Source organism: Anolis sagrei, chromosome 3 (assembly GCF_037176765.1).
Source record: "Anolis sagrei isolate rAnoSag1 chromosome 3, rAnoSag1.mat, whole genome shotgun sequence".
Taxonomy (NCBI): domain Eukaryota; kingdom Metazoa; phylum Chordata; class Lepidosauria; order Squamata; family Dactyloidae; genus Anolis; species Anolis sagrei.
The window spans coordinates 44947663-45236020 of NC_090023.1; positions in this window are offsets into that span (position 1 = coordinate 44947663).

A 288358-nucleotide genomic window follows, 5' to 3' on the forward strand; every position below is an offset into this window, starting at 1 on the left:
AAGAAAGTCATCTTCAACCTCAGCAGGACGGAGTGGATGAGGGATTTGAGGACATCCAACCCCAAATTGGGAAACAAGTCATACAGGAATACCTGGCCGCTCTAAATGAGTTCAAGTCCCCAGGGCCAGATTAACTACACCCAAGAGTATTGAAGGAACTAGCGGAAGTCATTTCGGAACCATTGGCAACCATCTTTGAGAGTTCTTGGAGAACGGGAGAAGTTCCAGCAGATTGGAGGAGGGTCAATGTGGTCCCAATCTTCAAGAAGGGAAAAAAGAGATGGGCCAAAAAAGAGATGGGCCAAAACATAATGAAGTTCAACAGTGACAAATGCAAGATACTCCACTTTGGCAGGAAAAACGAAATGCAAAGATACAGAATGGGGGACGCCTGGCTTGAGAGCAGTACGTGTGAAAAAGATCTTGGAGTCCTCGTGGACAACAAGTTAAACATGAGCCAACAATGTGATGTGGCAGCAAAAAAAGCCAATGGGATTTTGGCCTGCATCAATAGGAACATAGTGTCTAGGTCCAGAGAAGTAATGCTACCCCTCTATTCTGCTTTGGTTAGACCACACCTGGAATATTGTGTCCAATTCTGGGCACTACAATTCAAGAGAGATATTGACAAGCTGGAATGTGTCCAGAGAAGGTCGACTAAAATGATAAAGGGTCTGGAGAACAAGCCCTATGAGGAGTGGCTTAAGGAGCTGGGCATGTTTAGCCTGAAGAAGAGAAGGCTGAGAGGGGATATGATATGTATAAATATGTGAGAGGAAGCCACAGGGAGGAGGGAGCAAGCTTGTTTTCTGCTTCCCTGGAGACTAGGACGCGGAACAATGGCTTCAAACTACAAGAGAGGAGATTCCATCTGAACATTAGGAAGAACTTCCTGACTGTGAGAGCAGTTCAGCAGTGGAACTCTCTGCCCCAGAGTGTGGTGAAGGCTCCTTCTTTGGAAGCTTTTAAACAGAGGCTGGATGGCCATCTGTCAGGGGTGATTTGAATGCAATATTCCTCCTTCTTGGCAGGGGGTTGGACTGGATGGCCCATGAGGTCTCTTCCAACTCTTCGATTCTATGATTAGCTTATGGTAGCCACGTTAATTTCATAAGGTTTTCATAAACAGTGACTTTTTGGAGGGGTGTTACTACTATTACTACAAAAGTGGGAAAGACTGGCATTTAGAAGGCAGAGCATATACTCATGTATATATCTAGAAATATTTTTTTAAAAAACAACAACCTAGAAACCCGGATCAACTTCTCTTAGGTCAGTATGTGTACTGTTCATTAACTTCGACCAAAAAAGGTACCATTACTTTCTTTGTGGAAATGGTGAAAGGCAAGTGCTAACCTGTCCCAAGAAAACCTAAAAGAAGAGCTGACCTTCTTTTCTTTATCCACCATGGCATTTTTTCTGGCCTTTTTGAATGCCGAGTAGGGAAAATGACAGTTGCACTTCACCTCGAAGGAGATTAGAAGGATTTGGTGCTTTTTATAGGTCATCCTGGAATGGATTAGATTCTCACTCTTTGACACCCTATTTAGGTCTTTTTGGGGGTGGTAAGAGTTAATACTGCACGGGTGATATCCTCCTCTTTATGGAATAACCCTTGACTTATATCAACATCCATGTTTATGGCCTTGAAACGTGTCCTCAGCATACATGAGATTGATTTATACATTAGTATACATGGTAGACAGATAGTAGCCATCATTTCATGGATGCTGCACACTAAACAAAAAAAATGTGTAATTGTAATAATGCCTATAATTTTGCATACTTTAAAGAGCCAGTGTCCACTATTACAGCCTCTTTCAGCAGCAAAACAGGGAAGGGGAGGCATGCAAAACAATAAAAAAAATATTGTACAACACGCTTATTTTAACAAATTTAATGACTAAATTTCAGTGCTCATTTTATTCAGTCACATATTATTATAGAAGTGCCAAAACAACTTGTAAACAAAAGCTTTGTGTAATAAAGCAAATCTAAGGTCATTTTTTGAATTTGGAGTGCCAAATTCCTCAAAAACCAACATATATTTTTAAAAGGTTTATTATGACTCTCATTTTTTAGGCTTATGTTTAAAGGAACTTTTAATAATTACAGAAATACAGGGCCACAAAATGGTAGAGAAGGAATATCATATAATTAACATAGCAAATAATAGTACTGTACTTTATGCTGATGAAGGAAAAGCATTCAAGTGTTTTGTGTGATGGAAATGTATTACTATGTTTAAGGCAATGTGTTGCTTTGTATAAATTATGACTATGTCAGAAATTACTTTAAAGGCTATGAAATCCAACTATAGATATCTTCCCAAGCCCTCTCCTTTCATGAACCTTCTCTCACAGCTGATTTTCCATATAGATTGACCGTTTGATTGATTCTGTATTATCAATATAATAATACAGAATAGTAGCTGTATTATTAATATGTCCAAATTTGGATTCCTCCATCTCACCAATTTTCTTCCCATCTAATTTCTAGAAAGTTTTTTCTGTACCAAACTAGCATTTGGGAGTTGTTTCTATGCCAAACCAGTGTCTAACTATATGAGCCAAAATTAATTCAAACGTAATCCAGATAAGGTAGGGGTGCTCTTAATTGGTTGAAGGATAAATCTGGGATTGTGGATTCAGCATGTGTTAGATGAGGTTACACTCGCCCTGAAAATGCAAGTTTGCACTTTGGGGATACTAATGGATTTAGGCCAGAGCTTGAAAGCCCCTGATGTTACAGATACAGGATGTGGATCTAGTTGGGTAAGAGTGTTATTCACCTGCTTCTCATTCAATAGAAAAACAGACTCTCATCAGTCACAGCAGCTGCTATCTGGTAAATAAAAATGGTGAATACATTAATAGTCTGGAAGTTACAATTCTAAATTCATATATGGCATTCATAATGGCCATACAGTATCCCGGCCATCTTTTAAAATGTTTTTAATTTTATACATTGTTTAATTGTCTTTAATTAACTTTTATGCTTATTCCTTTATTTTGTATAATTTTGATCACTATTGTTTTTAAATATGTTGTTAGCTGGTTTGAGTCTAATTATCAATAGAAAGGTAGGATATACATTAATAATGAAATATTGCCCAGAAAGTTATAATTCAGTTTAATAGGCATCACTGCAAAATACAAAGGGGTTGAAATTCATTTGGCTTAGATTTTAATGAATGCCATCCAAATCCCTGTATCTTATTTATTTATTTATTTCCCATATTTTTATACCGCCCCTCTCAGCCCAGAGACGACTTGGAGCAGTTCAATTGGCAACAATTTGATGCCTCAACAATTATAACAAGTAAAAAGAACATTAGCATACAATATAAGAATATAAAAACCATACAAAGCCTTAAAAACATTATCGTGAGTGTCTCCATGTCAAGTCATTATTCATTATTCAATTGCATTATCAAGTGGTTCCATGATTTCATAGAACTATGCTGTATTTGGGAAGGCCTGCTCAAAAAAGCCATGTTTTCACCTTTCTTTGAAAAGTCAGGAGGGAGGGGGCTGATCCCTAGGCAGGGCATTCCACAGTCGAGGGGCCACCACTGAGAAGGCCCTGTCTCTTGTCCCTGCCAAACGCATCTGCAAGAAAGGTGGGACTGAGAGCAGGGCCTCCCCAGAAGATCTTAATGTCCTAGATGGTTCATAAGGGGAGATACATTCGGATAGGTAAGTTGGACCAAAACTGTTTAGGGCTTTATAGGCTAAAGCCAGCACTTTGAAATGTGCCCAGAAGCAAACTGGCAGCCAGTGGAGCTGCTGCAGCAGAGGAATTGTGTACTCCCTGTGCGCCACTACTGTTAACAACCTGGCTACCGCCCGTTGGACCATTTGCAGTTTCCGAACAGTCTTCGAACAGTCATGTACGGGATGTAACCAGAGCATGGACTACCATGACCAAGTCAGACTTCCCAAGGTACAGGAATTAATGCAAGTTTGTGACATGGTGTTTCAATTACCTGCTGGTTTTTTGTTTTTACGCATTAGAGAAATTCATCCCTGCCGCTCTCTCTTAAGTGCCATTTAACTGTATTCTCCTCTACAGAGACAACTAAGTAGAGCAAGTATATTTCTAAAGCTGTAATAACATTATCTTTAGGTCTTTGTCTCCTACATTTTAGTACATAATTCGTAATAGATAAATATTTTATATTGCTGTCACAAAATGCCATGCTCTTTTAGAATTGACATTAATTTAGTGAAAACATATTGATTCAGCTCTATGAATTGATGGGAAAAAACTGGTTCTTAAGGGACACTGTCTCCACTAACTTATAAATTTGTGCCCAAATCCACATATTTGCCCATTTTAATTTCACATTCTCCTACTGAGGTCAATTAATAGCAAATATCTTTTTGAATTGAATCTCAACTATGTGGACAACATTTCATACCAATGTCAACTTTTCTAATCTGAATGATTAGCTAGTTGATTGGATGGATATGATTTTTACTTTATGCAGGAAGAAATGAGCCTGTTTTATAATTTATGGTCTAGAGAAGTAGTTTCCAAACTTCTGATCTTCAGGGAAAACATTCCACATCATCTTCACTGCTAGGGGACTTGTGAGCATCATCTATGGATCACTACCATATGTTAAGGTATTTTTCTTGGCAATGTTTTTTTTTTCAAATAATTATGGTATTGTCTTCCTTTAAGGCTGAAAGAATGCGAGGATTCCATGTGTAAACCTGGTCTCATAGAGAGGTATACCAAGATGTTAAAAAACTACATCACACTGCCTTCATATGCTTTGATTTGTATATAATTCAAAAGAAACAAAGGAAGAACCACGAGGAACTGATGCTTGTGGTTTCTTCCTGATGACAGGAAAATGAACAATGCACACCCAGTTTCATTAATACTTTTGCAGGCCATGAATTTGATAAACTCCTTAAAATTCATGATTACAGCACATTTTTTCCCATTCCTACAGGCAGCCTATCTTGCAGATAATCTTTTCTGCCATTACAGACTTTTGCATTAAAGATCCCCAAATAAGCTTCCAAGAACAGCGAGAGTTCTTCCAGATCAATTTGGGTCTTGAGGCTAGTACTTGATAAAGCAAGGCTTTCTCTTTTCTGTTCTCCCTTTTCAAACCATTGTTTTCCTGTCTCCTATTTATGAGCCATTTTGGAGCACTAGGACTAATTGTAGAAGATAGTTCATTTATGGCAGCAAAAAAAGTAACAATCGATACAAAATAATTGTCACAGGGTGTGCTGGAGTTTCCATATGGAATGCAAGCAGAACAAAAGTGCCAGCTGTTCTCTCTCACAGAAGACAATTTAAAAACAAAAATTACCCAGATTTATGAATTCCAAGGATTGGAGCCAGCTGTGACTGACATTTTCTACAGAGAAGGGAGGCCAGCAAGAAGCCTACATTTTGCCATTTAATTTGGTAGTATGGAATATTCAGCTACTTAGAACAGTTGCAGTTCATTACGAGAGTATATCCTTTGCATGCAGAAGTTCTTAGGGTCCATCCCAGGTATGTGTAGAAATATTTATCATTGAAAGCCTGAATAATCATTGCCAGTCAGAACTGAAAATAGTGGATAGTGATCAGAATTAAGGTAAGGCAGAATTGTGTGTTTCTTTGCTCACTAGTTGATTTTTGTGTGTGACAGCAGCCAACAGTGTCTAGCCAAGCTGAATATTCAGAACTTCAAGCTCTGAAACTGAAACTCAAGAGCAGCACCGAACTATGAGGTTAGTATGGATAGCTGGACTGACTTTAATTCAAACTGGTCTGGAGGACTGTCAACACAAACCAGTGATACCATCCTCTTTCCTGTGCCATCTAAAGTGCAGGGGAAAGGGGCTGGATCACAATTACATCATCCGTGTTACCTTGGCAGCTCGCCACAGAGTTCCAAAGAACATTTGGCCATCGCCAAGTGCCTTTGCTGATTTTAGAAAAGGTACCTTTGTGACCAAGGAGAAGGAAGGAGTGGCTCATGTGCCTTTGTGGATGTTAGGAGAAACACCTGGCAATGATTATGCTCCTACTACTATGCTGCTTGACGAGGATCAGCTGAACACATGATCTGGGGCAGGTGTTAAGTTGAAATGCTTTAGATCAACCCCAGATTTCAATGGTCATGTAGATGAGTCCTAAGTCCAGGGTCCTTTAACTTTAGCTGCCCTTCCCCATGAGCCCCCTTAGAACTGTCACCAGGGGTGGCTCAACCCATTACGCAAAGTAAACATTTGCAGTATAGTTGATTTTGCCCAGAGGTGCTCTTGAGGCGCTCTTGGGGGAAAATAGACCTTGACATATGTGAGTTGTAGTTACTGGGATGTATAGTTCACCTACAATCAAAGAGCATTCTGAACTCCACCAATGATAGAATTGAACCAAATATGGCACACAGAACTCCCACGACGAACAGAAAATATATATCAGTGATTGGCTTGGGGGGGGGGGGGGGGCGCCAAAATACTGTTTGCTTACTATTGAAAATTACCTAGGGCCACCTCTGACTGTCACGAGTAGGGTTTTTAGCACATGTCTTTTTCCATGTTCAAACAGTTTGTCTTGAGCACAGACATTTGGTTGAGTTTCTACTGCAATCTTTTTCAGTCTTTTTAATAAAAGAAGTTTTTGTTTCAAAATCAGCTTGCCTTACCTGATGTTTTTCTGGTGTGGGTGGAGGGCTGCACTGGCTAATTGTCTATTTTTTAAAAGTTTAGTCTGTAAGGCCCTCCAAATAGGTAGGCCCTGGGAGAGCATTCACCCATCCCCCAAAACCAGTAAACCTTATGAACTGCTCTCATAACAATCTTCTAGAGATGATTTTTGGGAGCATACTGTGATCATTGGGAGATCAAAAATATGAGGTGATGTTATGCTTGATCAAGTTCAAAAAAGGAAAAATACAAAACTGAAGAAGAGGGGGAAAATTAAATCAATTTGGTTTGTCATTTGCCATTATGTGCACTCCAAGGTTCTCTTGTTGACAGAAAAAGGTAATTAAACAAGGAAGTATTCATCACCTTCTATCACAGTGCCCAAAATCTATTTAGGCAGGCATAATCTCTATTTTAATTAGCCACCTCTGAGGTTTTTTTTCCATGTCAGGAGCGACTTGAAAAACTGCAAGTCACTTTCTGGTGTGAGAGAATTGGCCATCTGCAAGGATGTTGCTCAGGGGACGCACATATGTTAGATGTTTTACCATCCTTGAGGCAGGCTTCTCTCATGTCCGTGCATCAGGAGCTGGAGCTGACAGAGGGAGCTCATCCATGCTTTCCCCGGATTTGAACCTGTGCCTGTCGATCTTCAGTTCTGCTAGCACAAGGGTTTAACCCACTGTGCCACCAGGAGCTCCTCTGGCTATGCCAGTGTATGACAGTAAACATGACTGAGCATTCCAATCAAGGTTTATGAACTGATATTTATATTTTACTGAAGTATACTATTGTGCACAAATCTGCAGTATAAATGGCTACCATGTTGTTATTGGGAAAGTTAGTGGGAAAGCTTCTGCATAAACACTGTCTGAAGCACAGACCTATGACTTCTGATACCATTGTACCAAATCATAAAACAGGAATACACAAATCCAGAAAAAGTTCATATGTCCAGTGCTTAATTTTGAATGTTATCTGAAATATTGGGCTTTACTGGTGTTCAGCAATGAAATATTACTCCTCGGAAATTTCCTTAATTTGTTCTTCAGTGAATAATTGCTCCATGAATTACAGACTTGCCACTGAAATTCATAAAAAAACCCACCTTAATTTCAGCAAATTCACATATGAGTCACACTTACGTGAATGAGATGATGAATCCTCACATCATCAGTCTTGTCATTTTTAAAACCTTTTTTGCACTTTAAGATATCAATTCATCTTTAGACAATTTAACTTATTTGCATCTAACAATAATTATCTTCATGTTTTTTTTTTCTACGTGCTTATCCTAGAACAGGATGACTTTAAACTATGTACAAGAATTCCCAAAATCATTATGCATTGGGATAAAAATGTATATATGTTAAAGTTTTCAGAGCTTTTAATTCACCGGAAGAGGGTAAATTATTGAAAATATTGTTCCAAAAGGTAAGAATTGCAAAAGTTGACAGGACCCTCCCAGACAGGCTCTATATCCCAGGTTCGGATCCCAGGTGTTCTGCTTTAAAATGGATTTTATGAATCTGCACTGCCAGATAATCTGGGATAAACAGAAAACCTGGGATCAGATCCTGGGATAAAGGGCCTGTCTGGAAGGGCTCTTAGAAAGCACAATTTCTGGAAAATTTTACTGTTAGCGTTAAGTAAATGGAACTGAAAAAGTAAATAGTTTACATTTTTTTCACACTTCACCATTTAAATACATTAATAAGAGTATATTGTACAATTAATACAGTTTGACACCACTTTAACTGTCATGGCACAATGTTATGGGGGTTGAAGTTTGGTGAGGCACCAACAGGGAAGGCAAAAGACCTTGTAAAATGACAATTCCCAGTTTCCATATAATTGAGTCTTGACAGTTAAAAGTGAAGTAAATCTGCATTATAAATATGGTATATATTTATCCTCAGAAAAAAGGTTTATATTATAATGTGGTGACTTTAGTTGTTCTTAACATTTTACTGTTAGGTTTTTAATGAAATCTCTTTGGAAGTCCGCTTGGACCCCACTATGAGAGACAGGCAGCATACAAAAGAAATGGAATAAATAAATAAAGCACAAAGTAGTTTAACCAATTCTAATATTTTCTCAACTAAAGATAACACATTGTTTCTTTAGAGTTTATTCGATTCTTTTAAAAACATCTACGAAATGTGTATGAAACAAAGACGTAGTTTTTGTTTTTGTTATAAGGGGTGGCTTAGAAGAAAAATGCTAACATTAAAACATTGCCATTTTGCTTCCACTTTAGATGTGAAACTTAATTGGCATGATTTCAGCACAGAGTGGAAAATAATTTGAGTCTAAAGTGCTTGTTTAATACCAAGAAGGAAATACTGAAGTAAAAAAATGGCATATCCTTTTTTACTTTTTATACAAGTCTGTACTTGAGACCAGTCAAGAACAATTCCCATATGCACCCCAATGAAACTACTGCATGCTAGAGAAAATATTTTAAAAATCTATTCTCTGCTGTGTTAGTTTAGACTAGAAATGGACCAAATGCCACACTCCAGAAATCTTCACATTGTGACAACTAGTGTTTCTCTCCATTGACTATGTTCATTGTGGCTGCGGGGAGTCACTCTTCAACAATATCTGAAGGGAGATACTTTTCCATTTTGGCTTGAGCCAAGATAAACAGAAAGTGATGGGTAAAGATGTATATCGAAAATGTAATAAAGTTGTCTCAGTCCTTATTCCCACACTCATTGCAGAATGGATGGAAACAGCTCCAGAAACCTCCAAGATGAGAAGCTGTCATGGATACAGTACACAAAATGTACACACAGAAAATGCATGCATTTAAGTAGTTTCTGAACATTACTAGAACATCATGCATATCATTGGAAACATCCATGTAACACATTCTGGGGTTTTTTTAAGGTACAGATTTTGCCTCCTACAGAAGGGTGTATGAAACCTATAAAATGAAATTTTGGCAGGGTATCCAGTCATTTATTTATTTATTTATTTATTTGCTTTATTTCTATACCGCGTTTTTCAGCCTAATTAGGCGACTCAATGCGGTTTACACAGTGCAGGTTATCACAACATTAAACAGTTAAAACACATCATACACAATAGCAAAATCAACAATTATTATCAATTCATGACGCCTCGATAACAGAGCAAAATCCATTCTCATAATCCTTGTGCCATTCCTATGTTCAGTTTTACCGTCTTCCTATGTTCAGTTGTACTATTCAGCCAAACGCTTGCTCGTAGAGCCAGGTCTTAACCTTCTTCCGAAACGCCAGCAACGAAGGGGCCTGTCTGATGTCTATGGGTAGGGCATTCCATAGCCGAGGGGCCACCACCGAGAAGGCCCTATCTCTCGTCCCCACCAACCGTGCCTGTGACGCAGGCAGGACCAAGAGCAGGGCCTCCCCGGACGATCTTAATGTCCGTGTCAGTTCATAGGTGGAGATGCGTTCAGAGAGGTAAATGGGGCCGGAACCGTTTAGGGCTTTGTAGGCTAACGCCAGCACCTTGAATTGTGCCCGGTAGCAGATTGGCAGCCAGTGGAGCTGGCTCAACAGAGGAGTGGTGTGCTCCCTGAGTGCCGCTCCTGTTAGCAACCTGGCTGCCGAACGCTGGACCATCTGAAGCTTCTGGGCAGTCTTCAAGGGCAGCCCCACGTAGAGCGCGTTGCAGTAATCTATACGGGATGTAACCAGAGCGTGGACTACCGTGGCCAAGTCAGACTTCCCGAGGTATGGGCGCAGCTGGCGCACGAGCCTAAGCTGTGCAAATGCTCCCCTGGTCACCGCCGAGACCTGGGGCTCCAGGCTCAGCGATGAATCCAGGATCACACAGTCATACAGATTATTTCATTATGCACATGTACAGCTGCAGAATACAGTGAAGGTGACCCAAGAAAAGAGGCAGGTGGTAACAGAAGAGGAGAAAGAAGAAGGGGAAAAATTATTTCCTTCGCAGCAGCATCTGTTCCAGCTAGAAGCACAGTAGCTCTGTCCTATCCCAAATAGTCCAGTATTATTTACTCTAACAGAGGTTCTTTGGGATTGTAAGAAAACACTGTTTTCCAGTTGAGCCAACTGTGAGGGAATCCAAACAAGTAAGGTTAAAATATTTGTTGAGATTAATTTCACAATTCAGCAGCCGATCAGTTGCACAACTTCAGCGCTTTCCAGTAGCTTCTTCCTGCACAGTATTTTCAGTCAACTGCTCCCACAAACTGCAGTCACTCTGGAACTCTTTTACAGACACTTGAGCACATGCCCGGCCATTGTCAGTTTTACTATTGTTTTCCCCTCCAATCTAGATGACACTACAAACTTACCACAGCACACTGTTATATGTTGTCTTAGCAGACAGGTTCTTTTAATCAATTACATAGAGCCTTCGATGAACAGCATCACAGCACAAGGAGGAAATATACACTGTACATGACTTCCTTATATACAATTCTATATAATTACACATAGCAATCTCTGATTGGTTCCCAACTCAGTAACTTAACTCAGACCCAGGATTACATCATTCACAATCACCTGGACTAGGCCAGAACACATTCCCCAAATGATTCCCTATATACAGTTAATGCATGACTCAGCATTTCCAATAGAAGCCTATTAGCAATGCATGACTCAGCTATATTACATTACAATACATTGTAAAACCTGACAATATTCCAATGCATATTTTGATGTTACCGCCACTTCATTATACATAATAATATTTCATCATGCTATTTTCTTCCAAATGTTCTCTTTGCTTTCACTATGTATCTGTCAGAAATTCACACTCTCAATCAATAATTGGTTTTTAATTGCTGTCACAAAACAGAGTCACTACTCATCCCTGCCATTTTGCCACAGAGGCAGGCGAAATGGCATAGGGTGGAGTCCTCCATATGATGAAGTCTAAAGTGTGTATCTAGACAAGCAGGAAAGTGTGAGGCTGCTCCAAAGCATTATGTTTTGTACCATTTCTGGATTTTACTATGATATTTTCATGGATCTATACTGAAACATGTAAATAGCGGGAGAAAACTGACTGGACAGTCCCGCCTAACTTTGTCACTGTTTGTCTCCATAGTGGCAACCACAGAACTGCAGAAAGCACCTAGCCATCACCTTTGTGGATATTAGCAAAGATACTGTACAGATGATTCTAGACATAAATTAAACCCACTCCAAAGTGAGTTTAACTCCCTATACCATTGGGGGGGGGGGGGGGAGAGAGACTTTGCCTGTTGATTATCCTCGTGCTGTCCTCATGCCATCCCAAAAACTTTTGAAATGGCATCAGGCCACTCAAAAACAACCCCCCCCCCAAAAAAAGCTCTTAAAAATAAAGCAAAACTTACTGGGTCACCATGAGGCTTCTCTGCAGGCCTCCTGGAACATATCAAGGATGCACTAGGAGGTGGGGGGGGGGGAGAACAATCCCCCCTCCCTCCTGCACATCATTGGTACATTCTAAGAGGCCTGCAGAGAGGCCCAATGATAGCCTAGAGTGTTGCAGCTGTGGCCACAACAACAAAAATCAGTGCCATCGCCTGTCCCCATGCGGCTGAGAACAGGGAGAGTTATGTGAACAGCAGTACTGGTTCTGAATCAAAAGTGGTCAACTTTTCACCTATATCCTGAAATTCAGGACTGCTCTGGAGCTTTGGGAAACTTTCAGATCATTCTGTGACTTTGCCTAATGCAGGACACAACCGTATTAAACAACTGTATCCCATTTTGGGGACAAGATGACTCCACGAATTATGTGTATGCAGGTAGTCAATTCTCATTCACCCCAAAGTATTTGGCCTGTTTAGATGTTCCCTAAAGCATTTTTAAAACCAATATTGTGAGGTAAGGCGACAGTGAGAGATCATTTGGACAAGCTTTGCCACCTGAAATGGAATCGAGAATGATAGTAGGAGTGAAAAGTGATGCCTTGATTTTGTTTTCCATTGATAAGACTGTGCTGCAAGGTCTTGTTAGTTGTCATTAGAATAGGCATGCATAAAAAGACATGATGAGGACAAATACCCCAATGACACCAAATGATGATAGCATTCCATAATACCATCATGCCACACACGGATGACAGAAAAGACGAAAAAAATCACTACAGTTTCTTAACTGGATGAAAGCTGGGAAAGGGGGTTTTTTGGTGGGGGGGGGCAGAAAATGGAGTTAAGGAAGAAGGGCACACATATCTCCTGTTGCAGCAACATAAATAAATGACAGTGAATTAATGTGGAATTTTAAAATGCAACAAGAAAGAAATTGTGGCAACCTGAGATAGTTTAAATTTTCAGAATTGCTCCAAAATTAAAATACTGCAAATGGAGGCTGGGTTACTTTTATAGGATCAGCAGCTTGGATAGTTCTTCTTACATTCAGAATGGCATGCAGACATGGGTGCTACCAGCTAGATTGTAATAAAGCCTAAACTGTAAACCTGAGGTTGTCTGCCATTGAATACCTAGAGATTTAATATCTGAGGAAACATGTGAGATTTCATATTAATGTTCTGCTGAACTCTTTGGAGAAAGTATGTTGTTCCTATTTTATGTGCTATTTGATATATGAGAATTACATACAATATATTCATTATATTTTATACATAACCATTGCATGTAAATAACATGGTTTATTCTACAAGAATGACAGATTTTTTTTGTTAGAGCACTGTCTTGCATTAAACCTAAAGGAGATGTTATCTGTTTACCCTGGAAGGGTTTTTGCTTTCTCATTTGTGCACTAAAGTATTTTGAGACATAATAGACACAACTATGCAGGCATTTCCCTAATTGCCACTGTGTGGTATGAAAAGAATTCAATGAATAAGATTAGAAATGCATGTAGATGAGTGCAATCTTCTGGATATTATCTAAAGTAGATTTTTCAAAAAACTGAGTATATGTGGTTGGAGCTGCACTTAGAGGGTTTTAACGTCTGTACCTTATTCTACTAACTGTATTATGGCTGATTCTATTTATTTTGATTAGGTTCCATGCAACATTCAAAATTTGAAAAGTAACTCTAACAAGTAATTAGTTGCTCTTATAGTCCCAACTCTCAACATAGTATCAATGTAGTTACTTTTTAAAAATTCTAACTCTACTTTCCTATGTTTTCTAAATAATTAAAATATGAGTTACAAATAATGTATTACACTGTTGCCTTGTGGTTCACTACATAATCCCGTCTCAACTGCAGATCAAAAATCGGGCTCCACAGTCACCTACGGACCCACCAGAATACTGATCCTGGAAGACTATCCTACTCGGCCAACGAGGGATCACCTAATGTAAATGTAAAAAAATGTCTCCTCTCAACTACTTGATAAATGTTTCACCACAGAATATGATTTAATAGTGCAAACAAGAGGCAAACAGCATCACTTGAACTACATGATTTTCCTGCTCTACCATTTAGCAATGCCACATGTGAATAAACAAAAAAAAACCTTAATTGTTATACTAAAGCATTAACAGACTGAAATGATCCTTCCACTTCAACTTTAATGTAGTACCTTGGTTTTAGGATATATTTAGGATATAAATGAATAGAGATAGAAAAGATATTTCAATAATATTTTGGGGGAAAGTGCTAAGAATCCTGATCAGGAAAAACTTGGCCAGCACTGTGCTCCTGGATTTGGAAGATGTAACATAGCCATCCCCAGTAATTCATCATTTCCCCATATGCCCATCCAAATCCAGTCACTATAGCAGTATTAGAGGGCTGAACATGGGTAGGGAAAGTCAAGGGTCATCCAAATGGATGATTATGATATTATATTCCAGGACCTCCTGTATTTGTCATAGCTCCAGCTATCAAAACATAGCCAGGTGATGTTTAGCTGCTTAACATCACTATCTTCTCAACATGACCATACAAAGCCAGAACAGGGGGCAGCAAAAGATTGGTTTGATAACAGCCTAACAGCCTTGGAATTGAGGATGTTGAAGTCCAAAACACTTGGAGGGCCGAAGTGTGCCCATGCCTGTTCTAGCCCAATGCATGGCAATGTGAGCATCCTCAGATGATAATGTTGCCATGTATACAATATCAACACATAGATAGACAATCCTTGGCTCCTCTTCACCCTCCTCCAGCCAATATATGACCATAACATGAAAAGGCCACAAGCAAGCATTCAGTTTTTGCATACGGGAGATGTTCTTGCAATAAGGATAAAAATTTAAAAATTATTTTTCTCCCATGTGAGAACAAATTTAATAAAGAATAACAGGTTTAATCCAAGTGACTAGCTATTTGTAACTAACTACTTCCAAACTCTATGAAAAACTTAGCAGCTTTTAGCTGGAGCAAAAAATAACCACATCCTAGTAAAATGTGAAAGAAGGATTTCAGTGAATATTAGGTTTCCCAAAAGTTTCAGAGTGAAGAAGATCACTAGCAAAATCATGGGGTAATAGTCAGCAGAGCCAGAGGATTTTACTACAGCCTGATTAAGTAAATCAGCTAACATACAATTGCAATAGCCTTTTAAAGTATGGAACTACTGGCAGTGCTCCTTAAATGGCAATTAAAGGAAATGTATCAAAACTGATTGACCATAAACTCAACTTTTCCTTTTCTTTCAGATCAGGGTTGGCAAATGAATTAGTTTGCGTATACATGTGCACTCCTGTGGAAACACAAAGTATCTGATTACAGCAATATTTATGCTCCAGTTGATAGTTCCTACTGTAACTGACTCCTAATTATGTGCACTTTATTCGCAGTTGACTTTTCAGAGGACAGTTGATGATATTACAGGGCAGAGATTGGCATTAGTCAAAGAGGTCCATTAGTTCATGAGCATTATGTAGACTGTGGCACTCTGATTGGGAGGTATTACATTTTTTAGAGAAACAACAGACATCTGGGTTTTTTTTCCTCCCCTGAATGATGGAAATCCTTGCTGATGTATATATATGGAGATGACTGAGAGGTAGATCAATACCAAATTTGCTGCCTAATATAATTATTAGCCAAGAGTAACTATGACTTGACTCTAGGCTTCCTTGAATGTATGGTTAGTTCATTTTTATAACTGGATCAACCAAATCTACATTTCCTAGTCTGGAAGGGTTTGGTGGGCAGTGCCCTTTTGTTTTGGAGTTGTAGTTCACCTACATTCAGAGATCATTGTGGACTCAAACAATGATGGATCGGGATCAAACTTGGCACAAATACTCAATATGCCCAAATTTGAACACTGGTGGAGTTTGGGGAAAATAGAATCTTGACATTTGGGAGTTGTAGTTGCTGGGATTTATATTTCACCTACAATCAAAGAGCATTCTGAACCCCATCAATGATGGAATTGAACCAAACTTGGCACACAGTTCTCCCATGACCAACAGAAAATACTGGAAGGGTTTGGTAGGCAGTGTCCTTTGGTTTTGGAGTTGTAGTTCACCTGCCTCCATAAATCACTGTAGACTCAATGATAGATCTGGACCAAACTGATACTCAATATGTCCAAATGTGAACACTGATGGTGTTTGGAGGTTGTATTTGCTGGGATTTATAGTTCAATCAAAGAGCATTCTGAACTCCACCAATGATGGAATTGAACCAGTCTTGGTACACAGAACTCCCATGAACAACAGAAAATACTGGGTTTAGTGGGCATTGACCTTGAGTTTTGGAGTTGTAGTTCACTTGCCTTAACCACACTGGCGTTCCCTGGCCACGCCCACCCTGCACCGCTCCATCAATTGCGGACACCCTCTGCTCCAGCCGCTCTGCTCTGCAGAGGACCCACCTGGGAGGCTTCTCCCTCCCACACAGGCAGAGCGGCCAGAGCAGACGGTGTCTGCAATTGGTGGAGCGGCGCCGGGGGGTGTGGCCAGGTCAAGCCACTCGGGCTGGAGAAATGCCCGGAGGGCGTAGTTTGGGGACCCCTGTTCTAGTGGTTAATATGAGAGACATTCAACGAGATATCTGATGTGGCTTTAAAAAATGTTTTTGTTAAATTAAAAAAACCCTAAAATCAGTAAATGTATGAATATTTATGAAGGTTGGGGGGATGATGCTTTGCTATCTAGTGTCATTGTATAAAAAAATGCAAGAAGATAACTCTTGTAGTTTTTTAAAAATGTTGTTTAGAAAAACTGTGGAAATTCCCCAAAAATCTATGGTTATGTGAAATGTTCTGACACTTGATGGGCTAATAGTGATAAATATGTTCTACCATTGTAGCAAGTTTCACCCAATATCTGTAAAAATGAGGGAGAAAGAAGCCCCTGAAGTTTCCCCATTTGCACAATTACTGTAATGAAAAAGTAACTAAAATGTGTTACACTTGTTACAGTCACTAAATTTTCACTAACTACTCATTAGAAACACTTTAGAAATAAAATGTCAGTGCCTCCTAATTTTATAATGAGTTTTGAAACTTTTTATTGATCACACAGCCTACACACACAATCACATAACAAGCTCTGTTTACTATGCTGAAAGGTAGTTTCCATGTGTGAACGTTATGCATAATAAATCTGAATTGCAAATTTATTTCCCAAACTTCCATATGTACTCCAAGATAATAAACCTTTTTTTGCATGGCAAATTGCCATTGTGGCTGTGGACATGTGTGCATGTAAATAAAATCATTTGTCAAGACAATATTCTAAAATATCTTTCCAAGGTATGTGAAGAATTAAAAGTAAAGATACACATTTCTTTATGATTTAGAAGAAGGTTACTACTGTCATTATTTTTATTTCTGCTTGGCTCTAAATTTAGATGATAAAGCATTTGTTCTGAGGCTTGTTTTATTAGTTGCTTGTTCTTTTACCTTTTTTTCCTTATCCAACGCTATGAATTGGAATTTACATTGATGGTGCTAATCAAAAATACCAATAAACCCTGTGTGCTATTGCTCGTTATAGAATTTTTCTCACTATGCAAGGAGGTGTTGGATGATTAATACAAATGAACATTGGTATAGAATAAAAGTACCCAATGGTTTGTCACAATGTGGCAAAACGCCATCATATTTAGTGCATACTGGAGTAGAGTCATCAGTTCTTCTAGATTTTCCACAAAGAATTTTCCCATTTTCCTCCTACCTATCTATGGAATGATTCACATCTTTTGAGGAAAGCAAACATAATTTGAGCAAAATTTCTATGTTGCCTATGGCTGAGGTAAGCTTGCAGTAGATCACTACTTCTATTACAGAAGAATGAATGTTTTTTTATGTAGATACATTTTGTTAATAAGGAGGTAATAGCAGCCCTGAGCCATTCTAGAAACTATGCACTGAAAAAAATAATAATAGTCAGGCCCGTAGCCAGGATTTTGTTTCGGGGGGGGGGGGGGATATGGGTATACTGAGCATGGTGATCAGATCACGATATGAATAAACATAACAGTATAAATAATGTACCAATAAGGCCTTCTTGCGGACCACCATGAGAATTTCGGGGGGGGGGGGCTGAACCCCCCCAAGCCCCCCCCCCCCCCTGGCTACATGCCTGGTAATAGTAGAACACTGCGGCCCGGAATTCCTTTCCATGGATAGGAGAGACTGCTTTTATAATAGGAAGTGACTTATGTGAAAAGGCCTCTTTCAGACCTAACTTTACCCCATTTATTTATTTAATTATTTATTTATTTATTTACAGTTTTTATATTCCGCCCTTCTCACCCCGCAGGGGACTCAGGGCAGATTACAGTATACACATATATGGCAAACATTCAATGCCAGTTGACAGACAACGAATACAGACAATACACAGAGGCTATTTAACTTTTTTTCTGGCCGCCAGGGGAGCTGCTGCTTTCATCGTCCATCAGCGACACCGATGAAGTTCTTCCACATTCCACATTCCCCGGAGTTTTCTTTATGGCCTCATAAATTAGTTAATTTAGCCTCCCACACAAGGTGGTACCTTATTTTCCTACTTGACAGATGCAACTGTCTTTCGGGTTGCAAAGGTCGACAACAGGCTACACAATGGCTGGACACCCACTCCAGCCCGGGCTGGCTTCGAACTCATGACCTTTTGGTCAGAGTGATCTTAATGCAGCTGACACTCAGCCAGCTGCGCCACATACATACATCTCATTCATATAGTCACAGACCTTGGTTCTGACTAAAATAAGGTTCATGCAAGTCATGCCATTTCCATCTTCTGTTTTAAAAAGTGCAGCATTGAAATGAAGATACTTCTCAGTCCAGGTTTTAGCCAGATAAAGATGTCTATAATGCTATGCAACATCTCATACCCCAAAAATTGATTCATTTGATACAACTCCAGAATCACTATTTGTCAGTGTAAAAAACACATTTCACAAATTTGCTCTCTGTTTTGGCTTCTTTGGCATCATATAAAAATATCACACTTCAGGATTGTCCTGGAATTATTCCTTCCAAACAGGAATATTCCACCAAAAAGAATAAATGAGAACAGTACATCACACTTTTCTCTAAGGGAAGTCTGCAATGTTATTGGGGCAGAGAGCACCGATAGCTGGAAGCAGTGCAAAAGAAATTATTTAATGGGGCAAATGGGTGCTGAAAGATGGGAGACCATAACAGGTTTGCTGGTATTTTTAAGGTACCAAATAAGCTGCTTCGTGGCTCTTATTTTGCAGAAATTCTCTCCTGCTGTGCTAATGAGGTGAAAAGTGACCTACCTGCTTTAGTTCCGGCTCCATACTTAGTAATGGTGTGACATGCTGAATAGCTAGCTAACTTCGTGTTCTGTATTTTAGATTAGATCCATCACTGAAATATAAAACAGATGTTCCTACATTCTCCAAAACAGCCTCTACAAAATTTCAGACCTTTCTATTCTTTCTTAATAATCCATTTCATTATAACAGACCTCACAATGAAGGACTGCTGCATGTTCGTCCCATTAATCACTCTTAGCTGTTTAAGGCTGTGTATATGACCTTAGTTGTATATGCTACTCAAAACATCACAAATTTCACTAAAAGCAATACATGTCACATATGGTCAAGACATGAATGCCTCTTTTTGTCTTCTTCATCACTCTGTGCTCTTCCTCAAACATGTCATTTTTTTCCCTTTATAGTTATGGAAACATAGGAAAACCAAGTTAAAGACTACATAGAAGGGATACAAGAAATTATGTTCTAGCAGCATTTTCTCCTAACCTTTCATCTTGATCTGTGGCTGGCATCTTCATAGTTTTCTTTTTTTTGCCTATCTCTAGGCTATCTCTAGGCAAATGTAATTTGGATATGCGTATTAATGAACCATACAAATCTCCAAATTATGAAATGAAAGTGCAAAGAATTGCACCCTTCTAGTATTTTCTTTCTGTCATGCACTGTGAAACACAACCATCAAAGAAAAGAGAAATAAAAAAGTAACCCATAGTTCAAGATTAGGATCTGGCCAAAGAGGTAACAAAACTCTTGCATTTTAAAGATTTTTTTAAAAAAAAAACTATGGTTTTTAGGAGGTGTTAACTTGGATCATATTGTATGCTGTATACTGGTACAGTAGTATATAGCAATAAGGAAGACTTCTCTGCTGCAGTACACTGAACACAGAAAAACCAGTCCATTGGAGACAGAAAATATTAAAATGGTAGCTTTTCCAGTCTGATTCATTATCAGAAGGAAGAACAAAGGGGACTGGAAAAATCCAACAGATGTGGCAAAGAAAAGAGACAAAGTCTCTAGATGAGAGTGATGTTTTTATTCTTGGAAATACCCCAATATGGTTTAATCTGAAAATGTTTTTAATCGCCTTTTTTAGGGGTCATTAAAGTAAAAGTAGACAATGTACAGCTAACAGTAATTATACTTTTCTTTCCCTGTGCATGGAGCTACAACTGGCAGCAACATTGACATTGCTTTAATGTTGCTCAAACCCAGGTTGTCACATTAATATGTGCATTTGCTGGTATTGTCAGCACTGCTGTTTTTGGTACAGTCTTCTCTGTTATTAATTGTGATCGTAATATTTTAGTGCTTTCACTGTATCATGTTTACTGTTCCATCTGCCTTCCCAGAAAAGGGTTTTGCAGTCCCTTGTCTCAGGAGGTTAAGAGGGAAAGATCTAAAGTACAGAAGGGAAGAACATGCATTGTAGCATGCTTCAAAGTGATCATATTCCACACAATTATTTTAACGCCCAATGTTTATCACACCAGGTCTTTAAAACGGGCAGCCCCACATTTTGGACTTCTTCTGCCACCTGCAGAATTCCGGGAAATGTAGTTTAGGGTGGGGCCTTTTGAATTCTCAGCCACAGATGTCCTTGCCTTCTCAAACTACATTTCCCAGAATTCTGCAGGTGGAAGAAGAAGACCAAAATGTGCGGCTGCCCACTTTAAAGCCCTAGTGTGATAATATGGTGTGATAGTGTGAATTATGATGACCTTCCTTCCTCTTTCCTTCCTTCCTGGTTCTGCATATTTATCTATCAGTGGAAAACTTGAAAACAGATAATGAATCTTTTGAGATTTAAATTTTCACCTAAACAAATAAAATCATTGAAAAATAATTTGTATCATATCATTGCAAGGTACCAATGGAAGACATTTCAAATTAAAAACACAATGGAAAAATATCTGAAGCTGTTAATGTTTTAATGATTCTTTAATGCTAGTCGTGTTCAGTTTCTCATTTCTCAGGAGAGCACTATTGGATACATTACTAAATATCCATTTGAATTAAAAGCACATGTACAACCACTCTCAAGAACTGAATATAGCATCAAAATGAAATATAAAGTATTCATCAACACTGATAGTTAGGAAGATGAAATGAACCTTTCAAACAAATGTATTTTTCTCTCTTTTGTGTATAAACTGTAGCAATATGCAAAGAAAAAGAATGAGACCTCCAGAACTACGAATTCATGTTGTCATTTATGTTGTTATTTGTCATTGGTAGTGCTTGCCAATGTTTTATACTGGGTAATGCAAATATTTTTAATCGAAATACACAAGCTTGGGGAACAAAATAGAAATCTTAGATCCTTAAAGCACATCAAAACTGATAGAAGTTAAGTGTATTGTTAAAAACTGAAATCTCAGAGGTTTTATTAAAATAACACTAAAGAGTTAATAGGAAATTTGCATGTTTGAAATGTATTGCCTGAAATAGTTAAGTTATCCAAAACCTCGTTATACCTTATATTTAGTCCTGTTTTACCCTTGTCTCATATGTGGTGATCCCCATTTCATTTTTCAAGGTAAACTCAAATAGCTGCAGAAGAATCTCTGCCTTCATCAGATCACTGTTTTAAAGAGTTTTTCTCCAAATGTGTCTTATAACAACAAGATAAGGCTCCTTTATGGAGACACACCCAATTGTAAAAATCGCAAATTGTGTGTCATCCTTATTTTTGGAGGGGAGCAAGTCAAAATGTCTTTGTCCACACATATTCAACTAATTTATTAAGCAATTCACTTGAGCTATTTATGTCATGTACCTCCTGACTTTTTTTTATCTGTAGCTGATGCTGTTCTATTGTGCTTTTTCCATTATGTTTTTGACAGTCTTTTAGTCATCAGCTCTAAAAATGGTCTTTCAGCCACCAACTAATAACAGGACTATTTGTACAAGCTCTCAGGGAGTAAACTCATCCTTAGGAAGTTGTTTACTGTTGCTTGCTTGTATTGTGTTCATTCTATTTAATCAGGCAGTGTAGTATCTCATAGCATTGCATGATCAATGAAAAAAAATGTTTCAAAACTCATTACAAAATTATGGGATGCCAGTGTTTTGTTTCTAAAGTGTTTCTAGAGAGTTGTTAGTGAAGAATTTGTTACCATAATGAGAGTAATGAAATTTCATTTCTTCTTCATTACAGTAGTTGTGCAAGTGGGGAAACTTCAGGGGCTCCTTTCTCCCTCATTTTTACAGGTACTGGGTTGAATGCTAGATGCAGGTGAAACATCAGGAGGAAATGCTTCTGGAACATGGCCATATAGTTCAGAAAACTCACAAAAACCCAGTGATTCTGGCCATGAAAGCCTTCAACAATATATGGGGGTGAAACTTACTACAACAGTAGAACATATTTACCACTGTTGACCCATCAAGTTTCAGAATGTTTCACTTAGCCATGGATTTTTGGAGAATTTTTAAAGTTTTTATAAACAACATTTTTAAAAAGAAAGACCTTCCTCTGCCAACAGGCTTTTGGGTAAGGGTAAGGGGAGGCTCTGGGGAGGGTGGGTGCGTTTGGGGGTGAGTTTTAAAGGCCATTTTAATGAATTCTGTTTTTACCACATTGTTATTATTTTTAACTTTTATATTGTTCTTTTTAAACAGTTTAATATGGATAGATGTTAGCCACTTTGAGTCTCCATGGGGAGAAAAGCAAGATATAAATAAAGATATCATAATATAATAATAATAATAATAATAATAATAATAATAATAACCTTACAAGAGCTATCCTCCTTGAATTTTCTATACAATGAAATGAGATAACGACAGATCATTCCCCCCAACTGTCTGAAATATTCATACTTCCACTGATTTTAGGGAATTTTTAAAAGTTTTGACAACAACAGAAGCCACAAGAGCTAGCTCATTGAATGTCTCTCATATTAACCAATAGAACTTCAGTTTAAGGATTTCTTCCAATCTAGAACAGAGATTTACTTACTAGAAGTATCAGTCAGTCCTCCTCCTTGCAGATTCAACAATTTCTTGGAATTCTGGCTAGCTGCTGCTACGGAGGGACAAATATATCTCTTACCCTGATTTGGGCTTTCTGATGCTGAGCAGAATTCTGGGAAATGTAGTTTAGGGTTGGGCCTTATGAATTCTCTGGCATAGGGACCCTTGCCTTCCCAAACTACATTTTCCAGAATTCTGTGCTTTCTCAGTTTCTTTCCCCGTGAACACTGCTTTCTCCCTGCTGCTTCCCTCTCCTAATGGTGAGAGGACATTGATTTGAAGAGGAATTCCAGCCTTTTTGGCTTTGCTTTGCTTGCTTGCACTAAACATGAAACTGACTTTGGGAGGCTTCTGAGATTTACAAAATTAAAATGAAAAGTGTTGGGTAAGTTTTGATTCTTTTTTTTATGTGGGCCATGTCCGTGCTGGCCCGTAGCCAGGATTTTGATTCGGGGGGGGGGGGCTGAGTTTGATACCCGGGGGGGGGGCTGAGTCTGAGTGAAAGAGGGTCTATGTTGCATCCCAGATCAAGAAACAAGATCATAAGATTAAATCCACCACAATGGACTGTAGGAAAAAACAATTCTTTTTTATTGATGAAAAATAGGTTACAAAAGAAAGTTAAATGCAAAGTCAAAAAAGCCACAATAGAAACAGAGCAGTCAGGAAAATCTCTGAACTTGAGCAAAATTCCAAAAACCACAATACAAGAACCAGGAACCTGTTAGCCTCTCGCTAACCATGTACTTGAAAACTAGAAGCCTCTGGGATTACCGGCCATGGAACACAGGAATTCTGCCAAGGCACAGCCACAGTCCCAAACGTTGCTTGATCTAAGGAGACACCCGGCAGGTGGCCTCTTAACCCAAAGAAACTATTCCTTGAAATGCCCCTTGACTTTGAAGCCTGAGCCTGTCTCTCCTGTAATCTATTTGACCTTCGTAGAAACTGTGAATCACTCCTGTCTCTTGTTATCTGCTCCCTTCAGTCCTCATTAAAAAACCCAGGTGGAGAGCTATCATGGCTGGATTCCAAAACATTTTCATCCAGCTGTTCAGTTTCGCTTTCCCCGCCGCTGACCTCAGCATCAACACCAGATTCCACATTGTCAGGGAAAACTACACGTTCAGTGGCTTGCTCAGTTGGAAATACTATCAGAGAATCAGGTTCACACAGATCAGGCTGAACCCCAACTGTCTACCCTAGCAAACCTTTTGTATCATTACCACAATACCCCCATGCATATGGGATATATTGAGCATGGTGATCAGATCATGATATGAATAAACATAACAGTTTAAATAATGTACCAGTAAGGCCTTTTTGCAGACCACCATGAGAATTTGGGGGGGGGGGCTGAAGCCCCCCAAGCCCCCCCCCCCCCGGCTACATGCCTGTGTCCAATGTTAGATATTTGTAATTTGTTATTTTAGCTCTGTTTTATAAATATTATTAGTTGTACTGTTATGAGAAAGTGAAAGAACAATGATACTATATAAAGCAATAAATATTATATACATCATTAAAAAAACTAATAAACCATAGATAAAGCCTAGCATCTAAAAGTAAGCAAATAAAAAGTGTAATAAATAGGCTGTGCTACAGCATTACTTTCTTTTCTGGGCTTTGATTTTGTCATCTCTTTCTATTGTACTCTACAGATGACAGCATCTTTCTTTGTTCTGCAGAATTCCTTAGTAGTAGCTGGAAATAATTCATGCTTCTCTAATATAAATAACTCTAGACTATGCCTCCTAAATATTATTTATAATAAAAAGATGCTTTCCCATTGTTATTATTGTTATCAAGCAAAGGTGAATTTTGATAGCCAGCAGAGGTGTATTTGTAACTATATACTGATTAAGCTTAAAACCTGCTACTGCTTATAAACAGAAAATTTGACAATTTCACAGAATCTTCTCTGAAAGCCCTGTTGGAATGATCAGCTGACATGAAACTGGAAGCTTCGTTTTTGCTCACTATTTTATGCTTTCAGGCTACATGCTAAGGATTATCTTTTTCTTTCATCTAATTATAGCGTGCTTCAGTAGTACCATTTCATCTATAACATGTCCTGTGATAGCTGATGTTATATACTTGAAACTGCAGAACTGCCTTTATTAGCTCACAGTCTAGTGATGGAAGTATTACAAACTAAAAGAAAGAAGCACACAGGAAGGCTGATAATTGAATCGGAAGAATAACTGCCATCTGAAGGAATTTGGCATTGGACAACTTTTTGGTAAGTTATGTCAAGGACAGCATTAGGAATATAACCACTCCAAAGTACATTGAAATGGTTCTGCATGTTCTGAAACTTTTGGTCTCTCTCCCCACTCCCACCTAAGTGACATGAACAAAATATAGGGTCTATCCTCTCAAGTAAACCTGAATTAATCTGGAGTAAACTGGGATTTCCCAGTTAATTCCAGATTAATAAAACACCTGGGAAAAATTCAGACTTTAATATAAGGTCTGGATCTTTCCAGGCGTGAGCCCTGTGGGGATTAACCTCTAGGACTGCTTTCATGATCCTAGGGGTCAATCACCACTGAGATCTTGGTTCTTTAGTCTCAGCCTGAAGGAGCAGGGTGGCATTGCCACCCTCCCCTCCCAGCCTCCTACTGGATGAGCTCCCTCTGTCAGCTCTGGCTCCCCATTCGGGGATATAAGAGAAGCCTCCCACAAGGGTAGTAAAACATCGAAATATCCAGTCGTCCCCTGGGCAACGTCTTTGCAGACAGCCAACTCTTTCACACCAGAAGCGACTTGCAGTTTCTCAATTCGCTCCCGGCATGAAAAAAAATATCAATGTAATTCTTCTCATAAAGTCAGTCCTGAAAATGAGACGCAAAGGAGCAAAGACAACATATACATTCAGGATTGTAATGTTAATATCAAATAAAATGTTTTAGCATCAAATCATCATCCAGAGTTACAGTGGCAAACATATATATATATATATATATATACACATACATACATACATACATACATACATATGTTTGTTGCTGTGACTTTGTAATATATATAAATAAGTACTTATACATTAATTAGTCAGTGCTTTAGATTTAGAATTTGATTTTACTATAGTGTTATAAAAGTCAGTTGGTTTGCACAATTATTTATAAGGATCAACATTTCATTCTCAGACATAATATGAATCAAATTCCCAGGTAGATATGGTGGTTATTTCTCTCACCAATTTCACTTCTTTTTTATTATTAGAGAATTGGCCTCTAAAATGCTCTGAGCAACCTAGTGGCTGGCTGGCAGTTTATCTAACAGGATTATGAACTGTGAATGTGTTCTTCCATAGAGGTTAGAACTTGATTTAGGAATGCAATATGAATTATTGTCAGTATTTCTTCCCCCAAAACAATAGCTGAGCAACGTAATGTGTTTTTTTTTTTTGTTTTAGCACAGTATGCTTCCCTTTTTCTTCATGCATTGATATAATATAGGAGAAGACATGAAGAGGAAAGAGAGGAGTATTTCTTAGATGAGGTGGTATTCAGAATATTCATGGCTAATTTGTGTCCTTCCAGATGTTGTGTTTCTGATGCTCTTTTTAATTCTAGCTATCATAGTCAATGGTAAAAGAAATATGGAAGCTTCTGGAACAGCACAAGTTGCCCATCCCTGCATTAGAGCCCTTTTTTCATGTCTGAAGTGACTTGAGAAACTACAAGTCACTTCTGGTGTGAGAGAATTGGTTGTCTGCAAATATGTTGCCCAGGGGACACCTTGATGTTTCACCATTCTGTGGGATGCTTCTCTCATGTCTCTGCATGGAAAGCTGGAGCTGACAGATGGGAGCTCACTCCATCTTGTGGATTTGAACCGATGACCTTCAGGCCAGCAGTTCAGCCGGCAAAAGGGTTTAACCCATTGTGCTACCGCGACTCTGTATTAGAGCACTCAAAGTAACTCATGAGCAGAGAAGCCAACTGGAGAAGCCCATGCAGTTTAAGAGTCATCCCAACAGATTTATTCCTCCAACAAAGGAAATACTGTGGCTTTGCTAGATTTTATTAGCTGGACTCCTCAGCAATTGAACCTTGTCTAGTTAAAAGCCTGTAGACAGAGCAGTGTACTTATTTAACAAATAGAAATCGTGTTATGCATTATTTCACTACTTTTTTAAAAGGTTAATATTGTTTTCTTATCATTACAAATCAATTGCTTTCTGCAATGCTTAGATATCTTAATGGTTCTGTGAGAAAACCAGAACATGTCCATGTTGTTTTATCAGCAGACATTTTTCTTCTAATGCTTTGGCTTTTTTCTTCCCAGAAAAATAATTTTCTGTGTAACTGTGGCCCTCTGTGTACACTACAACTCCCAACTGCCCCAGACAGTTTGGCCACTGATGATGAATGATGAGTATAATTGTTCTTTAATATGTGACAGGTCACAGATTCCAAGCTCTGATTTAACAAAACAACAAGAAAGTGTATAATATAAACATGGTTTTCCTTTATTAAGAGTAGAAGTGAGTCATCACGCAAATATGTCTGAAAATATAATTTTTCCAAACTGTCAAATGCATTGTTTCCATTATCAAATAATTCCTATAATGGCCTTATAACCTCCATGCCATCTGGCAAAAATTACTGGGATTACAGTGCCAAATAGAGACATAATTAAAATCACCAGTAGAGGGAGAATAGAAAGACAGAGAGCTTTCCATCATCTACCTGACAGCATTGTAGAAAGAAAGACAGCTCACATCTTCAGCAACTGACAAGTATTAGGCCTAAGCACATTGGTATGCATTCTGCATTGGCAAAGGGAGACTGAGAAGAAATTGGAAGTCTCCTCAGGCCAGGAGGGCGGCACGTCTCTTCATCTACCTTAACTCCCATGTCTTTGTTGAAATGCATATCATCCTTTCCTACTTCCCAGGCCTCCCATTGTAACTGTCAAACACTCCAGAAGATTTGAAGGAGGAATAACGCTGCACTCATCTAAGTTACATGACAGTAACAAAACTCACCCTACTTGCCTGGAGAACAAGAAAATCCAGACTGCATGCTGAGCAAATGACAGGAGAGCAGAGCTGTGTCTGTGTATTCTAAAGTCATACAATACTGGGTTTAAAAAAAATGCTATCTAAAAGTTTAAAGCTAAATTAAGTTCAGCAATGCTCACTTCAAAACAACAAGCCACATTGTCATATGAGCAAATCAAACTTCCATGTTTTTCTGGAGAACTGAATGTGAACTTTGCAAGAGATGTTTTTGCTACAGGGGAAGAAAAAAAATGCCAGCCCAAAACAAACAGAAGATCAGGCATTGGAATGATGGTTTCAATAACAACCGCCCCTCTGTGCAAATGTATGCATTCCTTTCTTTAAAGGGCATGTAGGGATAGGCTTAATCATCAAGTGAAGATCAAAATAACATTGTTTAACACCTGCAGAAAGGTTGAAAAATTAGGACATTAGAATATCAGTGAGACAATAAAGTACGGAGATTACATCTTAATTATGATTACAATATATCCATTGAAAATATATCCAGAAAATGTTCCCCCAAATCTTATGTATATTTTGGGCAACATTTTCTGAATGTATTTTCCTACATCTTGTTTAAAACTAGTTTTCTTAAGGGTGATACAACCTAAAATTGGATTGGTCTCCAAACTCCTAACAGCCCCATCCAGCATATAGGAATTGGAGTCCAACAATACTAAGAGAGTTATGGGTTTCCTTGTTTTACTTAGAAGCTAAAGCTATTCTCACTCTCTATGACAAGCCATATTTGCTCAATATGGCTGACTTTAGTGATATATGCATTCACTTGAGTATGCCTTTCTTTCCTCATTTTGTACAACAATCTTCACTAGCAACCCATTTGGCTGATCACATATCCTTGTATAAACCTGCCCCTGCCCTGAGATCCTCAGGAGAAGCCATTCTCTTGGTTCCACCTCTATTGCATGCTTGGTTGGTGGGGATGGACCTTATCAATGGCTGCCCCTCAATTCTGAAACTCCTTGCCCAGGGAAGCCATAATGGCCCCCTCCCTGCTGTCCTTTGGGCAGCAGGCTAAAACCTTTTTACTCAGGTAAGCTTTTAAAGAAGGGTATTTTTAAGATCAAGTCAGGGGGTGCTTTGGTTTTAGTTCTGTATACATTTTTTCAGTTTTAAGGATGTTAACTGTTTGTTTTTAATTATATATATATATATATATATATATATATATATACACATGCACATACATACATACTATATGTCTTTTAATGTTTGTATATTTGTAAGTTTTAAATTGTATTGCACTCGTTTTATAGTAAGTTGCTTTGATGGTAATGGTAATACCCTGTAAAATTCTGGAGTTTGTACTTTGGCAAAGCACTAAGGGCTCTTCTACACATTCATTACAACCCAGGTTAAATTGGGTTAAAAGGGGGTGGTTAAACGCCAGTTAGCCAAAATGTGGGGGGAATCAGTAGGAATTGATTAAGGGCTGGAAAACACATGTTTAAAAGGTGCCCTTTAAACCTGATTCCTCCTGGAAAAAGTGCGCCTATCTATGCCTGTGTATCTCTGAAGGCATGAAAAACATGTGCTTTCTTTCCCTCTCCCTGTCCGGACTCCTCCTAAGCATGTGCATGTCTGTCAAGCACAAAACAGCTGATTAGATTATCAGCTGATCAGCTGTTAAACACAAGCAAATATGGCTCAGGGAAGTAGAAGCGAAATGGAAATACAAATTCTGTCTTTTACACTTTGTAATCTTAAAGGGTGAAAATTGCTGGAAGAAACATTAACAACCTCAGATATGCAGATGACACCACTCTGATGGCCGAAAGTGAGGAGGAGCTGAGGAGCCTTCTAATCAAGGTGAAAGAAGAAAGTGCAAAAGCTGGGTTGCAGCTAAACATAAAAAAAAAAAAACAAGATTATGGCAACAAGAATGATTGACAATTGGAAAATAGAGGGAGAAAATGTGGAGGCCCTGACAGACTTTGTATTTCTAGGTGCAAAGATTACTGCAGATGCAGACTGTGGCCAGGAAATCAGAAGATGCTTACTTCTTGGGAGGAGAGCAATGTCCAGGCTCGATAAAATAGTAAAGAGTAGAGACATCAGACTGGCAACAAAGATCCGCCTAGTCAAAGCCATGCTATTCCCTGTAGTAACCTACGGGTGTGAGAGCTGGACCTTAGGGAAGGCTGAGCGAAGGAAGATAGATGCTTTTGAGCTGTGGTGTTGGAGGAAAGTTCTGAGAGTGCCTTGGACTGCGAGAAGATCCAACCAGTCCATCCTCCAGGAAATAAAGCCCGACTGCTCATTGGAGGGAAGGATACTAGAGACAAAGTTGAAGTACTTTGGCCACATCATGAGGAGACGGGAAAGCCTAGAGAAGACAATTATGCTGGGGAAAGTGGAAGGCAAAAGGAAGAGGGGCCGACCAAGGGCAAGATGGATGGATGGCATCCTTGAAGTGACTGGACTGACCTTGAAGGAGCTGGGGGTGATGACGGCCGACAGGGAGCTCTGGCGTGGACTGGTCCATGAGGTCACGAAGAGTCGGAGACGACTGAACGAATGAACAACAACAACAATCTTAAAGAGAGCTTGACTTAAGAATTGAGGGAAGATAGTGATGTGAGGGAAGTTTTAAAAATTGCTCAATTATGTGCTGGATTGCATTTCCGGAGTGATTTTTTATTTTTTAAAAAACCTTCCACCGGATGTCCCCTATCCTTCTTCTATCTTAATACTGGATCAAAAGACAATGGTGAGGATGGTGTGGGATCATGTAATGTAATTCAGCTCTCCCTGTCTTCATTGCCTCTCAAGTACCGAGTTTTTAAAACTCTGTTCCCTGTCCTGCATTTTAAGGCTGTCTGGAAGCGCTATAAAACTCTCTGATGAAGGATTCTAAATGTTCCTCTCTAAATGGAAAATTCTAGGATTCTATTAAATATTACCATGGAAATTACAGTGAAATCCTAACATATTATTATGTGGCATGAAATAACTGTGCATGAACTTAAACTTTCAACAGCTTATAAAAGAAGTTGGTTTCCTCATGTGTCTGCCCATATCACATATGACAGGTATTCAGTATTATTTTTTAAAAAATCTGTGAATGCGTTTGCTATGAAAAACAAATGTAAGGGTTCTGGTTCCCTGGTTTTTAAACCTTGGGTTGGGCTCAGCTGGGATTTGCATTCTTAAAGAAAATGGTTTTGTTAACGTCATGGAAGACTGCAATCAGATCACTCAAGGAGCTCAGCTGTGGAGAAGAAAAAGGAAAGTCAGCACCAACAACATATTCAATTCAATCAAGACAAATATTTACACAAAACAAAATTAACATATCAAAAACACAACTGAAGCATGCAATTAACAAAAAAGCTAGGGAATTTGCAGAACTATGATAAATTCTTCATTAATAAAATATATGTTTTTAAACTTTGAGATGAATATATTTTATTCATAAATTTTGTAGAATTTAGTCTACTAATTACAAGACATCAGCTTGCAGGCTATTTACATGGCAATTAAGCATACAATGCCAGTGATCTGGTCAAATTAACATAGGCCTCAACTTGAAAGAAGTCTGTACAAATAAATAATTCACATCCTTCTAAGTAGGCATTGCTTAAGCAAACAGCTCTTCACAGAAACTTGTTGAAATTTCTCTGTGGCTTTGAAGTGGATTTTTAAAAAGATAACAAAAATGTGAAGTAAAATACACCCTGATCCTTTTTATTGTAAAATCAAATTCTGAGATAAAAGTTATGTCAACAACGATGGGCAGAACATATAAACATCAGCTGAGCTGTTGTAACATCCAAATGTAGGCTTTACTTCCACAAAGAAAATAAAAACACAGTCCTATCTTATCTAACAACAGATCTACTTCTGCAAGGCTCTACATGCATAGCTTCAATGGCTGAAGCTACTTAGTGTGCTTTTTTATTCCCTAACTCTACAAAAAAATAAATCTGATCCAGTTGTTCCAGGTTTCAACAAGAGAGAAGATCTAAACCAGACAAATAGGAACAAAGAGCATATGGAAGAGGGCTGGCATTTATTCTTCACAAAGAGTAGCCTCCCAAAATAGCTTTCTTAACTGTTTTTCAAACTGTCCCTAGTATAAAATTATCCTTATGAACTAATATGGAGAATCTCTTGTCCATAAGCAAAAAGATTTGTTGCAGGCTTCAGTGCATGAAGCTGCAGAGCAGATCAGTACCAGAAGGAATAAAATGGTCTCAGAAAATAAGAACACTATGATGAGACCTCTGGGTTCCTCCTGTGAACTATAAGAATGGTTGGGTGGATAAAGATAGAATTTATGCACACAGTAGAGAGAAGAATATCAAACATCAGCTGTTCTATCACATTATTCCTGATGCAGCAAATGAGATGGTGCAGCCTGGTAGGAATAAATATTAGGTAACAAAATATTGCAATCTTGGCGGATATAGTAGATATTGCAAATTGTGCCTGCATTATAAGTCTTTTATTGTTCATCTGAAAAAAAGATATTAAATATCTGATGAAAAAGTCAGTTGAGAAGGCATTTAATGGGAATTAATCACACAAAGACATTTCAAGAATATGATTTGAAGCAGTATTCAGAGGAACTTCATCAAAGTAATGTGTTAATGGTAACTGGTGGACCATTCATGGGATATCTGCTAGTTAATGAGATTTGATGATGTGGATAAGATGCTTGAAGCACTTCAGTCCACACATGTAAACTCCACATTTACTCAATTTGGCATGTTAAATCTTGCAGGGATGGATTGACTAGATGTTTCCAGGGGGGTAGTAAATGACTAACTTGAAGGTGCATCTTCTTGTAAAGAGGACTTCCTTGGGCACAGATGTACATAAGAACTACACCACAATTGCAATAATTCTCTTTTCAGGTGAAATGCTTGAGAATGTGGTGACAGGGCAACTTCAATTTTTCTTGGAACAAACAGATTATTGTGAACAATTTCAATCAGGTTTCAGGCCAGTGTATGGCTTTGACTGATAAGGGTGTGCATTTTTTTTTGTTAGTCTTTATTAATTTTGTACTTACAAGATGATATCTGATGCAAAAAAATTGAGTTGAAACTTACACAATACTTTTTCCTTTGCATTTTGTAAACCTCAGAAGCCTCCCAAAGTCAGGTTATTTTTAGTGCAAGGAAGAAAAGCAAAGCCCAAAAGGCTGCTATTCCTCTTTAAATTAATGGCATCTCACCATTAAGAGAGGGAGCAGAGTTCACTGGGAAAGAAAGCATAGAACTCTGGGAAATATCATTTGGGAAGGTGATGTGTCCTATGGCAGAGAATTCAAACAGCCCTACCTGTTGTGGTTCAGTCTGAGCTTTTTGAACCTGAGTTTCCTCAGGACAAGGAGGATGATGGGTTACAGATTTCTGAACATGTTCCCATTAGTGAGGCGGTTGAAGCAGACAGTGTTGATTCTGAAGAAGAGATGGCATTTCTGTTCCCTAGAGAAAAGAATGTGGCTTTAGATAAGGATAGTGAAACTTCGGAGCTCCAGGTGGAGGCTCCTTCTGGGAGCTCCAAGGCTCTTGTTTCCCAGGGCCGTCAGAGCAAAGATAATGAGCTAACTGGCCTTGAAGATAGTGGAGATTTGATTAGAGAAGACCGTTTGCAATTAAGAGTTAGGAGAAGTGCATGCCTTGCCAACAAGCGTGAAGCTAGAGGTCAGCATAATGCTTTCATGTTGGGGAAACTTATTTAATGATCTGGTCGAAGGGCATTCTCTGTCAGTCCAGTGTTGCTTTTTCCCTGTTAACTTCTGTGGAATTACCTTGGCTTTTGCGGAAAGCTTCTGGCTCTTTGGGACTTTGATTTTGATCCTAATTTTTGGAGACTTTGTCATGCTGCCATGGACTCTTGCTTAACCAATGCTAAAAGACTATGCTTCATGTTATTTGCCTTTGGAACCTGGGAACTTTGCCTTTGCATTTAAGACTCTGTATTGCTCATTGAATTACTTCTTTATTTCTCTGTTTTGTTTTTGCTTTTTTCTCAGTAATACAAAACCTACAGCCTTGGTGTGTGGTGGTGTCATGGGCAAGGTGAATCTATCCTGAGTTGCAACACTACCCTAAACTACATTTCTCAGAATTCTGCTTGCATCAGAAAGCCCCAGTCAGGATAGGAGAGAGATTTGTCCCTCTGTAGCAGCAGCCAATCAGAGTTCCAATAAATTGTTCAATCTGCAAAGAGGAGAATGCCCTGATACTTCTAATTAGCAAATCTCTGTGCTGGGCTGGGACGAAATCCCTAAATGGATGACTCTTGGAAGTCTATTCAAACCTAATAGGGGAAACATATTAATTAGTTTAGAGGCTGGATGGTCATCTGTCAGGAGAGTGTTGATGGTGCCTCCTGCCTGGAAGAAGGTGTTTGGACTATATAGCCCTTGAAGGACACCTCCAACTCCAGTATTCTGTGAAAATGTAGAATTGGTTAATATTGGTTTCTATTAGTTAATATGAGAGACATTCAATGGGTTGTGGCTTTTTTTAAAAAAACACACATTTTTGTCAAAAGTTTAAAAAATCGCTAAAATCAGTAGATGTATGAATATTTGTGAAAGTTGGGGGAAAGATCACCTGTTATCTTCTGTCATTGTATAGAAAATTCAAGGAGATAGCTCTTGTAGTTTATTTTTAAAAGTTTATAAAAATTTAAAAGTTCCCCAAAAATCTGTGGATATGTGAAACATTCTGAAATGTGATGGCATAACAGTGGTAATTGTGTCTACCATTGTATCAAGTTTCATCCTAATAGCTGTAAAAATGAGGAAGAAAGGAGCCCCTGAACCTTTCCCAATTATAGTAATCAAGCACAATTACTATAATGAGTAATTACTATAACTAGTTTTCACTAACTATTCTTTAGAAAAACTTTAGAAATGAAACACCAATGCCTCCTAATTTTGTAATGACTTTTGAAACTTTTTTTAGATCACTCATGCCTATTGACTGATAACTTAGGCTGGATCTACTACGCTTGTGCAAAAATTTGTAAAGGTTCAGAAGTTGGAAGAAATTCAGAAGTTTCATAAGTTGGAAACCATATCCAAAGTGCTTGCATGACCCACTCCAAAGAATTTAGAATAAAAATTTACCTAATACATTTTTGTTTGTATTTTGTAAATCTTGGGAGCTCAAACTCATCTTGATCTGCATTTTCATGGCAAGCAAGCAAAAAAAAAAAAAAGAAGCTCCAATTCCTCTGACTTCATAGCCTCTAAGGATGCCTGCCATACATATAGATGAAATGTCTGGAGAAAATGCATCTAGAACATGGTCATACAGCCCAAAAAACTCACAGCAACCCTTTGCCATGTTTGTTGTTAGCTGTCTTGGGTGAAAGACAGGTTAAAAATAAAGTAAATAAATAAACCAAGCTAACCGGTTCTACCCCACATTATTGGCCAGAAGTCCTTGAATGACATGTGAATATCCAGGAGTAAAGTGTGGCCTGATTTGAGGTTTCTAGCTACTGATTTGCCTGGTCTAACTGGACATGTGGTTATTCTCTTCCTCTCCCCCAGCCTTCTTTCATCAACATTCTATGTATGTACATTCTTGTCCTCAATTGAACATACACATGCTCAATGGAAGAGGACAACTATTCCAATTTGAAAGAATCTATAATTTTCTGATTTTCATAAATGTTAGCCATATTTACACAGCTTCTCTAGCCTACTTTGAGTGGTTGTCCAAATATTTTGGACCTCCTCTTATAGGAGGCCCAAAAAGTTTGGAGAGGCAAAGATCCTCATCCCTATTTTATACTTTGAAAGGAAGGTTGGAGGTCTGGGATAGCTCTGTCTCCTCTATAATACAGAACAGCTACATAGATTAACTGAAACTGTAATATTCTTTTTATCATCCACCTGTACTGTTTTTCGCACATAAAAATTTTCTGTGCAGGGAAGGATTCAGGAAGAATCAGGGTTCCAGTTCTTTTGGGGAAATTCTATCCCATCCTCTCATACATAATATGCAGATTCCTTTCCCATTTTGTCATATATGAATGAAGGGAAATTTTCACTAAGGACAAGAGCAGATTGGCAGCTTGCAGCATTGCACATTCCACAGCAGAGCAAATGACCAGCAGCACCTTGAATTATATTTGAGTGCATTGTGGGATTCATAGAAAATTCTCAGTGCATAATTCTGACTTGTGGTAGAAGCAAGGGTATAACTTTGAAATATTTTGAAGTAAAAGTTCTAAAGGGCATTGTCATGGTCATTGTGATGTCAGCTTACAAAAGCAAGTCATGTTGTATTTATTAAAGGTAACTGATAAATCATTTTTCATCAAAATAGGTTTCAGGAAAGTTTACAAAACTGAAAAAATACACCATAAAATATCCCATTTATGAAACTATTGGTCTGAATCCGGCTAGAGTAAACCTACAAAATTGAGGTCATGTTCCTATGTGTTGACTCATCATTCAATGACTAAGTCAATCGGCATATTCTTCTGGATTACACAACCACTGTACATTTTTTTCAGTCCTAGTAGTTCTCCAATGTATTTTTAGTTCTGCTGCTGGTCTTGATACTGAACATCTTTTGAATTTTGTAGGAGACAATCATGTTAGCAAAATGATCAACATTTTGATGGTCCACATCAAAAAGTCAAAACACTTATGATTTGGCATACTTGCTTGGTCCTCCAACTACCAAGCGCAAAATTTAAATTCCAAAGTTTAGTACTGTCTCCATAGCCCAAGTTATCAATTTGTATAAACTTACTGAAATCCACGCCTGTCATTTAAAATACTACAAAGGCTGTCTCTGCAATATCCTGTATTTGACAAGGCAATCGGGAAAGCTCAGTAGGCCAAAAAAGTCTTCAGAATATAAGCTGCTGTGGGCATATTTTGAAGAAAAGATTCAAATTAGGCATATAGAGTTTTGTTGTTTTTACTGAGCCCAAAGCATTTTAGAGCCCATTTGATGGAATGCCATTTATTTGTGGTGTTTCATAATAACTATAAATTTCTCATTAATAAAGTTAAAAGCAACTCTGAACAAAAACTATACAAACTAGCATATAAAAACATTCTGGAGAAAAACAGCAATGATAACAGCCAGGAGTATTTACTGAAGATAACTTATATATAAGGAAGAATAGCTGCACCCAAAGTGTGTGTGGTTTTGGACAATTGTACATTATACATTGCAGTTTGGCCAAATAATGAATAAAAACAAGTGTTATATAATCATTGTTCAGCTTAATTTAGGATATTTCAAAACTCCATGTAATCCATGTTCCAGAGTTTTTAAAGGATTAACGAAATTAGTTAAAATAAGAAAACTGCTCCAGAAACCTAGCAGCATAGCAAAGAGGCTTTAGAAAATCAAAACCCTTTGCATATGCATAAGACATCACCTTATACTAAATCAGATTATTAATCCACCTATGTTCAGTACTTTTTACATTTACAGGTCTCCTTTATATAGTATTTCCCAGCCCTAGAATGAAATACAAAGGATTGAACCTGGCACTAACTTATGTAAAATCAACTGTGCTACACCACCCTTTCTGCATTTCAACCCTTACAGTTTAACCTATATCATTTCACTGAATTTTCATGTTGCAGTTTATCTTTGAAACTCCTGGGCACTCAAAATATTTGGCTACAATCTGTTATGCAGAAGATTTTGAAAACAGAAATAACATTTAGACTTGAGTTATTTTTCCTAAGTATGTTAGAGCTTGGAAAACAAGATCAAAAGAGAGCACAGAATTTCAATATGCTGCATGACAACAGCTGTGAGACTGGTGGACATGAAATACTGGAAAAACAATAAGATTCCAAATATTGTAGAATAGATGGAGAAATTAATGGATTTGGCTGAATCAGGCAAATTGACAAGTCTATTAAAACAAAATGCTGAAAAACTTACCTAAATTCTGGCAAACTTTTTCAAACTGTATAAAAGAAAAAAGCTATTCTATCTATTGGCTTTGATATACAAAAATAAAAAAAACCTTTTTCTAAGAAAAGATAGTAAACATAATAGATGTAGTTTATACAGGAGGGATATAATATAACCATACTGCAGTCAGAGAGAAGCAGGACATTAGTTTTAATTGGCAGTGGAGCCTTGAACTGTTTATTGTTTTTGTTTTTCTTTTGATTGTGTGTGTGAGAGAGTGTGGTTTTTTTGAAAATACATATACATTGTCTATTGTTTCTTATAATTTAAATTGTTCAATAATTTTTTAAAGAAACTCTCAATTACTCAAGCATACAAAATACTGTCGTAGGCTCCAAAATGACAACTCTGCAATTTGTTTGATTTTATTGCTAAGTTTATTGTTTTATACAGCATATTTTATTGTTTTATATTTTTTTTAGCTTTTAGGTTTAACTCTTTACTGCTTCTTTATAACTTTTAATTATGTAGAAGGATGGCTGGTATTCCTTACCTTTCTGAGTTTCAAATACTTCTACATGTATGTACATGATGAAATATTTGGAGATGTGGTTTATGTTTAAACATAAAAATCCATTCATGTAACATATACATATATCCTGGAGACAATTTTGTACAATATTTTTTAATAATTTTGAGTAAGTTTATGCATTTTGAACTATCAAAAAGCATAGGTGTTGTTGAAGGCTTTCAGATCCTCTGAAGGTGCCAGCCATAGATGCAGGTGGAATGTTAGGGGGAAAAATGCTGCTAGAACATTGCCATACAGCCCGGAAACCACATAGCATCCCATTAGAAAATGCATAAGGATGTGCATGAACTACAGTTCCCAAAACTGTGGGTCAATCCTCCCCAAACCCTGCCAGTATTTACAGTTGGCCATGTTGGTCTGTTGGTCCAGATCTGACGTTGGCTGGGTTCAGTGCTCTCTGGATACAGGCAAACTACAACTCCCTAAATCAAGGGTTCGGAGTGCTCTGGGTACATGATGAACTACATGGCCAACTGTAAATACTGGCAGGGTTTGGGGGAGGATTGACCCACAGTTTTGGGAACTGTAGTTCACGCACATCCTTATGCATTTTCTAATGGGAGCTTTCATTAAAAATCAAATAAAAAACTGGCTTTTTTCTACTAGTCTTACTGATTAACTAAATGATATGACCTAACAACCCAAAACAAACAATGCCTTTTTCAAATAACCCAGACATCACTGGGTATCCAAGCTAGTCTATCTATCTATCTATCTATCTATCTATCTATACATACATACATACATACATACATACATACATATAATAAAAGTCAAAGTTTGTATGCGGCAGAAATGTGGCGGTGTATGTGTCGGCTTTCTGATTGGCTGCCGCTGTGGTGCTATTTGCATATGGTCTCTGATTGGCCGGGTTCAACAGGAGCCCCTGGTGGAGAAAAGGGTTCATGACAGAAACGGAGACATGAGAGAAGGAAATTTGCATATGGTCTCTGATTGGCCAGCCTCAATTCCAAGATTCCGAGGTGACAAAGAGAGGAAAGGAAAAGGCCAGGGGCTGAGTCAGACAATTACCAATACAGACCAGACTAGGCACACAAAGCCCCCATGACCCCCTCGACATCCTACTACAGTTTCAAGGAAGATGAAACCATGGATGATGGGACTTGCAGTACCATCACTCACATTCTGAGACTGCTGTTAACCTCATCCAATGACTGATCAGGACCAAACTTGGCACATACACCTCTCATGACCCACTTTACGTCTTGGTGTGATTTGGCCAGGGATGGAACATGGATTATGGGACTTGCAGTACCTTTGCTCAATTCTTGAGACCACTGCAACCCTCATCCAATTACCGATAAAGACCAAACTTGGCACACTGAGTCTCCATGATGCACTCTACATCCTAGTGCAGTTTGGAGGAGGATGCACCATGGACGATGGGACTTGCAATACCTGCACTCCCTTCCTAAGATCATTACAACTGCCAACAATGATGGATCAGGACCACAATTTACACAGAGAGCCCACATGACCCACTCTACATCCTGGTGCGGTTTGGAAGAATTTGACAATGGATTATGGGACTTGCAGTCACTTCACTCACTTCCTGAGACCACTGAGACCCTCGTCAATGACTGATCAAGACCAAACTTGGCACACAGAGTCCCCATGACCCACTCTACATCCTGGTGCACTTTCGAGGAGGACAGACCATGGATGATGGGACTTCAAGTACCTACACTCCCTTCCCAAGACTGCTGCAACCCTCATCTAATGTCCGATCAAGACCAAACTTGGCACACAGAGCCCCCGTGACCCACTCTACATCCCGATGCTGTTTGGAGGAGGACAGACAATGGATGATGGGACTTCAAGGACCTTCACTCACTTCCTGAAACAACAGCGACACTTATCCAAATACCAAGAAAGACCAAACTTGGCACAGAGAGCCCCCTTGGCCAACTCAACATTCTGGTGAGGTTTGGGGGAGAATAGACTATGGATGATGGGACCTGAAGTACCTAAACTCTCTTTCTGAGACCACTGTGACCCTCATCCAATGATTGATCAAGAACAAAACTTGGCACACAGAGCCCCCACGACCCACTCTCCATCCTGGTGCAGTTTGGAGGAGGATGGATCACAGATGATTTGACTCATGGTACCGTCACTAACATCCCGAGACCACTGTGAGTCATATAAATAACTGATTAAGATAAACCTTGAGACACAATTCCTTTCTCAAATAACCCGGGCAGTGCCGGGTTCCCAAGCTAGTATAAAATAAAATAAGTAATACCTATGCTGGGGTGCTATGTGGTTTCCGGGCTGTATGGCAATGTTTTAGCAGCATTTTTTTCCTAACATCCCCTCACAGCTGCCTCCAGTATGTTCTGTTGGTCACCAGGGTTCTGTGTGCCATGTTTGGTACAGAAACATCATTGGTGGGGTTCAGAGTGGTCTGGGTGTAGTATGAACTACAACATTCATGCAGGTGGGTCGGTTCTGTCACAACCACCTGCTTCTGTGGCTGGCATCTTCAGAGGATCTGAATGCCTTCAACTACACCTAAGTTTTTTGATCATTCAAAGTACACAAACTTACTGTGGGGGCAGGGTGAACTACAACTGGCCACCTGCAGCTACAAAATTAAACCTGCATCTGTGGCTGACATCTTCAGAGGATCTAAAAGACAACACCTATGCTTTTTGATAGTTCAAAGTACACAAACTTACTCTGGGTGTAGGGTGAACTTCAACTCTCACATGTGTAGGTCAATCCCCTCACAAGCACCTCCAGTATGTTCTGTTGGTCACCAGGGTTATGTGTGCCATATTTAGTCAGAACCATAATTGGTAGGGTTCAGAGTGCTCTGGCTACAGGGTGAACTACAATTCCCATGCAGGTGAGTCAGTTCTCCAAACCCCTCCAGTATGTTTTGTTGGTGATGGTGAACTACAACTCCTATAAATCATGGTCAATTTCCCCAAACTTGGTCATGGAGGTTCTGTGTGTCAAATGTGTGTCAGGTCCATTATCAAAGGGGGTCACAGTGCTCTGCCTTGATGCAAGGTGAACTAAAACTTCTATCCTGTTGTGTCAGTCCTCCAAACTTCTCCAGTCTGTTCAGTTACTGATCAATTACTCTGTGCTTACTGTGCATCATAGGAAAGGGTACAAAAGGGTTAAGGGAGAGGCAATGGGTGGGGTAATGCAAATTCCACACAAGGAAAATTGGGATGCCTGCCTGTGGTGGAGAAAACATCAAATCTAGGATGAAATTGTCACTGAATGAAAGCATTCCTTGGGTGGTGGGCCCTAGTGTTTGGGGAGGACATAGGCAGCACTTGGGCTACATGTCCATGGTGCTCACTCTAACCTGCAATGTCAGTTGAGGGAGTGCCTTTGGAGACTTCCTAGCACTTGGAACTACAGCCTGCTTGTGGAGCCAGGAGGCTGTCTGTGTAAATGGACACCTCTGCCACATACACACAAACACCTTTTTCACTTGATAGAATTTATTTAGGTTCAGAAAATTACAAATTATGGCGTATGAGTTTCGGCATAGTTTGATATGCATCAAAATGCAAAGGCAACACATTTTTCACTCTGGTGATGCAGCTGTAGGAAAGAAGAAAAGAAAGAAATGAAGCAAAGGAGAAAGGGGGGATAATTAAGTTCTGGTTCTACTGTGGATTCTGTAGAATGGGACTGTTACATTCCCAGTGCTTCTCACTGAGAAGATCCAGCAAGTGAAATAGGATGGAATCTTCAGCTTTGCTGGAATTCTTCAAAAGCAAGCTTCTCTGACTCCAATAAAGGATATTCCTATAAGGAGAAGTCCTTGGGGGAGATTTAGATAGCTTTGTGTCCTTTTTATGCTTCTGAATTTTACGCACATTTGGGACTTCCACTTGCAGTGTGACCTTTGGCAAATCAGGCTCCTTTTCAATCAGAACAAAAAAAAATCGCAAACATTTTTGATCAACCACTTTTTAAGTTAGCTGTAAGGAGAGAATGAGAGAAACGCAGTCTTTTGCTATTATATGTCATCGTTAAAGTGAAACTGCTTTACTTTTAGGGCATTTTGACATTTTTGTATCTACACAGTTTATTGTGCTAATCTTCTGTGTACCTTTTTCCAATGAGAACATAGTAGACACTAGATCCAAAAAGTGCTTTTGTAAAACAACGCATTCCCCCGCACCTTCTTTTCTGGCATACTATTCAGCACACATTTATTGGGCTCTCACACATAGTTCTGTTAATAGTTTCACAGTTTCTAAACACAGCTGTCATATTTCTGAGCCGATTATCATTAATGACATCTTTTATTGCTAAGCAGTTACAGCAGAGTCCATGAGACTGGACAGAAACTTACACTTTCCCCTTTGCATACCAAGTGTCTACAGATGGCCTAATTCAGGGCACATTCTTTAAAATCTCATACAATGAGAAACTAGAACTTTTTGAGCTTGTGCTAATAATTGCTATATTAGGGATATGAATGTATGTCTGCAAATCCTGTCAGAGTTGTTATCATATCCCAGTTCTGCATCAGATTGCAAGATTCTTACTTTTATTACATAGAAAAAATGTAAGCCTATTTGGCAAAGTGTCTCCACCCCACAGTACATAATTTTTCTATGAATCTTTCCTGATATGTGGCATGTTCATATATATTTTAGCTATTTGCATGTTCAAAAGGCATGCACCCATTTTATTTCAATGAACATTTGTCCCACAACAGATCTTCATACCAAGTAAAATTCCCTGCATCATTATTACAGGCACTAAAAACACATGACACTGAGAGTTCATTCACATATTGGAGTTGGAGAAAACCTCCTTGAGAAGAAAACTCAAAAAGATATAACTGGTGATAATGGCCTGAATTTTACAGAAAATCCAAATTATAGTAGAACCGATCAATCAGCCAATTAGTTGTCAGTAGAAACAATTGAATCAATTTCACAGATTCAGTGGGTATTCTCTAATTGGGACCAATAATAGAATCATAGAATCATAGAGTTGGAAGAGACCTCATGAGCCATCCAGTCCAACTCCCTGCCAAGAAGCAGGAATATTGCATTCAAATCACCCCTGACAAATGGCCATCCAGCCTCTGTTTAAAACCTCCAAAGAAGGAGCCTCCACCACACTCCGGGGCAGAGAGTTCCACTGCTGAACGGCTCTCACAGTCAGGAAGTTCTTCCTCATGTTCAGATGGAATCTCCTTTCTTGTAGTTTGAAGCCATTGTTCCATTGCGTCCTAGTCCCCAGGGAAGCAGAATACAAGCTTGCTCCCTCCTCCCTGTGACTTCCTCTCACATATTTATACATGGCTATCATATCTCCTCTCAGCCTTCTCTTCTTCAGGCTAAACATGCCCAGCTCCCCAAGCCGCTCCTCATAGGGCTTGTTCTCCAGACCCTTGATCATTTTAGTCGCCCTCCTCTGGACACATTCCAGCTTGTCAACATCTCTCTTCAGTTGTGGTGCCCAGAATTGGACACAATATTCCAGGTGTGGTCTAACCAAGGCGGAATAGAGAGGTAGCATTATTTCCCTAGATCTAGACACTATGCTCCTATTGATGCAGGCCAAAATCCCATTGGCTTTTTTGCTGCCATATCACATTGTTGGCTTATGTTTAACTTGTTGTTCACGAGGACTCCAACATCTTTTTCACACATACTGCTCTCGAGCCAGGCATTGTCCCCCATTCTGTATCTTTGCATTTTGTTTTTTCTGCCTAAATTGAGTATCTTGTATTTGTTCCTGTTGAAATTCATTTTGTTAGTTTTGGACATCTCTCTAATCTGTCAAGATCATTTTGAATTCTGCTCCTGTCCTCTGGAGTATTGGCTATCCCTCCCAATTTGGTGTCGTCTGCTAACTTGATGATCATGCTTTCTAGCCTTTCATCTAAGTCATTAATAAAGATGTTGAACAGGACCGGGCCCAGGACGGAACCCTTACTGAAATCCAGGTACGCTACATCCACGGCATTCCCTACATCTACCCAGCTTGTAACTCTATCAAAAAAAGAGATCAGATTAGTCTGGCATGACTTGTTTTTGATAAATCCATGTTGACTATTAGCAATGACTGCATTTGTTTCTAAGTGTTTGCAGATCACTTCCTTAACATTTTTTTCCAGAATCTTTCCTGGTATCGATGTGAGGCTGACTGGACAGTAATTGTTTGGGTCATCCTTTTTTCCCTTTTTGAAGATTGGGACCACATTGGCCCTCCTCCAATCTGCTGGAACTTCTCCTGTTCTCCAAGAACTCTCAAAGATGATTGCCAATGGTTCCGAAATGACTTCCGCTAGTTCCTTCAATACTCTTGAGTGTAGTTGATCTGGCCCTGGGGACTTGAACTCATTTAGAGCGGCCAGGTATTCCTGGACGATTTGTTTCCCAATTTGGTTGGATGTCCTCTAATCCCTCATCCACTCCATCTTGCTGAGGTTGAAGATGACTTTCTTTTTGTGAGAAGACTGAGGCAAAGAAGACATTAAGTAGTTCTGCCTTTTCCCTATCCCGTATCAGCATTGCCCCATCTTCTCCTCAAAGAGGCCCTATCACCTTCTTCTTCCTTTTTCTACTGACATAAGAAAAGAAGCCCTTTTTATTTATTTTTATGTCCCGGGCAAGCCTGAGCTCATTTTGTGCTTTAGCCTTGTGGACCTTTTCCCTACAGGAGTTGGTTATTTGTTTGAATTCTTCTTTGGTGATTTCTCTTTTTTTTTCTACTTCTTGTGCATGTCTCTTTTGTGTCTTAGCACAGTTAGAAGTTCTTTGGACATCCATTCTGGCTTCTTTGCACTTGTCCTATTTTTTCTCTTTGTTGGCACAGCTTGCAATTGCGCCTTGAGTATTTCACTCTTGAAAAACTCCCATCCATCCGTAACTCCCCTGTCTTTTAGTATCTGTGTCCACGGAATGCTGCTCAGTGTGTCCTTCATTTTTCGGAAATCAGCTCTCCTAAAGTCCAAAATGCGAGTTTGACTTGTCTTAGTTTTGGCCTTCCTTTGTACCTCAAATTGCAGGAGCACATGGTCACTTGCCCCTAAGGATCCGATAACTTCAGACACATCGATCAGGTCCTCTGTTCGCAAGGCTGTTGTCCCCCTCCCCCGGTGGACCTAGTTTAAAGTGCACCTAATGAGGTTTGCGAGTCTGTGAGCAAAAAGGTGTTTTCCTACTTGTGTGAGATGCACTTCATTCCTTGGCAGTAGGCAATCCTCCTGGAAAAGCAGGCCATGGTCGAGGAAGCCAAAGCGTTCCTCCTGACACCATTTTCTAAGCCAGTTATTGACCTGTACTATGTTTCTGGCTCTTGTAGGACCTTGTCTTACAACTGGGAAGAGGGATGAAAAGACCACCTGTGCATTACATTGTTTAAGTTTTGTTCTGAGAGCTTGAAAATCATTCATGATTTTTTGAAAAGTATGCCTAGCAGTATCATTGGTTCCTACATGAATCAACATGAGGGGAGGATGGTGATGGGGCTTGAGGGCTTAACCATAATAGGTCAGTTTACCATTCACCTCTTTATTAATGCCCTCTAAAAATCTACTTGAATGATGTTGGTGATTTATAATGCCAAGAGGAAGAATCATACTAAACTTTGTACATGTATTGCTCAGACAGGTATTCACATAGTGTTTTTAATTAGGCTATTCAAATGCGGCTGGACAGTACAAAATTATAATGCTATATCTAATGGCCATGGTAACATCCCATGGAATCCTGATACTAGTAGTTCTAGTTGCTCAGTACCCTCCACAAAATGTGTCTTAGCAAAGCTTTATGCTCTCATTTTTATGGGTTACATGTAAGTGATTTTTTAAACATTTTTAAACATTGTCACAATTGCATATACACAACAATATATTATTTTTTACATCATATAACACATTCTGTTGATTACATTTTATCTTTCCATACATCTATTACTCATACCTATCTATTTTCCCCCTCCCTCTTCCTCCCACCCCCTCCCTCTGGGAACAGATGTAACTGTACTCATTGGTTTATATTATTTGTTTGATCGTGAAGATTTTTTTTGTTCAGTTCCTTCTATTTCTATTTCCCTTTCCCTTTGACTATTATCTCTTTCCACTTCAACGTCCAGTTCGCCTTTGGATGACCATCCATATATTTTGTTCTCCTTTCAGATATGTAGTCTTGCAGCATATATTCTGATAAATACTCAAACATTTTTTTTTTAATTTCCCATTTCCCTTCATCTTTCCATCCTAAAGCAATGGTTGTTGTTGTTGTTGTTGTTGTTGTTGTTGTGATAATAATATTTTTGTACCCCACTTTATCTCCCCCAAAGGGGATTCACAGCAGCTTAATGTAAAAGCATCAGCATAAGAATTTAGAAATATACAAATGTACGAACATTAAAACAGGATTAAATATAATCAATATTTTTAAAATCCCAGTTAAAAACCATTAAAACACATTCAAAGTAAAAAACCAAATCACTTTTTTCATTGATCTTAAACGTCTTCATCTTTAAAAGCCTGTCTGACTAAAAAGGTTTTAGCTTGCCACTAGAAGGACAGCAGGGAGGGAGCCATCCTGGCTTCCCTGGGCAGGGAGTTCCAGAGTAAAAGGGCAGCCACTGAGAAGGCCCTCTCTCTCATTCCCACCAACTAAGCCTAAGGTGGAGTGGTACTAAGAGTAGGGCCTCTCCTGAATATTTCAAAGCCTGGGTAGGTTAGTACAAGGGGACGTGGTGAGCCAAATAGCCTAGGCCCGAACAGTCTCGGGCTTTAAAGGTCATAAGCCAGGGCTGAAAGCAGATGGAAATAGATCTAGATAATCTTTTTCATCCAGAAATCCCGAGTTGGGAGGCCACCACACGCTCCAGAACCTTGCTCAAAAATGAAAGATGAAAGTGTTTAAGATCAATTAAAAGGGTTCTATTGTTTTGGTGGCTGCTATTTTGTAATTTCAATCTGGTCTTGTTTTTTATGTTTGATTCAATTTTTCTCTCTAATAATTCTTCCATCTCATCCATAATCTTTTTGTAGAAATTTTGTAGCTTTTCACAATCCCACCACTTATGAATAAACTCACCCATTCCCCCTCATTTATGCCCACAAAGTTTTGATGTTTTTTTTTGTAATGTGAGCCAGTTGGTGAGGGGTTTGATATCAATTTGTCAATATTATAAGTTGTGTTTAATTAATCCTTAATTGATTAATTTCCTTAATTGCTCTTATTCAATTCTCAATCTCATTCTCTTTACAATTTAATTCTTCTTTCCATATCTCGATCAAAGTTTGTTTCATGTTGTAATATATATATATATCCAAATTCCTTTCTCCTTTTCAAATTCATATTTTAAATTTTAGTCTAAGTCTGCTTCTGGGTTTTCCTTTCTTTCCATTATGTTATCTTCTGCTCATTCCATGAAATAATAGCCAGTTTCTTTCTCCGCACTTACTCTTTAACTCCTCCCATTTTTATTGATCCATCAGAGTTTAATAACTTGCCATTATTTGTTATTTATTCTGTTTCACATTATTTATCAGTTTCCCAAATATCTGAACTTTTAAATTATCTATTAGTCCTATTGGAAGCAGATCTATTTTATTTATCGGAAATATACTTTGCATTTTTTCCAGTGTTGCATTGTTGAAATCAGTGGTCCACCTTTTATTTTTATTATTTTCTTATTATCTAACCTTTCCTTAATACATGAGTAATGTGCCCATCCATTGATTGATTTCTTTAATCTTATCCATCTTTTTGACTCATCCAAATTCAATTCTAATAATCTCACTAATTGGTATGCCTCAAAATAGATCTGTAGGTTTGGGGCTCCCCAACCTTTGGTCTCTTCTGGAGAGTTTAGTATTGAATTAGAGATTCTACTCTTGGTTAGCTACTCCTATCCAACATTTAATTGAGTTGTCTCATTTCTTTATTATCTTGGATGGAATATTAAACAGTAGTGACAGAAAAAGGAACAATATATTAGGTAAAATCTTCATTTTGCAAACCTTTTACCTGGTTGTGATATCCCAATTCCATTTTTTCAAGTTAAGTATTTACTGTTGATATTTTGGGGAGGACTGGAGGCATCCATAAATCTTTCTCCCAGTTTTTCCCTTTGCTCCACGATTCTGTAAACCTCAATTTAGGAGCACATGGAAATTAATCAGCCCAGTCTCTGTTTATCAGTTCAGCATTGGAATGGCTTTTTCTCCTTTATTTACATTTTGTACAATAACTCACAAGCAATTCCAGTACGTGACAGACAGAAGCAGCAGCAGACTTAACATGGCGGTGCACAAACATGTTGTTCACTTGTAGCATATCAGTTAGGACAACCCACAGGAAAATTACATCAAAATACTAACTGGAAATGGGCCTACTCTGTCCATCATCACACTCTGAGCATCAATTAAACATTTTAATTTATTCTTCAAAAATCAGAATTGGCAAGCTGCTCTCTTCTTCATGCAAAAAATAAATAAAAAGGTCTCCAGTCTTTAAAAAAAGTTTTCAATGTCCCTTCTTTTAGCAGACATGTTAATTATTCCATTTTGGCCAAGTCCATCATTTTCACTATCCAAGCCTTCCATCTTGCTGCCATGATGACATACACTGGCTCTGCTCTGACCCACGGAGCCCTAGTGGAAGTGCACATGCATCATGAGATGAAAGCCAGCGGGCTCTGTGGGTCAACTAGGGCTGAACCGGCATATGCTGCCAAAAATAGCCCCATCTGAAGAGGTCACAAAAGTTCTAAATAGGATCATGGTTGCAGAATCAGATTTCTCTCCTGGAAGAAAAGGATAATAAAACATATACGGTGTGAAGATTTGACTGGGAAAAGCAGGCAGGTATTACTTGAAATGCAGATTTCAGTACATACTGTATAGATTTAGGCAAGGTTACAACTTTGTGAAGTTTTCGAGGTAACATTTCTACAACTTGAAAAACTACCAGAACTTCTTTGAAGGCCATATTTGAGGACATGCCTTTTATTTGTTTGTTTGTTTATAACTTTTGTATCCCAATCTTCTCTACCTCCGTAGAGGGACTCAGACTGGCTAACAGCAATGCTAACAATACAATCTAAAACATCGTACATCAACAATAAATTAAAATACATATAGAATAAAATACACAAAAGCCAGTTCATCAAGATAAAATCATGTCCAACTCAGTCCACATATGTGGTTGATAACTTTGGTCAGTTACCGGTCTCCGCCATTATTCCTGGAATGCCTTGCTCCATAGTCAGGATTTCACTAGTTTCCTGAAGGTCAGGAGGGAGGGGGCAGATCTGATCTTATTTGGGAGAGAGTTCCATAGCCGGGGGGCCACCACAGAAATATGCAATTGAGGAAGATATTATAATACTGAATTAATAGGTAACAATGAAATCCTTTTCTCTTTTTTAACTGGGTAAAACAAAAGTAAAGGAGCTGGGAGGGGAGGATGATTTACTAGCACTGTAGTTTTAAATATATGTGGTTTTTAAATGTTTTATTGTAATGTGTATTTTGATATTTTACCGATTGTATGTGTTTTTATGGTTGGAAACCGGGCTGAGTCCCTCTTATGAGGTGAGAAGCTCGGTATATAAAACTTTGAAATAAAATAAATAAATAAATAAATAAAAAGCTAAATAGATAAAATAATAAAGTTGCCCATAGTTATCCCATATGGTTGTATGGTCTCATTATTCTAATGGTGGGAGAGCAAATAAAAATATATAATTGTTACCTGTTTTCTGTCTGATCACTTTTTATTGGTACTAATCTATTTCATGAAATACTAAACTAGTAATAACCATTTCTTCATAAAAGATAATAAAAAGCTTAATTATCAATCAAGGACTGGTTCTATTGAGATTAAGTAGTCATGGCTTCCTTTATAAATGACCATTGAGCTTTAATATTCTCTCTCCTAATCAATTTGTTAGAAGACAGTTAAGTCATTCCCACTATGGCTACTGAATACAGACCAGCTGGGTAGAAAGGAGGTCTGTGTCATCATTCTGTCATTTGTTTATTTCCTCTCCATCTCAAGAGGCAACACCATTGGCAGGCAAATGCTTCCCACCATCTGGAGCAGGCTAGGTGACACATATACAAGTTATTTCTGTGCAGAATAAAGATTTAGGTTTGAAGGAAGGATGTACTAAACTAAAGGTTTGGGCTATAAACACTGTGTGTGTCTGTGTGGTTTTTTTCTGTCTCTCCCTTTTCTCTTTCACAGCTCTAATACCCAGAGTTAGCCCAGGATTCAAACTATAATCATTCAATGGTGAAGAATGTTTTGCAGTTCCTATAATGATTATTACTAAAATTATTAAAAACTCTTTGGATGAAGATTTCAGTTAGGTATACTTATCAGAAAAACAAAACATTCTGGAAAAATCTAACATTAGAACACTTGTAATATATGTTTTACCAAAAATGCATAAAGGGCGAATACTTCCATACCTCCGAATACTGTCGAGCTACTGTCCAATTCTAGAACCACTTTTATTTTTAAAACCTTTTGTACCCAAAACTCCATCCTATTTGGGCATATTCAGTTTTTATTAATAACATAACACCTAAGTTAGAGCTGGGAGATATGGATGTGATTCTTTTACACCAGCATACCACAAGAGGAAACTTTGACCTCTATATTCCAAAGGTTGGACAGCAGAGAGGCAATACATCTTTCTTCTCAGTCCCTCACCACTCTGTCTGAAATGGTCTTGGAAAAAAGGTTTTTTTTAAAGTTTGAGAATAGTTTCTGTTGGCAGATAAAAGGAGTGCCCATGGATTCATTGAAGTGGCCAATTTATAGAGAGAGAAGCTTGAAAGAGTGATTTTCAGAATAAATAAACATTTTGGGTCAGATTCTTTGGCTTTTTTGAAAACATTTGGAGAGGAAGTGTGATCTCAAGTATTTTCATAGATTGATAAATTCTAGGGTCAGCAATTTACTATTTGAGCAGTATACAATTTGATGTAGTACCTCTTCACACGGGGCATTTTTGTCCCATTTTGCCACTTTTATGTGCAGTAAGGATGGGCCCTGTCATGCACCATCAAACAGTAAGGATGGGCCCTGTCATGCACCACATTCCTCCCAAAGTGGAAGGGAAGTGCCAAAGTAGCTTTCTCCTCCACTATGAGGAGAAAAGTGTAATTTGTGTAGCTCCAAAGGAGCTACCTGCATTTTCATTCCCTTTTTGCCATGTGATGGCAGAAAAGATGGTGGGGCAACACATGTTGCCGTGTGTTGCCACCCTTTATGCCATCTGATGGGAGAAGGAAAGGGTGCCAAAGCACCCCCCCACCCCCACCGCAACATGTGATGAGAGGAGAAGTTGGGTGCATGGGGTACCATGACCCAGCACACAGCACAGCCTGAAAGGGCATGTGAAGAGGTTCACAGTCACAATTAGACTCTTTTAATCAGTGGTTGAACAGTGAATTAATACACTGGTAACTTATATCAGTTTCATGGGTTTATTCTAGTTGAAAATATTTATAGGATGCAGGTCAGTGTTTGATGACTTTCCAGTTCTTAATGGAAAATCTTCAGCCTATAATACAGCATATTGAATTATCCACATGCACTGAAATCTGCATTCATGTTCATGAATGTGAAATTCATTGTAAATCTATGATCATTTTTAAAAATCACTTTTCGAAAATGATATTATTTCCCCTTTCATCACACTTGCACTGATCATGGGAAATAAACAATGAACTTCTCAGTAATTCTCCAATTTTGTGAATGTGAGTTCCAACTTTTTATTCAGTTGTATATTTAATAGCCATCAAAGAGTAAAATATTACCATGGATTTCCCCTCCCCCTTCACTGCTGAGGCACACTGGTAAAACAGTATCTGTTTTTATCCATTAAAACATGGCAGCATCCCCACCCCAGTTATCTCACAGATGAAAAGGGCACACTTCTAACTCTGTTTCTTCATTAATTAGGACTATTCTGGCCCCATTATGCATTGCTCAATAGTTCTTCTCAGCCTGCTGCATAAACCATTAAATTACTATGCAACTGCCTTTCCAAAGTATGCATTATTTATTTGTCTATTTAATGTATTTTTAAGATTTTTCAGTAGAATTCCCAGAGCAGTTTCTGAAAAGAAAAAATTGATCACAATCAAAACCTAGATAAACAAAATTAAAGGAATCATAAAGACTAAGTTTGCAGTAAGATCTTCAGCACTAGGTATCAAGAACCAGAATGGTTAACATTAGGTTTCTCCAGATGGGAAAAATGTTTTTAAAACTTTAAAACTACTTCAGCAAACCAGGATATAGATAGGTAGGTACGTAGGTAGATAGATAGATAGATAGATAGATAGATAGATAGATAGATAGATAGATAGATGATATAAGACTTGGAGGAACTCTAGTGGAAATCTTTATAAATATGACACCAATTTATAACATATATGACAAATCTAAATTCTAGAAATGGTACACTGTTGAACTATTGTTATTCTGGAAGCTATTCCGAGCACTTTTTAGACCATGGTTTTGATAGTGTTATCTGATTATACTTGGAATCATAGAATTCTGTTTCTGGTGGGAAATTGTGGGTAAGAGGTAACTACAATTATACCATTTAAACTCATAATAAAAATATTATTTTGATAAAAAAGAACTTCTTCCAGATAGCCCTCCACAAAGAATGAAATGACCATATGTGGTAATGACAATAATGAGTGATTAGGAGTCTTTTCTGAGGATAATATAATTGGAGGACCATCACTACACTGTACTTGGCAATCACTTGCACTCAATTGTACTCCATTTCATCTGCATTGTAGCCCACAATGTAGTCCATCCACTTCAAGCAGCTAGCAATTCAGCAAGAGCAATACTATCCAGGCAGTGCAAGAACAGTATAATGATGATACATAACAACAATGAGCTGTTGGTGGATGGTGCATTTCTCAAATTCAAAATAATTTATCAAGGTGTGACATTTTCCCTTTTTCTTCTCTGGTCTCCCCACATAGCCCCCAACAGAGACAAGCAATAACCAGAATACACGAGAAGCTTTCAGCATAGAGTAGAGTAGAGAAGAGACGAGAAGAGATGAGAAGAAAGGAATGGGCATGGAGTGAAGGCTGAAAGAAGGGCCAGAGAAGAAGGAGATGAACTCATGACTCAGGGACCAGCCTTGTGAAAATTTGGTTGCATAAGCATAACTATACAATTCAATCAAGGCCTTCCACTACAACACTCAGCAGATAGCTGAAGGATTCTGAGAATTGTCTTCTAAAAATAAACATTTTCTATTTCTGAAATAGAGCTACTTGGAACATATTTGGCTGATCCAATTTGAACACCAAAAGAGTGTTATGGTGTGATGAATCCATTTTAGGGCTTATGCCAGGCTTTAAAGAAGATATCCAAAGTGCTCAATCTATGGGAGGAGGGGATTCAGAACACTGCCATATAAAATCTAGATTATATGTTGTATTTATTTATTTATTTAGCAGTTTTGTATACCGGTCTTCTCACCTCCATTCGAGGGACTCAGGCCGGTTTTCAACATCCATATTACAGACATCCATATTACAGAACTTTATTATATGGCAGTGTAGACTCATATAATCCAGTTCAAAGCAGATAATGTGGATTATCTGCTTTGATAATCTGGATTACATGACAGTTTATAAGGGGGCTAGGAAGCTCCTTAAAAGTCTGAAATAAAGCCAAGAGCAGATTAAATTTACTCCTGTAATGTGCTACCAGCAGGCATCTATCTCTGATATAACATCAGATTGCATTTGAGGATGTGGGTTTTTATGTACAAAATGCAACATGATGGGAAATGTGGTAATTTCCAAGGGATACCGTAAAGCTGTTTGTTGTTGTTTCTGCTGCTTTGTAATAGACAAGTTTGACAACTGCAATAGAATTTATTCCTAGCATTCTTTTGAAAATTTATTTAGAACTTTAAATAGAGTTCTGTAAACTCTAAGTTACACATATTAAGCTCTAAAAGTTTTTCATTATTATTAGACAGAACCTGTAGTTCTGTAGTTTCTCGTGGTCCTGGTGTTCACAAAATAGAACATTACATTTGTGGGCAGGCTGTACCATATCATTAGAGGCAGCCACTTTATTTTGCCTAGTAAGAGTAGACTGTCTCTGAATATTGCATCAAAATAGTTATAAAATGCCTTCTCCCCCATATAATTTATAGCATTTTTTCATGCATTTTACTCACATCAAGAAAATGTAAAAACAAACTCTGAGTGAGTGATAATTTTGACTAATAGTTATCAATAGGTTTTCAAGGAGAAATTGTACATTGCTGTTACTGTGCAAATGTGACCATGACATCCAATTTGTTTATTTAGATGGATGCCCCACTGTGCCTAATACCAAGTAAATATTCATAGGACTGAAGATTAACTAGGGCTATGCACTATAGAGCAGAGTTTTTCAAACTGTGCTCCTCCAGATGTTTTGAACTTCAGCTACCACAATTCCTAACAGCTGGTAAGCTGGCTAAGATTTCTGGGAGCTGAAGTCCAAAACACCTGGAGGAGCACAGTTTGAGAAACACTGCTATAGAGGTATGGTTCCACCTTGACTGGTATCATCCCATTTAGAATCCTGGAACTTCCAGTTTAGAATTCTCAGCCAGAGAGCTTTAGTGCCTCACCAAACCCTAGAATTTCATAATGTTGCCATGGTGGTTAACATAAAATCATAGTGCCATAATCGTGCCACTTCTAAGTCTTAGGAGCAATAGCCAGCATAGCCAATAACGAGATATGTCTGGAAGTGGACCCTGAGAATATCCTCTTAAACAACAGGCAGGCTGTAGCTAAATTCTGTGCTGGTCACATAGACCTCTGATAAGAATCCATACATATGCATTAGATATTGCTCATGCACACTTTGTCTTTGTTTGTGTTACTCTAAAGTTCTATAAAACATTGATGCTTGGAATAAAATGTTTGGAATAAAATACTGATGTTTGGCCAATACTGTGAGTAGACTGGGGCTTGGAAGATCCTTTGGCCAAAGCTATTGTTTGTTGTGTTTTCCTTCCTGTTCAGTTTCAGGGCTCATCCTAACTTTGTATCCCACCTAGGTTGATATATTAATCCTACTCAACTATAGGAAGAAACATGGAAGTTTCCCAATCTCTACTCCCTGGGGAACAGTTTAAATCAACAAAGGTCTACTTCCAGTCAGTTGGGAAGCACCTGGGTGCCATTCCCACCCCCTCTCACATGAGTGATTTCTGGCCTGAGAGGAAATTGTAATGGGGGTCCTATTTCTATATGTCTTATGGGAGATCACTCATGGAAGAGTGTGGAAACAGCAGTCCTCTGCTTCCTGAAGAACAGAGAAATAGACCCTTATTGATCATAACAGTGGCTACCTGATAGGTAAGGATTTGGGGACTGGGCTAAGATAAGCAGTGGCTCTTATCCTTTTAGGTATATTTACCCTTTTAAATATATTTTGATGCCATGGACCCTCAAGACTTAAATCAAAATTTAGAACCATAAAGTGCATCAAATATTCATTTAAAAGTTTATTCATTTAAAAGTTGGAGAAATAAATAAATGAGCACATTTTGTTGCAATATTTTATGTGAATGAATCCATTTAAATTTAAAATAATGCTGCTGTTATTATTAATATCATCAACAACAACATCTGAACACTGAACCATAATTTGTTAAAATGAAATTGACAGATCTGTCCTTCCTCATTACTGTGAAATACTGTAGGTAACTCTGGCAACATAGGCAGTGGGAGCAGGATGGACCCCCCCCCCCCCATTCACACTACACAATTATAGCACTATGATTCCAGTTTAATTGTCATGGTTCTTTCTCATAGGATCTTAAGATTTAAAAAGGAGAATTCTCAGCCAAGGCACTCTAATGCCTCACCTGACCACCTGTCCCAGAAGAGGATGGAACCATGGCACTTAAAGTAGAATAACAGCACTATAACTATGTAGTGCAGAGGTTCTCAACCTGGGGTCCCCAGATGTTTTTGGCCTACAACTCTCAGAAATCCCAGCCAGTTTACCAGCTGTTAGGATTTCTGGGAGTTGAAGGCCAAAACATCTGGGGACCCCAGGTTGAGAACCACTGATGTAGTATGAATGGGCCACAGGATTCTAGCTAAAAGAGCTATAAAGTTAGCTACTGAATGTACACACAGAGAAAGGGTGGGATGAAAAATGAAGGTATATTAGTCAGTGATGTTACTGATAGTACTATCTACAAAATTTTACATCTTAAAATGTTTTCAAAGCACTTCTCATAATCTTAAAGAGATGGTGGGTACCTGGAGAATTGGACTCCTTCAGACCTACAGATATAGTACTTCGAAGTTTTTTGAAGGAAAGCTAAGATATTACATGCATAGTTTTTGTAAAGCTTTTTGTTCTGTGGTATCTGTCAATATCAGTAATATGTTGCTATTATTTTCTAGCAAGGGGATCACTCCTAATTCACTCACCTTGAAGGAAATGAGATAGCATTGTGAATAATGCATGTGAAACCTAAGATATACCACCCCAGGTATTATTCAAAAGCAATTTCATTTCATCAAAGATTTCTTTCATATTTTAGTTTTACAAGATTTAAATTTCTGCTCAATGCATGTCCACACTTGTAGGTGCAAATTCTAGTGTTCTGAGCATTCTTACATGTATACACAATACTACAGACATAGTAGGATTACAATTATGATAAGTAGTGATCAGAGTTCTCTGGTTTATTAATATGTATGAGAATTTACTGAACATTGCTGAATGGATATTTCTATACAGAAAAAAACTTATTCATTTTCCCAATTTAGTCTCTTTGGAAAAAATCTGGCTCATACAGACAGGGAGGTTCTCAGCTCTCAATTATTGACCTGTATGAATAAGTACAGCTTTTTAATAATATGGGCCTAAATATCAAGTGAAGTGAGACAAAACGTTTGTGAGTAATGCTTGATCTATTACAGCTGTTTCACATATGAAAATCACAAATATATGTTAGGGATAAAAGAGTTATTTAAAAATATTTGAAAAACTGTGAAAAAAATGTTTTGCCATATCAGAAAATCCTAATGAGAAGAATCATGTATTGATGAGAATGTTTGTAATTTGGGATTTGTTCTGTGTTTAAATCCACATTTGGGTTCCATAAAAATGTTTTAAAAATAGAACTTGTACAGAAAATAATAAATTGAGCACAAAATCAATGAAGAATCATATCCCTGGTGTCCAACGATACTTCAGACTGTTCAGTTCTCATTCTGGATGAAATGATGATGATGATGATGATGATGATAAACCTTTATTTATACCCCGATAACATCTCCCGAAGGACTTGGTGCGGCTTACAAGAGTTCGAGGCCCAACACATCAATAAAACAACAGCATAACAAATACAACAATAAATAAACTCATAAAACAAGCAATAAACATTAAAACAATAGCAATAAACATTAGACAATAACACCATGACACATTTAAAACTAAGGCTGGGCCAAATGTAATGATTAAAATTTTAAAATGCTGAACATGACAGGTGAGATGGATAGGTTTTTGGAGATAAGTGTGGTGTGCAGACAATCTTAATCTCTAGTAAAGTGCAATTGGGATATGATGCTAGGAGTTTCCTATTCTGGGAAGGCACACTGGAACAACCACGTCTTCAAGCTCTTCCTAAAGACTGCCAATGTTGGGGCTTGTCTGATATCCTTGGGGAGAGAGTTCCAGAGTCGGGGGGCCACCACAGAGAAGGCCCTGTCCCTCGTCCCTGTCCCTCGTCCCCACCAATCGCGCTTGTGACATAGGTGGGATCATGAGCAGGGCCTCTCCAGATGATCGGAGAGATCATGTAGGTTCATATACGGAGGTGCGGTCATGCAGGTAGGCGCGTCCCAAACCGTTTAGGGCTTTGTAGGTAAGCACCTGCACCTTGAATTGGATCCGGAAAATGAACGGCAGCCAATGGAGATCCTTAAACAGGAGGGTTGACGTCTCTCTGTAAGGAGCACCAGTTAACAACCTGGCCACCGCCCGTTGGACCAGTTGGAATTTCTGGGCCATTTTCAAGGGCAGCCCCACGTAGAGCGCATTACAGCAGTCCAATCTGGAGGTGACTAAGGCATGGACCAACCTGGCCTGATCCGCCTTCATGAGGTGCGCAGTTGGCGCACGAGTCTCAATTGTGCAAAAGCCTTCCCGGCCACCGCCGACACCTGAGCTTCAAGCGTAAGTGATGAGTCCAAGAGGACACCCAAACTGCGGACCGGTGACTTCAGGGGGAGTGTAACCCCGTCCAGCACAGGTTGCCACCCTATACCTTGATCTGGTTTACGATCAACCAGAAGGACCTCTGTCTTGTCAGGATTAATCTTCAGTTTGTTCATCCTCATCCAGACAGCCACAGCGGCCAGGCACTCGTCCAGCACCCGAGGGGCTTCCTTGGAATTAGGTGGAAAGGAGTAGTAGAGTTGTGTGTCATCTGCATAGAGATGGCACCCAACTCCAAAACTCCGGATGACCTCTCCCAGCAGTTTCATGTAGATGTTAAAAAGCATGGGAGACAGAATAGAGCCTTGCAGGACCCCACAGCTCAAAGGCCAGGGGTCCGAGCAGGTGTCTCCCAGCTTCACCATCTGGGATCGACCCTCCAGAAAGGACCGGAGCCACGACAGAACCGTGCCCCCAAGACCCATCCCAGAGAGTCATCCCAGAAGGATACCATGATCGATGGTATCGAAAGCCGCTGAGATGTCCAAGAGCACCAACAGGGTCACACTCCCCCGTCCAGTTCCCTGCGGAGGTTATCCACCAAGGCGACCAAAGCCGTCTCGTTGCCGTGGCCAGACCTGAAGCCAGACTGTGACTGGTCCAGGTAATTGATGTCATCTAAAAGCCCTGGAGCTGGGAGGCAACCACCCACTCCAGCACCTTACCCAAGAAAGGGAGGTTCGAGATTGTTCTGTAGTTGTTCAGCACCGTGGAGTCAAGGGAAGCCTTTTTAAGGAGTGGTCGGACCACAGCCTGTTTTAGTCGAGATGGAAAAACACCCTGCACCAGTGATGCATTAATGATGAACAAAAACCAATCAGTCAACCCATCCCTGGCCGATTTAATTAGCCAAGACGGGCAAGTGTCTAAAGCCGACGTGGTCGCCCTCACAACACCAAGGACCTCCTCCTCCACAGTCTCAGGAAGAACAAGCCTAAAAGAATCCCACAAAATCGAACAAGCAGATGCCTCAGTCACCTCCCCTGGCACTGTGATGAAATTGGAGTCCAACTCAAGGCGTATCTGAGCAACTTTGCCTGCAAAATGGTGTGCGAACTCGCAACACCGAGTTCTTGGGTCATCGAAGGTCTCCTCCACCACAAGTGGGTGAAGGAGCTCCCCGACAACCCAAAACAGCTCCAATGATCTATTGGATGCAGACGCTATACGGGAAGTCGTGAAAGACTCCCTGGCTACTCGTATAGCCACGGTATAAGCCCTAAGAGAGGCTTTAGCCCATGCTTGGTCAGATACATCTCGAGATTTCCTCCATATGCACTCTAGCCCCCTTCTCATGCATTTCATCACAGCCAGCTCCTCGGTGAACCAATGCATATCTTCTATCACAACCAGTTTGATCAGATTTGTCTATAGCTATGTTTGTGCAGATCTGATTCAACCTTTTACATTCTCTTCCTCTGCTAGCCTTTGAGTAGGTACGTCATTACCAGCATCACATGAAGGACTATGATGCATTGGTGGCATTTGTTTTTAGAAGCTGCCCTGAGACCCTCCAAGGAGAGAGGGTGAGCTAAAAGTAAAGTTTATTGTTGTTGTTGTTGTTGTTGTTGTTGTTCCTTGAAGCTTTCCACAGGCTGACATTGTTCCTTGGAGCTTTCCATGGACTTTACATGCACACAAATGAGGAGCCATGAACAGGAGAACTTTAGAAGTAATTTTGGGGGGAAGGTGGAATAGAAAATAATAAGGATGGCGAGAATGATGATTTCCTGACCTTGGATGTTATTTTCTGAACATTGAAATTACAAGGAAAAAGAAACACAGAAGAAAGATATATGTTAATGTACCATTTTAGAACTTATCATGGGGGTGTCAATGAGCTTCTTTTAAATATTCTTGCCTTTGTGTATGAAAAATTATTATTTCAATTTAGCAAGTTATCACAGACTATCAGTGAGCCAAAGAGTTGTGTAGTAAGTAGGGATGGAGATAAAAAAAAACATATTAACATATTTTTAAAATATTGGTTTTAATCCTGTTGAGGTATTATGAATGTGTAACCCAGAGCCTATTTGGTATTCATAATTCCCACATATTGTATAATTTAAGGGATGGATATCCCAGGACTGTAAAAGTTCCCCAGTTGTGACTTACCAAGCACCAGCCACTGTGATCAACAGGGAATCTGTTGCTGCAAGTAATCTGGAACTCGCTCATGGAACGGAATGAGAACATTTGTTGGATGGGTGGTGATGAACATCCACTGTGCATTTGTACCTGCTCTATAGGATTTCATACAAATTTGTCCAATTCATCATCTGCCAGTGCAAATGATGTTAAAATGCAAAACTATCATTTGGTGTCCCATTGTTGTGAAGAAAAACAAAAAAAATGTGTATCTTAATATTTTTCTTTCCCAAACTATACCCAGAAAAATCTAGATAGTTTATAAAATAATTGAAAAATCAAAAGAGCAAAAACTGCAAGAAAGGGTTAAAGCTAATATTCCAGTGACTTAGAAACTCAAGAAAGGATTATGATTTTACATTTATTTCTCTTATCAATAGAAACAAAATTAATTTTGATCTATGTGGATCAAACTTTGGAATTGCATCTTAACTTGAAAGCCAGAAAAACAAATATGTGTGTGTGTGTCCATTCATTACATGTTTTGCTAAATAATATCATTAAACTAAATTTTACTTTTAGTAACAATTACAAAATATGTATATATGTTCTGGTGGTTAAACTGTCTTCCCTTCCCTGATACAGGCCTTCCCACTGACTGAAAACAGGCTCCAGAGGATTTTCCAGAAATTCACAGCAAGTTGTGGGGTGCATAATGGCGCAGTAAGGAAGAATGAAGTGACTTCCCATAATTTCATTGTCATACTGCTTTTGGATCCTGCCCAAAGACTCATAACCTGATTTAAAACATGGACAGGAAAAAAATTCTGAAAAATGCACCAAAATTATGACAAGAACTCGAAGAACTGATTTCAATATTAACTCACTCATTCTGTTTATTATGCTTCCTCAGCTGCATCTCCACAATTCACACAACCTGGAGCCTTTTCCTCCAGTTGAATTAATCATTGATGCAGAACCATTTTTTGTTTCTTTTTTTAACATGTCTTTTTTTTAACATAAGTACAACAATATTTTTGAAGGACTCAATGTGCAACACAGCTAAAGAAGCGAAATCAAAGAAGTCAGTGTGGAATGATGCATCACATTGAAGAAGAAGCATAGAGTAAAGGTGGAATTTTTGACTGACAGCCCAGCATCTGCTTACTTTTAAATGAAGCACAAATGCTGAGATGTTAACTAAAACTCAATATTTACTTTGAAAGTATCAACTCAGAAGCAGTCATAGCATTCAACACAATATATTTGTCTTCTCTTTATTCTTGTCTTCTAGGATTGGCACCCTCAGACTAAATAATGTTTAGAGTAGGGATCCTCATACTAAGGCCCAGGGGCCAGATACGGCCCTCCAAGGTCATTTACCCAGCCCTCGCTCAGGGTCAACCTAAGTCTGAAATGACTTGAAAGCAAACAACAACAACAATTCTATCTCATCAGCCAAAAGCAGGCCCACACTTCCCATTGAAATACGAATAAGTTTATATTTGTTAAAATTGTTCTTCGTTTTAATTATTGTGTTGTTTTTAAGTGTTTTTTGCACTACAAATAAGATATATGCAGTGTGCATAGGAATTAATTCAAGTTTTTTCCAAATTATAATCCAGCCCTCCAACAGTTTGAGGCACTGTGACCTGGCCCTCTGTTTAAAAAGTTTTAGTACCCCTGGTTTAGAGTTTATGCATACTAAATATGTCTGTCCAAAGTTTGAGATCACTCAGCCTTCCTCTGTGCCCCATCAGTAAGAGTAATGTGATTTTAGAAGACCTAAGAAAGTGCTTGATTTGCTGACATCTCATTTGGCACCAAGAGAAAACATAGTTGTTACAGACACTTTGGGGTGGGGGGACTGGTTTTACACTAATATCTCCTTGTGCACAGCTTTACATTCATTTAAACAATTTCAGGGGCTTTTGATGTCTTCTTTTGACTTCTTAAATTGTTTAATATGTTTGTTTGTTTGTTTTTGCTTTCTGAAACCTTAGTTATTGTTTACATTATTTTAAACTGATTGAGTGATTTTATTATAAATCACCCAGAGGTTTTCAGACAGAGGGTAGGACATGATGACGACGACAATGATGATGTCTACTCTAATTTAAGTCTCATTGACTGAGGCACACAACTATGATCATGTTACAATTGACAATGCTACCCACCCCAGGCAAAGTGTTTTCAAGGGACTATTGATTTTGGACACTGGAAAATGATGTTTGTAACACTCTCTTGGTCATGAAGGAGAGCTTATATTAATATGCTTCTGTTTCTGTCTATATTCCAACCAATTAGGAGCACCTCCTCTTGTCTGAATTAAGCCTGAATTTATTTTTCCTCATCTCGTTCATTACCAACAACAGGTGCTAATTTAGCACCGAAGCAATTGCTTAGGAGTTGGATGGAAAGGAGAAATAGAGTTGAATGTCATCAGGGTGGTGTTCAAAGACATAGCAGTGCTAATCTGAAATATCAGTATGCAAAGGGATCTTGTAGCATTTTAGAGACTGGCTAAGAAAAAAGAGGTTGGTGACATGTACCTTAAGTCTTTTTCTTCAAGTGCAACAAGGGCACTGTTGATACTGAACTTCAAAATTCCAAATGACCTCTTGCAGCAGTTTCATATAGATGTTAAGCACATAAGGGTCAAAATCAAACTCGGAGGCACTCCTCGCAGCTGGGAATGGAAAAGGAATCCCTGAATACCACCTTCTGAGAGTGCTTCCACACAGCCTTAAAACCCATACCAAAGTGGGTTAAAATAACTCGCTTCAGTGTGAGTTCCTGCCTCCATCCACCTACTCAAATCCCGGTATTTCCCCGGGAGGGGTGTGTGTGTGCTAAATGCCATCCTAATTGAAATTAAAATGGCATGAAGCCGCTCCGAAGCTGCCCATTCCCTTGTAAAAGTTACTTTAAAAAGGTTCTTTACCACCATAAAGTCTCTTTTGTATTCTCTGCCATAGGGGTTTCACATTCCCATACTACATTTCAAATAATGCTGCTTACTGCCTTGTGCCTCCTCTCCCTCCCTGTATATTTGTGGTGGTGGTGGTGGTGGTGGTGGTGGAGGGGGGGGGGGCACAAATGTTCATTCTCTAAAGGGATTTTGAGATAAAAAGGGATTGTTGGGAGTTGAACCAGTCCTGTGAGGTAGGCAAAGTTGCGAGGCAGTAACTCCAACATTTAGCTAGTAGGTTTCCTACACTTTACCCATTAGACTTACCTTCTATATTGTTGTACACCAGTCCACTCTCCTACAATGATACTTGAATTATACTATTGGTTGTTGATACTGATGCTTGTTTTATTGTTGTTATAATGTTGCTTATGTTGATTTAATATTGATGATTGTATTTTGTACATGATATGTTTTTAAAATTGTTGATTGGGCTTGGCCCCATGTAAGACACCCTGAGTTCCTTTGGGGAGATGGAGGTTATTATTATTATTCCTATTATTATTGTTATTATTTCAAAGGCTGGGCAGGCATCCGTTGGGAATGCTTTGATTGTGCTTTGATTGGACTGGATGACCCCTGGGGTCTTCCAATGAAATAGCCTCTTAAGGTTATGTTGGTTAAAATTTCCTAAAAACCAGTGGATGTGCAAATCTTTCTGAAACTCGGAGAGGGTGGGAAAGATGCCCTGGTTATTTTGTATCATTGAAAATAGAAATTAAAGGAGATAGCTCTTGTAGTTTTTTAATTAAACTATTCATAAAACTTTTTTAAAATTCCCCAAAATCAGTGGATGTGTGAAACATTCTATATATTGCAACGCTCTCTACGTGGGGTTGCCTTTGAAGACGGCTCGGAAGCTCCAACTAGTCCAACGCTCGGCAGCCATGATACTAACAGGAGCGGAGCGCAGGGAGCATACCACTCCTCTGCTGCACCAGCTCCACTGGCTGCCGATCTGCTACCGGGCTCAATTCAAAGTGCTGGCGTTGGCCTTTAAAGCCCTAAACGGTTCTGGCCCAAGTTACCTATCCAAACGTATCTCTGCCTATCAGCCCGCCAGGACCCTAAGATCTTCTGGGGAGGCCCTGCTCTCTATCCCGCCTGCTTCACAGGTGCGGCTGGCGGGGTCGAGGGACAGGGCCTTTTCTGTGGTGGCCCCTCGGCTGTGGAACGCCCTTCCCATGGAGGTAAGATCAGCCACCTCGCTAATGGTGTTTCGAAAAAGATTAAAAACTTGGATGTTTGAACAGGCATTTGGTTAATCAGTGCAATGAATGTGACGATTACAGGAATGGAAATATGGACGACGAATTGTGGATCACGACTCTAGTTATGAGATGCATTGTGTTGTTATTGCTGTGTTAATATTGTATATTGTGCTTCTATGGTTTTAAATTGTATATCGTTGATTGATTTTATCTTGTTGTAAACCGCGTTGAGTCGCCAGTTAGGCTGAGAAACTGCGGTATACAAGTAAAGTAAATAAAATAAATAAATAAATATAACTTTGGGTGGGTGGGTGGGGGGTGACAGTGGTAAGTGTGTTCTACAATTGTAACAAATTTCACCCCAATATATCTAAAAACAGGGAAGAAAGGATCCCTTGAATCTTCCCCACTTGCACAATTACATAACAAAAAGTAACGAAAATTTTGCTGCATCGTAATACTTATGATACATGTTCCTTATGATATATTAGTAACAGTTTAGAAATGGTTCTCTACTGCCCCTAATTTAGTAATGAGTATTGAAACTTTTTTTGATTGATTGTACACCCTTATTCATTACCATAAGTGCATCTCCAGCAGTTGTGGAATCATAAATCCAGTTTACAAACTTGTAACTAACTACTGAATGGGATGCTAGCTATTGATTTCAGTCAACCTACTATAAACATAACTAATGTATGGATACAACATATTGAGACGAACCCATAATTAACCCCTAGAAATGTGTACAGTGTGTACTTATGCCTTGGTTTCATTTTCCCCTTCATGTCTTAAGCCCACAGGATTTTAACACTGACACTCATATGACAATACCATTTTTGCTGTTGACACGTAACTGTTCTGCACAGAAATAAGTGAGTGGTTTCTTCAGAATTGCACTTGTACGCATACACGTACATCTATATTTAACATTGTTGTCGTGTATATAAATATATTTGAGACAGCTTGCAAAATACACCCAAGCATTGCGTTGCAGACAAAGCATCATCAGAATGAAGAGAAATCCATTTTATTTAATTAGAGGGAAAGTTATGCATGAAATAAATGGATTTAGATGCAATAAGATTAAAGGTTCCAAAATGACGTTATTTTTAAATCAAAACTACTTTTAAAATATTCTCCTCTTATTATTTGGTACATGAACTAGATCAGAGTTTCTTATACTTTTTCCACTCACAACCCCTTTCCACCTGATAATTTTTTATATGACTCTGGGAATATAGTTAATTAAAATAGGTATAAAAATAAAACATTTACTGATATATCAGCATTTACAAGGCTTGCTAAATGAGCTGATTTTCTTTTTTTGTGGAGTACAGCTGAATCATTTTCTGCAGAGTTGCCTGTAAATTCTGCATGTTGTTACTAACAGATTTGTGTAAATGGATGGCATTTGGAAACCTTACACTGTTGCCAATGGTTTTGCTACCCCAATATTGAACTAAGAGGAACCCATTTGGGGTAGGGACCCACAGTTTAAGAAGCAGTAGACTAAATTGTTCCTCCCATTTTTCGCTCATTGAGTTGCTCTTCCTAGTGAAATAATACAAACACTCATTTAAAGAATTTAAAACATTTTCTTAGAGTGTCAGAGTACACAACATGCAATAATGTTTTTCACCACTCTCTCCCATTGCAATCCCCTTGCACACCCCAACTATCTCTGAGAAATAGTGATGGCCCCTTAAAATATGGGATGGGAGTGGATGGGATGTGGGAGGTGCTGCAGGAATAATCTCAAATAAAACTTGAATTCTAAAACAGGTTAAATTAAGCACATTCACAGAGCTTTGCTATCTCCATCACTTTGTCCCTACAGCTTTTCACCCAGTGCCACTTGATCCTTGACCAAGGTTTTCTAATTGTAGGGTAAATGACTCTCAGTTCATTTATCTTAGGATTCAACCTAGAAAAAATAGTCTTTTGCATAATTTACTTTCATTGAATTTGGAAGGCTGAAAGCAGGTTTCAAGATAGTTCTTTCTTGCTCTCAAATTGCAGTTCTGTAATTTGCTAACTTACCTTCCCATTTTCTCCAGCAAATAACTATAGGAATGTGATATGTTCAGCATCCATAAGAGGGCATTATTACCAGCTTTCACAAACATGAAGCAAACACAAAACTCATAAGGTTTATTTTCTCTTTTTGTGCCCCCCCCCCTCCAATTTTCCATATCTATCTTTATAAATAGATAGATATAGATATACATCCATTTTATTTTCTCAAAAACTTTAAATACATTATGAATTTTTAAAATGTTTGTTTTTATTTTTTGTTAAAATGTCTGTGCCATACAGTGAGCTTTTTGGAGAGAAAAAAAATCTGGATAGCATTATAAAGTGGCAATTTCCTGTTTTAACAAAATTAGAAAAGGTCCTGCTTTTCAGAGCTTTTGCATTGCTATGAATGGATTTTGCCTCAGTGACAAGATAACCATTTTCTTTCCTTTGCTACTGCAATTATTTGAAGCTCATCATCTTGCAAAGCCTTATCCTACTGTTCAGCATAAATGAAATGCTGTAGTCTGGGCTCTAGCAAAACAGAAAGATCCTGATGAGTGTTCAAAAGTTGTCAAGTAAGAAGAGAATTTGAATAAATATAATCCTTTCCATATTATGGACCCAATCAGCCTTTTCATATCAGGCAATTGATTGATCTGAAGGCAGCAGATGAGAATGAATCAGTGTTCCATACAAAACATATGCGCATTATCAGTTTATCTGTCGTTTAAACTCTAGGATCACCAAGAGAAAGGGAAATATGCCAAGGAAATATGCAGATAACATCAGGATTGATTAGAGACAGAAATGAAGGGCGATTAGAGTGCCTTACAAGAAATAGCAATTTTATACCTTCCAAATGGTAAAATGAAGTATGCCAAATTCACAAAAAGAAAATGTGCAGAAATCCACATGTAGAGTGGGAAAATGTGCTAGATTTAAAATGTGTATATTTGAAGAATATGCATAACTATATTCTAATAAATGGGGAGGATGTGTAAAAACATTCAAATTAAAACATATACAAAGTATGCAAAATTTGCCATATGGGAAAATGCACTATAAACTATAGAGAATTCAGATGGGACAAATATGGCAGTGAGAGTCACAGCAAAACTGTAAAAACAAGACTAACATATTTACACCAGCTTCTACACTAGTGTCAGCTGCAGTTACCTAGATCATTCAAGTAGAAGTCATATTTAGGGCTTTATCACTTGAGGCTGATAAAGTGCAATTATGGCAGGATAAAGGGGGCTCTGTATGAAGTTTACTACACAATGTTGTGTCTCTCCCACACTTGCATTGTGCTTGAATCATGATTGAATTGTCTCTTCATTGATGGGAAAACTGCCACTGTATATAATATCGTTGTTCTTCTGTCACTCTTCCTTGTGCAATTATGTCCTTCTGCTGCAGTCCTGGTAGTGCAAAGTGGAAGGTCTTGTAAGAATGCTATAAGTGCACAACTGTGTATTTGTGGCAAAATAGTGTAGAAGAGAAGAAAAGGGGGGGGGGACACAATTCACATGCATTAGATAGGGCAAATATTGGTAGGAGGTAAGATTTTCTGGAAGGCTGATTGATGGATTTTGAATCAATTGTGTCGAGGTGTGTGCATGATCATTCCAATAACGATGTGTTTCCATTTGCTCAAAAAACACGGCTGTAATAAAACAACAGACTGAGGAGATAATTCCGTAGTCTCCATTCCAGGGATACCTTAAAGATGCTATTATCCTTCAATCTAATGGCAAAATATTCTAGTCCATTTCAGTAAATGCAATACATATCTCCTCCCTTGTTAGCAGACAGTACAGATCACAATAGCAGGTGTTCTTGTGTAGGCTAAATGGATGTAAACCCAATGTACAAATTATTCACACACTCACCACCTGTCACACCCACACAGAGTAGGGCTGGATCAGTACAACTGTTCTATAAAGACAGAAAGGGATAAAGTTGGCTTAAAGAGCTGGGCATGTTTAGCCTGAAGAAGAGAAGGCTGAGAGGAGACATGATAGCCATGCATAAATACGTGAGAGGAAGTTATAGGGAGGAGGGAGCAAGCTTGTTTTCTGCTTCCCTGGAGACTAGGATGTGGAACAATGGCTTCAAACTACAAGAAAGGAGATTCCATCTGAACATTAGGAAGAACTTCCTGACTGTGAGAGCCATTCAGCAGTGGAACTCTCTGCCCCGGAGTGTGGTGGAGGCTCCTTCTTTGGAAGCTTTTAAATAGCGGCTGGATAGCCATCTGTCGGGGGTGCTTTGAATGCAATTTTCCTGCTTCTTGGCAAGGGGTGGGACTGGATGGCCCATGAGGTCTCTCCCAACTCTATGATTCTATGATTCTATCATCATGGAGGCATTACACAGAAGAGAAAAAGGAGAAGGAGGGGTCATCCCAAGCAACAGAAATCTGAAGTAACAAAGCACACTAAAAAAAGTTACATACATGTATATTCACTATCATACAGAACTTAAAGGCACTAAACAAAATCTCTCTCTTGTAATAAATAAATAATTGGGAGTCTGCAAAAGACTGTTTTAAGAGGCCCCTTGTCTCTTACCTGCAAATAATATCATGTACTCTAAGGATGAATCTACATAGACAGATAATCTAGTGCCAATGCAGCATGCTGGATGACAGATTGGCTCTCAGTATGGTTCCTACAGAAATCCCCACACTACCATGGATGAAAGAGGGAGTCTCCATTTCCCAGTGGCACTCAGCACAGTTCAGCACTACTGAATGGTCTGTAACTGTCCCCCACTCCACCCTCTGTGTCATGACAGTCTTCAGCCTTGACATGGGTCCTACCTGTTCTTTGTAACATGCTGTAATGTCAGCCAGAACACCAAAGAAGCAAAGGAAAGGGAACTAGCAGATGCTGGAATGGTTAGGACTGGTGTCATGGCCAAAGACTGTTATAATGTGGGGGAAAATGAGGGCTGCCATCCAAGCCTGGGAAATGTTAGATGGTTCTGATTGTGTTGCACAGAAAATGCACTTTGTTTTATAGAAATCAGCATTTTCTGTTCATAAAATTATTATTCTGTATAATTTTATGCAGAAAATATTATTTTCTGCATATAATCACCATATGAGTATTGCAGTTGAATTGCCAAATTACCAAAAAAAACCAAAACTTGCCAGTACATTATTCTTGTCATCAAACATGTTTTTCAACCATTTTTGAATTATTCTGTCCATATCTAGCTTGGAGAAAGTAAACTTAGAAACAAGAATTGCTAACAAGAGGCATGCTCTCAACCATTGCCTTCTGATAGGTGTAATACTGAACTGAGGCAAGAGAATAATGCTGCAATTATTGCTTTGAGAAGATATACAGTGTGCATTTATTAAAATTTGGCACATGGCATCGCACTTCCTGTTGCTTCCAGAGTTGAGTAGAAGATTAAGATAAAGAAGAAAAAGAGGAGGGGGGGAATTATTTTCCAAATTGAGAAGAAAAATTCGGAGACTCACCATATTTAAAAAACATTTTTTATATACAGTTGGCATTTCCTCTTACAGTATTACACAGAACATTGCAGCAACCTTTCCCTATGCTTTCTATGAGAATTTCAAGAGATCTCAACACCATTTCTGTCATTTTCCATTATTCTATTCTCTTCATTTCAACCATTATTTACATGGTCAACTGGAAATTCTTTTCAAATACTTAGCATCTTATTAGTTGGATAGTGTTTATATCTTTTAAATGCTTTTGTTCTATCTATAGCATTAGAGAACAGTTGTGTAATTAGTAATGTCTAAACCAGTCTAAATAAAGTAAAAAAAAAGTGTACTACCTCATTCTGGATTCATAACAATCCTGGGAGGTAAAATCTAACATAGCTGTACTTTCTCTACAACAAAGCTTTTATTGCAATCTGAAAAAAGTAACGTGATTTCCCTCCAGATCAGATTTCATAAAATTGCTAATAATCTAGAAAGCAGAAGCAGCTTCCTTTTCCCCCCACAGGTGAAAGAAAATATATTCTTTCCTATGCAGCACCACTGATTACTTCATTTAGGATCTTGGCAAGATCCGTTCTTTGACTCATGATAAATTAGTATTTTTCCTTGCTGGCTCTGTTGTCTTCATTTCGGCTAATGAACAGTTTCTAAGAAAAGTAGTGCATGCAGCAGTGACAGTGAAGTTAGATTTCACAGCAGACATAAAACAGAACATGAGACCTTAACTGTTATTCTGTTTGATGTAGCTTGCAGGGGGTTTCTTTTACTTCATGATTTACATTTGCATACATTTACTTAATTAATCTGCTAAAAATGTCTTCAAGAAATAAGTCCCGTGCATTTGAAAAATGTTGGGGGAAGGGTGTGGGGTTGAAACTGTAGGCATAGAGAAGGAATGGGATTTTGGTGACCTTCCAAACTCCGTTTGTTCATCCACCATTCATTTTGGCTATGTTCAACAACCAATGAGTACTACTACTAGTCATACTATTACTACTACTATTTGTTGTTGCTGTTACTATTTCTTACCCAAGGCTTGAGTTGAGACTACAACTTATATTAAATACAATATATAACTAAAACACTAATTTATAACTAAAAACACAGATTGTACAAGGCAGATTGTATAGAGATTGAAGGTAGGATCTGTTGAGGCAACCTAACCTCTCTTCCTACCAGACCCAGGACTTTTATAATCTAGGCATGAACCTGAAATAAAACCTTTTTTCTTCAACCATCTCAGAGGATCCATTTTCTACAGCTACTCTCTTTGGATTATTGTTTTCTTGTACCAAGGTCTAGGTTACAATGTAGGTAGGAAATATATTTTATCACAAAATATATATATACTCACATGAGATAAGTGATCCTATTCACTCACTCTCCCTTCACAGTTTGCTAGGGACAAAGAGGTATTGCTTAATCATGTCAACACAACCATAAGCCCCCTACCAAAAATATAAATATTAAAACTTATTCCATATACTGGCTCTTTAAAATTATAGTAGCAGTGACATGATAACAATAACAAATGTCTGATTTGTATCATCCCAAACTATCTCCATTTCCATTTTTACCCTTCACTGCTGCCTTTACTAATTTACTAAGGTTCTTGTAGGTTTTTTCGGGCTATAGGGCCATGTTCTAGAGGCATTTCTCCTGACGTTTCGCCTGCATCTATGGCAAGCATCCTCAGAGGTAGTGAGGTCTGTTGGAAATAGGAAAATGGGTTTATATATCTGTGGAATGACTGGGGTGGGGCAAAGAGCTCTCTGCTGAAGCTAGGTGTGAATGTTTCAGCTGACCACCTTCATTAGCATTTGAAGGCTTGGCTGGCTTTACTAAGGGTTTGGAAAATGTCTACAAGATTAGCAGAGCAAAAAAGGGGCAGTGGAACCTGATGGCAAACTGACTGAAATTGCTTTTTTTAAATAAGTGGTTCAAAATGCTGATTAACATCACGAGGAATAGGGGTTGAAGATGAACTATACCAACACTTACAAATCTGGGGCCATGCCGTAGCTTTCCATTGGGGGAAACTCGAATACATTCAGCAACATTTATTTCTGTTTTAGAATCATATGGGGAAAGGGGATTTGAGTTCCACATAGTTCCACAATGATTCGGTACCTGCCTAATAATCTGTTATGTTTTTAATATGTTTCATTGCTTTAATGTGTGTTAATTGTTTATATGTTTTAACTGTTTTATAATCTGATATGGCTTGTTTTATGTTTGTTTTATGATGCAACATTGAATTTTTGCTAGAGTTTGTAAGCTGCCTTGAGTCCCCTCCGGGGTGAAAAAGGTGGGGTATATAAGAAGTAAATAATAAATAAATAAATAAATAAATAAATAAATAAATACATACATACATAAATGCTATGTGCTGGTAATAGAAATAATCCTAAGAGGTCCTTGCAGTGGCAGAAGTTTTTAGTATTATTATTATTATTATGCTCAGAACAATTGTTTCTATTGGGGTTTGCCAGAATCATTCCCACTGTTACCACAAGTAGCCAGGTATTTATAGAACTTACTTGAAAAGTGAATGATGATGAATCAAAAAACAAGACTGAATGAACTCAGAATTCACATGTAACTGACATCCATTTTTTTTGTCATGTCAGGAGCGACTTGAGAAACTGCAAGTCACTTCTGGTGTGAGAGAATTGGCCGTCTGCAAGGACGTTGGCCAGGGGACGCCCGGATGATTTGATGTTTTTATCATCCTTGTGGAAGGCTTCTCTCATGTCTCCGTATGAGGAGGTGGAGCTAATAGAGGGAGCTCATCCGCCTCTCCCCGGATTCGAACCTGTGACCTGTCGGTCTTCAGTCCTGCCGGCACAGGGGTTTAACCCACTGTGCCACCGGGGGCTCCACTGACATCCATGACGTCACTCCAAAGCAACAAACCTAGTTCAAGTCTTAATTTTCATGGCACTGGAGAAGAAAGTCAAACAGGAGAGGCATTATTTTAGGAGAAATGATAAATAAATGCCTTGCCACTCTTCAGTATGAAGACTAATCACTCTCTCCTCCTACAACTGAAGCAGGAACAAGATTATGAATGCTTCATTTTAAGAGTGACAATTACATTACAATTCACCAACAAGCTTTGGCTGTTAATGCTCACTGAGGACCACATACATGCTTGTTATTATGGATCCCAGAAGGCTGTAGCTAAAGCTTGTTATGTAACTTTTTAAAAATCAAATATGAGTTATGGATATATATATATATATATATATATATATATATATTCCAATTCTCTTGTTTTCTACACTCCTGGGAACATTTTTTTCCTCCCTTAACATCCTATTTATTTTTAATAGTCCTATGTTTAGTTCTACTTTGGTGTTTATAAGTTCTAAGTTTTAAACGGTACTTTATATTGTTTTAATATTATTAGTGTCATTGAGTGTATTTTAGGAGAGAAAGAGAAGGATATAATTATAAATAATAATGTGGAGAGAAGGGTGGGATAAAAGTGTATGAAATAAATAAATAAATAAATAAATAAATAAATAATAGAATGCATTAACAATAAACTCGTTCCCTGAAGGTGAATAATAATACTGTCAAAATGGCATTACATGTTCAAAAGGATTAGGTGTCAACATGCTTCGGGAAATTCTTAACACTTTTAAAAGAAAACTATTTTGTGGGCATGAACCCTCTAAAATAGCTCATTGAGGATTGAGCAGGCTCAGATTGCATGGAATACTAACTAGCTATCTGGAAGTTGAAATTGAATATTCTGGAAAAAAAATACACGGCTGATTGAATGACACAGAAGTACAACCTATTGCAATTTTTTGTTGCAGATCTGTATTGGGATGTGTGCATGTGTGGGTTAAATCAATTTTTAAACACCCTCAAATTCATTTAAACCAAAACTTGTTTTTGAAAGCAAAATAATTCTTTTTTTAAAAAAATCACAGATGCATCATCCATCCATATTCAGTTTGGGAGAGCAACTTCAAAGCTAGCACATATCCTTCCCAGAAAAAGTACAAGAAAATGTTGGAAGAGACCGATGGGCTGGCAGAAAGAAGAGAAAGTGAGATAGTAATAAAGCAATAAACCTTGAAGGAGATAAAATGTTTCCTCTGATTTTCCAGCATACCTTTGAAAGGTGGATGTACTGTACTGTGAACATGCACAATTAAGCTAGGAGAACATATATAAAAAAACCTACGGTTACATATAAAAATTGATCAGAAGTCTCCAGACTCCCCAAGAGCCAATTACAATAAAAAAAACCCATTGTGTTGCATGTAAAAGGTTTTATTGATTGCAAAGTTTTCTTTCTTTCTTTCTTTCTTTCTTTCTTTCTTTCTTTCTTTCTTTCTTCCTTGCCAGATATTCTGGGGTTGGATTTTGTTTTTAATCATTTAATGTTGCTTTAAAACATGAACAATACATGTGCAGAAGTGTAATAATACAACAAAGCCACTTCAAACATTTTTTTTTTATTTTGCACAAGTTTGTTTAAAAAGAAACTGTTAATAAACTTAACACGACAGGCTGGCCTGCGTGACACTTTAAAATGGATAGCTACGGCCCAAACAGTGGAGGCTGTTGCTTCATTATAGTAATTGGGGATACTGCCCAGTTCAGACTCATTCTAGTCTCAGTAAAAATGTTCTTTTTGAATGGCTACCTGCTTCTGAATGTATGTATTCTAGTACAATACTATACAAGTGCATATACTTCTACTCCACTCTGCCCAGCATTAGCTAGCTGTACCTACAACTTCATGGACCTGAATGAACACTACTATATGTTACAGTGAAACTGTCTCTGCTGCAAATCCAATCTCTTTCCCCAAGTAATCTATCATGGAGAATTATTGGCAAGTAGCCAGCCTTCCTTTTCTAAGCAAGGTCTTGGAACATGTGGTGACCTCCTAATTCCAAGGATTTCTGGATGAAACAGATTATCTCGATCCATTTCAATCTGGTTTCAGGACTCGCTATGGAACAGAGTCAGCTTTGGTTGCCTTGGTAGATGACCTACAAAGAAAACTTGGGGGGGGGGGGGTTGGTTTCCATGGATCTCTCAGCAGCTTTTGATACCATTGACCATGGTATCCTACTGGGTTGTCTCACTGAGATGGTTGCCATCACATGATGCAAGTTAAATTCTAGTGGTTGCCTGATGATCCCCAGCATTTTCATTACAAAAAAAAAAATACATTATTTGCAGTCAGCAATCTACCAGCTCTAGCCATCTGTATACACCTAGATACAGGAAAAATCATAGATTTTCCAATGTCATGGCAACTGGTCAATTTCTCCATGGCAAACTGTTTTATGACATCAGTTGACAGGCAAAAAAGTGGGCGGTTCCAACCATTATTTCTAAATCTCCTCTCACCACCATTACTCCCACAGGTCTATCAGTACTATCAGCCCCAGCAATCTTAAAATAAATATTTTACATTATGATATCTGGAACCCTCATCTCATCTTGATTAACCAATGCATGCATTTTGTGCAGTGAATCTTTTAAGGAAAAAAGGGGGACAGGATGGGCTGGTACTTCACCACTGTGTGTGATGGCAAGTGAAGCAGGTGAATCTGGATTTTATTTATTTATCATGTCAGGAGCAACCAGACAGCTGTATTACATTTTTATCAAAACAAACAAACAAACAGACAGACAGACAAAACACAAAGTTTGCAAAGTTGATTAAATGTCCTTTGACCAGTATCTGGCCACTTGGAGTGCCTCTGGTGTTGCCGCAAGGAGGTCCTCCATTGTGCATGTAGCAGGGCACAGGTTGCATTGCAGCAGGTGGTCAGTGGTTTGCTCTTCTCCACACTCGCATGTCGTGGATTTCACTTTGTAGCCCCATTTCTTAAGATTGGCTCTGCATCTCTCGTCTGTTCAGAGCCTTCCAAATCGCCCAGTTTTCTGTATGCCCAGGGAAGAGTCTCTCTTTTGGTATCAGCCATTAATTGGGGTTCTGGATTTGAGCCTGCCACTTTTGGACTCTCACTTGCTGGGGTGTTCCAGTGAGTGTTTCTGTAGGTCTTAGAAAACTATTTCTTGATTTAAGTTGTTGACTGGCTGGCTGATACCCAAACAAGGGATGAGCTGGAGATGTCACTGCCTTGGTCCTTTCACTATTGGTTGCTACTTCCCAGCAATGTCAGGTGGTGCAATACCAGCTAGACAATGTAATTTCTCCAGTGGTGTAGGCCGCAGACACCCCGTGATAATGCAGCATGTCTCATTGAGAGCCACATCCACTGTTTTAGTGTGGTGAGATGTGTTGGCGAATCTGGATAAGAAGAATACATGTGATGGAGGAGACTTAATTCTCAGTTTTATTTAAACATGGGCTAACACTGAACACTATGGCAAGGTCCTGATCAACCTGCATTAATGGTTTAATGTGATGAGGTCCTAAATCATTTATTTTATTATGTAAATCAGAGACCAAGAATGGTGGATTAGTTTGAATGTTCGATTCCTCAAAGCTAGGATTCAAAACACCATTCAGCTAAGGAGACTCATTGTATGAGCAAGCAAATCAAATTATTTAAGCCCCAGATAAAGAAAGGAAGGCAGGAGGGCAGAATCTCTCTGAAATCCACAAGGACCCTCACTGTTTCCCCTATTTGAGTCCTTTTTTATTTAGAAGGGATTATTTGTTTATGTATAGTTTTATGGTAGGGCAAAATAGATAGCCCTCTTTCCTTTAATCCACCCCTTCCCTGCTCCTTTAAGAGCCTCCCAAGGGCAGAGCCTTGTATTAGACCCTTCTTGTTTCTTTTGGGGATTAGCCATTTTGCTAGTGAAATGTGAGAAGAGAGGAAGGCTAGGAAGATCCACAAAAAATTTGTCTGACCATTCTCCGATCTGTTCCCTATGCAGCCAGGCACCTTCCATTTAGACAGAATGGAAGGGGGCAGAACAGTATTCACAAATGAAAAGTAACTTAAAGATACACAACAACAGTTTTTGTAATTAAAATGACTTCAATTTACAATTTACAACTTTCTGGCTGCACTATGGGTCTCCTGACAGGGACTCCAACACCATCACTTTTGTGTTTCCCCCTGAATGATTTTTTTTAAACAAGAAAGCCACTGGAGCTTTGGAATCTTGCATAAAGTGTTTCATGAATTTTGGTTATCAAATAAAAATATTGTTGTTGTGGATTTTGTTTTATTGTGCCTCATTCATTCTAGGCTTCTAGGTACATAGGAAAACTCCCACAAGTATATGTGGTTTCCTCATCAGATATTTGCCCAATGTCTGTAGGTTAGTTGAGAAAAACAGGATCAGCAGATATGCAACACTGCTTCCTCTCTACTCATTGGTCCCATCACATTGACAATGAATACCAAATGGTGGACTCACACCTTACTTCATTATTTGCTTCTCGTTGTGTAATGATATCCCATCACATGCTTTCTTCCAAAAGACTTTACTTTGGAAGTCACAGGTATATGTCTCCAGTAACATGCTGCACCAAGAGTGAAATAAGAGCCAGCTCTTCATCATCCTTTCAAATAAGTAGCAATCTAAACTGAAGCCCATAAAACTCAGGAAACTACAATTCAGGAAAGTATGTTTGAAATGTCACTGCTTTTGTTTGTTACATTGTGAATCTTGTTTGTCTTCCTTTCAGGAAATGAATTTCTCATACAGCTGGAAGAAAAGCTCTGGGTGATTTTATTTTTCATTAAGATAACCCAATAATTTAAACAACCGTTCTAAACTTTCTTGTCACGGATCCCATCTCCAGCCCTTCATCCTTTTGTTTGTTGTTTTGCTTAATTTTCTGAAATTCCTAATTCATTTTTGCTACGAAGGCAGTCTTTTTCCTTGTGGCTGTTGTCGAGTGCAAAGTACCATTCTGGTAATTATCCACCAAATTGAAAAGAACAGCTGAATGTTCCCTTTGTAATAATTGCTGAGTAACATTGGTTGTGCTGCATGACCCCTTATGACCAGATGGCCTTCGGAATTTTGAAAGTGTTGGAGTCACTGGATGTGAATACAAAGTTACATTCTGTTTTTCATGAATATCTCAGCTCAGACATGTTTTACAAAAAGTGTGTGGGTGTTTTGGGTCTCAGGATATACTAAACTACAATACCCGTGCTCCCTTTCTATAGGTCATGTTGGATAGGTCTTCTGGGATTTGAAGGCTAAAATGACTGGAAGGCCAAAGGTTTCCATCCTTGTTTTATCTCATAATCCTTAACAACAATGGAAAGAAATAATCAAACTGGTTAATTAGTTCTTAGACCTTTCCAAAGGATTTTATACTGCCTAAATGCCAAATAATATAATAAGGATAAAGTTCCAGGCTTCTAAATGAGCCACTGGAAAACAAAACAGTTCATAATCAGCTGTAACATTATGCATTGTTCTTTGTGAGTGCTGGAAGTATGTACATCAAACAGTCTACAGGTAGCGTTATCCTTTATATGCCTAGCCTGCACATTATTATTCTGCTGAGTCCCACTACACTCAATGTGATGTACTCCCAAATAATTTTCTAATATGAAACTATTTGTTTATCTCTATGGTAATCCCTCCACTTTTTATAATACATCTTAAGATCCATTTTGGAAGAATATACCCATTGTGGAACAGATGGGTTGGTCTCTTGTGAAAAAAGGTAGAAACAGATTAGTAACCCACTCTCCTTCTTGAAAGGAAAAAATAAATCAATTTCCTGGCCTTAACTCATGCTAAAGATTCTGTTGCCAATCAATTACCTGTTTTGCCATGAGCTTGTTGTTCTTTTTCAAACCCCTTGAGCCGCATGAGATGGACTAAGAATGCCACTGCTGAGGCAGCATGGACACAGAGAACTGGTAAATCTATGACACTCTCATTCATTACAATGTAGTAGCCTTTCTTTGGTATTTATGAAGTCCTGACACCTGCTTTCAAATTGAATTATGCTTCATCAATTCATACATTAATTAAAAGCCAAGTGATTAATCAAATTGCAAAACAATCTTTAATTAGTTGACAACAGTCTCTTGAAGAAGTTTCTAGCATTTCATAATACCGTATATCGCTCCAAACTTGAATCACTTTCACATTGTCATAGTCATTCCTGACTGAAAGGTTACATAAAGCATCCTTTTTTTACAGTTTAAGAACATAGAAAGCTCCTTAACTGAGCTAAACCACTGGTCTATCTGGCCAAGTATACTAATCTCTGACAGACAGTTGTTATTGAAGATTTCTGCATTTTTTCCTTAACAATCCTGGTGATTTCTCATCCAAATCATAACCAGGCCTGATCTGCTTAGTTTCTAAAATTTGATTGGTTGTGTTGAGAATGATTGATTTCATTGGTTGTGATGAGGATGGTATGCCGGTCCACTCTACATGCCTAGTGATGATTAAGTCATATTCACTTTCTGTCTACTGCATACAAAGAGGGATAAATTGAAGGGTTTTTTCTGTATCAAAGGATAACAAAACTCTGAGTTGAAAATTTCAACAAAAATGATGTGTAATAAGAGAACCATTACTTTGCTGAAAGAAATATTACATTTAAAAATTGTGGTCTCCCCAAACTCTAAGATTCTATGATTCATATCAAACTCACAATCCCACAAATGGTTTCACATAAGAGGATTCTTATGCTGGTTGGTATTTTATGTATGTTTCAGGTCATGGCTATCATTCTCTCATTTGTTGATTTCATTTCTGCAAACCAACTACTACATTAGCTGCATGAAGGAGACTCTTAGGCTAAAATTACTCCTGGGCCTCACTACCTTAATCTAATCTTGACAGCAGGGCACACCAAGGAACATACACCTTGTTCTAAACCCAGTACAGATTCCAGGAGGCTCTCTACTACCCAAAGGCAAATCAGCCATATGGTGAAGAATGTGACGGCAGGAGCCTGTGGCAGAGTAACACCTGCTGGCTTGTGGCAGCAAGGGTGAATGTGTTTTTCTCTGACTTGTTTTTCTTACATTTTTGGCCTGCTTCATCTTGTACTGACTTCACTGAGGTAGAATTAACCATGCCAGCTCCCTTTAGAGGTTGCTTGAAGAATTTATTATTACTATTATATGTTCCCTTTTGATCTCTTCAGATTGTAAGAATTGGCCAGTTTTAGGAGTTCTGGAGAGGGGTATTTTATGCCTTGGAACTCTTCATGGATCATATGGGCCAACAAGAGGGAAAAAAAGCATGGCTAGAAGTTCTCAAAAATGGGCATTTTCATGTGAAATAGTAGGAATGTCTTATTTCCTGTTTGAAAGGTGAATGGCTTCCAGGAACAACATTTGTCTCTTGTGTGTGCCACAAAAAAAGCCAGCCTAGGTCTTGTGGATATATTGAAAAACATAAAGACCATTGGGGGCACACTTTGTTCACCGAAGGTGCAGAAGAGCTGTTAAATTTGACCTCTCTTTTATGTAAGTCCCCCAGTCGATCTTTAACTAATCTTTATTTTTTCACGGCATCTGATTTTCAGTACAGTAGATGAATATAGCCTCTCAGTATTGATGGTGAAACACCAGCTCTGCTGCATTCAGCAGCAAAACCAGTCACAAGCCATATGAACTTCAGTACACAAACTGTTTCCGTTAAGTGAAGCCACTCCAGCTGAAATAAGTACAACAGAGGAAGTAACATATAAGCAAATTAAGGCATCCTCAAGAAGCAGGAATGGGGAAAAATGACTAAAAGGGGGAGCATTGGTGTAGAGTGCAAAAGAAAACCTATGTTTAAATATCCTTTCATATAAGCATGGAGGAATAAAAAGGAATACTCCCTCAAAGGCTTAAATTTTATTTTGCTCCATCAACTCGCTTTGAACCATTAAAAGAAACCCTGCAGCTGTAACTGCACCAATTATAGTAATAAATTATAATAAAGGGATTCACAGTTCTGTTCATTTCTGCTAAACTGGATCATTTGTGTCATTTGGTATGTCACACAAATATTCCATTTTCTTTCACAGATGTCTGTCTATTAAAACGCAGGAGGAAAAATGAGATAAGGATAAATATACTATCTTTGAAATTACTACATCAAGGAATGAAAATGTATGCAGTTTTTCCCCCTTAGCACCGTTTCTCTTGCTTCCTCCTAGAGCTGTTCTTTTGGTTCAGCTCAGATTTTAGCTACGGATCATTTGATATCCTTAAGTACAGTATTCTCTTTACATTTAATTATGCTAATAATAATATCAAAAATGAAGTGAAGGAAACTGAGTTACCACGATCCTGGGCCAATTTCTTGACCCAGGATAAGAAGACCTTCTCTAAGTGTCCAAGTTTAGCTGGCATTTGGAAAAAAAGATCTCAATATTCTATGTGAATGATAAAACACACTACATAGTCCTAAACCTTCATAACATAATATTGACTAGAGTTAGGATGAAGATAGATTTTAGAAATAACTGCTTGGTTGTAGTTGATTTATTTTCCCAACAACAAAGGTATATACCTTCACTCGTTTTCTTCTCTTTTTTTTCTTTCTTTCTTTCTTTCTTTCTCTCTCTCTCTCTCTTTCCTTCCTTCCTTCCTTCCTTCCTTCCTTCCTTCTTTCCTTCCTTCTTTCCTTCCTTCCACTTCCCTTTTCTGTTGCCTTCCTTTCTTCCTCTTTCATCATATCTTTATCTCTTTCTTTCTTTTCTTTTCTTTCTTCCCTTCCCTCATAAAGTTTACCCTTTCTTTCTCTTCCTTCCTTCCCTCCTTTTTCTTCTTTCCCCCATTCCTCCCTTTCTTTTCTTTCTTCCCTCACTTCCTCCCCTCCATTCTTTCCCTTGTAAAATGTTATGTAACAACAACCAATCCATTTCACTCTCTTTCTTTCCTAGTCCCATGACAGAGGTCCACTTCACATAGCAACAGCCAAACTGCTTTATTCCTATTATTTTCCTCAGCACTGGGTCTGAAAGTGGTAGTGTGGGGGCTTCTTTTTAGTTCAAATCCCACAATTATTTTAGTCATATAATGAAGGGTGCCAAATTTCATCCAGAGCCATCAAGCCACGTAGAAGCATTTGTGGAATGCCTAAAGGAGCTGGAAATCAGAGTCACTGTGTTGCAACGGTCCCAATTGTACAATTCAGAGAGGTTCCAGATTGTGTTGCTAGGGATACCTACTCCTCTAAAAAGGAGCTGTTATATCACATCCCACAGGGTGTGATTCTATCCCTAAGGCTTTTAAACATTTATATGAAATCACTGGGAGAGACCATCTTGAAACATGGGGCGGGTGTTATCAGTATGCTGGTGACACCCAAATATATTTCTCAATTTCTTAAAAAACAGCCTCAGCTATGGATATAGTGTCTCCTCTGAATGAATGTCTGGCAGAAGTAATGGGCTGGATGAGAAAAAAAAATATCAAAACTGAATCCAGACAAGACAGAGGTGCTTGCCATCAAGGGTTCCAAACCTAGGTATTGAGATGTGCCAATCAGTTCTGGATGGAGTTTCACTCCTCCTGAAAGACCATGTTCGCAGCTTGGGAGTGCTCCTAGATATAATACAATAAAATAACTGCTCTATCTCCCCGAGGGGGACTCAGGGCGGCTTCTAAGTTCATCACCGAAATATACAAAGTAAACAGCATAACATAAAATTAACAAAACAACATAAGCATAAAATTATCACAATAACACATGTATATTTAAAAATAATCCTGCCTATTCAGAGCAATTAAAAGCTGGGCCAAGGCTAGTGAAAACTCAAAATATGAGGAGGCCGGGAATTAAGAACAGTGCTATAACAGGCTAACGACAATGGCAGGTACGGGTCTGTGGCTGCTCATTTCCAGGGCCTATTCAAGGGATGATTGGGGTAATAGGTAGGAAGTGTAAGGCCATATTCAACAATGTTTTGGCTGGACTAGAACTGGTCATTCTCAAAGGCTTGTTGAAACCACCAGGTCTTCAAGCTCTTATGAAAGGAGGGGAGGGATGGGGCCTATCTTATTTCCCTTGGAAGGGCATTCCAGAGGCGGGGGCCACCATCGAGAAGGCCCTCTCTCTCATCCCCACCAACCATACTTGTGATGGTGGTGGGGGCGAAAGGAGGGCCTCCCAGGAAGACCGTTTAAGGCTTTATAGGCCATGACCTGCACATTGAATTTAGATCCATCTCTCTGTGTCAGGCCAGGTAGATGCAACGGTTAGGAGTGCTTACCACCAGCTTTGACTGATATGCCAGTGGCGCTCCTTCCTAGAATTTGAGGACATAAAGATAGTGCACATGCTCAAGGTTGGATGTCTGCAATGCACTTTATACTGGGCTACCTTTGTAGCAGATTTGGAAAGCTTCAGTTACTCCCAAACATGGCAGCCAAATTGGTTATAGAAACATCCGGAGTGCACATATTACTCCCACTTTACCCCACTGATTGCCAATTGGTTTCTGGGTAAAGTACAAAGTGTTGTTTTTAACCTTTAAATCCCTACATGGTTTGGATCCAGGTTACCTACAGGATCACCTTCTCCCACAGAATCTACTCCTTATGACACTCAGATCCCCTGAGAGACATTTACTCCAACCAGCCAGAACCCAACTGGTAACTGTCACCCAAAGGACCTTTTCATCAGCCTCCCCATGACTGTGGAATGACTTGTCAGAAGAGGTCCAACAGCTAAATGAGTTGTCAGAATTTAAGACCCAATTGAAGATCGATCTCTTCTAGCAGGCCTACCCAGTCAAGTTTGAATAATTAGTTTTGAATTTGCATTCTTTTGTTGCTATATGTTGATTGTTGGTGTATGCTTTTCATAAATGTGTGTTTGTATCTATGTATTTTATTGTATTATTGATTTTCAGATATTCTTATTTTGTTGTACCCCTCCTCAATATGTTAGGAGAGTTGGATAATAAATAAAAAAAATATTATTATTATTTGAAACACAACAAGATGAGTCCACAGCAGACAACATCACTCTACTGGCTGTTGTATTGGATCACATGTCAGACACTTCCCAAGTGTCTAGGACTGTGTGATGTATCGGCAAATAATGCGTACAGATTCCAGTAAGGTGGCCTTCTGCAGCTGGCAGATGGTAATTTTGTCAGTGCTGATTGTGTTTAAGTGCAGGCCAGGGTCTTTAGACACTGCACCCAGTGTGCCAATCACCACTGGGACCACCTTGACTGGCTTGTGTCAGAGTCTCTGCAGTTCGATCTTTAAATCCTCATATCATGTCAGCTTTTACATGAAATCTGGATACATGGTAGCCTTCTCAGAAAATCTTGATCTTGAATAATGTAAGATACATGGGACATTTTTTAAAACAAATGCAATAGACTTTTAAATTCACTTTAAGTACCACCATAACTTGTGGCTTTATTTTACAGATATTTGTAAATGTACTATACAACCTACCTCCTTCATTCTAACAGAATTGCCAAATGAGGTCAAAATATCCAGTGCTTTCTATACTCTTCCACCTTTAAAGTATGCTTTAATGTAAAATATGTTCACATAAATTCTTTCATGTGTTCAAAAAATGCTCAGACCAAAGATGTGATCAGAGAAAGCTAACCAAGCCTACTCCCTCTGTGTGGAGAACAATAGATTGAAAAGAAGTGTCTCTGCTACATGTGGAAAAGCTATAAGGAGGCAGGTCTACACTGATTCCTCTGCTCACATGCTTATTTTTATACTTTTCAAATGTCTTATTGGAGCTTTTGTTTCCTTTATATTCTGCCTTCTTAAAAGATTAAAATCACGACTGAAAATAAAAACTAGTAGCAAAATGAAAGGGATAATATAATTTCCCTCCTCTTCTTCTAAATTCATTTTATTTATTTTATTTATATCCACTATTTTTTTCTTGTATGGGATCCAAGACAGTATGCTACTTACAGAGAGTGCCTTTGTGCAATAGATAACTACTTTAAATAAGGAGCACTGACACAAGTGACTAAAAGGAAATAAACTAAATGTTTATTATAGGAACTACATTAGAGGTAGGAAAGTTCTTTAAAGATGTTGGACTAAGGTAAGATAGAACATGGAGAGGATAATTAGATATTTTTTTTCTTTTGAGGCAGTGAAAAAGCAAAAAAAAGGAGACAGGGAACCCATAAGAATATCAGTCTAAAAGAGATTAGGATAGATGAATAAGACATGAGATTTTAGGTCACTGAAGCACTCATAGCCCCATGTACAAATGATCTTCTAGAGACAGATGTCTAACAGCATTGTCCAGCATATGAACTGGATTGGATTAAGAACTAGATTGATTGACTCATGGCATAGCTTCATAACTGCCTCAGAATGTATTTTTAAGTCAGTAGAAGTCCTATGACTGCTGTACAGCAGTGTTTCTTAAAGTATTCCAAATTGTTTTACATAACTCAGTTGGTATTTGTTGTTAGGTAACTTCAACATTTGGAAAATTCTAGGTATTTTCTAGAGATAGTGAATAACAAAAATGCAGGAGAATACTGAAAATGTCTTGCTCATAGTATTTCTTTCTCTAATTTTAAGATAGACAGATGTCATACTAAACAAAATGCACACCAACATTTAAGAGTTATTGAGCCAATGGGCCAGAAAACAGATTCTTCGATTGCTCATAAAAAAAAAAAGCTTCTATAGAATTCTAGTTTAGTCTTACAACTGAACAAATACAATGTTTAGATATAAACTGTGGTTCAAGTCTGTGCTATTCAAATAGCTACTTTTGGGGTTTGTTGCCTGCTTTGAAATCTAAGCTGCCAATCACATATCAAAGGTCAATTTCAAGAATCATATCCCACATCAGCAAGCTGTGAATGTTTGCCGTGCCATCTATATCTGATCTTCAGGTGTGAGTGTCTTGATGTGTAGCCAATCAGTACTGCATACGAGTTGCCAGAGCTTGGGAGAAACATGTTACTTCTAACAAGTTACTTTGGTAACAAATTATCATTTGCAGTAACAATATGGAATTGTCATTGGTATAATTAATCACTTCTCAATGTGTGATAATGTTTATCTGTATGCAAGTTGTTATTGAGTATTTCGACTCAGTCTAAATAATGGAAGAGAAGGGTTGTTGCCCATGTGACCCTTCTGTATAGGGTATGGTGCAGCCAGTGAGGGGCCAGCAACATGGAAAGAAAAATGGAAGGACAGGGAGAGATGGGAAGACACACTGAAATCATAAAGCACAGCAGAGAATCAGGGTGTTTGGAAATTTTATTTAAACAATACAAGTTGTCCTGCACTTTCTGCATTCCTCAATTCTTCTCAAAGCAAAGAAATTGCTCTGGAAAGAATGTGAAACGATGTGAGTGGACTGACAATAGGAGGGTCATGACTTTACCAGGGTAGCTGCTCCAAACAGCAGTACGGGATGTACACATGACCAGTTGGCTTAATGTGAGATAGAAATTAAAGAAACAGAGGTGTCTCTCCACATGACTCAGAGATGAGGTGAATCAAAGGACACTTCCTTGTAACTTTCAATGGCACAGTTGTAATAATAATTATCATGTGTTAGGCATGAATAATCCAGCAAGCCAACATTTGTTTTCATGTATAAATTGACCTCATGCATAAATCAAGGCAGGTTTTGGGGCCAAAATTGTGGATTTTTCTTTGACTTGTGGATAAACCTAGGGCAAAAGTTAAAGACATGTAGCAAACATTTCCCTCTTCTTTTAAAATACATTGAAGGAACACAGTTAGAAGAAGGTGAAGAGAAGGAAGATGTCTGTTTTTTCTTCTTCTGAGGGTCTACAATTCAGGCCAAGGAAGAATTATATTGCTGATAATAACATGTGTACAGCATTACAAATACAGGAAAAAGGTACCGTTCCATTATCCAGGTGGATTCCAAAAGGGGGCCTAGACAGAGAAGGATACTTCATTTTATGCAGGGGCGGGGAGTTGAAGGAGGAAAACCATTTTCCCCATTTTTGCTGATTATTCTGCCCGCTACCCTTTTCCATATCAAAAATGATGGTTATGATGGCAACATGTATGGGAGAAATAACAGGATAACAGGGGAAAATGGTTTAACTTCTTCAACCCCCTTCCCTCTGTTAAATGGGCTATCCTTCTCTCTCTGTGATCCCCTTTGTGGCCTCTGCCTGAATAATGGAACAGTATCAGGAAAGAATATAAATGAGGAGGGTGAGAATTCAGCCTGAAAAAAGCTGTGAAGAAGAGCAAGGAAAGAAATCTACCTCTGTTGGGAATCCAGTAGAAAGGTAATGACAGGAAGTGGAGATGAGAAGTGCTCTCACCCATTTACCCCTCCCTTACTTCAGCTGGTGAAAGAATAATAGTCCCCCTTCTTCCCCTCTTTGCTCACATTCTTTTTCAACCTGGGTGTTCATCAGCAATGTGGCAGAGCCATTTTGGGTGCCTGGGGCTTCTTGCATAAGCTTTTCTGCAGAGAGACTGCAGTCATCATTTTAAATTTGGTGCACAGGCTTTTACACCAAGACCTGATCTAGCAAATATACATTTAATATAGCAAATGGATGAAGTCCACACATGAGTAGAATCTGTTACTGCAATGTTACGGCACTTCTCTCAATGTAAGAACTTTGAATATGTGTACCATGTATTTCTAGGACTAAGGGGAAGCACTGTTTTGTTGTTTTGAACAGCACCTTCATGTTGAGAGTCACATCTGCCCTCGGTTTTTCTCTTTAAATTCTCAGTCATAAATTATAGGGTTGTTATCAGGGAGGTATTCATCCTGAACAAAAATGTTTATAATAAAAGTAATCTTCGTAACAATCACATTAGCAGCTGCATTGTCAAGAGCTACACACCTCAGGTCCTACAATTTCATAACCAGAGCTTTTGAAACATGTGTGCTTTCCACCTGACAACCAGTGTTTGTTTTGCATGGTTGAAATTTGCCAAGCAAACTTTAAAAAGTCTTAAAACAGAGCCCACCTTTGAATTATGAACTTACAACTGAGAATAAAACAAGGCAAAGTGTACTTTCCCTAGAAAAGAAATTAGGGTGTGAATCATGAGAGCACAAAGAAGAAACAAACTTGTTATCTGCTGGTGTGCTGGTAAGGAATTTGGTGTTATGATTCATTTCTTGTTTTGTTAAGGTAATATTTTGGAGAAGCAGCCTGATCACTGACAACTATGCCACTCCAATATAGCTCTAAATGCAAAGAAACAACAATTTAGGAAAGTACTATTCATAAAATGTGAACCATGCTGTTGCACGTGACATTGAGATATCATCTTTTGTGGAATATTTCTCTTGTGAATATAAACTAAGCTTTAAAGACAGAAAAAGCTATGTTAAACCTGACTATGTGTTCTAGGTAATATTTGCTTCAGATACAAATAATGGATGTGAGCAGGAAAAACAATTCAAATGATTTAAGAATATATGGACAGAAGATCAGCCATACCTAAACAGGTAACATTGTTACACATGGCTTTGGATGCAAATATTTTGGTCTGTTTGTAAAAGGAACTTCCATTCTTTGATTCATTGAAGAGATATGTGAGCAAAAAGGCTTTCTTCTTTAATGTAATTTTTCTTCAGCACATAGAAGGACCTTAGGACCATAAAGCAACCCCCCCCCCCCCCCACACACACACACATACACTTCTGGATTCCAGCCATGATTTTATTTCAAATATCTGAGCAGCATGATCATTACATAGCCATGAGAATGCAGCTTGACACCTCAGTACTATAAGTCTCATTGAGCTCCTCAAAGGAAATCGATTCTACTTGATCTTTTTAGTAAGTAACATTGATCTGAGAACATTTTTTGTCTAACACTATTGACCAAGTCCTGGTGAGGCATTTGAGAGATCTATGGTCATCTACATGATTGTTCTTGAGACATTTTTTGGCAGATAGATGTTCATTAGGACTACCCACTGTCTCAGTCTCTGGAAAGATCAAATGGGATTCTGACAGCCAGAATGGATACTACAGCATCCATTTCTACAGAATGGATACTACAGCACCCACTTTCCCTTGCCATTGAACAAGTTGACTGGAGTCGCTGAAAGCTTTAGTCCAAAAACATCTCATATGTTATATAATCTTTACCTTTCTGTTATGTTGCTCTGTAGCAATGGCAAATCAGGATATTCGTAACTTTGAACCTGCTGAAGTTTCTGAACATATCTCAAAGGCAGCACCATAAACTGTGTTACAGTAATCTAGATAAGATGTAAACAAGATATCTGTCACTGTAGCTAAATCTGACTTTACAATGAACAAACACAGGTAGCACATTAATTTTAGCTTCTCCCCTGACCACTGCTGAAATCTGAGAATTGAGGCTCATGGAAAACACCCAAACTTCAAGCCTGAAATTTCAGGGAGAGTGTAACTTTCTGTACTACATCAGGATCACTATGCCCTGATCTAGCTTTTGACTGACAAGGAGCACTTCTTGTCTGGAAAAGGTTTCAATTTGCTTGTCCACATCCAGTCCATTGCTGTCATCAGACATACATTCAGTACTGAAAATGAGATATAAAGAACAGATAGAGTTGGGTGGCATTAGCATATTGGTGACCTCAGTCTTCAAAACCCCACATAAACTCTCCCAGTCATTTCCTTTATGTGTTAAACATTATAGGGAACAAAACTGGAGCTTCCTAACACCACCTCCTGAGGATGCTTCCAGACAGCATCAAAATGCAGGTTTAAAAACTGGGGCAAAAAGTCCCAGGACCCGATAGCAAGTCCACACATAGGCCTATTAGTCCCAGGAAATGGTCCCCCACCATCATCACACCTTCCTTTGAAGTGGATCAAGATAGAGGGAGGACAGAGGACATATGGTAGAAACTTTTTTAAAAAATAAATTCTTTTCAAAGTGCTCTGGAACTCATATGTGCACATGCAGACATTCCAGTGTACACACAAGCAGATTTTTTTATCTCTCTCATCACCCAACTGTTAATTCAAGATCTGTTTAATATTGTAAGATGGGAATTTGCAGAGAGTTCTAATTCCTTTCCAATTGTGCTTCCCTTTAGCCCCCAAATCCCACCCCAGAGAAGTGTCCCAGAAGGTTACCATGGTTGATGGTATTGAAAATCAACAGAATCAACAAGGACACTCTTTTTATATCCAGTTTCTTGCATAAATCAGTCATCAAGATAACCAAAGCTGCATCTGTCCCACAACCAGGACTGAAGCCAGATTGAAATGGATGTAGATAATTCATTTCATTCAGAACTCCCCAGAGCTGGGAGGCCATCACATATTCTAGGATCTTCTTCAGGAAAGGAATATTTTTGGCAGGACTGTAATTTTCAAGTATGGTGAGATTCAGTAATATTTTTTTAAAAGTGTCAGCTTCACCAAAGCCTCTTTTAAACAAGATTCAAACTCCCCTTTCTGCAGCAAGGCTTTCACTATGCCTCTTACTAACCCAATCAGCTCCCTCTGGCTGCTTTCAGTTGAAGTTCCTATATCTTTTCCCCACCTGGAAAGATGGTGCAATTAAGAGAATACCTTTCTAGAAGTATTTTAATGCAAATTATACTCCTTTTAGAAGATCCTGTCCTTCAAATAATCTGACCTTATCATGAGAGCCCTTTGCTTTTTCTACCATTAGTTGCCTTGCTCTCCAGTCTACTAGCCCCAATGAACATATGCTGCCACATCACTGAATACACACAAGAATGTCAAATACATAGAAGGTAGGGAAGGAGAGAGAGAACACTAGTAATTGGTAGTCAATCTTTTTCTATGAAGTGATTTGCAGTGTGTTTAATTCTATTGGAATAGGAGAAAGGAGATTTTTCTTCTTTTTCCAAGACAAAGAAAATTTGATTTGAGGTGCGGTTGCACAAATGACTTCATTTCTATTCTAAACATGCCCATTCAGAAGTAAAACAGCGGTGAAAAAAGCCTTTTAGCTTTGTAATTTGAAGGATACTCTACTGAATGATAGAAAGAAGCTGAAGGACAGTTTTAGCAAATAGACACACATGCAGGTATATATCCCTGTGTGATCCCATTGTTTTGTAAGGGATCATTGCACGCATTAGTGGATCCACACTTTACAGATAGATACTTTCTTTTTTTTCTCCTCCTAACCATGAAAACTTTCTTTGCAGGTTTGATCTGTTTGCTGCTCTAATGAGTTGTCTAAAATTAGCAGCATTTTTGCTTTGAAGTTGGAAAAAGGTTGAGCAGTTGCTAGTGCAGCTCTTCTGATTAAGCTTTGGAAGAATGGTGATTAATATAGAGGATATATTGTTCAGATAAAGACTAACCATGCAGCTAGTACTGGGGGAAAATTTCTAACATGAAGACTCAAGTTTAGTTTGCAGATAGGAAATGCCATGTTTGTATGTTCCTGTGGGTATGTATAAGGAACGAGTGTGTTATGGTGAGTAAAACAAAAACAAATGAGCAAGTCAGAAGGGAAAAGCTCTAGCCCTCTTTTTATTGTAGATAGCGAGTTGTAAACCAGGCATCACATAGGTATTCAAATATATTCTTGACTCCAATCTAAGATGGCACCCAAAAGCAGCGTCAAATTAATGCTCACACTGAGGCTAAAATTCCTCAGTTCTGTTCCTATCAGGTCTCCTTCCTCAAGTAATTACATTGCTTTGGGAAGAGGATTGCAAGAAGCAGAGAGTTCCCATTGGTACACACCAGAAGCATCTAATATACAGCAGGTCTCCTCTACCCAGAGATTATGAGGTTTTCATCCCTGATTTTTAAAAAGAGCTCCATGCATCCATTGCTGATGCTCTGTGCCAAAGGGAACCATCCAGGGCCCACTACACTTCTTTCATATACACACATTTTCCCAAGGTAAATTCTTTTCCAGATGAGATGGAAGGAGGAAAAAATGGGTGCAGTGAATACATTCAGCTTTTCTGTTCTTCCAACCAAATGCTCAAAACATTCTTTGAGGACATTCAGGTGTTCAACTGAAACACTTAAAAAAGAGGTCAATTTAAGGGCAAGCCAATCCTGTATCTCAAGTAAGAAAACATTATAAAATGTAATCCTCTGTTTACAGTGTAAAATAGTTCAATCCATTAATCATCTATCCCCATCAAACATACCTATAAACGCAGATAGATGGGACAAAGCACTGCATCTTGAAGAAGTAACCCTATATTTTCTGGAGGAAAATAGATAGATTAAACATGCCAGGACTAAAGAAAATAACTGTTTGAGGGAGTCTAAGAATGATTACAGAAATGGAGGTTGTATCAGGCAGAGGGTGGTAAAAATTACCAAATAGACAACCAAATTGGGTTGTGCAAGGGTTTGTTTCAACGCTAATTCACTGATTTGGATCCCATTTCAGTCTGGAGCAATATCTGGAAATTCAAAATGTTGTTCCTTCTATATCTTTCCACTGAAGAAAACAAAATTATTCTGGCTTAATTTTAAAAATATGGCAGCACCTTCAAGTATGCTAATTTTCTCAAAATGCAAATTAGTAGCACTTTTCTTTTCTTTTAAAACAATAAATTACACCTTTCACAAGCATGAAGGTCAGTTGAGTGTTGGATTCAGCCAGATCATGCTGATTTTCTTATGGCACAATCCCTGTGATTTTAAAAGAACTATGCTAGACCCTATATAGGCCCATTTAAATGGCCCATATAACTTAGAGTAGTCATTACTCATCATCTGTGCAAACACTTGCAAAAGCACCAGCACTACTTGGAGAAGAAAGAGGGAAAAAGGAAAGGGTGACAAGACAATGAAGGTGAGGTTGGCTGAATGATGTGAACTTCCTCAAGCTGCCTCACAGACATGAAAGCAGGCAGTGAGAACACCCTCCCACTGCTGCAGTGGCATGGAGGTAGGCTGTGTGGTATCTCCTAGGGCTAATCTGGAGTACTTGACTCAGGATTAGTGCCAGAGTATGTTTCTTGTGTGGATGCCATTACTATCAGCTTTGACTGATAAACCAGCTGCACCCCATTCCTAGATTTGGAGGACCTGAAGAAAGTAGAAGTCAAGGTTGGACTTCTGCAATGTGCTTTGCATTGGGCTACATTTGTATCAAGTTCAGAAACTTCAACTAGTTCAAAATATGACAGCCAGATTGGTTACAGGAACATCTAGGACTAAACATATTATTCTAAAGTCACTTTGCTAGCTGCCAATTAGTTTCCAGGCAAAGTACAAGATGTTGCCTTTGACCTTTAAAGTCTGGCATGGTTTGCTAAAGATTAGCTAAAGACTCACCTTCTCCCATACAATCCACTCTGCACAATTAGTTCCTCTGGGGGTAGTTACTCCAACTAACTAGAATGTGACTGGTGACTGTCACCCAGAGATCTTTTTCATCAGCTGCCCCAAGACTTTGGAACAACCTGCTGAAAGAGCTCTGACAGCTAAATTATTATTATTATTATTATTATTATTATTATTATTATTATAACTTTATTTGTACCCCGCTAGCATCTCCCGAAGGATTCGATGCGGCTTACACAGGCCGAAGCCCCAAAACACAATACAATACCTAAAGCAAATTAAAAACAGTTAAGCAGAGAACAATAACAGTAACAATACAACAAGACACTATTAAAACTGGGCCGGCCAGAGTAGTGGGTACAGGATTAAAAGTGCTGATGTGGCGGGAGGAATGTAGGATTGTAAAATAAGTGCAGTGTGCAGTGTGCAGTGATCTTGGTTCTACTAAAGTGCTTCTAAGACTTGGTATTGGGGGTTCCTAATCTGAAAAGGCACATCGGAACAGCCAGGTCTTCAAGTTCTTTCTGAAGACTGCCAGTGAAGGGGCCTGTCTAAGATCTTTTGGGAGGGTGTTCCAGAGTCGGGGGGCTACCACAGAAAAGACCCTGTCTCAAGTCCCCACCAAGCGCGCTTGTGACGCGGGTGGGATCACGAGCAGGGCCTCTCCAGATGACCGGAGTGAACGTGTGGGTTCATAAATGGAGATGCGGTCACGCAGGTAGGGTGGTCCCAAACCGTTCAGGGCTTTGTAGGTAAGCACCTGCATCTTAAATTGGGCTCGGAAAATAAACGGCAGCCAGTGGAGCTCCTTAAACAGGAGGGTTGACCTCTCTCTGTAATGAGCCCCGGTTAACATCCTGGCTGCTGCCCGTTGGACCAGTTGGAATTTCCGAGCCGTTTTCAAGGGCAGCCCTATGTAGAGCGCATTGCAGTAGTCCAATCTAGAGGTGACCAAGGCATGGACCACCTCGGCCAGATCAGCCTTCGCGAGGTACGGTCGCAGCTGGCGCACAAGTCTCAATTGTGCAAAAGCCCTGCCAGACACCGCCGACGCCTGGGCCTCAAGCGTGAGCGATGAGTCCAAGAGGACTCCCAAACTGCGGACCTGTGGCTTCAGGGGGAGTGTAACCCCGTCCAGCACAGGTTGCCACCCTATACCCCGATCCGGTTTACGATCGACCAGGAGGACCTCTGTCTTGTCCGGATTGATCTTCAGCTTGTTCCTCCTCATCCAGATAGACACAGCGGCCAGGCACTCGTCCAGCACCCGAGAGGCCTCCTTGGAGTTAGGTGGGAAAGAGTAGTAGAGTTGTGTGTCATCTGTGTAGAGATGGCACCCAACTCCAAAACTCCGGATGACCTCTCCCAGCGGTTTCATGTAGATGTTAAAAAGCATGGGAGACAGAATAGAGCCTTGCGGGACCCCACAGGTCAAAGGCCAGGGATCTGAGCAGGCGTCTCCCAGCTTCACCATCTGGGTTCGTCCCTCCAGGAAGGATCAGAGCCACGACAGAACCGTACCCCCGAGACCCATCCCAGAGAGACGACCCATGAGCTGTCAGGATTTAAAAACCATCTTCTAGCAAGTCTATGCAACCAGTTTTTAACATTATCTAGCTGCCATCCCTTTTTATCCTGGTTTCTCTCAGATTTGGGGGACTGTGTAGAATTTCCCTAAATCACCAGCATTTGTCCCAAGCATTATAACTAGTAAGTGCTAGGGGGTTCCTTGCCATGCATTGGATAGAGACCAACACATTGCTACAGTGGTTGTAGTCACCATCATGGTTAATCGAGGGCCAATCTGGAGCACTGGTCCTAGATTAAACAGCTGGTATAGACAAAGAGCAAACCAAGAAGAAGTGGTGAATGATGCTTTTTAGAAACAAGCTCAGAAATCTCAAAGATGTGAGAGTTAGTAGTTATGGGACTTTAATTATCATAATATCTCCTGGGAGATTATATCTCTTAAACATAGGCTGTCAAACAAATCCCTGTAGCAGCCAGAAAGACAATCTTCTGATTATGATACATATGAGAATGTAGTTTTGCACAACATTGTTGCTATTACTTCCAGATTAGAGAAAAAGAGTTATAGTGAAATAATCCCAGAAAGAGTAAGGAGCACATTATGCATCACAACATGATTATTGGTCAAATTAATTATCACCTTTATCCTGCTTAAAAGAAGCTAGATTGGTAGCAATAAAACGTTAGGAAGATTCTGATGTTCCTTTGAAATGAGAGAGCATTGATGATTATTCCAGCTTTCCAGGCAATAGACCCCTGGGCTATAGCCTCCATTGCCTGATACACCAATTCCTGCAATGTACATTTTAGTTAATGATGCAGCCCACTGGTCCAGACAGTAGGGTCAATAGACTGGATAGCTAAATTAAGCAAGCCCAATTCCCCCATGTCCTTTTTAGCAAATGAACAAAGGGATTAATTCAGGACAGAGCACAAGAAAACAAAAGAGTCCAATTTACTTCCTTTCCTCTTAGTTTCAAGCCAGATAGATGACAATCTTATTGAATGTGGGTTTCACTTTGGTCAAATGTGACACCTACTTTATTCAAAAGTCATTTAAAGCTCCTCTGGAAAGAATGCTATCTGTATTCACAGCTAATGTCAAAAAGGCAATGAAAAGACTAAACAATGCAAACTAACCGCAAGAAGCAAGGAAACACACAGTGGAGGTTACTGTTTCTGTTTTTATCTCAGCTGCATGACTGGAAGTTACAGAGAGTGGCCATCTGAAAGGAATGGGGGTATTACTATATTTTCTAGGCCTGGGTAACAACGGAAACATTTGTTTCTAAAATCGATTTGTATTTGGGGTTTTTTTTGTTTCGATATTTAAAATAATTACAAAATTTTCCTTTTAAAAAGTTCGATATTTACGAAATTTCGTAAATGGTAAAAAATTAACGAATCGATTTCCGAAACAATAACGAATCGATTCGTTAATGGCGGACGCGACCGCGAAATACGCTAAAAACCCTCCAAAACCTTCTGAAGCTTCCCTCTCCCTCTGTTGTTGACTGTTGGTGTGATATTATAATTTTTTTCACTAATTAAACCATAAAAGTGGCCCAGACATGCGGAAATAATAACGAAACGACCTCAAAACAATAACGAAACGAATACAATATCGAAATACGAAGCATTTACAAAACGTTTTTGAAAATTCATTTTTTTAAATAATTGCTCCAGAATGGTTCGTTATCGTTTTGTAATTGAAAAAATTAACGAATTATTAACGAATTACGAATTAACGAAACGAAACCGCCCAGCCCTAATATTTTCACAAAATCAGCCTCATGCTGCAGAAACATGAAAATTGCAATCCCATAATATGCATATTCAGTCAAATGCTGATGGGGATGTGTTTTCAGCCTCAGCAGGAGTGCCAGCAGGCTTCAATTTTGTTTCAAACTGCAGTGTATCATTTAATTGGGTAGCAGGAACCTTTGCCCAGGAAGTGGGAGAAACTATAGCCCAATTAAGTGATGTTCTGTAGTGGCAAACAGAGCTGCTCCCAATTCCTCCAGCTCTTGTGAAAAGGGAAGGGTCAATTTCCTTTGGGACTGTGAGACAAGATCCTAAAGAGCTTGCAGAAGCAGACAGGAGAGGAATATTAACTGTTCCATCCTTCATTATTCCAAAACAGATGGAGAGTTCAAGTACAAGTACATCACTATACAAACATAAGACTCAGATTTGTATAAGAATCAAGTTCACCCCAGTTGAATCTTGAAATGATATAATAAATTATTAGGTGTTCACCTTTTTTTAAAAAAAATGCAAGCTCACCTGTTCAGAGTATATGATAGGTTACTTTTACCATGCAAAAAAGACAGTATACAGATGAATTTTGGGATGCAGTGCATATGAAAATGATCTTCATTTTAATTGCTACTTTGTAGAGATGTGTGATCCATTAAAAATGGCTCAAAAGTCATTACAAAACTGAGGGTGCTGGCATTTTTTCTAAAGTGTTTCTAAAGTATAGTCAACCATTTGTTACTATAACAAGAGTAACACATTTTATTACTATTTCATTTTAGTAATTGTGCATAAAATTCAGGGGCTCATTTCCCCCTCATTTATAAAGCTATTAGGGTGAAATTCACTTCAGTAGTAGCACACATTTACCACTCTTAGCCAATCAAGGTTAAGACAGTTTCACTTATTTTACAGAGGAAAGACAAGGTACTAAGGCAGCCTTTTTGACTTTACTTTCAGCTCTGCTTCCTTGCACTGAATATGAGACTGACTTTGGGAGCCTTCTGAGATTTACAAAACTAAAATGAAAAAAGTATGGGGTAAGTTTAGATTCTTAAATGTTTGGCATGGACTGTGCCCACGTATCGGATATCACCTCATAAGTATGAATTTAACAAATTTGATATGACTTATGAGGATTAATGAAAAAAATCACACATATACTACTAAGCCCAATTGATACTCAGCCCGATGGTTATGGTTTGCATGGCATTCATAGTAGTTTTGAACGTATTCTTCTAGATAATACAAAGGTAATAGGGCTGGGCGGTTTCGTTTCGTTAATTCGTAATTCGTTAATAATTCGTTAATTTTTTCAATTACAAAACTATAACGAACCATTCTGGAGCAATTATTAAAAAAACGAATTTTCAAAAATGTTTTGTAAATGCTTCGTATTTCGATATTGTATTCGTTTCGTTATTGTTTTGAGGTCGTTTCGTTATTATTTCCGCATGTCTGGGCCAGTTTTATGGTTTAATTAGTGAAAAAAAATTATAATATCACACCAACAGTCAACAACAGAGGGAGAGGGAAGCTTCAGAAGGTTTTGGAGGGTTTTTAGCGTATTTCGCGGTCGCGTCCGCCATTAACGAATCGATTCGTTATTGTTTTGGAAATTGATTCGTTAATTTTTTACCATTTACGAAATTTCGTAAATATCGAACTTTTTAAAAGGAAAATTTTGTAATTATTTTAAATATCGAAACAAAAAAAAACCCCAAATACAAATCGATTTTAGAAACAAATTTTTCCGTTGTTACCCAGGCCTAAAAGGTACATCAGATCCAACATTTTGTTTTGCAGTGCCCAATGAATGTCTTTAGAATACCTGGAATCAAATGTGGGGATAGAAAGTATATGTTTTTTGAATATCAGAAAATCTTGATGTAAAAAAATCTTGACCAATGAGATTCTTCCCAGTTGGGGACCACTTCTGCACAAAATTAACTTATGGGTTTACCCAAAATAAGTCCCAAAATGTGAATATTGAAAACTGAGCAGTTTTCTCAGCAATTGGTATTCCTATTCCAGTGTTTCTTTCCAACAACTGCTATTCATATGAGGTTCCATATAGCTTTAATGAACTTATTTCCCCATGAATTTGCCAGCTTTTAAATCTATCTAAACCAGTGCCACATCCTCTGGCAGTCTATTCAATTTGCATTAATCATGTGTTGTATGCAGAGGACTTCCTTTTGTCTGTTCTGAATCTACTGCCAATATTCTCTTCACGTTGCTTTAACCTCTTCAACTTTGAGCTCAGGACAATATAATGGGCTAATGATGACATCTGATCAAATAATCTCATTGAGGTGATGAGAGGATAATTAGAAAAAAAAGAAAATGAACATGACATCACAAAACCCCTATACTGAGTGTGATGAATTGCTGTGATTCCAATCACATTGAAAGAATAAAACACCAAGCCAGCATTTGAAGACATCAGTGTTAGACAATGGCACTCACTTTCTCAGTATGTTTGAAAGTGTTCTTTCTAGATTCATTTTCAAGAGATATTCTTTGCTGAGATACATAACTGTCACATCCAAGAGTGATTTAAATATATTGCATACTGTTTTTTTTACTTCCTTTGAGTCCAATAATTACTTTGATAATCTTAAGGATTATGGTGTTTCAGCAGAAACTTGACATAAAAAGGATACTGTTTCATTTTATGGGCAGAGGCCACTAGGGTGTGCTGGAAAGAGAAGGATACTCAATGGGGGGGGGGGGGAGTTGAAGGAAGAAAGCCATTTCCCCCATTTTCACTGGTTATTCCCACCCTCCCCACTTCCCTTATAACAAACAAGCATTGTTTTCATGACAGGGACATGGGTGGGGGTATATCAGGAAAACAGGGAGAAATGGTTTTCCTCCTCCACCACCATAAAATGGACTATCCCTCCCTCTCTCTACCACCCCCTAGTGGCCTCTGACCAGATAATGGAACAGTACCGAAAAAGATACTGGAAGTTTTATTCTCCTTTAAATTTTGGTTAAAAAAAATAAGTGTGCCCTAGAAAAAGTATATTTCATATTATTATTTATTTTATTTATTTACCATATTTATATACCACCCTTCTCAACCCAGAGGCAACTCGAGGCATTTTACAGTCAGCAGTCAATGCCCCCAAACAACATAAATAGTTAAAAACATTACATGTAATATAACCCATATAAGCCAAATAAAAGCAATAAAACAATAAAAACCATAAAACACAGGTCCTCAGCATCTGATCACTGCCTACATCAAATTAATACAATTTGTTCCAAGCTGGTTTCATTTCAGTGCCATTTGAGTGCTTTTGAGTGTTAGGGTAAAGGTAGATCTGAAGGCTAAATTTACACACATATAATACCCAAAACTTTTAGTGTGACCTTTTCTCCTCTTTCTCATTCTGGGCATTGGTATTTTTCTAAAATAATCTATTGCTCTATATCCAGATTTATAGTTTGAGTATTGCACTGGGACTGGGACTCTGAGAAATGAAGATTCAAATCACTGCTAAGCCTTGGAATCCCACTAGGTGACTTTTGGCAAATATCAAGCTTTAAAGACAAACTTAAAGAATCACTTTTGGATAAATCTTGCCAAGAAAATCCTATGAATAGGGTTGCCTGAAGACAGACAATCGCACAGTTACCACTATCATTGCCTGCCAAAATCTTTCAGCAGTTTCCCGCAAAAATCTAGCAAAGTGATATTTCATGATTATGGATAACTGGATATACTTACCGACCATGAGCAGCCAACTTCAGAATCATAAAGTATACATTGGATTGGCTGTTGCTAGGTAAAGTGGCCCTCTGTGATGTCTCCAGGAAATAAAAGGGGGGGGGAGAAGGAAAGGAAGGAAGGGAGGAAGGAAGGAAGGAAGGAAGGAAGGAAGGAAGGAAGGTAAGAAGGAAAGGCAAAGAGAAGGGTGGGGTGAGAAATGAAGAAAAAGGAGGGAAGGAAGAAGGGAAGGAAGGAATAGAAAGGAAGGGGAGGAAAGTATGAGGAGATGGAAAGAAAGAGAAAGAAGTGATGAAAGCAGGGAGGCAGTGACCCCCTCTTGACATCCAGGCAACACCAGGTATATATGCCAGTATATAACTGGTGTATATACTGGCACACACAGACACACACACACACACATTAAATGTGCCATATGCATATTCACCATGCAAGAAGATATCTAACTCCTAAAGTTTAAATTAAAATCATTACAAAAATTAAATTAAATTAAATTAAATTAAATTAAGCAAATTAAAGCCATAAGTGTCTTCATCTTCAGATGGGTTACATTTAAATGCATTTTTTTTGCAAATGCTCTTAAAGTGCTTCTGTTTTTATTCTTTATCTCTTATTCCGTGCCTAATGCAAAACAGACAGTTTGGAGCCCCACTCAGTTCATGGTGGTATATCTTCACGGATGTACAGGTCAAATCTGCTGGGAAATATGTTCTTGGTTAGGCTGCAGTTACATGAAACTGCAGACATGACTCAACCCCATTGAATTACTTTACTTCCCAACTCACCATACCATAGAGCTGTGTTGGAGGAACAAGAGATTCCTACAGTATACAATTTTATGGTAATTTCCAGAACTATACCATAGACTTGATTGGAAGATTAATATGGGTTCTGTGGTTATGCAGTGGGTGGAGCAGGTCTTACTATAGACTCAGGTCCTGATTTTTATTTCATTTTAGGCATTTTCATTGGCATCTTTCCTATTATATCACATACCTATGATGATGGTGTGATGCACTAATCCTATCAGTCAATATCATTTTTAGTTTCAAATTGACCACTTCAATAGACAATGTTGAATGCAATTGTTATGTTGCCTTTAAAAAAAAGATTTTTAATATTAAAACTTTTTATATTATAATTCCATAAATAATCCAAAGCTTTTTACAAAATAACAATCAAACCACTCCAATTAACACCCATGGGTGCACCCAAACAAGATTGTTACATGATGTATAAATCTACCATAATTCATCAGACAACTGGCTTTAAGTAATACATCTGTAGCAAAAATGACTCCACAATAAAACTGCCTCTCTAGGGTTGTGTATGTTTTATCTTTCCAGAAAACAGTGGCTAGAATTCTTTTTTCCAATTCACTGTGTACAAAGTCCATGTAGGTTATCTTGTCCCCAAAGAATTATAGTTATGTTATGTAGTTACTCTGTGGGTAAAATTTAGGATTTTTTAAAAAAAAAAAATCCAGGGCAATCTCTGTCAGAGTTCTAGCTGCTTCCTTTTATAATTGCAGTTTTTTGAAGTTGTCACAAGACGTGTGTAATTAATTGGAATAGCTGTAAAGCGCTCTCCATGGGGAATAAAGATTCTATTATTATGGCTGTAAAATGTGTTAGGAGATATTGAAGTCAAAGCAAAACCTCTGCCTTGTGATTAATTTAAATTCTCACTGAACTTTGGGATATTAGGTTATGTTCTACAGTTATTTCTTTTCCCCTTTTTGCCCACAATTGTACACATAAGTCCAAGTTGTTTCTAGTTTGGATGGTGATTTTAAATTATGATAATAAGTATTGTTACAGGCTTGCCTCTCAATCTTTATTTGACAAATCTTGATTTACCATTAATATTTGCCTTTGTGCCTTAATCTCTTCTGATTAATTTCAAGATACCAGTGACAATGTTAAATAGTTTAGTATTTTAGATATGTTTTAAAAAATGACAAAGTGTGCTTAAAAAAATTAAAACACTTTTCTTAAATAACTGACACTTTCATTTCACAATGCTTTGAATGCAATTTTCCTGCTTCTTGGCAGGGGGTTGGACTGGATGCCCCACAAGGTCTCTTCCAGCTCTATGATTCGAATGTATTTTATGATCTTGGTACCAACTGTAAACCGTCCTGAGTTGCCTGCAGGCTGAGAGGGATGATATATAAATGCAGTAAATAAATACATGATTTGAAATGGCTTGAAATAATCTAAAGAATTTTCATTGGAAGATTCCAAAGAAAGTTGGCATGGAGAAAAGTGTAAACCAAACTCCTAAGGAAAGAAAAGGGTACATTTCTTAGATTTCTGTTATTGTTCAATTTACATACAATTAAAAATATAATTGAAACAGCACACACAAAGAATTAACCCATTTGATTATTTTTTCCCTGTGAATTTACCAACATGATTCCTTATTTGGTTATGTAGTTCCCCCTCATCTTTCTGAAAAATGTAAAGAGTAAGAATGATTCTTCATGGATCCACAAAGCAGTCTCAATCCAGATTCCTGGGTGCCAGATCAAGCCCATTTGGTGGTCCAATTAGGGACTCCCTGAACTGCCTCAGTGGGGCAGGGAGTCCCCACTGCCCAGCTACACTTAACATAGGTCTGACACAATTAGGCAGCCACCTGAAATGCTATCCCACATGGGATGACTGGCAAGACAGTTGTAGTTGGTTCCATCTATGAACTGACCAAACTGTCTTGACAGACTTAACTTGAGAGGCAACCTGAATCCTGGTTCAAGATTTGGGTTTTTCCCCTGAATGAGCTTAATTCGGAGAAAAGCCCCATTAAGGCAGCCTTCCCCTAGATTAAGCCAGATCAGTTCTGTGCATGGCATTTATCTACTGCAGGGCTGATTGTACATCAAAGCAACATAAGTAGTCAGTGCAGATGTGCCCTAAAAATTGTAAAGAACTTTGAAAGAAAATAACTCTCTGATTTCAGAACTCTATGTCTGATATATGTTGGATGATAAATGTGTCTTGGACAGCAATGGCTCCCAAAGTGACCCATTTAAGGTGGAACCAGGTGTCAAACAGGGATGTGTTATTGCCCCAACTTTATTCTCCATCTTCATCGCTATGATACTGCACCTTGTTGATGGGAAGCTTCCCACTGGAGTGGAAATCATCGATTGAACAGATGTCAAGCTATTTAACCTCAGCAGACTGAAAGCCAAAACCAAGGTTACAACAACAGGACTCCAGTATGCTGATGACAATGTCGCCTGTGTGCATCCAGAAGAAGACCTACAAGCCACTCTAAACAACTTCGCAGAAGCATACGAAAAGCTCGGCCTGCCATTGAACATCGAGAAAACCAAAGTGCTCTTCCAGCAGTCACCAGTCAATCCCTTTCCAATGCCAGAAATACAACTTAATGGTGTAACATGACAGCCACCTCTCCACAAAAGTCAACATTGACACTGAAATTCAATACCACCTGAGCTCTGCGAGTGCAGCCTTTTTCTGGATGAAGCAGAGGGTGTTTGAGGACCGGGACATCTGTAGGGCTACCAAGGTGCTTGTTTTTAAAGCTACTGTCCTCCCAACCCTGCTATACAACTGCGAGACGTGAGCAGTCTACAGATGTCACATGCAACTCCTGGAACAATTCCATCAGCGCAGCCTCTGAAAAATCCTGCAAATCTCTTGGGAAGACAAGCAGACAAATGTCAGCATGCTGGAAGAAGCAAAGACCACCAGCATTGAAGCGATGGTCCTCTGCCATCAACTTCACTGGACCGGCCGCGTTGTCCGGATGCCCGACCACTGTTTCCCAAAGCAGTTGCTCTATTGTGAACACAAGAACAGAAAGCGGAATGTTGGAGGACAGGAAAAGAGATTTAAAGATGGGCTCAAAGCCAATCTTAAAAACTCTGCCATAGACACTGAGAACTGGGAAGCCCTGGCCCTTAAGCGCTCCAGTTGGAGGTCAGCTATGACCAGCAGTGCTGTAGAATTTGAAGAGGCACAAATGGAGGGCGAAAGAGAGAAATGTGCCAAAAAGAAGGCGCGTCAAGCCAACCCCAACCGGGACTGCCTTCCACCTGGAAACTGATGCCCTCACTGTGGGAGAAGATGCAAATCAAGAATAGGACTCCACAGTCACTTACAGACCCACCGCCAGGACACTACACTTGGAGGACCATCATCCTCAGACTACGAGGGATCGCCTAAATAAATAAGATAAATATGTCAAAATGCATAATTTTTGTCCTCCCAAAACTGTCTTTGGCTTATGCATGAGATTAACTTATATATGGTTATATACAATAAATGAATATATAGGGAAAGTGAATGTTCGTGTTTTGGTTCATTTTTGCACCAAAAACATATCTCACAGGGTGTTGCTCTGAAGTGTGCCAACTCTGATACAGGCAATCTCCTCTCTTTCTTGCTGGTCATGCAAACACCTCTGATGATATCAGAATTAGGTGTCCGCAATGGCCAGAAACTTGGATGGGAAGGGTAATGACACTGGTGTCCCAAATGGGTGGTGGATCAGCCTGAATTGGATGTGTTGCCACTGTCCATAGTGCCCAAAGCCATGAGATACTCTGGAGTTTTCTAGAAACTCCCAACATTGCCCGAAACAGGGCAAAGCAGGTTCAAATATACTTTAAAAAATGATATTCAATGGAAGATACTCAGTGGAAGTGTGCCGGGACTGTGGTGCAGCTGTCTGAGTGTCAGCTGCATTAAGATCACTTCTGAGCAAAAGGGTCAGAGTGAGCTTCCGGGTCGGAGTAAGCTTCCGACCAATTGTGTAGCTTGTTGTCGACCTTTGCAACCCGAAAAGCAGTTGCATCTGTCAAGCAGGAAAAATTAGGTACTATATGTGTGGGGAGGCTAATTTAACTAATTTACGAGGCCATAAAAAAGATTCCAGCAAAACACTCCAGCAAAGCATGCAGGGAATGCGGAAGTACTTCATCAATGTTGCAGATGAAAACGACAGTTTCCCTGGCGGCCAGAAAAAGTTAAATAGCCTCTGACTGTCTGTCTATATCTGTTGTGTGTCTATGGCATTCAATGTTTGCCATATATGTGTACATTGTAATCCACCCTGAGTCCCCTGTGGGGTGAGAAGGGCATAATATAAATACTGTAAACAAACAAACAAACAAACAAACAAACAAACATCATAGGTCTTCTGGTTGTGGATTTGAGGTGAGTCCTGGTTTACTGCCCAAACTGAGGAATAAAAAGATCTGACACAAAAGATGGGATAAAATATGGGTAACTTTATTAACGGTTACCTCTTTAATTGTTTATTTGGTGATGAGCAAATTTAATTGGGGGAGCATTGGTTTGGGAGAAGCTGGGACTGTTGATCACCCCAGAACCCCCACCTCAGCCTCCGCTGGATGACAACACTATAGCCCCATAATCAGGGTTGCTCCTAGGTCAGCTAATTAATTGGAAGACTAGGTAGAAGGTTTAAGCCACCAGACTGCCAAGCCCCCATAAGGGCAAAGACCCAGAGACCAGCCCCTAGGACAGGAGACCCCCCCCCCTTGTATCCTATGATACTAAGAGGTAGTTCAGAAAACAATTTACTTGCTAAAGAAAAAATGGATCATATTGGATCACATACTATACATATTGTAACATGCTCGACCTCTTTAGGATAAAAAAAATAGTTGGACTGTAACATGTCGCAGGAGGACAGAATAAAAAGCAATGAAAAAGACATCAAGGTACATCAGTGTTAATCAGGTGAAGCTTTAGGGAGGGAAAAATCTTTCTCCCATATCACGTTCAAACCTTAATAATATAGACTGTTCTGGGAATATATATGGGCAGAGGCAGTGAAAGAGAATGGCTTGACTTTGCTGTAAGTTAACTTTTATTGGATAATAAGCCCCCAGGAACCCAAAAGATGGAAGAGTTTGAGCTAGGTGTTATGACGGCCAGTTACAGCACCTTTAGAAGAAGTGGGAGGAATGGTATTGTCAGCAACGCAAGTTAATGAGCTCAGTGGCTGGCACTCTAAGAGACCTTGTCACTTTAAGACTAGCGCAGTAACTGCTAGCATGGAATGAACTCAAGGGACTGGGAGCAGAGAAGTTGTATGCTGGCTGTTAAATGAAGCCATTGTATTTGAGCAGCTTCTGAGCATAATTCATTTTATAACAGTATCTGGGGACAGGACAATATCTGAAGTTCTGCAAGAAGAAGAAATGAAGTTTTCTTTGAAGCAGAAGCCTTGTTTCTAGAGCAAAGCAGAAAATGATGTAATGCTTTTTATGACTCTGCACCACAATAATATAGCCTCTCAGTTTGTTTTGCTGATGAAACTAATAATGTAATGTTTTAGAAGATTTTGTTTATTATGTGCATGGCTAATTAATTTGTTAATTACTTATTGAATCTTTCTATCAAAGAATTGAAGATGGTTCATGTAGTTCTCCACACAATGATGTTGGGTTTCTTAGGCTGAGGCCCCATCTAAAGGTAAAGGTTTCCCCTGACATTAAATCTAGTCAATTCAATGAAGTTAAACTGCGTTATATGTCCCATCTAGACTGCCATATAATGTAGTTTCAAACTGCATAATATGGTCAATGTAGATTCATATAATGCAGTTTAACTGCAGTTAAATGCATTATATGAGGTACTGCCATATAATGGTATGATATGGTCAATGTATGATTGACCATAATGGTATGATATGGCCCAGCTTACCTGTCCAAACGTATCTCCCTCTACATCCCACCTCGAAGTTTAAGATCTTCTGGGAAGGCCCTGCTCTTGGCCCCGTCTTTGACGCAAACACGTCTGGTGGGGACAAGGGACAGGGCTTTCTCGGTGGTGGCCCCCCGCCTGTGGAACACTCTCCCCGGGGAAATCAGGTCAACAACATCCCTCCTCGCCTTCAGGAGGAAATTGAAAATGTGGTTATGGGACCAGGCCTTTGGGTAACTGGCAGATAATTAACAATGGCAATGATGATAATGTTATGGAAAATGGACTATGGATAGGCTTCCGATTGTGTTGTGCTCATTGAATTCGTTTCTACATAAAGCTAGACAGCCAGTATTATTGTACTTTTTATTAATGCACTTTCTATTTTAAACTAATTTTTAAATTAATTTACTGTATCATTTATATGTAATTATTGTATGTATTATTTATATGTAATGGCATCAAACTGTGCCGGATGTAAGCCACCCTGAGTCCCCCCCCCCCCCCCGGGGTTTGAGAAAGGTGGAGTACAAATTTTTGAAATAAATAAATAAAATAAATAAGTGTAGACCAGTGTTTCTCAACCTTCTTAATACCACAACCCCTTAATACAGTTCCTCATGTTGTGGTGACCTCCAACCATGAAATTATTTTCGTTGCTACTTCACAACTGTAATTTTGCTACTGTTATGAATCGTAATGCAAATATCTGATATGCAGCATGTATTTTCATTTACTGGACAAAATTTGGCATAAATACCCAATACACACAAATTTGAATACTGGCGGGGTAGGAGGGGGATTGGTATTGTCATTTGGGAGTTGAAGTTGCTGGGATTTATAGTTAACCTACAATCAAAGAGTATTATGAACTCCACCAATGATGGAATTGAACCAGACTTGCCACAGAGAACTCCCATGACCAACAGAAAATAATGGAAGGATTTGGTGGGCATTCACCTTGATTTTTGGAGTTGTAGATCACCTATATCCAGAGAGCAATGTGGACTCAAATAATGATGGATCTGGACCAAACTTGACACAAATACTCAATATGTTCAAATGTGAACACTGGTAAAGTTTGGGTAAAACAGACCTTGACATTTGAGAGTTGTAGTTGCTGGGATTTATAGTTTCCCTACAGTGAAAGAGCATTCTGAACCCTACCAATGATAGAATTGGAGCAAACTTCCCATACATAACCTCCATGACCAACAGAAAATACTGTGTTTTCTGATGATCTTCGGTAACCCATCTGAAAGCCCCTCGTGACCCTTCCCCTCTCATGAGAAATGCTGGTGTAGGTTCATATAGTGCTATTTAAAAGCACTGAGCTGAATTCCATGAGCTACATTGTCCATATAATGCAGCTTCAAACTGCATTATATGGTTATGTGGATGGGACCTGAGCCTAGCCTCGGTTTATTCCATGAACTTCATGACTGAGTGGAGATATAAACCTGGTTGTCTGTCTCTTGTGTGGTCCATGATAAGCATGATAGCTGGACTAGCATACTTCTTCATAACCTCCAGTTTTCTAAATTCATGGCTTTTATTATTATTTCTAATGTATTATTTTGTATGAAAAATTAATCTTTGAGATATCAACTGTTATCTGGACTGGTCATCTGTGAAAGTTACTTTTTTACTGCAATTCTTATAGATTGGTTGAGTAAACCAGGGACCTGTAGTAAAAAAAAACCAAAAACCCTTTTCTCAACATTGGAGTTTATATAACCATTAAAATTTTAGCAGGAACTAGACTTGGCTGCAATAGATTTGCCAGGTGTCTATAGAAAACATTTTCTGTCTCAATGAACCCCTTGGTTATAGTGCATAAAGAGAGTGAAGTTACAGTACTCCCCACTTCTGCCACAACAAACTTTTCAAATGAGAGTAGGACCATTGTGTTCAGAGGGACCGCTCAGGGCTCCCAGTTCAGTGATGCATTTAAATGCACACAGTCAATCACAGCAAGACAGTTAGAGGCAAGTGGAAACAAGCCAGTGAGAAATGCACAGTAGCAATGAAGAAAAGAGGAGGCTTTTGTATTGCAAGCTAGCATCTAACCTTACAGCAGCTTTCAGCACAAGAAACTGAAATAAAAGAGCATCCTGCTGATGAAATGGATCTCTAGTATTTTTGAAGACGTTACCTCTAAAGTGAATAACAATGTTTAGTCTGCGTATTTACATTTATTTTATACACACTGGGCCTACAGAAAATGAGGTCACTTATTATGCACCCATAGTTCCCTCCTCTGCAAGTAGAACTTGGAATTGAGAAAGACGTCCTGAAATAAGTGGAAACATGAATTCTAGCAGATGGAAATTCCAGATATAACAGCATTACCTAGGTCTCCCATTGAAATTCATAGGGAGAAATAAATATGGCCATAACAGACAGAAGAAGTACCATTCTAAAATGTAGGGGTGGAGAGAGATAAGAGATTAGTACAAACAGATTAAGAAAGGGAAATTTTATTTTGCTTTACATAACAACAACAACAACAACAACAACAACAACAACAAACCTTATTTTTAGCTACCCTATCTCCTCGAAGGGACTCAGGGCAAACATTCCATGCCCAAAGAAAAACCATACAAACAGTTTACATTAGGACAAAACATATTAGACAATAAAAAGACACATAACTATAACTTAATAATAAAAATATCAAAAAATAAAAATAAGAAATAAAATAAAAATAAAGTAAAAACATTATAAAATACAAAAAACCTGATAAAACACACTAAAAATAAAATATAAAATCGAATACACTGGAGCTCCATCAGGTGAGGTTCAACAATAGCAATGACCAGGGGTGCTAAAAATGGACCTAATCAATTAAAAATGGCTGAGTGAGGGATAGCGGAAGTAGCGTATCATAGAACCGGGGAAGTGGCTGAAGTGCAGAACAGAGGACTATCAGATGACTTAGGGACTGGGCTTAGGGACTTATGACAGGAAATACCCCTTTCCTGTGATAGTGATTACCAATAAATCAGTGACTCTGCCACAAACTTCCATGACCTATAAAAGCTGGACAGTGAAAAAGGCTGATAGGATCCAGGTTACCTAGGATTGCCTTCTCCCATACAATCTGCCACAAACACTTAGGTCCTCTGGGGGGTGGCTACTCCAAACAGCCAGAACCCAACTGTCACCTGTCACCTGGAGGATCCTTCTTTGGAGGCTTTTAAACAGAGGGTTGATAGCCATCTGTCACAGGTGCTTTGATTGTACTTTTCCTGCATGGCAGGGGGTTGGACTAGATGGACCATGTGGTATCTTCCAACTCAATGATTCTATGCTTCTAAGATCCTAGGACCTTTTCAACAGCTGTCCCACGACAGTGGAATGAGCTGCAGGAAAAGATCCCACAGCTAAATAAGCTGTTAGAATTTAAAACACATCTAAAGAGCTGTCTCTTCTGGCAGGCCTAATGAGTCAGTTTTAACCATGAATTTTAAACTCATGCCTTGTGTTCACTAAATTTTAATCTTTGTTTTTTTCATCTTTGTTTTTTAATCTGTATATTTTAATACATATATTTTGTAGAAATATGTTTTAACATGTGATTTGTGTATGTGAGAGAGAGTGTGTCAGGAGCGACTTGAGAAACTGCAAGTCGCTACTGGGTTAAGAGAATTGGCTGTCTGCAAAGACATTGCCCAGGGGACACCCAGATATTTTGGTGTTTTGCCATCCTTGTTTATGAGGATTATGTGCTTTTAGCTATGTTGTAATCCACCTCAAATCATGGGGAGAGATGGGTAAGAATTATTATTATTATTATTATTACTATTATTATTTGAAACACAACAAGATGAGTCCACAGCAGACAAGATCACTCTACTGGCTGTTGTATTGGATCACACGTCGGACACTTCCCAAGTGTCTAGGACTGTGTGATGTATTGGCAAATAATGCATGCAGATCCCAGTAAGGTGACCTTTTGCAGCTGGCAGATTATTGTTGTTGTTGTTGTTGTTGTTGCTGCTGCTGCTGCTGCTGCTGCTGCTACAACTCAGGTAGCATCATTCCAATGATATAGCCAGCCACAGATGTGTTTAGATTTGGCTTTATGGTGGTATAAACAAAAGCTGGATCTACACTGCCAGTGCAGTATGAATTGCATTAAACTCAATTATATGGGTCTATACTGACCATATAATGCAGGTAATATTGCATAATATAGAAATGTACATCCAGCCAAAGAGAAACAAAGCTATGTCCTCTTTATCTCTAACACTGAAATCCAACTCCACCGGCAAGTCAGATATCAATATTTCTACTGGGGGAACATACATCTTGGCTAAGGCACCTTTCTTTCTCCCATTTTAGATCCATTGCCACATTAGCTTGGTTATCAAGTCAGTAGCAACATACGCTGTCATCCCTTCTTACCATTTTTGCACCACTTGGATAATTCATCATCAAACTAGATTATGAAAATCTTCATTCAGATTCCAGGATATACATCTACTTTTTTTTCTTAATTTTCCAGATATCTTAGTGAGCAGTCTTTTGGGTACAGTAAGGTGAGGACTATCCCAAGACCCTGTGAATCCAGTGCCAAAAACCGGCACCTAGAGATGGTTCCTTGTGATATCAGGGGGAAAAGGTGCTTGGGATGTTACAAGGGACAGTCTTGACAACCATTACCCATAGCATGTTAAGCATCAGCCATAGTTGCATAGAATACGTCATTCAAACCAAGAACACCAAGTCTACGAAATGTAGGCCCCAACTACACTGATAATTCAGTATATTTCAAAACTAGCTTCAAACCGCAGTGGCTGGAAAACAAACTCCCATGAAAGCACTTGAAATAATCACTTAATATGCATCAGTGCTCTGTGTTTTGTGTCGTCACCATCCGGGTCTCAAACTGGTTCCAGGGTTTCCTATGTAACCACCTGTACAACAAAACCACATTTTTTCTATGTGAGTTTGAAACTGACTTAAATGATCAGTGTAGATGTGGCCTAAAAAAGATACATTTACTTTTCAAGGCAGCACTTTCACCCTGAAAATCTGAGAGCCAGAAAAGATGGACTGCTCCCTGAAATCTGCCAACCACAATACTGGGATTTTTCCAACTCTGGTTAAGATTGCCAAATCACTTACAGCATTCCCCTTTTTACCTCTAGGTACATTTTATTTTCGAGTATTCTATCAGGAGGGAGGAGCTGTTACAAACCGTAATTAATGTGGTGGTCCACATTAGATTTCATAAAGGCTATCTTAAAATATTCTCAATAGAAATAAGTAAGCATGGATAGAGCCAAGTTGGATAACTCGTTGCTCGTAATAATTTAGTTAAAATTACCTTTTTGAAGCAATTTCGAAGCATTTTATAAAACTGGAAGTCCCTTTGCCCTTCTGAAGCTTTTTCTACCATTTTTGTTATGACTCAGGAAGTGGGTCAGAAATGATTCCACATATTTTCAGCCCTTTACTAGCCTGCTGAGAGGCAAGCAGCTTGTATGCTGGGAGGCTCCTTGCCTTCCAGCCAATCAGGGGAGAAGTTTTGGGGGACCACATGGCTCAGAGGCTCATTTGGAGCTGGGAAGGGAAGGGAGAAGGGAGAAGGAGAAGGGAAAGAGAAAGACAAAGGAGGTTGTGTTGAAGGGAGGTTGGAGGAAGAGCATGGTGGGCAAGCAAGCAGAGAAAAAGGGCTGGGAGAAGGGCTGTTGCCTGCCTGGCTGCCAGGCTGTCTGTCTGGCTGGGCAGCCAGCCTTGCCTCTTGTGTGTTGTTGCTGCTGTTGGGGTTTGGGACGGGTGGCCACCATGAGGGTAGTGTGTGGTTGAGTGACGTGGGTGGAAAGAGCAACACAAAGGAACCAAAGCACTCACTCCAACATTTTTAAAAGCCAACGTTGTAGCAGGTCTAACTGGCCTCAGTGCTTTTTAGTTTGTGTTGCACATTGCCTCAAAAGAACTAGATCTCCCATCAATTCAAGCCACTCTTTGTACACAAACTCTCCTTCCTAAAGTTGTGAAATCAGCTTCCAAGGCAAAAAGGACAGGGCTGTTTGTTATTTTCTTTGTTTTCTGTGTGTTATCTAAAAAGACACTACAAATCCCATAATTTCAAGTCTTGCTTATTGTGTATTGTGCAATCGCATCCACCATTAACGAACCAATTTGGAAATTTTGAAATTTTTTGTAAAGTTCCAAAACATTTTTCAGAAAAAAATCAGAATTCAATTCCAAATCGAACCACCAGCGCCCCATACATCCAAAATGGGTTTTGAACCATTTTTTTTATCAACCAAGCCTAGAGATGAGGAATAAGGTCATTTGAATCACATTTTAATGCAAGCTGACCTAATTCCCATTGCCCCTATGAAGCAGAATGCAATTATCCTTCAGTTTTTAACTTTCCTGAGTCTGGTCTCTGGTTTTAAAAATGCATAAAGAAGCCTGAAATTTCAGGGAAATGGGATAAAAATCCATTAGTTTGAGGAAAGTTCTTGTAAGAAAAGAGACAAAACAATATTTTAAAGATTTGCAGAATCCTGTTCACAAAATATAGCATCTTTCCCTTCCTTGCCCATTAAATATAAATAAAACTGTGTAAATCATCTTACTATCACTGGATTACATATGGATTAGTCTTGCAAGTGCAGATATGGATTCTTACTGATGCAGGGCCAAGTGAGGTTAGTTATATCCTAAAAGTCAGGTAAGCCCATGATCATCTGTACTACTGAGGTTAAATCAAGCAATAAGATTTGGACTCTTAGAGTATGTGGGAGACTGGGGAATTGGACAATATCTAGGCTGCAAAAATGATGGACAGGAGGGACATTAAATCTGTCAGGCGTAAGAAAGCAAGTGCACCATGATGAGGGGTTTGAAAGAAAGATAAGAAGAGCTGATTTAGTGTTTTTAAATTGATAGTAAAATGAAGAGGTGTCAGAAAGAGTAAGAAAAAAAAACAGCACTGAAATGAGAGCGAGAGGAGGGATGGAGGAGAGGTCAGAACTGATGAGATGCCTTGGTAAAATCTTGTTAAGGTTATGTGATATGAATGATGTACAAGAAGAAAGTAAGATGCCCTAAGCAAAGCCATTTGCTCATCTAGGAAGAATGACGAGGAGAAAAAATGAAATGCCTGCAGTAGGCTAGGAAACACTCATTAGAGAGAGCAAGGGCAAGCGCAGGCATATGAAAATCTGCCAGTCTCTTTGCATTCTCTCAGAAAGCCACTGGCATATTCATTCCTCCCTAGTTCCATATCAAGTTGCACAGCTTTGTCTTCTCCTTTTCCCCATGGAGGTTGGTACATACTTCCATAGAATTTTCTCATATACCTACAAAATGTTGGGTGTATTGTTTTTTAATATGTTACATACATTTTCCATTGCACATTGTGTGTGTTTTTCAAATATATGTATTTGGTGTTGTGCATATGTTTTTAAGACTCTGGGGATTCAAAATGGACATTTTAGCTGAGTGAATGTGAACCCAACAAAGTTAAGACATAGCACTTCTTCACATGGGCTTCGGGAAGCATCCTTGGCAGAGCCCCCCCCCCCCCCCCCCCGCTATCACCTGTATTTTGACCTCAATATGATGAGGTCCTAAGACTTCAGTCATATACTTAGTTGACCAGGAAGATGTTCTGTTGAAAACAGTGGGAATTATTTGAGAGTATACATGTAGAGGATTGCCGTATGTATCCAATACCAATGCATATTTAACTTTTTCATACTTGTATATAGGATTTCAGGGAATATAGATGATAACAATTAGCTGCTTCTTTACAATAACTTCAATTTGTAGTGAGCTGAAAAAAAAAACTGTTGCAAGAGTTAATGATGGGCTGGTCCAAGAAACTAAAATTGAGGTTCAGTGTTATACTTGACTTTCCCCAGACTTCACTAGACCAGTCTTGGGGTTGCTTGCCATCATCAGACCTTGTTTTTGCATCCAGACATTCCAGTCCTTTTTTAAAACCAAAGAAAGAAGTGAGTTGTCTCTTTTGGAAACATCATTTTAAATAGATCACAGGTAACCTCTTTTCCACAAAAATGCATTCATTTTAAAAACAGAAATGGATTTCCACACATTCCTAAGGGCTTCTTTGTGTTGTTTGAAAGCAACAATAAGGCCAGTCAAGGCAAAAAAAAAATATATCAGCAAGTCATTTAAGCAGCAAACACCTGCCAAAACTTTTATGGTGAAATGTGTTTCTTCCATGTGTGAAAGGGGTTGCAAGGTTATCCCTGTCTCATTTCACTCATGTGAAATAATTGTCTCATTACAGTTTTTGATTGAATAATTTTTGTGGCCTGATATGTATGTTATTTCTCTGTTCTGGATAAGGATAAAATTTGATCAACATCCAAGTAGCTATTCCTTTTTAAAGAATAATGCTAGTTATTGTAAAGTGCTTTAGGGAATACAAAATAGCCAGTCCTTTTCCCAGTGGCATGTTTACCCAATGAACAGCATCTGAATCAGTGGTTCCCAAACTTTTTTTGACCAGGGACCACTTTGACCAGGGACCACTCTCCAACATTAGTACCAAAAGGGTTACGAATCAGTTTTTGGTCAACTTTAGATTTGGTTTGGTTATTTAGGGTACTGATTCAGAAAACTGCATGGGCTAGACCACCTCAGCTCTAGTTTCTGATACAGGACATATACCATCCAGTAGTCACTATCTGCTTGCCCACAGAAAACCATATTTAAAAATCTAGAGCTGATGTGGTAGTAGTAATCTTTTATGGGTAGTCAGCCTCTCCCCTCTTGTCATCCCTGTTGCCTTGGCACTATAAGAGGGTTTTGTAAGACAGGTCACTCTCGTTGCCATGTGGTTTTGAAGCAAAAGTGTAGCAATGGTGAGGCTGTGGACCATATTTTCATTCTTGTGGACTACTGGTAGTCCACAGACCACAGGATGGGAACCACTGATCTGGTTTGAATTTATATTCAGTTTGTTCATCCTATCCCCTAGCAACTCTTTGATGAAGGATAAGTGTTGACCTTTTCTCCTGTTGATAACTTGCCATTCCCAATGCAACTTGAAATGGGATTTAAGAGAAACAAGAGGTCTTGTAATTCCTCTTCCTAGGATGAGAGAGGCATGAAGCCATTATTAGATAATGAGCATGATGAACAGCCATCTCCTTCTTTACAATAGCAAGATGAAGAGGGAGAAAAGGATACAGGAAGCAAATAGTGGTCAGAGCTGCAGTACAATGGGAACTGTTTTTGATTCATTTAGTAAAATCCGTTTACTTGCCAGTCCCAACCTTGCTGTCAGTTATGCCTTGCATTTCAACTCTGCCTTTTTTGTATTGTAGAGTTTATAAAGATTTATGCAAACAGCTGTTAACATGCTTTTGTAACTGTTTTCAGGACAGGTTGGTTTGACCAGTTTTACAGCTTTAGCTGTGAGAGGTGAATAAATAAAGACACTGCAAATTTGCCCTTTGCCCGTAATCCTGGCATGAGTATAATGAGCTAATGTTGGCTGGTGAAGTGGGAAGAGACTCAGAAAATTTACAATTGTAATGGCATGGTGAAGCATTCATCTATCATCCTTATATACTAGAGGGATTTCAGTTTCCACAAATACCTGTCAAACATATCTTCCTGGCAATAAATTTAAGCCCAAACTACATGTGACAGCAGAAGGCTCATGTTTTCAAACCTGTGTCTGTCCCAATTATATTTCAAATACAAGTACAAAAAGAGTGTTGGGAAGAACGATGAACCCTTCCCTACAACTCCTCACTCCTGCTGTCTGTTTTCTGGTCCTTTTGATTCCTGCTGGATACCCGAAGAGAGCCCACGTGAGAGCAAATTGCTAGAGAGAGAAATAGATGTGAAGGTAGAAATAGCAGGTAGGAGAACTCTACAGCTATTATACCTATCCTCTTTCGTCATTCAAAGCACATAGTTGGGATGGACTGATTTAAGAAAACTCTTCTTCCAATGTAATTTCAATTCCTTATAACTTGGTAAAATTGCATTTCAAAATTATGACACATTTTGACAGCTGAGGTATCAGTCAGTCCAACTCATATTAATCTAATATTACAATCAATGTCATGGTAAAATGGAATGTTTACCTCACATCACTTCAGCTATTTTTCATTTCAACTTCAAAATTAATGCAATTGTAGTACATAATGACAAATATAGTAAGTGAGAACTTTGTTAAAAGTAAATATATGCCACTTTTAAGCTTGTCTTTCACTCAGCAAAGTCCAGCAGGCATGTAGTACCAAATGCCTGCTTGAAAAAAGCACTGTGGAATGAGGACTGGGAAAATGAGGGCAGGGGGCAGGCAAGGATGGTCACCAGCTACATTCCGATAACTGGTAAAGCATATGTTAATACCTCCCAGAAGTTGATGTTTCCATTATATGGCAATTATTATAACAGCTGGTAATAACCCTTGGCTGTTACCCCAGTCTACCCGAAACACTACATGGTCATGTTGGGGAGCAGAGAAAAGGTGAGTGTGGGCTGGGTGAGTGGTCCTCTATTTTTCCAAGACCTAAGGGGCAGGCATTAAACCCCCCCCCCCCATTTCTGTTTAGATAAGCCCTACCTTACCCAGCCCGGCTTCCTGTCCACCCTCCCCTACTCCAGCTGATAGGTACCCACCTTCCCTACCCCTCTTACCCCCAATTTCTATCTCTTCCTTTTTTTTAAATTAAAACAAACTATATCAATGATTAACACCTTGTTGATATATTGTAACTAGAAAACCCTAATAAAATTATTTTTAAAAAAGAAGAATCTTTTTGTTACAGTTGCCTGACATTTGAGCAGACCCTTTCCCATTTTTCTTTTGGTGTATCTGAGTACAGTGTACCCTCATTACTGGTTAGTATTTGGTTCCAGAGATCCACCAGAATACCAAAATCCATGGATATTCAAGTCAGATCATATGCAATGTGGAAGTAAAATGACATCCTTCTGCCAAGCAAACTAGCAGTTAGAATGCAGGGTGGAAGAATTTTACTGTAGAAATTGGATGTTTGCAAAATGGCTGAAATCTTATTAGTAATTCATTTCAGAGATTTGGATGGCCCCTGCATTGATTCTTTAACATTTGGAGGAGTCCTATTATGATTTGTAATCCGAATCTCTGAAGCTTCATAATTGCTTTATTTGTTCAATTGGTGGCAATAGGGAAAACTTTGGTCTGTCAGAGCAGATGGTGCCCTCCATGCATAGATCTCACATGCCAGCCAACATGTGAGTGTGGCTGCTTAAGAACAGCGCCAGGCATTTCGTTGATGGTGCAAGTCAAGCATATCACTGGGAGGACAGCCAGATAGGCTGACTTGCGTACCACTGCCCCCTCCCCCTACCCTTCCAAGTGCTCCTTCAGTCCCATCACCAGAGGGAGCAGGTGACTCAGAAAGGCTGCTGAAGCATTCATAGTCTCTGTGGCCTACAGGAAGGGCTGGAACACATATAGCAGCTGGAAGATGCAGTCACAGTTGTGCTCTAAGAACAGTGTCCGCCGTAGATTACTTTCTGCTGTTCCACCAGCCACTGGAGGATCAGGAAGGTGGAATTCCATTGGGGGGAAAGTTCTGTCACAGCTTGCGTTATGATACCCCCTCTATGGCCTACCTCTCCCATAGCAGTCTTCCAGTCTTGACACAGTGGTGGAAGTGGCCCATGATCTTGGAACACCATTCAATCAGTTTAGTGATGTTCTGGATGCTGCTGGGGAGGTTCTCTGTAGAGGCCATACTAGCCAACCCTATCCCTTCACAGATAGTAAGGTGGAGTGTGTGTGCCAGACAGAATATGTCCTGGAGGCCAGTGTCCCCCACCAACCATAATATATTTGCCCTGTTGTCCATGACCCTGTTGTCCATGACAGTACTTTGCATGTATTTATTAGTGCCTGGGCCAGTAGAAGGAAAACGTTTTTCATGTTATAAATTTTATTAAAAACAACCATCTATACATTTGTATTAAATAAATTAACAAGCAATTAATTAAAAGTGGTTCCCAACCTTTTTTAAAAAACCAGGGCCCACTTTGAACACAGCCCTCTTGAACGGGGTCCACTTTGACCAAGGCCCACTTTGACCAGAGCCCACTTTGACCTGGGCCCACTTGACCAGGACCCACTTGGCCAGGGACCAGTTTGACCAGGGACCAGTTTGACTAGGGACCACTTGAACCAGGGCCACTTTGACCAGGGCCTACTTGAACAGTCAGCTGCCACCGCCCAGCTAGCTATGAAATTTGGAAGATATAAGTTTGGGAGGTTGGATAATTTCAACAAAGGAAGGTTATAGAGACTATGAAGAGACAGAAAGAAACAGAATTACAAAAAGCTATTATAAGTTTAAGTTTTAAGAAAACAGAAATGGAAACAGAAGAACGGCCTGCCTCAGGGGAGCGTGCTCACTCCATCAATGTTCAACATTTACACAAATGACCAGCCACTGCCAGAAGGGACAGAGAGTTTCATCTATGCTGATGATCGTGCCATCATCTCAAAGCAGGGAGCTTTGAGATGGTTGAACAGAAGCTTTCCGAAGCTCTAGATGCTCTTACTGCCTATTACAGGAAAAACCAACTGATCCCTAATCCATCTAAAACACAGACATGTGCCTTTCACCTTAAGAACAGACAAGCATCCCAAGCTCTGAGGATTACCTGGGAAGGAATCCGACTGCAGCACACCCAAATATCTGGGAGTCACTCTGGACCATGCTCTGACCTACAAGAAGCACTGCCTGAATGTCAAGCAAAAAGTGGGCGCTAGAAACAATATCATACGAAAGCTGACTGGCACAACCTGGGGATCACAACCAGACACAGTGAAGACATCTGCCCTTGCGCTATGCTACTCTGCTGCTGAGTATGCATGCCCAGTGTGGAACACATCTCACCACGCTAAAACAGTGGATGTGGCTCTTAATGAGACATGCCGCATTATCACAGGGTATCTGTGCCCTACACCACTGGAGAAATTACAATTGCACCACCTGACATCTGCCGGGAAGTAGCAGCCAATAGTGAAAGGACCAAGGCAGTGACATCTCCAGCTCATCCCTTGTTTGGGTATCAGCCAGCACGTCAACAACTTAAATCAAGAAATAGTTTTCTTAGATCTACAGAGACACTCGCTGGAACACCTCAGCAAGCGTGAGTTCAAAAGTGGCAGGCTCAAACCCAGCACCTCAATCCGTGGGTGATACTAGATGAGAGACTCCTTCCTGGGCACACAGAAGACTGGGCAACTTGGAAGGCGCTGACCAGACTGCGCTCTGGCACCACGAGATGCAGAGCCAACCTCAAGAAATGGGCCTACAAAGTTGAATCCATGACATGCGAGTGCGGAGAAAAGCAAACCACAGACCACCTGGTGCAATGCAACCTGAGCCCTGCTACATGCATAATGGAGGACCTTCTTGCGGCAACACCAGAGGCACTCCAAGTGGCGAGTTACTGGTCAAAGGACATTTAATCAACTACCAAGTTTGCAAAATTTGTGTTTTTTTGTTTGTTTGTTTTGTTCTGTTAGAAATGTAATACAATGGTCTGGTTGCTGATGACACGATAAATAGTAAATAGTTTTAAGAAACACACAGAAAGAGAACAGAACTCCAGAAAACATGTCTTATCTCTCTTCTGTAAGCATCACACCACAAAAAGACACAGAGGACTCTGAGGGGAGTATATATAAGAACAGCTTTGCAGAAAGCCAGGTTATTTGGCTTTATTCTTCTGATTGGATAACAAGGAGAAAAACAGCATGCAGCTGCCCTTGTCAATTACATCAGCCCCTGTCCCATCCCACCACAGCTCCCACTCCTTCCAACTTCAGACAATTATGGGCAACTGGGTGACTGGATGACAGAGTATGTTACATTAAGGGAAAAAAAGCTCCAAATGAACAAATCTGTCATGGCTTTTTCTGAAATTTTCATAATCTTGTGTTTTGATTTGTAAATGCTTTGAAGGGGTCCTTTCTGATTAGTAATTCGGAGATTCATATTTATGAATCATTCGAAACTCTGAATTACAAAGTGGATTTCTGAAGCATTGCACACCCCTAGTAGCTAGACCAAGCAGGCCTGCTAATTTATAATGTGCAGATATGAGAAGAATATTCAAATGTTCAAAGAATAACAAGAAATAAGACATTTTGCGGTATCTGAAAAACCCAGCAAGCAGAATTCTCTTTAAGCCTTTTTTTCTCCAATCTTCTATTTAGAGGTTAACTCCTCTGAGTGAACCCCAGAACCACCCATTTCCTTCACAGGGAACCCAGCATGGAGGATGATTCACAGGCTGTGTTCATAACTGGTACACAATAATATCTTCAACATCATGACCTTACTAGCCAAACCCAAGATTATAGCCTCCCTGACCTTTAACTTGCTTCCACCGACCCTCCTAACAACATGCAGGGGCAGGCAGAAGAGGTAAGAGAAGATCATTTTCCATTATTCTATTTCAGGTTTTTACCCTACATGACAACAGGGAGTTGAAGAGGAGACCATCCTTGTTTATATTTCTCCCACCTTCCTGATGTTAGGATATGAAGAGTGGAAGCCTATCACCTAAGGATTTCTCCATTCTGCTAGACCTCTTCAGAGACTACACAAGGTTTGAAAAAAAGTCTGTCAGCATGGAGAAAATTGATTAAATTATTTATTCTTTCTTGCAAGAACTGATAACTTAACATAGCACATCCTTAGTAATTGGACAGCCATGTGTTTGAACTTTAAATAGAAAACACAAGATTTCTGGTGTCTTGTTTAATCTTCATACAGAACAAGGTTTTGAGCTCTCAAATATCCCTTATAATACAGAACACAGAAATCCTAGCTGCTATTGAAGGGAGAACACAGATGTGCACACATATGTCTAAATGCACATTTGCAGAGGGAAGGCCAGTATCACTGAAAATGGTCATAATACTTTTGAGAACCACTTATTCATTGAGAAAGGGTCTAATAGCGTGTTGTACTGTACATATTTTTAAAAATAAAGAGTGAACACCATCTGCTAATCTTGTAAATGTTTTGACCCTGGTTAAACTGATACTTTGCTTCAAGTCAAATTATTTCTAAATGCAATGTTAAATATTTTCTAGTTACTTTTCAAGATCCGTTTTAGTCATTTTAGATTAATTTTAACAAGGCTTTCTTTGTTTTATGCCATTCATGTATACTGCAGTCAAACTTCCATATCCACTGACTTTTTAAATACAAGGAATCAGCCATCCACAACTTGCAAATATTTTAAAATATTTTAGATAAGGGGCACCATTTTACTATGCCATTGAACAAAATAGAATTTGAGTATCCACAAATGTTAGTTTCCATGGTAGGTTCTGGAACTAAACCTTAGAATACCATGGGCCCACTGTAGTTACTAGCTTTTTTCAAAACTGACTTCAAATGCAACATGTAACAGATTACATTTCTAACAGTTAGATGAATAAAAGCAACAATCTACTTCCAAAATAATATTATGAACTAGGGGAATGAATGGCTGTTTTTTTTTTTCTTTTCAAGTAAATTTCCAAGCTCTGATGGTCCTATAACTTGAATGAATGATCAGCTTTCCCCCCAAACATACACTTTCAAAATCTAGCTGCATTGTTTACTTAGGGAAACAGGTTGAACCATCTTTGAGTTGTGAGACAATGTGGATTTTCTTATTGAGACTGTTCAGTATGGATCCTTCTGGAAGAATTAACTACAAAGCTACATGAATCTCCATAAACTAAGAGTCATCATACTATCAATACTTCATTCTCAGCTTGTGTCACCCTGGGGTAGAAGCAGCTCATTAAAGATTTTTTAGAGATTTACATTAGTATAAATTAGGATGTAGGACATTATCCTCCGCAAAGTGAATTTGAATTTTTATTCAAACAATTCTATTAGCATAATGATCTTTTTGAGAAATTAAATGTACATTATTGCACTTGATGTGCCAAAAATTATTATTTTAAAAGAGGGGATTTTACTTGTATTTCTCTACTATTCTAAAATAATTAGCACTATTGCACCCTACAAACCAAATTTAAGTATATAAATTAAATCAGTAGGGGGGATAATAATATTAGAAGGGGCATACATTCTGTGTATCTAGTCACTCCCAAAGACCAAATTAAAGATGGTTCTTATGAGAGCAGCTCAGACCATGACTTAATATGTTCTCATGCTTTTGGATAGTAAGTATGGACTTTTCATGTTGGAGATGACTTGGCAGAACAGTAAACCTACCTTACATTGCTAAATATTGAAAAATAACTCATTAAATTGTTGTAATTGCTTTTTAAACTTATCAATATTAATTCAGAGTGCAATCTACACCACATTTTATCACTTTTGTTTCCTGGTTAAATCTCTAGCATATTTGGGAGCTTCCAGGCAGCATCAAAATGCAGGACTAATAAGTGGAGCAAAAGATCGCAGTACCTGACAAAAAGTCCAGACACTAAGCTGTCAGTCCCAGTCAATGCTCCCCCAGCATCCTGATACATTAGTTTGTAGTAGATTTTAGAAATCTGCAGGATGGACAGGAGCCATCTAGCAGAAGATTTCTTTTTTTATTAACTCTCCAAGATGTGCTGAACCTCACTACTAGTCAGTCGTAAGGCCGAACAGGTTATAGGGTTACTGCCTGTGTTAGACGGGGTTACACTCCCCCTGAAGACACAGGTTCGCAGCTTGGGAGTGATCCTGGACTCATCACTGAGCCTGGAACCCCAGGTCTCAGCGGTGGCCGGGAGAGCTTTTGCACAATTAAAACTTGTGCGCCAGCTGCGCCCGTACCTTGGGAAGTCGGATCTGGCCACGGTGGTCCACGCTCTTGTTACATTCTGGATAGATTACTGCAACGCACTCTACGTGGGGTTGCCTTTGAAGACTGTTTGGAAACTTCAATTGGTCCAGTGGGAGGCAGCCAGATTGCTCACCGGAGCGTCATACAGGGAGCATACCACCCCCCTGTTGTGTCAGCTCCACTGGCTGCTGATCCAGTTCCGAGCACAATTCAAAGTGCTGGTTTTGACCTACAAAACCCTATACGGTTCCGGCCCAGCGTATCTTTCGGAACGCATCTCCCTCTACGTCCCACCTCGGAGTTTGAGATCCTCTGGGGAGGCCCTGCTCTCGGTCCCGCCTCTGTCATAAGTGAGATTGGCAGGGACAAGGAGCAGGGCCTTCTCAGTGGTGGCCCCTCACCTATGGAATTCACTCCCCGGGGAAATTAGATCAGTGACATCCGTCCTTTCCTTCAGAAAGAAATTAAAAACATGGATGTGGGACCAGGCGTTTGGGCAATCTGGCAGATAAATAAAGGACTGTGACGACGTATAGGAATAGACAATGTGGAACGAAGTATGGACTCTGAGTTGGTGAACGGTGTGCTTGAGATTGGCTATTGACTGTGATATATATTGTTGTTTTAATTGTTTAACCGTTTAACTGCTGTTTTTATACATCTCTTGTATTATTGTGTAGGCATCGAATTGTGCCATTTTGTAAGCCACCCTGAGTCCCCCCTCGGGGGTTGAGAAGGGTGGGGTAGAAGTATACTAAATAAATAAATAATAAATATGCGCTGATGTGGATATCTAAATTCTCTCTTCACCCTACTGTAAATTCAAGCTCTGTTTAATTTCATAAACATCAGAACAAATTAATGGTTGCAAAGAGTTCTCATGGGAATTGTTCTTTTACTTGTCCTTCCATTTAGCCACCTGGGTGTTCTTGGCTCCATTTGTTGACAGCCCTGATCAGCTGTTTTGAGAATTTTTTTTAATGTGGACATGTGCCGGAACAGTCCATATCAGAGTATAGGAACAAAGTCACATGTTTTCTTGACTGTAGGGATATACAATGATGAAAATGTGCACATTTTTCAGCCAAAATCAGATGCACTTTTTGAACATGGGTTTTTAAGCACTTAATTCTAATCAGTATTTTTCTATGTGTTGCAATTATTTGGGAGCATTGAATGTTTGCCTCCTTTGTCTGTAAACATAGAGAAGCGGAGATAGGGTGGATTATTATTATTATTATTATTATTATTATTATTATTATTATTATTTATTGGGATGTAGGTAAAGAGCCGAAGATGATGAATGATGAAATGAACACCAAACTCCTTTTTCTCCATTTTATCTCAGGATGGGCACACCACACAGTTTTAGCAATAAGATGGCTTTTCTTCACCATGACCAAGTTTCCCACTCCTATCCAATATATTGCCTGTTGGTGATTTCTGGTTGAATTTAGTTGGGCTAATAAAGTCATCACTTTAACAAAGGTTTCTTTTCTTAGTGCCCAATACAACAATCTCTACATTTTTAAAAAAATAAATAAACCTTTGAGTTATGTATTATGTCTCAGTGTGGACTAATCAATGTCTTTATGGTTCATACACTAACAGCCCAATGTTTCAGATCACAGTACACTCTCACCAGGTGAAGACAAGCAACAGAGGTTTATTCAATCCAGCCAGAAAGGATACATGCCTGGCTGATGCCAAAATGTACAAACATAAAAATGAATACAGACAGCATGGATTTTTAAGCAGTTCAGTTTCAATCCAAGCTTCGCGCTCCCTCTCTGGATTAGCTGAAGGGAAGGTGCTAGCCCTTTTATTGGTTGGGCTTCACTGATGTCACTGGTTCTGGGTGGAGATTCCATTTCAGCTGGGAGGGAAGACCATGATTGGTTTCCAACAGCCTAATCAGCTGGGAGGGACACCCTTCTGGGAGGATACAACCCCAGGAAGTTTCTGTGACCATATTTGGAGATCTTAGGGGGCTTCTGGCTAGCACAACAGTCCAGCTTTGGGTGATAAAGATGGGGTTATGACAGCTAAGTGTCTGGGGTCCCTGAAAAAAAGATAGTGATCTTCACCACCAAGGTTCAGACTTTGGTGTATATTGTGAATCCTTTGTGATTATTTTTCAAAGTAATTGTTAAATCACAACACTTTACATTTCCATGCATTTGGATATTTGCTTTATCTAATTCCTCTGTGAATAACCTTCTCCCCCTTTCTCTTGTCTTTTGAAATCAAATTAAGGAATTAAAATTAAGAAGGTTCTTGGAGATAGTCACTTCCTTTCTCCTCTCTTTCACAGTCCATATAGTATTATCAAATCAAGTTATATTTGTTTATTAATATCCTCTCTTCTTCTATTCCATCCAATAGTCTTCACTAACTTTTATTTTAACAATATTTTACTGTCAGGGGGTAAATCATTCTGTTGGTTTGTTACTTCCCTTTTATAATCTCACCTATCATTTTCCATTGCTCTACTTTGAAGTTCACTGAAAATTCTCCCTTATAAATCTTACTTCCCAGGGGTCTTGGAAGGAAGGTTTGTTAAGTTGGTCAACAGTTTTGCTGGAAACAGCTGCACGTGCTTGTTTTTTTTTTACATTTTCACGTTCTCTTCTCAGGGGCAATTCAGGGGGCTGCAACAGGTTTACAGTTTCACCAATCAGCACCCCACTGATTGAAGATTGCAAAGGTATCTGCACTTCTTCTTGGCTTTATTTATGTTAGCTTTATTTATGAACTCCTGCTCACTGGAGACACAAATCATGCTAATGGCTAAGGATAGACCCCTTAGCCATTCTGCCTGTCTGAAAACGGAAGTCCCACATTTGCCTTCCAATTATTTCATGTACATAAGCTTTATTTTATGGACAAAATTATTTTAAAAATTGCATATAAAATTACATTGCAGGCTCTGTGTCTAAGATATATATGAAACATAAATTAATTTCATGTTTACATATAAGACACAATTCCAATGTATTTCATTATGTCAATGCAAATATTGTAAAATCCAGTCATTATCACCATCATTGTCTGACATTCAAACACTTCTGGTCCTAAGCATTTCAGATAAGGGAAAGTCAACCTGTATGTAGTGCACATGTGTCTATGTCTATGTATATGTCTTAAAAGAGAATACATTCAAAAATAAATGTATCTGTAGTTATCTAAATAACTATATAAATGTAGTAGTGAGTTTATACTCATTTTGAAATATATATTTTAGTTGAATTTTAATATAGGATGGAGGTAATACCTTACAAAAATGGCATAGAATGGAAATAAACTGCTCCCTGCTGAATACACTCCAAGGCTGAAAAGATAATATGCCTTCTATGGTAACTGATTTGGGATAATTATCTAAAAGACATTCAGAATTTTTAGGCCATTGTTTGCCATAAGTCTTGCCTTCTCCATTGCTCTTGCAATTAAATTTTCTATAAAACTTCTTCAAAATCTGCTGAATAATGCTGTCTCCTTGATGATCTTTATGGGATACCTTAAAAGATAGATACATAATGGGTGAAGTCAGTAGCTGTACCTATATGCACAGAAGGAATTTTCATGTTTAGAGAAAGTGGATTCATCCCGAGCCAAGCATAAATTAGTTAAGGGAAAGTGAACGTGTAATATGCCACTTGCACCTCTTTTCCTTCTTTTCCCTGTGTTATTTGGACCAAACAGTTTTGAAACACCCAAGGGACACAACAGATTCTATAAAAAGGATATGTGTGTGTGAAAGAGAAAGAACAAGCATGAACAATACATATACCGAATCATGTCTGAATAAAACAGTTTACACCAAGCAATAAATGGTTTTATAATACATGCCAAGGAGCTGGGAATTGCACTGGAAAAAGCATGCACTCCAACTTCTTTGTCACCTATATTTTGGTAAGAAAAGATTTTTCATTACAAAAGAAACAGAATATCTTTGGAATTTCTATCTCGTTGGGTTTTGTTACTATCCCAACTTTAGCTGCTCAGTTGAAAAGTCCTATTTGGGAAAAGCAAATTAAAAAATGTATCATTTACAAACAACTAACTCTTCATTGAGGAAGCTGTTGTACAAGTGGGATTCCAATATGTAGCAGGAATCTGCCTTTTTATACTGAATTTGTTTTCTGACAAGATACTGTGAAACTAAATTCAATTCTTGTTATGAGTGATTAAAAATCACAAACCTGCTAGAAAGAAGAAGAAAAGAAAAGACAGAGTTTCTTTCTCAACAAATTGTTAATTTACATCTGCTCTGAAACACCATTTTTAGATTCCTTTAGCACAAAATAAATGTATATTCCCTGTCTTTTTCAATGAAACAGCCTGTACATACATATCAGGTCAAGGCATCACATATGATATTTTAGTCGGGATGTAAATAATGTTCTCTCTTATTCATTTCTTGTTTTTTTTAAAAAAAATAGATTCCTAACAATTGGGAAGTATTCAAATGTCCTAAATCTTGAAACAGCTGACCGAGGGATGTAAATAGATAGAGCCACAGACACACAGATGGCTAAATGGAAGCATGAGAAGAAAGCAATTCCCATGAGAATGCTTTCTAGCCATTGATTTGTTCTCATTTCCCATGTATTACTGAAAGGAATCAAAGCTTGAAATTACACACTGGGCAGCAACATGTTGCAGGCAAGTGACCCCAAAGGGAAATGGGGTTCAAGAGGGCAAAACTGGGGGCACCAGGAGTGAAGGAGAGGGCAAATGATGTTATATCCACATCAGTGCTTCAACATTGATGAAATTCTTATAAGGTGCAGTACATTTCAGGGGATAATGGGGGGGGGGGGGGTAAAGGAAAATGGCAAAAGAAAGTAATTCCATAGAGCTCCAAAGAACCTTCTAAATTGAAAAAATCTTTTGGGGGAGAAAAATTAAAAATGGAGAAACAACTAGGAGAAAAGTTATTGTTTCATCCAGGAGTTTAAAGGAAGGGGGATCTAACCAGAAAGCAAAGTTCTCGTTTAGTACTTGTATAAAGCATCTTTTTAAAAGTCTAAAACATCCCAAGAAAACAAAAACTTGACAGCAGTTCCCCATATTCCCAAGAAAGCAAAAGGGGGCATTTTATTAATAACAGAGATAAAAAGACAAAACAAATTGTAAGGTGGAACAAACTTTTGTGGTCCTCATTGATCCTATGCAGTCCACCTAGAAAAAAAATATTCCAGCAGTTGCTCATGTAGTTCAGAATCCTGGTAGAAATCCAGAATCTACTTTTGTCAATGAGATCATAGCTGTATAGAGTGAAATTGTTATTGTATTGTCATAGCCTTTTCTTCTATCTTGTTTGTTGGACATGGAGACTGCTTTCAATTCTAATTTAGAGGCAATATAATATAGACATCTATGCAACGGAATGGAGCAAAACAAAGGCCACGTTTTAGAGAATTTATTTACAGAGCATAAAAGATCAGACTGAATTAGCATGAACTTTATGACCCTGGCCCCATCTACAAAGACCATTTAATCCAGTTCCAAACCAGTATTGAAGAAGGTGTTTTCACTGTGATGATTACATAGAAAATCCTGCAACCAGATTGAGTCCAGATGGTGATTACAGAAACCATAGAGAACTGATGCACATTAAGCAATTCTCTCACATGCTTTTGTGGGAGTTTGTCTGGCTACCATGGTTTGATGGTAACTTTGAACTAGAATTTTTGGGCTTGTACAAATCTTGGCCCGGCCTTTTTTTAAGAAAAAATAATTGCCTTGAACAGGCAGGATTGTTTTTAATATATGTGTGTTATGGCGACAATTTTTATGCATATTTTGTTTTGTTAATCTTATGGTTATGTTGTTTTTACTTTGTATGTTCTGTGATTTTTATGTGGGAACCGCTCTGAGTCCCCTTGGGGAGACAGAGTGGTATATAAATAAAGTTTTATTATTATATTTTATTATTATTAAATGGTCAGTGTAGATGGGGCCTATGATTCCCATATTGTCACAAACACAAAATTCATCTCAAGGAAAATTATTGTTTCTGATTATGGCATTTGCTTTAAAAATCCCTGTTGCTTTTTTAAAAAAAAAAACTGTGCTGCCTTTAGAACAAACTTTTTGTTGTTGTTCTACCCATTAATCTGAAAAGCCATTTCACTACAAACTGACAGGCTCTGCAACCTAGCACATTTCAAATATCAAGCAGTCAAAAGTTAAGTGCACTCAAAAAAATTATTTAAATGCAGCAGAAGGAATGCAACACAATAGGTCCGGGACCAAGCTGACACTAAACAACCTTGGCTCGAATGATATGTTTTCTTTAAGTAATATTAATGGCCAAAGCATAGCATTGACATGATCCCCCAGTCTGCACTGAGCTGTCTGATTTAGGATTGTTCATATATAACTCACCCCAAAGTCAGACTCAACTGCATTTATCTTGATTCCTTCCTTCTCTTCCCTTGAACCACCCTGATGTTTCCATTCAAAGTGTCAAAATGTATATAAGGAACTGTAACTCATGTCATTTGACAGCTAGCATACCATACTCAGGAATGATTTTTCTTATTGTTTGTTTGACAGAAGAGCACCAAAGAGAGAGAAGTAAATCTAAACTACCTTATCCCAGCTTTTGATAATAGTCCTGCAGTTTGCCCAGAATAGAGGGGAAATATATGATCATATTTAGGACCACTCCAAATAATATATATTTTTCCTTATATACAGTTTATCCCTTACAGCACCAATAGCAGATATAATAATAGGAAAGGAGGTTATTTCTGAAGTACTGAAAGGCTTTGCAGTTTGTAAAATGTTATAGCATTATTGCATGTCCAGAGAAGAGATGCTATAAGTTATTTGCTACTGTGTACCTTCAAGTTGTTTCTGCCCCTTTCACAGGGTTTTCTTGGAAAGATTTGCTCAGAAGTGGGTGGGAGGTTACTCTGAGGCTGCGGGAATGTGTCTTGTCCAAGGCTGACAAGTGGGTTTCCATTGCTGAACAAGGATTTCAATCCCAGTTTTCCAGAGACCTAGTTCAATATTATACTACACTAATTCTCACACTTACTTCAACGATTCAGAATTCAATTGGAAACTGCTATCCATAGGGCATTTTTGTTGTCCATGCCTAGATTGTGGAATGATTTAACAACAGGGATTTCAAAATATGCTGTCAATTTTTTAAAAAAGAATTAAAGATCTAACATTTCTGACAGGCCTATCAGTCAATTTTAAACTGTAATTTTTAAACTGACATTTAATAGATACAAATGATTTTTATGTGTGTTTTATTCTTTATGTGTTTGTAATCTAGGTTTTAAATTGTTTAATGTTTTATCTATTGTATTTTACTTCTATTATACTATGGAGGACATTGATTTTAATTTTGAAATATGCCATATTGTATTGTTTTATCATTACATGTATAGACAAGCTGCAGCTGGCACAGAATGTAGCATTTACGAAAGCTCTTTTCCTGTTATTGTTTTTGTATATCCATATATGGTTATTTCCTAGTGCATACGGGGTACATAAAACCAGGTGCCTAGGCAGCTGCAACCATACCTTGTGAAGTCTGATGGCCAACGTGGTCCATGGCTTGGTTACATCCATATTAGACTATTGCAATGTGCTCTATGTGGGGCTGCCTTTGAAGACAGCCCAGAAGCTCCAATCGGTACAATGGGCAGCAGCCAGACTCCTTACTGGAGCAAACTATAGGGAGCATACAATGCCCCCTTTAAAACAGCTTCACTGGCTGCCAATAAATTGCTGAGCCAAATTCAAGGTGCAGGTTATGACCTATAAAGCCTTAAATGGTTCGGGTCCTGCCTATCTTCGCGATCACATCTCCTTCTATGAACAACTTTGAGATCTTCCATTGAGGCCCTCCTCTCACTCCCACCACTATCACAAGCATGGTTGGTGGAGATGAGAGAGAGGGCCTTCTCAGTGGTGGCCCCCCACCTCTGGAATACCTTTCCTAGAGAAATAAGTCAGGCACCATTCCTCCCCTCCTTTTGTAAGAGATTGAAGACCTGGTGGTTTAAACAAGCCTTTGAGAACAACTAGTTCTAGCCCAGCCCCAGATATTGTTGAATATGGCCATATCTTTTTCTACCATTTATCCAGGTCACTTCCTCCTATTAGGCCTCAGAAATGAATAGCCATAGACTATGCCATAGACTATTGTTATTGCCTGCTATAGCATTGCACTTAATTTCCCGGGCCCTCTAGTAATTGCACTAGACTCAGCCCGGCCTTTTAAAAATGCCATAAACAGGCAGGATTATTTTAAATATATGTGCTATTGTGATTTTTTATGCTTATATTGCTTTGTTAATTTTATGTTTATGTTGTTTACTCTGTATGTATTGATGATGTTGCTGGGAAACTGCTCTGAGTCCCCTTGGGGAGAAAGAGTGGTATATAAATAAAATTTTGTTTTTGTTTTTGTACTGTGCATGGCTGTAGAGTTAACTAAACATGTGATTTCTTGAAAACACATGATCTTAGGGCAATTGAAACTTAAGAAATGTGTAAATTGTGCATGTCAGAAAAGTATAATAAAAAAGTAATACATCCAGTCTAGCGTGTGGAAGTTTTTGTTTCTTCCAGCTCAGCTGGGCTGCAACCTTTCAGCCAAAATAAAACTCTTGAAACCTGATAGTGTGGTCCATTGCCTCCTAGCACTGGAAAGACTGGTTGGAATTCCCCAACAGTACCCTACCTCAAGCCTTGAGTCCAGGTTACCTACAGGATCGCCTTCTGCTATCCAATCTGCCCCGCACACAGAGGTCCACTGTGGGGCATCTACTGCAGTCTGCCAGAACCTGAGTGGCAACCGTCACCCAAAGGGCCTTTTCATGAATCACCCCAAGATTGTGGAATGACTTGCTAAAAGAGCTTCATTAGCTAAATCAACTGTTGAAATTTCAGACACAATTGAAGACCCATCTCTTCTGAAAGGCCTACACAGTCGATTTTAAGTTGTGAATTTTAATCTGCATTTCACCAGTGAATTTTGATTTGCATTTTAACTTTATGTGTCTCATTATGTGTATTTTAATAGTATTTTATCATGAAGCCTGGAAAATGTGAGAGGTCTATGTGGACGCCCCTCCCCCCAACAAGTCCCAGGACTTCTGAGGGGGCAGTCCAGACACTGCCCTCAGCTGGAAATACTCAGGTCTTTCAAGAAGAACTGGGTCTTTCCAGCTGACAAATTGCTTCAGAACAGAAAAGGGCTTTCCCGCTTTGTCCCAAAACATTCACTTTTATATGGGCCATTGTTTGGATGCCCCACATAAAGAAGCAGGAGCTTGGGCTTCTAAGGGGCTCTCTGGATAGGCAAAGGATGAAACAACCCGGATGAAACACATGGAAGACCACAGCAGGCATGAAAACCAACACCAAAGAGGAAAGCTTGTTTTAACATTGGCAAAAATAAGATAAATGTTTGGAGGGGGGTTCCAAAAGGGGGAATTTAAGTGTAAACCAATTTGTTACAGAATGCTGAGACTGGCAGTGTACTTTGTACTGGACAATGGTCTGATAAAGAGGCCTGAAAACTATTGTGCCAAGTAGAGTTGTTGCATACTGCAACAGTTTTTATGTGTTGAATTAACAATTAAGTCAGTTGAAATTAATGAACAGGATTCAGGCCAGGGTGTGATTGTGACTGTGATTTAAAAACACCTTTCCAAAATGTTGAAAATGGGATGCGGGCTTCTACCACTGAATATGAGCATAATGGTGTCCATTTTAAAGTAATCACGATACAGAGATAAAACTGAAAGAGGATCCTAAACTCAACTAATTAACTTTGTTATCACCTTTTGTCACTTTGAGGAAGAAGAGGAAGAGTAGATTTTATTTGGAATCTTAGAAAATGTGAGACAGGTCAGGAGTGTTCACTGGTAGGCGTTTCATTTCTGATGTATGTCATTAAGAAAACAATGGCTAGATAGAGTAGATTCTCAATCAAACATTTTTAAAATAATTTTACAATGGAAAATAGCATGCATAGTGGTGAGTTAGAAGACCTTTTCATCAGGAGTCCACCGAATGAAAATATTCCCTGTTTCATAAGCATTTTATGTGCTTACTTCAGTGGTGAGTATCAGATCACTGTACTTTTAAAAAGAAGAGCAGTTTATTCTACCACATGTCTCATCATTGTGTTAGGGGACAAAATAGTAGATCATGTAAAAAATCTTAAAGAATATTGATTATATGCCTGAGGAAGTGGGAATCTTAAGCAGGATCAAGCCTTTATTGTAAGTGATTAAAATACAGAGAAAAATACTTAAGAGAGGCGAGATTACCAAATGGCTTTCAGGAGAGGAATCTTACATACTGCACAGATGAGCTAGACTCTATCTTAAAAGAAACAAGATTATTTTGTCTGAAGTGGACTCTCAATGACTGGCCAATTTAGTTGATATGCAGCAATTTCCTAAGTATAACAAGGGCCACAAGTACATTTAGCAGTGATAGATATTCTTTCTAAATATGCCTGGGATTTGGCTTTAAAAGTCAAGTGGTATGGAAGTGTCCAAGGTCTTTAATGTTATTTTCAGATAGGATGGAAGAAAACCTGACAAATTACAGTCTATGACTTTGAGTTTCAAAATAAGGCTGTAACTAGCCTGTAAAAACAATATCAAGTTCATCACTTTTTCACCAAAAATAAAGTCAAAGTAGAATTGTGAAATGACTTAATATCTCTAGAATCAATAACATGGAGCTATTTCACAGCAAACAATACATTTACCTATACCTTCATACCTGGTTGTACATGTTCATAATTCCTATGCACTAGCAGTGTAGACCATAATTCCATAATCAAAAAAGACACTGCCCTGTTTATAGCTTTCTTATGAATAACAAAGGTCATCAAAATAATAAATATTAAATAATTCTTCCTCATCCAAATCCAACATTAAGGGCTTATTCAAGAAAGGTAAGGGTGTCCCTTCCACACAGTCAAATAAAATCCCACATTATCTGCTTTGAAATGAAATATATAGCAGTTAACTCAGTTCAAATCAGATATTGTGGGATTTTCTGCCTTGATAGTATATTCAGAGTTACATGTGGAGGGCCCTGAATGCCTCAAATATGTCACATGACACCAAACAACCCATAGGAGGAGTTCAATCCATGGGTGAATAGGTAACAGGAAAAATGCGGATTTAATATCATATTTTGTCAACTTTGGCCCAGTTCCATTCCTGCACATCTCCTGAACTGCACATCAAAAGAGGAGTAATGTACTATGCAGAGTTCTGCAGGAATAGCATCATTAACAAACTTCCTTTGGGTTTAAGGGAAATGATCAATAAAACTATATTCACCAGGTACCTTCCTGGGAACTACACCCAAAGGTGACACCCTCAAATTGGATACTGGGGGAGCCATAAATGGTCATTTAACCCTTCTGCCAGACACTACTTTATGGATCTTATCTCTCATGACATCTTCCAATTCAACTACTGAACTTAAAATCTTAGTTCAAAAGGGAAATTGGGCGGCTCAAAATGGAATCAAAATCCTTCCTTCATATAATGGGCCATCACTTGATCAGGATAAAGCTGATCCAAGCAATCCACCTGCATCTCGCTTACTTAACGACTGATTTCTGTGTCCTTTCAGACAAGATCCAAAAAAAGAGAAAAGAATATAAACCCTCACAAACAGAATATTCATGTCTGAATTTGCAAGGCACTCTGAACTTCCAATTCCTCTACAAAGCCCTCGGTGCAGCTTGCTAACTACAGCCTAAGGCTAACAATTAACCCCAGCCAACACCTGCTAGACAATATGACCATTGTGCAACCTCTGACCTTGAGTTGGTCAGGCAGGTGTCATACTTGCATCCATACCAGTGACTGCATCTGATTCCACCTGAGAGCAGGGTTAATTGCTGCCCACCTTATCCATGTGAAACGTAGTCCTCACTGGAAATGTTTTCAATGGATAGAAAATCTAACAACGTTTGCAACACTGGAAAGAATGATGAAAAGACAAAATATAGAAATGGACTTATATTTGCATAGTTCTATGTGGATTTCCAGTATCTTGTGCATCTGAGTGGCTTATCACAGGCTCCTATGAAAGTAAAAACACAATGTTATTATTATTTTTGGCCCATTCAAAATAAATAGTTAAAATATTTCTTATTTGCATTCTAGAATTATTTTCTGAAATAGAATCCAATGTTATTCCATATTCAGAAAATATCACACCATTTCTGATCTAGACATTTGTTTAATGGAAAACTCTTTCATCATAACTTGCTGATCTCTTTTTCAGTATATAGTTCTCACAGCCGTTGATGAAGGATAATTGTTTTAATGGGTTGGTTTTAATATAAATGTTATTGTATTGTTGATGTTTTAATGCTATGTTTCAATGTCTAAATGTCATTTATGCCTTATGTTTTAATATGTTAATTTTTTTAAATTTATAGTTATATGTTATTGTCTAGATATTATGCTTTGGTTTTCACATGCATGTATGGCATTGAAATTTGCCATTATTATGTTGGAAACTGCTTTGAGATCCCTCATGGGTGAGAAAAATGGTAGATAAACACAGTAAATAAATAAATAAATAAGTAGCTTGCTCTGTAGGAATAACAAAAATGTTTTATGCCTTCATGTTCTCTTTTCTGGACATGATCTGGTCCTAAAGAAAGATAGCTCTTCTCTGGGATTCCATTGTGGCCAGCACTCTAAAATGTAATTTATTAGTATAAATAGAATATGAAATGGCTTCCTACAATGCAATTGTATTTCTAGGGTTTTGGGTACACACAGGATTATGAATACATCAGAACCAAGAAAAATCATCTCAACAGCTTCTTGGAGGATTCTGTACTTGTGCAAATCAAACCATTAAAACCAAATTTCAGTGAAAGGAAATTGCCTGGAAGCAAATCTCCCTTTTCCTGTAAGGCCTTGCTATACATCACTCTTTCAAACCAGTCCTTTTATTACAGCTCTTGCTTACTTTCTTGTTCCAATGTCAAAATAAATTCTGTAACATGTCATAAGACTCTGACCCAATATCAAATTGCTTTTCATAAGATCAAAGCTATGACTCTATAAGGTATAATAAGTTTTTTTTAATTTACAAGGCAAACCTGTCCAATTAAGTACTCTCACCACATTAATCACTGTGCCCTGATAGCTTCTAACAGGTTTCACAAAATCCCATAGATATTATGCATTCAATGAAGAAGAATTCCTGTGAACCCCTTTGCTAAGCATTTGCACAAAAAAAAAAATGTCGATGCAGACCTCATATATTCACTTTTCTACAATTTAGTAAGAGCAGCTTGATTTTTCTGAAAATCTGTATTGTTAGGACACTGTTCATACATCAAGGAAAGATTTCAATGTTTGCATTTTTTGAAAAAGCTTCATCATGAAGAAGGAGTTCGGTATAGTTTCCCATCATGCAATGTAAATTGCTCAAATTTCACCCCAGCTCTGTTATAGCTTCTTCTACTATTAAGAATTAAGGAGAAACTAGTAGTCCTGGCAACCTCACTTGCCCCCAAAGCCTTTGAATATGCCTCTTTACAGGTTGGTAGGAGACAGCCTCTACTAAACCCTAGCTACATGGAGCTCCATAAAGAGACTATTATAATTTAAGAGTGAAGAAATTATAGTCTGGGGATGTCATGGATGCCCATGGTTGGTTTTGTTCCAAAATGCCCCCAGATAAATTTTAGAAGATTGAAACTCCCCTAGAACCTGCAGGGGTAAAAAAATATATATATCCAATTTTGCTATTTATTTTTTTCAAAATTCCCCCAAATAGAAAACATATTAAGTGTACTTCATGTCCTAGAGCCTGCCTGCAAAAAAATAATAATATATTTCTTCCTCCTCCTCCTCCTCTTCATCTTGAAGTGTAAAGTTCTGACCAAATGCATGTTCTGAGCTGACTAAGAAAGATATTCAATTAATAACCTGCACAGTGGCTAGAACACTGATATTTTTTGCTAGCGTTTGTTATCATTGTGCAAAAAGAGTTGCAGCTAAACTATTTCTGAATGGATTTTACCCACAATCTCAAAATATAAGATTCAGTGATGGTCACATGTAAGTACCCTAAAACTTTTGCAGCCATAAGTAAAGCAGCAGAATATTTCTAAAGAACCAAATCAAATAAGAGTCCTCAAATGCAATGCTGAGATGGTGCATTCTCCACTCTGTGTTCAAATATTATTTAGCAGGGATTTTTTGTCCCAGGAAGTGAGTGGGTCATGCATTTATAAATATTTATCTTTCTTCGGGCCTTACTAGTATGTTTTTATTTTTCAAGACCTCAGATGCTTACTTGTTTTTGCTTTATTAAATATATAATAATCATCAAAGAGATAATATAGAAAAAAGGGAGTTGAGGAAGGGGTAATCCACTGATGACCTTGGGCAAAGAATATTTCCCCAGTCTCAGAAAAAGGCAATGGTAAACACTGCTCTGAACATATCTTGCCAAGAAAACTCCAAGATAGCTGGATGTGGGATTAAGCTTTTGGATAATCTACCAGTGCAATAAGTGAAAATGTGAAATAGTGCAATGGTAACAGGAATGGCCTTGGATTTGGATATTGGATTATGGGATTTTAATAATTTTAATGTTGAATTGTTTGAGTGAGTATTTTTAATGCAGATGTATGTATTTCATTTGCCGAATATGTATTGTATTGTAGGACATTGAGTCGTGCCTTTATGTGTGCCGCTTTGAGTCCCCTTTGGAGTGAGAGGGGTGGGATATAAATATTGCAAATAAATAAATAAATAAATAGGTCTACCATTCTCAGGAAGAGAGCTCTAATAGAATCATGAAAGTTAAAGAGGAATCATAGTACTATAAGTGTGATATGTGAATTAGCCCAGGAAACAATTTTATAAACATAAAACAAAAATAGAAAAAGAATTTGTTTTCAATAATGATGTTTAAAATTCATTCAAATAATATCTGACTGTACTTCTTACAACTTTTTATATTATAGAATGGCATCTAAAAGATTTATCAATGTGGTAGGTTAAAAAAAATATCCAAATGTAATTCTAGGTTGCATCAAAAGGAGAAAAGTGTCAAGATCATAAGAAGCAATAGCACCACTTTATTCTGGTTTGCTCATATTTTGCCTGGAATGTTGTATCCAATTCTAGGCACCACAGTTGAAGGAGGATATTGAAAAGTTATAATGTGTCCAGAAGAGGGCAACCAAAATGGTAAAATTTACGGAAGACAGGCCCTGTGAGGATCAGCTTGGAGTGCTGGGTATGTTTCACCTAGAAGAGCAAGTTAAAGAGTGCACACCATAGTCATGGTTAAGTATTTCCTATTATGAAGGAAGCAAGCTTGTTTTCTGTTGCTCCAGAGATGAAGGTCCAGAGCAATGGATTCAAACTTCCCTATGAGGAGTGGCTTAAAGAGCTGGGCATGTTTAGCCTGAAGAAGAGAAGGCTGAGAGGAGACATGATAGTCATGTATAAATATGTGAGAGGAAGTCATAGGGAGGAGGGAGGAAGCTTGTTTTCTGCTGCGCTGGGACTAGGATGCAGAACAAAGGCTTCAAACTACAAGAAAGGAGATTCCATCTGAACATTAGGAAGAACTTCCTGACTGTGAGAGCTGTTCAGCAGTGGAACTCTCTACCTCAGAGTGTGGTAGAGGCTCCTTCTTTGGAGGCTTTTAAACGGAGGCTGGATGGCCATCTGTCAGGGGTGCTTTGAATACATTTTTCCTGCTTCTTGGCAGGGGGTTGGAGTGGATGGCCCACGAGGTCTCTTCCAACTCTATGATTCTATGATTCTAAGAGAGATTCCACCTAAACATTAGGAAGAACCTCTTGATGCTAAGATCTGTTCAATAGTAGAATGAGCTGTCTCAGTGTTTGGTGGAGTCTCCTTTGGATAATTTTAAATAAAATCTGGATAGCCATTGGCCAGGAACTCTTTATTTGTGTATTCCTGCTTGCCAGGGAGTTGGACTAGATGGCCCTTGTGGACTCTCCTAACCCTTATGTTTCTATTATTCTATGAATGAATAAGTACTAGTACCAAGGTTATGAATGAGATAAAACTCAGTAATTAGGAATATTCCATGATTTAGTAGCAAGCAGGAAGCCACCAAAATTGTACTTTTAAAAAGATCAGCTTATAGTAAACATTCACAGCAGTACTGAGAATAATATGACTCATTAGATCCTAACCTCTAGGCAATAAACATTATCTGTGAGCTCCCCACTTTCACTAATATCCTTTAACTGTTGGGTAAATAAATCATATTTCTGCCTAAAGAATGACTTTCTACTTTACTCACCTATCTACGAAATAATGAGAGCAGACAACAATATGGGAAAAAAACACATCCAGAGGGAGAACTCCCCCTGCTTAAACAACAACTCGTATAATCCATTCCACTGAAGACCCCCGCATCCTCGCCATTGAATATTGATTATGTCATACAAATTCAGTTGCTGCTTCAAAACCTCTATATGAGCTTGCCATTCTGCCCATTATACTATATACCTGTGGCCGCAGAACCATACCCAGTGTTTGAATGGCTGCCAAACCTGATCTGGAATAGATAAAACATTGTCAATAAAACTGAATTTCACCTTTCCATTGTCTGCATTCTTGGTATGAGATATCCCATAGCAGTGGCTGTTGAAGCTGCACCAATACAAAAAGAATAGGTTCCAAATTTGTGCCCCTGCAAACCCAAAGCTTTGAGCACTTTAGAAGTAGCTGCCCAAAATTGAAACTTCATTAAAGGAGACATATCTGCATGGCAGAACATTGAGCCTGCAGAGTTTCCCCTAAAAATGCAATATATTGTGATACCACTCACAATATAGACTACAGTTCTGCTTCACTGCATTCCTTTTGCATGATAACCATGCCCCACGCCCTTTCTGGTCAGTTTTAAATAATCTGGTTGACAGGACAACCTGGCTTTGTGTTAATTGAGTGTCACCAAATGACAAGGCTCTATTAGAATTGTCATCAGGCTGTACCATTTCACCCATTTATTCGTAAAGCACAGAAAAAAGCTAGAAGGGACACTGAGTGGAATAATACCCCTTCACATTGTGAAGTACAAACTAGGGGCCAAACTTGATGTAACCCTTTCAAGATTCCAGAAGACAATGGCTGCCAAAAGTCCGGGAACTTACCACACTCCTGTGACCACCGTTTGAGAAACTTATGAACCCTAAACTCTCCTGTACATTCCAGAAAACCCTAAGCCTTAAAGCAGAATGCCAGTGCTGAAATTTGACCTTAATAGATTGGGGTGTGAGCCCTTTCCTTTTGAGAAAAATTCAAAATTGTAAAACATGTTCACCAGGAGCCAGCAAAAGATCGCTTAGCCTATATTGGGTCCTGAAGTCTGAATTCTTGAACTGTTCTGATATAAGCCCACTTAGACTTAGTAGCCAACTGTTCTGATATAAGCCCACTTAGACTTAGTAGCCAATGCCAGCCCAACTCCCCTGACTACCTCCCCACTCCAATTTTCCAAAGATCACTGGGCATTGGGCCCAGCTGCAGAACAGCATTTATGCAAGATGCCTGAATTGCTACATCTACAGGGCCGGGGTTTAGCACAGCTGGTAAAATCACCAGCAATTATAACATCTACGAACTGAAAGGTTGCTAGTTCGAAGTCCCGGGTCGGCATAAGCTGCCGACTCTCAAGTCCAGCTTACTGTTGACGTAAGCAGTTTGAAAACAGCTTGTGCTGTAATTAGAGAAATTACGTACCACTAAAATAAATGGGGGAGATATTTTATGACAAGTTCCAACCTCCCCACAGGAGATCCTTGAGCCACAGGGTAGTTGGGGGGAGGCACTCCATCACCAACAATAGAACAAAAGAAAAACTCAAAGGCTGGCACTCTCACCACTGCAATCCCACTGACAATAAACTATCCCAAGCCCAATAGTAGAAAAAGTTAACTCTGGGGAGAAGGGGGGCTGCCAAACCCATTCTAGGCAGCAAAGGCCAACCAAGTGGGTCAATGCAAAAACTTAGACGTCATAAGGTTCTTGCTGCTAACCATCTCCTTTTCCCCTACTTACAGGCTCAAAATGATTCAGCCACTAAGAAAAGAGATCAGCAGCAAAGCAGGGCAACCAATTGGAAGGACCCGCTGATCTTCCCATGTTCCAGCTCTGCATCAGGAGCAAACAGGGGCAACTACATGTTAATTAGTGTGCTCTACCCCCAGTGGGGACTATTTTAATTTAAGAGGCCTCAGACATTGAGGCCAAAAATAGTCCACCCCTCTTAGCTGGCAGGTAGGGGAAACCCAATTTTATAAATCAAAGGCTAACAGCAATCTGCTAGACAGGCAATGTCAATGTCTACCTTACACTTTCTTCAACTCTGCAACTATTTAGTGTGGAAATGCAGAGTCATCCAAGACTTCTTATATTACCAATGAAAGCAGAAATTAGTGGAAATGATAAACCTGCAGTGGAAGAAGGAAAAGCATGTCAGCAAATATCCTCAATTGAATAAGATTAAGTGAAGGCAATAGCAAATGGAAGACTGACCTAGGATTGGTGCAAGTATTTTTCTGAGCTATTTAGCAGAGTGGTTTGGATGAATAGAAAGGGTTTTTTTTAAGGAAGTAGAAGAACCTTTCTGCAAAGCCCATTCTTCTGCTATTGCTACAAAGTGTACGTTCTTTCTAAAGCAAATGTTCTTTTTTCCTTTGGGACACATAGAAAGGGCAATTAATTTCTCCTTCTTTTGAAAATGATGCCTGCTGTGCTATAATCATCTTAGTTCGATTAGAGCAGTATCTAATGAAGTACCCCAAAGTAAAGATCAGTTGTAAATAAGGAACATCCATGGCAAAGATTTAGTTTCATATTTAGGAAAAAATCAATTCCTCCCTCACTGCTCCCAGTTTCTTCTCTCCTTAACCCCGAATTGTACTTATCAGGTCATGGGAGAAGGTTCATAGGTCTCCACTTTCTCAAACATGACTTTCATTTAGTTGTTTTTAAGGCCCAGTTCTGTGGAATGATCCAGGATCAGAGGTATCAGGACAAAACCTGCAAAGGAAGCACTATGAATGAAGCCGATTAATATCCTTCTCTCTGAAACTGCCCTTTTTTGCATTTTAAACTAGATCCAACCCACTGGTAGGCGTTAAACAGTATGAAGCACTTTTGGGTACTGTTGGGATCTTTTTACAATAACTGTTTCCATATGATATATATGGTATGGCTAAGAAAGGAAGGGTGTGAAGACTTTTCTGTAGCTGTTTTCAGAAAGGATTCCCAGGAGAAAGATATGTAGGACTTCTATTCCAGTTTCTTTCCAGCTGTCCAATAAATTGTAAGTCCCATTCTTACCAGGGGCAGAGCCTATTTCCCTGTTTCAATCCAGGTGATAGGATGGTTGGTTTTGATTATTCCGTCTTAACAAAGGGCTGTTTCTGACCAACATAAAATGGCCAGTTATTAACAAAGCATGATAAGCCTTCAAAACCTTACAATACATTAATCCTAAGACACTGCTTCTTGGGACTCATCTACACAGCACCTAAAACACAGAATTTACCCAGTTAAAGGGGTGGCTAAATGGCAGAAGTGGTAAATCCATGCTGATTCACTGCAACCAAAGAAAAACACAGGGTAAAAAAGTCCCCTTTAATCTCAATTCTGGCTGGAAAATGTGCATATTAATGTCACTGTATATCCCTGCATTCACAAAAAAAAAACATGTGATTTCCTTCTCACTCCCATGGATACTGCTCCAGTACATTTGCACTTTTAAAAAGCCTGAAACAGCCTGAAACAGCTGATTGGACTGTGAAACCGACACACAGCTGATATAAAAGAAGCAAGAACAGAGAGCAATTAGAACTCTGAAACTCTTTATTTGAAACTTTATAATATTAAACAGAGCTTGAATAAACAATTGGGAGAAGGAAGAAATCCAACATGTGCTGAACTTCATATGCGCACATGCGAATCTACTTATATTTATATTCTCATGTGCGCATAATTGCATCTACAGTCCAGCTCATAATGGAGTGTTTTTTAAAAAGAAAAAGAAAACCCTTTGACTGGATGTCCCCTGACTGCCCTCCATCCTGTTCCAATACAGAGGAAGCCTGTGAGAATGGCAGGGGAAGAAATTCTAGACCCATGGGTTTGTGTGGGGACATGTTCTCAATCCCCAGGTTTTCTTGTCTTCCATTTAAAACTCACATTTTCCTGCTGTCTGAAAGTGCCCTCAAACTGTGGGTCCCAACCCCAAATGAGGTCACCTTAACTCAATGCTGGGGTCTCAAGAAATTTGGCAACAGTGAAAGTTTTTTTAATGTCACCTTGTGGCTGTTTTAGACACAAATCTGTCGTATGGTGTTTACAGTGGACTCTGCAGTATTGATGCTTCAGCTGTACTTCATAAAAAGGAAAATCAGACTTTTAGAAAGCCTTGCAAATGCCAATTTGTCATCAGTAAATGGTTGATTTTTATTCCTCAATCTGAAATTAGTAAAAATATCTCGAGTCAAAATGGTCCTGAGTGGAAAAGTTCAAGAAACTCTGCTCCAAGGGACACATTGGATGTGATAGCATACACACAGTTTTCAACTGTGTAAAGGTGGTTTTATTTTAAGTCAATGTGCATCAGGATATTGACTCATCTGTTTATGAACACAATTCAAATTATTCTCATGACCTATACACCCGAGCTGCCTGAGTTTTCTGTTCAGATATTGCTGATGATCCTAAGGCAATCTTACTATGAAGTTATCTAAGGCTGAAAATGTGTGGCCTATCTAAGTCCACCCAGTGGGATTCCTTTATAAAGTGAGGAATCAAGCCCTGGTTTCTAGAGTCATAGTCTCAACATTCAAACCACTACACCATGCTGGCTCTCTTGCTGTTCATATACCAAGGGGCTATATTTTTCCAGAGTTTCTTTTACCAACATGCCATTTATTGTTGTTCATTCCCTTTCCTTCTTCTTCCATTGTCCTCTGTTTTCAAAAAGAGATTGCAATCAAATGGTTTTCAAAAGAAGTGAACATGGCTTTTGAGCTTACTTTATTATTGTGAAGAGTCCAAAGATAGTGTGTGTATTCCTCTACAACACATATTTTCCAGCTTCAGCAGCCTCCAAAGCTTGGATGTGTTTCTTGGTCTTAAACAGACCCATGGGAGTAGTTACTTCATGATGTCTGCCCTGAGCTTTAACTGAATGGAAAGAAAAGGTGAAAAAGCTAACTGCCAGGTGACAGAGAGAAGCTTGTTTTGCGGTTTCTTTTTAAGTCGTTTTAAAATAACTTTTAGAGTACTATTGAGGAGTCTCCTGATTTCTATGCAGTTATTCAGTTTGCATTTCTATATACCTATTTTTTTACTTTAATAATCAAAGTCCCAAAGAAATTCTAAAGAATTCGGATAATGAAATAGGTAAACATCTGGAGAACTGGAGGACGAATAGAACATCAGAACTTCCTTGCAGCTTTAAATTAGTTTGCTCCTGATTGACTACTTAAGCCCCTTCTACACTGCCATAAAATTCAGGTTATAAAAGCAGATAATCCACATTATCTGCTTTGAACTGGATTATATAAATCTACAATGCCATATAATCCCGTTCAAAGTAGAAAATCTGGATTTTTTGTGACAGTGCAGAAGGAGACTTAGATTTTAATGTTTTATTCCATTGTAGGTATACTTTCAAGGCTTGAAAAAGATTATACTTTTGCAGAATTTTACCCCAAATAGCGAAAGACCATTATGTCTTTGCATGCTATTTTTCTCATCTACTTCTTTTGAATGTAATGTATATTTATCAGACTTTATAATGACATTGGCTATTAGAAAATAAATGGAAGAATCTGATACTCACAGTATCCTCCCTATGGGGAAATGACATCTGTGTACACTACAAACCCATATCTGCAAAATCGATAATTGTTGTTTCACATATCTAGACTGTCACTATTCATGTTGGGCTCCTGTACAAACTGTACTTTCTTCTAGATAACTCTGCAATCCCATTGAAAATATTAAGGCTGCCTATTATCTGCGGTATCCAGCAAATATGGGGTCATACTACACTTTACCAAGATACCATTAATTGGGAAATGACTTTTTAGTAGTTTTGTAGTTTAGTTAGGTACCAGCACTCTCTGGCAGAGACGGCTAAAAACCTTGTGATTCATGACATTTAAAATGGTGTCAAATTGCATTAATTCTACAGTGTAGATCAGGCATGGGCAAACTTCAGTCCTCCAGGTCTTTTGGGCTTCAATTCCCACAATTCTTAATAGTCAGTAAGCTGGCTGGGATTTCTGGGAGTTGACGTGCAAAACACCTAAAGGACTGAAGCTTGCCCATGCCTGGTGTAGATGTACCAAAAATTATTGCTCCAGTTGCTTTCCTGCCCCCCCCCCCCCCACACACACACACACAATGCAAACACAAACATACTTGCACAATGAATGGGCATGTGAGGGGAGGCTATTGCATGGAAACTATTAGTTTTGGCGGTGCTGAGATGGAAGCCCCTGCAGTCCTGTGGGCAGCCAGCAATGGAGCTGCAGCAGCACCACCCTCCAGAGTAGCATGAGCCCTTTCCTGCAAGCCTCCCTCCCGTGACAGCCAATGGCTACCCACCACTGAGGCTGAGGCTCAACTTTTCCTCTCAGCCTGGACAAGAGAGGGAAGCAAGAAGCAGCCAAAGAGGGTGGCAGTGGCTTCTCTGCCCACAGGCCACTTGGCCATGGGGCTGTAGGGGCTGTCATAGCTCCGCTTTTTATTATTCCTCTTCTCCTTTTTCCTCCTTCCTCCTTCTGCCAACTCTCGAGGAGGAAGAGGAAGTGGACTCAGGGAGTGTCCACAGGATGAGTAGAGGGTCAAGGAAGGCAGGACCAAAGAGCCAAAAGGGACACAAGGTCATCCATGCCTGTTCTATCTGCTGATAGTGTACAGTTTAATTGGTGATGTAGGCTCTCAAGCAGATCAGTTCATGTATGACTCATTACAAATTCTTACCTTGTCAGAAAGCCAGAGATTACTCGAAACTGGTAATAAGCAACTCTGGCTACTATTTGGAAAAGTAATAAAATAAATTTATTAGCAAAGTGGCATAAACTGATGGTATATAATATGACTTGAAAAGAATGTAGCCTAATTTCCTTGATAAGTGTTGACTTATCAAATTCCTCTTAAGTTATTGTCTACTCTAGCAGGAACTAACAATAGTGTTTAGCTCAGAAATGGGAATCATGTAGCCTTCTAGATGGTGTTAATGCACAACTCCAGTAGCCTTAGCCAACAGAAACAATGGCTAGGAATGTTTGGGATTATAGTCTATAATTCTGCAGGGTTGCAGCAGACAAGGCAACACAGTTTCACAGCCCTGATTTAGTTCACTAGATGCATCTGGGAAAACTGTCAGTTTTCCCCTCAGCAATACATGGTCCAGACACATCAAACAGGTAAAAGACAGAACCATGGAGAGTTTAATCTCCTGAGAGGGATTTCATAGAAGTAATATGATCACTCACTTCATCTCATATAATGGACATATGAGTGACAGTCCTATGAGCCCCGGCTTAACATAAACATTATGAAGACTGAAGTATCTTTTGGAAACTTTCAAAAACATGTTAATCCTTTCAAAGAGAGGTTTCAAAAGGGGATGCACTTTTTAGTTGTTTCATGTTTTCTATTTATTACTAATTTCAACTTTCAGCCTATACATATTTTTTAATAAATAAAATAAATCTTGTGTTAGTGTGTATGAGAGTGTGTAAAAATGAAGGGAGGGAAACTAAACACTCAAAGCAACAACTCAGTACCATTTTTCAAATAAGCAAGTTGTAAATTCCTTTATGACAACTTGACCTTCAGAAAAGAAGATCTGTAGCATTTGTTGCTGTATATTAACTGCATCGACAGTTAATAAGTTGCATTTCCCCAAAAGACCTCAAGAAAGTAAATCAAAATAAAGACCCCAATATTAAAGTAAAACATTTTGAGATCAAAATAACTTTTGCCTACAATGGTGGCTTTAAAGTTCATATCCAGTCACATCCGATGTGAAGAATAAGAGCTGATAGGTGTTAGCACCAATAACAGCATCAATATTTTGGGATTAACCTGGCTTCTCTGAAGCTATCCTGGCACAGGGATTATCAGCTTTCAAGATTGCTTTAATGTCACACACAAGTTCATATTTGCTGAATATGACAGATGAGACTTCTATCCCCCTTTTGATTTCACACTGGAAAGTTACTGCAAATTGCAGGAGAGTGATGAAAATGACACAAACTCTCAACTTCATGGTTATCCTCAATTGAAAACACGGGAACAGGTAGAAGAAGAGGCATGATGGGAAAAGAGAATATTGTCAGAGGCTTGGAAACTTGAACCAGAATCCTGAAAAATATAAGGTTTTGAGTAGTGAGTTACTATGGGCTATATGCTTTTTTTATAGTCTTTTCTAATATTGCACTTGTTTCATCTAGTTATGAAACACTGGATATAAAATCATGCCAGTATATTAAACAGGAAAAATGGTCTGTCCCAAAAGTAATGAAAATGATTATTTTAGAAGCACAGAAGGGCCAGGAAAGTAAAACTGGGGCTTAAAGAAGGTGGAGGAGGAACCCAGTTAGTCCTTCCTCATTTAAGACCTTGACTTGGTAACAGTTGGTATGTTTGCAAAGTACATAGTACTTTTTCTTTCTTGTCACAAACAAAAATGAAGAGGAATTTGGAATAGTGTCCTTCTACTTCAAGAACTGAGAATAATGTGTCTTGTGGAAAGGCTATTCTAAATGTTTGCCTACCCACCATACAACCAACCTAACTTAACTGAGTGAAATTTCTTACCCCCTAACTCAAAGCCCACCTCAAAATAGATTATTTGGGGAAGTTGAAACCATCTAGACTGCTGCAACGAGGGCGTTGAACAACATCTCATGAAAATGGCCAGTAATGCAGTGCAGAGTATAACTAGGAAATACATTCAATGGCAATTGGAATGGTTACAGTGTACAATTTTTGAATCATGTGATTTTAATATTTATACTAGGATGATTTTTATGCCTTGTCTTAATTCCTTAAATGTTGTTTTGACTTGTTTAATTGTTTTAATTATTTTAATTTATAGTTATTTGTTAGTGTTTTATTTTATGACTCTTTTCTTCATGTATGTTGGCGTTGATTCCCCCCCCCCCCCCGCCCCAAACCTGTCAGGGTGAGAAAGGCAGTATATACATATAGTAAATAAATAAATAAATATGAAGAGTGGCAGCAATGCTAGAATCACTGTATTCAATACAAGAAGCCTATTGTTAAAGGGATAAACTACGTAAACAAGAAAATCACTGCACTTGTCTGGCTAACAGTACAAGAGGTATCGGGAACCTTTGACCTATAAAGCTCTATACAGTTCTGTCCCAGCTTACTTGTCCAAACGCATCCACCCCTATGTCCCACCCGAAGCCTAAGATCATCCAAGGAGGCCTTCTCTCGCTCCTGTCAACAGCACAAATGCGCCTGGCGGGGACATGAGACAGGGCCTTCTCAGCGGTGGCCCCCTGCCTATGGAACACACTCCCAATTGAGGTAAGATCAACCACCTCTCTCCTAGCCTTTTGAAAGAAACTAAAGGCATGGTTTTGGGACCAGGCTTTTGGACAATAGATGCAAGCAGCACTTTAAGGGAATGTGACTGGAAGACGATATGGCTGATGAGACTGTTTTTACTGTTTTAATGATGGCTTATGTATTGTTAATTATGCTTTTATGTTTAATTGTGGTTTTAATTATTGTAATTTGTTATGTAATGGCTTCGGGATGGAGCCCATTGTAAGTCATCCTGAGTCCCCCTTTGGGGGTTGAGAAGGACAGGATAGAAATCCGAGAAATAAATAAATAAATAAATTTGACTTCCTTATCATAAACCCTTATCATTGTTCATGCCATGTGGGGCTCCTGGAAACAGAAATCTCACGTATCAGGAGTGGCAAAATTCTCATCAATATTGGGAGTCAGAGTAAGACATTTTGTCTTAAGCAAACAGCTAAAACTGAGAGCTGTTGGCATCTATCCAATATTAATATGACTGCCATCATATAGGTTTTGGGTTTAGCTGGAACTAGTATCAGCACCATTAATTTGACTTTCTTCTGAGTGCCACCAAATACAAGAGAGTTACCATGATTTGTGGACATCATAACAAATTCATGTCAAAAATTGCTGTAATGCAGCAAAAGGTAACCAGACAATTTCCTCTGTTTTGCTGAGAGAATTGCCTAAATCATGACTGGCTATTGTGCAAAAAAGGAGCCCAGTTTATTTCCCCATGGGGTTACAGGGCAAAAAGCTTCATCTCCCATTTGTACAGAAGGATGGTAAGCTATTTCACTATCTAGCAATTCCATTCTGAAATATAATGGGAAATGTTTTTTAAGGCAGCAGAAAGGGATCTGACATACAATTTAAGTAGGCCAGGTTTGAAGACCAGAAGATATTCCAACAGACACTGTTCTCTAAAATGTTGCTCCAAAGTGTGAAAAGAGGTGAAAGCAATACCACTGAAAAGGGGAATTGGTGGTAGGTTTTCAGAAATAGACTCTTTATACCCTCTCTGCAAAAGCTCTCAACAAAGTACAGTAAAACTTTGAAATCAAAATATAACTTTCTGTTAGCATATCTGTTGATTACGACCTCCATTGATGGACATATTTTCATTAAATTTGGAGAGTATGTTCAACTCTGTCTTGGTACTGTCTATTGTTGTGTGCTTTCAAGTTCTTTCTGACATATGAAGACCCTAATGTGAACCTACCACAGGCATTTCTTGCCAAAATTTGTTCAGATGGTGTTTGCCTTTGCCTTCCTGATAAATTATGACTTGCCCAAAGTCACCCAATGGGTTTCCATGGCTGAGTTGGAATTTGAACACTGGTCTCCAGAGTAATAGACCAAATTCCACTACACCATGTTGGCTCCGTCAACTTTGTCTTTCTTAACATGTAGGCTATGTTGTGTACATGAAATTCATTGGAGGTGGGTAGGCTGAAGGGCATCCACATTTTTATTTAAATTTCATTCATACAGAGTAGTGTATTGAGAGAGAAGCTCTCCCGACAGCAAATGATACTTATGTGCAACATGAGGGAATGATTAAACACATACACATAAAACAAAATATGATGCACTTAAAAGCTGTTTTCAGGAAATGCTACTCAAATGACATCTTGGGAAAGTATCGTTATAAAGCATAATCAGAAAGATTTTGAAACTAATTGGTGATAATAACAACAATCTGTCACTTACTCACCCACATTGCTACACTGTACAATACAGAACAGGAGGTATGATGACATACCACCCTTTGTTTCCATAATGTTGTATGTGGGTGGTATGGTGTCTCTCATATTTCCTTGAAATGCACAAAAAGTGTTTGTCACTGTTACAGCAGTCTGCCTTAAGCAAGACTTCTTATGATTCTACAGTTTGGGATTTTGTTTTGATTTGATATAAAAATGGTTACTGCATTTTAAAGCTCGTTGGGAATAGACAAATCTCTCTCATTCATTTTCTTTAATGTACATATTCTCAAGTGTAAGTTCATACCATCCAGTCTCCAAATCAACTCACAAGCTTTTAAAAGGGGTTTGCATTTACTTTTCTATTCACTTTCTGTTTCCCCCTTTCCTAGGTATTTTTGAAAGTTGTCTTCTTGAAGATATTTTAGTATACCATTTCTCTAATATATTTTTGTTTGGATTTATAATTTAGGAATTGTAAAACAAAATTCATAGAAGTGAAAAGACCATGGAATTATGAAGTTTTCATTCATTTACCACTGCACTGAAAACTGTATTTGTTTCTTTAAAAGTGCAGATTAAATTAATATATCCTGCTTCCATATCCTGCTTCCATAAGACTTATTTTTCTTCTGAGTCTTTAAATATAAGAGCAATGCTTTAGTTTCATTAAAAAATGTTTATCTAACCCAGAACCCCATTTTTGACCTTGGTATTTTAGAGGAAGTGCATAGTTGCACGAACTGTAGTACTCCCGTCTTCATTAATAACTAACAAGCATCTGAGAACAAGATGATGTAGAGTCTGGTCTTCAGACATTAAACCTTTTTATCCTTAAAACCACTGTTTAAAACCTCTAAAAGCTTTTTATCCTTCCTTTAATAGTTATTGTGAACTTTTGTTCATGCACTTCTAAGGGAATAAGTACTTGTTTTGAATGTTCAATACTGGTGAGGAAGGATGACAGGAAAGCCATCTTGAAGATCTATGCTATCAAGATATAATGACAGCGGTTGAGTAACCCCAAGAGTCATCAGCATTTTCTCCATTTACAGAGAAAAATTCAGGCACTTCCTTGGATAATTCAGCAAATGTCCTTTTATCTCTAGGCATGTATCAAAACTGCAGTACAAACTGGGACAAACGTTCAAGGGATGGTGGTCATGTGGCTCTTGTTGTCCACTTCAATCCATCCATTATACAATTAAAAATTTATTTCCCCTTCCACTTTTCTACCTTCCCCCTTTCCCCCTTTTCTATTGTGTCTTTTTAATTGTAGGTCTACAGGCAGGATCACAGAAGCATCTAGCTACATCCTTATAGCAAGATGTGAAAACAGTCATTTTGAGACCTCTGAAGGACCCCACATGATTACAGATCTGATGTCAGCATTTTGATTGCAACGGCTCCACAGAATTAATGCAGTTTGACAGTTCTTTAACTGCCATGGTTCAATGCTTTGGATTCATGGGAGTTGTTATTTTGTGAGACACCAACACCCTTTGGCAGACAAGACTTTGTGAAACTACAGCTCCCATGGTTCCGTAGCATTGAACAATAGCAACTGAAGTGATGCCAAACTTCATTCATTTTACAATACAGATGAAGGTTGTGTGTGCTTGGTTACAAGGAAACACTTTTTCTGATCCTGTCTATGCTTCACACACATCGGAGAATGGTCATGCAGGGAAAGGGGCATCATAGACTGATCAGTAAGTTGTACAAGGGGAGGAGGGGAATACTAACCTACACAGTGTCCATAAAAGGATATATGACCACATAACTCACTGCTCTATAACACGTAGGCAATATTTATTACAATAAGACAACAAAGCCAGTACTGATGGTTGCATTAGTTTTTTTTAATACAAACACACAAAACATCAAACTATTCCTAACCATTAATTACACAGGTCTGTGATTTAAAAACATTTATTATTGTAGCTGTTTTAATGTATTTTTGGTTGTTGGCTTTTAAAAAAAACAATAAAAGTCATACCACACAGTTATTTCAGAAATTTCATTACTAATTTCAAAGCTAACTTCATTCAGTCACATCTTACAACAGAGAAATCTCAAAGCAAATTGTGAAGAAAAAAGTCATGTATGTAACTGGCCAAATCTGAGATCATTTTTACATTTAGAATGCCAAATTCCTATAAAGTCAGCATACATTTTTAAAAATGTTTTAATGATACAGAATTCTGCATATCTGTGTTATCAGTGTGAAACTGTCCCTGTTGCTTGGCATTGCCTGTACTTTTTCTCCTTCCATATCGCTGATATTTCTCCTACATGCCATTATCATTTCTCTGAAAGGAAGAGAGAATGTCTTAACCAAAGTCATCCACAGGTTTTCAGGGTCCAACAGGAATTTAAACCCTGGTTTCCACCATATTGATTCACAAGGGCACTCTAGCCATTGTTGTTTTAGCCTGGTTAATTATCATCACTGTCATCACCATCATAATAAATTTTATTTATTACCCACCTCCCATATATATATATATATATATATAGAGAGAGAGAGAGAGAGAGAGAGAGATACACAAACACACACATTTGCACCAAACAAAGATTCAGAAGTGAGATACGAATAGTAACAATAGAATGTAAATCAAATCTCGTGATTTAAAGTTGATTGAGTAAGCCTGTCAAAGCATCTGGATCACTGAGTTTGCAAAATCTATTGCTTCTCTTCACTGGTGGACCTATTCATTCTCATTTTAAACTCATCCAAACACTAGTTTCATTTGTCAATATGTGCTTTTGATTTTCTATAAATATTTATCCATGTGGAAAGTGTTGCAGTGAAGTGAAGGGGCTGAAGTTCTCTTGAGACTCCCTTATATATTTTAGTTTTGCATTTGCTGCTCAACTGTGGTCCTTTCCTGCAACACTGACTTTGGCAACAGATGGAAAATGTGTAAAGTAGATGGTAACTACTGCAGTACCCATGATCCCTCTTAAAAATGCAGATCCCGGGAGAGAGTTTAAATTGAGCTTTAAGCTGCTTTGTGTGGCCAGATAGGCCCATAGTTGTACAGCAGGGAGATCTGTCCCTGAGAGAAATTAAAAGGACACTTATGAGTCCGTTAACATGCAGTGACAAGAACTATCTCAAGGGAAGGGCTTGTTTTCTGTGAAAAAAATAGCTAGTGTCTGAAAATGTGACCTATGATAAGAAATTCTTTCCAGCTTTATCTGCCATGGCAATTACAATAAGCCTGAGAAATTAATACCTTTCTATACTTCATTTTCCTATGAGAAAGTGATCCCTACAGAAAAGTTTTTGCATGAGATGGTTCGAATATTCACAATCTTCCTCACAAAATGATTCTCTTCTGCCACCTGGAGATGCATGGAAAACAGAATGTATAACTTTGAACAAGCCATTGATTTCTGGTTCCATCATTACAATTTCTTTCAACAAATGGGTTCACAGAAATTACTTCTAACCTATCATCCAGGGGAGTCTGGATCACACCTTAGCTTCAAAATATAAATAGCTGTCCTAAGAAAATTTCACACTGCCTGAGACTGGGAATATGATGAAGTAATTATTGCCTCAAATATCTGATGCTTCCAACGTGTTTGGTGAAGGAAAATAAACCAATATAAATGCAAGTGCTGGATATACATTTTGAAAAATATGCACAGCTTAAAAAATGTGGGGAAATGTCTTTGTTAAAGTGGTGCCTTCCATCCAATAGTACAGGAAAAAAAACAGTGTACAAAAATATACATAAAAATAGAAAAAATATAATTTCACAACTTAACGCAATGGGATGGGATGAATTATTGGATATATATATATATTAAAGATAATAAAATTGTATCTCTTGTTTTTTATATTCGCAAATTGTCCAGATAGTCATGAAGATTGTCCCAATTCATTCTTTTTATTATCATGTCTGTATTTTTCTTCAACAAAAAAGTCAGTTCATCCATGTCCTTTATTTATCTGATTTTTCCACCCAATCCTGTACAGGTGGTACTGAGTCTTGCTTCCACTCTCTAGCAAAAACAATTCTAGCGGCGGTCGTTGTATATGTAAAACTTTTGTCCTCTTGTTCCGTCAATTGTAAATCCAAATGTAAAGCCTAACAAGTAATACTCTGGTTTTCTTGTAAAAGTTATTTTTAAGATCTTTTGCGTCTCTTCATGAATTACCCTCCAAAACTTTACTGCTTCTTTACAAGTCCACCACATATGGTAGAAGGAGCCCACTTGTTCTGAACATTTCCAACACTTATCAGAAACTGTTTTATACATTTTAGCCAGTTGTTTCGGTGTGGTATACCATCTGTGGAACATTTTTATCAATTTTTTTTAAGTCCGCTGCATATGTATATTTTAATTTTTTCTTCCACATCTGTTCCCACTCCCTCATTTGAATTGGTCTTCTTAAATTTTGAGCCCATTTTATCATAAAGTTTTTAACCTGTTCTTTTTTCAGTCAACCAGGTAAGTAATATATTATAAATATTTGATATTACTTTCTTGTCCAATTTTAACATTTTATCCCACGCTGTTTCCTCCCAGGAAAATCCAAATCCAAGAATGATATTTACAAGCTGAAACATATCCAGACAAAGGCCAACAAGTGGTGAAAAGTCTGGAAGCCCTATGAGGAGCAGCTCAGAGAGCTTGGTATGTTCTGCCTGGATAAACAAAGGTAAAGAAGGGACATGATAGCCATCTTTAAATATATGAAAAAAATGTCATATTGGGGAGCAAACACATTGAGGTCCAGAATTTGGGCAAAAGCAGGAGCACCCATGCGGCAGCAATGCAAATTCATTGCCTCACAACCTGCATCACTTGCATCACCCCCTTCCCCATTCCACAGGGGGAAGTGTCTGTCAAATTTTATTTATGTATTTACATTATTTCTATCCTGCCCATATCAGCCTGAAGGCAACTCAGGGCAGTATACACAGTTGGCACAATTTGATGCCATAAAAATACATACATTGATAAAGCAAAAACATTAAGTGCAATTAAACATAAAAGACAGTGCATAATAACATTTTTTTAAAAAAAACCTATGTCCTCTCGTTCAAATCCTCAAATGAGAACACGGGAAGCTTCCTGTGTTCTTGGGACTCCATTGTAAGATGCTTCCAGCACAGTTCATAGACAGAGCACCACTGGAAGTAGCTGTGTGTTGTCTGAGGGGATCTAGTGGACTCCATCCAGGAACTGTGCTTGAAGCATCCTATGACAAGTAAGAAAGCCTGTTTGATTAAGTTATAGGACAAGCATGGGTAAACTTCGACCCTACAGGCGTTTTCAACTTCAACTCCTAGAAATCTCAGCCATCTTATCGGGTGTTTGGGTGTTAGGAATTGTGTGAGTTGAAGTCTAAAACACCTGGAGGGCCAAAGTTTGCCCATGCCTGGACTAAGACATGGAGTAATGAATTCAAACTTCAGGAAAAGAAATTATACCTATACATTAAGAAAAAGTTCCTGATTATAACAGCTGTTCTACAGTGGAATATGCTGCCTCAGAGTGTGGTGGAGTCTCCTTCTCTGGAGGTTTTTAAGCAGAGATTGAATGGCTATCTGCCAGGAGTACTTTGACTGCATGCTCCTGCATAGCAAAGAATTGGACTGGATGGCCCTGTGGTCTTTTCCAATTCTATAATTCTGAGATTAATGGCAAATGCTGAGAAATTACTTATTTTCACATTTATGTCTTATTTTGTTCTTTCTTGGTTCTTTTTCTTCTTCTTTTTCAAATGAAGTGGTAGTTTAATTCTGGCTACATAGTACTGGCACTGGAGACTATCCTAATGATCAGAGTCAGCACTACTATGGGCTCACTGCCAGCTTTTGAAAGTATTGGCAATGACTTTTCACCTGCCTTCAAATTACTAGGTAAGCAAAACTAAGAAGATACTTCTATTTATCTTGGTACAAATGGAGCCCAAAGAAAGAGCTCCAAAGAATAAACATTGGAGCAATGGGAACAATATACGGACCTTCACGTGAACATTTAGAAATTGGTTTTAGGCATCTGAAGAAAAGGGCAGGCAAAGTTATGAATGGAATGTGATGATAGCAGATAGAAGCATTCTAGTTGTGAATTATTTCAGATGGCTCATTCTCTGCAATGCTAGAGAAGTGGGACTGAAGGAAATTTAATTGTTGAAATTTAATTCTAAATTGGGGGTGAAATATCCCCCAAAAGCTATACCACTGCAACATATTTATTGTTGAGACTTAATATAATAAATGGGTGAAGAATGCTTGAAGCTGCAGCCAAAAGATGGGAAGAACCGTGTGATTTCTATCACTGCTTTACACAAGGTAGAATTGTAGCATTTTGATTTGTTATACTGACTTTCAGGGCATCTTACTGAAGCCATTTGTAGATGTAACTTGTCCTATCCACTTTGCACCTTGCAGGGAAAATTTTTTTTAGCTTTGCTGCTTTTTTTGAAGTCCACATGTTTATTTCCTGAGATGAAGTTTTTTTCTGAGAAGAATAAGAAGCACTGTTAATTGAATTCCCTCTTACCCTTTATGTATTTTTGTTGTTATGCTTTCTGTCGCAATTGTTCTTACTCCCTTGCTTGGAGGAAACACTCATATTTTTGCACAATTAGATGGTTGTCATAGGGATTCAAATTCCATGAGCCTCAGGAGGAAGTTGACTTTTTGAGAACACCTGTGCTGCCATAGGGCAACATTGTACGAGAAATTTCAAATCTTTGTATCCCTTCAGGCTACTCAAGAAGAAACTCAATAAGTAAAGAAATGAATATGAGTCAGCACACTGCTAGTTCTACATAAATATAGAAAGGCAGTAACAGCAAGGCCAGTGTCAGAAATATTTTTCATTTATTAAGCTGCTGTTTTTTCTTGAGCAATTAGAATGAGATTCACATAAAACAAAATTGCCTCCTGGAATCATGACACCAAATGAATGGAAATGAAAGGAGGAGCTCTGCATTCCATAAGCAAGCTAAAGACTATTTAGAGTAAATTCATGTTTCTATCCTCTCTATCTCAATGCAAAATTCAAAGCATGCACATGGCATTCAAGGAAGCATTATATCATTCAATTTGTTCATGCCATATTATGACAGGGAATCCTCTGATCTCCAGTTGTCTGAGCTGCTGCCTGGCTGGAATGCCTATGACCAAATGCTCAGAGAACAAAGTCCTATGAACCCTCGAGAACGGCCTAAAAGACCTAGTCTTTGGCCAATTCATTATTAAAGAGTCAAGAAGCAGCATTTTTGAGGAGGGCATCGATATTCTGAAATGACTTCCCTGGTAACATCTGTGAAATTCCCTATCTTCCTTAATTAAGCAACAACGAGCTCATTGAGACATGCTGGTTTAACCTGCATTTATTTGCTGCCATTCTTGTTTAATTAATACTTTATAGTAAGGCAGGACAAAAATTGACTGCCCGGCTTACTTAATAAATTATAACTGATGAAATGTTGATGGTTTCTAACCCAGCACAGTCAACTTTATTACATGGAGGTGACAAATTGGCATTGTGCAATCCATGGTCAGTCTGCCATCTTCCCTTGATAAATCCATCCCCTGCTATTTATGAGAAATCATGTAAATATCCCCAAGTTTCACTATGGTCCCAACACCACATGTAATGTGCCTGATCTATTTCTGTGCTGGAATGCTGGCACTGACATAATGTCAGGAAATAGGATATTGTTCTATTGCTTGAACTAATTCATAATTTAGTTTTTTTAAGATGCCTAAATTTTGAAATTATGAAATTGGCTTTATAAAAATATCTTTAAAACATTCTAGAGTAGCAGAATTGTGGAAGGGCAGAGTTAAAGTGTAAACCAAAAGTGAGGCCACAGGAGAACAGATTATTGAATCGTTTCAGTTGCATGACTACTAGAGAGTAGTGAAATGGTGAGGGTGATCATAAGTTGCTGCTCTTCCTGATCACACGAAAGCCATGGGATAGTAGTTTCATGCAATAGTTTTTCATTGAAGCAAAACTCATTTTACAGGCAGATTTAGAAGTTTCACATTACTGATGGGAAGGGAAGGGACAGTTTAAGAAAGAACTAAGGAAAACAATATGATGTTGACAAGATAGTTGTTAGCTTTAGTGTTTCATGGAATCTCCTGTCAAGGCAACTTGCATTTTTAGAAGATTAATAGAAGAGAGATTATCCCTGCTAAATTTTTGATTATCAGTTCAACATTATGACCCTGAATCAGAAGAGCTTCATTTTGTATATTAATTTACACTAATCAACTAATTCTCTGGCTGAATGCTTCCTACATAAACACACTGTCCTCCACAAACATGCACAAAAACATGAGGCGATCTGCTTCACCAAGTTGCTTCTCAAAACAGAGAGAAAATAATGTTATTTGTCATGTATCTTTCATTCTAAAAGGTGTTCATTTTCATTATTTAAAGTTACTTTGTCTTGATTCATTTGTTTCACCAGTCTGTTTGCTCCTTTCTATTCAGTCAAAAGCTGAAAAGAAAACATCGTGAAAAGCAGAAAGTGCATTGAAAGGTGAACCTTTAAGATTGCAGGTTGTTTTCAACAATAAAATATTGCTTCATAAGTGCTGGGGAAATGAAATTTCCCCGCAACACAAGTAGTAACTAGAGGAAAAGATCCTTAGATTTCTACTGGCTAACAACTGTTCTGAATAACAAAACAATCCCATATCCTCAGTGAATGTTCATTACGTAGATGCTTCTTGCCTTTTCAGTGTATTCAGTGCACCTTTCTTCCTTCTGAATGTTTTTACTTCAATTCCCTCAAGGTCTGTAATGTTCTCATTTTCTTAGGTCTCTTCTCTTTCCTTGCTTTGGTAAATCTAGTGCTCTGTTTCCTCATTGGTTTAAAGAAAGGAGAAAATATTTTCCTAAGCTGACCAACTCATTTGCTGTAGAGGTCCAAGAGGTCTTAGGACACACTTTGCCACTGCCGTCTGATGTCACAGTACCACTTTCTGGGTTCTATGGGGCCACCAGTAATTGAATATTGCAAACACAATAACAGTTTAAACTCCAACATATTTTCTGTAACAATACAATAAATTACATATGAAATTTTATGCATTTTCTCTGCCCACACATTCCATACTTCCAATGAGTTGCAAGTACAGAACTTGATTGCAGGATGCCTCTGCTTGTATTTCCCAGTATAATTGCTACATCTGGGTTAAACCTTTTGTTGTTTATTCGTTCAGTTGCTTCTGACTCTTTGTGACCTCATGGACCAGCCCACGCCAGAGCTCCCTGTCAGCCGTCACCAACCCCAGCTCCTTCAAGGTCAATCCAGTCATTTCAAGGATACCATCCATCCATCTTGCCCTTGGTTGGCCCCTCTTTCTTTTACCTTCTATTTTCCCCAGCATCATTGTCTTCTCTAAGCTTTCCTGTCTTCTCATGATGTGGCCAAAGTATTCCATCTTTGCCTCTAATATCCTTCCCTCCAATGAGCAGTCAGGTTTTATTTCCTGAAGTATGGACTGGTTGGATCTTCTCACGGTCCAAGGCACTCTCAGAATTTTTCTCCAGCACCACAGTTCAAAAGCGTATCTCTTCCTTTGCTCAGCCTTCCTTATGGTCCAGCTCTCACTTTCATAGGTTACTAAAGGGAATGCCATTGCTTTGATTATGTGGATCTTTGTTGCCAGTGTGATGTCTTTACCCTTCACTATTTTATCGAGATTGGTCATTGCTCTCCTCCTAAGAAGTAAATGTCTTCTGATTTCCTTGCTACAGCCTGCGCCTGCAGTAATCTTTCAACCTAGAAATACAAAGTCTGTCACTGCCTCCACATTTTCTTTCTCTATTTGCCAGTTATCAATCAGTCTTGTTGCCATAATCTTGGCTTTTTTATGTTTAACTGCAACCCAACTTTTGCATTTTCTTCTTTCACCTTGGTTAGAAGGCTCCTCAGCTCCTCACTTTCGGCCATCAAAGTGGTATCATCTTGATATCTAAGGCTGTTAATGTTTCTTCCAGCAATTTTAACTTCAGTCTTGGATTTGTCAAGCCCTGCACATTGCATGATGTGTTCTGCATACAAGTTGAATAGGTCGGGTGAGAGTATACAGCCCTGCCATACTCCTTTCCCAATCTTGAACCAGTCTGTTGTTCCATGATCAGTTCTTACTGCTGCTGCTTGGTCGTTATACAGATTCCTCAGGAGACAGACAAAGTGATTTGGTATCCCCATACTACCAAGAACTTGTCACAATTAAAATCCCTAAATAAAAAAACGTAGAAGATGCAAATGCAGTATAGAAGTTCCACCATAATAAAGGCATCCCCTTTCCACTTCTGTACATATATAACTGAAAAAATATACCTTCTGCAAGGTTTTTTGGGATTTTTTTCATGCCAAGAGCCACTTGGGAAACTGCAAGTCACTTCTGATGTTAGAGAATTGGCCATCTGCAAGGACATTGCCCAGGGGATGTTTGATGTTTTACCATCCTTGTGGGAGGCTTCTCTCATGTCCCAGCATGGGGAGCTGAAACTGACAAAGAGAGCTCACCCCACTCTCCCTAGATTCGAACCACAGTCCTGTTGGTCAGCAGTCATGCCAGAACCCATTGTCTCACCACAGGTTCTCTTATGCTAGGTGAAAATAACCTAGTCATTAATCCTGTTAACTGCAATTCCTTGTCAGCTCTAGCTCTCCATTTCGTTATGAATGTAGCTGGTAAGTAGAGCACCATCCTTAATGAGCCCTCATCCATTGAGTCAAACCAATTATTCTTTCTTGTTCTATATTGCCATGTGGGCCATGCAAGACAAGCCATCTTCATGTGATCTGGTGCTCAGCACTTACCAGCCTACCAAGCAAGTTACAATCCAGGAGACAAATAGAAAGACTGTGAACAATTTAAAAATTAAGAATTAGCAGGGCTTAGAGATTTCCTTTCATATTTCCAGTAACCAGAGAACAGTACATCAAAGTCTGCTGATGACTTAATATTATGAGAATCTACCCCAGGTTTTGTAGGACAATAAAATATAAAATAAACTAAAATAATAGAAACACAACGTCTTCTGATATCATTTATGGCACTTTATTTCAGGCTTGACCTTCTGTGGCTATGTTATCAACTTTCATTAACCAAAGTTAATAATGGAGGCCCTGACACTTTGTTTAATGGCATAATTACAGTTAGGAATAAATGGAGCATATTCAATACAAGCAAAACTTTACAGTGCTTAAGGACCTTTAACAATAACTGTTGGACATCCATTCATTAAGGCTATTAAAGTATCTGAATCAAAAGAATTGAATGTTTTTTTAAAAAGTATTTTACACATAAAATTAGGAATAAAAAAGAGGACCATGAATTGGAAGTGAAGTTGCACTACATTTCAAATATGCAGAATATTTTTCTAACCATCTCAGGATGGTGAGATTTGCCTACAATTCTTGAGGTGAGGGGAAAACAAAGTTTAACCAAAAAAAACCCCTCTCACTGGAATAAACTGTGCTCAGACACATTATTTTAATGCAGTTCACCACATAAATCCTTTAAAAATCATTATAATACTGAGTATAAGAAAATATTATTTACCTTTTAAACTTAGTAGGAGCCTTATTACACTTAGTATCAGGTAGCAAATTGATTCAAAGAAAGGTTTTATCATTTTTTTCTTACACTGGGATGTTTTTATGTTTTCTTGTAACATTAATGAAGCATCTAGAGTATTTGAGGATGGCAGAGGGACCAAAGGAGGGACACACTTTTAAAAAAGTAGTCTAACAATACCTGATGTAGCCAGAAAGAGAATATTTACATTAAAGAGATACACATCCATGTGGAGTTAAAACAGAGTCTGGAGTCTGGACATCATGCTGATTAACAATTTATACCCTGTCAACTGATCTATGGTTTAACAAGATTTCTGAACATTACAAACACATTCTAGATGTCTTTTTCTTCTTTCTGTGGTCCAATTTATATAGAAAATGTTTTTCTACAAGTTACAAATCAACCAACATTTATGAAACCCTGACATGTTTCATGCACCACCTCTAAGCAGCTGTTAGACTCCCATAAAATTATATATGCTTTTTTGTAGCAGCTGTTTTATAGGGAGTTTTCTGTATAACAGTAACCAAACTGGCCACATACAGCAGAGAACAATGTACATTATTTCTTCTTCCTTCAACTTTGTATCAGATCATGACCATAGCAATAAATAAACAAATAAATAAAAGAATATTCAATATAATGAAAAAATAGGTGATTGACAATCCATATATGTTCATGGACCAAACAGGAGTTAAGATGCTCTCTCCATCTGGGTCCAATCAATACTCACATATGCCAACACTACATTTCTACCTATTAGATCTTTCCTTTTTTTCCTAGTTTCTTCTGTGAAACTGAAAACTTCTACAGTTGTTGTTTTTGTTGTTATTTTCTGCTCCCCCCCCCTCCCCCCCAAAAAAATTGGGATTGAAAGTGGCTCACAATTTACAGTTACTCAAACATGTTTTGACATCTTGGAATTTCAAAGTAAGGCAGTTCTTTAAAACAGTGGAAGGTATCTTGGGGTTGTGTTTTATTCTGAGGAATACTAAAATTATTTTTGCAGAAATAAAAGAATAAAACCATAGGAAAAAATGAAGAGAGATGGTATCAAATATGCAGAGCCATTCCAAGTTGCCTGTGGTGGAGCGCTGAACAGTAAATTCAACCTACTCAATTTGATAGCTTGCCTAAGGCTATGATGGGTGTGGGCCTATTGAAAACCAGTCTGTGCTTTACAGATTAAACCACAGTCTTCCAAAGTTTTCCATCATGTAGATCAGGTTAGGCAACTGTCAGATGCTAGGGGACTGCATTGGTCCTCAATGAAGACCTTGGAGAGGCATACCACCACACACAGAGACTACACCCTATCTTCAAAAAAGTTAATTTCTCCCTTATTCTTTAAGATGTGAGGATCATTTTTATTATGTTTTTGACTCCCCAGTTTTAGGAGAGGTCTTTTTATAACAGGAGGTCACTTGAAAGTCAATTCCTGTTCTCTTTGCATATAAAAGAGGTCTCTCGTGAACTTCAAATAGTATTTGGCCAAGGACCAAATGTTACAAAATGACCCCAAACCCTCTGGAGTGTATTGGGGGACATTTGGATGGAGAAAATTGAGGGAAAACTGCCCCTTGAGCATGGGGGGGTGGGTGGGAAGAGAGAAATCCCAGCTCATAGATCAAATTTTGTCAATTATGAACATCATTCTAAGACAAATTGGAGTCTCATAGCAGTTGATTGTCTTGATGAGCAGTCTTTGCCATGAGGGCAGAATATAAAGGAGTGGGGGGAAACGTTTCAGTTGGCAATAGGGTCAGACAAGGATATATATGATCACTCTCTATGTTTAATTTAATGCAAAGCTTCTTGTACAAAACCAGTTTCAGGATAAAAAGGTATAGGAAATAACAACAACAACAACAACAACAACAACAACAACAACAACAACTTATTTTTATACCCCCACCACCACCTCTCTGAAGGGCAAATATCCATAAAAACATAAAAGAAAAGCAATCCATAAAACAAAACACATTAAAATAGGAGCATCATAAAATACAACAATCAAAATTAAAAAAAACATTAAGCATGGCAAAATAAAACAGCGTGTATTGGTGCTCCTATCAGACACATTCAACATAAACAAATAACTGGATTTCTGAGAGGGACCTGACCAAGTTATATGAGGGCTGGGCAGGGCAGGGGTAGTGCGAACAGCAAACCATAGGACCAAGGCAGTGGATGAAGTGCAAAACAGAGTACTTCTAATGGCTTAGGGACTGAGCATATATGGCTAGGGACTAATCACTCTCAAAGGCTAGCTGGAACATCCAGGTTGTCAAACCCCTATGAAAGATGGTCAGAATAGGGGGTTGCCTAATCGCACTGGGAAGGGTGTTCCAAAGATGAGGTGCCACCACTGAGAAGGCCCTCTCCCTCATCACCACCGACTGTGCTTGTAACTGTGGTGGAAGCTAGAGGAGGGCCTCTCTGGCAGATCTGAGAGCCCATGTCAGTTCATAGGGTCAGATGCAGTCTCAAAGATAGGTGAGGCCCAAATTGTTTAGGGCTTTGCAAGTCATAACCTGCACCTTAAATTGGGCTCAGAAACTTATAGGCAGCCAGTGGAGCAGCTTTAATAAGGGCATCATGTGCTCCCTATAATGAGCTCCAGTTAGAAGCCTGGCTGCCGACCTTTGTACCAGTTGCAGTTTCCAAGCCATCTTCAAAGACAGCCCCACTAGAGTGCATTGCAATAATCCAATCTGGTTGTAACCAAGGCATGGACCACTGTGGCCATGTCAGGCTTCTCGAGGTACGGTAGCAGCTGGTGCACAACCTTTGACTGTGCGAAGGCCCTCCTGGCCATTGCCAATCCCTGAGTCAGTGGTGTGTTCAGGAGGATCCCCAGACTGTGGACCTGAGTCCTCAGGGAGAGTGTAATCCTGTCAAGCATAGGTTGCCACCCTATACTCTGATCAGCCTTATGACTGTCCAGGAGGACCTCTGTCTTGTCTGGATTAAACTTCATCTTGTTAGCTCTCATCCAATCCCTCATGGCTGCCAGGCTCTGGTTCAGGTCCAGGGGGCTTCCTTGTAATTAGGTGGAAAGGAGTAGTAGAGTTGAGTGTCATCTGTGTACAGATGGCCCTGGACTCCAAAACTCCAGATGACCTCATCCAGCAATTTCACATAGATGTTTAAAAGTATGGCAGATATGATGAAAGGAATATAAATAATTAACAATTTACAGATAAGATTATATTACAAACAGAAAATAACAAAGGATTGGAACAAATACTAGTGAAAATTAAGGAAGAAAAAGCAAATGAGGCTACAAATGAATATTATACAAACAAAAATAAGGCCATATATGAGTTATAGAAAATTAACAGTGGAAGTATCAACATTGTTAAAATGTTTGATATGCTTTGGCTCACTTTGTAATCAAGAAATCATCCTGGAAGGACAGCTAAGAAAGAACTAGATAAGATCTTCAAATGTGAAGATTTATCATTGAATACCAAATGATATCGGGATCATACGTGCCACTGCATTTCTGAATGCTGTGTATATAGATGTGATAGCTGAACAGTTGATAAAGCTGAGGGGGAAAATCAGCTAATTTGAAATAAGATGCTAGATGGCCTTAGACAAATTCTATGGACTGCCAAAAATAAATAAACAATTGAAAGGATCCTGGAGGGACGACCCAGATGGTGAAGCTGGGAGACACCTGCTCGGATCCCTGTCTTTGACCTGTGGGGTCCCGCAAGGCTCTATTCTGTCTCCCATGCTTTTTATCATCTACATGAAACCGCTGGGAGAGGTCTTCCGGAGTTTTGGAGTTGGGTGCCATCTCTACGCAGATGACACACAACTCTACTACTCTTTCCCACCTAACTCCAAGGAGGCCTCTCGGGTGCTGGACGAGTGCCTGGCCGCTGTGTCTATCTGGATGAGGAGGAACAAGCTGAAGATCAATCCCAACAAGACAGAGGTCCTCCTGGTCGATCGTAAACCGGATCGGGGTATAGGGTGCAAGCGCACTTGGTGGGGACTCGAGACAGGGCCTTTTCTGTGGCGGGCCCCCGACTCTGGAATGCCCTCCCAAAAGATCTTAGACAGGCCCCTACACTGGCAGTCTTCAGAAAGAACTTGAAGACCTGGCTATTCCGATGTGCCTTCTCAGATTAGGAATCTCCAACACCAAGTCCTAGAAACACTTTAGTAGAACTAAGATTGCTGAACTCTGTACACTGCACTTACTTATAATCCTACATACCTCCTGCCACATCAGCACTTTTAACCTTGTACCCATTATTCTGGCCCAGCCCAGTTTTATAGTGTTTTGATGTATTGTTTATTGTTTGTTGTTCATACTGCTTAACTGTTTTTAATTTGCTTTAGGTATTGTATTGTTGTATTGTGTTTTGAGGCCTTGGCCTATGTAAGCCGCATCGAGTCCTTCGGGAGATGCTAGCGGGGTACAAATAAAGTTATAATTAAAAAAAAGTTATAATAAGAAAATTTTAAGCTTGAATTCTCCCCAAAAGCCAAAATTATACTTTGGACGTGAGACAACATGATTCATTAGAAGAAATGATAATGTTTGACATTGTTGAAGGCAGTGAGAAAAAAGGAAGACCACATTATGAATGAATAGACTCAGTCAAGGAAACCACAATCCTGAATTTCGATCAAGGGCAGAGCTGTTAATAGCGAAGGCCCTATTTACACTGACCATTTAATGCAATTCAAAATTAGCTTTAAACTGCAGTAGCTAGGTAACAACCGGCCAAGAAAGCATATGAAAGAAATTCACATTAGTGCTCTGTGGTTTGGGTAATTATTACTATCTGGGCCTCAAATGGGCTCCAGGATTTCCTATGGAATCATCTGCACAGAAAAACCACTTTCTTCAATACCGATTGCATGAAATGGCCAATGTAGATGTGGCCATAGTCACTTAGCAGGGCCTCATTCATAGTATCACAATAGCTTTAAGTAAAGTTATTTAGATACAACACCACAACAACCAGCCTGAGTCCCTCTTCAGAGGTCGAGAAGACCAGGTTATAAAAGCTCTAAATAAATAAATAAATAAATAAACAACAAAGAGTCATGGAAAACTTTCCAGGGAATTTATAATTTGGGAGAATTATAATATTGCAAAAAGACACTCATAGTTAGGGGCAGTGAGTGTAATATTATTTAGCTTTTCCTTGTCCTGAGTGTTAAAAATGGAGATGGCACATCATTCTACAGCTGCCAATTCCTGAATTTTGTAGAGCAATTTCTCTTTCCTTCTTATTTTTATTATGCCCCATCCAATGAAGAGTCAGACCTATATTTGGGCAAAGTGAAGTAACTAAAGCACGGGGACAGAGGGTGGGGGAAGTCTATGAAAATGCAACAAGTGTTACTTTTTTGTTAGTATTGGTGTGTGGAAAGTTGCTTGTGGGATTGGCTGCAGAATATTACAAAATAATAGCTTAGGCATTGTATTGTCGAAGGCTTTCATGGCCGGGATCACTGGGTTGTTGTAGCTTTTCCGGGCTATATGGCCATGTTCTGGAGGCAATTTTTCTCCTGACGTTTCGCCTGCATCTATGGCAAGCATCCTCAGAGGTAGTGAGGTCTGTTGGAAGTAGGAAAAGTGGGTTTATATATCTGTGGAATGACCAGGGTGAGACAAAGGACTTTTTTCTGCTGGAGCTAGGTGTGAATGTTTCAGCTGATCACCTTCATTAGCATTCAATGGCTTGGAAGTGCCTGGGGGAATCTTTTGTTGAGAGTGATTTTATGTGTCTGTTTGTTTCCCCTCTGTTGTTTTGCTGTTGTAATTTTTGAGTTTTTTAATACTGGTAGCCAGATTTTGTTCACTTTCATGGTTTCTTCCTTGCTGTTGAAATTGTCCACATGCTTGTGGATTTCAATGGCTTCTCTGTGTAGTCTGACATGGTGGTTGTGAGAGTGGTCCAGCACTTCTGTGTTCTCAAATAATATGCTGTGTCCAGGTTGGTTCATCAGGTGCTCTGCTATGGCTGATTTCTCTGGTTGCAGTGCCTTTCAAGTTCCTTGATGCGTGTCTGGGCGCTGCGTTTGGTGGTCCCTATGTAGACTTGTCCACAGCTGCATGGTACACGGTAGACTCCTGCAGAGGTGAGAGGATCCCTCTTGTCCTTTGCTGAACGTAGCATTTGTTGGATTTTCTTGGTGGGTCTGTAAGTGGTTTGTATGTTGTGTTTCCTCATCAGTTTCCCTATGCGGTCAGTGGTTCCCTTGATATATGGCAAGAACACTTTTCCTCTGGGTGGATCTTCATCTTTACTCTCGTGGCTTGTTCTTGGTTTTGCAGCTCTTCTGATGTCTGAGGTGGAGTATCCATTGGCCTGTAGAGCCCAGTTTAGGTGGTTCAGTTCATCTTGGAGAAGGTGGGGTTCGCAGATTCTTTTTGCACAGTCTGCCAAGGCTTTAATTGTGCTTCTTTTTTGACTTAGGTGATGGTTGGAGTTTTTAAGTAGATATCTATCCGTGTGTGTGGGTTTTCTGTAAATGGTGTGACCCAATTGTTGATCTGGGAGAGAGAGGCCCCCTCTTCCTCCAGGCACAGGACAGGGTCTGCTCAGGTTATTTATTTAGTTATTTCCTTCATTTCTATCCCACCTTTCTCAACCTGACAGGGGACTCAAGGTGGCTTACAAATTCAACAAAATTTTGATGCCACACAGGTAAACAATAAACAAGTCTGGTACTCTTGTAACAGAAGCCTTTGGAAGAGCCTCCTCCCTGATTAGGTATGTAGCTTGCCCCAGACCCAGTGCAGTGCCTGCTCACATGAGGCTGGACAGTGGACAGAGAAAAACTGCCCCAAACCCCATGGGGCCTCCTCTTCCACCAGGTATAGCTTAGCTCTTGTAGGTTTTTTAATAACTAAAGGAAAAAATAATGAATGTCTTGTCACTTTGTTTTAGATATGGCCTGGACCACTTAAGACTTTTTCAAAACACTTTAGAATCAAAATGGGGGTTGCATGAATTTCGTAAATGCAAACCAATCTAACTTTGGAGTCATGCACATCTAGTTCTTAGTTCTTGTTAGTGGTATTAAAAGCAGGGTCAAGGAATCATTCTATGTTCTGGTAAAAAGTGTCTTAATTTGCACTGATGTTTGCCACAAAGCTGGAATATTAATAACAATACAGGACTAAGGTAATGAGACAGACTGCAAGATACCAAATAGAAGAATGCCAATGAGCACAGACTGACTGAAATGGTAATACAATTGCAGACATTTGCAGGCAGCCACAGAATCAAAATGCTGCTAATATGAATATTAGAGGACATTATATACGCACTAGTTTAATTGTAGAATGACCTATAAAAGCAAAGAAGAAGGAAATTGATGGTACAATAATTTTGTAAATTTTGCTGTCTGCACTTATAATTTCATGACTTTTTCTGTCTGGAATATTCTGTTGAATGTTCCCATTATATTTACCTGCAGGTCTAGAACAAAACAAGCCATATAAAGTTTGTAGGTGCACAATACCTACTTCTTCAGCAGCACACTGAATTACTGGATATGCATTGTCTCCATGATATGAAAATTCATCACATACTTGTTAGAACTGCCTAACAGAATGCCTTGCCATTTGTAAAAGACAAAGGTTGGGGCAGAGGTCATTTCTTTAAATGAAGAAGGCATTATACAGCTGTGATTTAACCAGCTAGTAAGGAAACCCCTCTTTTTTTACTGAGTATTCTTTTTCCAAAAGCATTTTTTAGCAGCGTGCCCAAAAATTCTAATTAGCATCAGGTGCACAATTAATTATAACAAACAGTTCCAAACCAGACATCTGATCCAGCAAGTGGACATTGCATACAGAGTGCGTTCTAACTTAACCCAAATGCATACGTTCCATGAACTAATTAGCTGTCAGACTTGGGCATTTCAAAGGTTAATTGTGGATGCTCATTTAATTGGTTTAAGTCGGCTTAAAATTTTTAATTAATGATAGCTGTGTATAATAGATGTGTCTCTTTTTGGCTTGTACAAAAAAAATTTTCTTGTTGTGTCTCCCAGTTTAGTAAAATTAGTTCTGAAGATAGTGTGGTATGATGGAAAGAGTATAAACCAACAAACATTATTATATTGGCTTTACCATCTGATACTTAAATGGCAATTATTTCTATAAAAATATTCACAAGAAGAGAGCACTGGCTTGTTCCAATGAAATGTCTTCAGTAGAATGAGTTGTTGTTATGTGTTGTTAAGTATAACTTGGGAAAATCCCATCCTTTTATTTTTCTATAATACCGAGAGAGAAAGAAAGTGATTTGCCCATGATGACCTAGTGTGTTTCTGGATTTGGGCATGGATCCGAACCCTGGTTGAACTCTGGTATCTGAAATTTCTAGTCCATATCTCAACCCACTGCACAGCACTGGCTTCACTAGAACAAGACTGACCTAATAGTTCTTTGAAAAACGACTGTCTTAGCCAAACTTCTAAAAGCTTGACAAAAGGAGCCAACTTGGAAAGGAAGAAGTACTTCGTTCACCAGCTGAATTTCAAATACTGAATAACCTCACAACAGGGTACTTTCTGATAACCTCAGTGCATGGAAGACATCTACAGTTTGCTACCTCCCCCTAGCATTAACTTCTGTTTCCTTATCTTTTCCAGGTCAGAGTGAGACAAAGAGCTTCATCTCAAAAGAAACTGAAAAAAAGGTTTGACCTTTCACACTACATAGAAAATATAATTATTGCCAGTATGGAGAGAACATGCTGTACTTGCTTAATCACTACATATTTATGGTACTTAAAATATGTCCCCTCCAGAAAAAAGAGCAATTTGCAATTTAAATTTAAATTTGCAATTTAGTATGACAAAAATAGTTGAAAACACAGTGGTTCAAATCTCCAAGGGCTTAGCATTCACTGTCCTCTATCTGGGTGAAGGAATCAATGAGTCTCACTTTATGGTCTATGAGTTTTATAAATTCCAAGTTCAGATTTCTCAATGAGTATTAGAAAACATGTATCATTTGTCATATATATAGAGAGAGGGGGGGGGGAGGGAGACTGACTTAATCTTACTTGAGGGAATCTATTTCCTGAAATTTCATAAATAATCAAATACTATTTCCAGTTAAAATAAAGTATTTTGGGAGTATGGGTAAGTGGAATAAATCATTCTACAAACAATTCATGGTTTCTTTCTTCACATGAAAAAACTATACATGGACATTAAAAATCTCTGTTTTATTTTGAAACTATGTACTCTTCAGACTGATAGAATGGAATGCCACTCCATTCAAATATTATACTTCAGTGAATTTGTCATACTCATCTCAAAAATATATCAAAATCCATTATAAAATGGACACTTCAGAATAAAATATAATCAGAAATGTATGTATTAAGAGGAGCAGTATACTTTCATTACATCAAACACATTAAAATATCTCTCTCCATCTAATCCAGCACTTTGCTAATGTATTCCCTTCTCTGCATGCAAATAGTAGAGATGCAAGTATGAAATTTAAGTGGCCTTTGGCTTGACAAAACCACAATGAAGTCATACATAAAATCAATAGGTCGATAAAGCACCATACTTGATCTCTAGACATAACTTGCCTGGCTAAATAAACTGACCTTCCAGGTTGGATTTAGTCATAATCCAAAAAAACCTGTTAGGGCAGTTCCAAACAGCAGTAAAGTCTGCACTAACCAGAGTCTTTAAAAACCCTTTTCGTGAGTGTACTTTCTGAGAGGACAGACAGCCCTCACCCATTACCCAACCTCCCCAAAAACCCTTTTAAAAATAAAAGAACTTACCTGCCACCATTAAAGAGTTGCTAGCTTTCTCCTGGCACTTAGAAATTATGTGCCAGGAGATTTGGGGGAGGGGGGCAGAAGCGATTTCTCCTAGAGCATCATTCCTAAGCATCAGGAGAAGGCCAGCAGCAGGGAAATGCCGGCCCCACAAATTCTTTTATTTTTAAAAGGGTTTGGTGTGAGGGTGGAAGGGGTTGGTGCCCTCACGGCTTTCCAGGCTGATTCAGCCCAGATAAACATGAGACAGCTGTCTAGACTGCCCTCTCAGAAGTCCAGAACTTCTGAGGAAGCAGTCCAGACCATGGAAATAGTGGGCTTGACCCACACCTTTCATGAAGGCAAGCATGGAACCCACCATCCAATTAATTTGGGACAAAGCAGAGTTTTCCTACTTTGTGCCAAAACCAATCATATTTTCCTGAGATATTACATGGATGCGTCTGGGAAAACATGAGAGGGCATGTGTATTGTGCCCTGTCTGAATGGCCCCTTGGTCTGGAATATCAGTATGCAATGGGATCTTGTAGCACCTTAGAGCAGTGGTTCTCAACCTGTGGGTCCCCAGATATTTTGGCCTTCAACTCCCAGGAATCCGAACAACTGGTAAACTGACAGGGATTTTTGGAAGTTGTAAGGACCCACACATGGCGATGCACAGGTTGAAAACCACTGTCTTAGAGGCTAAGGCCCTTCCACACTTTCTCTATATCTCAGAATCTGATTCCAGATTATCTGTTTATTCCAGATTATCTGGCAGTGGAGACTCATATAATCCATCTTAAATCAGATAATCTGGTATCAGATTCTGGGATATATGGCAATGTAGAAGGGGCCTTGGTGAGGGAAATAAGTTGGTATCATGTAGATGCTGTGTTCCCGCATCTATATCTACACCATTTTCCCTGGTGTCCCCATCATGAAAGTGGGACTGCTTTGTGAACAGTTCCTTCTGAGACTGGGGCTGCTGTCTGATATCCACACTGCAGACTCAGATTTGGGAGTAAGGTGGCAGGCATTTAGCAAAATAATTATAGTGCCTCATTATATTACAAACTCCAGGTTTCCATCACATAAAGACATGGCAGTTAAAATGAACTCATATTGCTGGAATTGTGTATTATTAAAGTTTCTCAGCCTCTGAGTGTGTGTATAGTAAATCATGCATGCAAAATAATGCAAAAGTATTTGGACAGACTTGTTAGAGATGGCTTCCAATGCCACTGCCACATTGCAATCATCATGCTTGTAAAATGTGCCTGCATTTCTGTTGCTTATAATAACCTCTTGAGAGGTTACTGATAGTGGAAACTATTTCTCTAAAGATGGACTCACTCAGTAAAAAACGAATTATGAAACAGAATTTGTGACGGTGGTAAAAATAATTTACTTTTCTAAACAATTTCTGTTATTACTTCAGTGACAACACTTGAGAGCAAGTGTTTTCTTTTACAACATTTGTTTCATATCGTCTTAAAGAGATGTTGCTCTGTTTTGCACATGAGCGTGACTTTATAACAGGCATCTACCTACTTTAGTTTGGATCTACACCGCTCTTTTATTGCGGAAACTTCTGCAATAAAAGGGGGGCTGTCCAGACAATGTTCTGAGCAACCCGCAATTAATTTGCCACGTACCAGGAAAATCCTGACAGCTCCCAACACACCCTTTACAAGTACTTTTGAAGCAGCTCAATGGCTGAAGTAGAAAAAGACCCTGCTACCACCAAAAAGGAGCTAGTGGTGCATGAAAGGAGGTTTCCTGTTTTTCCATAAGGAAATTTGAGTTGAGGTGGTTTATTGGGGTGAGGGGAAGCCAGGATGGAGCAGGGCAAGGGATGACAGGTTCCCATGCCCCCTGAGTGGTCTTATTTTTAAGTGGAGGCAACAGCACTGAACGGAAAGAGACAGGAGAAAACCCTGTGTACCTCTCCTCTACCCCCCCCCCCGAGGAAATGACATGCAAGGAGAACTGCCGGAGCAGCATAATGGCAATCAGGTAAGTTTTCTCTCATTTTAAGGCTGGGGGGGGGGTAGGGCACAGGGGGGTGTCCTCTCACTTCTCTGGGCTCATGGAACCTGAAAAAAATGAGATGGCTTCGAGTAGGGATGGCCTATGGGAAACAGATACCTTATCCATCTATGCTATTAGAATAAAATCATGGGCTCAAAATCTAGTTATTGAGTGCGACATGGAGGAAGGAGGGTGTCCCGACAGCCGAGGGGCCCCCATAGCCACTATAATGGGGAGGGGGAGATGCAGGAAAGGGAGACCACGAATTCGGCCTAGGGACTCTGGTAATTTAGTAACCATAAATCGGTCTCCTGACATGGTAAGTCGGTGTACCCAGGATGGCGGCCCCTCCGGACTGAAGGTGGTGCTGTTGAACGCCAGATCTGTCAGCGGAAAAACAACTTTCATCCAGGACTTGATCCTGGATGAGCGGGCAGATCTGGCGTGCATCACGGAGACCTGGTTGGACGAAGCGGGAGGTGTAAATTTAACCCAGCTCTGTCCACCAGGTTTCTCCGTACAGCACCAACCAAGATCCGGAGGGCGGGGAGACGGGGTTGCGGTGGTCTATAGAAATACCATCCCTCTGACCAGGAGCCCCATCCCGCAGTCAACCAATTATGAATGTGTCCACCTGAGAGTGGGTGACCGGGACAGAATAGGGATTCTGTTAGTGTACCGCCCACCTCGCTGCACTACACTCTCCCTACCTGAGCTAGCGGGGGTGGTCTCGAGCCTGGCGTTGGAGTCCCAACGGCTCCTTGTGCTGGGGGACTTCAATGTTCACGCCGAGGCTACCCTAGGAGGAGCGGCTCAGGACTTCATGTCTTCCATGGCAACCATGGGGCTGTCCCAATGGGTATCTGGCTCCACTCACAGTGCTGGACATACGTTGGACTTGGTTTTCTGCCAGGGATGGGAGCATGGTGGCGGTATTGAGGAGTTGTCTATCTCTCCGTTGCCATGGACCGACCACCACCTGGTCAGATTTAGGCTCACTGCACCCCCCAACCTCTGCAGGGGTGGGGGACCCATTAAGTTGGTCCGCCCCGGGAGGCTTATGGATCCGGATGGATTCCTGACGGCTCTTGGGGAGTTTCCCGCCACCTCGGTAGGTGATCCTGTTGATGCCCTGGTCACTCTCTGGAATGGGGAGATGACTAGGGCAATAGACACGATTGCTCCAGAACGTCCCCTCTCAAGTAGCCGAGCTAAACCAGCCCCTTGGTTCAACGAGGAGCTGGCAGCGATGAAGCGAAGGAAGAGGGAACTAGAGAGCGTGTGGCGTTCGGATCCGAGCGAGCCAAACCTAACACGGTTTGTGTCCTTTCTAAGGGCATATGCCGTGGCAATAAAGGCTGCCAAGAAAGCTTTCTTCGCAGCCACTATTGCGTCTGCGAAGAACCGTCCAGCGGAGCTGTTCCGAGTTGTCAGAGGCCTTTTAAACCCCACCATCCAGGATGGGAGCCCTGACAACTCGGTAGCTCGCTGTGAAGCTTTTGCTCGGTTTTTCGCAGACAAAACCGCTTTGATTCGTTCTGGACTGGACTCCATATTAACGGCAGTCTCTGAGGATGTAGCTGGAGCATCTGCTTGCCAGGTTTTGATGGATTCGTTTCAATTGGTGAAACCCGAGGATGTGGACAAGATACTGGGAGGAATGAGGCCTACCACATGCATCCTAGACCCCTGTCCATCCTGGCTTTTGAAGCAAGCCAGAGGGGGATTGGCCGAGTGGGTAACGGTGGTTAATGCCTCCCTTCGGGAAGGCAATATTCCAGCGAGCTTAAAACAAGCTATAATAAAACCGCTGTTGAAAAAACCATCACTGGACCCCACTCAATTCGACAACTTTCGGCCAGTTTCCAATCTTCCCTTTTTGGGCAAAGTCCTGGAACGTGTGGTGGCCTCACAACTCCAGGTATTCTTGGACGACACGGATTATCTGGATCCGGCGCAGTCTGGCTTCAGACTGGGACATGGAACCGAGACAGTCTTGGTCGCCTTAGTGGATGATCTACGCCGGGAGCTCGACAGGGGGAGTGTGTCCCTGTTGGTTCTGCTGGACCTCTCAGCGGCCTTCGATACCGTCGTCCATGGTATCCTTCTGGGACGCCTCGCAGGAATGGGTCTTGGAGGAACTGTTTTACAGTGGCTCTGGTCCTTCCTCGAGGGTCGATCTCAGAAGGTGTTATTGGGAGACACTTGTTCTACCCCACAACCATTGTCTTGTGGGGTTCCTCAGGGTTCGATCTTGTCTCCCATGTTGTTTAACATCTACATGAAGCCGTTGGGTGAGATCATCCGGAGTTTCGGGGTACGGTGTTATCTGTACGCAGATGATGTCCAACTCTGTCACTCCTTCCCACCTGCTACTAAGGAGGCTGTCGAGGTCCTGAACCGGTGCCTGGCCACTGTAACGGTCTGGATGAGGGCGAACAAATTGAAATTGAATCCAGGCAAGACAGAGGTACTCCTGGTCAGTCGCAAGGCCGAACAGGGTATAGGGTTACAGCCGGTGTTGGACGGGGTTACACTCCCCCTGAAGACGCAGGTTCGCAGCTTGGGTGTGATCCTGGACTCATCGCTGAGCCTGGAACCCCAGGTTTCGGTGGTGACCAGGGGAGCATTTGCACAATTAAAACTTGTGCGCCAGTTGCGCCCGTACCTTGGGAAGTCTGACTTGGCCACGGTAGTCCACGCGCTGGTTACATCCCGTATAGATTACTGCAATGCTCTCTACGTGGGGTTGCCTTTGAAGACGGCTCGGAAGCTACAAATGGTCCAACGATCGGCAGCCAGGTTGTTAACAGGAGCGGCACTCAGGGAGCACACCACTCCTCTGTTGCGCCAGCTCCACTGGCTGCCAATTTGCTACCGGGCACAATTCAAAGTGCTGGCTTTAGCCTTTAAAGCCCTAAACGGTTTTGGCCCGACCTATCTGTCCGAACGCATCACCCCCTATGAACCAGTTAGGACATTAAGATCGTCTGGGGAGGCCCTGCTCTCGATCCTGCCAGCCTCACAAGCACGGCTGGCGGGGACGAGAGACAGGGCCTTCTCCGTGGTGGCCCCTCGGCTGTGGAACGCCCTTCCCGCAGACGTTAGATCGGCTCCCTCCCTACTGGTGTTCAGGAGAAGAGTGAAGACCTGGCTCTTTGAACAGGCGTTCAATTAAGCAGTACAATCAATTGACTGAATTTGGAACTGGAATAATGGATGAGGAGATCGGATTGTGATTTTACTGATGAGACGTGACGGATTAGTTATTGGATGTACTGATGTTTGTTCATTTGCTGATGTATTGTTGTATTGTTTTAACTGCTTTAATGGCTGTTTAGATGTTAATGCTATGCACTTGTATATTGTCCTGTTGTAAACCGCACTGAGTCGCCTACGGGCTGAGATAGTGCGGTATACAAATAAAGTAAATAAATAAATACAGACCCCCAAGTATTCCCAGTATTACCTCGGGATCAGTCCCCACAGGTCCAATACCCCATCTTTTAGGAAAGGCCAGGTGTAATGGGGGTATCAAATTAATTTGGGACAAAGCATTTTGGAGCCTGTTTGGATGGGTCCTTAATCTCTACAAAAGAGACTAAATTCTCATTGCTGCTTTGCGTCTCTTTTAAGAGATAAAAAGTGGGATGTAAATAGATTACTAACAATAACAATAATTTCTTTGCCTCTGTAATCCCGGTATAATCTAACTCCCAAAGCTTTTTAACCTTGGTTTATCTCTTTCCTAAACTGTACCTTTTCCAAATTTCTCAATTATCATCCAAACCATAAATCAGCACATTATATACACCACATAATAACCACATTTTCAAGCCAGGGCTTTACAGTGGGCAGCCCAGCATTTCTTCCACCTGCAGAATTCTGGGAAATGTAGTTTTGGAAGGTGAGGGCCTCTGTAACTGAGAATTCAAGAGACCCCACCCTAAATTGCATTTCCCAGAATTCTGCAGGTGGCAGCAATGTGAGGCTGCTTTAAAGCCGTGGTGTGATTATGTTACTTTATCTCTATTGTAACGTTATCACACCAGGGCTTTAAAGCAGCTCTGTTTTAAATTCTATTTTCCCAAATCTGCACCTGTCTCCCAAACACGAGAATTAAAAAGAAATGTTCATTCCATTCCCATATCTGGAGTAAAGTATTTTTTTAGAACAAGTAAAGTGTTTAATGGAGTGAAACACTGTTTTAACATCCCAGACTACACCTGAATGGATACTTCCATTGAATGTGTGTGTGTGTGTGTGTGTGTGTGTGTATGTATATATATATCCGGAGTAGCCTATACTCAGGCTATACAAGACACCTAAGACAACTTATACAATTTTTGACGTTGGAGCATCTTTTCACAACTGACTTTTTCATTTATTCTGTCCAGCATTTGAGAAACTGATCTGCATATCTTTCACTTGGTAGGACCCATAAAAGCTGGATTCCTCAGAAAACACTGGTCAAAATTTCTCTCTCTCAAAAAAAGAGTCCATTTGAAGCATAACAGATTAAATCCAGGTTCTTTTGAAATCAATAACAAAACTGGCATTGATTTCCTCAATCACAGGTAGTCTGGCCTCAAGGCCACAAAGTCTGACAGACAGAAATTGACAGTCTACATCTCATTCACCTCAAAGGCAAAAAGGAAAATGGAAGAAATAATTAGAAAAAAAGCTATAAAAACCAGAAAGAATATCACTGATTGTTCCAAGGGAAGATTTCTTTTATCTTTTTTTTTTTTTTTTTTTAGAATAAGACATATGCATTGTCCTTCTAGGCAGAAAACTTTATTTCTCACATATAGCTCCATTTTCAAACTTTTATCAAGGCCTTTTGGTTGGGCAGCAACTTAACACTGTTAATTGATTTCCTTTCTTTAAAAAAAAATGTGTATAAAAATCTTCTGGCTTTTTTCCCTTTGTGTAGATTTCAAAAGTCTTCATTTCTCTTATGGCTGCTATAATCTTTATTACATCATGCTTGTGTTGTATTATATGTAACTAATAAGGTTCTATAGGGACTTCGTTTTCACTTTGGCCATATGTCTAATCTAGTGCAGACCTATATAAAAGTTAGGTCTATGTGGGAAACAGAATTCAGCATCTTAGATGAAGCCTTTAAAATCTGGTCTAAAATACAAAGTGGATTTATTGCCTATTGACAAAGAATCCACCAGCCTTTGCATGGAGGGTGACAAGAATGGTGATGTAGGATGGCTGTATTTAGCATGCTAATCCTCACTTCCTTTGTTTATATGTAGGACTATATTCTTTTTCACTAGCTGAAGTGGACTATAGAGGTAGTGCTCAGTGTAACTGACATCATCAATATGTTTGCAGTTATTTAGATTTTAACTTATGATTGTCTGGGCAGAACTGCCCTTAATCTTATCTACTTATTTTGCTACTTTTGCTAATTGGTTACATTCTTTTAAAATAAATAACCCACACTACTATGAAGGTCTGATCTCTTTAATTAGGGCAGTTCTGCACAAACTCTGTAATGCAGCTTGAAGTCACCTCAAGGGCAGAGTGTCCATAAAACCTACACTCCTGATAAGGGCTTCTGCACACATCAAACCAGAAACAACCAATTAAAGAAAACTCACTGGGAAGTCCAGATCAAGCCAGATAATATGCTGCAGCCAATCAGAGTGTATTTCATGCAGGGCTCAAAACTGGGATATACTCTGATTATCTGCAGCATCAGCATAAATGCATCTCAGTGGACTGGTTAAGAAAAAAAACACCTCATTTTACCATGGATACTGTGGTTTGTGGATCTAGTTCTGATCTGCAATGAGTGGATACTGTGGCCATCATCCCAACCTCAAACAGGTTCCTGGGTTTTTTTGTTTGTTTTAATCCACTTTCAAAGTGTATCATAGTGTCTGTGTAGAATGCCTTTAGTCAATATCAGTTTTCTCAAATTATATTAATTAAAAAAATTAAGAATCCAGTCCTTTATAATTGGTGCCCCAATCCAATTGTGACTTGTTGAGACACAACCTTGCTAAGTTTTTTAAAAAACTAAAATCTTTTAATTAGCCTTTATTTTTGCTCTTCTTGTTTACGGAAAGAAGACTACTAACCAAGGTGTTAATATTGTCATCTCTTGTAAAAATTCTTTTCAATTGTCAATCAGATTATTAAAATTAAGAGCATACCTACACTGTCAAATTAATTCATTTTGACACCACTGCCATGCATTTTGAGCCTGATATGAATCCCAGGGCCCTCTTGACTTTTAAACAACTCCAAATACTAGCATTTCTGTAGTCTCTTCATGAGCAGCAGCATTTCAGAGCATGTATGGATGATCCCACATTATTTCTTTATATGGAGAAAGTTTTCACTGGCAAGAACCCGTCTTGTAGCTTGTTGTTTTGCCTCCTAAGCTTTCCTACTATGAGGCTTGTATAGAAAGCTTTTGGACTGGCACAGGAAGTCCTGTTTTGAATAATATTTTTATTGGTTCATTTGACATTGTTGATATGAAATATCCATTTGAACCTAACAACCTTTATCTTTATGCTCAAGCAAAAGATGGGGCAAAATGCTTGTTGTCTCATTATAGGTTGATAGCTGAGCTGAGAAGAGCTGAGTGAAACCCAGTGGCTTCCTCTGTTGTTTACCAGTAAACTCTCAGCTGCTGTTAAAAAGTACCATCTGTCTTTATTCATTTTCTAAAAATGAATATAATTACTATCTGTAGAAGTAATAAGGTGATTATATATGTCTGAGCTTTCTTCAAGCTTGTCAGTCAGATGGATTTTGCCAGACATAGGGTGACTTTCTCAAATGAAGAGGTGGACTTTTAAGGTACCAAAATTAATGTGCAAAAGGAGAATGTCATTTTTCCCCAGAAGAGTTGTTAAGAGTAATCATTTAGTCAACAAAGCAGGTGCCTAAGAAATGTTTATGCAACTGTTGATATGAGACAGAGAGTGCTAGTGCCGCACATATGTGTTTGGTTAAACACATACACATGCACACACTAAAGATGCTAAATAAGGCTTGCCAACAACCCTTATGTTAAGTAATGGCAAATTATTTAAATGTATGTCAATCCACTTCTGTGAAGAGAGAGCATTTGTTGACTTTGAACTATATCAGGAATTTTTCTCTTTTAACTTTTTTAAATAATGTATCTCCATCATTTTTCTTAATATTTAAACACATTTAATAATTTAAAGGAAAATTTCCCTAATTTTCTTTTAATAAGGTATTCATAACCTACAGAGGTTTGGAAAATGTATCATGAAAGGAAGAGACAGTTAAAAAAAAACCCCTTAATCCCAGCACGCCATGTATTCAGGGATATGCAAGGAGGCTCTATGGTAGTTAAAGCAAAAGTTTTGGATTAATCCATAAGATCTACACAAACTCTGGAGACTGGAATGGAACCATGGTAGAAGTGGGGAAAGAAAAAAGTCATACAATACCAGTGTGGCAAGGGGCCTAAAAAAACCTCACCCAGGCCAATGAGAAATAATTTCCAAGCTCAACATCTCTATTCATGTATTATGAAGAGCACATAAAGGCTCTAAGAGGATGAAAATAGATGTGGAGCTACTAAACCTGCATCCAAGTGTGTCTATTCCTATAGTGCTCTCCTTGGTTTCCCGTTATTTCTCATCTTTGTTTTTCATGTTGGTTTCCAATCAGTGACATTCACAGGTGTAAGCTGAATTTACACATCCATGTGTATGTTTATATTTAAGTGTGGAAGGAAGATTTCAACTCCATTAATACATTGCAACATTTCAGTCAGAGTTGCAAGTATTGCAGTCAAATTTTGCTGAGACCTGTTAAAAGTTTCTTTTGGAAACTACACATTTCAGAATCACAGTGTTTTGCTGTGCAACACAATCCTATTTACATTCAATAAACCTCAAATACAATTCTTTTTAGGCCTCAACATGGGGAAGTCCTGAGTTGTTAGAAAGCAACAAATTGAAATTTCAACAATTGTTTTTTCTTACTGTGAGAAATTTTGAAGCTATTATTCTGTTTAACATTCACATATAGTTATATTGAATAGAAAACATTTGTATGCAGAATTGTTAATTTAATTAGTCCAATGTGGATCCTGTGCAAAATAAATTCCCAGTCATAGTTTTTTGTGTGCAAAAAGATTTTTTTTCTATTTTTCATAGTTTGTGAGTGCAAGGAAAGATTTTCTATATGAGAAACAATATTTCTATTAAAAATATCATTTTCCAATCAGACAATGCTGCACAAAAAACTGGTAAGTTTTGCATGGAATAGTCTCATAATGGAAACATTCTCATTAGTTTAAAATGCTTCTCATCAGGGATTTTGAAAAATGTGTTTTAAACAATTTTTGAATATTTTAAAATATTTTTAAAATCCTTTGGTGGGACTCATTCCATGCAGGAGTGTAATGGATAGGGAAACTGCATTCTCAGCCCCACTTTGAGATGTTAATATTCCATAGAAAAGGGATGGGCAAAATGTGGCCACCAGACTTTTCCAAGGTTTAAAAATCAATACAATAAGGCCCTATAGGAGGTATGGTGGCATTTTGCCACATTATTACCTCTGCGACTATTTTAACACCAGAAGCAAATCTGCACTGGCCATGTAGGCCAGTGTAGGGCCAGATAAGCTCTGTAGTGGCTAAATGTCACATGAAGCTGATCTGGTATAATGCAGGGCAAAGCTACCTTCATGTGTTTTTACCTAGAATTTACCAAAATTGAGGGATAGTCTGAATTTTGGGCCCAAATTAAGAATATTTCTCAACATTGGCCCTGTGTGAACAATTGGGCTGGTTGCAGAACAAAACCATCCACAAATATTCGCACTGCCCAGGCTCAGGAAGCCCAGGAACACAGAATGGCAGTCACTGTCCCCTCCCACCTTCCATGTCATGGTGGTATTCCACTGCAACATGGGTCCTATCTGTTGGATGTTATCTGAAATGATGTCAGCCAGGGTAACAAGGTATTTTGGAAAAGGAGAGGAAAGAGGAATGGAGATTTTTTAATCTTCCCCCCTTCTCTGACTGTCAGGTAAGATCTGTATTGCAGCCAAATACTACCACAATATAGGAATTCAAGGTGGTTAGGGTTGTTGCCCAGTGAGACTAAATCTCATTTCATTCTGTAGTTCCTGGGAGAGTTCCTGTGCAATCCATTCTGAGATCAATATGGTATATACCCTGCGAGATAACACCTGGATGTATCATAAAAGAAACATTTAAAAAAACAGAAAGTGAAGAGGGAGAGAGCTCCAATTGACTTCTTGTTAAAAGGCACTTGCCCTGGGCCTGATGTTGTACAATAGGTCAAAAATGTTCCTCTCCTCTCAAAGGACTATTGGTGGTATTTGGGTGCCTTTGGGGACAGGAAATTGATTTTATGAGGATAGAAAATAAATTTTGTGGGAATGTGCAGTGGGTAGTTGCAGCACTCCAAGGCCTCCCACATAGTCCACAGTTTTAGAACATATAACTACAGCTTCTAGCATTCAGCTGATTTATGGGGCATCCTATAAAAGAAAGGGAGAGAAGGAGGGAGGGAGGAGATGCAACAGTATAGGTAAAGGTAGGGTAGAGGTTTTCCCCTGACATTGTCCAGTCGTGTCTGACTCTGGGGGTTGGTGCTCATCTCCATTTCTAAACTGAAAAGCTGGGGGGTTGGTGCTCATCTCCATTTCTAAGCTGAAGACATCCTTCAGGGGGCCCAGTTACTCTAGCACCAAGTCGCTCCCCCTCCATTAGGTTTTTCATATCACATAAAAGCAATTAAGTAGTTAACATTAATAACATTTCTCTTATTTAAACACATAAAGAAGGTAAAGGTTTCTCCTTGACATTAAGTCTAGTCGTGTCTGACCCTGGGGGGTGGTGCTCATCTCCATTTCTAAGCCGAAGAGATGGTGTTGTCCATAGACACCTCCAAGGTCATGTGGCCAGCATGACTTCAAGGAGCGCTGTTACCTTCCTGCCAGAGTGGTAACTATTGATCTTCTCACATTTGCATGTTTTCAAACTGCTAGATTGGCAGAAGCATATGTTCTACAAATCAATTATGTAAATTTCTCTGCTTTAGAACATACCTTCTGGTTATAGTAGTGCTGAAGAAAAATGTTATCCTTTCTCTTCAGAAATTTCCCCTTACTTTTGAAACAAAGAGTTTTTTCATTTTTCATTTCTACTAGAATTACTTTGTAGTGAGATGTGCCTTTTAATCTAAAAAAAGTTTTTGGAGCCTTTACTTTTAAAATACCATCATAACTTTTTTCTTTCTTTATTCAATATCCTTAACAACCAGAGATATAATCATTTCCGCTTAAATGCAAACATATATAATGCATCATTTTATATGCCTCTTTTACTTTTTAACTGCATATCCTTGGTTATGGTTACATAATAAGTTAGATTTTTTTAAAAAAAAAAATGAGTTATACCAGAAGCCACATTCTCCTTAGCAGAAATGAGATTCCTTTTGGGGGAAAATATCTTTCTCATCTTCAAAATGAAAATGTCTTTGAGAATTGCTACCCTACAGGTAAGACTTAATTCTCCCTACCATAACTTTTAATCTCCTTTGTACAAAGTCATAGAATAAAAAGCACAGCTTTGAGCTAAAGAAAATTACTGCCAACAAGAATAAACTTAGTAGAGTAATGGGAACTCAGCAAGCCAACACTTATGGAAATCCCATTGACTGAAACAGTCAACTTTAGTTGATAAAAATAGTTGGATTTAGTCATTTATATGTAGCCAAAAGAAAATCCCACCTGAATAATTATGTTAAAAAATATACCCTATCTCTCTGTGTAAAAAATATGACTATCAAACTATTTTAGAACTAGATACGTGATTTTTCAGCACATGGGTGTTCATACTTAGTTGTGTGCTACATAGTTGTACTTTTCTAACCCATAACATTTTAAATATGCTCTACATTTCTGAAAGTGTAGAGCAAGAATATTTACAATACAATGAGTAAGTAATTACAGTCTGAAGGTTTTCGAATGTAACCGAAGTCTATCCCCAGGGATAGTTCTCCATAATTATGTATGCTATAAATAATCATGATTAATTATGTTTCTGGATAGTCATCTGCCTCTGATGAATTATTGTTGTTCTTGATAATACTAAAGAAAACAAAGTATATTAAAGCCAGCATATTTATAAAAGCTCATGTGGCACAGCAGAGAAATCCTGTGCACAAATTATGCTGGAGGTCAATTGTCAGAAGACACATGTTGAGAAACTGACTGACTCATACGTGTGTTTTACCTAGGAAGGAAAAGGGACACAACCTGAATTAAAATGGCAGGTAACACAATGACAGAATAGACAACTGGAGATATGTACCAGGAGCATTTTCCATATGTGATATGGAAAATGCTTGCAAATTTTCTCATTCTTGAAAAGAGAGGCTGACTAAGGGCAATTCCAGACAGCACAAAAATGTGGATTTTAAATGGAGGACAAAAACCTCAGATCTGTGGTCCCCAGGATTTCTTCTTCTGCCATCCTCACAGTTTTCCTCTGTATCAATCTTTCTATGTATCAAGATGGAGGGTGGCAGGGGGGGACATCTGGCAGAAGGTTTTTTTTAAAAGAAAACCCACTTCGTTATGCACTTGACTCTTTATGCACACATGTGAAAGTCTTAATATAAATACAAGCAGATATGCATGTGCATGTATGAGGTTCAGCACATAATGGAGGGAATTAAAAAAACTTCTGTCAGATTTTTCTCTTCCTCAATTGTTTATTCAAGCTCTGCTTAATATTATACAGCTTAAAATAAAGAATTTCAGAACGTTCTAACTGCTCTCCATCAGTGCTTCCTTTAAATCAGCTATGTGTCCATTTCACAACCCAATCACCTGATCAGCTGTTTCAGGCTTTTTAAAAGTGGACATGTGCTAGAGCAGTCTCCACAGTGGGGAGGGAAGGAAATCATGTTTTTGCAAGTGCATGAATATACAGTGATGCGAATATTTGCATTTTCCAGTCAAAAAACAGGATAAAAGAGGACCTTTTTACCCTGTGTATTTTGTCTGTTGCAGTGAATCAGTGTGGAGTGGATTTAGAGCTAGCGTCATGTAGCCACCCCCCTCCTTTAACTTGGGAAATCCCGTGTTTTAGGTGTTGTGTAGATGGGCCCTAAAAGCCTCCATGAGGTTTCTCTCCTGCAATTCAGAATAAGGAGCACTATGCTTTTTGCCAGGAATTTAGCAAAATATATTTGGGAAAACCTTTTCCCTTTTTGAATCAAAGCACACATGAATAGCTAACACAGCTAGGATGCTCTCACACTATGCAATTATAATGTTATGATTTGCTGTTAACTGTCGTGGTAAGATTCTATAAAATCTTTGGATTTGCAATTTTTGAAAGGATTTTTAGAAATCTCACCCAAAGAATCACTGGTGTTTGTTACAAATTTTGCCCCCCCCCCTTTTTTTTTTCTTCAAAAAAATGTCTAGTTTCCAAATAAGTACTTTTTGTACAAAATTTGTAAATCTAGTCCAAAAGAAATCCAACCATGTGACTATATCCATGTTGTGAAACTTTTTTAAAACACCAAGTCCTGTGTATAAAAACATATATTATTATACAGGCTCATATTTTGTGCAAAATTAATCATTCCTGATAACTAGGCCTGCACAATATGTGGATGTCCAGGTGTTTGCACCTCCAGTTCCCATAAACTGAAGTCCAACACATTTTGAGAGCCACAGGTTTCACAGGTCTGCTATTAACAAAAAGTCCAGGATTTTTGCACCCTAAACCTGAATTGGTTTCTGGAAAGCAACGAAAGTAGCAAAAATGCTATATTGCAAAAACAAAAATAAACACCATAATTTCAATCCAAAAAACCCTCACCACTCCTTCCAGAAAACCCCACAGTGTTTTGTATAACAATCAAGCTTTAGCACTTAACTGCTAGCTTCGCACGATAAACGTATTTTTAGAATGGGGGGGGGGGGGGGCTGTATAAAAATATTTCCAGCAATGTTCTGTTTCTGGATAGCCAAATGATTCTGTGTTAGATGTATTTGTTTAGCACATAAACACAATATAAAACAGCAATGACTTTGCATAAACTACCCCAAAGTGGCTATCTAGAAATAGACTAATATCCTGAGATTCCTCAGAAGTATCAAGTGAAAGCTACAAAATTTCCCCTAATCTATTACTTTCTTTAACTGGATTTCCTGAGTGTCAGAAAGCACATTTCTAAAGTCAAAACTGTCAGTGGCAAATGATATTTCCAATATACCAGATTGGTAACATATCTCAACGTATCGCAACTCAGTGGAGTGTCTGATGTTTGGAAATACCTTCAAGCCTTGGATATTGGGAAGAAGATTATACTTGTAAGAGATAAAGTTAAAGGAATACAATAACAAAATAAAACATGACATTCTTTAAGCCTAATAAGTGAAGTGTTTTTGAGATATTTTGAACTGTCATTGAAAATACTCTGTTGTACACTAATTGTGGTATTAGTGATGTACATTGCACCTAAATATATTTTGAAAAAGAGCAGCAGAGGCCAAGTGAAGGAAATGTCAAATAAGAGGCACAAAGAGAGGGTTGTTTGAAAAATTTGTTAAATATTGAACTTTACTTGCAAATCAGTTAGTTAATGGTGTAAAATGATCACAAGTTATGGAACCATAAAACCTGTGGGTTATTTATTTATTTTTTGCTACCAAACATAGAAACACGAGTTGGATAATGTGTTGGATATTAATTGAATTAAATATGTTTCTTAAATGTCCATATAGATCTGATATAAAGTAAACAAAACCATCAGTTTATACTATGGAATATCAATATGGAAATTTATCCTTATACATTCCGATGAAAACTGCATTTTTTAAAATTTCATACATTTTATATTAGTTCACAACAGAACCATTAAATGTGTTATTCTATCTTCTATTTTCTGGATTTAAAAAAAAACAACAGGTAAAATATCAGTTGTAGATCATTAACAGCCAAATGTTTTGACATAGTTCATTTAATATTAATATCCTCTATTTGTCTATAGACCAATGCACATTCAATATGTAGTCCAATCTACAAATCCCATAATGTAGACTGCACCTGAAACATCTTTGACAATTCCCTCTCTGACAGAGAATACTTTGTTTTTAACAGGATTTCAAAAATTGAAATGACAGGTGTGAATGAGCCATGTTATATTACCTGGCAAAGAGAACTACACCCATAAAAGCATGTTGATCCAGGTGCTTCAGTAGAAACATCTTTCCACTTAAGATTTAGGCTCTGATCCAAACAGGAATATTCATGTGCTCTGAGGTAGGTAGATCTCTCTCATTTTAATCTTACTCCTCCATAATCATTCTCAACGGAACTGATTTAGCTAAAACCTGTTTCAGCCTGATTCTGTGCATGTTTACTTAGAAGTAAGATACAGATTGTACAGTACAACTGGTTTCCAAGTATTAGTAAGCAAAGTAGACCCCTACATTTTCAGTTCAATAAGCAAAAAAAAAAAAAATCCCTGAGATCAGCTACAGGGGAAAAAGACAGGAAGTAAAGAGAGATTAGGGGTAAATTCAATCATTAGTTCTAACTACCAGTGAATCAACAGAACTCACACAGTCATTGATTTATCATTTTCTAACCAATTTAGTTGTCTTTCATTTAACTATTGTTATTTGCTGCTAAGCTAGTCTGACTTATGGCAACATGATGTATGGAATATCTCCAAGAGGCCTGGTCATCAATAGCTTTGCTCATATTTTGTAAATTCAAGGTCATGGCTTCCTTGATTAACTTAGACCCCATCTAGAGGGCCATATAATATAGTTACATTAATCTTCATTTTGAGGAATATTTTCTCTAACTACAAAATACACATCTTTCTTTTCTTCTACACAAGGAGTTTTTGAGCCACTTCAAATATAATGGGTGTACATTTCTGTTTGACTAGCTCCATTGGATTTCACTTTGAAAGAAATACAGGATATAAATTCAATCAATATATATGTAAATAAAAAATAAATGTAGTGAGACTTCCTCTTTCTTTTTCCCCACTGCACTCCCAATCTGTTCTGGAAGTCTCCCCATCCTTCAATCATAATTTAAAAGAATGAATCAAGGGATGAAATATTTAGCATTAGCATGTGTGAATCTGTTCTGTTTTTGTTTCAAATTTTGAGTGAATCCCTTTCTGTTTTCAGGAAGATTCTGGGGGATTTGGAGGAGGAGGGCATTTGGATTTGTAATTCGGAACCAAGAATTCCATTTCCATTTTGGGAAGAATCTTCCCAAAAACAGAATTGTGGAGGTGGGGACATGAAAGCAGAATGAAAACAGAACGGATTATTGTCGAAGGCTTTCATGGCTGGAATCACTGGGTTGTTGTAGGTTTTTCGGGTTGTATGGCCATGTTGTAGAAGCATTCTCTCCTGACGTTTCACCTGCATCTGTGGCAAGCATCCTCAGAGGTTGTGAGGAAACCGCACAAGTGCATTGAAGAATGGCTTGGGTATCTAGACATGATCAACTTGAAGAAAAAAGGCCGGGAAGGGACAGGATAGCTATGTTTAAATATTTGAAAGGATCTCACATTGAGGAGAGGGCAGACTTGTTTTCTGCTGCTCTGGAGACTAGGCTATGGGTTCAAACTGCAGGAAATTCCACCTAAAATGAGAAATAACTTCCTGATGGTAAGCGATACTCTACAGAGGAATATGCTACCTCAGAGAGTCCCCTTCTCTGGAGGTTCTTAAGTGAAGGCTGGATTGCCATCTGTCAGGACCTATTCGATTGTGCATTTCTGCATGGCAGAGCAATAGATTGGGTGGTGCTTGCGGTTTCTTCCAACTCTATGATTCTATGTAACCATGTTTGATATCACTGGGTGTGGGGTTTAGTGGAATATCCTTGATCGTTATATGCAAACAGTGTACATAGGGCATATTGATATATTGCAATAGATTAGCATTCTCATTTGGAATAGAAATGATTACAGATTAAAGTGGGGATTAAACTTGAGATGTGGAAAGATAACAAGGGAATTAATTAATGAAGGAGAAAAGTTTAGCATGTAAAACACCTGCAAATAAAGAAAAGAAATTAGGCTTCAACTACTTTATCAAAAACTGCAGCAGCACTGAAACCACAGAAACTAAAATATGTTGTCCTCCCTAAGGACAGAATTCTGAACTGGTCCTCTTCATCATTATGTAACTCATTTATCTGGCTTGTGTAGGTAGAGAAGGGCCTTAGATTCTGCTCTTAATAGTCAGATAGATTAATACAGAGCTTTCCAAATGTTTCATGTGGGTGGCACACCATTTTTATACATGCATCAGTTTTGCTAGCAAACTGGAGTTAAGCCAACCCCTTATAAGAGATACAGAAACATACATAAATTGTAATAACAAATTGTATAGGGAAGGGCTACAATATATCTCATAAAAACCTTTCATTTATATTTTAAAAATATAGAATTTATTGCTTATTTTACATAAACTCAAAAGTTTCTCATTACATTGGTTTGATATGATTGCATTCTGCAGTTGACACATTAACACGTTTTGACACACAGTTTGGAAAGAGCTAGACAGGAAGAGTGTGTCCCTGTTGGTTCTCCTGGATTTCTCAGGGACTTTCGATACCACTGACCATTAGGAGATGGGGGCGGGATATAAATAAATCATCATCACCATCATCCTTCTGGGTTGTCTCTCTGGGATGGGACTGGGAGCCACTGTCTTACAGTGACTCCGATCCTTCCTGGAGGACCATACCCAGATGGTGGTGGAGGAGGACTCCTGTTTGAACCCCAGGCCATTTAAATGTGGGGTCTCTCAGGGTTCCATTTTGTTCCCCATGCTGTCTTACAAATACATGAAACTACTGGGAGAAGTCAACAGGAGTTTTGGAATACGGTGCCACCCCGGGCCATAGCCGGGGGGGGGGGGGGGGTAAAAGTTCAACACTGCTCTGAAATATCTCAGGTTAAAAAAGAAACCTGATTTACTCATAACTTGGTTAACCAGTTAAAATTCTTTAGTTAGGTTTTTTGGGGGGTAGAACCCTTTGGGGGGTTAGATCCTCTAACCACCCCTCCCCCCACTAACTACAGCCCTGGGCCATCTATATGTGAATGACACTCAGCTCTCCTACTCCTTTCCACCTAATATGAATGAAGCTGTCCTGACCCTGTCATCAGTAATGGACTGGATGGGGGCAAACAAATTGAAACTTACTCCAGACAAGACAGAGGTACTCGTGGTCAGACTAAGGATTCTGCCTGTGCTGGATGAGGTCACAGGTTCACAGTTTGGGGGGCCTCCTGGACTCGGCATTGAACCTGGAGGCCCAGGTATCGATCGTGGCCAGGGAGGCCATTGCATAATTAAAACTTGTGTGCCAACTGCACCTGTTCCTTGAGAAGCCAGATCTGGCCATAATGGCACATGTCTTAGTTACATCCCATCTTGAATACTGTAACGTGATCTACATGGGACTGCCTCTGAAGAGTGTTTGGAAATTTCAGGAGTGCTTTGAATGCAATTTTCCTACTTCTTGGCAGGGGGTTGGACTGCATGGCTCATGAGGTCTCTTCCAACTCTATGATTCTATGATTCAGCTGGTCCAAAGATCTGCAACTGGGGCTGGCTACAGGGAGCAGACAAACCCCCTGTTGCAGCAGCTCCACTGGTTATGACCTTTAAAGTCCTAGATGGTTCAGGTCCAGGCTATTAAGCTGACTGCATCCCCTTGCACAAACCTGCCTGGGCCCTGAGATATTCAGGAGTGGCCCTTCTTTCAGTCCCACATCCATTGCACGCTTGGTTGGTAGGAACGAGAGAGCAGGCCCTCCCTGCTGTCTTTCCATCAGCAGTCTAAAACCTTTTTATTCAGACAGGCTTTTAAAAATGAAGGTTTTTAAAATCAATTCAGGGGGGTGCTGTGGTTTTAAACTTTGAATTTGTTTTAATTGTTTTTACTGGGGATTTTAAAATACTGTTTGTATTTAATATTTGCATATTTGTATATTTTAAATGGTTATGCTGATGCTTTTATGTTAAGCTGCTTTGAGTGCCCTTCTGGGAGCTAAAGCAGGCTAATAATAATAATAATAATAATAATAATAATAATCATCTTGTGAGAAGGTATAATACAGGTACCAAGCTAGGAAATGGGAGAAATAATAGTGGGACTCTTTAGTTGAGTAATAAAATGGGGAAGGCTGAATGACAATCAGTCTCATGCTCCCCACCCACACAGAAAGAAGAAGAGAGCATCTAACAGAGAAAGAAATAAGCCCAGTTTTATTGGAGGCATTTTTGAATTTAAAATGCCAGATACCTATAAAACCAATATACATGCTTGTTTGTTTTTTTAAAAAGTTGTATGCCCTCAATTTTGCAGGTCTGCAAATTATCCTGCAAGGTTTGTCTGGACTTCATTAGGTATTGGTTTGTTGGCAATAGCATAGATTTTAGATTTCTTATAAGTATTTTTTGAATGATGCTATTTGTTCCAGAAGTCATAAATAAACTTTCTCCAGAGTACATCTCATGATAACTGCACTAGCTAATTGGCCGGAAAGAAAACCAAACATATGTTTCCTTATGTAGATAATTTGTTACTTATTCATATATTCAGTCAGTATTTAATTGCAGCTGTACATTTTGGCTTTTAGATTTTACGCCTGTTCTATGCAAATACAATAAAAGATTTAATTACACACTCATAACAATTAGGTGTTCCTACAAAGAAAGTTTTTGCTCTTGTAGAAATGTTTGGAATTCAGATTTCTACAAGCTAAGTTTACCACAGTATTTTTAAATGTCTGCCTAGAATCCAGGGCATTTAACTTTTCATATTACAAAGAAATTATTCATGAAGCATTTTTTTTCAGCTTGATACAAATGGTCAACATGACACTGACAGACCTCAAGATTGTTTTGTTTTTTTCATCCAGTACAACTCCTGGAAGCATTTGTGGTTCCCTAAGAATGCATTCTTTAGTGCTTTTCATTTTCAAAGTGTATTTCTTCTTTTTGTTGAGTAGACATTCTTACATTTGTGGCTACTACTTGACATTGTTACAATCTGAATTTTGAGTTATTTATAACATTTCTACAAAGACAATTTTAAGGCCTCATAAACATTCATTTTCAATACATGAAGTTCCTGCATTCATTTCTTTGTTGTCTAAAGTTGAGACCACAACCCCTTTTAAAGGAGCTGAGGAAAAAAGCAAATGTTTAAAAGCATTCCATTTTTTCAAAAACTACCATATTGGCTCTTTGTACAGTTATTAATACACATGTTTTCTTAGTTAAAAGGTGTTTATGCCCAAATAAGAGCGCATACATTTGTAGCCCGAACCATCCTTTTGTTTCTAATTCTTTTATCTCACACTCTTCACTTCCAACCATCAAACGCAACCAACTCTTCAAACTCAAATACTCCCAAGGTCCCATATCCCCAACATTCATTTGGCACCTCTCTTATGCAATCCAGAAATCCTTTTCTTCCTTTCTTGCTCTCCTTTATTTCTCTATACTAATTTTATTGTGTAAAAGTCTCAAAGCCATGAACTCCTTATAGAAACACAACTGATATCTTCTGAACATGATGGTTTAGATCCAGATTTAGCATAGGGAGAGTTGATCTACTGATTTCAAAGCATCTCCACCGTACTGATTTCAAAGCATCCATACAGCTAACTCTGTCATCAGACCTTGACCCTACTATTCAGACTTAACAGATGTTAGTATCAAAATCCACATTCTGTGCATTCAGCACGAGAGCATGAGGATGTCCCACATTTAATGTCAGGAGGAAAAACTAAGAGTTCTTTCATTTCTTTGGTCTTGCTGATTCCATATTGCTTTTTTCCAAAAGTTTACAACAGTTTAAATTTAACACTCTTCCTCTGAGAAAATATGTTTAGACAGTAGTAATTTTGCAACCTTGGTTTGCATTAACATTCTTTTAAATAGTTTTAACATTTAGGGATGCTGTACTATACAATAAACAGGTATATATTTAAATCACATTATCACAAAACATCAGCCTGTGCTCTATTGACTGTAGCAAAGTCTTTGTATAAATCATGAAAAGTTTTGGATCGCTCTTAAAGAAATGGATATGCCACAACTTTTGATTGCCTTGATGCATCACTTCTACTCAAGTTAAGAGACAACTATTAGAACACAATGCAGAGAAATAGGATCATTTCCAATTGGCAAGGAAATCAGGAAAGTCTAAATTTCATCAACATTTAACTTGAAAGCTAAAAATATATGTAAAGCAGGATTAGATTCAAAGGAAAGAGGGGTGAAAATTGGAGAAAGGAATATGAATAATTTAAGATAAGAAGATAAACCATACTACTAACAGAATATAGCAAATGCTTGGAATGATTAATGAAGAAAATCAAGAAACAAAAGTTCAGGCAGGTTTTACAGTTGAACATTTAGAAAATGAAAATAATGACCACAGTGATTTCCATAACCTTGAAGGAGATGATGAAGACACAGAAATAGTTCAAGATTTTTCATACTTTGGCTTGATAACAACAACAACAACAACAACAACAACAACCTTTATTTTCATTTTGCCCTCTCTCCCCGAAGGGACTCAAGAGTAGATTCCAGCACAAAATGGCAAATATTCATGCCAGATACATTCAAAAATACAAAGTACAAAAGCAAACCAATCAAAAAGAAGCAGCATCTGCAACAAAATCATAACAAAAATTACATAATGACATAGCCTACCAACTAACTTATATCTTACACAAAAACATTAAGCATAAATTATATAAAACCACACTTAATGTTCCTTTAAAATAATTATCATACGATCAATAAAGCCAGTCAAGCCAACAATGCCAACTAAGCCAGAACCAAGAGTATAGTGACAATTTCCAGATGGTGGTATATTGATTGTGTATAAACTTCTAGTCCCCTTCTTTTCCATGTGCCAATGAACTCGGGTAGGTTTATAACTGTTTTTTTTTTAAAGGAGAGAAAGGAGGAGTCTGTTTTTGTTTCTTTAGGGAGGGAGTTCCAGAAGTGGGGAGAACAATCATGGAGAAGGCCCTTTCTCTCATTCCCACCAGTCATGCTTGAGAAGCATCCAAAACGTTCCAGAGACATTAGTAAAGATTTGTTGTTTCAGAGCATTTCAAGTAGTATTTTGTTCAATGTAACATACTCTGTAATTGTCTGGGGGTGGTAGTGTGTGATAGAGATGATGTGATTAACAATGGCAGCTGCATGATGATTCCCCCCCCCCCCCCCTTGTCAGCCAATCATGCAGCTTTTTGCAAAACCGGTCTCCTCTCCTCAGTATCTGTGTTTCTTTTTAGAGTTAGTACAAGAGAGAGGAAAACATTTTCAAATTCCTTTTAAAAAAGTAAATGAATTTATTTATTTATTTACTATGTTTATATACCTCCTTTCTCACCCTTGGAGGGGGACTCAAGATGGTTAACAACATACTAATGGCAAAATTCAAAAATGAATGAATCTTTCTGAAACTTTGCAGGGTTGATGCCCTGATTATGCTATCTGATTGTGCAGAAATTCAAGGAGATGCTTCTTATAGTGTTTTTTTAAAGTTTTCCAAGTGAAAGGAAGAATGTAGTTCATATGTCTTCTATAACTAACATCCTATAGAGCTGAGTCATGGTAGTCAAACTGCATTAATTCTACAAAGTTGTAGACGTACAGATAATAAAATACCAGCATTAACTATATTATCTACTAAACTTAGATTATGTTCCATATGAATGAAATTAAACATCTTTAGCATCCTTGTTTTTTTACTTAAGTTGGAGCATATAATCCATCTACATTCTCTCTGTGTGTGTAGGCATGCATGCACACAAAATAAGTTCAAATTTCATTAATCTAACATAAATAAGCATGCTGTTCAAATAGTTTCCTCTGCGTGTATTTCTGTATTGTTCTTATATTGAATTGGTCTCAGAATAATTATCTATTGGGGTGCAAAGTGGAATAGCTGAAGCAAAGGTGCAAATTCATTCCTGAAATGAGAGAAGGGGAAAGGAGGCCTCCATTTCAGAGCTTGCCAGTAGGCATGTTTCAATATCAAGTGCACTGCAGGAGGGCAGGAACTTTCAATACTTACAATATTTTCTCATGTATATTAAAAAACAGAACTATACTATACATTTCACAAATATCTTGTTTTCATGCACGGCTTCAGTTGGAATGTTGCATTAACATTCAGTTTGGCTTTGATTGCCAAAATGAAATTATTAATTCTTAAACCTTAGGGTCAAAAGGACTTCAAGAAAATACTCAAAGGCACTCTTCTCATGTAGTGAGAGTTTCCAAAATACACATGGAAAGTACACACTTTAAAATGGATAAATTGCAAAATAAACGCTCTCAGATGATCCTCCAACCTCTGCTGATTAGGGCAATTACCCTTTTGTGCAGGCAATTAAAATAATTTGCTACAAGGGGGAAAGAATATCAGATTCATTGTCACTACGTGGTCAAGATTTGTGAAGTATAAACAGACAAAAGACAGAAATTCTGAAAATGGGAGCAAATGCTATGAGGGCTGCATTTTCCTTGTAGCTATTCATTTCTCTCTTCTTCCCCTGTATGTTTAGGTAAAGTTAACACTTTACGGGGGAATTTATTGACTGTCAAAGTATGCTGACATTATAGTTCTACTTTTTTACAGACACTTCCTCTTAACAGAAAGCGGTATTATGATAAAAAAGAATTAAAAGGAAGATTACATCATTTCAGGCTTAGGTCTGTATTATTGATTCTAATTTTTGTGGAGACGGTGGATATTAATCTCATAAATTATTTAGATTGTGTATCCTGCATGTGATAACACTCCTGAGTCTTTTCCATCTGAAACAAACAAACAAAATCTCATATTGCAACATTCACGCTTGTCTCAAGTAGACAAGAGTTCTTTCTCCCGCCCTGGACATTCCACAGATATATAAACCTAATTTGCCTAGTTTCCAATAGACCTCACAACCTCTGAGAATGCCTGCTATAGATGTGGGTGCAACATTTTAGAACATGGCCATACAGCCCGGATAACTCACAGCAATCCAAAATCTCATCTGATGAAGTGCTGAAGTGTACAGCTTTGCATATTTACATTATGCATGTGAAAAGGCTTTGTGAGGGTGTGTAACCCAGCAGGAATCAAAATATGCCACCAAAATGGCACTTACACCAAAATATCCTGAAGAATACAGTATTCTACCATTGGAATAAATATCCTTAAGAATATAGTATTCTACCATTGGAGTTCCTGGTGGTGTATGGGACACAGAGAATAATGTAGTAGAACCGAAGCTTATAGGGTCTCCCTGCAAATAACTTGCTCCTATCTTTATCGCATTAGAATTTTTTAATCATTTAATCCTGTACATGTGGCCTGCCCACTGTTATCGTGATTGTGTTTATTGGAATATTATTTTGTTACTTGTGTTTATACTTTTTTCTATATAATTTTTATTATGTTGCTTGTTGTTTATGTTCTGGTTTTATTTTGCTGTAACATGTTGTCCGGGCTTGGCCCCATGTAAGCCTCTCCAAGTCCCCATTGGGGAGATAGTGGTGGGGTATAAATAAAGATGATGATGACGATGATTATTATTATTATTGTTGTTATTATTATTATTATTATCATCATTATTAGGGTCAAACTTGAGAATATTTTGTCAACTGTGGCCCTATCTACACTGCCATATAATGCAGTTTGAAACTGCATTATAGTTGTCCCAGAGTTACATACATCCAACTTACAAATGACTCATAGTTAAAAATGAGGGTGAGACAACAGGAAGTGAGAGAAATCTACCCCCTGAAAGGAATATTCACTCCTGAAAGAGTTATCATGGGGGAAAGGGGTCTCCATTGACGCTTTCTCACCAATCCTTGTTTCCACAACAAGCCACATGTTTCAAAATCCTATTACCACAGGAAGAAAGAGTGAGCTGAAATCTTCTGAACATGGGCACAGACAGCAAAACAAATATCAAAGGGGTGTTCAACCCTATGCTATCCAAAAGCTTATTCCTGTATTTACTTGAGTCTAATGCACTATTGAATCTACTGAGCACCTCAGTTTTCAAAATCCTGAAACAAAAAAAACCTAGTTGCTGACAAATGTGCAGCAGTGAAAGGTGCACTCTTTGTAATAGGACCATTATAGTTGCTGCCTGCTTAGAATTCCTTCTTTAATACCAAAAGTGTTAGAGTACTAAAGCTTTCAGCAATGGAAAAGAAAACCTTGGGATGCATCTATGCTGTAGAATAAACTACCTTGGTTCACTGTTATGGAGTCATGGGAGCTGTAGTTCAACAGGGTATCAGACCTACTCCATCAAAGAATGCTGGTGCTACACCAAACTACAAATTGCAGGATTACATAGCATTGAGCCCTGGCCATTAAATTAGAAATGACATCACTCAAATGGGAGCTCCAGGTACTCCTGAAGCAGCTTCCCGTGTTACTATGGCTCCACACTAAGTTTCCATATTACATGAATCTAACACGCACCCTAATACTGGCAAGGTGATTTAGTCAAAAAAGCTGAGCATTAGATTCGAGTAAATACAGTACACACAAAAAAATATATAGCTGGAGTTACACTTTAAAAATGTGCCTATTCCAATTCACATGCATGTTAGTAACTTGGGGACTGCTTATATATGTGGTGGTCAGTGTAGTCTCATATAATACAGTTCAATATAGTTGCACTGTATTATGTGAGTTCACACTAACTATATAATGTAGTTTTGGACTGGGTTATATGGCATTGTAGTTCCAGCTTGGAATTACGGTATCTGCTGCCTAACAGCTTAGACTTCCACTTGCCTCTAAATATATCACCAGTGCTCACAGAAGCAAGGGGGAAATGGGAGAGACAGATTTTCCCAGCTGTGTGGTATTATTATAAGTAGGAATGTAAAGGAATACCATTATAGTTAACAGTCAGCAAGTCACTCCTGACACAACAAAAAAAAAAACCCCAGTCTCAATGAAAGTAATATTTTCTGAGAAACCCAAAAGTCCCTAAGAATGACCATTATTGATGTGATTTGATGGCAGATAAAACATGAAGCCATCCAAAATGGTGAAATGTGATTTCTCTGGATCATGCTTATCCCTGTTCATTTTTAGATTATTCTTGAGGGTGCTGCCATGAGAATCCAGCGCACTTCAGAATTCATCAATGAGGCCATATGTTCTGATATAACAGCATAGTGGATTTTTTATTCCTGTGAAGGGAGTCTGTTGAATATTTAAATACAATCTAGAAAAATAGGAAGTTTAGTTTTTCTCAGTACATGTACACACACTGATCCCAATATGGATCAGGGCTGCATGTGTTCCGCTCCTGGTATCCAGGTTGTTATGTTTCAACGCTTTAAAAAAGAGGACTCTTAAGTCTCTTGTTGCATACTTAATGTAATATGTACTTTAATCATAAGGGTGAGTCTGCATGAGTTTAAGAAATATAAGGTAAAGGTTTTCCCCTGACATGAAGTCCAGTCAAGTCCGACTCTGGGGTGTGGTGCTCATCTCCACTTCTAAGCCAAAGAGCTGCCGTTGTCTGTAGACACCTCCAAGGTCATGTGGCTGGCATGACTGCATGGAGCACCATTACCTTCCCACCGGAGTGTTACCTATTGATCTACTCACATTTGCATGTTTTCGAACTACTAGGTTGGCAAAAGCTGGGGCTGACATTGGAAGCTCATTCTGCTTCCTGGATTCAAACTTGCGACCTTTCATTCAATAAGCTCAGCAGCTCAGCATTGTAACCCACTGTGCCACTGGGGGCTCCCATTTAAAAAAGTACTAACCTGTAAAACAGTGCTAGCAATCTTCACAATTCACAACTTCCAGCAAGAATGTGAAGTGTTTATCCCTAATGAAACTGAACTTGTGCCACAGTAAGTAAACTGCAAGAATTTGTAGGAAACAGAGATTGCCTCGACCACCATGTTAACTTTTCTGTTTTCAGAATTCTTTCAAGCATGTGACTTCAAGACTCCTGAGAAATACTCGATAATTCCATGTCGCATTCCAACAACAAGGGCAAATTACATGTTTTCCATTCTAATTGCTGACACTGCAGCCCAATTTTTTTTTTTACAACCTTATAGCTTAGATACCATGAACAGGACAAACAAGCACTGCACACATACGTTCACACATGGACCTCATTACATGGATGAGGTCCAGTGGCATGATTCACCAGCTGCCACTGCAAATCATGGCAGCAGTGGAGTGGCAGCAGGGCAATCCCAGTGCCCCAGCTACCAGTGAACACTTCTCCATCCCACATGGGGAAGCATCGCCACTGCACCAAAGCCCCATTGTTCCTTATGGAACACCGGGTGACATCTGTTCCACCACGCTGCTGCACCATTTAGCCATAGAGCTCCACTGGTGTGGGGCTCCATGGACAAACCAGTGCAGAAGTGTCTTGGATGCTTCAACTGCCCCATGTGATTACGCTAATATTCCACATCAAGATGGACTTGTGAAAATATAATCTGAATTACTACAGTACTATGTTTCATCCATCTGAGCACTCAGAAAACAATGCTTTCTGTTCTGTCTCATACCTCTTCAAAATACTCAGGGTTTGTGTACAAGCATAATATTTATGTGCTTCTACCTTTAAAAAAACTATCCACATATATTTAAAGTTTATAGGCTTCAAGATCTGGTCTGTACAATATACTATATCTCATAATTTCACTTAATTGGGGTAAAAATGTGCAGCACTTATGCCAACTGGTACTCTTTCTTATAGATGTCAATGCAAAGTTATAAACTGAGGTTCTGATTTAGGTTGCCTCTGAAGTTTCCCCTTTGTGGTATCTATCCTTGATAAGTTTGATAAAGGCCTTAGCCTACATTGCAGCAATATACCATTTTTTCTGCACTAAGGCTACCAATATATCACTGCTGCCATCAATGTTTTTGAGGCTAGGATTGGTTTTGTGTTACTGTATGGCTCCCCTGTTTGAATTTCTGCAATCAATAAATTATTCATTCCAAGTTTCTTCGGAAACTAATGGGGCTCTCTACATGTGTGCCTTACCCCATTCTATACATTGTATGACAGGTCAAACCATTCTTGAAACCTTGGCATGGATGAGAGCTATAAAATTCTGGCTGCATATACATTTTCAAGCAGACCCCGATAGCTATATTCCCTCTTTGTTATAAGATGATTTTGTTTCAGAATGGTATTTTTTTATATAGTCAGAAAGAGCAAAGCAATTGGTCTGTCTTTTGAAGCACTCTTAATGCTCACAAATGTGGAAACCTGCATGTCAATCAAGAGCAGACTTTTGGAACTTAATTTTCATAATATGACTCTTGCAGCAAAAAAACAAAAACAAAACAAACCCTTGTTCCCCCTACCACATCATTAATTCCATGCAAGCTTGGAGTCATGACAACATATCTCTGCATTGTGATTAATCACACCCAGAGGAGAATTTTAGTGACTGCAAGATGTAATGTGTTGCCATCAGCTCTTTTGAATGAGAGATATAAACAAGTGGAATGTTCAAAAAGTGTCTGTTCTTGTGATTTGGTCTCTGTTGTTTGCCCTAAATATGATAATATACAGATGAAATAAAGGAATTCATTTTTTTCCACAGTGTTCTAAATGGTAAGAAGAAATTCCATATCTTCTGAACAATTCCAATGCTTTCTTTTTTTAGACTGTTGGAAATTTTATCCTTGAGATGAGTAACTTTAAAGTATGTTTTCTTTTTATTTCTGACATCCCCTTGCTGTATATACCTGTGTTATGATTTTGTTGTTGTATGCCAATAAAGGCTGTGTGTGTGTTAAAGTTAAGGAGATACAAAAGTATACTGATAGTTGATCCCAGTGACGTTACTGGGATAATACCAATTTGAAAATAAAATTAGTCGCCCACTGAAATGACAGTCATCTTCAAATATCTTCAGATTTATCCCATTAGTATTTTCAGCTTGCACCTAAGAGTAGGACCTGAAGAATGGATTCAGATAATATGAAAAGAAATTTTGATTAAATAGCAGGATGAACGTCTAATGGTATATGTGTTTTATGCTTTTAAACTGAATATTGTTGTTTTTTAAGTGTTGTAAACCGCAATGAGTCGCCGATTTAGGCTGAGATATTAGTGGTATACAAGTGCATTAATAAATAAAATAAATAAATAAATAATAAATACCAGTGGGGCAGGCTATCTTAGAAGGTGGAAGGCTCTTTCTCATTTGAAAATGGTTGGATAGCCATCTGTAAGGCATGATTCAGCTGTGTGGAGTTTCTGCACTGGCAGAGGATTAGACTAAATGGCCCTTGGAATCATATCCAACTTTATTATTGGATGATTCTCCGATTTTCTTCTGTCATCTACATTTGCATCCCCAAGATCAAAGCAAAAAGTTAGCAAAATATTCTATTCTTGCCTTCTGGAGATTTTTCTTTGTGAAGCTTCTCTTTGTGTAGCTACTAAATTGCAACTTTTCAGTGTAGACAAAGGTACATCACAATGTCTGGATTCCCATGGGTGTACTAAACCATCATAATACACAGGAATAAGTGGTGGCTCAGGAAGGAGGAGGCTGTAGACCATGAAAGAAGAAACAAAAATAGGCTGCTTGGTCCAGTAGATGTTACCTGCCTCTCTTGTCAACAGACCTTGTCACTGGAAACATTGCAATCCCTGGCATAGTGTACCGATAGACATAGTATACCACTATTTCTCCTGTACTGTGGAAATTTTACAGGAGAACACTGCTTCTTATGTTATATGATAGACTGCTATTACATAAGTATCTGGTTGGCTTGCACTTCCAAAGGTGAAGAGCTGATACTCAGGTACAAATTGCAAATTGATTTGCTTATGCTGTAGTTATAGATAAGCCTTATGCATTCTTTGGGATAAAAAAACCCCTTTAGACCTAATTGATTTACCCAGATTTAGGAAATATAACTCAGGGATTTCTCGCTATTAATGTGAAGCTTAATTCACTGATCAACTTTGCCATCCATGATGTACAAAATTTCCAAAATGTATGAGCAGTAGCTCCATGGAAATGAATATTCTTTAAGAATTTTAAGCAAAGATATTGGCTTAGTTATTATCCAACTATCCAAACAAACAGGCAAAAGAAGAGCCAAGGCAGGTGAGCAGTAAAGCCAAAAGGAATTTAATAATAGCCATGTTTATAGAAGTAACACAATCATCCAAAATTCCTTTTATGAGCCTTTATCTTTTTTCTTTCATATTTATTTCAGTATAAAACAAAACAGATTTTTGACAAACAATCCTAATACTAGTAATCCACAATGTTTTACCTCATATGTTAGGAAATTGCAAAAATGTCACTCACTGTCTTGGTACATTTGTAGTTACAGTATTCTCCTCCTGCTATATTAGTTATAGTGTGCAATTAATGTAAGAAGAAGACAGGATTATCAATAGGATGCCAATGAGATACTCAAAGGAAGTTAATGACTATCAACTTTCAACTTAACTAATGCAATAACTGAATAGTACAATCACTCTTGAGCTAGAGATGTTGAGTAAAATCAGATTCTTTTGATTTTAAATCAAGAAGACTTACCAGCATAACAATAGGTTCATAGGTCATGAAGACCTATAAAATACTAATACTGTTGCAGTAGAGTGTGTTGAGCAAGCTACAACTGGTAGTAGGAGGGGAAAGAGGGCTGCTCAGGTGCTAGATAAAGAGCAGCAAAGGAAGCGAAATAGGAAGATATTCATGACACCTACAGATTCTGAATCATTTGAAGGTTTCTCAGATTCTAAAATGGAGGAGGAGGGAGATGGGGGCAGAGGCTTGAAACGGGCTACTCGGGAGCAAGAGTCAGATGAAGAGAGAGAAAGGAAGCAGATCCGTGAAATACTTAATGCTCCAACTAAGGAGGAAGACTTCATGGAGTTCATGGGGAGTGATGGGACTGGGAGTGATGACGGGAAGGAGGATGGGTTAAATTGGACCCGTGAACAAGAGATCAGGGACATATGTACCCAACCCACATAAAGTGAGGAGTTTGAAAGGTTTTCAGGAGACTGGCAACCTGGAAATACATGGGGTGATCTAAGTCTTGATAGACGCTGGAAAAGTTGATAGATGCTGGAGGGACGGGCAGTGGCGAGAAGCTGGAGGAGACGGGCAGTGGCGAGCAGCTGTGGAAGCAAAGGCACCTGAGAGTGATGAAGACAGGGTGGAGTCCAGCTCCACCTCTGATGAGGAATTATAGGATAAAAGTAAGGTATCGAACTATTGGAACTTTGCAATAGGCAAAGTGTTGTATTGGACTTGGGACTTTGTTGCTGCCATTACTCTCGCCTTGGGTCCTGGGACTGCAGATCGCTGTGTTTCTGTGCTTCTACCATCTGGAATCCTGTAAGTGCTGACTGCTATCTCCCTGCTGATTCAGATTGTTTTTGGGACAACGACTTCGCACTTTGGACTGCTACAGCTTCTTCTGGATGTGCCTTGACCTTGGACTGTTTCTAGACTACATTTTTGCTTGCTCCTACCTTGTTTATTGATGTTTATTGGACTCTGTGTTTTTGAAGCAGTTTGCTGATACTTTTTGTTATCCCAGATTATATTCCAGTATAATCCAGATTATATTCCAAGTTGTGTTTTTTGCTTGGCTTTTTGCTACAGACCTTCAGTTTTTGCTAGTAACACTGAGTTAAGTGTTTCTAAGCTATTTTTGTTACTTTAATAAACTTTGTTGGACATTTACCCTTGTGTTTGGCTCTGTTAAGCCTTCTGGTTCACAACAAATACAGTGTGTAAAAGAGAGGGGGGGGGGAGAACGTCAACATAACAAATGGTGACTTTCATCACATGCTCTTCTAATGCTTGATGGCTGGTGATATGACAAATACATTGAGCAATTTTGGAGATTTCACTTGGCAATCAGAAGAATTTGTTTGATTCCTCCTCAGCTCTACGTTTTGTATAAAAAGATTTTATATAAAATAAACTGTATAGGTTAATATCTGGCATAATGGATGTGCTACACCACCCTTCAGTTGGATACCAATCTTATGCCACTGACGGTGTATCTACCAATGTGCCTTCTTATTGTCCCATTGTACAATGGAGGCTTCTCACTGTATATTCCTGCTAAGCCAATGGATAAAGTGGTACTCTGAAAGCACTGTGAATAGCTGTGCCTCATTCAAGAGTGCACAACTGGAATTCTGTGGATTAATCCCCATTTGAGTAGACCCATTGAATCAGGTCTTAAATAGTGAGTCCACAAATGGGTAATTCAATTGATTCAACAACTGTGCTCCAGTTCAGAATAACAGTAGGCTCTAAACCCTTGTGAAATACTTGTGGAACATCATATATAAAACTGTAAACTGAAGATGTCGAGGAACAAAAATGCAACTATATGTCTGAGAGAACTTACAGAGATCTATAATACCAATAGGATTCCATCCACAAAACATTATGAATAACAATCACTACTTCACCTTGCACAAGTCTATCTCCACATTAGATGGAGGATGAGATGGCTACAGGTATATTTTCCCAGCCATTTGAAGCTGAGTATGGAAATGTTTTTGTTCCCTTTGTTGTTTCTTTTTTGGCTCCCAATAAACAAACAGGATTTGTGATCCTCTTTCATTAAAAAAATCGGATATCTGTTTTAGCTTTTCTTCTCTATATTCACTGAATATGTTGAATGGTATTTAACTGTACATTTTTAACACTGTTTATATTTAATTCTGTTTGTGTATTTGTATATTTGAAATTGTGTACTAATGCTTTTATGTTAAGCTATTTTGAGTCCCCTTCAGGAGATATAAAGTGGGGTATAATGAAATAAAATGATGAGGATGATGTAAAACCCTTGGGTTGTAACTAGAGAAGCTAGGGTGGTGGAGGTAGGGCTTCTGCTTATTCTTTAAGTGGAATAAAATGACTGGAAAAAACATATAAACTTGTATATTTTGCTCACATTTCCAGCTTTGAATCAAGTGCTATCTTTAAAAAGCTCTGACATATTCTTTGCAGGGTTGGATCTTTATCAGGTTATCATGGCACATTGGAAGTTGGTAATGTTTCAGGACCATAAATATTCAACTCATTGCCATATATAATCTTTAAAGCATTGACAGTATATTTTACATTAGTTATCCAATTTTCTTTTTGTGCCTTTTATGTAATGTCCACACTAGTTGTAAGCAGACAAATCACAAACAGCAGTCTATCCCCCCCTCCCCCCCCCACACCTGCATATTTTTTCTATATACCACGAGGCTTCATTTCATATGTATGATGAATTTCTCAGTGTCTATAAACGTGAAACTAATATCTGACATTTCTGGAGTAAACGATAAACACAAATCCATTATTCAGTCTCTTTTCTTTTTTAAAAAAATCATTGGAGTAGCAATCATGCTTATCTTCTGGAATGTCTGGAATGCTTTTGCCTCTTCTAAAAGCCCACAGAAAGGACACTTGAAGATTTCAATTCCTTTCCGAATCACTGAGGTCAGGCAAGGACATAATCACAACAACTCCTGAAATTAAAGGCCCACTTTATATACTCATCAACTCCTCGTGAGTCTTTGAATGGAGAAAGAATAAGCATTTGTCTTTCTTCTTCCACTCACAAGTAATATGATACTTATGACAGAAGGTTATAGGTACTTCAGTGGTACATGCATTTGACTGCCTCTTTGGTTGTACAAGAGGATCATGGACATAGATAATTCTTGCAAAGCAACCAAAGAAGAGAGGAGATGCACTCCTCTCTTCTGCAAGGGGAACTCTACAAGGGGAACTTTTTGGAATTCCTACTGTTCCAAATACACACATGAACTCAGCCAAAGATCAATAGATCAAAATAATTAGTACTTTATTCTCAGGCATAATCTTGCACAACAAAAATAGCATACCATTATTGACTTACATGAGTAAGCTTATGCATGTATAGGTTCCTCTTTGGGGAACTGTCCTTGACACGATCTAAATGCCTCCAATGCCTAATAGTTGTCAAACCTCATGGAACTGCTACAGCTACTTCTTACCAGTGAGGAAGGAAAGTGAGATTCAGACCATGAAGATCCAATTGCTCCAAACACTGTGTGAAATGAAAGGGAAGGGAAAGTCAGACTTACTCCATTGAAAAATGTGCCCACTTTTATCACCATACAACCAAGCTGAAACCAGCTGTTATCCAAAACAGCTCTAGCTGAGGATAGTGTGTCTTCTCTGAATGAATGCCTGAAGGAGATAATGAGCTGGATGAGGGGAAAAAATTGAAACTGAATCCAGACAAAACAGGTGAGGACCCTTGACATTAAGGGTTCTACCCTAGGGAAGGAGGTGTGTCAACCAGTTCTGGATGGCATTACACTCTCCCTGAAAGACTGTGTACACAGAAGGCATGTGCAATCAATTTTAAAATGTTTCAAAGGTCATTACAAAACTGGGAGCACTGGTGCTTCATTTCTAAAGTGCTTCTAAAGTATCATTACTGAAAAATGTGTTACTATAACTATAATAACAAAATTTTGTTGCTTTTTTGTTATAGTAATTGCTCATCTGGGGGGCTTTTGGGGCTCTTTTCTCCCTCATTTTTACTGTTATTGGGATGAAACTTGCTATGATGGCAGACCACATTTTCCACTATTAGGCCACCAAATTTAATAATGTTGCACTTATCCAAAGATTTTTGGGGAATTTCCAAAAATTTTATAAACAACATTTTAATAATAAAGAAGAGATGTTCCTAGTTTGAAAGTGTTATTTCCTGTTTAATGGTGTAGTCCTTATTTGAAAGTAGGTGTTCTACTCTAGAAATTTTGTTTGTGTGGCACAAACTATGTTGAGTTGGTTGAGACTCAATAATGGGATACTTATTGAAAACTGTCATGCTATCGCACAGTGTCCCTCCTGTAAAGACAACGTTTTTACAGTTTAATAAACTTTCCCGTGTTTTATGATAGAACCAATTAGGAAATTACATTTATAATCCAGGAACAAAACCCATAGTGTAGCATATTAAACATCAATTTATTTGAACTTTTGCCATTGGCCACACCCACATGTTGGATAACGCTTCAATGTACAGTTTTAGCAAATTTTATTATGACTTACAAAACTTACAAAAATTTTGCACATTCCTAGTACATGGCTTGCGAGTGCTCCTGGATCCATCTTTCCAAACATCCATCCTAGTTGATGCAGTGGTCAGGAGTGATTACTAGGCTTATGCAGAAAAATTGTATCCTGCCATAAGCTGCAACTAATTCATTAGTTTCATACCTACAATGAGATATCAGATGAGTGGACGTAGTCCACGCGAAAAATTTACAAATCAAAATTTAAGAGGGCTTAGATTCTCAAGTTTTGATTTCTTCAGAAATTTTTGATGCAGCAAAGGATTCACAAAACAACCAAGCTATGCTGAGAGGCCAAGCCAAATGTGTTGGCCTGCATCTCAGTCAATCAGGGCTGAGAGTGGGGGAGGCAACGCTTCCAGAGTGCACCGGCAAAGGCTCTATTCATGCTCTGGAAGGGATTGAGAGGAGAGCTTCAGGCAGGCAGGCAGATCAGAGAAGTAAGGAAGACACAGAAGGGAGACAGCATGTACAAAAGAAAAGGAGAAGGAAGAGAGGAGACCATTGGTGACTGGCTGCTGGGCTAACTTTAACTTTTTGAGTTATTGCTGGCTGCTGCATTAGTCACTTGTGCAAAGAGGCAATACACTACTATTACTACTTTGATATTATTTTAAGTTTAATAAATTATCAAATTCACATGATAATGTAGGATAGGTGAAAAGAATCCTTAAATCAGGAGCAAAAATTTCTACCTGGCCCAAAGAGACCAGCTTACCTACACTGTGAAAAAAGGGGTAGGAGGGTGGGCAAATGCAGATCAAAGAGGGAGAGAAGAGTTGGAGTTGCCCTTAAATAGGCTTTCTACTTACCTCTCCCTGTTCCACATCAGGTGTGGCTTGTCTGACAACAGTTTAACTGGCCTCTACCATCAATGCCAGAAAGTTGCTCTCCCTCATCCACCCAGGCTGAGGGTCTGGGATAATTTTTTTCACAAAGTTCATTTTACTCCTTAGCATGTTGGCACCTAGATTAGGTGCATGCAGTCTTCACATAGTATAATAGTAAATATCCAAATATGAAGACAGTGGAGAGGGAAAATGTAAAAGGCAAGAGAAGTCAAATGGAAAACTAAAGAGGAATAAAAGCAAAGTTAAGGAAGGCTCGTATGTATTTTTAAGTTGGATACGATTCATGGAGAAGATCTAGGGCTTAATCCCTCGAATCTCCAGTTAAAAGAAACCCAGGAAAAAGATGCTAAGAAAGATTGTTGCTTTAAACCGAGGAAAACCACTGGCAGCTGAAGTGGACAGTGCAGGGATACATGGATTAATGGCTCCACTTTTCTTATATTCAGTATCAGAGCTGGAGAAACAAACACAATTTTTCATTCACAGCACTTCCACTTGTTCTTTTTCTTACAACTTTGCTACCACTTCCTTCTTCATCTATTTTATAATCTCAACACAACACACAGTAAGACACCATTAGTACAAGTTGACAAGAATCCTATCTTATAACTACACATTTTGGACTTTGTATTCACAATCCCTACATATTTGCTTATTTAGGGGACTTTACAATTTCTTACGGGTGGGGCTTTAAAATTGGCAGGTTTTGGAGGTGAGAATCAAGGTTTGAGAGCAGCTTCAGCACCCCTTTGGTGAAAATGGAAATTGTATCATACAATCAGAGATTGGGAAAGGTTAACTGTATTTGGGGCTGGCCTCTGGGTCTTTGCCCTTACCAATGGCCTGCATGATGTAAGGGTTAAAATCCTATGGTTAGGCATCCAGTTTAATAGCTCACCTGGGTTTAACCTGATTTTTAAACTTGGGTTTTTTCAGGGGCTATGGTGATCTTACTCATGGAGGGTGAGGAAAAGATCTAGCAGGGGCCCCAATTGCTCCAGCTCCAAGTTGCTCCCCTTCCATTAGGTTTTTATATCACAGAGAAGCAATAAAATAGTTAACATTAATAAAGTTTCTCTTTTTTAAACACATAAAGAAGGTAAAGGTTTCTCTTTGACATTAAGTCTAGTCGTGTCTGACTCTAGGGGGAGGGGCTCATCTCCATTTCTAAGCCAAAGAGCTGGTGTTGTCCATAGATGCCTCCAAGGTCATGTGGCCAGTATGACTGCATGAAGTGCCATTACCTTCCCACTGGAGCGGTACCTATTGATCTACTCACATTTGCATGTTTTCAAACTGCTAAGTTGGCAGAAGCAGGGTCTAACAACGGGAGCTCACCCCACTCCCCAGATTCAAATTGCCAACAATTTGGTCAGCAAGTTCAGCAGCTCAGTTTAACCCACTGCTCCACCGGTGTCTCCTTTAAAGACATAAGCTATGTTATTCTTTAGAAGTTTGTTTTGCTTTAAGTGAGCAAGTGTTGTGTTTTGCAAAGTGTTTCAGATTATTCCATCTTCCATGCTTCACCTATTATTGAACAATGAGCTATTGTTGGTTTTTCCTAGTTCAATACTCCTGAGATAGAGCTTTTCTCCAGCAAACCAATCGTCACCTGAAAGGGATATTGTAAAATAGCAGAGGGCCTGATTTCACTTGTGTTTACAAGAAAATACTACAGACTAGGGCTGGGCAATTCGTTTTGTTAATTCGTAATTCGTTAAAAAATTCGTTAATTTTTGAATTACAAAACGATTACAAAACTTATTTTTAAACCCGGAAGTGTTTTTAAATATCGAAACGGCAGGCGCCAAAAATTTTTGTATTTCCGTCCATTTCGGAAATACGCAAGATGGCCGCCTGGCGATGCTTGCTGGGAGCTCTCCTCTCTCGGCGCCGGCTGAGCAAGCGAGCGAGAGGGCGAGCGAGAGGGCGAGCGAGAGGGCGAGCGAGAGGGCGAGCGAGAGGGCGAGCGAGAGGGCGAGCGGCGAGTGAGAGGGCGAGCGGCGAGCGAGAGGGCGAGCGAGAGGGCGAGAGGGAGGTCTCCTTCTCTTTCTTTCCTTTTCTCTTCTTTCTCTCTCTCTCACCTTTCGCAGGGGTGTTCTGAGCTCTCTTCCAAAGAAGGCTCCCCTTTCTTTCCCTCCTGGTTGGAAAGGCAGCCCCCATTGTGCCCTTCTTTCTCAGCCATGGCAGAAGCAGATCAGCAGAGCCTTGGAAACGTCTCACTTGCTTCCTCTTCTCTCTCTCTCTCTCTCTCTCAATTCGAGGCAGGAAACCCCTCCATCCTGCAGCCATCTACACTGCAGCCTGGATGAGGTTTGGCACCACATTGGCTCAATGCTGTAGCATCCTGGGAGTTGTAGTTTGGCAGCCTGGGAAAAAGAGCCCCTCCTGGAAGGAACCCATCCTAGCGAGAGGGCGAGAGGGCGAGCGAGAGGGCGAGCGGCGAGCGAGCGGCGAGCGAGAGGGCCCGCCAGAGTGAGTGCCTGCCTTCCCTCCTTAATAATAATTTCTCCTCCCTATTCTACTAAATTAATAATTAAATTAAAAAATATTTTAAAAATATTGAAAAAAAAGGGCGCCATCTTTACAAAATGTTTTGTAAATATTAACGAAATTTCGTAAATACCGAACTTTTTTAAGGGAAAATTTTGTAATTATTTTAAATATCGAAACAAAAAAAAAAAACCCCAAATACAAATCGATTTTAGAAACAAATTTTTGCGTTGTTACCCAGGCCTACTACAGACCTTTAAAAACCATAGTGGTATCCTCTGCCCACATTATTTAGAATTTCTTCTCTTCCTGGTGCCACAGAACAAAGACTTCTGTGCTGAATTTTATGTTTTCAAAGCTGTATAAAATCAGTGATATTTTTATTGACAGAACAAACTGAATAGATTCCTATGTGAATTCAAGACAAAGAAATAAAGAGCCCCTATTACCAAGCTGAAGATTTATGTTTCAAAATATTTAGTAAAAATGCAGGTCAATGTAATGAGAGACATAATCATATAGATTATTTCAACTGTTTCAATAAGGAGATTGGTTGTGCATGCATTTCCATAATTTATATCCAGCGAGGGAAGGAATTTAAAATTCAGTGAAAGAAAAATTCTGTCCATTCAGTCTGAGCACTAAGTAATATGTGTTTTGCAAAAACAAAACATAAATATTTTCCATTAACCTTAGAAACTTTTGAGAAATGATTTACAGTTCCCTTATAGGCATCTGTACTTGGAATTAAGTCTTAAAATGTTATGTAGGACTTGCCTCCTACAATATGTGTTGAGAACCATAGATCTAATGCATCAGAATAACCCCCCAAATAATAGAATGGAATCTTTGCTAATGGAATACTTGTTAATGTGGTTATTTGTTCCTACACAATGAAATAGTCAGCTGATGGGGGAGGGCTCAATAGAATACAGTTCCATGAATCTGAATGAGAAGAATAGCATAGACAAATAATGGATTTCATCATAATTCTAAGTTTAAATTAGCATGGATGAATGGGAAATAATATACACAGTCAATTATAATAATCCAAAGGAGGATTACTTTAATGTTTTCCTCTCACAGTGTGGTGACTTCATGCAATAGACAATTTTATTTTTGTTTGCATTGTTTAAGCTGCATTCTCTACCTATAGCACCTGAAATGACTTCCAGTTAAGATATTAAAAACAATAAACAAGATAAACATACCAAATCTATGTAGCAGTCTTTTGAGAAATGGATTTGCAAATTAATTTGCTGCAGTCCTAAATGGCTCAGCATAGTTTAGTAGTTCTGCATATGGAACTCTGCAGTGCTGAGGCATTTACCACAACCATGATGACTGGACTGCTGCTGAAGAACCCATCATCATTCCTTGCCTGGTAAACAGAGGTGTCTGCTTTGTACCTGTAGCCAATTTCACAGCAATACGCCTATTGGTCAAGGTCCTGTGGAGGACTCTGAGGCTGATTTAATTACTTTATTTAGCTATTTGGACATAGCCAGACACTCTCCAATTCCCCTATCCTTTTCTGCACTACGCACAGAATGGGAATGATGGGAGACTTCAGAAGCAATACAGTAGATTGCAAGGAGGGCTCTAGTAGCTGCAGGGGGAGAAATAGTGTACCAACTTCTGCCACAACTAATAATAGAAATATGAAATCAAAAGATTATTTTACACCTTTGTATGTCACTAATGGGGTGCCAGCCATGTTATGTTTCATGTATTGTAATGCTATTGCACTTGTGTTTTGTTTTGTGTTTGTTGTTATTTTCAGAAGATAATCAATGGGTGAGAATGATTTGTGATATGGTGTCTCATGTTATTTAACAATATGTGAAGGAGCAGTTACGTTTATACAGTCTTACAATTGCAAACAGTCCTTTGAATGCATCCATAAGGCTGATGTGGCAATTGGTGAAAATGAGTTTGACACCCCCTGCCCTATAGCATTCAGCTGGATTGATTTCCATCTGAAACAAAACCTACTGAAGGCAGCGGATGGAAAGTACAGATAGAATTGCAGTCTTAATCATCTACTTCAGCTAGCAGGCTTTGACCATAGGCCTTTCTCCTATACTACTATATAAAATCCAGAGTATCTGCTTTGAAGTAGATTATATGGCAGTGTAGACTCATATAATTTAGTTCAATGTGGATTATTTGCTTTGATAATTTGAATTATATGGCATTGTATAAGGGACCTAACTCAACTGTGACCTGTGTGAACTTTCTTGCCTGCATTTAACCACCATTCAGCCCCATTTGTTGGTCCTTGATTTGCAAAGTCATTTGAGGCATGTACCTGTTTATTTGTCTCTTATAGCTCTTTGTTGTGTTGTGTACACAGAAATCAGCGGGGAGGGGGGGGGAGATCATCTCGTCATGCAGACACATCTGCAGATGTCAGAATCAGGTGCTCATGCAGCCAGGAAGAAGAGAGGCAGCTCACTCTCTTTTTTCTTGCTGGTCATGTGGGCATCTTGTTCTGACATCAGGAGAGGTGCCTGTGATGAGGAGGAGCTTGGAGGGAGCACTATGGCTGGCTAGGTAGTGTGGCAACATGGAGGAGGTGAGATGCCGGCTTCTTCAATGAAGTGGATGGGCTCTGAACCACAGCCCAGATCTGGCAGAAGCAAGCCAGATCCAGGGCTACTCAGAATGTATTTACAGCAGGCTGAACTGCCCAGTACAGATGAGGCCTGGGAAACAGCTAATAGACAGCATCCCAATATTCATATAACATGTAATCTCCACAATGCTATATTCTACTTTGCATGAAGTTACCATTCTATTTATATGTTTCTACCCTCAAAATACAAAGAAAAATGATAGATTCGGAATCTTTGGGTTGGAAAGAGTTACAAGGTCAATCTACTCCAACCTTTGCCATTTAGGACTACACAGATTCTCATCCACCCTTTACAAGTGATGGGGATGTAGAAATCTCTGGATAAAATCCTGTGCCTGTTTTGTGGATAACTGAGTTCAACTGTAAAATACCAGGACAACTTCAGATGAAAGACTGGCCTAAATATCAATTTCTGCCACTTAATTGAACAATATACAGAGCCTTAAACAATTTCAAAGGATGGAGTACATGACACAGTGCAACTAATACTCAGTGCTGCTAAAGTGGACTGATTACCAAGGAATTTGTTTTCAAAATAAACAAGAGTTGTAATGAAGAAAGAACACTCCTCTATATGAATCAAACAGAATTGGTCCAGTTGTCTGCAACTGGGATTCAACACAGTGATGCTAAGACATTTTTGCAGGATTTTACCATCCTTCCTTAAAAGTAGAAATTGCAATTTTGCTGGCTAAAAATCTTTTATTAATCTCGGCTTATGCAGCTAAATGTAAAATTGGACAGCCATTTTTTGAAAATGGACTCTGGATGGTTCAGAAGATTCAACTGTCTATCCATGAAAGTAAGCCAGTCTGGGGTTGGAAGGGGATCTGAAGCCTTAGCCAGAACAGATCACAGCACTCAGATCTATTTACCTAATGGGAGCTAATAGGAACTAACGGGACTGAGTGAGTGGCACTCTTTCTGAGGCAGACGCAACAGCATGTGGGCACAGCAGCCTTGCTAATCAGGAAAGCTGTTCCTCCTCCTTTATTTTCTTCCCGGGCAGCTTCCTCCATCCCTTACCAAAGGGCCTCCCCCCAATGCCTGTTTGAGGCAAATGGGAACTTGATTTTGCAGCAGCACCTTGTGCTCCCTTCCAAGCCAAATGGAAACTCGCTTTCCCAGCAGCAGCACTTTGTGCTATGCAAGCATTAAAGGAGCCTTGGGCTCCCTCCCGAGACATGATGGAAGTTGAGGTTTTTCTCTTTGTGTGTTTCTCACTTTCTTTCTGAGTCAATCAGGCCTAGATGACTGTGTCCAGCCTCCTCCCCTCTTGTGGCATTCAATTGACACTTCAATTTCCAGAACCCCTCTTGTGTTTTTTTTTTTTATGTTATGGTAAAAACTTTAAAATTTCAAATAAAATAGTGGATTGGTAAAATGTTCTGAAAGTTGGCAGGCTTACAGAAGAAAATGTGGCCTACAAGTAAGGTGAGTTTCACGCTGATAGGCCTAAGCATGACAGAGAAATGGGTGTCTAAAATTTCTCCATTGGAGCAATAGACCAAATCTTTTCAGCATGAAAACAGAAACCCCTCCTGAATTTGGGAAGCTCCCTAAAAACCTAACAGGAGGCAACCAAAAACCAGACATTGAAAATGACATGTATTTTTGCTGAATTACACACCCCTAGTAACTACATCAAGCAATAGGATCTGTTGTTCTGTTTATAGGAAAGCATCTGACTTATGGTCCCACCCTTTCATGCACAAGTGATATCTGGAGTGAGAGGAAATTGTGATAGGGATCTTTCTTCTGCATGTTGCAAAAGAGACTTCTCACAGGAGTGCATGGGACCATCAGTTAATTCCTTCCTTGCCGACAAGGGAACAGATCTGAATCAATTGCAATGACTAATTCCAGGTGAGTGATAACTAGGAGGATAGAGTTGGGATACACTGAGTGGTACCATAATTATTATGCTAATAATATAATAATTATTATATAATAATTATTATATCTAAGTCCTCAACCAGATCCTGGTCTTTGTCTCCAGTTGTGGTTGTAAATCGAAGGAATTGTTAAGAAAACATAGGTTTCTATGAACTTCTTCTCATTATAGGAAGCTAATTTGCCCACACAGCTGATTGTTAGGAAGATCTGCTAAGAGAGGCAATTTGCCAGTGGATTATTTTTTCATCCAGCTAAAACATAGTTGAAGATAATGGCTATATCTCAATGCAACAGAACCAGGTGGGATTTATATAGTGGATAGGTGGATGTAAGTGCAACAACATTCTCATAGTTCTATTATCCAACAATGGTTGTTCAGAATTATATTAGCTTTGATGCTAGAGGAGATGCACCACAACATAACAAGTACCCATTCATAGCCTCATTATCTATGACTGTTCATAACTCTATCAATACATCTATAAAGGTCTATAAAATGGATTAAGATATATACACAGAGATACCAGCCCATTGCTAGTGTATTAAAATGAAACAATCAGTTTTTGGCTCACTATACATATTAAAACTCAAGTTGACATTACAGCCACCATGTAGGGTTATCACATGTGTGATAACACTTTAATGATCATGTACACATAATAATGTGCTAGACCAGTGATCCAACTTTTGTTTCTCCATAAAGTTTGGATTTCTCTTCCCAGAATTCCTGTAAGTCAAGCTACCTGGAGCATCTAGGGAATGATTGCAAGCCACTGTACCAGACCCAAAAGCTTCTTCCACCATTCATGGATTTACCTATTTTTTTTCTTGTTTCCCTCACTGTTGTCCCTTTAACTTTTCTTTACAATCATGGTTGATGCTGATTTTTATTTTATAAAATCTTTTGCGGTGTGTGTATGTGATACTGATAGTTTCATTTCCTATTACTACCCTACTGATACCCAACAAGGCATGTGATCTTTTCACAGAAGGTGCACCCTGTATTGATGTTTTGATAAAGCTTTGTACAAGAATCTCAGCATCATCTTCCTGGTTGATCATGACTCCCTCAGACCCTGCCAGCATCTTTATCCAGATGGATTATCTTCACCAGTTTACATCACTTTGCATTTACTTGCACTGCATCATTTTTGATGCCCATTACCCCAGTTTGAAGAAATATTTTAGTGCTCCTCACTATCCCTAACCTCATTATCCCTACATATCTTGATGTCACTGCTCATTTCATAGTCCAGGTCAATAATTAACACATTAAAGAGCACCTGCCTTCTTCTCTGAATACCACTGTCTATTCCAAAATCATTCTCAATTATTTAAACCTTTGTCAATCCATTAGAGAACTTACATCATCCCATGAACACATGATATTTTACCAGTACCAAGATACTGTTTTGATTTTAAGTGATATGATCCCAAATCAGTTACAAAGAATCATGTTTTTAATAAAGGATCAGGAAAGAAAGAAACAGTTTGGGCAATTAAAAAAGGTACTGCCCATATTTATTTAGAAGATGATCACGGCCCTGTAATTTATGGATGGGTAGATTAAAAACCAATTACCTGTGCCATGCACTTTTGTATAGTTCTTTATTTATTACAATTGCTTATGTCTGCACAGCAGTACCCACATAACAAAGTATATAAATAAGCAATAACTGAACACGGACGAGTTGGGGGGGGGGGGGAGACATATCCAACCACAAATTCTATTTTTTTTCTTCCATGCGTGCATGCACACTAAGTATCTCCTATTCCTATCCTTTAAAAATATCCTTACATTTCATTATGCTAAGTTGAGAATCATGGAGCAGATAAGAGCTAATTACATTTTATATTTCTTTTTTTCCCCAAGCCCTACAGAATATGCAGGTGAATGGTGCTTAAATTATTTATCTGAAAAAGGCAGTGTAGAAAAAAAAATAGTGCCACTGAAGTCTTTCAATGGTATGGAGATTGTAAGAAGAAATATCTTCTGTCCTCCATAATGAGTACAATGAGGCAGCAGAATAGACAGTTCTGGGGGTGGGTGTTGAGAACTTTTTTCTCTCCTCCTTTTCCCTCAGCTCAGTTTTCATTCAAATATTCTATTTTTCATGAACAGGATACAAGCAAGTGGCTTTTTGACTATGCCACTCAGAATCCCCAGTCAGAGGGCCACTCATAATTCAGACTGGGAATGTTCTGAGAGTTGTAATAAAATGGTAAATTTCTCAAGCTCTTGAAAATAATTACTCTTCCACTGGTGGATATTGTTTATGTTACAATAGAATGGAAGAATACCTGATATTTATATGTTCCTAAGAGCAGTTTTCCATGGATACATTGGTAATAGTCCATAGTCTTAGTACTATATATACTACTCATTAGGCCTGGGTAACAACGGAAAAATTTGTTTCTAAAATCAATTCGTTTTTTGGGGGTTTTTGCGTTTCAATATTTAAAAGAATTCCGAATTTTTTTTAAAAAAAAGTTTGATATTTACGAAATTTTGTAAATGGTAAAAAAATTACAAAACAATAACGAAACAATAACGAATCGATTCGTTAATGGTGGACGCAACCGCGCAATACACTAAAAAACCTCCAAATGGGACAGGGGGAACTTCTGAAGCTTCCCTCTCCCTCTGTTGTTGACTGTTGGTGTGATATTATAATTTTTTTTCACTAATTAAACAAAAAACAACTATAAAACTTGCCCCAGACATGCGGAAATAATAACGAAACGACCTCAAACCAATAACGAAACGAATACATAACAAAATACGAAGCATTTACGAAACGAATTAAAAAATTCGTTTCGTTTTTAAGCTGCTCCAGAATGGTTTGTTATCGCTTCGTTAACAAAAAATAACGAATTTTTAACGAATTACGAATTAACGAAACGAAATCACCCAGCCCTACTACTCATGTATACGTTGGCCTCATAATTTGATAATCTGAAGGCAGATTTGAGGGTGAAAATTATGAATTGTGAGATGAACTGTGAATAAATTGAGGTTCCATCTGCAGAGAGGGGAAATTGCTAGTGCTACTTGAAGGGGTCAGCCCACTCTGCTGCTGTTTTCTTGACATGCATTTAAAAAAGCCAATCATCACCCTACTGAATGCTATAATTTTTAATAACAGTTAAGGTACAGCATTAAAATTTATCAGAAAGAACCCATCTTCTTCTCTGAGTAGAGTGGTGAAAGGTAAGAGTTTAGTCCATTCTGGGAGAACCTTGCAAACCACTTATGAAGCCACCCTGCTTTCTGAACACTCCTTTGAGGAAGTGTCCCAAACAGCTCCTGCCACTACTGCCATTTTTTTCAGCCAGGCTTCCAAAAAGACTAGAAGTGGCACCACAATAAAGAGGATAGAGACAGGATCTATTCTTCCTTAAGGTTCTACTGAGATGGACTATGCTCTCGCCTTTTCCCACTCTACTCATTTTTTATAACAGTTAAGGTGCAGTACTGCTTATATTGACCTATGGATAAATTGACCTAGATTTGACCCATGGATTTAAAAAATTAGACGTTTATCATTTTCAGCCAAACCTTTAGTGTGACAACTGCTGCCACCTTATGCTGCAACAGCATAGGCTTCTCCTCATGTGTTGCAAGACCTTTTATTGACATTTTGTGTCATCCTTAATGCTAATGTCTTATGTTTTTACAATCTTTGCATTTGCCACTTTATCCCAGTTGGTGGATATGGAAGAGTAGACATTTGGTATGAATTAAATTCAGAGAGAGAGGGGCCTTGGAGTAGTTAGATAGAAGAAAAATAATAAAACCTGCAGTGTGGGCATATATAGGGGTCTTGTTCTGGGGACCTTTAGGATACATCCTATAGATTGGCTTATATGGGAAGCCTTGCCAGATGTTTACCAGACTTCTGCAGCTTAATGTCCCATTTGAGCATTTGCTGGTCTGGAAACCCTCAGGCACTGTGTCCCCTCAATTTCACTTTACATACTCATGATTTACTTGACAAAGAATTTAAATATGAATATATCTGATCAGTAACTGTTGTATTTGAATTAAAGTTGTGGCCATGCCATTGAACCCATATTAAAGTGCCCTGCTTCTGTGCCCCTGTGCATGGAACACCCTAGGCTAATGTTATCGGGTAAATCAAGAATTGCTGGCCAGTCTCTCAAAAGATAAAGAATGTTTGAAATGTAATGTTTTAAAAACATAGAACAAAGTAAATGTTTAGATCAGCTCTCAACTCGGGCCTATGTTTGAAGTAGAAGTGCTGAAATTTGTCTGCAATCTAGAAAGTTTACATCAAACGATCTGGAAAGTATGCATCAGAGTTCTTGCTTTATGCCATAGTCATTCTCATCCCCATACTCCAAAGGGGTCAGGGAGGTTATCTTACTAGTGTGATCCAAATCAGTGTGCTTGCAGTAGCCAACTTTCCCAAGGCTGCTTCTACCTTGTGATTAAGATAAGTCATCTGAATGGTGAACCATGAGCAGAAGCCACAGTTTGAATTGAACTGATGATTCCAAAATGAGAGGTTTTACAAGGTCACATAAAACTGTAGCTTATGCTTGTGAGTAATGTTTTGCAGATTCCTGAACTACAGGGGAAGCCATCATCTGGAATGTGTCCAGAGGAGGGCGACTAAAATGATCAAGGGTCTGGAGAACAAGCCCTATGAGGAGCGGCTTAGGGAACTGGGCATGTTTAGCCTGAAGAAGAGAAGGCTGAGAGGAGATATGATAGCCATGTATAAATATGTGAGAGGAAGCCACAGGGAGGAGGGAGCAAGCTTGTTTTCTGCTTCCTTGGAGACTAGGACGCGGAACAATGGCTTCAAACTACAAGAGAGGAGATTCCATCTGAACATTAGGAAGAACTTCCTGACTGTGAGAGCCGTTCAGCAGTGGAACTCTCTGCCCCGGAGTGTGGTGGAGGCTCCTTCTTTGGAAGCTTTTAAACAGAGGCTGGATGGCCATTTGTCAGGGGTGATTTGAATGCAATATTCCTGCTTCTTGGCAGGGGGTTGGACTGGATGGCCCATGAGGTCTCTTCCAACTCTATGATTCTATGATTCTATGATCTGAAAAGAAAAAAAAGCCATCACAAGATGAGTGATTCTGTGAATTGACCATGGCTGTCTAGAGCCCAATAAAAGTTCCTATTTATTTCTACTTCACTCCCCACATCATCTGGCCTGGTTGTATCATTGCAATTTTCCAATCTTTTTCTGTATGGTACTGCAGAATTCCTTGGCTGTCTTACTTCATACCTTCCAATTGTCCCAGTTTTGATTAATCCTCTATTTTGCCATTTTTAGATGCTTCTAAAATGTCTCTCTTATTCTCTCCTTCTCCCACTTTACCTTTTTGTCTTCAACCTACTTCATTTGAATTCAAATTGCAGAAGTAACTTGGTTTTTGCCCTTCTTGGTAGTCAAAAGCAAACTGCTGTATCCATCCTCTCCTAGCTTTTATGTTCTTTCCTATTAATATCTTGTGTCAATTTGATGAAATTCTGGAGTTCTTGTCCACTCGTGTCCCTCTTTTCATCTATCCAAGCCCTGATGTGCTTACATCAGCAGGTTACAAATAGATAATTAACTCTTCTATAGCTACCATCTTCAGAAGTGAGACAATAGCTTTGTGGTAGTATACCAGCTTTGTGTGCAAAAATGTGTGCATACAAGCAGGTCAGGGTTTTTTTTTATTACTAAAGGATCGAATAATCCAGGATAAACTATACCATACCAGAATGAGAAATAGCCCATTCTGGTATGCAGAGCCAGTTTAAAATGACTGAGGCACTGGAGCAGTCCAAAAACATTAGAACCCCAATAAGAATATGTTTCAGGAGTGAGGGCATAAATATGTTAAAAACCTCACCAAGGTTCAATTAGAGAGAAGCTGTAAAATCTCCATGTATGAATTCATTTTTATTTTTGCAAGTTGGGAGATTACATGCAGCCCACCACCACCACCATCGCCACCATACTCTCATAACAACAAAATGGTGATGACAACAGAAAAAACAAGAGGCTCAGAGGGGAGGGGGCTGGGAAGGAGAGGAAGAAAGTTATACCCATTCCCTTCAGCAATTAAAGAAAAACAGAACAATTGCACAACTTGTACTACTGATAGGCCTTTGGGTTCTTTCAGATTTTTTAAGGGGGCAGGCAATTGATCAAGCTCATTAATGAGCAAAGATGATGTAGTCCTGCTATCAGAAAAGAAAAACTGTGTTTTTCTTTTCATATTGACAAAATAGGTGAACTGAAATAAAAGGCTTTTGGTGTCACTGGAAAAGAACATATAAGTTTTGGAACCAATTGAGTCTGGGGGATGGGCGTGCTGACTAACATCTTTTTACATTGGTAATCTTATCATGTGCAAGCAGCTTTAGTAATTCAGCAGCTGCTTAAAATCAATAGTATGATATAAAGAACTCTTTGAAGTCCGTGAAAAGTTATGCCTAAAAATCAATGATACTATATGGTTCTAAAATATGAAATGCTATGCTATGAACCTCCTACATTTTCTGGTGCAGAGTTATTGAAATAAGAAATATAATTTTATTGCAAAAGAAGTCAGAAGCCTCTCATCTACATAATTCTTCATCTTATACCTTAAAACTCACATTAGTTGAAAGCTCCTCTGATTTGAATAGGCCTTGCTGCGATGTAATGTAAAGATTTGGCTGGTTTTTTTTGTATTGCCACAGTAATTAAGTAATGCTTTTGAATGGATAATCTGTTCATTATGCTTAAATAGCGAAAGCATTTGAAGGCATTTCAGTTAAACCTGAATGTTTGTTCCAAACATGAAAGCAGTTTCACGATTTACCTACATCTACACTATGAAAGCCATGCAACTATAGAGGATAAACTTACTTTTCCAGGTCATCTCTACCCTAACTATAAAAAATGATTGCCTGAAAGACTGCTATTATAGCTACAGATGTTTGTGTATGTTTATGTAGATGTGAGAGAACTGAATTCTGGTTTTCCAAAGAAATTGTGATTTTCCAAAGGCATCACAATGCGCAAATATCTTAATTGATGTGAAATAATGCTTTCACAGTACATGCATCCAAAGCCTTCTACCTATGATTTTTTTTGATGACATCTTTGTAATTTGACCACATGGAAAGCAATTGCTTGAGAGTTTCTACTAGGATTGTAATGACTTCTTACCATCAGTCTAAACTTGGAACAATCCACAAAACAAATCTTGACACAACTGTACTCTATTTAAAACCCCATTATACATACTTATATGCATTCATTTTCCACACAGAACACATTACCAAATCAATTGTGTATAGCCATGATCTCTGACTCAACCACATCTGTTCTGACTCATAAGACCAAAACTCAAAACCCTTGGATTTACGACAGGCACTTCTCAAACTATAGCATCCATCTAAAGAGGGGGAGAAGTGAGCCTAATAGTCATAATTGATACTCATGGACCATAGGACAGACCAAAAAGACAAATGACAAGAAATACCTAATGCCCAGGTGAGACCACTCAACCCTACCATCAACAAGATACAACCCATTCTGTCCTCTCACATGCTCTGGGAGGCAGATCTACACACGACCTCCAAATTTCAAACAGTTCCTCACTTACAACGGGATGTGTAACATGGATGGCAATACTGGAACAAAACCCTGCTATAAACCTAGATGCCAATTCTGTCTCCAGACACATACCTAACATTAGAAATGGCAACACTTCAAACCCGGTAGCAGAACATGTCAATCTTCCTAGAAAGCAGTTCGGAGATGTACAAGTCTGAGTGTAAGACTAGAAAGAGAAACAGCTGAATGGAATTATATTCACAAATTCCAGTTCATTAACAGAGATATAAAGAAAGGCAATGGCATTATAGTGCACTATATCTATCAAAACAAGATTCCATGCTACTGCATGTATAGCAAAAGGAATACTCTGATAGGGAGGTTTGAACCCAGGGACTTTGAGTGAGCAGAAATATAGCTTTCATACATCAATACTAACTGTCCAATGTAATAATCTGAAAGGCCCTTTTCATCATATATAGTCCTCTGAAAATGTATGAAAAAGAATATGTTTCACATGTATTGTTGAAAGCTTTCATGGCCGGAATCACTGGGTTGTTGTAGGTTTTTTCGGGCTATATGGCCATGTTCTAGAGGCATTCTCTCCATAGCCATATAGCCCAAAAAAACAAACAAAACTACAACAACCCAATGTGTTTCACATCTTTCTGGATCCTTGCATTCTATAACACTATCACAACTATATAACTATGTTTCATACCTGAGACTTTACTGTCACTTTGTATTGTCTCTGAAAAAATGAGCTTATATCCACAAAAGCTTGTTCTAAAATAAAAAAAAACAGTTAATCTTAATGATGTTACAACACACCTTTTGTTCTTCATTCCTTCCTTCCTCTTTTTTATATTGTAAGAAATTAAGATGAGTATAATTTTGAAAACTGATCCCAATTTTCTGAATATACCACTACCACAACAGACATTTATCCCAATTTTCTGCATTTCCCACTGGATCAATAGACCATTATCACAATCTTATGCCTATCCCATCATATCAATATATTCATAGATTTTATCAACATATACATTTTTGTACAAAATATCATTCAGAATCAATTTATAAATTAGTGATATCATTCTTTACTTTTTTCTTGAAGCAAATATTGAGAAAGTATTTCAAAAGCTGCAGTTTCTGAAAGTAATTCACAAGCTGCAAAATTTGCCTATGGCTATTTTGCACAATAAACAGCATCAAATGACCCTCCCCCCCCCCCCCATTAATACAATATTTGTTCCACAACTTATAATGGGAACAAGAAACCAAAGACAAGTGAAACCTATTGATACAAATGTTTTCCACCAGAAATTGTCATAGAACCACTTTGAAGGACATAGAAATTCATTGAGTTCCCTAGATCCTCCATAGTTACTGTAATTTCCATACCACAGGATCACCTGGAATACCCCAAAAATTGCTAAAGAAAATATATTTTGTCAGATGTAGGTAGGTGAAACCAGAGGTACTGGTCCCACAGGTATGGCTGTCACATTGTATTTTCTGTTCAGAAACCAGCTTTTTGCACAATATTTTCTATTCAAACAAATTACTTTCTGTGGAAATTGAGTAATTTCCCAAGCAGTAGATAGCTGGTTTCTATGTTAATCAAGCACATGCAAAATTTGCATAGAATGCGTCTACATTTACATGCTTGTTTTGTGCAAAAATGTGGTTTCCTCCATTGTTTTTTCAAAATTATAATTTTTGTAGTTCAAGTTTTGTAGTTCAATGTTTTCTGTGCAAAAAATGCTGTTTTCTGCACAAAATAAGCATGTGTGAATTTTTGCACAGAACAACACGTGAACTACAAAAATTATAATCAATCCAGGACTTTTTTCATCAAACTTTATCAATACACAAAAATGTTTTCTACTATATCTTGTATATTTTAAATATTAGTTCCATCGCTAACACATGCATTTTTGAGTAATTTAAATATAATTTTAATTTTGCAACATTTCTAAATATTCTCTATTTTAAAAAGTATTTATACTTCCAGACTTATTCTTTAAAATTGAAGTTTTTATAAAATTGTGTAATGTTTGTAATAAATTCCATAGGTTTCTATTGCATTATATATTAAAAGAACTGCCTAATATATTAAAGGAAGCCACAACTAGTACCTAAATCAAAAGTCCATTAGGCACCTATAGTTCATGAAAATACATTCAACATTTTTTATCTTACAAAAACTGGAACATACTGTTAACATTATTTCCTCTGTGATAAATCATGTTCAGTGTTTCCTTTCCTCTAAAGACTGGTGCATTTTAAAGTTACAATGAGTTGTTTAATTATTAATTTCTGGATAAAAGTCTCAAAAGCTTGAAGTACAAAATTATTCAGTGTATTCTATAAATACTGCTGTCATTGCTATGAAACTTTAGATCATTTGCTCTCCAGGGCCACTTGCTTGTCTTGCAAAATTCTTGGCAACTCAATACGGATCTATGATCCCCAAAGGTAAAAAATAAAAGTAAGAATGTGAGTATGTATAGCTGATTCTTAATAGCTAAAGAAAAGAAAAAGAACAAGGCTGTGCAAGGAGTGTGCAGCGACAGCATGTCTAATGCAGATATTGGGGGGGGGGGAGAGAGAGAGAGAGAGAGAGAGAGAATGGAGGAGGAACCATAACATTCACTGCTGCATTCCTGCGGCTGATATCCTTGCAGCAAATCCATCTACAGGAAAATATCTGAATGCATCTCTATTGACTCAAAAACATGGAAACTGTTATAGAGGTTAGTTTTTGAAAGTTTGGAACCATTGTTATGGACTATCAAACAGAGGAGAGTTCACATCCATCTGGTGAAGGCAAAAAGTGGCCCTCTAGAACTTGTTGGAGTGCAATGCCCATCAGTCCTAACCAGTAGATCCAATTGTGAAGGATGCTGGAGGGGTGCTTTTTATATATGCCTTTCATAAGTCCTTCCATACATGCTCACAAACCAAATTTTTCGAAATGCTTGAATACAGGGAATTCCTAGTGTGACTTTGGAATATTTAATCCTCCAAGTCAATGTCTGTTTTCCCCATGCACACACCTCAACAGAAATTCTCTTTGAGGCCAAATTACCTGGTATGATTAAGTGATTAAAGCATTGGACTACAACTTCGAGCACACTGTTTTAGGACCCACCTACACTGCCATATAATGCAATTTAGAGCTGCATTATAGGGTCTGTGTAGGCTCACATAATGCAGTTGAATGAAGTTAAAAGCCTCTCTAGAAATGTATAGATCTTCCAGTGCAATCCTATGGTCAGATTCCAGCAAAATTTGACCACAGAGTCATGCTGGAAGACTTAGAAATACTTAAGAGAGTTATCCTCTCAGGTGAAAAACATCAGTTTCTTTATTTGCAGTTTTTCACTTTCATGGGGGTCCTATGCCACAACAGTCAAGGTAGATCATTGACTGTATTTCCATAATGCAGATGTGAAACTGCATTTGAAAGGACTGCAACTCACTGAAGCTCAGGACTGAGCCAAAAACTGAAATGGCCATATCCATATTCATAGACACAGTATCATGAAACAATACCTACCCACTAGCTCACATTTGTAGTAATTGGCTTAGAGCCAATTACTGTGAAAGACTAGTATAGTTAAATACAATGGTTTCTGATTGGAACCATAAATCACCTTCTGTAAATTAAGTTATCTGCCCAAAGAGATAGAAAGACTTATAATCGAATTTGGGCACCAAATGCCCCAGCAGCGGGCCATCAGTCTTTTCCTGTATGTTAAGATTTTTGCTCATTTACATTTTCTTTCCTAAGTGCTTTTGCTAAGCAATATGCGATGTATGTACAAAATCCAGCAGCACTGCAATGATTGGAAATGAACAGATGGTATTCAACTGAAGTAAAAGCAACAACATTTTGAGATTACAATTCCATTGTATCAAAGAGCATATGGGAAGAAATGCTGTAGTACTGCATTGAATTTCATAGGTAATGTTTCTTTCAAATGTTACTTCAAGGTGGTGCAGGAATCAGCATTGCTTTGATTTGGCTTTGTCAAACTATTTAGGTCCACCGTATTAGAGCACACATGGAATTCCACCTGCCATAAACAGTTCAATTGAATCTTGATTTTTGATCATACAGTCATTTAAATTCCTTGCTTGTGTAAATTCCTGGGATGTACTGGATAAATGCTGAAGCAACCCAACCACGGTAATGAGGATATTTCCAACAGTGGGAAATCGAATATGATTTCACTTTGGTTCCCAAGTTGATGTATAATTGCATATGTCTCTCTCTCCACATCAAAACATCCACTCTGAATCAGTCCAAATTTTTCTCAACTATCTTCCAAATTATTTTGGACTACATTTCCCATAGCCCACTTTCCAGATTGGTGAGGCTGGTCTGGCCAGTTCAAGTTTCTGTGTCCACTCAACACAACTGGTCAGACACAAATGGAAAGCTCATAAAGAAGTCATGATGCCAACAGCTTCTCCTTGTTCTTGTGTCCAGCATCTGATATTTCGGTTTAGGAATGGATGGATGGATGGAAGGATAGGTAAACAGATGGATAATTTATTTGCATTTGACATCAGCATTTCATGCGATCATTCATAATTCTGTCCGATCCTTTGTATATATAACTACTACTACTATTACTATTACTACTACTGCTACGTTATTTATATCCCTCCCCATCTCTCTGAGGGGACTCGGGGTGGCTTACAAGCCAATAACAATGCAAACAAGAACAACATAAAATATACAGCAATTAACCTACATCAATACAAATGTGCACCAAAAGAAATAAAAATTTAACATAAAACACATCAAAGCAAAATAAAATGAAGAGTAAACACAGCAAAGGATTAAAAGTTGTAATAGTTATGCATATTTTAATAGGGTTATATCAGAATTCACATAACAGATTTGTCTATTCTGGAGATGGGCTTAATTCTCCAAAGTTCTTGCATTCTGCTTTGTTAATGCTGTAATACAACTGCCACCAAATTCTTCTGGGAGCCTTTTCTAAGAGGATTTCTCTATGCTGCAAAATGGTATACTACATGAATGTGGCTGGTGCAAATGAGGAGAAATTCCGTTACAGTATTTGGGGAGTACTCCCTTACTTTGATAGGTTAAGAAACAGAGATTTTAAAAAATGGATGAGGATGAGTAAAACCTGAAGAGATTTTCCTAGCTGTGTCTGAAATGTATCTGCTCCCCCTCCGAATTACCTCCTGAGTCTCTTGTCCCTTCGTCAAAACATGCTATGTTTATTGCTGTTCAAAACACCTGAGTAATGAGATAAGATGTCCCTTTATCTATGCCCAGGAAGACTTACATTTTCCTGCTGCTCTGCAAGAAAGAATAGGACCTGACGCCTAGTCATTCAAGGTCAGATCCACAGCTTTTTTAAGTCTGTGGAAAGTGTCTGTTGGGCTTTAAGGGGATCGGCAGCACAAGTGCTTGCAATTTCAATAAACAACATAAACAAACAATATGCAAGTACATACAGAGAAGGGAAGATAGATGGAATGTGACAGCAAAAACAGTATGACAGCAGTGAAACACAATGCTTGCAGCTTTAGTGGCCCCATGGTGTTTGTTTACATTTTACTATTTTATTAAGAGCCAAGGAATCTACAGTGAATCCCCCAAAGTCCAAAGTTTGGGAAGATAAAGCATTATTTTAATGCTTACCAGAAACCTGAAGGCTTTTAGCCAGTGCACTGTGACTGAAATATGCAGCCTTGGAATCCCATCTGATTCTTCTGCCACAGATATATTGCTCTAAGTAAATAAAGTGTTTTGACTCCTGAAGATATTAAGCAATGCATTTGATCTCATTGCCAGCACAAATAGCACTGAAGCATGTACAAGGCTTTTCCTTATTCTCTTTTGTATTAATATGGTATTGCTTGGAAGAACAGGGAGAAATGCTGTTTTCTTCTTTGGTAACTTGGTCAAACAGAAGACACTGGATGGAGGAACAGAACATACTGAAACAGACCCACAGAGAGCTGGAATCTATGACAAGCTCATCACAATATATGACAAGCCCTTCCATGTCTATCATTCAAAATATTCATACTCCTATATGCTACTCATAATATATACTACAGGAAAATGCCACTGTAGGGATATTTGTCTTTAACAAGCTTTCAGCTGAACAGCCCATTTCTTTTAAACTGATACGGGAAAGACAAACTAAACTGCTTCTTCAGACAGACATAATCTGAATATGTGCATTATAGCTGTGGTTATAATCTCCCATGCTTATATCCCAGTAAAGAAAAAGTAGGAAGATGCACTATCAGTATTTCAAGTAACTCCCACTTTAAGCTGTAATAATGTTTTATCAGTTCAACCAAACAGGAAACCATTATGATCCTAGATGGTTCTATACAATGATTGCCCAGGCTTAGTTGTCTAAGCAACATATTCTATTGAGCAGCCACATATTACTATTAGGGCTGGGCGGTTTCGTTTCGTTAATTCATAATTCATTAATAATTCGTTAATTTTGTTGATTACGAAGCGATAATGAACCATTCTGGAGCAATTTTTTTAAAAAATGAATTTTTAAACACGTTTTGTAAATGCTTCGTATTTCGTTATTGTATTCGTTTCGTTATTGTTCTGAAGTCGTTTCGTTATTATTTCCGCATGTCTGGGGCAAATTTTTTGTTTAATTAGTGGAAAAAAATTATAATATCACACCAACAGTCAACAACAGAGGGAGAGGGAAGCTTCAGAAGTTTTTTGAGGTTTTTTAGCGTATTTCGCGGTCGCGTCCGCCATTAACGAATCGATTCGTTATTGTTTCGGAAATCGATTCGTTAATGTTTTGTAATTTTTTTCACATTTACGAAATTTCGTAAATATCAAACTTTTTAAAAGGAAAATTTTGTAATTATTTTAAATAACGAAACGCAACCCCCCCAAAAAATGAATCGATTTTAGAAACAAATTTTTCCATTGTTACCCAGGCCTAATTACTATAGTTCATCTTGACTGCCTTCTCATTGATCAATTGCACCGGGATTGTGGCGCAGCTGGCTGAGTGTCAGCTGCATTAAGATCACTCTGACTAAAAGGTCATGAGTTCGAAGCCAGCCCGGGTTGGAGTGGGCTTCCAACCAATTGTGTAGCCTGTTGTCGACCTTTGCAACCTGAAAGACAGTTGCATCTGTCAAGGAGGAAAATTAGGTACCACCTTGTGTGGGGAGGCTAAATTAACTAATTCATGAGACCATAAAAAAGACTCCAGCAAAAGCACTCCAGCAAAGCATGCAGGGGATGCGGAAGTACTTCATCAGTGTTGCAGATGGACGATGAAAGCAACAGCTCCCCTGGCAGCCAGAAAAAGTTAAATAGCCTCTGTGTATGTCTGTATATGTTGTATGTCAATTGGCATTGAATGTTTGCCATATATTTGTACACTGTAATCCGCCCTGAGTCCCCTGCGGGGTGAGAAGGATGGAATATAAAAGCTGTAAATAAATAAATAAATAAATAAATAAATTCATATATGGCCACATGTTGATCCTTTACTTCTTATCTGTCTGATGAGGAATGTATGTAATAAACAGCTTGACAGTATCTCCCCACTCTGTTTCTTTGCTTGTCTCTTGCATAGCTGGTTTCCATCAGTGACCTCTGTCACAATGTTTGTAGTGAATTAATTTGATAGTTCATTTATTAGGTTCTTGTAGGTTTTTTCGGGCTATAGGGCCATGTTCTAGAGGCATTTCTCCTGACGTTTCACCTGCATCTATGGCAAGCATCCTCAGAGGTAGTGAGGTCTGTTGGAAATAGGAAAATGGGTTTATATATCTGTGGAATGACTGGGGTGGAGCAAAGAGCTCTCTGCTGAAGCTAGGTGTGAATGTTACAGCTGACCACCTTCATTAGCATTTGAAGGCTTGGCTGAGCCTGGGAAAATGTTCTGTTGAGAGGTGTTAAGATGTGCCTGGTTGTTTCCTCTCTGCTGTTTTGCTGTAGTAATTTTAGAGTTTTTTAATACTGGTAGCCAGATTTTGTTCATTTTCATGGTCTCCTCCTTTCTGTTGAAATTGTCCACATGCTTGTGGATTTCAATGGCTTTTCTGTGTAGTCTGATATAAAAAAGATCAGTGACACACTGGGCAGGGGGGACAAACAATCTCACCCACTGCCCACCAGTGTGAAGTATTAACGTTCAGCTGGACACTATTTCAATAAGGATAAAGGACTGTGACAAAGGGGGAAATACTCTCTTATCCCACCTCAGAAATATATTTATTAAGTGACCAACTGTGATGTATTTATTGACCGATGTATTTGGTAGATTCGCTGCCACAACCTCAATTATATGTCTGAGTAAAACATAAGTGTGAATGTGAAATAGGTAAAGTACAATCAAGCCCTGAGTTCTTCTTTAATAACTGCTTTTTTCGCTGACTGGACTGAAATTAAGTTGTTTTTAGGCTAACAGAGATCTAAAGAGTTACATGGACCGAGGCAGACACCAGTTTAAAGGTGAAATACAAACAGGTTTATTTAAACTTGGTGAATAAATCAACTCTTAATAAGAGTGGTACACAAGCGTAATGCGTTTCAGAGGCTTAGCTGGTTAGACAAGCAGTCTTTCCTTAAGACTTTAACTTTTGTTCCCAGTGAGTTCCTTGCTTCACACTGTTCACTACACTGACACAGTGTGTCCTTGAGAACAGCACACTGACTGCCTCACAGAGCAAAACAGGCTTTCCTTCGCTGACCCTAATATGTACAGCGATCTAGGAATCTTTGCCTTTCCTATGTTCTAATCCCCAAGGCTCACTTCAAAAGTTCTCCCTGTCTAAATTCCTCTCGGCTCCCTCTTCCTAACTATCCTTCTATACTCTTCGATGTTTAAAGCTCAACTCCCCCAGCTTGTCAAAAGGACACAGCCTTTTCCCCTCTCAAACCTAACTCCTCCCCTGACTGCTCTAGCCAATTAGGAGCCGGCTGACTCCTCTCTCTTGCCTCTTAGCTCTCCTGCCTATCTCTCAACATGTCAGCTACTGACTTTCCAGGCTTCGGCCTTCCTGGCAAAAGGTTAGATTCATGACATCCGACATGGTGGTTGTTGGAGTGGTCCAGCATTTCTGTGTTCTCAAATAATATACTGTGTCCAGGCTGGTTCATCAGGTGCTCTGCTATGGCTGACTTCTCTGGTTGAAGTAGTCTGCAGTGCCTTTCATGTTCCTTGATTCGTGTTTGGGCGCTGCGTTTGGTGGTCCCTATGTAGACTTGTCCACAGCTGCATGGTATACGGTAGACTCCTGCAGAGGTGAGAGGATTCCTCTTGTCCTTTGCTGAACGTAGCATTTGTTGGATTTTCTTGGTGGGTTTGTAGATTGTTTGTATGTTATGTTTCCTCATCAGCTTCCCTATGCGGTCAGTGGTTCCCTTGATGTATGGCAGGAACACTTTTCCTCTGGGTGGATCTTCATCTTTACTCTCGTGGCTTGTTCTTGGTCTTGCAGCTCTTCTGATGCCTGAGGTGGAGTATCCATTGGCCTGGAGAGCCCAGTTGAGGTGGTTCAGTTCATCTTGGAGGAGGTGGGGTTCGCAGATTCTTTTTGCACTGTCTGCCAAGGCTTTAATTGTGCTTCTTTTTTGACTTGGGTGATGGTTGGAGTTTTTATGTAGATATCTATCTGTGTGTGTGGGTTTTCTGTAGACGGTGTGACCCAATTGTTGATCTGGTTTGCGGATGACTAGGACATCTAGAAAAGGCAGTCTTTCTTCATTTTCTTTTTCCATGCTTCCTTCATTTTCTTTTATTCCATGCCTTCTTGGAAGGTAAGGGATAAAGGCACTATTTCAAGTGTCTGGACTTCAGTCCAGACACAATTCCCACAGTTTACTGGGCTAAATCAACCCGGTAGATTGTGGGAATACCTACCGCTCCCCCCAAGCCCCTAGATCTGTTAGAAAACTAAGAAAAACTTGCATAGCCTCCATTATAAGCCCCGGTGGGCTCTTCTGGCATGTAGAAATGATGCGCAAGGAGAATGGAAGGGGGGGGAGGAAAATCATTTCTCCTCCCCCACTCTTCTGGCGCATAATTTCTACAGGCTGGGAGAGCCTGCCGGGGCTTCTAATGGAGACTACATAAGTTTTTCTTAGTTTTTAAGGGGTCTGGGGGATTGAGTGAAGGAGAATACGATCTCCACAGGTTCTCTTGGGCTGGTCCAGAGAGAACGTGTGGATAACCCACTCCAGAAAGCGTGCTCTTTCTGGGGTGGGTGTGGAAAGCCTCCCAAAAACATCCACATTTTTTTAATGTGGATGCTTTTTGGATAAAGGGCTGTCTAGAATCGTCCTGAGGTCAGTTTGCTCAGAGGGGGGAAGAAGTGAAGAGGGGAGTCAAATCTTGCCTTTCCCAGTAGATTCAGGGAAAGGCAAATTATTGCAGCCTCTCCTAACATGTGGAGTGCCGCAGGGTTCCGTCCTGGGCCCGGTCCTGTTCAACATCTTTATTAATGACTTAGATGAAGGGCTAGAAGGCATGATCATCAAGTTTGCAGACGACACCAAATTGGGAGGGATAGCCAATAGTCCAGAGGACAGGAGCAGAATTCAAAACGATCTTGACAGATTAGAGAGATGGGCCAAAACTAACAAAATGAAGTTCAACAGCGACAAATGCAAGATACTCCACTTTGGCAGAAAAAACGAAATGCAAAGATACAGAATGGGTGACGCCTGGCTCGAGAGCAGTACGTGTGAAAAAGATCTTGGAGTCCTTGTGGACAACAAGTTAAACATGAGCCAACAATGTGACGTGGCGGCAAAAAAAGCCAATGGGATTTTGGCCTGCATCAATAGGAGCATAGTGTCTAGATCTAAGGAAGTAATGCTACCCCTCTATTCTGCTTTGGTTAGACCACACCTGGAATATTGTGTCCAATTCTGGGCGCCACAATTCAAGAGAGATATTGACAAGCTGGAAGGTGTCCAGAGGAGGGCGACTAAAATGATCAAGGGTCTGGAGAACAAGCCCTATGAGGAGCGGCTTAGGGAACTGGGCATGTTTAGCCTGAAGAAGAGAAGGCTGAGAGGAGATATGATAGCCATGTATAAATATGTGAGAGGAAGCCACAGGGAGGAGGGAGCAAGCTTGTTTTCTGCTTCCTTGGAGACTAGGACGCGGAACAATGGCTTCAAACTACAAGAGAGGAGATTCCATCTGAACATTAGGAAGAACTTCCTGACTGTGAGAGCCGTTCAGCAGTGGAACTCTCTGCCCCGGAGTGTGGTGGAGGCTCCTTCTTTGGAAGCTTTTAAACAGAGGCTGGATGGCCATTTGTCAGGGGTGATTTGAATGCAATATTCCTGCTTCTTGGCAGGGGGTTGGACTGGATGGCCCATGAGGTCTCTTCCAACTCTTTGATTCTATGATTCTATGATTCTATGTTTGCTTTTCCTCATTAATAACTTTTTCCACCATTTGATGTTATTTATATCCCAGTTTTGTTGAAGCATATACTTCATTTTTGCTTCAGATGCCTTCTATGGAAAATCAGTTCTGTTGTTGGAGTCCTGGGTGGCATCTACATTTGCATCTTTGATCATGGTCAAAATGTCCTCTGACCATCTGGAAATGAATAAGGCAAGTAGAGTAAAAAGTGACATTCCCATACTAATCTGACATTTTCTATAAAGGATTCCTTGTAAAGGAGCAGAGTTTTGTTAGAAATAGGACAGCATTTCTAGTCATATAAAAATACAGTTTGATGAACATGTGGAATATTGACAGAACCTGGGTAATGACTGTGAATGCCATAATGAAATACCTAAGGAGATATAGTAATGGCTGAGTCATAACCATGTGAGGTGTATTGCAAAGGGGTTACACCAGCCATTGCCCCTTGCTGATGACCTGTCAGCAGGTGACTATAAAAGAAGGATGAAAAGTTCCATCTTTCTCTCTCCTCCATTTCTCATTGTGAGTATCTGTCTCCACTGTATGTAACTCTCTGTCTCTGAAGATCTGATTGATTGTAAGGATAAGCCTGAAAGTGGATCTGTGTATCCTGTTTGTACATGTATATATATTGCAACAGTGACAATTAAAACCTCCAAATACTTAGGATGAAAATCTGAATATGTGAGTTTACTAAACAGTGTGTAGATAGTCAGATGCTTGTAGTTGGACTCTGCTGAAATGTGTTTTTGCTGTGAAAGGACTCTGCGGTATTCTGCTTGCTCCTGGGACACTTGCCAGCCAGAGCACAGCAGTTCAAAGCAGTCGTGATTTGGAAACTATACACTTTTGAGTTTTTATGCTAATTATTACCGTTATTATTACTATTAAAATGTTACTATTATTATTATATTTCTTACCTGCCTCTCCTCATGGCTTGAGGTGGGTCACAGCATAAAAACACACAAATACTATAAAAATTCTACAAACACACATATTAAAATGCAGTTCCATAAAAGACACATATCAAAGCTTTTGTATAAAATACACAGTAATCACCTAGGACCAAAACCACAACATAGAATATGAGTTTAAAGTTCATGTTTTCAACTGGCTGGGTAGGCCTGCCAGAAGAGGTAAGTTTTTAGAATTCTAACAGCTGATCTAGATGTTGGAGCACTTTGATTAGGTCATTCCACAGTCTTGGGGTGGCCAATTAAAAGGTCCTCTGGGTGATGGTGGCCAATTGAATTCTTGCTGGTTGGAGTAGCCACTCCCTAGAGGACCTAGTAAGTAGGCAGAGCAGATTGTACAGGAAAAGGTGATCCTGTAGGTAACCTGGAAACCAACCACGTAGGGTTTTAAAGGTCAAAACCAATGCCTTGTACTTTGCATGGAAGCTAATTGGCAGCCAGTGGAGTGACTTTAGGATAGGTGTAATATGCTTGCTCACTCCTAGATGTTCACATAACCAATCTGGCTGCAGTATTTTGAACCAGCTAGAGTTTCTGAACTTGGTACAAGGGTAGTCCAATGTACAGTGCATTGCAAAAGTCTAATATAATAAAAAGATTAAAAAATTAAAATAATATTTGTTAATTACCTAACTAGCAAGATAGGGATGTTATTCTATTTACCCTATTTGCCTATTTGTTTGGTGAATGCAAAAATAAGTAAAAAAGAAGTGGGGTTTTATTTAAGTTTTCCCTTCTTTCCATGTTTGTTGTTTTCAGGGTGTCCACATATAAAAATAATTGACACTAATTTGTGGGGCTTTTATTTATTTTATTTTATTTTAAAAGATATGACAGTAATACATTTTTATTTGTTTTCCATTTTTCCCCCACAGTACACACAAATCCCTTCAAGGCTAGGTTTCAAATGAATTAATATCACATATTCCCAAACTACCATATTTTTTTCTATGGACAATTACATATTTTCACTACAAAATAGTGCAAATTTCAAAAAGATAGTTTTCTGGACTACAATCGATTGTGGTCATGATAACCAGGGGTTTTAAAAAGCTATAGGCTCAAAAGTAACTTTTCCAAGCATTACTGTTATGAATGCATCAAAGACAATGAGTACAGAGTTCACAAAACTCTCATAATTTGTCTTAAATTAAATGAGTCTTCCATAAAACAGAATGTGCTCAAGAGATCTGTCCCTCTAGATTTTAGGTTAGAAGAGGAAAACTAGAATAATAATAATAATAATAATAATCATCATCATCATCATCATCATCATCTTATATCTTATCCACTCTCCTCATGGCTCAAGGCAGGTTACAACATATCTCAAAATACATAATGAAGACTTGGTGGTTTCAACAAATCTTCAAGAGTGACCAGTGCTAGCTCAGCCCAGACACTGTCCGGACACGACATAGCCCCCTATATATTACCCTAGTCATTCTCCTAACAGGCCCCTGGAAATAGCCTGTCCCTGCTTTTGTCATTTACCTATTATAGTACTGTACCCAAGTGCCAACCCCATTTTATTTCAATTTGTATCAGTCTTGACCCAGCCTTTTTAATTGTCCTGACCCATTCCTTGAAGTGACTGGACTGACCTTGAGGGAGCTGGGGGTGGTAACGGCCGACAGGGAGCTCTGGCGTGGGCTGGTCCATGAGGTCACGAAGTCGGAGACGACTGAACGAATGAACAACAACATTCCTTTTCCATGCCCTAACAAATAGACATGAAGAGCAGGCAGGATTTTTTTCTTTTAATATTTATTTGTTTTGGGTAATTCCATGCTTATGTTGCTGTTACTGTTATTTTTGTTCATGTTGTGACTCTGTATGTTTTGATGTTGTTGCTTGGAAACCGCCCTGAGTCCCCCCGGGGAGAAAGAGTGGTATATAAATAAAGTTTTATTATTATCATTATCATTATATAAATACACTATGCAAAAGCTGGATATTGAAACCCTTGTGTAAGTGATCTTGAAGATGAGAAAAAGTACCAGTATATCAAGGAATATGTTTTAATTTATTTAACTACTGTAATAATTTAAGGATATAATTTTATCAATCTAATGATGTAATTCTAAAAGGTTTTACATAATCTATAAGAGCTATTATTGCTACCTGGTTGAGGAAGAGAAAACCAATTTAGTGGATGCTCAATATATCTGCAAAGTTATTATTATTATTATTATTATTATTATTAACTTTATTTGTACCCCGCTAACATCTCCCGGAGGACTCGATGCGGCTTACAAAGGCCAAGGCCTCAATAAAAACAACAGCATAACAATACACATAGCATTATAAAGAAAATCAAAACGTTAAGCAATAACAGTAAACAGCACAAACAATACACCATAACACTGTAAAACTAGGGCCAGGCCGAATGTAATGGGTACAGATTAAAAAGTGCTGAGTATGACAGGTGAAATGTAGGATTTTAGGGTAAGTGAAATGTGTAGACAATCTTAAATCTCTGATAAAGTGCTTCTGGGACATATTGCTGGAGTTTCCTATTCTGGAAAGGCACTCTTCCTAAAGACTGCCAGTGCAGGGGCTTGTCTGATGTCCTTGGGGAGGGTGTTCCAAAGTCGGGGGGGCACCACAGAAAAGGCCCTGTCCCTCGTCCCCACCAGACTCGCCTGCGACGCCGGTGGGATCGCGAGCAGGGCCTCTCCACATGAACGAAGAGAACACGTGGGTTCATAAACGGAGATGCGGTCACGCAGGTAGGCAGGTCTCAAACCGTTTAGGGCTTTGTAGGTGAGCACCTGCACCTTGAATTGGGACCGGAAAGTGAACGGCAGCCAATTGAGCTCCTTGAACAGGAGGGTTGATTTTCTGGGCTACAAAAAAGAAGTGATTTTTTTCTTGTTAGCCACAGATTATGGAATTCGGTGGCCATTGAATTGCACATGATCTCAACAATGAAAGCATTTGTATGCATAGGCAATTCCCGAGTTAGAAGCATCTGATTTACATAAACCTCCTAGTTACAAGCAAGGGTGAGACAACAGGAAGTGAGAGGAAATCTAGGGGGGGAATCCACTCCTGAAAAAGTTGTCATGGAGATAGATGTCTCAGTTGAAGCTTTTTCACCAATCCTTGTTTCCACAACAACCCAATTTTTTCAAACTCCAATTGTCACAGGAACAAAAGTGATGTGAAATCTTCTGAACAGGGGCCTGAGCAGCAAAAGAAACATTACAAGGGTGTTAACCCTTCTCTATGCTATGCAAAACTTTAAAAAATGGCTGGAGTTACACTTTAAAATGTATCTATTCTGACTTAAATTCAAATTCAACTTAAGAACAAACATAGCCTATCTTGTTTGTAACTCTAGGGCTGCCTGTATTTCAGATATGCTTTCTAGTGCAATTGGATTCAAACGACTGAATTATTCTCAAAATGATATAATACTTTTTTATTTATTGGAATTGATTATCTTGGTTTATTAATGTTATATATACACACACACACACACATTTTAAGACATTTACATATTTATTTGTTTTTTACATACTTTTTATTATTTTATCATAGTTTAATACATTTCTTATACATTGTTTGTTTTACAGCAGATACATATTATTCAATACAACCTACCATACTTTTGGCATCTAGTGTTATTTTTCTACTTATACTACCTATTTATCTGTTTACTTTTTAAGTTATAATGTTTCTCCTGGGTTGTCTTGTTTCTATTGTATTGTATTCTATTGTAATTACAATTATAAAATCTACCTTACAAGAACTGTCCTAAAAGGTGGTTAAAATAAGCCTATAAATAATTATTTGAATGCATTATATAGTAGGATACTTCATTGATACAATTCTTTTTCACAGGATGAATGCATCTTCACCTCTGCATAAACTTTACATGGGGGCATGTGTACAAATATTCCCTTTTGATCAGCATTTATTTATTTAAATCCTGGGACACTCTCTGTGTGCAAGAGACTGTGCATGTGTTTAATGGGAATTATTTTGCACTGATGAACACTGGATTTCTTTTGTTATTTCCTCCCCTGGTTTTGTGTTTTTGTGTTTTGGATTTAACAACATTGCACAGTTTGTAGTCACCTAACAATTCTGCATTTCATTTTTTAGTAATTTCTTTTACTGGATTATTAATTAATGTTAATTTTTTGCTATGCACGCTATACTTTAAAAGCTTCATTATTTACTCTGTTTCCTTCATGCTTGCTTTGGCTTCCTTAGGTTATCTTGAAACATTAAGCCTTTAGAAATCTATTTATTTTGCATCATTAAAGACATGAATATTGATCTGTTTGAGACCCAGCACACACTATAGTTTTAAAAAGAAGGTAGGTAAAGTCATTAAGTTTGAACGTTAAGCAATGCAGTTCCAGAATTTTTTTACTACAGGAAGTCATTATCTTCAGGGATGGTGTACCACTGCATATAACACTCAGTTGGCTGACGCCCTAAGAAAATTAATAAGATATGTCGTAAAAACGTTGTGGTGAAGTGAAATAAAAAGCAACCAGTTAGCTATAGGATGCACAGATGAACAAATTAATCAGATACTACAAATTATTGATTGTATGCTTGGTATATTTCAATAGAAATCTTTGAGAGTGATTATAACACTTCTGAAACTGTATGGTGACTGCAGGTCAAGCGGCGATCTGATGGCCTTTATAAATAGAGGCAAGATCAAGCAGCTTTCATCATGACTAAAATGCTAGGAGTCAGAATTAAAATTATTTAAGGTTAGTCTGATCCTCACAATCCCTCTTTGCTTCTAACTGACAACCCATCCTCCTGCTCTCAGTATAGGATGAAACTAGCTGACTATGTTGCTCTGATTGTTTTGTTTGTTTTGTTTTGTTTTGTTTTGCCAATGTCATACTGTATCTATGGGACTTAGGTGATTAAGGGTGGTTTTGATAAATAAGTTGTTTCAAAAATGTATCGGGGGGGGGGGGGAATAAGAGTTTGGTGTACACCTCCCCCCTTGTGGTAAAGAGGGGGCGCTCTGGAACACTCTTTTAAGGTCTGGGTACCCAGGGGGTTGTGAAGGAGGTTGTCCTTGGAGCTAACCTTCAAATAGTGTGGCATGAGGCATCCAGTGTGGAAGGTCCATATTATCCATATTAACAACCCCCAACCGGTCTCCTAAGGTAAATTGGTGTAACCAGGTGAGTGGACCCTCCGGGTTGAAGGTGGTGTTGTTGAACGCCAGATCTGTCAACGGAAAAACGACCTGGATCCAGGATTTAATCCTGGAGGAGCGGGCAGATCTGGCGTGCATCACGGAGACCTGGTTGGATGAAGCTGGGGGCGTAAACCTCTCCCAGCTTTGCCCTCCAGGCTTCTCCATGCAACACCAACCAAGAGCCGGAGGACGGGGAGGCGGGGTCGCAGTGGTCTATAGAGATTCCATCCATCTGACCAGGAGCCCCATCCCGCAGACCACAAATTTTGAATGCGTCCACCTGAGGGTGGGTGACCGGGACAGAATAGGGATTCTGTTAGTGTACCGTCCACCTCGCTGCACTACAGTCTCCCTACCTGAGCTAGCGGGGGTGGTCTCGAGCCTGGCGGTGGAGTCCCAACGGCTCCTTGTGCTGGGGGACTTCAACATCCATGCCGAGGCAACCCTCACAGGAGCGCCTCAGGACTTCATGTCCGCCATGGCAACCATGGGGCTGTCCCAACGAATAACTGGCCCCACCCACTGTGCTGGACACACATTGGACTTGGTCTTCTGCCAGGGATGGGAGCAGGGTGGCGGTGTGGAGGAGTTGTCTATCTCTCCGTTGCCGTGGACCGACCACTTCCTGATCAGATTTAGGCTCACTGCGCCCCCTAACCTCCGCAAGGGTGGAGGACCCATTAAGATGGTCCGCCCCAGGAGGCTTATGGATCCGAATGGATTCCTGACGGCTCTTGGGGAGTTTCCCGCCACCTCGGTAGGTGACCATGTCGAGGCCTTGGTCGCTCTCTGGAATGGGGAGATGACCAGGGCAATTGACAGGATCGCTCCGGAACGTCCCCTCTCAAGTAACCGAGCTAAACCAGCTCCTTGGTTCACTGAGGAGCTGGCAGCGATGAAGCGAAGGAAGAGGGTACTAGAGAGCGTGTGGCGCTCGGACCCAAGCGAGCCAAATCGAACACGGTTTGTGTCCTTTCTGAGGGCATATGCCGCGGCAATAAAAGCCGCAAAGAAAACTTTCTTTGCGGCCACTATTGCGTCTGCAAAAAAACGTCCGGCGGAGTTGTTTCGGATTGTCAGAGGTCTTTTAACTCCCCCTATCTCAGGTGGGAGCCCTGACAATTCGGCCATGCGCTGTGAAGCATTTGCTCGGTTCTTTGCAGACAAAGTCGCTTTGATCCGCTCTGGGGTGGACGCCACATTAAATGCAGTCTCCGTGGATGTGACACAAGCACCTGCTTGTCCTATTTTGTTGGATTCTTTTCAGTTTGTGAAGCCCGAGGATGTGGACAAGATACTTGGAGGAATGAGACCCACCACGTCCATCCTAGACCCCTGCCCATCCTGGCTTCTGAAGGAGGCCAGAGGGGGATTGGCCGAGTGGGTAACGGTGGTGGTTAATGCCTCCCTTCGGGAAGGCAAGATTCCAGCGAGCCTAAAACAGGCTGTTATAAAGCCGCTGTTGAAGAAACCATCACTGGACCCCACCAAATTTGACAACTTTCGGCCTGTTTCCAATCTTCCCTTCTTGGGCAAAGTCATGGAAAGCGTGGTGGCCTCACAACTCCAGGTATTCTTGAGAGACACGGATTATCTGGATCCGGCACAGTCTGGTTTCAGACCGGGACATGGTACCGAGACGGTCTTGGTCGCCTTAGTGGATGATCTACGCCGGGAGCTAGACAGGGGGAGTGTGTCCCTGTTGGTGCTCCTGGACCTCTCAGCGGCCTTCGATACCGTCGACCACGGTATTCTTCTGGGGCGCCTTGCAGAGATGGGCCTTGGGGGCACTGCTTTGCAGTGGCTCCGGTCATTTCTAGAGGGTCGTACCCAGAAGGTGTCATTGGGGGACTCCTGTTCAACACCACAGCCTTTGACCTGTGGAGTTCCTCAGGGCTCCATCTTGTCCCCCATGCTGTTTAACATCTACATGAAGCCGCTGGGTGAGATCATCCGGAGTTTCGGGGTGTGGTGTCACCTGTACGCAGATGACGTCCAACTCTGTCACTCCTTCCCACCCGCTACTAAGGAGGCCGTCGAAGTCCTGAACCGGTGCCTGGCCGCTGTAATGGTCTGGATGAGGGCGAACAAACTGAAACTAAATCCAGACAAGACAGAGGTACTCCTGGTCAGTCGCAAGGCCGAGCAGGGTATAGGGTTACAGCCTGTGCTGGACGGGGTCGCACTCCCCTTGAAGGCGCAGGTTCGCAGCTTGGGTGTGACCCTGGACTCGTCGCTGAGCCTGGATCCCCAGGTTTCAGCGGTGACCAGGGGAGCATTTGCACAGCTTAGGCTCGTGCGCCAGCTGCGCCCGTATCTTGGGAAGTCTGACTTGGCCACGGTGGTACACGCTTTGGTCACATCCCGCCTCGACTACTGCAACGCTCTCTACGTGGGGCTGCCCTTGAAGACGGCCCGGAAGCTTCAGCGAGTCCAGCGCGCGGCAGCCATGTTGTTAACAGGAGCAGGGCGCAGGGAGCATACAACGCCCCTGCTGTCCCAGCCTCACTGGCTGCCGATTTGCTACCGGGCCCAATTTAAGGTGCTGGTGTTATCCTACAAAGCCCTAAACGGTTCCGGCCCAAAATACCTGCAGACCGCATCTCGGCCTACGAGCCCACGAGGACCTTGAGATCATCCGGGGAGGCCCTTCTCTCGGTCCCGCCTGCCTCACAGGCACGCCTGGCGGGGACGAGAGAGCGGGCCTTCTCGGTGGTGGCCCCCCGGCTGTGGAACACCCTCCCTGCTGAAGTTAGACAGGCGCCCTCCCTTATGGCCTTTCGTAGGAGCCTGAAAACATGGCTCTTCGAGCTGGCCTTCAATTGAGTGCCATATCATTGGAAATGACGACCGGAATGGACTATGACTATGAAATCGACTATGACCCCAGGATATGACGAAGCGGATTTTTAGCATAAGTATATGTTATGTAGTAGTAGATTGTTATGTACTGTCTTGATTTATTGTAAACTGTCCTTTCTGTTGTTGTTCACCGCCACGAGTCGCCCTAGGGCTGAGAGTGGCGGTCAATAAGTGCAAGAAATAAATAAATAAATAAATAAATAAATAAGGTCTCAAAGGCCTTTTGCAGTCTGCACAACAATCAGGCTGATAGGGCATTGCCATCAGTGCTATGTTATCCTGGGGGTCACCACTGTTGTTTTGCTAGCCAGAAGTGAAGCAGTTCCCCAGCAGAACCTTACTGGCGAAGTCACTACAGGATGCCCAGCCATGAAATCATGTGCTGGGAAGATGCTTCTTGCTGGCAAAATATTGGTGAGTCTTTTGATGCATGGACACTGGATTCTCTGAGATCCAACATGATCTGCTGTCTTCACTTCAGAAACACTGGGAGTTACATCACAGATTATTTCAGAGTGTCCTGGAAGTCCAAAGTAAGCCATGATGGATGAATGCTAGAAGCTGTGGAACTGGCTATATATCTAGTGGAATGCTCACAGGGGAAGTTGAGGTGAATACATTTTTTTTGGCTCATGTAGACATGGAGTTAGTCTATTTGACTGAATTCAGGCAAAGGTTGACATGCTGTTACTGGTGTACACTGGCATAAAACACTGTATGACATTTTGTTGTTGTGTTGTTGCAAATGGAGGAATTCATGATCTCCCATAAGCAATAATCCTGGCTCCTTCAAAACTCATCTGTTGCCTGTGTCTTCTTCCCCATTTAGTAGCCAATGAAGAGCTACTAAGTTGATGAAGAAGAGGCTGGATATCTCAGCTCAAGGTGGACCTAGTGTGGACTTGAGCTGTGTTCAACTCCTGGACCTCAATTTTGTATCCCCGGAGCCCCCAACATCCCCTCTAGATTTCCCCATTTTAAAAAGAAAATGTTAATGTATTTTTAGGTATGTAAAAAAAAAACACACACACAGAGAAAGTCCCCTAAATGTGTGAAAATATTCAAGCATATCAACCAGGCCTGTGCAATCAATGAAAAACACCATTTCAATATTCATTACTAAATTGGGAGTAATAGTTTCTAAAGTGTTTCCAAAATATGGTAAGAGGTCCGTATCATAACTATAATGATATAACAACAAAATGGATACTTTTTCATTAAGTAATTGCACAAGTGGGGAAGATTCAGGTGCTTTGTATTGTTCTTCTCCCCCCCCCCAATGCACACACTGCTGCTTATGCATAGAAAAAAGGTCCAAAATGGGGAGGTGGAGTAAAGTTCTCTTAGTCCACTTCCCCCCACATTTGTCAAAATACCCAGAACTGGTGGGGGCTGTATGTCATCCTGGAATGATTCATTATCAGTTTATTTATCAGCAAAACATACCACCCACCCCCCAGCCACAAAAAACATACGCACACACAAAAAATGCATGTCATGCTACCCCTGTATAAACAAGCTGCTTTGAACAAGTGAAATTCAAATCAACAGCATGCATTCACAGGTAAATTGGTTTTGAATTTATTACAAAATATGACTCAAATGTGACAAGGCAAAACACACAATAAATTGTAGAGATCAAAACAAAAAAGTGTTAGAAAAAGTTGGTTGGGGAAACATTCATTTGGCCAGAAGGTGATTTAGATTTTTCTCATTTGGGGAGAATTCCTATGGTAGCCTAATGCCTCCATTGGGCATTATGCAATCACAATGTAAAACATAATGTTTTTGACATATTGGTGTGCATTGCCCATCCTTCCCACTGCATATTGATATCTGCTGCAGTTTACCACCTGTGTAACCTCTGTTTGATGAGTGTCTAGAGCATACCTTACTGGAATGAAAGCTCTTTCAACTGTTATTGAAATGATCTTATTTTCATTTGTCTATATGGAATGGGAAAGTATTGGAGAATGTATTGTATGACCTATGGAAAGGAGGATTTAAATTGCACTAGTAGATAAGAACCTAGTATCCAAGCGAAGACAGAATGTTAATATATCAACAAGGCATTTTGCACAAATTCAGAAATATTTTCTCCTCTTGTAACTTCATACTTTCCTGAACACAAAGAAAGTAGATTTAAAAACTAAACAGGTGGAAACTCATAGCTCTTCCTGCAGTTATTTCAAATACCTGCAGCCACAATATGCATAGTATGCAATCTTGAGTACTACTGATCCCAAATGCAAAGGCTGGAAGCTTGTTTGTTTGTTATGTGTGAGTAAGTTACCCTAACAGAAGTGTTCAGTTTTTTTCCCCTGCTGCAGAACGACGACTTTCATATCAAAGCTGAGGATGTGAAGTTGTGCATGTGATGCCATCGTACACACACATTGCTCCTGCAAATGATCATTGTACTTTTGCACATATGAATACACATTGTCCATTTGGTTTCACATTCAATTGTGAAATACTGAAAGTCACTGACAAGACAGCATTGCAGAGCCACCATGTAATCCTATGAGCATCAATTTATAATAATAGCAACCCAGTGTAAAATAATAGCAACCCAGAAGCCAAAGTCAGTGAAATCCTTATTCTTTGCTCCAATTGTCACTAGCTGCTCCTTCTCTTTTTGCTCCTCTTCATCTTCTTTCCTGTTGCCTGCTTCCTTGCTGGGAAGAGAGCCGTAAAGAAAGCAAAACAAGTACTGCTGTTTATTCCCCTTTCCCCAATACTCCTCCTTCCTGTTGCTTTCATAAGGAAAAGGAAGACAAATAGGCAATGATGAGGAGGAAAATGAAAAGCAGCAGTGTGGTGTATCAGGTCAGACTTGGCATGGGAAAACGAATCCCATTCCATCGTAGCTAATAAGTTCCCTGGATGATCTTAGGCCAATTACTCGTGGGAATGATCATGCACTATTGAAGGATGTCAGGTTCAGACCCTAGAAGTTCCAGGTATGCTGGAGGCTATTGCCCAAAGCATGGAGAGCTTTCCATACAGACAAATAATGAATCAAATGGATCAGAAATAAGGCTCCTTATAATGAAGCATCCTATGGTCTAAGAACCAGGTAGCTCTTAATACGTCTCTTGTGAACCTTGTTAGGTACCAAACAATGCCACTGTCTTATGGTGGACTGAACTTTAAGATACTGACACATAAGAATATAAAAAGGTTCCTGCTGATTTGTACCAAGGATTTATCTAGCCTAGCATCCTATTTTCATTATTTTCCAAACAGGTTCTTCTTGTTACTCCCTGGGCAGAATTTGTAGTCCTATTGGCAATGGCTGTGAGAATGTTTGCAGCACTCCTTGCTCAGAAGAAATCATGACCATATTGCTAGTGGCAAAAAAGAAGTTTGGCAATCTTTTATACTAGATATTCAGAAGAGCATAGCAAAGACATCACAACTGTTACATGCAGACTTTCCACGTGTGGATGAGGGTGTTTCTTAGGAAGTATGTATGCCCTGGCTCTCACTGTGGATTTAATAAAACATCAGCAGCAGAAAAGCAAAAACAACTAACAAAGGGCCCTTCCACGCAGCCACATAACCAAGAATATCAAGAGAGATAATCCACAATATCTGCTTTGAGCTGGACTGAGTCCACTCTGCCATATAAGCCAGTTCAATGTGGATTTTAGACAGCTATGTGGAAGGGACCAAAGTATCACAGTGTTGGATTTTTAGGATGTGATCTTTAAAAGATTAACTGCAGAGGAAGAAGTTCTATTGCAATCAACAACATTTGGTTCCAAGTAAATGTATTTTAGATCACAGTGTAATGCCAGTTTAAATCCTGCTAATACAGTTTGTGGGTTGGAATAAATGCCTGAAGGGCAAAGTCGTTCGAACTAGAAAACTTTGCACTTCAGTGGCATACCAAAAAGCATAACAAGAACCACTATGGGATTGTTGTGAACTCTGATCAGTTCATCAGTTCTGGTTTAATGTTCAGATAACTGGGAGTAGAAAAAGCACTTGTTTCTGCATCTTAAGCTGGAAAACAGAAAATGTTTTATAAGCTTTCATGCTGTATTTGAAGATTATCATAAAAAGGGAATTTTCTCCCTGTAAAGGCTCCAAACAGTAAACCTTTAAGTCTACTTGACATTCATTGCATTTCAAGGCATAACCCACCCTGCAGTTTCCACTGAGCCGCAAGAATTAAAATCTAAGCATAAAGTCCACCTTTTAAGTTAATTGCTATGCTTTAATGAACAACACTTCCTTGTGTATTTACAATGATCCCATTGACACACTTCCTTTGGCTCATTGGAAAATATTGATTTTAATAAACTAGCACGTTAGCAACTTGAAGCAAATGTGGCAGATGGCTATGTGGGGATGATTCAGTCAATGAATATCTTGTGTGTGTGTGTGTGTATACACATACTTCTCCTGTATTAAGCATAAATTTGGTCCTTATAAAGATGTTGAAGTACATTTTGTAAAAATATTACAGGCACTTAGTTCAGAAACATATAACTCTCATGAGTGATTTTAAACAACACACGAACTACCACTTAACTGAAAAAGAAAGAGTAAAAGTAATTCTACAGCAGTGAAGGCCCTTACAAGGACAGAACCATTCTTGGTGTTTCTTAGTTCGGTATCCAATGATTTCTTCACTGGCTGTGATGATGGAGGTCTTCAGTTTATTCCAATGTTCCTCAACATTTTCAGGGTGTTCTACTACGGGTAGATGATCCTTGAGTGTTGTTTGGAGAAGGGCTTATTTGGAGGGCTCTTGAATGGTTCTTGAAGGGCTTAGGTGTTTGTTTTATGCCTTATCTTTCTTCCTTAGACTCTGTGTTTGGGATGATTTTTTTTAAAAAAAAAAAATCAGTTTTAAGACACATGCACATAATTTACAATTCCCACTACCAACACGAGGATTTTTTCTTTTACATATTAATCCTTTTTTAGATTATTATTTATTATTATTATTAAACTTTATTTGTACCCCGCTAGCATCTCCCGAAGGATTCGATGCGGCTTACACGTGATCCTTATATATTTGCATACTATATAACATTTGTATCTTATTTCTTATGGCCTGATCTCTAGAAATATTCATAATAAAATTCAGATCGGATTAACCTGTGGTCTGTCCTGCAGTCTTCAGTGCCTCACACGGCAGTGGTCTCTGGCATGTATTACATAGTCTAAAAAGTGGCAATGCTTTGAACGAGGGTGCTTCCGTGATGTCTTGAGCTTGTTTTTCTTTTGGAAGAGCATTTTGGTGATGACAAGGTTGTGTTTCAAAACATTTGGTGAGAAGCAGGATGCCATTCAGTTTGCTGTTTCCAACACCATTTTTTCCTTTAGACCCTGGTCATGGGTTGAAGTCTTGTCTAATTCTCTCAATAAAGTCACTCCTTAGGTATCTCTCACAGGATGGTGACGCGCAGACAGTAAAAAGTTTCCTTGATGTCTTCATCAGCAGCTAGTTGGTGCATAGCCACCCATTGGTTTTTGGCAAGGTGAATTTGGAGGGTTGAGAGTCATTCATTGATGGGTGCTTCTGACAATGTTTCACCAGGTTGTTCCTGACATCAAAGCAGATTCTGTGTATTCTTTGTTCTTCAGGCAGCCCCTTCCAGAAGATTATAGTTTGATGAAAATGATAACGAGATCCAACAATTAATTGATAAGGAAAGGAAAGGAAAGCCTCCCAGCAGTATGGCAGACACCAACTGCTCTGCTAAGAAAAAAGTCTATGCCAGTGCAAAAGCTGAGGTCAAAAGAAGAACTCAAGAACATCTGGTGGACAAAAAAGGCCCAAGAAATCCAACATTATGCAGATTCTTTAATGCCACAAAGCTAATCTATGGCCCAAGAAATCATGGCATACACTCTCTTTGCTCATCTAATGGAACCAAACTTCTGAAAGATAAAAATTCAATTGAACTACATTGGAATGAGAACTACCACAACTCCTTAACCACAGCCCCAATGTGGCCAAAAAAGCTATCTTGCAAATCCTGCAACAACAAACCACGGATGTTCTTGCATTACTGCCTAGTTTGGAGGAAGTCAGCAAAGCCATCAGCCAACTAGAAAATAACAAAGCAAATGTACTTGATGGAATCTTTAAAGAAGGTAGACCTGAGCTGACACAACAACTCTACCAGCTCACTGAAAAAGTGTGGGTGATCAAGAAAATCCCAGCAGACTTCAAAGATGCCACCATCATCACCCTTTTCAAAAAAGGGGGAAAGAACACAGTGTGGAAACGATCAAGGTATCTCCCTTCTAACCTCTGCTGGGAAAATCCTCATAAGAATCCTTGCAAACCACCTTTTACCTAGTTCAGAAGACATCCTCCCAGAATCCCAGAATAGCTTCCACCCCTTCAGAGAAAAGGTGGATATGATCTTCACAGAATGACAGCTACAAGAAAAATGCAGGGAACAAAACCAACCTCTGTACATGCATTCATTGACCTTGCAAATGCAAAGACATTTGACACAGGGAATCGCATCCTCCAAAAAAAATCAGATGTCCTGACAAATTTGTAAACATCCTACAGCTCCTCCATGATGATATTATGGCAACAGTTTTCAATAAGAATGGAATCAGGTGTCAAACGGATGTGTTATTGCCCCAACCTTATTCTTCATCTTCATCGCTATGATACTGCACCTTGTTAACAGAAAGCTATGCACCAGCATGGAGGATTCACACAAAAAAAACAAAACCCTCAGGATCATGTCAGGTAGCAAAAGTAAATCCACTTCTTTTTCACTTAATGCAAAGACCCCCAGAAGAAATAAAGAAACATTGAATTCTAATTTTGCTATTTGTTCAGTAGTGTTTCTTTTATGAAAATAGCAAAATCGTTAATTGTTTTTCACTGAAAAGAGATATTTTTATCCATACTAATACAAGACAAAAATAAATTTCTCAAATCACTTCTCTTAGCATCTGAAAATCTAATAGTGGTAGTTATTCCAATGAAGCCTGCACCGAGTGTGAGGGGCAGCACTATCCTGTCATATGATTATAACAAGACAGTAGACAGAATAGGAGGAGACAGTTTGCATTTGTAGCAACTAAGATCCAATGAAACCATGTAATGGAATAAAAACCTTAACAAAGAATTAAAACAAAGATGGAGGACTTTAATTGAAAACTTGATCAATTAGCAGAAAGGCCATAAGTAGGAGGCAGCAGAGCATGAAATTTGATTAAACTGAACCATACGTCCCACTTCATTTCCAGTGGTGTCGAAAAAATGATGACCTTGAAAAGAGAAGACATTTGGAAAGTGCAAAATACTGGTTAATTTGGTGCTGTTTAAAGGAGAGAGCTGATAATAAATGTTGTACCTCCAGAAAGCCCTAAATTAAAAATCACATACATATTCAGACCTGAGAGGTAGGTAGCCAATAAATTTAGATAATTGACATGCAATCCAAATTTATTACAATGGGGAGAAGCAAAAGCAATGCAGAAAAAGGCCCCCATTTAGCAAATTTGACAAACTGGGCTGATCATACAATAGTTTGCTGACTAGTCAAATTATTCACAGGTATTTTCATACTGCTTTAGTGCACAGTATGATGTCTTAGCAATTGAGAATATCAGAGATTCTTCGTCAGTGATCTGCATTGAAAAATTGTACAATAATGAATAGAGTTTCCTGAACCACTTAAATCCATACATTCTTTTTTCTTCTGTCATCCATACATTCTCTTCCCATATCTCTTCTGATGTCATTTTTAAAGTGGCTTTATTTGGAATGGCAGTCCTGATTAGTCTGTCATTCCTCTTTTTCAGATGTTTTAAAATGTTACGTTTTTTTTCTCTGTCTCCCACTATCTTCCCCCAACTTACTTCAACTGCTGCAACTGAAGCCAGATCTACACTGCCATATGAAACAGTTTGGAACTGCATTATATGGTCAGTATAGACCCATACAATGCATTTTATAACTTATTCTAGGATATATGCAAACTAGACTATAAATGTTCTCAGTATCCAAGTTTCTGAATGTTAAACACTTTTCCCATGAGTAATGAATACAGAGAATGACATTCTCTTTTGTCTGATCATAAGGTCAATTTCACACATTTGTTTTAGAGAAAGGAGAAATCTACAGGCATTTTTGCCAAGTCAGTTTTGAATGTTTTGCAAGGGAGCAATTTCAAACAAAAATGTTCCTCCGTGTAAAGATGAAGCACTGATTGTATAATGTAAAGAATATCTCAACTCTCCACCTCTACAGATCAGTTCACTGAAAGTACATTAAACAAATAGCCCAGGTAGATAATATTGTCTCTCCAACCATAGTGATTAGAGCAGGCATGGGCAAACTTCAGCCCTCCTGGTGTTTTGGACTTCAGCTCTCAGAAATCCCAGTCAGCTTACTGGTTGTTGAGGGATTGAAACCCAATATACCTGAGGAACAAAGTTTGCCCATGCCTGGGTTAGAGAAAATGAGTTTTATTTAGACTTGTGTAAAGATCATGATCATGTTATTTAAATAGTGTATAAATATAATTTTAAAGCAGAAACAGAATATGAACTGGTCAAAGATTACATGATAAAGTAGACTGACATTTTGGGCATAATGTCCAAAGAGATATATGGTGGGAAATTTTTATCAAATACCAAATACCACAAAATGAATATAAAATTCATTTTGTGCAATACTTTAAAGGAAAGATTATGCATAAATAGCAGGGGTGTGCAAAGTGGCAAAAATATGTTCTGTTTAAGTTTCAAATTTTAGAAGCGTGTTCTGTTTTTGGAAAAAAGTGGAGATTTAGAAGGACAGTTTCCATAATCAAAATACGCAGTTCTGTTTTTGTTCCCAGAAAATTCAGTCCATTGGTGCCAGTGCAGAAACTTGTGAGGCTCATTTTTCCGTCATTGTTTCAGCTATCAGGACCACACTTTCCACACTTGTAGACCACATTTACAACTGCAAGCCTGCAAAGCTTCAAAATATTTTGGTCATCCACTGATTTTAAGGATTTTTAAAAAGTTTCCACAAAGAGTCACAGAGCTGAGCTAACAAGTGAGAACTGGTGGGGGGGGGGGTATTTTTTAAATATTTTGGAGGTTGGGGATAGTTAGCTGGTGCAGAAGTACATACACAAGCCATAAAAACAGCAAGGAAGAAGCTACTAGGTACTAGATAGGTAGGTAGGGTGGAGCTGAGAAGGGATCAAAATTGAAATGAATATTATATTAATACTACCTTGCCATTCTCCTCATGGAGACCCAAGGGAGGCAGCACATAAATCTCCCTTTTCTCCCTAATCGCATACTCAATCTACTTTGTTTCAATATCAAAGAAGGTAAAAAAATAAAATCCTAGTACAGATTGAGAAATACACACACAAAAAATGCTCTTTCAAACTCCCCCCCCCCCCCCGCCCCAAATGCACACCCAGCAACACCTCCCTAGCAAAATTAGGCAAAATTTAAAGATGGAATAAGGAAGATAATTATAAAGATAATAATGATGTCAAAAGAAAAAGAATTCTCAAAAAGCTAATAACACTAGTGCTTCTAAACAAAGGCAGGCAGCAGATTTGCCCATCCCTGATAGATAGTATCTCACCCCATAAGGATCCCCAAAATATCTAAGGAAGTTTCAAATAAATTTTGGGACTTTGAAGATAAGAAAGGTTCCTTCTTCCATAAGTGGAGACAAAAAGGTTCTGGTCCAAGATTTACCTATTAATCTAAAAAATATATATTGAAGACTAGTTTTGCAGTATCACTAGAAATGTTTTTACTGTGGTTTATTGATAAAGAATTGGATGGTAGTCGTTTCTTTGATATATGATTGCAGAAACTAGACAATTGTTTGCTCAAATGTGAAAATGAATTGAAGAACCAATAATGGAAAAATTTATTGTTAAGTTAGCCCTAATCACTGGATTAATGTGGTTATTAAAGAATAAACCAAATGCTTTCTAAACTTTTAGAAAGTTTAGAAAGTATTATGTGGACTTTTTGAACAATAAGAATTTTCCTCTCCCTTTTCCAGATTTTTTTTACATCATTTAGATGTGACATGGACTCCTTAGAATCTTCCAGCCTTGATGAGGACTGTTCCTTTATCTTTTCTGGAGCTGTTATGTGGTATCCCACAAGGTACCATTCTGTCTCCAATGCTCTTTAAAATTCACATGAAACCGCTGGGAGAGATCATCCATAGGCATGGGGTGGGGTGTTATCAATATGCTGATTACACCCAAATATATTTCTCCATGCCTTCAAAAACAACTTCAGCTAAGGATAGCATGTCTCCTCTAAATAAATGCCTGGAGGAGGTAATGGGCTGGATGAGGAAAAAGAAATTGAAACTGAATCCAGAAAAAACAATGGTGCTTGCCATTAAGTGTCCTAACCTAGGGATGGGGGTATGTCAACCAGTTCTAGAGGGGATTACACTCCCCCTGAAAGACAGTGTTTGCAGCTTGGGAGTGCTTCTGGATCTGTCCCTCCAAATGTCAGTCCAGGTAGATGTGACAGTCAGGAGTGCTTATTATCAGCTTCAGTTGATCTGCCAGCTGTACCCCTTCTTAGATTTGGAGGACCTGAAGATGGTAGTGCACGCACTGATAACCTCAAGGCTGGATTACTGCAATGCGCTTTACATTGGCCTACCCTTGTAGGCTCCAGTTGGTTCAAAATACAACAGCCAGTTTGGTTGCAGGAATATTTAGGAGTGAGCACATCATAACTATCCTAAAGTCACTCCACTGGCTGCCTATTAGTTTCTGGGCAAAGTACAAGGTGTCGGTTTTGACCTTTAAAGCTCAGCATGATTTGGGTCTAGGTTGCCTAAAGAATTATCTTCTCCCATACAATCCACTATACACACTTAGGTCTTCGGGGGGGGGGGGGGCTCTGTTTCAACCAACCAGAACTCGATTGGCTACCGTCACCCAGTGGATCTTATCATTGGCCGCCTCACAACTGCAGAAGAGCTCCGACAGTTAGATCACCTGTCAAAATTTTAAAACTATCTCTTACAGCAGGCCTGGCCAGTCAGTTGAAAGCATGAATTTTAAACTCATGCCATGTGTCTCTATCCTGTGTGATTAATGTGTATTTTACAGAAATATTTTATCAGTATCTTTTATGAACTCAATTTTAACGTGTGTTTTAGAATCTTATATATAGTATTAATGTGTTTTTAACTGTGCTGTGACACACCTCAAGCTATGGGGAGAGGCGGGTAAGAAATAAAATTATTATTATTATTATTTGAAACACAACAAGATGAGTCCACAGCAGACACTCTGCTGGCTGTTGTAGTGGATCACATGTCAGACACTTCCCAAGTGTCTAGTACTGTGTGATGTATCAGTGAATAATGCATGCAGATCCCAGTAGGGTGGCCTTCTGCAGCTGGCAGATGGTAATTTTGTCAGTGCTGATTGTGTTTAAGTGCAGGCCAAGGTCTGTAGCCACTGCACCCAGTGTGCCGATCACCACTGGGACCACCTTGACTGACTTGTGCCAGATTCTTTGCAGTTCGATCTTTAAATCTTCATATGTCAGCTTTTCCAGTTGTTTCTCTTCAATCCTGCTGTCACCTGGGATTGCAACAATCCATACTTTGTTTTTTAACTCAATTGTGAGGTCAGGAGTGTTGTGCTCCAAAACTCTGTCTGTCTGAATTCAGAAGTCCCAGAGTAGCTTGATGTGTTCATTCTCTGTAACTTTTTCCGGCTTGTGATTTCACCAGTTCTTTGTTGCTGGCAGATGATATTTGTGGCACAAGTTCCAGTGAATCATCTGAGCAACGGTGTTATGCCTCTTCTTTAGTCTGTCTGCGTGATCTTCTTGCAGCAGCTGAGGATGTGATCTATTGTTTCATCTGCTTCCTTGCAGAGTCTACACTTGGGATCTGTTGTCGACTTTTTAATTCTGGCTTTGATGGCATTTGTCCTAATGGCTTGTTTTTGGGCTGCCATAACCAGGTTCCATTTCTGAGCCACAGCCATGTTTTTTCTTTGGCTCTCAAATTTTGCCAGGAACTGTCCATGGAGAGCCTTCTTTTGCTAGTTTTCTCTTTTGCTCTGGATTGGGTTTTTACGATATTCAGTCTTTGTCTTTTGCACTTTAAGCAAATTATTATTATTATCAACAGGGAAACAGGAAGGGCAGAGGAGAATATGCTGATGTTAGTTTGGCACAAGTGGGTGTCGAAAAGACAGGGTTTTTGCCCCTGGTGTGGCCTCCAAATTCTTTTGAAATCAGCATACAAAATTTAAAATATCATTAAATTATCAACAACAAAGGGAAAAGGGAGAAAAAAAAATAATGTTGACAGTACAGCATCATACTTTCCTCCTGAGAATCAATCTTCAAAGACTCAAGCAACTATTTTCTGTCTGAAGAATCTTAGCATAGAGGGCACCAATCTAACTTCAGTAGGAAGAGCTTTTCTAAAGCCTAGGGGTGCAACTACATTGCATCTACATGCAGTTTGACATCTCTTTAACTATCAGGGTTCAATGCTATGGAATGATGGAGTCAGTCTATCAGAGGAGGCTAAAGACCTTGCAAAACTACAGCACCACGATTCCATAACTTTAAGCTATGACAGTTAAAGTGGTGTCAAACTGCATTGATTCTACAGTGTAGATGCACCCCTTGGGAAGCTTTTAATAATGCCATATCCCATGGGACCAGCAACTGAATAGGCCATCTCCTTATATCTAGGTACTTCTGAGAAAAGAGGGAGAAAAATGAGCTTTTCCTGGTAACTGTTCTCAGGGATGAAAGAGCAACTTTTCCAAGCTCTGCAGTAAATATAATGGCACATCTAACTTTGCCTTTAAGATACAGAAATATCAAGTTTTTAAGATACAGAAACATTTTCCAGGAGTGTCCTCTATTACTATGTCTTGTTACCTGCAATTAATTATTCGTAAAGTTAAGAATTAAAGCTAGAAAGTATTGAAGTGGTCAGATCCTATAAATCCACTGTCTGTTATAGTTACACTATTGCAAAAATTAGTTTGTAGCAACCTATGTGCATTAATCTCTTATGTGTAGCAGTGCAGCAGATGTCTTTTCTGTGCCACAGTAAGCATACAATTGCTGAGAGCTTACAATCAGGCTCACCTTGCAGGGTCATTTATAGTTTCATTTCATTTCCCACCCTGCCAGCTTGCCTATAGCACAATTACAAAACTATACTGATTATACAGTGGTTGCAGCCCACTGGAAATGGACATCTCTTTAACTATCAGGTATATGCATATCAACTAGGTATATGCATATCAACTTAATTTGCAATCTGGTCTTCTTAATAGCAGGTCTCAGAACACAGGTGTCCATATTTCATTACAAGGTCCAGTTACATCACTCTTTCAAATATTCATTATATGCTGTTCCTGGTGGATGGGACCAGACAATTGAGGGATTAGGCAGCCCAGCCTTTTACAATGAATATGATGTTGAAATAACGTGAGGTTTTGTTTTTGATTGCTCCATTCTATTCCTCCTAAACAACTCCATCTTGGCTTCTTTTGAGTGTAATATTACTGTGTGAGTCCATAAGGAAAGTAGTGTTTGGTATCATTAACAAGTGATCACCTGTAGTGAAAAGAAGAATACTTTTAAGAAAACTAAAATTTGAGGCGAGAAAGAAAGAATGAGTATGATACCATTGGCTACTTCTCTCATTGAGGGTGTTAGCATACCATGCTATTATACTGCTATTGCCATGCATTCGCTCCACTTGTTCCTCACTTTATCACACATTGCTGATTTGGTTTAAGGAAAATGTAGAGGAGGAAAGAATTTAACCTGCAAGGAATATGATTCTCCTTTTTCACAATTCCACAACCACCTGTATGTCTTGTATGGAAAGCCTGGGAGTATCGGTCTAAAGGTAAGGAAGTATCAAACCAGGTGAGAAATTAGGAACCCTTAAATCTTTAATTGGGGTTTCCCTAATTGTTTCAAGGAATCACCACTAGAAGCAGTCAAAGTCAGACTGAGGTCAACACAAATACAGTAGAAACATGGGAATTCAGACAAAGCAGATCAGAGATGTATCTTCAGGAGAATGAAGATATCATTACTTTAAAAATATTTTTACCTCCCAATGAAGATGAGTCTCTAACTTTACCACATTCTAAACAGTGAGACACTGAAAATGTTCACATTTGGAACTCATGCTGTGCCAACCCTACCCTTTTGGGTGTGTAAATTACTGTAGTGTTATAAATTTGGAAACAAAAGGAAAAAATAATGTGGGGGGTTTTTATTAAGGGGGGGGGCAAAATTCTTCTCCATAACTATGCTCTATAAGGCTGATGTAGGATCACAGAAAGGAGTTCTTCCAGGTTAAGAGTCAAAGCAAGGAGCAACTCTAAGAAGTATAGCAATGTTAGGTTTCTGTATATCGTTAAAGCACAAATATAAGAAATGCTGTGAGCCAATTAAAGGCAGTAAAAAAGACGAGTTGCCTTCAGCTCCACACTTACATATGATGATGTCTGGGAAACCCCCTTGCACAATTGCAAGTAATCATAGAATCATAGAATCATTGAGTTGGAAGAGACCTCATGGGTCATCTAGTCCAACCCCCTGCCAAGAAGCAGGACATGAATCTTACAGAACATGTAAGATTTGTCTCAGGACACTTTCAGCCATAAATTAAACTTGCTTCAGAGTGGGCTTAAATCCTCACATCCCGGGAAAGCAAAGGGGTTCTCCTGTGGGTTGTCCCCATTGCAGTGTGATAACTACCATACTGAAATGAGGACAACCCAAATATCCCCCCCCCCCAAAAAAAAACCCTTTAAAATAAAACAAAAATGTACTGGGCCACCATTATGCTTCTCTGGAGGTTCTTGGTGTGTACCAATGTTGTTCCAAAAAAAGGGGGGGGACACAATTTGTCCCCACTTCCTAGCACAACATTGGAATATGCCAAGAGCTTCCAGAGAGGCATAATGCTAGTCCGGTAAGTTTTTATTTAATTTTAAAGGTTTTGAGGGGTATTTAGGGGAGAAGTGGGCTCCCTTTTTGCTTCTCTGGCCCCACAGTGCCTGAAGAAGTGAATTGAACTATTTAAACTGACCCCTCAGCAGTCCCAGGACTACCCAGGGATCAATCCCCACAGGGCCCATATATTCCATTAGACCCGGGTCTTTCAGGAAAAATAATTTGTGACAAAGCAAGGTTTTCCAGCTTTGTCACAAATTATTTCTATTTTACCGGAGGTGTCATTTGGACACCTCTGATAAAAGCGCAAGAGCTTGCACATTTTGAGGCCTACCTAGATGGGCCCCCAGAGTGTCAAGGCAAGTGGGAGAAATACAGAAAACTAGGAAATATGTGGGGCAAAACAGCCTTGTAGATTCATGGTCAATTACAATATAATACATCAATTAGCAGTTTCACACGAGAATTAGGATGTCCAAGCTGACATGTAAATTATTTCCTTATAGAACAAATGCAGGGCCCTTCCACACTGCCATATAACCATCATATCAAGGCAGAAAATCCACAATATCTTATTTGAATTGGATTATCTGAGTCCACATTGCCATATAATCCAGTTAAATGTGAATTTTATACAGCTGTGTGGAAGGGACCTTAGAGTCTTTATGGAGTTTTCTTCCTACCTAACTTTTTAATACAATAGCCTTTTTTTCTTTGAAAAAGTACTCACACAGCCATCTCACATCTTTCCATCCCCAAGAGGCTGTTAGTGAAGCTCATTAAAATACATTATCAAAGTTCATGACTTATTCCATAACTTCACAACTCATTTCCTAAAACAATATTGTATGATGATTTATGTGCTTGTGTTCTCTCCCTGTAATAAATACAGTTTGCCGCAAATCACTCTGTGCCCCTTAAGTAGACAGCAGTAGGGCTTCAAGAACAAATCTCCAGTAAATTTAATGTATTTTCCCCAATAAATTGGTCATATATTGACACAGGCAGCAATATAGAATTTTAATTACCAATGTCTGAGAGAAAAGAAATCAAAACTTACAAGCTTGGGTAGAAATTTAATGTTTAGAATAGGATTGTTTTTTAGGGTTGGGCAACTGCAGTGAGACCATCATTACCAATATCAGGGCTTTTCACACAGCCATTTAATTCAGAATATCAAGACAGATAATCCACAATATCTGCTTTGAACTGGGTTATATGAGTCCACACTGCCATATAAGCCAGTTTAATATGTATAAAATCCATACAGCTGCATGGAAGCGGTCTCAGTGTTTTTCTTTTTTTCATTTCACTTTTGTTCTAAGCATGGTTAGTCTTTGGATGGGAGATTATCAAGAAATACCAAGGATTCCTAAATTGGGCCAAGGTACAGACACTTTGGCCCCTTCTGATGAACTGGATTATATGGCAGTGTGGACTCAGATAACTCAGTTAAAAGCAGGTATTATGGGTTATCTGCCTTGATATTATGGTTTATATGGCTGTATGGAAGGGCCCTCAAACACATGCAGCAATATGGATAGCTCTCAAACTCTCCAGACACTCTGGGGGCCCTTCCACACAGCCCTATATCCCAGAATATGAAGGCATAAAATCCCACATCTGATTGTGGGCTCAGATAACCCAGTTCAAAGCAGATATTGTGGGATTTTCTGCCTTCATATTCTGGGATATAGGGCTGTGTGGAAAGGCCCTGTGTGTGGACTCAGATAACCTAGTTCAAAGCAGATACTGTGGGGTTTTTCTACCTTGATATTTTGGGATATAGGGCTGTGTGGAAGGGCTCTAGTTTGTATTTCTTTCTGGCAAGAAAAAATGGTAAATGTGCTGATGGCAGCCTTTCGCCTTTTTTCCTGCATTACTGTACTTTTTACCATCACAAAAATAACCACAATTAAAAAGGAGAAATAGACCTCTGTTCACTTGTAGAGTTTGTTTTGTTTGTAATTGCCCTTGAGGCCCACTTCATTTCCAACCCCCTCAAAAGTATCCTTTTGGTTTATGTTGGATGTCCCATTTATTCATGTTTGTATGCTTAAGATTCCAGTTGTGGTGGAAATTCTGCACAGACTAAATTGGGAGTAAGTCACTGTGATATAACCAGGGGTGCATCTACACTGTGAAATTAATGCAGTTTGATATCAATTCAACTGACATGGCTCAATACTATGGAAACTACCACTCCCATGATTCCTTAGCATTGAGCCATGGCAGTTGAAGTTGATTGTAATGCCAGAGAGTAACACAGCAGAAAGATATCTAAAGGGATGGAAATGACCAGGCTAAATTGTTAATTGGAATGAAAACATTTGAAAATGCCAATTTGTTTCTGTGTCCCATGTAATGCTACATAGCTGCTCTATTTCTAATACATCTTTTCTCTGAACTTCTTTTTAGATCCCGGTTGCTGGAGACCTCATTCTTTTCACCATCCTTTATTAATAGCACATGTCTATAGTGACTATTATATACCATATTCTGTGAAGTGTGATTTCTTTGATCTTCTGCCTAACTGTAAGAAAGAGCGCTAAATCTCTTACTCAGCTTGAGAAACAGTTATACAAATATACAATGAATAGGAGCTTCATAATAACTAGACCTTTTGGATACTGCCCAGAAAAACCCTAAATTAGTTATTTATCCACATGGTGTCATGACCTCTCTTTTTTGATGCCACTTGCCTATTTGGCATTGTTATTTTGCTATATACTATAATTTTCCTTTCTTCCTGTTCCATCAAGCATCTGGTACCGCTCTAAAGTTCATGGAATGCATTACGTTGCTTGCTTTATCAATACGGATATTATATTATCTTAATACATTATATAAATGAAGTATGTTGCTAAGTACCCACCTTCATGACAGCCAAGTGGAATATGTCTATGAAAATACATTAACAATGCTACTCCATGCAGTACTGTAGGTGTTGGTGCCATCAGTTAATACAATTACTTTTTGAAACAGGAGAGTCAGAAACCAGCAAGAAAAAGTAAGTCCTAATTCACATGCATCTAAAATCTAAATGGCTCCCAGTGGTGAGGAAAAAAACATGTTTCATTAGCACTTTATTGTATAAACTAAAGGGGTTGGAAAAAGTGACTTTACAGAAGGTAAGCTAATTATTGTATCTGGATGGAGAGATAAAAGAGATGTCATCTAACAGGAGTGAGGAAAAGCATTGAATGGGTTTAAAAAAGGAATATTGCTGTGTTATAAAACAGCCAGGTTTGAGGGTTGATGTTATAAAAGAAAAATAAAGTATGAAATGTGCAGCCATCTTACGTTATTCAATTCCTATGAGTCTGTCTTGATTACATTCTCCCGCAAGATCTCAGAAAGGAGAAATGGGGCAAAATCTGCTTCCCTCATTTGGAATATTTGCTGATCATCACACTGAAAATAATTTTCTAATAACAGTCAAAAGATGGCAAATGTGCTATAGTGAGGGTTATTTAATTTATACTAGGGCTTGCAAGATAAAAATTATCCTGGCATCTAGAATATGTGAAGAACAGATAAAAACATTTGGGAGCATTTTTCTGAGCTCTGTTTAACTACAAAGACTCCAGACTCATCAGTGATTAGGAGGAAGAAATGACAAGTACAAGTGGTGTAAAGTCAGATAAACCTGAGCATTTTTTCTTTTTATTATTCTTTAGAAATTAAGCACAGAAGGGAGAGATACTTCTTGCATTGTTCAGAACACTCTCCCTTTAACCACCTGGTATATTGTATTGTCGAAGGCTTTCATGGCTGGAATCACTAGGTTTTTGTTGGTTTTTAGGATGCTTGCCATAGATGCAGGCGAAACGTCAGGAGAAATGCCTCTAGAACATGGCCCTATAGCCCGAAAAAACCCACAAGAACCATCTGGTATATTTATTGTGTCAGAAGTGAACCAAGGGTACAGTCGTAATGTATTTTTAAAAAAAAACAAAGTTTAAAACTTGGCATTATACTGAATGTCCTTTGACCAGTGACTGGCCACTTGGAGTCCCTCTGGTGTTGCTATAAGAAGATTCTCCATTATGCCTGTGGCAGGGCTCAGACTGCATTGTAATAAGTGGTCTGTAGTTTGCTTTTCTCCACACTCACTTGTCGTGGACTCCACTTTGTGGCCCCATTTCTTAAGGTTGGCTTTGCATTTCATGGTGCCAGAGCATAGTCTGTTCAGTGCCTTCCTAATCGCCCAGTCTTCTGTGAGCCCAGGAGGGAATCTCTCATTTGGTATCGGATCTTACAAAACTATTTCTTGATTTAAGGCATTGGCGTGCTGGCTGATATCTGTACAAGGGATGGGCCAAAGATGTCACTGCTTTGGTCCTTTCATTGTTGGCTGCTACTTCACAACCATAAGCAATTTGCAGCCATCTGATGAAGCCTCCTTATATACTAGAATTACAAACCTAGGGGTCAGAATGACCCCTCTCATGCTAAGTGGCAGATATGGACAACTGTTAGTCATTCAGGTCCTTGTGCAATGAAGATAAAGCAGCCTGACTTCACAGCAAGGCTAAGGAATTGCATAGCCCAGCAGAAGATGAACTGATTATGAAGATGATAATAAAGTTGCAGAAGATGAACTATGTGGCCACCACTTAGTAGGTTCCTATAGATCATAGAATCATAGAATCATAGAATCAAAGAGTTGGAAGAGACCTCATGGGCCATCCAGTCCAACCCCCTGCCAAGAAGCAGGAATATTGCATTCAAATCACCCCTGACAGATGGCCATCCAGCCTCTGCTTAAAAGCTTCCAAAGAGGGAGCCTCCACCACACTCCGGGGCAGAGAGTTCCACTGCTGAACGGCTCTCACAGTCAGGAAGTTCTTCCTCATGTTCAGATGGAATCTCCTCTCTTGTAGTTTGAAGCCATTGTTCTGCGTCCTAGTCTCCAAGGAAGCAGAAAACAAGCTTGCTCCCTCCTCCCTGTGGCTTCCTCTCACATATTTATACATGGCTATCATATCTCCTCTCAGCCTTCTCTTCTTCAGGCTAAACATGCCCAGTTCCCCAAGCCGCTCCTCATAGGGCTTGTTCTCCAGACCCTTGATCATTTTAGTCGCCCTCCTCTGGACACATTCCAGCTTGTCAATATCTCTCTTGAACTGTGGTGCCCAGAATTGGACACAATATTCCAGATGTGGTCTAATTAAAGCAGAATAGAGGGGTAGCATTACTTCCTTAGATCTAGACACTATGCTCCTATTGATGCAGGCCAAAATCCCATTGGCTTTTTTTGCCACCACATCACATTGTTGGCTCATGTTTAACTTGTTGTCCACGAGGACTCCAAGATCTTTTTCACACGTACTGCTCTCGAGCCAGGCATTGTCCCCCATTCTGTATCTTTGCATTTCATTTTTTCTGCCAAAGTGGAGTATCTTGCATTTGTCACTGTTGAACTTCATTTTGTTACTTTTGGCCCATCTCTCTAATCTGTCAAGATCGTTTTGAATTCTGCTCCTGTCCTCTGGACTATTGGCTATCCCTCCCAATTTGGTGTCGTCTGCAAACTTGATGATCATGCCTTCTAGCCCTTCATCTAAGTCGTTAATAAAGATGTTGAACAGGACCGGGCCCAGGACGGAACCCTGCGGCACTCCACTTGTCACTTCTTTCCAAGATGAGGAGGAAGCATTAGTGAGCACTCTCTGTGTTCGTCCACTTAACCAATTACAGATCCACCTCACCGTAGTTTTGCCTAGCCCACATTGGACTAGTTTCCTTGCCAGAAGGTCATGGGGGACCTTGTCGAAGGCCTTACTGAAATCCAGGTACGCTACATCCACGGCATTCCCCGCATCTACCCAGCTTGTAACTCTATCGAAGAAAGAGATCAGATTAGTCTGGCATGACTTGTTTTTGATAAATCCATGTTGACTATTAGCGATGACTGCATTTGTTTCTAAGTGTTTGCAGACCGCTTCCTTAACAATCTTTTCCAGAATCTTGCCCGGTATCGACGTGAGGCTGACCAGACGGTAGTTGTTTGGGTCATCCTTTTTTCCCTTCTTGAAGATGGGGACCACATTGGCCCTCCTCCAATCTGCTGGAACTTCTCCCGTTCTCCAAGAACTCTCAAAGATGGTTGCCAGTGGTTCCGAAATGACTTCCGCTAGTTCCTTCAATACTCTGGGGTGTAGTTGATCTGGCCCTGGGGACCAGATGTTCATATTTTATGTGCTGAAAGGATCCGTATGGATCCGTATGTTCATAATGAACACAATTAGTTAGGTTGATGTATCTTAGTGGAGCTACCCAATAGCTCTGATGTATCTTAGTGGAGCTACCCAATAGTTCTTGGACTTTTGAGATTAACATGCTCACTACAGATATGTGAAACAACATTTAGAGTAATGTCAGAATCACGCATGCTCTTGCCTCTTTGGCTGAATATGTTTTCTTACCATAAAGCCCAAAATTTCTACTAAAATAAACTGAAGGGGGAAAATAGGAATATCAGGTATGCTAAGAAAGCATGTCAATATACTTTATTTCTGGAACTCACAAAGGTTTCTTTAAAGTGCATTCCAGAGTGGTCCCATCAATGTGGCCACTGATCATTATGGATGGGATAACTTTGGATTTTTGTCAATAAAGAAGCACAACTTTTCCAAGCTCTAAATATTTTTAAAGATAATAAAAACTCCCTAATTCTAACATATCCAGTTTCCAGCTCCCATATCTCATAATGTTGTCCATCCTGGCTGCGTGTTCTAAAACTTGAAACATTTGATTATTCACCCCATTGAAGAAAAGACATTCAATGTGTTGTCACTGGGTTACTGTGAGATTTTCAGGCTATATGGCCATGTTCCAGTAGCATTCTTTTCTGATGTTTCGCCGGCATCTGTAGCCAGATGCCAGCCGAAGATGCCAGTGAAAGTTCAGGAAAGAATGCTATTGGAATAGCCTGAAAAACTCACAGCAACTCATACATTCATCTTTTGTTGACTATGTTATTCAAGATTTCTACAAAAAAAAAAATCACAGAAAGGACATAAGCATGTACACCTAAGTGCCTAGTATATTACATCTGATGATTCACATAAAGAACTCACTTTAATATTCATATTTCATGGACATCCTTGAGCTAAAGTGTTAAACACTGTTCATAAATGGTATCCTAGTGTATTTTCTTTTTTTAAAAAAACAGCAGGATGAAAAAAAGAAAAACAAGTTGTTTTTATTGTTAAAATATGATTTTTTTTCACAGAAAGAGGAAAAAATCCTTTCAAAAATAATGTTCATGCATAGTTCCATTCTGTGTATGGACAAAAAAAATATATAGCTTTAGAAATGGAGTTCTGTGCCCTTGACATATTACTTGCTAGGACTTCATCTTAAACCACAAAGCTAGCAGTTCCTATGGTTTTTAACAAAAAAAATTATATGCATAAAGGGATTGTCTATCACAACATAACAACCATCATGATGGGTTGTGGCATTGCACATTCACTGCCCCAAGCTGATACATGGAGATTAATTACCCCCTTTGTATCCATTAGTCAATTATTCACTTTTAAAGAGTAAGTCAAGGAGTATATTCAAATCCCCAATTCCTTAATGGCTCATTGGAGGTGACTAGCAATTCATTTTTGACCTCTATTTTCTCTCCTTCAAAATATTAGTGTTTTTAGAAAAGAAAACTATACTTTTCTCCTGGTCATAGCTAAAGTGGATCAGGAGTTAGATAATATTTTTGCTCATTGGAACAACAAGGGTCAAGGGAAAATGTAGATACTAGGCTGAATGAACTAATTTTTTTGTTTTTGGTTCATTTTTGGATCTATTTCGTAAGATTCATACATATGAAGCAATATTAAGAAACACAAGCCCCCCCCCCCTCCCCACACACACACACACAAAACTTCAGATTCAAAACACTGACCTATGAGTTTCAGGTGAGTTTTGTAACTGTCGTAAATGGCTCCAAGTCTCAGTTGCGGGCTCTTCTTCTCTCCCAAAAGGGCTGGGTTTGGTTCCCAGAAGGGCCCTGAGGAGGGTGGTGAGGCCGGAGTGGAGGAAGAATGCCTGAATGGATGGCTGAGCAAGGTAGAAGCCCTTCCACATATGGCTGGCCCAGAGAGAGGCAGAGATCACACTCACATTGAGGCTTTAACATGGGATGTGCAGAATTCTGGGAAATGTAGTTTATGGCAGGGTCTTTTGAATTCTCTGGCACTGCTGACCTGGAGGCAATGCAGCACCGCCATTTTAAAAGTAACTTCTTCAACTTGGAGAGGGAAAATCCAAGCACTTTAATGTGAGAAGTGAGCAGAATTCTGGGAAATGTAGTTTAGGGTGGGGCCTTTTGAATTCTCTGCCACAGAAGTCCTAACCTTCCCAAACTTCATTTCCCAGAATTCTGGTTACTGCTTTGTGCCACCTCCTCCTTCTCCATGTTTGTTCTCTAAAGAGATTTTGAAATAAAAGAAAGGAATTGTTGAGAGTTGCATCAATGCTGTGAAGTAGTCAAAGTTGAAAGGCAGTAACTCCAAAGTTTACCTAGTAGGTTTCCTGTTCCTGTTCCTGTTGTTGTTATTTCAAAGGCTAGATGGGCATCTGTTTGGGATGGTTTGATTGTACTTTTTCTGCCTGGCCAAATAAAGGGCATTGGACTCCCCTCACCCTGTGCACAATTACTTAACAAAAGTAACAAAGAATTCATTATATCTTTATAGTTACAATACAGTTTAGAAATTATTCTCTGCACCCTCCCCCCCCCCCCAATTTTGTAATGAGTACTGAAACATTTTTTTCATCGATTGCACAGCCCCAGTAGATACTGATAGCTTCAAAGTTATCTTGTTTAGAGGGAAAACACCCAACAAAGCATTGGAAAAATAGTTGTGTTTGTTTGGCAGAAAAAGATGAAGCAGGTTTGGGTTGAAACTGAAGGTCACCAGCTGTACCCTGAAAGTGATGGGCAATAGTATATGTTTCTACCTTCTTATGTATGCATTTGTAAATATCATGTACAATGGGAACTCAAAGATTTTTTCACTACACAACTTAAGCCTTCAGCTTAGTCAAAGCCTCAGTCCTTCATGTTCAGAATGCTTCTCAAAAATTATAAATAATGCATACCTTCTACTTCCATTACCCATTGTGTAAGGAGACAGTCCACAAAATACATGCATCTGGTTTAGCAAGATGCTCCTGAGTCTCCACACTTTAGAATCCATGGCAAGTGTGCTATACATATAGTATACTATAATTTGAAACAGTAACATTTTCCAGGCATTCAGAAACAACAAATGTTGGTACACTGTGGGTTTGTTCCCAGACTCCACCTGAACAATCACTCAAACCTGGGTGTTCAAACAACATCCAGAAATATACAGTCCTTACCATGGGGTATCTGAATTTCAGAAGTTGAAGCCAAATTGCTCAACAGGTTGCGTTACCTACAAGACTTGGGTGCTATATAGAATGGAAACACACATTTTAAAGATTAACAGTTGAATTAAAATGCACCAGAGGGAAGGGGAAGCCCTATGAATCTATCCACAAAATACAACATTCATTCTTAACACAAAAATGTCCACCAACCAAGTGTTCTAATGTCTAGAAAGTTTTATTTCAAACCTAAATTAAAAATATGCTTCTCTTCAGTAAATTCAATGCTTTTCCTTATCATAGATATTCATCAATTGATCCTAAAATAGCATTTTCCATTTTTCATACAGCATCCCATTACTGAGTGTTGTTTAGCTTGTCATCCATTATAATTCCTTTACCCTCTTCTGAAGTCCTATAATCTAGCAAATTAATTATACTGAAACTATTCTTTTAGTGAATAAAATTCCATTCAATATTTCCAATTAACCTTAATGGAAGTTGCTTGCTTGATACAAAATACTTGCCGTTTTATATTACTTGTGAATGTTATTTTTCTTCATTTGACTTTTTATCTGCAGGATATTAAATAATTTACCAAAGAGTGTGCTTTTAATATTTTACTGTTTTCTTCTAATAATATTTGCTAACTATCCTTTGTTGCAAGGCATTGTATCAATGAAAAACCAGCATCAACACATGATCGCAGAAGCACATGGTCAAACATCTCATTTAATACATGTTTTTGAAGTTTGCACTGAACCATTGGGATCTAGATACTTATTTTCCCCAAGAAATGATTGATTTGCTCTTGATGAAAGTTTATGAGAAATTGCAGGACTCCAGGGGTAGTTCTGTTGGCAGCTAATATGGCTGTGGATGGATTAAAATAAAGTACTTCTTCCTGGAAGCACTGAGAGTTGGAGATATTTTACCAAGTCAGTTCCCCCTCCCTAAAAGTATCTGATAGAAATGAGATACACAACTTAAAAGCGGACAATTAAATGTAATTCCATGTGAGACTTTGCATATGATTGACATAGTCTATGGTTTGATAAGATTAAAAAAATCTCCAGAGATAATCACTCATAATGAATCATTTATTATGTATATCTCTTAATTCTAACAGGGTTAAGGATGAGTGAGCATGAAAGCCAGGGGCACAGCTTTCTACATCCCATAAATACTACTTGCAGATATTTATACATGTCCCAGTGAATTAGCACAAAGGGGGAAAAAACAAAATGAATCAAGGACAGACATTGCTTAGAGTTAACTGTTCACACAACAGAAAGAACTGGGAGTTCGCCAAGTGCAAAATTTGGTAACGCTGAAAGAATGCCATTCACCAGCCAGTTTGGGCTGGAAGACTCTTTGTGAGTATACTAGAATGGAGTGAGGGCTTCTTGGTATTAGTGTTCCCATCACATGCAGGGCAGGTCTCCCTCCCCCCCCCCCCCCCCCCCGCAACTATTAGCTCTGGTGACTCCACACCCTCCCTGATATGTGTTAAATACGGTGTTCAGTTATTAAGTAGTAGGAATACTACCTCCTCTTAGGGATGTGTGTTCTTGTTTTTGTAACATTAATGGGGCAGTTGCTGTATAAATATGTAGGTTAATTCAGCTAATGAATGCACCCACTTTGTAGAATTAATGCAATGTGACACCATCATGAGGAAGCCACACAGTTCTCAAAGATAATTTGTAATTCCGAACGTGTTCCTTGCAAAGTTCACATGTGATTGTTTTGTGCAGAAAGCAGCATTTTCTGTGCAGAAAACATTATATCGAGAAATGCATGGGAGGAATTTTTGTGAACCCATCTTGTTCAAAAGATAGGAAGATTAATTCCTTCCTCTAGTAACTCCAGGAAAATTTAAAAGGCCATGCTGAGGAATCAAGGATCTACCTTTATTGAAAGAAAAGCATTTCTGTCTCAAAATTTGACAGAGCTAAATCGAAACAGAATGGAAACTCTAAGCTCAGCCCTAATATAGCATGTTAACAATTGCCAGGTCAGCCGTGCATTGAATATGTGTCAAGGTAACTCTCCCTCCAACCTAACAGATGTGTTGGTTATCTTTCTAGCCCAGACATCTAAACTGACCTTCTATAGACTTTTCATGTAAACAACCCAGTTTTCATTCCTTGCTATCAGAAAGTCCTATATATTTATGTGCCAGGGATGAATTAATTATCCTTGGCTATATCCATTTTTCCCCCTGAGGAAAAGTTAATGAAAATAACGTATGCAATTTTATAGAGATGTAAGAGAAGTTAGCCCAAACAAAATCATATTAGAATCCAACTCAAGCAAAGCCGTGTTAGCTTTCCCTGTCAAGCCTCAGGCACAGAACATGGACACTCACACTATCATACTTGTCCATCAATGTTCAAAAGGAAAAGATCCCCTCCTCCTACCAGGTGCTTCTGTTGGGCACTTTGCCAGCACTTGTGGGCAGGCTCCCTGGTTCATGGAATTACTGGAGAAAGGTGGGCTATCCCAGCCTATCCCAGAAAGGCTACCAATGTTGTCTTGGACACAAAGGTCTCGAACTGAGAGGGAAAGGCCTTTACAGATCTGGGCTGAGTCTTTGACCAAGTTCCATTTTTTTACCTATATCATGATACTTTAAGCATCTAAATCTACATCCAAGCCACTGACTGACTCCTCGTCATGCCATCTTATATATTCACTGGCAGTAGTGTTCCTTCATTTCCCATATTTATCTGAAGTTGGATGAATTAAGCAGCAGATCAGATTTTGAAGTTCTTGTCATTAACAGGAATCTCTTCCAATGGGAACACTTTGATCTCAGGCACATACTTAATCTGTGCCACAATGTGATGCAGACTAGAAATTTTATGCTCTGCAATTAAACTAATCTACCACTGCTTTAGCCTTTGTCCTATCATTCAATATCTTCATTGTTGTCAGCTCTTTCAAGCTCCATTCAGATTATTAAAATGCATAAAAACACATGGTGTCACATTATTAAGTTGCAATTTTTCTCTATAAAATGCTTTTTGGAATTCTCTTTATTAAGGTTTAATCACAAAATTGTCCAGGTAGTCCCTGTAAGTGAAGCATCAGTTCCTTGTTCAATCTGTCACCACTGAAGCTAATTAGATCTGCAGACTCTTAAAGCTGTCAATCAGAAAGTTCTGGACAAAACTATTCCAGAAACAAAATAAAAAACCAATAACCATGCATTTCTTCCAGTCAAACTCTAAAACAATTCTTTGAGTAGCACATCATCTTAAGAATTCACTTATGTAGATGCTCTATTTATCTGTCAATTGTAACTTTAGAAATAGTTGTGGGTTGCTTGCTTGTTTTTTTTTTAAAAAAAAAATTGCAGTGGGCCCTCTGGATCTGCGTGATCTGGGCCCATCATTTCCAGCAGCCACAGATCATTGTATCCCATATTAGTAAATGGTAATGATGTGAATGTGTGATTGTCCTTTTTGGGCTCCCCTCAATTACACTTTTTCTTTTCCTACCTTATCCAGGGTTTTATCATTTTATCTTGTCAATTTGGCCTGCCCATTCTGTTCTATTTTGTATTGTGTTAATTTGTATAATTTATTTTATTTTGCTACTGCATGCATTTTAATCTGATGCATTTTTTTGTCTGCATTCTGTATTTTATTTTGCTGTATTGTATTGTATCTTCAGGCTTGTACTCATGTTAGCCGTCCCAAGTCCCCTTCAGGGAGATGGTGGTGGGCTATAAATAAAGATGATGATGATGATGATGATGATTGTCTGCATTTTTTCATATCTGTGGTTTTTGTATGGTTATTTCCATCTTGCCTGGGGATTACAGATTTGATTTGATTTGATTTATTTATTTATTTTAAAAATACTTTCTCAATTTCTGATTTTTCTCTTTGAAAGAGCCCTATACCCATTCTACCTGGTCAGGTCTGTGACACTGAATGTCTATGGGCAGAAAAGTGAGGTGGATTATCAAATTTGATCTTCCTATTCAGATAGTGAAGAACATTTGAAACCAAGGAGACAGAGGCAATATATTATATAAAATTTCTGTATTTATAAGTCTATGGATAATATTGCTCTCCTAATTCTGATACCTGTATGGCTTTCTAACTTTAGAAAAGACACTAGAGAAGAGTAAACTGAACCTTCAAAGTAAAAATCCTCTGCAAATTATCTTTTTCCTCAGCTTCTCCTTACTCCAATTTCCTGGTTTTTAAAAATTGTGCAGCATTTATAAAACTTTTATAAATATTTATGTATCTTATGTCACTCTTTTTAGCATACCTGCTTTATAATAGGTAGTCCCTCAGTGTGAAAATTCCCTCTTTGTTAATATTTCCTCTGCCATAGCAACTTCAAATATGGTCTTCACTACCTACTGTCACTGTAGTCTGATTCAATAAAGATGATATCTGAGTTCTGTTGAAGTCAACACAAAACAAAATACAAATTGGATCTAACATCTATGAATGCAGTTTTTGGAATCAGTCTTGTACATGGCTTTTTTTTTCTTCCAAAGCTGGCAAGCATACAATAAATGAAGACTTCTGACTGACAGGCATTATGTTACAATACTGAAGATTGCCCAGAGTGTCCTCTCATAAAAGCTGCATATTTTGTTGATTCCCCAAAAGCTTGTAAAAAGGCCCACATGATGTCCTTGGCACTAGAAAGTACAAATGCCATGTTACTGTAAGTATGACTCATTCTTTTGGGATCATTCTGTTTTAAGAGTGACTTTGGGACTAAACCACAAATCTCTGTGTTCTCTTGGCCTAAAAGGAATGCATATGCTCTCTTTCAAGACCTTGAAAATTTCCAATTCATCCTTAAGAACTCATCATCTCTCACCCCTGCTGTTGCCTCCCTCCCTCCTCCCCGGCAAACTCACAAATCTCATTATTTATGACATAAGTTTTCATGGACTAGAATTCACTTTACTCAATATATCTGACAATACATATTATATCTGATAATGTATAAACACATAATAAATGTATTAGTCAATAGATTATCTCTCTTGCTGAGAGCTAGCCTCTCCTGTTGAACAGCAGGCATAATGAATGTCAGAGGAACTGAATACTATGAAAGACACACCAGTGAATCAAGACTCTCCTCTAAGACCCAAAATATTCAGTTTTGATGAGACTCAAAAGACGTTCAAAAATGTATGTTCTTTTCACCAAGGCAAGAGCTATTTGTCTACCCAGGCCTTGGACTTCCTTGCGTTGGTATGATTTTAATCTGAACTATTAACTGTTCATACTTTCTTTATTAGAAGAAAAATACAATATTATATTTTAATGGGTTGTTGTTATTTTTAATCACGGTTTTCTTTATGTTGTTAATGTGCGATTTTGTATAGATTTAGTGCAAGTCAGCCAGAATATTTGATGTCATTAATTTAAATGTAATTATCAAATCAAATAAATCAAATCAAATATACTTGAATAAAAACATTCAGACATACATAAAGTACTTAAAAAAATTATGGCAATATATATATGGTAATGCTCCAGTGATTTCCTTATAAAAGAACTGGTCTTAAATAATTAGCTGTAATTATGAGCAGAAGCAGTTGGCATGGAATTGATTTTAGTATTTCAAAGTGAACCCCACATTTTTGTAATGAAAAGCCCAGATTTTCTTCAAACCCTTAGATGTTTACCTGGAAGTAAGTCCTTCAATGCTTAATTAAATTTATTCCCATAGAAGTGTATGTTGTTCAGAACAAAGAAACCATTTCATTGTTGTTGCTGCTGTTTTGTGCCTTCAAGTTGTTTCTGACCTCACCCTCTGAGGAAGCTTGCCATAGATGCAGGCGAAACGTCAGGAGAAATGCCTCTAGAACATGGCCATATAGCCCGAAAAAACCCACAAGAACTGATTGTTTCTGACTTATTGCAGTACTAAAGCAATGTTTTAATATTGCTTAGGTGATCACTAAGATATAGTATATATGAAATAGTTCTACCTTGCATTATCTTTTCTTTAGCATGCTTGTTGTACTTATAAGCAAGATATTCATTAATGACTTAAACAATTGACTCATGTTCCCTTTTATACTGTCTATCGAATGGAATGCCTTTCTCATTCTTTATCTCTCTGCTAACTTGGAAGTTTTTGACATGAGAAACTTCAGAAATACAGTTGTTACATTTATTTCAAAGGAGGATAGGCTTTCCCCCTTTGGTGATGTTGCCTAATTTATTTTGAGATGTTCTGAGCTTACAGGGCTTAACAGCATAAAATAACAGACAGCATATATTTTGGATGAGAGCTAAATAGAAGATCTTGATAATGTAGGCCCATCCAGACAGGGCTTTATACATTTCCCATTTTTAAACGTCAGTGCTAAATGCTCACTAAATCTCTACAAAGGAGGAAAACCGCAGGATAAAAAGGTCCCATTTTATTCCATTTTTGGACAAAAGATGCACATCTTCCTATGTTTGTGTGACCCTGCATTCCAAAAAAGCATGTGTTTTCTCCCCCTCCCCCTCCCCCTGCCCCCTCCATGAAGACTGCTCCAGCTGATGTACCATTTAAAAAGTCCAAAACAGCTGATCAGCTGTTTGGGTTGTCAAATGTACATACAGCTGATTTAAAGGAAGCATGAATGGAGAACCATTAGAACTCTCATACACTCTTTATTTTACACTGTATACTATTAAACAGAGCTTTAATAAATAATTAGATAAGGGAAAAATCAGGCAGAAGTTTTTTTTTAATTCACTCTATTATGTGCTGAACCTCACATCCGTATTTATTATATGCTCACATGCGCATATACAGATCAGCACATGACTATATGTACACACACACACACATTTCCGCCGGTTGTCCTCTGTCTGCCCTCCATTTTATCCCAAGACACAGAAACGAGGTCAGTGAGGATGACAGAGGAAGAAATCCCAGGACCAGCAGGTCTGTGTGGGAACCTGCTCTAAGGTCCCAGGTTCTTTTGCCCCTCTTTTTAATCCTATATTTTGTCTGCAAGCACCTGTAGATGGCTTATTAGCCCTCTGCTCTAGTTATAGTTGTTGAAAAGAAAACACCCACACAAAATCAAATACTGTGAGTTTTCATTAAAAAATCAATGATGTTAGATATATATTATCTGTCAATCTAAAGTCACCAAATCTTTGCATCATCCTTGGTCAATGGCAAGAGGATTGGAGGCTTTATAGTCCAATAGCAGTAGGGGAGTTTTTCTTAGAAATACAAACATTTCTTTGTAATGAAAACGTCCTGAATTAAAGAAATACCATCCTTTTGCAAAATTCACTAAGCTCAACTATAAAGCTCACACAATCAATGTACATAATATCAGTTGTACCCCAGCATGACCCATTCCTTGAATGATAAGCTGATACAGTAAGGAAATCATTACAGTGAATCTGCAGTAATGCTTTGACACATTCTAAAAATCATAAAATACTTGAATAATCAAGCAGGTGTCATTATTGCTCATTTTTCATATACTTTACAGTACTTATCTGTTCTGACAATAGGATGAAATAATGGTTTCATAAAATGATGATATGAAGAGATGTATGTTACAAAGAGTGTGTCATATCTCTGCTAAAAGTGTAACCTTCTTATAGCGCTTTGTGCCTGATGCCATGATTTTAATATGACTTTATATGTATAAATGTTTTAAGATATTTTATAATTCTATGTAGATGTGTATTTTAACTGCACATTGCTTTTGAAGGCATTGAATGGTTGCCTAAATGTAAGCCGCCTTGAGTCCCCTACATGGTGGAGAAAGGTAGCATAGAAATGTTGTAAATAAATAAATAGATAAATAGATAATTCAAAGTGGAAAATTAACTAGTTACTAATTACAATTGCTGTAGTTGTTGAACTATTCATTATTAATGTGCTGTTATTGTGCTACTGAATATACAGAAAAATGCAGATCCAGGCATGTAGCCAGGAGGGGGGGGGGGGCTTGAGGGGCTTCAGCCCCCCCCCCCCCCCCCCGAAATTCTCATGGTGGTTCGTGAAAAGGCCTTACTGGTGCATTATTTAAACTGTTATGTTTATTCATATCATGATCTGACCATCATACTCAATATATCCCATATGCATGGGGGTATTGGGGTAATGATACAAAAGGTTTGCTAGGCTAGACCCTCTTTCACTCAGACTCAGCCCCCCCCCAAAACCCCCCCTGAAAATTTTTAGCCCCCCCCCCCCCCCCCCGGAAACGAAATCCTGGCTACGGGCCTGTGCAGATCCCTCATCAAATTAACTTGTCTGTAATTTGCAAGTGTTGAAAGAGCAAGGTATCAGAAAGTGAGGTAACCAAATGAAGGAGAAGCCTTTATATCTATCTATCTATCTATCTATCTATATCCATCCTCTGTCTATACATACACACACATATGCACAACCAGTCTAAGTACATCGCACTTCACCTGACCTCTGTGACAAAAGAGATGGGCAATGAGGTGAAGCATTGCCTTCCTGGAGAGGCCCAGGAAGGTCCGTGTTCTGGGCTGGAGCCTCCACTGGAAGTCACACAATGTCGTGGGATAACCAGTGGGGGGGGGGGGGGATCCATCCTGAAGATGGTTTGGAAGCATCCTAGGATGTTATTTTCACTAAGTATGATGAGATAGTCTGTCTGTTCTACAGCTCATGTCTTCTCTTCCTCTAGTTGTCATTCTCCTCTATCAGGAGCCACACTTGGAGCCTTGGGTGCCTCATGTAGCCCATGAAACATACTTTGCCCATTTCTGATTTAATGTAAAGCTCTTCTCAAGTCTATTATTTGAAGTTATTTGCATATTAGGCATTAGATCAGTTCAAAGACATGTGGGTTACCAAATAATGAGAAGCTAAACAGTAATGACATTTGTATTTATTTATTTGCACTGCATATAACTCACATACCCTAGTCTGACAAGACACCTTGTAAGATAATTCAAATGGAAAATCAGTCTTTAAAAAGACTCAGTAATTTCTATATAGGAAGCAAATGAACTGCATGCATAGAGTAGGGCTGGGTACCTTAGCCCTGGTTTTAGACAACAACTTCTGTAATACCTTAACATTAATCATCCTTACTGGGAGCCAGTCCTTTCGGGAGCAAATGTCCAAAACTCTGGCTGGCCAAAAGTTCCCCACATATGATTTTAGAGTTGTTTCAGTGTTCTTGTTTTATCAAGTAAATGCAAACCATTAGGGTTTTTTTTTGAGCTGGAAGACACCAAATGTACCTCAATTTAGAGCTGAAAGTGCGGCAAGGAAAACATAGATAGGTTTCCATGAAATAACAAGTGACTCTTGTTAATGGATGCCTGAGTGCTTTTCTGGATACTCTCCTAAAAGAAATTGGGTTTTCAAATTAAAAGAGGCAAATACAAAATATAGTAATTAAACACAAATAAGAAAACACACTAATGAAAGCATAAATTTATATTTTTAAATCTAAATGTTGTATTGGGTAGTGACTGTTATGACATTTTCCTGTTATATATATATATATATAGAGAGAGAGAGAGAGAGAGAGAGAGAGAGAGCTTGTGCCTTTTAATGCACAGCACCATGGTTGTTAATTGCAGCAATAATATGTTTCATGCTTATGCTTATGTTTGATGTTTTTATAGTTTTGATAGTTTTAATCTACAGTTATATGATATTGATTTAGATATGTGATATTTTTATATATATGTGAGGCACTGAATTTGCCATTTATTATGTTGTAAACCTCTTTGAGTCCCCCCAGGGGTGAGAAAAGCGGCATAGAAATGTAGTTTAATAATAATAATAATAATAATAATAATAATAATAATAATAATAATATAATGTTAATGTTGGACAAGAGCATTTTATGTGTATAACGTGTAGATCCTGTCCCTTTAAGAACTCCCCCCCTCCTCCACCCCAAAGTGGAGATGCAGTTTTCCTGAGCAACTCCTTTGCAGTCATTTAGGATTCTTCCACACAACCATATAACTTAGAATATCAAGACAAATAATCCAAAATATCTGTTTGAAGCACGTTATCTGAGTCCACATTGCCATATCATACAGTTCAATGTGGATTTTATACAGCTGTGTGAAAGGAGCCTAAGTTAGTCAAAGGGTTCCAAGAGTCTAGAAGCTGCAACAGCTTCCATGTCTAAGGTTGAGGAAACTCAGTTTAAGAAGTCAAATCGTTGAGAAGACAGCCAGATAAAGGACACAGGAAATAAGCCAAAAAATAATATCTCTTGCACCCCTTCCATGCAGCTGCATGAAATCCCATATTTTTGGCATTGAATTGGGATATATGGCAGTGTGGACTCAGATAACCCAGGGCCAGTCTGGACAGTACCTTTATCCCAGGAGCTCCCACTACAAAATGGAAGATGGTCAAACACAGTCCCTTGAAAATACAGGAGCAATCACTACAAAGGCCAAAAAACAGGAGATTTTCAGGTGCAGGAATATCCTGGTTCTGGCCAGAAAATGTGGATATTCGAATCTCTGTATGTTGCTAAACTCAGAAAATACAGATTTTTTATGTTAGTTTGTTCCTAGATTATACATGTCAGTTCCTGATTGGCGTATCCTAAAAACATTGCAACAGCTGACTAGAGGGTGAAAACTTAATCCTGGCAAGAGAAATTTTGTCCTCCACATGTTAAATGAAGTTTGTGACACACAAACAAAAGTTTTGCCATGTAATCAACTTTCCCCATGTTTTTATGATAAAAGCAATGAGGAACAGACATATATAACCCAGGAACACCAGCTCGTTGTTCCCAGGCACAAGTACCCCACAGAAAGGAGGTGGGGTTAAAAGTGATTTTTCTCCTCCCTCCATCTCCTGGCATGTCATATCTATATTCCAGGAGAACTCCAGCACCACTCTAATGTAGGCTGGGTAAGTTACTTTGTTTTTAAAGGGTTTTGGGGGGCTTTTGGGGAGGGGGGCTGGTGTTCTCATGGTTTTCCATGGGACTATTGTCTGGACTGCCCCAAATCCAGAACTTTTGAGGGAGCAGTCCTAACAGCAGAAGTAGTGCGTTTATCCCATGCCTTCGAAATTAATTTGCCACAAACCAGGGACATCATCTGGATAGCCCCCTTTTAATTGTGGGAACTCCCACATTAAAGGGGCTATCTGGATGGCCCCTGAGCCTGCTGAAAGCCCATGTTTTCTGAATTTGAACTTGAATTGGTATATTGCAGGTACCTGCATCAGGTACCTTCTACAGTTAAAAATGCTTATAATCCTGACAGGTGGAAGATTATGATGATCAGATCTCCTAGACCTGTACATGTCCATGTATGAGGCATGATAATTTCATTACAAAATTCTTTTCTAGAATCACCCAGAGAGATAATGAAGGGGAGTGGTCAAGAGAGGTTATTTACCTGTGTAAAATCTACTGTCTGTAGCCTCTTATACACTGCCATATAATGAAGTTTCAAAATGGGTGGTGTAAAGGCACAGGTAGCTAGCATGTGTACTAGCCTTGCCAACAGCCAAAGGATTTGGCTGGAGGCAAGCAATTGAAGCCCCGGTGAGAGACCAGTTTATGTTGTGTAGACTGGTATTTCATACCAGTCTAGGCGGGTGGGAGGGGCCTGGGCAGGGGAGACCATTGTTGGAGTTCACCTTGGCACCCTCAATTTGTGGGTGAAGGGGGATACCTGGAATGGCCTTCTAGGTTCCCGGGCTTGGGGACATCTTGAGATGTTTCCCCCTTGAGGCTGGACCAGAAGGTTCCTGTTCTCTTATAAAGTTTTGGGCCTCAGAAGAGAGAGCCCCTCGAATGGCCTTCTGGTAATGACCATCCAGACCAAAAAGCCCTTAAGTAGACTGCTCCTGGGGTCAGGTTCCAGAGGTAGACGAGGAGGTAGTCATTGGGTAATAAGTTGTCCTCCCTCATGACTTATTTCTTTGTTGCTCCCTTCAGGTTCGTTTTTACTGCAGAGAATTGCAGTATAAATAGGACAATAAATGGCCCTTTATTCCATATTTTTCTTGTATGGTATCTTATTTCATGGTGTTACTTCATTTTTTTATATTGACCTATTTTATATTAAGGTATTAGAGTTTTGATTATTAATCAAAACTCTTTTTGGTCTGGATGGTCATTACCAGAAGGCCATCGAGTCACTCGATGGAGGTGAGAAGACCGGTATACAAAACTGCTAAATAAAATAAATTAGATAGTAGATTGCCATGTCATATATTGTGTAGAGGACTGCCTCTTAACATTTACCTATGATGAAAATCCCAAGCTTTCTCTAAAAAAACTTCCATGGTGAGTTAGATTGAAGATGGACTACAAATAAGTTACACAGACACGTACATATACATATATATGCTCTTCATCCTCTTTGATTATCGGGGTGGACGAACAAACAATTGTCTCTCATTATTATGACTTGCCATATAGTAGAAGAAAGAGAAGCAGAACCTGATCATTAGCATTCATTTATACCTTTGGGGTCCTTGAATAAAAACAACAGACAACTTGAATTAGTTTCTATTTCCAGTGGTGAGGCAGTGTGAGATAAAGCACCAGGCTGGTGTGTATAAAATGGCGGTGATGTTGCTAAGCAGACAGTTCTTTTCTCTCAGTGACAGTTAGTGCATCTCTAGGGTACTGGGTTTAATTCTGAGGCAGAACAAGTTACAATACCCTCCCAGTAGCTTCATAGCTTCTGTTTGTGATGAACAATTATAAATATTGGAGAGCTTTTCATTTCATTTTAATTGCTTTGCCAAGGTAAGGCAGGTGACGGGAGGGGGAGAAAAATAGAGAAAGTCGTCAGGAGCTGATTAAAAACAGGTTATACAGAATTAAATGGGTGGATAGAGTTCAAAAAGGCCACCTCCAAAACTCCCAGCAATAGTAATTCACTAAAATACACAAATCTGTGACATTTATTCTTATGCTTTTCCCCTCATTAAAGAGCACTGCAGGAGAATTTAAACTTTAATGTGTTTCAGTGTGTTGCTCACACTGAAAATTTGGAAGAGTTAGGTACTGTTATTTATTTATGCATGTATTTTTGAATTAGATTGTAATTTGGTCTTTTACTGTATTTTGTCTTTGGTTAGTGTTCAATGCATACTCTCTTGGGTACTGGCTCAAAGAAGTCTCTTCCATTTCTAATACTAATAAGGTATTATACGGTTCCCTTTTAAAAGCCGTGTTCCAATTTTCCAGTCTTGTGTGTAATTTATATCAATGTTATTTAAAGAAAAAAACATTTCCTCCATTCCATTTTAAAGATAGTTAAGTTAATGCAACTTTAAGGTAGAACATTCAATTTTGCACACTTGCCTACTTTAGTATTTAGCCAAGATGCATAAAAAACTCAATGCATAAACTTGCTCTATCACTGCAGAAATTACAGTGGGGTTTGGTATTCACTAGGATTTGGCTTCAGGACCCTCTCCCATGTTTACCAAAAGTGGTGGATACTCAAGTTTTAGGGGCTCTTCACACGGGGCTTTTTCTGCCCCATTTTTCCATTTGTCAATGGGGCCTGCTGAGCCCATATTCCTCCTGAAGTGGAGGGGAAGTGTCACAAGATGCTTCCTCCTCCACCACGGAGAGGAAAGTATTTTTTGGGTATCTCTGGTGGAGCTACCTGCATTTTCCCCTCCTTTTCCCCTATATGATGGGGAAAAGGATGGCGAGGCAATGTGTGATGCCACACTCTCTCCCATCTGATAGGGACAGGATGCCAACACGCATTGTTCCATCCCCACCACATGAATCACCTCACGTGCTCTTTTATCAGCGACTATGAATGAAATGACACAGACCCAGGAGTTGTGTGAAGCGGTCCTGAATGGTGTTCTAAAATACTGTCTCATATATAAAATAGGAAAATCAAAGGAGATATATATATAAACAACCCTCCCCACACACACACACACACACGTGTGTGTGTGTGTGTGTGTGTGTGTGTGTGTGTATGTATGTATTCAAGATTTGAATAATGAAATCTTTGGACATGGAGACCTAACTTTTTGTTTCAAAATAAGAAATACAGTGGGGAACTATGTAAATTGGGAAATGATCAGCCGAGTAGAGTTACCAAATTGAAAATTGGAGACAGTTTCTTTTGTTCAAAAGGTAACAAGCAACACCATCTGAAAGTTCCTTTTCTACAACCATCAAAATTATCAATGCCTTTTCCAGTTTTCACTGGGAATAAGATTCTGGTGGCTGTACTTTTCTAAAACTGAAGTTATTCTCTAAAGTTCGCTTGTACTCTTGCAGTGAAAACAGATCTGAATTAGAGACTGAATGGAATTAGAACATGTTCCTTTAGATTGTCATATGTTTCCAAGTGTACCCAAAGTATGCATATGTATGACATGGCCTCCAGAAGAGGTGAAGTATGGGGGAAAATAATGGACCCAAAGACAATTATTTATGTGGCATTACTACGTCTATGAAAGGTCCTATCACCTTCACAATGAAACCATAATGTCACTAGAATTGTAAAAAAAAAAAAAAGTTTTTATTTACTATAGCTCTTCTCCCCAGCTATTTCACCCATAGCTCCCAGAATTCTAATCAAACATGTTTTTTTACAGTGTTGCTTGATCAAATATAGAATCTGTGATTCAGAAAAATAAATTTCCTAATGTCTCATTATTATTTGTTTGTTTATCATGTCAGAAGCAAATTGAGAATACAGTTATAATGTATTTTTAAAAACCACAAACAAAGTTAAAAACTTGGCATTATGCTAAATTTCCTTTGACCAGAAATTGGCCACTTTCAGTGCCTCTGGTGTTTCTGTAAGAAGGTCCTCTATTGTGCATGTGGCAGGGCTCAGACTGCATTGTAGTTGGTGGTCTGTGGTTTGCTCTTATCCACACTCACATGTCACAGACTCCACTTTGTCACCCCATTTCTTAAGGTTAGCTTTGCATCTCATGGTTCCAGAGCACAGTCGGTTCAGCACCTTCCAAGTCACCCAGTCTTCTGTGTAACTAGGAGGGAGTTTTTCATCTGGTATCAGCCACTGATTGAGATTCCAGGTTTTAGCCTGCCACTTTTGGACTCTCACTTGCTGAGGTGTTCCTGCAAGTATCTTTGTAGACATTGGCAGTTGTTTCTTGATTTAAGTTATTGGTATTCTGGCTGATATCCGAACAGAGGATGGGCTGCAAATGTTAATGCTTTGGTCCTTTCATTATTGGCTGCTATTTCCCGGCGGATGTCAGGTGGTGCAATGTATCATTGTGACATGGTGATAACGTATGCACTATGATTCTGAAAGAGGTTAAGACTGAGGATCTATATACAGTGTTCCCTTGTTGTTTCATGGTTTGCTTCATGCAGACTTGCTGTTCTGCGAGTTTTTTTAAAAAAAATGAATTTGAAATACAAGTAGTGAGGGAACACTGTATACCCATTATCAAACTGTGTTGATTCTCCATCATAGGTGCTGCCACAGACTTGAGTTGCAATGGTGGGGATGACGTTTTGCTTACAAGTAGCTTAGCAACTCCTGATAAAGGCTTGGAAGGCCAAGATAGTTTGCCTGAGAGAACAGGTGTGTTTGACGGGGTTATCAGGCTTAATCTTAGGGAGAAAAACACTCAGCTCAGGAAATCCAAAAGGCTCTGTGAGAAGGAAGTACAAAAAAAGTCCCACAAGCCAGAAAGTCAAGGTTAGAGAAATGTGTTCATGTTTTGCGGCCCTTAAAGTAGAGAGTGTTTCCTTGAGAATTCAGATCAAGCAATGCTACTAGATAGTGAGGATCGCAAGTCCTGTTTCCAGTTCATGTTTTAGCCTAATTTCTTAGTTTTTCTGGATTCATGTTCATGTTTTGATTCTTTTTTAAAACCTGGATTTATGCTCATGTTATGACTTGTTCTCCTGTACCATTTGGATTATTTGGTTTATTGCCTTTGAAATGTTTTACTCTTCAACAGCTTGGTTAGGCTTGTTACTTATGGGCTACTTTTTGTGATTACCTGCTGGAATTTGCCTTTCTTTTCCTTTTTGGTGATTTCCCCTTTTCATATATATTTTCTTCAATAAACTGTTTTATTGCTGCTTTTGGAGTCCTGGTTGGTGCTAAGGGCAAGGTGAACTCTGACTGAGGTGCAACATCCCCATTACTTACTTCACTTCAGCACAGGAGGTTGTCTACAATGTGCTTCCACATTTTGCAGAGCTGATTTTATCCTGGATCTGGAAAGCACTAGTATCTGCTGTGCCATAACCTGGACTTTCCTGAGACTTTAAAAAGGTGCATTGTATGTACAGTGCAGTGCACATTGGTAATGTGTATTTTGTGGTCATCTTGAGTCAGCTTAAAACTGCATTATACAGTTAGTGTAGAAGATCCCGCAGAGACATGATTGGTCTACAGGATAATGACAGGCTAAATGACACTTGTCACCATATCACAACTGAAAGTGGGAATATAAAACCTAATTCAACACAATTATATCTAAAACAAATATTCTTTGCCCTCCATTTTTTGGAACATCATTTTGCTCTTGCAGGACATCTTTAGTTCGAATAGGCCAGTAAACATATAATGGGTTTTCAAGCATAACCTATACTTATATTTTTTTAAAAATATTTAATCTTATTGAGGCTCAGTGTTTTGCTTTTGATTCAGTAAACTAACAGGACAACCTATTATTAGTAATATTGTGGAAGGGATTAGAAAGCATTTAAAAGATGGGGAATAAAAATGGACAGCAGAAGAGAAGTCGTTGGACTATTAAAACACCAAAAAGTTATACTTATAGAAATGACTGGGGGACAAGGGAGCAAACTTTACTGTCTTATAAAACTCCTTCCTGCCATTTTTTTCTGATTTCTTTCTCACTCTCTCCTCAACCTTTTCATTCCACTTTTTACTCTTTTTCTTGTTCCTCTTCTTGTGCCTACTCGTCTACCTTCCACTTTCCTTTTATTTGCTACCTTTTACTTGTAAAACCAAGATAAGATACTTGCAGAAAAAACTGGGCTTGTTAGATAAATGATTGTTAGATTGGCTCAGAATAAATTTGAGGTCCCTTTTCCTGGATGGAGAACATGTACTCTACCACTGACCTTTGTAAACTGATTTCCTGATTGGAAATGAGGTGACAGAAAGAGTGCAAAGATTCAGATGTGTAGAAAAATGTTCTGTATATACCCAGCAATTCTGAAAACATTTTCATTCAAATTTCCCATGCTCAACTTAGTAATTGATCTTTATCGCTATCTAGTTCAAAGTACAAAAGTAGCATACACTCAGTTAATCCAGGATATAAGGAGGAGGACTCACAACCTCCCTAATAGGCTTAGGCAAAAGCAATATTCTGCAGTTCTTACTAGCTTGTGTATTTTATCTCATTAAGAACTTTTACAACATTGACCACACACTGATGTTGTCATACATCTTTTTAAAATGCTTGAGGTTTTATAACACAAGATATTTGCAGGACACTGGATTAAGGAAGGCTGTTATATATTAATATACAGCCTTTTAAGTCCAAAGGCCTATTATAACTCTGATCACTTTCACATGACACAATATTTAAATTTTGACTCCAATTTATTTGTGAAGTCTTCATTATGGGAATTTGGGACTGGCGGTTCCATGAGAGATATACAATTCTTAGCCAAGATTAATGCTGTCTCATTAAATTACAAATCCCAAGATTCTGTTGGATACAGTCATGGAAGTTAAAGTGGTATGAAAGAGCTATAATTGTGTAGTATGAAAAAGCTAAGTGAGAAGCTGACAAAGTGGGTTTCCTTCTACAGTGGGTCTCAAAAGAGTCAGGCTGCTTGCTAGGAACCTGTCAAGAAGAGAACTAACATCATTACCATGTGCTTTCCCTCTGAAATCCACGGCTTTTAGCTCTGTGCTCAGCCTGGAGCCCAAAACTTTTCTGGGACTACAGTTACATTTCTGATTACAAGTTAAACCAGAGAGGTTGATGTGCATCCGTGGCCTTGTGTTCTTCAAAGAATTTAATTAATGTTGCCTGCTGGCATGAAGGGTACTGAAGAGCTAAGGACCTGAAAGAGTTTAATGTTCTTCTTAGCACTGCTGCTCTAATGATATAATTGTAAGTCTGCCAAATGCAGCAGCGTAGCATTAAAATAGCACTTTGTCCAGTGAAAAGGGAATAAACAGATTAAGGTTTTAATGGTAAAATGAACATATCCTTTTTCTTTAAAAAAAAGAAGAAGAAGAAAAGGAAACAAAGAAAAGAAAATAGCTGTGTGGGCGATCAATTTGTTAGCCTTTAACCTGTAAGTACCTAGTGACTTACTCTGCCTTTTGAGGATATATGGAAATTTGTTCATTTGCATTTGTTGGGCATTTAAAGCCAATGAACTGAATCTAAACAGTAGTTACAATACCATTGCCCAGCGTAACCATGCCAGCATAAGAGAGAGGCATGCATCAAGAATCATAGAATCATAGAATTGGAAGAGACCCCAAGTGCCATTCAGATGAATGCCCTGTCATGCAGGAACACATAATCAAAGCATCTCTGACAAATGGTCATCCAACCTATGCTTCAATCCCTCCAAAGAAGGAGACTCCACCACACTACTAGGCAGGATATTCTACTGCCAAATAGCTCTTACTGTCAGGAGATTCTTCCTAATGT